At 31.9% G+C, this 237,927-nt stretch overlaps 22 protein-coding genes, 4 long non-coding RNA genes and 1 pseudogene across 44 annotated transcripts; 16 read left to right on the forward strand and 11 right to left on the reverse strand.

Moving 5' to 3' along the window:
• Positions 1 to 4,392: 4,392 nt before the first annotated feature.
• Positions 4,393 to 8,425, reverse strand: ARF16A (auxin response factor 16A). Of its 2 annotated transcripts, XR_011211435.1 has the most exons (5): positions 7,738 to 8,425; positions 6,400 to 7,607; positions 5,132 to 5,846; positions 4,948 to 5,052; positions 4,393 to 4,841 (listed from the first exon to the last, which is right to left on the reverse strand). XR_011211435.1 is itself a non-coding variant. In XM_004246609.5 (4 exons), exons 2-4 carry the CDS (start codon positions 7,507 to 7,509, stop codon positions 4,766 to 4,768), a joined length of 2,085 nt encoding a protein of 694 aa, XP_004246657.1. In that variant the 5' UTR covers positions 7,510 to 7,607; positions 7,738 to 8,425; the 3' UTR covers positions 4,393 to 4,765. The 2 variants fall into 2 exon arrangements, 1 of the variants encoding a protein (XP_004246657.1); XM_004246609.5 differs by having other exon boundaries at positions 4,948 to 5,846.
• Positions 8,426 to 19,961: 11,536 nt separating this feature from the next.
• On the forward strand, positions 19,962 to 23,103 carry LOC101244410 (BTB/POZ domain-containing protein At5g03250-like). The gene is made up of 4 exons (XM_019215620.3): positions 19,962 to 20,196; positions 20,705 to 20,774; positions 21,244 to 22,449; positions 22,573 to 23,103. The coding sequence occupies exons 1-4, from the start codon at positions 20,138 to 20,140 to the stop codon at positions 23,029 to 23,031; spliced, it is 1,794 nt and encodes a 597-aa protein (XP_019071165.3). The 5' UTR covers positions 19,962 to 20,137; the 3' UTR covers positions 23,032 to 23,103.
• A 5,652-nt stretch (positions 23,104 to 28,755) lies between these two features.
• Positions 28,756 to 33,200, reverse strand: LOC101246083 (cytokinin riboside 5'-monophosphate phosphoribohydrolase LOG3). The gene is made up of 7 exons (XM_004246608.5): positions 32,785 to 33,200; positions 32,104 to 32,201; positions 31,915 to 31,945; positions 31,066 to 31,165; positions 29,516 to 29,586; positions 29,265 to 29,408; positions 28,756 to 29,159 (listed from the first exon to the last, which is right to left on the reverse strand). Exons 1-7 carry the CDS (start codon positions 32,902 to 32,904, stop codon positions 29,067 to 29,069), a joined length of 657 nt encoding a protein of 218 aa, XP_004246656.1. The 5' UTR covers positions 32,905 to 33,200; the 3' UTR covers positions 28,756 to 29,066.
• Positions 33,201 to 45,761: 12,561 nt separating this feature from the next.
• LOC101244112 (protein CNGC15b-like) lies at positions 45,762 to 49,434 on the reverse strand. The gene is made up of 7 exons (XM_004246867.5): positions 49,071 to 49,434; positions 48,254 to 48,800; positions 47,900 to 48,112; positions 47,434 to 47,726; positions 47,249 to 47,360; positions 46,938 to 47,174; positions 45,762 to 46,833 (listed from the first exon to the last, which is right to left on the reverse strand). Exons 1-7 carry the CDS (start codon positions 49,097 to 49,099, stop codon positions 46,126 to 46,128), a joined length of 2,139 nt encoding a protein of 712 aa, XP_004246915.3. The 5' UTR covers positions 49,100 to 49,434; the 3' UTR covers positions 45,762 to 46,125.
• Positions 49,435 to 49,738: 304 nt separating this feature from the next.
• On the reverse strand, positions 49,739 to 53,026 carry LOC101245790 (29 kDa ribonucleoprotein A, chloroplastic). The gene is made up of 5 exons (XM_004246607.5): positions 52,458 to 53,026; positions 51,237 to 51,338; positions 50,574 to 50,888; positions 50,142 to 50,248; positions 49,739 to 49,980 (listed from the first exon to the last, which is right to left on the reverse strand). Exons 1-4 carry the CDS (start codon positions 52,845 to 52,847, stop codon positions 50,183 to 50,185), a joined length of 873 nt encoding a protein of 290 aa, XP_004246655.2. The 5' UTR covers positions 52,848 to 53,026; the 3' UTR covers positions 49,739 to 49,980; positions 50,142 to 50,182.
• A 1,011-nt stretch (positions 53,027 to 54,037) lies between these two features.
• Positions 54,038 to 60,451, reverse strand: LOC101245487 (synaptotagmin-3). Of its 5 annotated transcripts, none has more exons than XM_004246606.5 (12): positions 60,084 to 60,451; positions 59,051 to 59,152; positions 58,904 to 58,954; positions 58,672 to 58,795; positions 58,453 to 58,571; positions 58,059 to 58,160; positions 57,853 to 57,927; positions 56,941 to 57,017; positions 56,027 to 56,276; positions 54,972 to 55,340; positions 54,620 to 54,748; positions 54,038 to 54,516 (listed from the first exon to the last, which is right to left on the reverse strand). In XM_004246606.5, exons 1-12 carry the CDS (start codon positions 60,192 to 60,194, stop codon positions 54,388 to 54,390), a joined length of 1,638 nt encoding a protein of 545 aa, XP_004246654.2. In that variant the 5' UTR covers positions 60,195 to 60,451; the 3' UTR covers positions 54,038 to 54,387. The 5 variants fall into 5 exon arrangements, with proteins under 5 accessions (XP_004246654.2, XP_010325984.2, XP_025888617.1 ...); XM_010327682.4 differs by having other exon boundaries at positions 59,051 to 59,158; positions 60,084 to 60,438; XM_026032832.2 differs by having other exon boundaries at positions 57,853 to 57,923; positions 59,051 to 59,158; positions 60,084 to 60,412.
• A 13,365-nt stretch (positions 60,452 to 73,816) lies between these two features.
• On the forward strand, positions 73,817 to 82,081 carry EIN2 (ethylene-insensitive protein 2). 3 transcript variants are annotated; one of them, XM_010327408.4, is made up of 8 exons: positions 73,817 to 74,184; positions 75,063 to 75,767; positions 75,999 to 76,085; positions 76,177 to 76,287; positions 76,411 to 76,623; positions 77,986 to 78,171; positions 78,262 to 80,964; positions 81,425 to 82,081. In XM_010327408.4, the coding sequence occupies exons 2-8, from the start codon at positions 75,516 to 75,518 to the stop codon at positions 81,821 to 81,823; spliced, it is 3,951 nt and encodes a 1,316-aa protein (XP_010325710.2). In that variant the 5' UTR covers positions 73,817 to 74,184; positions 75,063 to 75,515; the 3' UTR covers positions 81,824 to 82,081.
• A 764-nt stretch (positions 82,082 to 82,845) lies between these two features.
• Positions 82,846 to 84,155, forward strand: LOC138338110 (uncharacterized). The gene is made up of 2 exons (XR_011211436.1): positions 82,846 to 83,193; positions 83,875 to 84,155. It is a non-coding gene; the product is annotated as an uncharacterized lncRNA (long non-coding RNA).
• A 222-nt stretch (positions 84,156 to 84,377) lies between these two features.
• LOC138338111 (uncharacterized) lies at positions 84,378 to 84,865 on the forward strand. The gene is made up of 2 exons (XR_011211437.1): positions 84,378 to 84,487; positions 84,596 to 84,865. It is a non-coding gene; the product is annotated as an uncharacterized lncRNA (long non-coding RNA).
• A 1,286-nt stretch (positions 84,866 to 86,151) lies between these two features.
• LOC104649084 (uncharacterized) lies at positions 86,152 to 88,047 on the forward strand. Its single transcript, XR_743079.4, has 2 exons — positions 86,152 to 86,364; positions 87,682 to 88,047. It is a non-coding gene; the product is annotated as an uncharacterized lncRNA (long non-coding RNA).
• Positions 87,971 to 90,564, reverse strand: LOC112942234 (phenylalanine ammonia-lyase-like; annotated as a pseudogene). Its single transcript, XR_011211438.1, has 2 exons — positions 90,065 to 90,564; positions 87,971 to 89,882 (listed from the first exon to the last, which is right to left on the reverse strand). The product of XR_011211438.1 is annotated as a phenylalanine ammonia-lyase-like (transcript).
• Positions 90,565 to 93,614: 3,050 nt separating this feature from the next.
• Positions 93,615 to 96,294, reverse strand: LOC101243631 (phenylalanine ammonia-lyase-like). Its single transcript, XM_004246601.4, has 2 exons — positions 95,583 to 96,294; positions 93,615 to 95,480 (listed from the first exon to the last, which is right to left on the reverse strand). Exons 1-2 carry the CDS (start codon positions 95,996 to 95,998, stop codon positions 93,731 to 93,733), a joined length of 2,166 nt encoding a protein of 721 aa, XP_004246649.2. The 5' UTR covers positions 95,999 to 96,294; the 3' UTR covers positions 93,615 to 93,730.
• Positions 96,295 to 103,148: 6,854 nt separating this feature from the next.
• PAL5 (phenylalanine ammonia-lyase 5) lies at positions 103,149 to 105,652 on the forward strand. The gene is given in 2 exon segments (NM_001320040.1): positions 103,149 to 103,675; positions 103,778 to 105,652. Coding segments are annotated over 2 exon segments (2,166 nt in total). The 5' UTR covers positions 103,149 to 103,259; the 3' UTR covers positions 105,528 to 105,652.
• A 3,803-nt stretch (positions 105,653 to 109,455) lies between these two features.
• PAL3 (phenylalanine ammonia-lyase 3) lies at positions 109,456 to 112,733 on the forward strand. The gene is given in 2 exon segments (NM_001320609.1): positions 109,456 to 110,010; positions 110,752 to 112,733. Coding segments are annotated over 2 exon segments (2,166 nt in total). The 5' UTR covers positions 109,456 to 109,594; the 3' UTR covers positions 112,502 to 112,733.
• A 1,178-nt stretch (positions 112,734 to 113,911) lies between these two features.
• On the forward strand, positions 113,912 to 118,218 carry LOC101244800 (adenosine kinase 2). The gene is made up of 12 exons (XM_004246605.5): positions 113,912 to 114,190; positions 115,296 to 115,349; positions 115,830 to 115,876; positions 115,969 to 116,000; positions 116,090 to 116,191; positions 116,373 to 116,440; positions 116,625 to 116,701; positions 116,786 to 116,883; positions 117,167 to 117,237; positions 117,320 to 117,386; positions 117,468 to 117,648; positions 117,881 to 118,218. Exons 1-12 carry the CDS (start codon positions 114,108 to 114,110, stop codon positions 118,021 to 118,023), a joined length of 1,023 nt encoding a protein of 340 aa, XP_004246653.1. The 5' UTR covers positions 113,912 to 114,107; the 3' UTR covers positions 118,024 to 118,218.
• A 1,045-nt stretch (positions 118,219 to 119,263) lies between these two features.
• LOC101268604 (uncharacterized) lies at positions 119,264 to 121,178 on the forward strand. Its single transcript, XM_004246600.5, has one exon. It carries the CDS (start codon positions 119,364 to 119,366, stop codon positions 120,738 to 120,740), a length of 1,377 nt encoding a protein of 458 aa, XP_004246648.2. The 5' UTR covers positions 119,264 to 119,363; the 3' UTR covers positions 120,741 to 121,178.
• Positions 121,179 to 126,804: 5,626 nt separating this feature from the next.
• On the reverse strand, positions 126,805 to 128,823 carry LOC101243817 (protein SMALL AUXIN UP-REGULATED RNA 12). Its single transcript, XM_004246866.5, has one exon. The coding sequence runs from the start codon at positions 127,879 to 127,881 to the stop codon at positions 127,507 to 127,509; it is 375 nt and encodes a 124-aa protein (XP_004246914.1). The 5' UTR covers positions 127,882 to 128,823; the 3' UTR covers positions 126,805 to 127,506.
• Positions 128,824 to 135,577: 6,754 nt separating this feature from the next.
• LOC101268308 (uncharacterized) lies at positions 135,578 to 146,307 on the reverse strand. 4 transcript variants are annotated; one of them, XM_010327680.4, is made up of 10 exons: positions 146,134 to 146,251; positions 142,127 to 142,259; positions 141,930 to 141,984; positions 140,607 to 140,705; positions 140,376 to 140,419; positions 138,725 to 138,812; positions 137,842 to 138,629; positions 136,987 to 137,235; positions 136,808 to 136,864; positions 135,578 to 136,029 (listed from the first exon to the last, which is right to left on the reverse strand). In XM_010327680.4, exons 4-10 carry the CDS (start codon positions 140,635 to 140,637, stop codon positions 135,859 to 135,861), a joined length of 1,428 nt encoding a protein of 475 aa, XP_010325982.1. In that variant the 5' UTR covers positions 140,638 to 140,705; positions 141,930 to 141,984; positions 142,127 to 142,259; positions 146,134 to 146,251; the 3' UTR covers positions 135,578 to 135,858. The 4 variants fall into 4 exon arrangements, with proteins under 4 accessions (XP_010325982.1, XP_069144848.1, XP_004246647.1 ...); XM_069288747.1 differs by having other exon boundaries at positions 142,078 to 142,259; XM_004246599.5 differs by lacking the exon at positions 142,127 to 142,259 and having other exon boundaries at positions 146,134 to 146,307.
• A 1,207-nt stretch (positions 146,308 to 147,514) lies between these two features.
• ABCG62 (ABC transporter G family member 62) lies at positions 147,515 to 159,766 on the reverse strand. The gene is made up of 14 exons (XM_004246598.5): positions 158,413 to 159,766; positions 158,256 to 158,332; positions 157,516 to 157,791; positions 156,744 to 156,807; positions 156,500 to 156,646; positions 156,025 to 156,059; positions 155,326 to 155,399; positions 153,334 to 154,238; positions 151,632 to 151,928; positions 150,481 to 150,918; positions 149,827 to 149,975; positions 149,096 to 149,385; positions 148,872 to 149,002; positions 147,515 to 147,853 (listed from the first exon to the last, which is right to left on the reverse strand). The coding sequence occupies exons 1-14, from the start codon at positions 158,646 to 158,648 to the stop codon at positions 147,697 to 147,699; spliced, it is 3,276 nt and encodes a 1,091-aa protein (XP_004246646.1). The 5' UTR covers positions 158,649 to 159,766; the 3' UTR covers positions 147,515 to 147,696.
• A 245-nt stretch (positions 159,767 to 160,011) lies between these two features.
• Positions 160,012 to 166,073, forward strand: LOC101267733 (receptor-like cytoplasmic kinase PCRK1-like). 4 transcript variants are annotated; one of them, XM_010327679.4, is made up of 8 exons: positions 160,012 to 160,152; positions 160,277 to 160,364; positions 160,687 to 160,732; positions 160,852 to 160,938; positions 161,836 to 162,246; positions 164,551 to 164,811; positions 164,975 to 165,097; positions 165,228 to 166,073. In XM_010327679.4, the coding sequence occupies exons 5-8, from the start codon at positions 161,866 to 161,868 to the stop codon at positions 165,729 to 165,731; spliced, it is 1,269 nt and encodes a 422-aa protein (XP_010325981.1). In that variant the 5' UTR covers positions 160,012 to 160,152; positions 160,277 to 160,364; positions 160,687 to 160,732; positions 160,852 to 160,938; positions 161,836 to 161,865; the 3' UTR covers positions 165,732 to 166,073. The 4 variants fall into 4 exon arrangements, with proteins under 4 accessions (XP_010325981.1, XP_010325980.1, XP_025888817.1 ...); XM_010327678.4 differs by having other exon boundaries at positions 160,852 to 160,918; XM_026033032.2 differs by having other exon boundaries at positions 160,277 to 160,344.
• Positions 166,074 to 172,041: 5,968 nt separating this feature from the next.
• LOC101267440 (OVARIAN TUMOR DOMAIN-containing deubiquitinating enzyme 12) lies at positions 172,042 to 178,324 on the forward strand. 3 transcript variants are annotated; one of them, XM_004246596.4, is made up of 11 exons: positions 172,042 to 172,336; positions 173,832 to 174,224; positions 174,297 to 174,466; positions 174,984 to 175,057; positions 175,676 to 175,730; positions 176,165 to 176,239; positions 176,361 to 176,434; positions 176,517 to 176,565; positions 177,027 to 177,111; positions 177,517 to 177,573; positions 177,981 to 178,324. In XM_004246596.4, the coding sequence occupies exons 2-11, from the start codon at positions 173,903 to 173,905 to the stop codon at positions 178,043 to 178,045; spliced, it is 1,026 nt and encodes a 341-aa protein (XP_004246644.1). In that variant the 5' UTR covers positions 172,042 to 172,336; positions 173,832 to 173,902; the 3' UTR covers positions 178,046 to 178,324. The 3 variants fall into 3 exon arrangements, with proteins under 3 accessions (XP_004246644.1, XP_069144849.1, XP_069144850.1); XM_069288748.1 differs by having other exon boundaries at positions 172,179 to 172,336; positions 173,538 to 174,224; XM_069288749.1 differs by having other exon boundaries at positions 172,179 to 172,336; positions 173,541 to 174,224.
• Positions 178,325 to 178,919: 595 nt separating this feature from the next.
• TCP19 (TCP transcription factor 19) lies at positions 178,920 to 179,944 on the reverse strand. Its single transcript, NM_001246892.3, has one exon. It carries the CDS (start codon positions 179,713 to 179,715, stop codon positions 179,110 to 179,112), a length of 606 nt encoding a protein of 201 aa, NP_001233821.2. The 5' UTR covers positions 179,716 to 179,944; the 3' UTR covers positions 178,920 to 179,109.
• A 1,846-nt stretch (positions 179,945 to 181,790) lies between these two features.
• On the forward strand, positions 181,791 to 188,538 carry LOC101267154 (RNA polymerase sigma factor sigF, chloroplastic). 3 transcript variants are annotated; one of them, XM_004246595.5, is made up of 9 exons: positions 181,791 to 182,112; positions 184,282 to 184,433; positions 184,594 to 184,721; positions 184,823 to 185,017; positions 185,382 to 185,655; positions 185,744 to 185,974; positions 186,677 to 186,817; positions 186,916 to 187,116; positions 187,798 to 188,538. In XM_004246595.5, exons 1-9 carry the CDS (start codon positions 182,031 to 182,033, stop codon positions 188,083 to 188,085), a joined length of 1,692 nt encoding a protein of 563 aa, XP_004246643.2. In that variant the 5' UTR covers positions 181,791 to 182,030; the 3' UTR covers positions 188,086 to 188,538. The 3 variants fall into 3 exon arrangements, with proteins under 3 accessions (XP_004246643.2, XP_069144872.1, XP_069144871.1); XM_069288771.1 differs by having other exon boundaries at positions 181,837 to 182,112; positions 184,594 to 184,731; XM_069288770.1 differs by having other exon boundaries at positions 181,855 to 182,752.
• A 1,283-nt stretch (positions 188,539 to 189,821) lies between these two features.
• On the forward strand, positions 189,822 to 192,349 carry LOC101266856 (UDP-glycosyltransferase 86A1-like). Its single transcript, XM_004246594.5, has 2 exons — positions 189,822 to 190,488; positions 191,378 to 192,349. The coding sequence occupies exons 1-2, from the start codon at positions 189,951 to 189,953 to the stop codon at positions 192,268 to 192,270; spliced, it is 1,431 nt and encodes a 476-aa protein (XP_004246642.2). The 5' UTR covers positions 189,822 to 189,950; the 3' UTR covers positions 192,271 to 192,349.
• Positions 192,350 to 194,308: 1,959 nt separating this feature from the next.
• LOC101266552 (UDP-glycosyltransferase 86A1-like) lies at positions 194,309 to 198,957 on the forward strand. The gene is made up of 2 exons (XM_004246593.5): positions 194,309 to 195,228; positions 197,598 to 198,957. The coding sequence occupies exons 1-2, from the start codon at positions 194,694 to 194,696 to the stop codon at positions 198,563 to 198,565; spliced, it is 1,503 nt and encodes a 500-aa protein (XP_004246641.1). The 5' UTR covers positions 194,309 to 194,693; the 3' UTR covers positions 198,566 to 198,957.
• A 1,339-nt stretch (positions 198,958 to 200,296) lies between these two features.
• Positions 200,297 to 205,139, forward strand: LOC101266255 (cell division cycle protein 48 homolog). Its single transcript, XM_004246592.5, has 9 exons — positions 200,297 to 200,430; positions 200,545 to 200,710; positions 201,565 to 201,793; positions 202,312 to 203,078; positions 203,160 to 203,381; positions 203,466 to 203,537; positions 203,634 to 203,915; positions 204,025 to 204,384; positions 204,627 to 205,139. Exons 1-9 carry the CDS (start codon positions 200,363 to 200,365, stop codon positions 204,924 to 204,926), a joined length of 2,466 nt encoding a protein of 821 aa, XP_004246640.2. The 5' UTR covers positions 200,297 to 200,362; the 3' UTR covers positions 204,927 to 205,139.
• An 18,496-nt stretch (positions 205,140 to 223,635) lies between these two features.
• On the forward strand, positions 223,636 to 229,057 carry LOC101265954 (uncharacterized). Its single transcript, XR_011211664.1, has 2 exons — positions 223,636 to 226,401; positions 228,644 to 229,057. It is a non-coding gene; the product is annotated as an uncharacterized lncRNA (long non-coding RNA).
• The last annotated feature ends 8,870 nt before the right edge of the window (positions 229,058 to 237,927 follow it).

The following is a 237,927-nucleotide window of genomic DNA, read 5'->3' on the forward strand; positions in this document are numbered from 1 at the left end:
AAGCCTTGGAAAGTGTTACATGTCCCCTATTTTTAATTTCTCTTCTTTGGGTGGGTTTGGTACTTAGGAATTATGAAAATATTTTTTAGAAAATAAGTGATTTTTATTTATCCGTTTGTATAGGATATGCAAGTAAAAAATATTATTTCAAAAATATATATAATATGGGGATGGTGGAGGTGGGGGTGGGGTGCAAGTGAGATAGAGGAGAACGTAACCTAACTTGTTTTTTCTACTTTTATCATGCAAGTTATTTTTCTTAAACGTTTTTCAAGGACTTAATTTTTGTACGAGAAAAAATATTTTTTAACCAGCGAAAAAAAAGGGGAAAACACACACCCTTATTTTGTGCTTTTTGTATATTTGAATTGAATTGCTATTTGTATCTTGGGATATATGGAGAAATACTTTTTATTTAGACATGAATTTTGATATATTAAAAAGTATCAATCATTAAAAACAAAATTTTCATATTCAATTCGACAGGTAAATTGTCAAAACGTTCCACATTCTTTATTTTGTATACACTTACTAAAACTCGATAGTATTGTTTAATTTTTACTATTCATAAAATTTAAATTTATAATTCGTCATGCTCAAAGAGAGATTCATATTTAGAGGTGAAGGTTCGGAGTTACAATTTTAGCGTGAAAAACATTTCCACGGTGTCTGCAGTGGCAGAGCCAGAATTTTTAATAAGGGAGTTTAAAATTCGTAGAAATAGGCACACGAAATAGCTGAAGGGGGTTCGACATCTACTACCGAACTATCAATCAATTTTGTTTGGAATTCACAAGTTTATATACATACATATTTATATAATCTCTAATACAAATACGTAATCTACAAAAAAGTTATTAAATACAATCGAACTCATAAATCGTTACAGACCCCACCTAGCTCCGCCTTTACTCATATTACGAACATATAAAAAGGATTAGGATTAAAGACAACGTTGATCAAACGTTGTTGTACATTCACGTGATCCAACTCAAAACTACTTATGATCTTGTCTATTCTTTCGTTTTTATTTTTTGTGTTGTGAAATCTGTCGGTGACTATTTTCACTCCAAGTAAAGTGTCTATGTCGGCTTTTTAATTCCGTTCGTCATAAATTATTTATCGTATTTTTTTATTCGTCTTAAAGAAAATATCACTTTCTTAATATATATATTTAATTCTATTGACGTAGTACAATTTTTAAGAGAGTTTTTATTAAGAGTATATTTTACTAAGTTCATCTTATTAATAATGTATTAAAACCTCTGAATTTCATTATTATTATTTTAATACAAATAGTTGTATGAGGTATATTTTTGATATAGAAGTTAATTAAAATGAAATGAAAGGAGTAACTATGAATAGTATTGATTATTATTATTATTATTATAATAATACAAATTATGTATCATTATCTCATAATTGAACTGTTTATAGTATTTCATAAGAAATTTTACTAAACGTAAGTCGTAAAATGAAACAAAAAGAAATGAAAGTATTTTTTGGGCCAGAATGTTATTTTATCTTTTTAAACACTTTTACCCTTTTAACTAAAAAATAGAAAAAATATCAGTTTATTTTTTTAAAAAAACATTATAGTTTTTTTAATTTTCTGGTTATTTAACACTTCCCAAAAAAAATTATATTACTTTAACATAACTATTAAAAAATCACGACATATGATTTGGGACGTGAATAACTCTTATACAGTTAAACTTAATTAATGTTATTAATGCTAAGTAGTATTATGGCTTAATTAGGATCTGATTAGGATTTAGGAGTGGAAATTAAGAAGCTTATTATAAAAGTCTTCTCTTTTCTATAATTATATTAATGATGTTTATTAAGCTCATAAAATGGATCTTTGTCAGTAAACATTTACACATACTGAGTCAATGTCTTGAAATTAATGGATCCCAGCTTGTGTATAATTATACTTGTATATACGTATGTTTTAAGTGACTGCACTTCTTTTGCACCAAAATATATATATAATTATACTCGTATATACGTATGTTTTAAGTGACTGCACTTCTTTTGCACCAATATATATATATAATTATACTCGTATATACGTATGACTAGCTAGTGTACAATTTATTTTGTCAAAAACGTACATATTTTAGTCACACACGTAACCCGTACATACAGACAAGGGAAAAAAAAAGATATTTAGGGAAAAAACTATTGCATTTTATCATATGAAACAAAATGCAAATATAATTATAGAATAAAACAACTATTTTAATCTTCTTAAAATAATATTTTAAAACTCAAAAAAAATTAATTAATTCATATTTTCAATCTTCATGAAAGCACACTAATCAATATAAATAATGATAGGATTATTCAAATTCCTCTCTTCTTTAAAATCGTCACTTTAAAAATAACTCAACGATCCTCAAATTCAATGTAAATACGAATACTATACAATGCATGTACATTTATCATGATGACCATCATGTATGTATGATATCTATCTATGTACATATCATATATATATAATATATATTAAAGCAAATATTTCTCCAATATATAAATCAAATAAACAAACACTTTAAATACTATATTATAAAATTTACATATGATATTCCGGAAGAATCGGAGTAGTTAAGCCTACAACATTTAAAAGGTAATAACTAAATAAATTTTTATGGGTACCCTTCCCTGGCGTAGGATATAGGGAATCTTTATTTATTTTGCTCTAACATATCAATAAATCGATAATTTTATAAATTTTATTTAGATATATAAACTCCGATTTATTTCGATTTACCATTTTTTTTGTTTCAAAGAAGAAACAGCGTGGTCTTCAAAACGGCGCAACCCATGCAAAAATCTACTCTTGCTTACGTTGGCCACACGTGAACCTTATTTACTCTTTGACCAATCAACCTCCTTTATTTGACTTACACGTGTCTTCACTCTTCACACGTGTGTCTCATTCGGGACGGAGCTAAAAGTTCGGAAACAGATTTCATCAAACTCAGTAATTTTTGTTTGGCGTGCTTCTATACGTATAAATATTAAGTTTCGAATTTAGTTATTAAAATATTGATTTATTTTTGTTATTACCTCTGGTAGAGATTCAAATGAGCTCAACAGTTTCATTCATATCCGAATTTTATGTGTGAGTAGCTAATAATTAAAGTATCGTTATTATTACTTGTTATGATATAATTAAAAATTCATAAATTTTGAATTCTGATTTAACCATTCGAAAACCGACTTAAACTTTTTTTTTTTTTTTAAAAAAAAGGGAAGAAATAAAAGTCATTTGTTGTTGGTGTTGCTGATGTTGTCTTTGCGTAACTCTATCTTTGACTTTGTGTTTGCTGTTTGTTGTTCTTATTGTTTGTTGCTGAAATTAAGGTCAATGTTTCATTAAATTTAATTAATATTTAATTGCCTCAATCCCAATACTAATCACGTAAACAAACATTTAATTAATATTTTTAAAAAAAAATTCCCAATTCTTGCGGCAACAAAATAGCAGTATTTAATGTAGGACTTTGTTTTAGGGTATCTTGTTTTCAAATGTTTTTGGTCTACCATGTGACTTCTGCTCTTTTAGGGACTGCAGATTATGTCGTGTACACATGGCATTTTATTATTTTTTCGTCGAACACGTTCAATTTCTATATTAGAACTCGACTAAATATGAATTATCATAAAAGATTCGAACTCGAGACTTTGAGGTAATGAGTAGAGGGAGGTTTGCTTGTTGATTTAGTACTAATAATTTTTGTCAATTATTTGATTAGACATATACTTAATCATTAACAAGATTAATAATAAGTCCAACTTTTAAAAAAAAAAAAAAACCAAAATCTTTTTAAAGATAACATAATCGTGTACGCAAAAAATATACATACTTTCTATTTTCTAAATATAATCCTTTGATCTAATAATGATGTTGACAAATATATTTTCCTATATTCCGACCAACACCTTTGTGAAGGTCTTACCATATGTTTTAATATTTTCATGTCGTAAATCGTCTATATCACACCTCTTTCGATGATACTTTTTATGATGTGATCGGTATAGTTAGGCAGTGAACAACTATCATACTCGTAGAATAAATATTAAATATGTTCCATCTATAGTCATTAAGGCCTCTCGAATGATCTACTAAATTCATCGAGTTGTTCAATTTTTGACCTTTTTTTTGGCAATCAAATATGTGTTCCTTTCCTCTCTTTTGACTTAGGAGGTTTTATGAGGTAGAGACGGATCAAGAATTTGAAGTTAGTGAAAACAATGAATGTTTGACTTCGTATAATGCGTGTATGTGAACAAAAAATTTCATTTATATATACATATAGTTCGACCTGAACAATAGATGTGCGTGCTAGAATACTAAATCATCAATAAAACATGAAAAAGAACTTTTAAACAAAGTTTTGAACTATATACTGATTAGATATATAGAAAACAAAAACTAGAACAAGTCTTTTAAGCCTTCTTAGAAGGCCTTTAACTAACAAATGGAGTACTAGAATTAGCAGACAAAGCCTACAAAAAACAAGTTCTATCTTGTTCTTTGTAGGTATTGTCTTGAAACAAAAACTCGAAAACGATCCCAAGGAAAGTGAAAACTACTAGTAAATATACCGTTGATGCAAAACGCAAACTTTTCCACTCGTGAACTAGGTAAACTGAGCATCGCCATCATCAGCATGTCCGAAAGAGTTGAAATGTTAAGAACAAAGCACTCGAACATCAGTTCGAAAAAAGGAAAGTGGAGATTTACTTGTTCTCTCTATTCCCTGATTCCTACATTGTCACTGCTGGAATCAGTTAGAATTGTTAACCTTCGCGCTGTTTTCATGAAGTCGCTGCAAAATAGAGGAAAGGAATACTTCCTTACAACGAAAGTAACGCGAAATGTTCATTATATGAATAAACAGATAATGGAGTATGGGAAATCTTTTGAGAACATACCTAAATGGTTCATCACCAAGTTGCTTGACCGAGCCAGTGGTATCCCGGTAAAGTACGTGATTAAGCATCTCCGAGTTGTCAATACCGAACATATTTGCCAATTTCCTGCATAACTCTTCGTAAGATCCTAGCAATGAAAGATCCAGAGTGCGACCTACATCTTCTGATTCCATAAAAACCTTACAGTGTCCAATCTCGGTATTAGGGTCAGATTGAAATGTGTCGCACGGTGAGCGTTCTGTTAATCCACGTTGATTGAGTGCAGAACCTGAACCATCGGACACGTTCCCGATTTTATCAGCATTTCCATCCGAGGAACTATTGCCTGTACGAACAGTAGAAACAGTATCTCCCGAGCAGCTAAGAGAGATCTGCTGCTCAGTCAGTATAGGTTGACCGAAAAGCACGAGTTGTGGTGCTTTCCCAATATCAGATTTCTTCGTAGAGTGAGCAGAATTTCCCATGGTTAGCAAGCAAGATATATTCTCATTGTTGCATGGCTTGCTGATCATTGGACTATTCAGGGGTCTACGGGGTGCTGCTGCAGCCTGATCAAGTGGTGGAAAACCAACCGGAAACAAGCTAGAATGCAACTTATTGAAATGGAGATCTGATAATGATAAACCATATTGAGCATGCCTGGCTCCCTGCATGCCAGCAGGGGTGTTGTCGGGAAGACAACCAAAGGGGCTATTAGGCCCTAGAAGGTGGTTGCCGGAGAAAGCCGGCATAGGAAGGTGGCCATCGAGAGGAAAATCTGGATGTTGAGGTAATCTTAGTTTCTTTCGTGGGGGCGAGAATGGAGAAAGATGAATGGTAGGCATGTTTGAGACTAATTCCACAAGCCATGGGCTGACACGTTTCACGTTTTGGAGCAGATCAGGTTCGTCCCACGTCACCTACAGCAATTCATCACAATTTAAGTGAGGATCATACTAAATTAAGCAAGAATCGATTGATTGTCGGATTCTGTCCCCTTCTTTTGTAAGTAAAGAGGCAACCAATCTAAAAACAGGACACAGTATATAATAATTCAACCCTCTCTGTGGGAAATGAAAGCTACAACTCCAAGTATTGTTCATTGAGTTCAAATACGGGTATCAAAACTCAACAACTTCACGAGAAAGTGAAAATCATCACACATCGCGTTACAGAACATATTTTCTCTAAAACAAATTTAAATGGTTTATCTTTTCTGTATACAGATTAAGTGTTCTTTTCCTTTTTGATATACCATTCTGAATCACTGCCTATAAGTATCTGTGTATAACATAACGAGTGCGACACTATGTTATTGATGAAATGATATTTGTTTATTTTAATTATCAAAACAAAGAACAGAATCTGTGGGGAACAATCAGCACAAAATGTGAGAAACATTATGTAACTGAGTATACGTGCTTACATTATGACAGATCACAATGGGGATGCACTAAGTAAAGATGGTATTACCTGAAGAAGCCTCCATGGTGAATCTGGCCATCGAATGGGATCGGAGACTTGAACTGAAGATATAGTTCCCATGAACCAACTTATCCGTGAAGAATCTTCAGTTTCAAAAGGCATCTTGAACCTCATCCCCGAGCACCAACGGATCTGCAATGCTGACTTTACAAGCGAGGACTTCACACAGAACTCCGGAGTGCTAGCACGAGGATAATAGATCACCTCAAATGGCTGTCCACTGGCTGCAAGATTTGCAGCTTCGATAACTGATTCTGCCTTCACTTTTCCCTTGTTCATCAAGTTCCCACCATTATTTCCGTTCCCATTTCTCATTAATTTATTCTCATCTTCCCTAAGAAAACTGGAAAACCCTCCGTATGGTACCATACAATTCCCTCCAGCCGGATTCCATCCAGAAGAAGTCTCAGGTCCACCTCCAATTCCCCTCTTTGCCCTCCGAATGCCTACACAAAGGTCCCCGTTTTCAGCCCTCAAGAACACAATGGAATCACCCGCAACGAGCTTTTTGTGGTTCACAAAAGTACTCCATCCAGTCGTCAACAGATGGCGCCTAGGCGTCCCTCTATAAATATGCCTGAATTTCCACGTCTCCCCGTGAACATCCTTAGCAAGGATGGTCTGAACAGGAGGATCCGCAGAGTAATCCAGACGAGGAAAGATCGTCTCTGCACAATACCTCGGGACAGAAAAACCTCCACCATTATTCGCATCTGATTGCGTTAACGTCTTAGCAAATGAACTAGGCTTATCTTGGTTATCCGAACCATTCATCCCAACAACCCCATCATCATCAAATTCAACCTCATTCCTACCAACAGGTATCAACCTAATTTTGGCAAAAACCTCATCAGTCTCAGGATCTGCCATATACTTAATCGCGGAGACTTTACAAGGAATATACGACGGAATCCTAATGGAACTCCTAAAATCAACATTTCCAGAGGCATGCTCTGAGTGTCCTTGAGGAAAGTAAAAAACTTTTGAACTAATTGAAGGCATTTGTACCATACTACCAGCACAAGCATGCCATAGTTGAGAATCTAAACACTTTTCTACTTCCTTCACTTTTTCCTTTGGATCCATAAAAGTAATCATCTTGATGTCAACAAAATCTTACTATTACCACAATCAATTCAAGAACCAACAATTCTTTCACCTCATAAATACTTATTTTCCCATTAGGAATGTAAATGCTGTCATCAAACAAAAAGGAACAAATATTCTATAAGAATATTAAATTGTACCAATTAGCAAAAAACAAAAAAACAAGAAACAAAGTAAATCACAATAAATTCAACTCAAAGAAGTTTCAAAAGTTCATACCTTTTTTTATCCAGAAACACCAATTATAAGTACATAATAACTCAAGAAAATTTGTTGAATTACCACCAAATTAGAACAATTTTACAAGATTCAACCCAAAACTCTTCATTTTCTTCAATTTGACCACTTCAAAACATAAAATTCCCTCCTAATCATCCATTTAAACACAAAATTACTAAGTTCTCCAGCAACCTTGACTCACTTTGAGCTCAAAATCAAGCCAAAAATCCAATCTTTTCTTCTCAAAAATCAAGAAACACTCAAAAAGTTGCTCAAAGAAACCAAAAGATTCCACCTTTACACTGTTTTTCCCACACCCAAAGCAAAATAACAGAACCCCACTTCAGAATTCAACCAGACAGAAACAAAAACAAGAAAAAAACCCAAGAAAAACCTAACAAATCATCAAAATTGATGGAAAGTGAAAAACTGGTTTAGAGTGGGCTTTCACTAACAATACTCTTTGTCATGTTTTTGTCTCAAAATACACAAATATATATTTCACACACAAAAGAGAAAGAGAGAGCTCTCTGTTTGTATCATACAAAATGGAAAAAGATGTATACATATATATGATGATGACTCTATGCATACTATGTCCACACATGTATGTGTGTCCCCATGTAAAACTTCTCTCTCTTCCTCTGTTTTTTTAACTTTCACTATTTACCTATTCGATATGTGAATCGGAGTCTAATTAAAATCAAAATCATTATTTATGAACAGAGTCTACAAGGGGTCACTTTTTTAATCATAAAACTTAAAATCGAAATTTTTTTCAACATCTTTGATTAAGAAACCTTATCAAGCAGTATCCTTTTTAATTGTTTTTTCTTGTAATGTTCGATATCTAAATTATGGTTTTAGTAGTTTAAATTTGAATCGAAGATAGGTTTTTGAATCAAGAATTATTTTCATATCGAGACTAGAAATGAAACGTTAAAAAGGAAAAAACAGTTTCATCCATTATATATTTGATGATTTTTATATTATATTTTTATTTTTTTAGGTTTCTTGATAATTGATAAGTATATTTTTATGGTTTTTGGTTGGTTGAATAAAATTTTATTTTTCTGACCATTTTCTTCGGATCTGAAGAAACTCTGCTGTATCTTCAGAAGCCAGCAAAACAACAAAGATCTTGAAGCCAGCTATTCATTTTTTTTTTCTTTTCTTCTTTTTTGTTATTTTCAATTATTATGGTATTAAATAAAATAATACTAGGAAAATAGTATTGTCATTTTCATTATTTATTAATGGATTAAAAAATTAATTGATTTATTCTCTTGGATTTACTTGATCAATTTGATAAGTTGAAGTTGGATTAATTTAATGTGATCATTGTGATAGTTGGAAATATGGCAAGTCAATAGTACTCTTAAAGCAAGGCAAATGCTATGATTTATTAATTAGGTTAAGAATATTAAAATATTGGTTTAGATTGACTAAACCATGTGGGACACTAAATTTAATTTTTTGACTCAAGTTAACTAACTATAAATTGACATAATTAACCTCCAAATTTGGTTTATTAAATTTGTTGTACCTACTAAATAGTAATATTGTTGTTAATTTATTTATTTATGTATGTGTATTAGTGTGACCTTAGGGAAAGTTTGGAACACTTTAACTCTTTTAATGTGTTTATTGACATGAATACGAGTTAGTTTGGTCGAGATATTTTGAATATCAAAAAAATAAATTTCGTATGCTAGTGAGTCCTTGGTTAACTAAATTGAGTTCTCTCAATCTGCACTTCGTGCACAAATTTTGTACAGATTATTTTGAATAGTTATATTTATTGAGATTTTTTTATAAGCTCTCTTAACGATTGTATTCTGATTTTGATACTTAGTAATCTTTATTAGATATTGTTAAAGTATTCAGTATAGTAATTTTTAAAAATATTTTGAATTAAGATGAACTAAACGTTGAATAATAAATTAATCCAAATCAACTTTTATATTTGGTTTGTTTGTTTGTTATCTTATAACTCGTTTAATTACTTAATAATTTATCAAAATACACATAATTTTATAAAGCTTCATTAGTCATTTGAGTAGTAATTAACCAATTATTCTTTTATATACTCTTTCACATGGTACAACCAATCTCTTCAATGAAGCATGCATGTTTTTTTTTTTTAATTCACGATTTAGAATTCGAAATCATATTATTATTATTTTAGGTTGACTTTAAAATTTGAATTATGATCCCAAATGGCATTTCTAAACACTAACTTTAAATCATATATATATATATATATATATATATATATATATATATATATATATATATATATATATATATATAACATAAGATAACTAACCTAAAGATCCAAAATTATTTAAACCTAAAAACAACTTTATATTAGAATATCAAAAAAGAAAAACATGTCATTATGTTTCAAAAGTACACAATTGGCATAAATGTCTTTTCATTTTTTCACCTTACTTAAATGATGGCTATTTTTTAAATACGTGTATTCATTTAACTTCTTTTAAGTTTTGTCACATAATTAGATAAAGATATTAAAGGGACCTTTAATTAAAACCTGTGACTCGACCATTTGTAGTTTTAAATATAATAAATTATGATGTAAAGTGATTTTTATGTAATTTCTAGATATTATTTAAATTTAAAAAAATTATAAGAAATGTTTATCCAAATTCACTTGAAGGTTTAAGGTAAATTCTTTTAAGAAAAGGAGTTAAAAACTACTGGATGCAATGTCCTTCTATTACTCTTTACAATAGTACTATTAAAAAAAATTATAAAACATAGGTACGTAACATTATATATTTTTATCACAAATATACGCTTTTCATATTCTTGACGTGTAGTTAACCTCATGTACATATAATTTGAAAACAAATATACAATGGATCAAGTTAGCTATACATATCGTATATCTTTACATGTAATTTTTACTTTTAAAACATATACATAATATATATATAGTTAAAATCAAATATTATATTTACGTAATTTCATTCGATACTAAATAGTGCTATTCCCCCGTTAAGAGAATATATGAAGTGCTGGGGTTATTTTAAGATTAGAAAATTCCAAAAAAAGTTACCTATAATAAATAAAGACAAAGTAATTATTTGCTCATTTTGAATTTTATACGTCTGTCAAAAAATAATAACTTATGTTAATTAATATATAATTTTATAAATAATTAATGTTTAGGATGAAATAATTTTTTTTTAATGATATATGAATAGTAGCAAATAAATGTAAGAATTTATTTTTGAAATAATGTAAAAATGAGAGGGAGGGGGGGGGGGAGTAATATACCCAAAATGAGGCACAATTATAGTGGTTCAATAAATAAATCAAGATGGTCCTAATGTAAGTACCTCATTTACTCCTTTTCAAAAAATTGAGGTGATAATAGAGAAACACAACACAAATGAGTATTAGAATGTATGTTTTTAATAAAAAAATTTGTAGTGGTATTTGATATTTATACTGAGATCGTATATAATTTAGATTCAAGCTGAAAAGTTTCATAATAGGAAGTGTAATGCTCTGTAATAAGGTCGATTCCAAATGTATAAGTTAAATCTGAGATATTTTGTTAAGAACAAATGAATATTTACTAGAAATTGCAAAAATATGACGTGCAAAAAAAGATTTAGATTAACTTTTTTAAGTTTAGCTAAACATACCGTCTTCCACCTAAATTATATGATATGTGTTCGCGATGAAATATACATCAGTGTTAGAGTCAAGGATGCACGAACCTTTTTCATCAGAAATTTATATAGTATATATACGAGGTCAACATAATTATATATATGTTGAATTTTCTTGTCTTTTTCATATGTTCACTTGTTTTTGTATTTTAAATCCCTTTATAAAACATTTGACTCCACCACGAAGTTACATTATGATATTATGATACAAAAAAATTATTGTCTCGACAAGGGTAATATAACTTTAATCCTATAAATATATACGGTTATAGTCATTTTGAATTTACCGACTCTAAATTTTGAACATGACTATAATGTTTTAGGACCAGAGTCACTGTAGTAATGGTCCATACTAAAGACTAAAGAGGCTAAGACAAAAAGACAACACAATAATGCAATATGGGTATACAGTGCAAAGATAACTCAAAAGACTTGTACTACAAATTAAAGATGTGGCTAAAGTTTAAATAGGCAAAAATTTGTGTACTTCTATGCCAAACATATATATTATAGAAGTCGTACTATTTTTGCCAACTTTGGCCAATATATGAGGAAATAAAAATAGAAGAAAATGAAAAAAAAATTAATTATATCATTTTAATAACTTATGATCATACAAATAAAAAAGATTAATTTACATAATATCTCAAAATTAGCTACAGAGTTAAAATTTAAAGACTAGCTATGAATGTTTGCAGTGTCTTTATTCGATTGATTCAGTATTCGATTGATTTATTAAATTAATTCAGTATATAATTGATTTATTAGATTTTTTTTCAAACCTACATATATACAAAATAATGTAACTCATATATTGTACCACCACAATTCTACATATATCCATCTCTTATTTGACATAATTTAGAAACTTCAATATTAATAATAAAGTTTTAATTGTAACCTATGTTTATTTGGTAGTTTTGACTTCTATTATCTTCAATCATTTTCCGTCCTTGCAACATGTTAATTGAAAATAATGAATTCAATTAATAATTTTATTATTATTATTATAAATTGATGGGGAAGTTTATTATATTTTTGGGACCATAGTTTTTAATCATATTTAGTAAAGCCGTCTTAGCTAAGAAAATTATTAAAAACTTAATTACTTGGTCGGCCGTTTAACAAAATAAGTGTTCTATCAAGGACCCAAAAATAAGACAAACAAATCATACCATTATTGGTGCTAATTATAATATGATGAAACAACAATTTACCTAATTTTATTTTTGGTCCCCAAACCCTAAACTAGAATACTTATGTTTTGAAATACATCTAATCGAAATAGATATATGTATTTCAGATACACCCTAATTAAATCATATAATTTATTTGTTTAATCGTGATTCACATTTATCTCCGATACACAGACTCGTTCACTCACCTCTCTCCTTTCTCATCCTCTATTCCTATGTATATCTATTTAAGAAGTTTCACAAATTTTATTAAAGTATCCAATATCAATTTCATGTATCTCTGTATTCAAAATCATTTTCATTCAATATATATATATATATATATAAAAGTCGGTAACACACATGTACACAAACATAGAAATATACAAATTATTATATTATATTATATTATATAGTATAAGAAACAAAGAAGAAGACTAATATTCTAAAGTCATAATTGAGACATGACCAGAAAGTAGTGCAAAAGAGCATCCCCACAGTTTGGTTGAAAGATATTATTAATGTGATGAAACTATTAATATTAGCTAAGAAGCACCAAGAATGAGACACTTTAACCATATCAATTTATAATATATTTATTGGCAATATATACTAACCCTACCACTAAGGATGGACTCGATAAAGGATTCAAAATATAAAAAAGTAAAACGTACGATAAATCAAGACAATTTGATATTTGTTATAAATATTATTAATTTTATATTTAAATATATAGTGTATTTTTCGAATCAAGGGTTTCAGATGAAATCAGAAATTCTAATAAAATGACTAAAAACAAGCTAGAACGTCACACTTGAGATTTGATTTTGTAACCTCACTATATCAAAAATGATCATTAGCGATAACTAATTAACGACAATAACTTAATTGCTACTAAATATGTATTTTAAGGAAAAATTAAAACGCTCTTTGTATATGTTCCTAAAGTCTTTAGCGACGTTGACATTTAACTAATGTCTGCGAAGACTTTAACATTCTTTTTTTTATCAATGTCTATATTTATTATCGCGCAAAAAGTTGTTTTTGTTATAGTGCCTTAAGCAAATTCAAAGTAACCTTTACCACTACACACCACAAACTTTTCCTTTATTTCGTATATTCGTCCGGAAAAGTCGAAAAAATATACTGTTTTCAATATGTGTTCGATAAAATTCAATAATTGTACAAATTATAAATTATGGGACCTAATCTCTCTGCCGATTCAAATCAAAAGGCAATAATTCAGAAATAGTAAACTTCAAAATACTGAATTCGCCTCTACCTAATAGATAAAAAAATAGTTTTGAAAAAAGGCAAATAGATGCATGGGACATGCTCTACCCCTAACCTCTTTACAACTCAAGTCCTACTTCCCATAGTATTGTGTTGTAGTAGTATTAATTTCATGAGTTAATGCAAGAAAAATAATAATATAAATGGTCCATTTCAAGATGTTGGTGGGTTTTGTCTTTCAAGTGCTTGATACACCCCACGACTAAGTTGTCTACACTCACCCTTTGCCATACAGACAGCTAACCAACTCCACATCACACATAATATATCTATATATATAAAAAAAGATAATTCAAAGTGTTGAGATTAGCCACCATCAAAGACACCACATGATGGTTTATTTGCCAACACATAATAAAAACACTATCGATAATAAGAAATTAGCGATGAATAAAATTTCGTAGTTAGAATAAATAAAAGTCTCCTACTAAACCTAGCTAGGGATAGATTAGTTGATTTTCATGTTTTCTTGTAGTGAAAGAGGACAAAATAAAAACTAAATTCAAGTTCTATTAGTTATATATATTTAGCAGAGATGAAATTAGGATTTGAAGGTTATAGGCTTTTAAATTGTTAATTCGTAGATATTCAATAAATTTCTTATCGAGTTCAACCACACCGGTAAGCTATATTCTAGCTTTGTTTATGATATTTAGTAGCAAAAGCTGAATTTTTACTAAAAAAGTTCATTATTTACTATATACAAAAAAATATTAAATTTTCGATAAAGATATTTGAGATAAACCTCACACATATTATATCATTGTGTTTCATTATTTTTATTAGTTGTGTGGAAATCAACAAAAGCCTCAATATAATCAAAGACGTTAAATTGTTACATAAACTCTTAATATTTGAAGAGGCAAGTTCAGAATTTGTGAATTTGAATAGTATATAATTTTGTTATATTTGTGTGTTTTAATAATTTTATGTATATATAGATATATATATATATATATATATATATAATTCGAATCGAAAGCAATCGATTTACATGAAAACCACTCAACCTGCTCTAATAAGCATACCATGCATATAGTAGGGTCTATACATGTACGTTCACTTTGATCAACTTGCATTTTGTAATTCTAATTAAAGTTTTGGATATTTAATTTGCATGTTGTGTTGTAGGGTCTAATACATATTAATTAAGCAACTATAAACGTACAATAACATCAAAGCATCACTAAATTTGTGTTAATTAGTTATAGTATATCATTTTCTTTTCTTTTTTTAGAATTAAGTTCAATCCATAAGAAAAATATATATATTTGTGTATATGGAGAACAAAAAACGTAAAACTTAGGGTTTTTGATCCTCCAAACATTATTGAATTATTTTCGAACGTGACTTCAATTTACTCCTTCTGATATCAAGAGGCAGATTCAGAATATTAAATAGATGAGTTTAAATTTAATCATTTAAAAGACACAGTCTTATTGTATGTATGTGTATTTAATTTTTTTTTCGTAGGTATTATATTCGAATCAAAAGAAATAGATTTAATTATATAAACCTAATGGACCCTGCCTTAATCTACCTCTAGCATTGCATGTTGTAATGTGGGGTCTATACATATTTGTCCCTTTAATCATAATTTATAAATTAAATTAGTTATTGCTTTATTTCAGCCTTAATATATATAAATCCAAACTTCATGATTGGAGAAAAAAACATATATACCTTTGTTACTGAGAATGTAATTAATTAAATTAAATAAAAGCAGTACAAAAGGAAAAAAGTTTAAACAACCACTTACTTGCATATTAATGCAAGGTTTAATTTGGATTTTATGTACAAAAGAAAATTTATGTATATTTTGTGGGGTGTCATAATGGCAAAGTTTTTCTATTAAACCTACTTAATTAATTTCTCAAAGACTTTAGTGCAAGTACTAGTTGGTTTTTGTTGGCTCACAACATTAATATGATAATGGGACCAGCAAATTAGTTTTCTTTGTTTCCTTTTTTCTTTATATAATGGACGTTAAGCAGACGTTTGAACGTAAAAATTGTAAAATTTGAACAAAAATAGTACTCATTTGTTTCTGAATCGAAAATTGAAGTTATGTCTTGTTATGAATATAAATAGTTGCTTTTAAAATTTGTGTGGTATTTAGAATGAAAATTATGAAAATTTTCAATTTTTTTTGAAAAGTAATATATTTTATATATTTGAATTATTAGTATATAAACTTAGTAAGTATTATGGAAGATTTTAAATTGATACATTATTGGAAGTAAAAAAAATGATTACCTCTATTTCTCTCATACCAATCCAAGCATAAACAAAGACTAAATTATCTTATTATTGTACCAAAAACCTAATCAAATAAAATGCTTAATAATTTTTTTGTTTCATTTGAAAAGTAAATTAAGCATGTGTCTTTTGAACTTATAATAAAATAAAATAAAATAAAAGGCAAAATTACATTACTATAAGGCATTACTTTTAGATGAAATTTCATGAGAGACATAATGAGACAAAAGAAATAAAAAAAAAATTAGTACTAGAAGAAGCAAAATCATTTCAAAGATGAATTTATTGACATATATTACTCACATCTTGTCCTTAAAAGTAACAAAAAAAGTCAAAAATGTTCTCTTCTTTAGCTTTCTCAAAGTCTAATACAATAATTGTCACAATGAAAAAATGACACCATGATTTCAATTATATTAAAGCTCAATTAAGTTAAATTTATATTAAAGATTTAATTTTAAGATAAGAACATTTTTTTAAATTAAAGAAGGTTTCATTTTAAGAGATCAAATTTGAAATATTACGATATAAAAATGAATTCAAAATTTTAATTTATGAATTTTTAATTTATTTCTACTACTTTTGTAAGGAGAATAAAAAATTCCAACTATGAAAAAGGCACATTGTACTCTGGTCAAATTATAAACAAAATTCCTCTAGAATAATACTATCAAATAAATCAATGCCACTTGGAAAAAAAACATGCAAAAGCTTTAATCAGCACTATATATATAAATTCTAAAGTAAATTTTACTATAGTATAATAGCTCACAAAGACATTTTGAATATTGATTTGGAATGAAATTTGAAGGGAAAAAAAGTATTAACGTTAAAAGGGAAATTTAAGAGTGAAACGTTACATTGTTTGGACGTAATTACACTTAAAAAATAATACTGAATTTTCATGAGTGAAATTCATTATTTCACTTGAAATACTTCTCAAACTGATTATTTAATTCTTTGATGGTTTCAAATTCTCTATTTTATATTGAAACTAAATAATGATCATTAATTGACAAATACATTTATCAAGTATAGGAGTGACAAATTTAATCTATCAAAATATAATTAAAATATACTTTGAGCGGATTAATAATTAGCTCATGAAAATATGATTTACTCAACCCAAACAAGTTTAAGCGGATCGATGCATTTTGATAACCTTAATTCAAATTATCTAAAATATTAACTTGACACAACCTCAATTAATCCATGAAAAATCTTCTCAAACTGAAAAAATATTTTGAATATTTTTACTTTGATAATGTTTATATATATATATATATATATAAAATAAAGAGAAAAAAAATATTAGGTATTTATACTCATATAACAACAAACAAAGAAATTAAATTTTAGGTATTTATAATCATATAACAACAAACAAAGAAATTAAATTTTGATGTTATGATTCACCTTTGAAATCATTTGACCTAAGTAACTTTTAAACAAGCTAGTAATTGATTCATGGAAAAAAAGGACAAATATATTTTTCGAACTATCGTAAATGATATGCATATATCATCCGTCATATTTTTGAGTATGGCGTCCTTGCCTTTCAAAAACTAGAGCACATATACCCTTTCTCCTAATGGTCATACACGGGTGTCATAATCTTATCCACTGGCCCCGACATTTATTAAATATTGGATCGATGGATAAGATTGTGTCGTCATGTGTTCCTATTTAGTCTCCGTTAGAATGAAGGATATATATGCTCTAGTTTTTGGATGACAGGAACACCAACGTCACAAAGATATGTTGAAAGGTATATACATACCGTTTACAATAATTCGAATAAATTTGTCATTTTTTCCTTGATTCATCCATTTACTAACTTATCCCACTTTTAGAATCCGTCTATTTGACACCTCTAATTGAGCGTGAAGGAAAGTGTCAATGTCATAAAGGTATTAGAGAGGGAGACATTGGCCCATATATTACTTATTAGTATTTGACAAAAGTAAGAAGCACTTGTTGTGAAATGTTGGGTAGTTGGTGAGTATGTTGATGTAAACCTCTTTGGCCACTTGTTTTTAGTTAGTCCAACGACTGCAACTCCTATCAGAATCTCTGTCGTCTTGGTACACCCCCCCCCCCCCACCATCCACAAATTAGAGACGCTAGAAATTTACCGCATTTGAAATATACTGGTATAATTATTTTATAATCAAGTCATATGAACTTATTATCTCTAATTTAAGAGTGAAAGGATCTCGTATTCATCCCTTTGTACTGTTGGATGGTAGATCAAGAATATCAATAAACTTGTATTGTATTCTTTTTAGGGTTTATTATAGGGTTCCTTTTATTTTATATATACTTACAAGTTATACCATAGTATAATTGTGTAAAAAATCATTTTTATATGTATAGGAGCAAACCTTTTCTTTTTAGAGTAAGACAAGAAGATCAATTTGTAATTAAAGTTTTAAATGTTGATGATGATAGTTAGATATTGATGTTTAAGAGAGACTTTGAGCTAGTAAGTCATGTTTGTCTAGTTCTAATTTGTTGAAAAAGAATTAGTACAAACAAAAAGAAAAAGAAAAGCTCTAAATAGTCATTTATATTTCGATATTGAACCAATAATATTCTTATTCTTTAATAAGAATAATAGTCTGATATACTTTTTAACTTTATTATTTAGAATTGATATATATTTTTTTTTAGAAAAGTGAGACTAATTTGAGTTTTTTCTCTATAAGCAAAATTACAAAAATAAAATAAAAAAACGAATCAAAATGGTGGAAAATGCAATATATATATACACACGTATAGAATACGTGGAATGGACCCATGTTATGCAAAATAAAAAATTATATAAAGAAAATGAGTAGAATGAAGACTTTGTTTATTAATTAGTAGTTGTGGCCTAAATTAAAATAATTAATGATGTTGTCATCAAGAATTTATGTTTGGTGTGTAAATGACATCATATACATGATTTATTCAACCACTGCATGATTTCCTTGTAATTTCAAATCACATCAAAACTAATTAAGTATTAGTTAAGATATTTTATTTTAAGTTACGAAAAAGATATATGTGGAGCATATTTATTGTGAGAAAATAAAATTATATTGAAAAAATGTATATGTAGTTGGACAATTGGTCCAATTTTGGTAATGGAATAGGTCCATCTTTTAGCTCAAATTGTGTGAGGCCCAAACTTTGGAAATCAAGGCCCAAAACTTTTTTTTTTTTTTTTAAAAAAAAGCAAATTACAAAAATCATATACTTTTAAGGCAAAATTACAATCTATCCCTTAAAAGTTTATAATTACAAAAATCTCTCAAAGCGGATACATTAATTTGATGCGCGAGATACACTAATCTGATGTGCGAGATACATTAATTTGATGTGCGAGATACACTAATCTGATGTGCGAGATACACTAATCTGATGTGTGACGTACATTATATACATAATTCACTAATTTGATGCGCGAGATACACTAATCTGATGCGCGAGGTACATTTTATACATGATACACTAATCTGATGCGCAAAATATATTAATGTGATATGCGAGCTACACTAATCTAATGCGCGAGATACAAATCATAATCCGACCTATTAAATTTTGGACGGATCGAACAGGTTCCCAAAATAGCTAATTTAGTAGACTAAATCCACACTAAGCGAGTATTATGGGGGAGTAGGAGGACAGTTGCAACCAAAAAAAAAAATAATTCCCTTTAGACTAGGTACTCACTTAAAATTATGATGAAATAAAAAAAATTAAAATATTAAAATATTAAAAATAAATAAAATAAAAAGGATAAAACTTCATAGTTACTTAAAACAACTACAGTAAATACTAAAAATTCTTTTTTCCTTATATATATATATAATTCTAGAGTATTTTTTGTGTTCTTTTTTAATACAAGGAAACCTAAGTAGTACTCTTTCTATATATGACTTATAATTAGTGTAATTATATTCTTAGCAGAAAAGGATTAAATTAATGGCTCTTTTGAAGCTTGGTTCTAAATCTGAAGCCTTTTGTTGTGAAGGCCAAGCTTGGTAATTCTTTTTTATTTGTATAATTTTGTTCTTGCGACGTTTTTCGACTTTATAGAGTTTGATTTCTCAGATGGTTGCTCAGTGGATGGTTGTTATTTTTCTGAATAACTACAATTTTGACTGATCATATGAGAAATCAATTCCCATTTTACGAGTAAATTTTAAGAGAAGTATTATCGCTGGTGTTGTAAATGAGCTTATATCTATAGGGTGTAATGATTCTTTCCGTCCCATTTTATGTGAAGAATTTAGAGTACTAGAGTTAAAAAATACTTTATTTTCATAATGTTGCATAACATGGGACATGGCATTGGGAATGAATTAATAATTTTTTGACCTCAAAACATCTATGTCATTTGTCATAAGATGTTTTCATATGACATTTAGGTCACGAATTTAATCGTGAAAACAGTTATTGATACTTGCATCGTGCATCGCGCTCCTCATTTTGGTTTTGTTTATGTTTTTACTTATCTTCAATAGTGATTTTATTTTGAACTTTGTTCAGGCGATGTAAGTCAGGACTTCCAAGTGACATTACAATTGAAATTGGAGAAATGTCATTTTATCTACATAAGGTATTTTATCTACCTTATTATAAATTTTTAAATCTAAGGTTCAATTCAATATTTATTTAAGTATTTTTTAATCATACATTCATATATACAAGTTTAGAATATTTCTATTTTTTTCTATGATTGTGGGGCTTTGTTGCTTAAGACTCTGCAAAAATGTTGTTGAACATTTGTCAAATCGTCCAAAAAAATGTATTACTTTTTGGAGGATCTGACATGATTGCACTGGCGTTTTGGAAGAGTCAGAGCAATATAGCTTCAAAGAACAAAATCTAGACCATCCTATTGTTGACTTTACTTCAAAGAAGTGCGCGGAAGGGGGTTTATTCCAACCCCTTTCTGCGGTAAATGACACTTGTTTATATATGTTGAAGTTCCTGGATGAAAATCCTGTCTCCCCCACTGCTCTCCGTTTTAGCATTTTAAAGAAGAGCAGATAGAAGATGTAAGATGATATATACTTGTGTTGCAGTTCCCTTTGCTATCAAGAAGTGGACTACTAGAAAAGCTGATGAATGAATCAAGAAAAGACGATGATATATCGTTATGTGTTATTCAGCTTAGTGAGATACCTGGTGGAGCTAAAGCATTTGAGTTAGTAGCAAAGTTCTGTTATGGTGTTAGATTTGAACTTACTCCTCTAAATGTAGTTGCACTTCGATGTGCATCTGAGTATTTGCAAATGACAGATGAATATGGTGAAGAAAACCTCGTATCACAAACCGAGTCATTCCTGAATGATGTTTTTAGTAATTGGACAGATACAATCAAAGCATTAGAAACTTGTGAAGAAGTGTTGTCATATGCTGAAGAGCTTCACATTGTGTCGCGATGCATAAATTCATTAGCGATGAAAGCTTGTAGTGATTCTAAGTTGGTTAATTGGCCTGTGATGGAGAATGGTAACGATAGTGGTGGTGTATGGAATGGTATAAGCACGGGGAGTAAGACACAACCGATGATGACTGATGATTGGTGGTACGAGGATGTGTCATTCCTCAGCTTACCTTTGTATAAACGTTTGATTCAGGCTGTTGAAGCTGGAGGAATGAGGGCTGGGAACATATCGGGTGCACTCGTGTTTTATGCAAAGAAATATGTTCCTTTAATGAATAGGCAATCGAGCTTTAAGGACGTTACTCATGCTAAATCAGGTTCTACTCCGTCTGAGGCTGATCAAAGGGCGCTTTTAGAAGAGATTGTTGAGTTGTTACCAAAACAGAAAGGTGTAACGGAGACTAGATTTCTCCTCAGGCTGTTACGTACTGCTATGATGTTGCAGGCTAGTCCATCTTGTCGAGTAAATTTGGAAGGAAGAGTCGGGTTGCAGTTAGATCAGGCTATACTTGATGATCTGTTGATACCAAATATCGGTTACACAGTTGAGACTTTATATGATATCGACTGTTTTCAGCGTATTCTAGATCATTTCTTGTTAATAGATCAGGCTTCAGCTGCAGTATCTCCATGTATAATGGAAGAGAATCAGTTGATTGAAGGTACTCAGTCTTTGGCTTCAATAACAAGAGTGGCTAATCTCGTGGACTCGTATCTTGCTGAAGTCGCGCCTGATGTTAATTTCAAGTTTCCAAAATTTCAGACTCTTGCTTCTGCTATCCCTGAATATGCCAGGCCTGTCTCCGATGGTATCTATCGTGCAATCGATATATATTTGAAGGTATGTATGTTCTGTTTTGATACTTCAGAATCCTAACATGATCTACTCCTTTCGTTTCAGTTTGTTTGTCTGACGTTCCTTTGTAGTCTGTTAACGACTTGAATATAAACGTTTGAAATGTAGGCACATCCTTGGCTTACAGACATTGAAAGAGAGCAAATCTGCAGGCTAATGAACTGCCAGAAGCTGTCGTTAGAGGCCAGCACCCACGCTGCTCAAAACGAGAGGCTTCCCCTAAGGGTGATTGTTCAAGTACTGTTTTTTGAACAGCTACGTCTACGTACATCAATCTCAGGATGGTTCTTTGTGTCGGAAAACCTTGAGAACTCCCAAAATGTTAGCGGAGCAATTGGACAACACGGGGACAATGGTACACGAGGCAGAGGAAGGAGCGTTGAGGACATGAGGGAACGTGTTTCCGAGCTTGAAAAAGAGTGTAACAACATGAAGGAAGAGTTCCAAAAGATGGTGAAAACAAAGAGGAGATGGAGTATATTTTTCAGGAGGAAATCTCAGTGTAATTCAAAATCAGGTAAGCCTAGTGAAGATGCAACATCTCAAAATGTTCCATCAAAAGTTTAAACACTAATAAAACTGTTTTTGGAGTTTCTCAATATCAATGATTTCAAACTTTTTTGTTTTCACATTTGCCAATATTTGGATTCTCAAATATTTAGCCAACTTTGATTGATTCCTTTCGTCGTTTATCTGAATACTCTTTTGGACGTTATAACGAAATACTGTCATAGAGAACATATAATATAACACAATATCAACGTTAGTTCCACAGAAAACCTAGTTGTTATAGAGAAAGGTTACTCAGAGTTTATGAATTTTATATACGAATTTTTTGAAGTAATGTAATCGACATGCTAGCTCTCCTCCTCCTTCATGTAAATAGAGTTGTTGGGGTTTCTAAATTAGGTACATTAGTTTGGTAATGGTTGAAGAAACAAACTCGGATTGAGTTTGACAACCTATAAAAGGGGTTAGGTTTTCGTGATAGAGGCACATTTCTTCAAGTTCAAGTTCTGTATTGCAGTTTGCTCGTTGTCTACTAAGTAAACCTCAAGCGGCCCCAGCCTCTCTATCATTGGATCGTAAGTTAAGTAAAGTCAAATCAATAAAATGAACGACCTAACATTTTCGACGTCTAAGATAAGAAATTGGCCCAATTGGGCTGAAATTTAGTGGACTTATTTTAGGCCTTGTTAAATTGGGCTGAAATGACACCAGGTAGCCACTGATTAATGCAAATTTAGGCCATCATTTAAAATTTTCCTATATTTCTTAAAAAATTGTACAAAGGGAAAAGAGTCTGATATATCCCCTCAACTTTGTCATTTAGAGTTGATATACCCCTTGTTATGAAAGTGGCTCATACATACCCCTGCTTGTAAAGAAATGGCTCACATATACCCTTTTCCTCTAACGGAAATGGAAAAAAAATAATTTTAATCTAAATTTTTATTATTTTTTTCTAATTAATATAATCCCATAGAGTAAATTTAATCCTCCTCAAACATTTTTTTTTTACTTTTTTTTGTTTGAATGTCTAATTTATATTTATTATTTTGATAATCAAATTTATTTATGTTTCACTAATATTTTTGTAAAACTTATTGTAGATGATCAAATTTTTTCTTCGAATACGAAATTAAATTACAATACACACAAAAAAAATTGTTTAATTTTTTTTCTCTTTAAACTAAGGAATGAAAGAAAAAAACAAAATAAGAATAAGAAACTCAATAATTATAATAAAAGAAGTCAAAAACTAATTTATGTATGAAAAAAATTAAAATATACCTTGAACTTTTATAGAAGACTCATACATACCCATAAATCATTTTTTTTACAACTAATTTTTTCACATCCGTTAAATGAAGGGTATATGTGAGCCATTTTGTAACGACAGGGGTACATGTGAGCTGCTTGTATAACAGTAAGGGCATATATGAGCCACTTTTATAACGATGAGTATATCAGCTCCAGATGACAAAGTTGAGGGGTATATCAGACCCTTTTCCCTTGTACAAATATAATATTTGAAAAATTACCTTTTGGACTATATTAGACTACAGATAAATCATTACGATCGCGTAATATTCTGTTTGTTCAAAAAATATCTTTAAACCACAATTTAAAGGTTCATATGTTGCAACAATAATAATTAATATAAATGATTATTCACTAAATATCTGAAATTTGATAAGGCACCATTCAAATTTTATAAGTTAAGCTTTGCCAAAGCTTAAATACAAACTTTAAATCTCAAATAAGAAGGAAAACTTAAATACAAAAGAATCTCAAATATGAAGTCAGATTTTAATAAATGTTAATTTAAGACCTTCAACAATTTAAATTTTATTAACTTCAAATTTGTATATCTGAAATGATTATAAGATGGGGCTAAACTTTAAATAATGTAAGATCATTCTAATCTTTAATAAAACACATTTTTTTTTTCTTCAAAAATGTCAAAAAGATTTCAACCTAAACATTATAGGCATTTTGATTATCAAAAAAATCACAAAAAAAAAAAAAGTTTCAGAAAGCTAAATGGGGAACAGAAGTTATATATGCCAGCTATTTAAAGTTTTATTTTTTCTGTTGAGGAATTATTATTAATTGTTATGGCAGGCAAAATTTATCCTTCTAGTATTTTCTTTATTCCCTTTTTATCATTAATTTAGCTACCATTTTTTTTCTTCGTAAAATAAAGTTCGATCTGAATTTAAGATTTAAATTTTAACGATTTAACTTTTGAAAGGTTATGAATACTCTCGCTTCTGAAATTATGAATTTAAAATTTAAATATTTCGAATCGAAAAATAATAGCCAAGTCAAATCAATTTGAACAGAGATGTGTTGCACCAAAAATAATTGTTCAGTTCACCAACTTATCCAAAGTATAATTTCAAATGATTGTGTCCCTCTGAAGAATTTTATGTTTGTCTATAAAAAGAAAATGGAAGTACAATTTTTCTACTATTTTACATGAATATAAGCTGTCTATTTTAGTTGTTATATATGTAATAATAATTATTATTGCTTCCCAAATTAAACTTTTTTTTGTAAAATTGGCACACTTAGCCTGTTATTTGTTATGTTTTATTTTTTAGAGTCGATTTGATTAATATTTGAAGTGAAATTAAATTAGATTAGCTCTGTATTATAAAATTAAAATATTTGATAATTAAATGGATATTATTATGAGTAAGATTTTTTTTTTCTTCTATCAGTATAATGAAAAAATACATATCAAAATGTTCATCAATATTTATATTGTTTGTGACTCTTGAAAAATAAATAACGACAAGTTATTTGACAAAGGAAAGCAAGAGAATAACATGCACTTTTGAGATAAATCAATGGACGTGTGTTACAGGCTCTCTGACCATCAAAGGACATAGTGAGGCGGATTCTCCGCTCTTATTAAAATTCATATAGTTTGACTATTGAAAAGTAAACATGATAATTAAATAATTTGAAACGGGGAGCAAAAGAATAACATCCACTTTTGAGACAAATCAGTGGTTCAAGTTAATAGGGACGTGTAACAGGCTCTCTGATCATCAAACGGTGTAGTTGGACGGATTCCTCCGTCCTTATCTTGAAATCGAACGTAGAAATAACACTCTAGATAGTTTTTGGCCATTCCTTTGTATAAAAACGCTACCCGTTGATGCATATAGTTTGTTTCTTGAAAAGTAAAACATGACAAGTAATTTGAAACAAGGAGTGAAAAAATAACATCCACTTCTGAAACAAATCAATGGTTAAATTAATAGGGACGTGTAACAAGTTTACTGGCCATCAAAGGGTGTAATGAAATAAATTTTTCCGTTTTTATCTGTAAACCTCGAACATAAAAATAACACTCTAAATATTTTGACCGTCCTTAATAAGAACAACACTACCTATTAATGTTGGAAATGGGTACTTTTTTCCCCTCCAACCTTTAACATCACGTCAAAAATCGACTTTTCATTTTTCAATTTTCACAAATTAAAAAGTAATTATTTTTTAATTTTACTCGTCTTGATTTTGAATCTTGGAAATAAGGAAACCCATAGTAAGTTTAGAAGTTGTGGACATATTCTTTGATTGACGTAACTTCTTCATTTATTTTAAAAATAATCATTTCTCTAAACCGTTATTCCGAAAGAGGAAGTTTTCACACAACACCATTACCCATTGATATTTGAAGTGGATACTTTTTTATTTTTTTCAACTTTTCCTTATGTTTCAACATCATTTCAAGAGTACATTCCCTTGTAAACTTTTCATAATTAAAGCCCAAACCAAAAATAACAAACATATAAATTGACTCTTCAACTCCTTTTTGGCACCTTATACATATTCCTCCAACTATAGCCAGTTAAGCATTACCAAGTGTGGTTCACAAATACATGATATGAAGTGAAATTTGGGACCAACATGAGGGCTATCATTTTGTCTAGAATAATCAACTAGTCCACATGCTCTTCTTTACTTCCTTATGCATCTAGTTAGACATAGTTTTCGTTCGAGGCGGATCTATCTAGAACACGTTCAGTAATTTTAATTATATTTTTTTTTTCTCAACGACTAAACGACAAGAATAGTTTTGATCCTCTATGTTTTATGAAAACTGAGCACTTTTGATTTTCGTCAAATATTTAATAAACTCTAGTTGATAGATTTTATAAGAACTACGAGAAAATAGATTTAACTAGAAATATCAAGAAAGTACCTTAAATTAAAAAAGATCGTATCATTAGTTATATACATTTGCCAAAATCACTAAAAATGAATAAATTGCAGATATACACACCTTTTGTTTCACTTATTTTTATGATCTCCTATTACTTTAAAAATCTCCAAAATCCCTTATTTAATCAATGTATCTGAGCTATATATTAATGTATTTGAGCCAGTATTTAATGTATCTGAGCTACATATTAAGTATCCAAGCTAGTGTTTTTAATGTATCCTAGCTACATATTAATGTATCCGAGCCAGTATTTAATGTATTTGAGCTACATATTATGTATCCAAGCAATATATTAATGTATGCAAGCTTCAGTTCTTGTATTCGTTTTTTTAAAATTTTTTAGGGATTATTGTAACTAGAAACTCATTAGGGATAGATTGTAATTTCATACTAAAACTATGTGATTTATGTAATTTTACTCAATAAAAAATGTGTGTATGTGATAAAATTATACTAATTTTGAATCCACATATTTTGAAGTCATGTTTTTCCCTTCTATACGACATGTGTCGATCTCCCATTCGCACGATTTTCTTTACATGCCACTTGTCAACCCCTCATTCGTTCGCGACGGGACCCGACCTCATCTTATTGTTCCCCGGAACAAGAAGCAAAGGGGCCCTTTCTGTTACCTGTCGTTTGTAGTGGTATAGTGGATCATAACTTTGTGTTAATAGTTGAAACCTTAACAGCAAACATCAATCTTGAATACTAGTTAGAAACATGTGCTTCTGTTAGAGGACATGGTCCCTCGACGAGTCGAATTCATAATTTAAATTTTACGCGATTCAAATTCGAGATTCTACTACAAGTCAATTTGAGTTTCAAAACTTGAACTATTAGGTGTGTGAGTTCTTCTACCAGAAATCTCACCATCGTTCAGGTAGGATAAGGGAATAATTGATATTTGAAAGGCGTTTTGATGAATAATAGTCGATAGTTCAGGTAGTACTTTAGTGTTTTTTTTTACTTTTGATTTACTATATTCGAAATTTGTTATTGGTAAATTTTTTGAGACATACATAATTGAGTCTAAGCTATTGATTTCAGATAAACTCGTAGAATGTGCTTTGTGTGTGGCCCTAATGGACCCTCATCACCAATTATACTTCATAAAACTTTTGTTAATTTTCCTTTTAAGACAGTTTAATATACTTCAATTTATTAGTTGGTCCTAGATATGTATCATTGTCAATGCAGTATAGATACTAGACAAAGAAAATAGAAAAGGACATGAAAAAATGGACTTATTTGATTAGTTAACAATCTTGTTGACCTTATAATGTGAATGTGTACAAAGGAATAAATTATATCAAACCATCCCTAGTCAAAAAGGGAAGTACAGAAATGACATTTTACCATTTGAGCAATCATGTTATGCCACCAATGAGTGCAATGACAAAAGTTGTTACCAACTTTTATTTCAAATTTAAAAGCATAGTTTGGTGCACGAAGTATCATGTATTCAACAGAATCTGATAAGAGATGTGATGTAGGAAACCTAGTCTATAGGCCACACGGAGACAATTTGAGAAAGAGTCGCACCGAAAGGAGGAAAATATAATATTTCATAAAGAACAAGAAATACAAGAGGAGAAAAAGTAAAGCTTGGTAAGTTAACATTAAAAGGGAAGTTCATATGCATCTTAGTACTTACATCTTATAGTAGTAAATAAGGAGATTTCCTTGTGAAGGGACTAGGGACATATGTTGTTTGTCATTTCTAGTTTGATTTACAAAAGAAAAAAGGTATCCCTCCACACAACAAAAATCAAGAATTTCATTCATGTTAGCTTCTTCCAGTTTGGTATTTTCAATTCCTAATGCACATTTCTATGCCTGCAAATCCCTTTTGTTTTCATCGCGCAATTTCTTGAACTTGAGGGTAGCCAAGCTGCTCTGTCTCCCAGTTCAACTTCGAAGCAACACTTTCATGGCAAGGAACATATTCCTGCAATTGCAAGAAGAAGAAAAAATAGTTAGATATAACAGTTCAGGAGATAGAAAAAACTGTCATCAAGAATGACCATTGTGGTTGTCTCTTGTAAGATGTTACCTCCAGTTTCTCAACCAGCTCGGTTGCTGTTGGTGCAGATACGATGATTTGACGAGCATTGGGACTGATGAAACCTTCCTCCACAGCTTTGTCAATAAATGACAATAGTGAATTGTAATATCCATCCACATTCAGCAATCCTACCTGCAAAATTGTACAATGCATATAGCTTTTAGTTCTGCATTTGTAACCTACAACGTAATCGAACAAAAAAGCTGTACGTATTATTATATATATATATATATATATACCGGCTTATCGTGGATGCCAAGTTGCGCCCAGGTAATTACTTCAAGTAGCTCCTCAAGTGTGCCATAACCACCTGGATGCAATGAAAAGTTTATTCACTGTTTGAATTCTGAAACAATCTAATTCCAAGTAAATGCCAAACTTTAATTTGATTGAATCAAATAGCAAAAGGAGGTGAAAGAAAACTAGTATCTTTTATATGTCACCCCTCCGTTTCAATTTGTTTGTTGGTTTTGACTAGGAACAGAGTTTAAGAATCTTGAGGTCTTAAACATACGTAAATAGTCAACTATCTCAAACTGACTCTGTTGCCTGAACAGTAGAGCAGAAAACCAGTTGTGCCCAGCCTACTATCAAGAATTTGGCATTTATTTTTGGCCTCATCTTTCAGCAAATAGGGTGGCTTGATCCTCTGCTAAGTTCTCAGGCTATAATGCCACTGAAAAAAATATTTTTAATTTGGTTTTGAAAGCTATGTGTACATTGCAGCCAGAACAAGTAAATGACTAGTTGAATATTTTGGACAATTAGAATTCCTTGAATAGAGTGAGCATGATTCCTTGTTAGGTACAACAGTTAGTTGGCATTTACAATTTTGTGAAAGTATGACAGTTTTCTCCTTTCTTCTCTCTCAGTGAGATGGAGGAAGATTCTTGCAGAAGGACAGTGAACATTTGAGGAAAAGAATAAATCACAGAACCAGTTTATTAAGTAATATTTTAAGCAGTGAAAAAACAGGTCTTAATTTTCAGTGCAAGATGTTGATTGGTCAACAAGTAGGGGGTTGAACTATAGTCTTCTCTAATCATGAGTCTTTGGGGATTGTGAAAAACTTCAAAGGACCAAAGAGCTTGTAATCCAACTGTTCCTTTTTATCTTTTCATATTGTAGCTTTCAGCATTTCTCATTCTTCTGTATTACACTTTATCCTTTGCCTTATTGAATATAACATTTCCTATATTGCTCGGACTCTTCAAAAATGTCAAGAGAGGTGTGTTTGATTCTCCAAAGTGCAGCAAATTTATGGAGACTCCAAGCAACATTGTCCCTCATTTGCAAAGCAGGAAACAGTTTCTTTAACCCATACGCTTAAAATCCTAGTTCCACTTCTAGAAAGAGCAAACCTATAACTTGTCTTGGGACTTCTATCCATAGAAATCTTGAAAACTCTCAAAAATGATGCTTTCTCCGTTTTAATTTGTTTGTTTAAAAAAGAATGTCTTTTTTTTCTTTTTAGTCTTTTAGACAAGACTATAATTCTAATTTTCCGCGTGACATGTTTAAGCCACAAGATTCAAAAGTTTTTTTTACTTTGTTAAACTCCTTATTAATGTTACTTCTCTTAAAAGTTATTGTGGGAATGTGAGGAACATTAAGCTTAAACATGACTACATTAACTCACAAATGAACAAAACAGACAAGATAAATGGTGAATCTATGCTCAAATTAGCAAACTAAAAGCATCTGAAGTCCTTTTTCTATAAGCATTTTGCCTGTGAATTTGAGTGCAAAGGGTGATATTTGGACTTGCAGTGACAGTATTTATACCAACCTGGTAAGGCAATAAAAGCATCAGAGTGCCTAGCCATTTCTGCTTTCCTTTGATGCATACCTGCAACTGCCTTCACTTCCCCTACTGTTTCACCAGTTAACTGTGCAAACAGGATAAAATATGAATTCATTTTTTTTTTAACTTCTTGAAATATGTGCTCCTCTTCTTGGGAGAAATGAAGAAAAAAAAGGAGTGGTGGGGGTAAAAGGGTCAGATAGGAAACAGGTTCTTGATGGAGTGTAGTGGCCTTATTAATGCAGTGAAGCAATGATGAGTATTTCAGAGAGAGTTAAATCCACCCTAAAATCCTCATTTTGAAATAGTAGAAAAGTCACCAAACATATACACACAAACAAAACTAAACACTAGTCTATATACATGTACATGTAACCTAAGTTGCTCCGACTCTCCAAAATTATTGCCGCACCCGTGTAGGATAACTCCAAAAATGCACTACTTTTGAAGAGCCCGAACAAATGTTCACTAACAGCCAAGAGAGAAAAATACAAGAACTAAACAGCAGCAACAGAGTGAATAAAGCATGCTACACATAAAAGGGAAAATCAAACAAAAAACCAGATGCCAAAGTACTACTATGAGGATATATGGATAAGGTCAATAAGGACCAAAGAAAGAAACAGTTCCTTCAGAACCCCAGAAAAACAATTAGAAGAAAATGAAAGCACAAACATCAATATTTATGACAAAACTAGTGTTAACAAGAAACTAACTCAAAGTCTCAACTCATAAACACATGAGAATATACTATTGAAGGTTCTTATTTTTTTTTAAGTAATATAATATAAATCAAGAAAGGCTTAAGACTTTTCAAGAAAACAACAGACATACCTCTCTAGGCATGAGTGTCTTGGGAATGACTCTGCAGCCAGACAATAACATGACAAAACATAAGAGTAGGAGTTAGTAATAATTAAGATGATTAACTGAATTCCTCATGTTAAAAAAGTACTAATATTTAATCATTAATTTAAGAGTAGAGTGATTAGAGCATAGAAAGGTATCTTCTTTTTTTCTCACCCAATAACATGCCTACCACCATCATGAACAGCTTGTGAAACCAATCCCATTAGGCCTATGCTACCTCCTCCATAGACCAAATCAATGTTCCTTGAGACCTTCAGTATGAAGAAACAAGAGACTTTTAGTACATTCAACATGCCCCAAAAACCAGATATACTTGTTAGTTAGCATATATCAAGATGATGATGAGGCATAAGTGCAAGAGTTTGTTCAATAAGGGAATACAAGAGGGGGTGGGGTGGTGGTAAAATAGATGCAGAACCCCTGTATATGAAAATAACAGGAAACATTGATTTCACAAACAGAGAACATGACTACAAACACACTAACTACAGAGATAACAGAGTTGCATGCAGGACTTCCTATTGGAACAAAAACTCAAAGAAACATCACATTTTGCATGAAAAAATTTGGACACAAATACCCTAAAATCCAACTACATTCTTTAAAACTTGCATTAAATTCATGTAAAGATCCCATTTTTACATACCAAGAATGTACAAACACTAACCCCCAAATAAGCAAAAACCAAAAAAAAAAGAACATTTTTCCCAAAAACCCAAATAAAAAGGGTCAGAACTCAGAAACAATAACATCCTAGTATTCCAAGAAACCAAAGCTAAAAATCAAGAAAACAAAATGGGAAGTTCCATTTTTTAGTTAAGAAAAAAGAAATACCAACTCTTTTCCTAGCTCAATAGCAGCATCTTGATAGCTACTCTTCTTCCCTTGACTACTCCCACAAAACACACAAATCCTCTTGAATTTTGACACCATCACATCACTCTCCATCTCCATTTTTTCTTACAAAGTTCTCAACTTTTTTCAATTCAAAAAGACCCCCCCTTTTTTTTTCCAAACCCCTTGAAAAACAAAACTCAAAGTTACAAACTTTTTAGCTCTATGCTTACAAATTACTCACTCTGAGAGAGCAATATATATATAGAGGGCCAAATATATACGTGTGACATAGAATAATAATAATAATGAATAATACCTATACACCCTTTAGCTTGACCACACTAAAACAAAAATATTAATAAAAAAAAATTGCTAAATTATTAATTTTAAAAAAGAAAAAATCTTCATTGCTCAAATACCATATGTAATTTTTTTCTATACATGTATTGGGAGTATGGCACGTGACTATCACTTAGCACGCTTGTGCTTTGTGCTCTCTAGGCACGTGTGGACCACCTTAATTCAGTTTTCTCGATTAATTTGAATTCACGTTTTCACGTGGAGTCTAGGGGTGAAGTTACAATATTACAAACGATTTTCGACGAATACAGTAATTTTTTGTTTATTTGTAATAATACTAGGACTAAAACTAGCTATGGAGTGGAGATGGGATATTGAATGTTTAGTTATGTAAGCTACGGGGAAGCTGGTTTGGAAGTGAGTTAGATAAATATTAAATTTTTTATAAGTAATATCATGTTTGGTAGCTGGTTAGAAAGTAAATTATTCGATTTGCTATCTAGAAACTTGAATAATTAATACGTGAATAACTGAACTCTCCATAATTAATACATATTTTATAAAAAGGATAAAATGGTAAATTTGATATATCAATTATTATTTTCTTAATTAACGTGTCATGTTAAAATTTGACAAATAAATCGAGAGAATAATAATTTCATTTGTAGAATTATTGGTAAGATAGCAATAGTTTGGTACTTGGTGTTTTCTTACTTCCTTTTAGTTAGGGCCATACCTTCTCTCCTCATCCATGATGTTCACTCCACATCAACTTTTTCCAAATCTTTACATCCATCTTTTTTTAAAAGTTTAGAATTTTATAGGTTTGTATAATAATTTAAGTTAGTATATAGTAATTATAATAATTGAAGTTCATACATAGTAATCATAAAAAAGAAATTTATAAATATAATTCTTTCCTATACATTTGTATAGAATCTGAACAAAAGTTTGTTGAATTCATTTGAACCTATTAATATATTGTTGATCCACTTTTTTGAGTATTTGAAGATTTTTCTAAAAATTATTTTATCTTCATATATTTGGTATTTGTATTAAAAGTTAAACTAAATTTGAATTCACTTATTACATAGCTCGTACTTAAGGAGCATGCTCCTAACAAGATTTCTACAGATTCGAACCCGAATTTTATATTAACTTGAATATGAAAACATTAATATGATCAACAGAATATTCTTTATCGAAAATTTATATTGTCTATATAAACATATAAAATTTTGAATCCTCTTAGTGAGCGAATAACTAATTAATGATACGTAATTTTACATTTTTTCTTATGAAGAATGGAATAATTCATCTTTCCACTCATTTTCCTATATTCTTGGAGATTCCATCCTCAAAAATAGAAACAAAAAGAACCTCAAATTGATGAAAATAAATTAAAAGAACTTCATCACTTATAAGAAAAATAAATAAATAAATAAACAACATGAACCCCCATAAGCATAATACAAATAGAATATTCTACCTTTTCTGAAATAAACAGTACTATATTAAAACTTTTCTTAATCTAGTTTTTATCTTTTATTTTTGCCTTTTTCTCCTGCAACTTTGAAAAAGATTAACACCTTTTCAACTGCAAAAAGGTTCTAAATGGACATTACAAAACAATTATTTTCTCTTTTAATTATTTTTTTTCTATCTTGGACTAAACAATTTTAAAAAAAAAAATTCAATTACTAGCATGCTTACTACCATTCACAAGTTACAATATATATATATATATAAAAATAAAAATACCACACATTGTATGGGCAAATATATGTGAAAAATTCAGATGGAGTAGTACTAATTAATACTCATTGAGCATTGTGCAAATTAAAGAAATTAATTATTATTATTTATTTATTTTATTATTTGTTGAATAAACAAATTAAAACAATTGGGCATTGGTGTATCAGGCTTGTACCCTAATCCACCCTACTTCATTAGACACACTGCTCTATTAATTGGAAACATTTCAATTTTTATTTCCCTCCTCCCATGTCACTTGGCTAACCATGTTGTCCCTATGGTGTTTCGATTTATTGACGTGTATCTAAATTATTTCATTAAAATTATACGAGTGGAATCAGATCAAAGTCGATTAAGGATTACAAATGATCTCAAGTTGTATCAATGTGCATATTCTAAACTATAAGAAATTGAACTCTACATGTTATCTTTGATCAACACTGCTAGGAGAATAACTTCTCTGTTATATGGATCTATATATATTATTGTGGCATGATTTTAACTTTTGTTAGGAATTTTTATTGATCAATCGAGCAAGTGAATTTTGAATATCAAATCGTATAATAAAAGAAAGTTAAAAAATTAGTTATTTCTGTTGGTGTCAGGATGGGGATGAATATGGAGTAACTTGGACCATGCCTATAATAACTCGTATTTAAATATGCTAGTCGTGAGGATGATATGTAAATAAGAATGAAGAAAATAACTATAGTCAAATAATTTATATTTAAAGTTAGGGGAAAAAATTGATATATTTTTAAATTATCGTGTAGATATTTTTCGTTATTCATAAACTAGAGCATATATATATATATATATATATATATATATATATATATATATATATATATATATATATATATCTTTATACTAATGGAAATACATGTGTCATAATCTTATCCATAATATTTATAATAAAAATAACTTTTAGCGGCATTAAATATTGACACTAATAAAGGTGTTAATGTCTTTACCGTCATTAGTTAAGTGTGATTATAATTAATATCGCTAAAGGCTTTAGGGACATATGTAAAGACTGACAATTGCTGCTAAAAATACATATTTAGTGACAATTATTAAGAATTAAATGTCGCTAATGGTCATTTTTGTTGTAGTGCGATCCGACATCAGATGAGTGGATAAGATTGTGTCATTTGTCCCTGTTTAGTCTTCTGTTAGAATGAAAGGCATCTACGTTCTAGTTTTTGAACGGCAGGGGTACCATTATCCCAAATATGACGGAGCATAACTGTATACCATTTACGATAGTTTGAGATATTTATCATTTTTCTCTTAAATTAAATTATTTTGGAAGGGAAAAATATCCTCAATCCCTAGGTTGGCCTATCTGTCTTATTTATTTATTTTCAATCTCTGTTTTGTGACTGATTACTTACAGTCCACTCTTTTGAAACTACAAAAAAAATAATTATAAAGTATAGAGATTATCAAAATATAATTGCTTATATGTTTAGTGGGATGTTGGATATACACACATAAAAAAATGAGTGCATGCTTGCACGCGAGGTATTATAATTAGCATGTTTTTGTGTGTATATTTTTTTTTTACACTCAAGTATTTCGTGTATTATGACATGTATTGTAATTGATGTACTCGACTCGACTAATTTAAAGTCACATACGAAATACTTAAGTATATTCTATCGAATATTCAGAACTTTTGATTTTAGTGATAGAAAAATATATATCACTTTATCGCGATATATGTATATTCATTTATTCAGTATAAACAACAAATCAATAAAAGTGAAATAAAATAAATTTAATATTTTGCTTTTAATTTTTATTACTTATTTCAAATTAAATTAAAAAAGCAAAAAAAATATTTATTTTAAATGAGAAAAAAAATATTGGGAGGGTGGGGGTGGGGTGGGGTGGGGGGGTGGGGTTATTGGAGAGGAAAGGATGGGAACATAAATAAGAAGACAAAAATGGTAATAAAACCACTGTCAATTGGTGGAGTAGAAAGTGACTTTTAATTGATTGTAGGTAATTTAAATTTTTATAAAAATAAAAATAAAAATTGGCACTGTCACAATTTGCAATTTTGTGGTGTACAATTTTTTAGATTAAAAATTCTCTTAAAATTATTTACATTATTAGCTCTCATTGAAAAGTCAGAAAGAAATTAAAGAGGAAAAATAAAAGTACAAAATAAAATAAAAGGTGAAATATTAAGATCAAACAAGTTGTATTTTATTTAGGTTTGAAATGTTCTGATAACTTTTTTAAGGATACGCCTTGAAGTATATTCGGTCTTCAATTAACTTTACTTAAGGTTAAATCTTATTATTATTATTTTTAAGTCCCATCAGAAACGATCATTCGATATCTTTTCAAGTAACAGTATATATCTTGATCGAACTTTGTGTTATTATTAGGTACTTAGGTATATATATCCTTTCACTATTCTTGAATACTTTTTTTCGAGACATCATTTAATAAAAACGCACTTTAGAATTGGACTTTTTCAAAGTTTCAATGTGCTCAAGATCAAGAATTAATTTTTCATTTTAAAATAAAATATACATTTAAGAAGAGCAGAATGAATTTCACGATCAAATTTTATTCAAATTATATTAAAAGATCTTTCGTCTTTGGCACATTTAGCTCGTTAACAATAAGTTTCCATTTTAAAAATTTATAAGGGATTAAAATCCATGTAAAAGAGGTAGGTGAAAATAAGAAGAAAAAAAAATACATTTTGTGAGAATTGGAATAAATGTGTGATAGAGGCCATTTTGGTGTAAAGTTAAATGAACACAGGCCTTAAAACTAATACCTATTGGACATTTTTTTGTTAATCAGCAAAAAAATTGATATGTGTGTAATACACTCGCTATGAGATGGCGATGGCATGACATAATGACAAATTGAATGATGACACGTGGTATTTGAATCCAAAAAGTTATTTAAAAAATAAAACTTTAAAAGACAACTATTTTAATCTATTTAACTAATTAAAAAATTAAAAAGAATTCTAAAAAAAAAATCCACCCATCCATGGCAATTCTTTCTTTTCCTCCATCGTCATTCCAACTTTAACATCCCTCAATGTTTTTACAACATTAACATTCTTTTCCGTTTAATGAGAAGAATGTCAAGATAATGAGAAGAGTACCAATTGATAGATCAATTGATGTAGGTTTTAGGGTTTTAATAGGACATCTTCACTTGAATACCAACAAGTCCAACGAACTTCTCTTAAAAATTAAACGCAAAAATCGACTTCTTAAATTACAGCATGTGAAAGAGTTGTTGAGTTCGAATATAAAGATTTTCTGATGGATGGTCGCCGGTAGCATAAAACTTCCGACTCTTTTTGAATAGGCAAAAAATAGTGGGTTGAAGCCTGAAGGAAGATGAGTGTGGGTTTTTTTTTCTTTTTTTAATGATTTACAAGATTTTAAATTAATTTTTTTTATATATTTAATCAATGCATGTCAAGTGTCAACAAAGTAGGTATAAATATTTTTAAAAAAAATTAAAAAAATGCATTCACGCGCTCAGCAGTAGTGAGATACACTTATTTTGCCACATCAGCGTTTTGTGTTTAATAGACACATTTCTTGATAATTTAGGTGTTCAATAGGTATAAGTCCTAGTTTAGGTGTTTAAGTGAATTATGTGGACAACTTTAAGGGGCCGCAGATGACTTAAGCCTAAATTTTTTGTTGCATTAAAGATAAAAAGGATTAAAACTTGTTATATCATTTTGTATAATTTTCAAATATTATATTTTTATAATTTCACTAATTAATTAAATTAACTTTCATAAAAATAAATAGGGATAACCGCATAAGTAGACCCTCAACCTATGTCCGAAATCTCAGAGACACACTTATACTATATTTAGGTCGTATTATCCCTTTGAACGTATTTTATTAATGATTTTCTACCCTTTTTCGACCTACGTGACACTATCTTGTGGGTCTAACGCTGGTTGATTTTTTCTTTCAAGCTAGTGCTACGTAGATCGAAAAAGGATAGAAAATTACTTATAAAGTAAGTTCAAAGAGATAATAGAACCTTAGTATAATATAAATATGTCTCTAAAATTTCAAACACAGATTGACGAAATACCTGTAAAATTTTTCAAATAAATATGACGAGCAAAAATAAACGGATTACGTAAAAGTCAAACTCTACTATCTATAAAAACTTGATAATGACCTTCAAATTTTCGTTGACCAAAATGCTTGACACTTTTTGGAATTTCCAAATTATCAACTCTTCTTGATAAGTATAACTAACAAAATTCTCGTGATTTGTTTTGCTTATTTTTCAAACCAAATTTATTACTTTTAGTCTTTGGATAAATTTTTATTGCAAAATTTTCAAAATAAAAATTGTATATTTTCAAATCAAAAGTCTATTTTGTTATCAAATAGAATATTTGACTTTTTGAAATTGCAAATCTTACTCGTAGCATTTTTATAGCATATCAAAAATAATACTAGGAATTAGCTAAATATTAAATTTGTCGTTGAATAATTTGGACCTACTAGGATTTTTGGATAATTCGTTGATAATATGATGCTAAATAATTAGCAATAATTTTTTATTTATTTAGGGTAAACATTTACCGTCGCTAATAAGTAATAATATTTATTCTTTTAAGTTTTAACTTTTGTTGCCGTCTAGTCATACTAGAATTAGTATTAAGATTTAGAATTAAATCTTATTGGTTGTAGGATTAAAAAACTATTACAATTCGTAATTAGATAAAATGTTCTTAACAATTCAGTATACTCATTCTTTTAAGAATTAGAATTAAATCTTTTTTATAATAGGATTAAGAAAACTATTACAATTTATCTTTAGATAAAATATTCTTAACAATATAATATACTCTAAAACAAAATCGAATAATCATAAATAAATTTATTGATATAATTCACCACTACACAAAGCATGGATAATTTACATAGTCAGACCATAATTTTTTTAAAAATAGTTGATCTGAGTGATTCCTAAAGAAAATCAAATAAGTCGTATTTATGTTAAATGGTTTCTTTAGGGACAGAAGGAAGTAATTATTAAATTATCAGAAAATTTGATCTATATAATATATTTTTATATTTTAAAATGAATTGATTTTTTTTAATTTTCTTGGTAAAATGTATTAAGTTAAAAGGTTAAAAATATTTTTAAAAAGTAAAATAACATAAATAAAATATTATTCTGACTAAATTTTCTTGCTAATTTTTTTTTTCTAAATTATTTTATTGTTAATATATAAAGCATTTAATGAAAGATTTTGAGTATAAAAAGGTCACGTTTTGTTTCCCCCTATATGTAGGTTCATCTTAGGTTGTTTCATTTTTCAACTATTAGCCCAGCTAAACCTCTTTTTTTTTTTCAATCGCATTTGATATCTCCATTGAAATTCAACTAAAATTTATTATCAGAACTCAAATCTAAGTTATCCCTAAGAAACTATCTTCCTTTAAATGCGCTATCGCTTGCCTAAAGTAAATTGAAAATATAATTTAACTCACTACAAAAAAGATACGATGAAATAGATAGAACTATTCTTTTTTCAAATACAGGTAAATTGAGCGTTTGGAATGAAAAGATCTAAATAGATCGAAATGTTATTTCTTTAATAAACCTTACACAATACAAATTTGAATTAAACATATACGTCTAAAGAAAATATCACACACGAGTAGAAAGTAAATTTTTTAAAAATAAGTAATATAATTTCTAATTATTTTTTTTATTTAATGATTGTAAAATAAAAATAATAATTGTAAAGCCTAACTTGAAGGGATTGAGCCCATCGATCGGTTGGGGATGGAACATGCCAATGCTTTATTGACCATATTTGTTAAGTTATTAAAACAACATTTATGAGTCTTTTGGAATATTCTACGTTGACAAGACTACCTCCATTAATCAACATGATGACACATTTTTTCATCACATAAGTATCACTTTTTTTTCACAAAATTCATAAACTCGATAGAGCGCGATATTTTAAGGTTGAACTTATGTGTGCGTGCATGCATGATATATGTCCGTTGCCACCCAATGTATCGAGGAGGATGTGAAATGGAATAATATCATACAAAAGATAAGATTTTCTATTGATTTTAACATTGTATACTATATATATATATCTGATTTACTTTGTATTTTTCGTTCGATGAAAATTTTCAAGATATGGCTAATAACTTTTATATGATTGGCTTATATATTTTCATATGCTTTTGCTTAATTATATTCAGCCTTATATTTGAAAAAAAGATATGGTCAAAGAAGAAGCCACCAAAATGTTTAAGTTTTTTCCTACATTTTTAAACTCCTTTTAACTTTTCCTCTTTTTGTTTTCCTTTGTCTCAAAGCAATAGTAGAAGGAAAAAAAGTGAATTACTTATATTTATGACTAGTCAATCAAATAATATTTATAGGTAGACTCATTAAAATAAAACAAATTACCTGTTACAAAATTCTTACGATAATACTATATATAGTTTAAATAGCATAACAATACGAGTTTAACGTAATCCCTTGAAATGTATCATTAATGTGTCTTGTAGGAGACAAGTAAAACACATTTCTCGTATAATATTATAATAATATATATTTAGCTAAGTCTAAAATAGACTAATAAAAGTGAACGAAGAGAGCGATAGGTTTTTGATATACTTGTGGTTCCATTATCTTGGAAATAGAAGCAAATTAATTTTGAAACTATTTTGCTCTAAGGTGAGTGTTTGACTAGACTACAAATTATCCAAAAATTGTGGAAAGAACATTTTCTTTTAACATGTGATATATGTAGACCAATTAAATAAAGTGCAAATTAAAGTGAGACAAATATATTTTTTTTGACCTAAGAAGGTTCCACTTTGGAAAAATTAAAAAAGCCTAAACTTTAGAGTGCTTTCATTGGGTAATGATTATTAAGTGAGACTTATATGAGTGCATGGCTAGCATGTTTGCTTTCAAAATAGGTTAACGTTCATTTTTTAAAAAAAAAAAATTATTCTCAAGTTTACATTATGTAAATCGTCAGTTCAGAATATATTTTTACACTATTATTAGGTTATTGAAAACATACTTACAGATAAACTTACTAGAAACGTAGGACTTTGTAATTCTAAAAATACAATAAGTTACTCCTAACAAATAAAATAATCTGATAACAGAAAAGATTGCTTACACTGATGATATATATAACTTATGCTCTTTATTTTATTGTTACTAGGCATTGGCTTTAAGTATATAGCTAGTAGTGTTTGAATCATGTTAAAGAAGTCTAAGTTGTGACTATAATGATTCCCCTTACAACTTTTAAACCTTGATTATCTTTGACTTAAAGATAAAAAGAGAACAAAAAATGGTTAATTTTAAGCAAGATGTAATAACTTAAGGTAGTAGATAACCAATCATGATCATGTTTGATAATAATTCTTGTTTTTTTTAATATTAATTTAATGGGAATAATTAAAGTTACTTTTCTTGTTTTGACTGATTTATTTATTCAAATTAGTAGGAAATTAAAGAGTGAGTTGCCATCATATTGATAGTGGAAGGTGTATTTACTATTATTTTATTATTAATTAATCTATAAGAAGGGTAGTACTAGTGCAATTGTTTGGTCAAGAAATTAAAAATGTATTCTGAATGCATGTAGACTTTATCCTTATTTTTGTGTAGTATATAGCCGTAGAGAGACAATTTCTGATAAAAAATTTTGTTCAAAAAAAGAGTTTTTTCGAAGTAAAAAAAATGACAATGAAATAACAAAATACAAAATAAATAAAGCAATCACAGATAACAATTAACATATTATATTATTGAAGAATAAGATACTAATTACTAAGCATCAACTTATAACTACTACTCTTTTGGGTCAAGATGGATTTGAATGTTAGTTTAATATTATTTTAAACATATTCATAGGTTTTTTTTGTTGTAATAATCAAGGATTAAATTGTATTGTGTTAATATAAAAAATCGTAAATATAACATGATGTTTCTGATAAATACAGTCCTTTTATTTTTCTTAATATATTTTTGGAATGTTTTCCTACATATATGCATGTTCTTTAAATATACGAAACGTTTTAAAGATAAAATTGTATAATTTAAATGAATAGTAGATTTTATATTATCATAAATCATCTTATCTAAGTTAAAATGAAAAGTGTCATTTCATACTACCAATCAATTATTTTTTTAAAAAACATTTCTCTTATACGTGAATCTGAATTAATAATCTTTTTTGTAAATTTTAGATATATACATATTAGCAAAAATATATTGATAAAACTAGTGTTTGGAATGACTGATTCATATGAGTTGAAAATTATTGAAAATTATATATATATATATATATATATATATATATATATATATATATATATATATATATATATATATAAAACTAGTGTTTGGAATGACTGATTCATATGAGTTGAAAATTATTGAAAATTATATATATATATATATATATATATATATATATATATATCATTCTTTTCAGATTAGACTTATGAAATCACGTTAAATATATTATTGCAAACATAAAAAAGTTGGTTAAATTTTTTAAAAGAAAAGGATTATATTAGTTAGTTATGAACCTAATATTTCTTTATGAAAAAAAAAAGAAGATGTTGGTCAGCCATGCAAAAGAGATCATAATAAGCACATTGCTTTAAAAACTTTATGCATGCTTTGATTGATCAAACCAACAATTTAAAAAAAAATTGATTTTTTAATTAAAAAAAAAATATAAAGTACAAATATGACACAAAATCCCATGAAAAAGAAAGTGAGTTTTTTTTTCATATAAAATTCCAAAAATAAAAAAAATATGATGAAAATTAAGTGGACAAGCTCATGAGGTTTGAGACATAAAAGGGGAACAACATTAGTGAAGTTGCAAACAATTATGGACCCCTTTATTAAGTTAGACCAACTTTTATTTGCCCTTTTTTTTCTTCTTCTTTTTCCTTTTAAATGTTATATTTTTTTGTATTTATTTTATTATTTTCTTGAAAATGTAGAATTAAAACAAATTTAAAAAATGTATAAAATGAGTTTCTATATGGCAAAGAGAGAACTCTTTCGGTGGTTAAAGAGGTCCCACTTTGACTATTTTCTCATTGGTTTTCTTTTTGAGTTATTTTGGATTTTAAAAAAAATAATGTGAAATCTTTTTGTTAAAATATTTAAGAAATTTATATATTATTATATAAATTATTATGAAGATGAAAGAAGTTTTATTAGTTAATTAACCGAATAATGGAAGAACAATAAAAAAAATTGATAAGAATTGAGCCTTTTCTTAGAAAACAAAAAGAAAATCATGTTAAGTATATCGAAAGGTTATAATTTTTATTCTAATTTGTTTTGATTCGATATTAGAAGTCTGATTTCAACTATTTTTATTCTTTAATATAACTATTTTTTGAAATTTACCTAAATATACGAGTAAGGAAATGTAAAAAAAAATAAAATTATTCTCTCCGTTTTAAAAAGAATGATTCTATTTTTTTAGTCTGTTTCAAAAAGAATGATCGATTTCCTTTTTTGGCAACACTTTATCTTTAACTTTCCACGTGACATGTTTAAGATCACAAGATTAAAGGACATTTTGGTACATTTGACATAACTTTAATTTTGACCCACAAGATTAAAATGTCTTATTTCTTTTCTTAAATTCCGTTCCAAGTCAAATTAAATCATCATTTTTGAAACGGAGGGAGTAATTGATTTCAATTTCAAAAGGAAAAAAAAAAGTAAATTAAAAAAATATTATTTTTTAATATTTTGAATTTTGAATTTTTTTTTCGATATTTAATATCTATATTAGAGTCTAATTGAAATTTGAAATAATACATTTCTTAACAAAAACAACTTAATATCCAGAAACTCGATCCCGAAAGAAAGCAAACATATTGGTTTCATGTTTCTTGATAAATAGCTTTCATAGGCATGCATGGAATGGCCGCCATTTTAGACCAAAAAAACATGCATGGTTTAAAAAAAACGCTTTGCGACTCTACACAGTCAAAACACACGTGAGATATTTGAATATTACGTAAGTAAAAAATGTATACGAAATCTAAAGAAAAAATGAGTCCAGAAGATAATCAAATCTTAATTTTATTAAGTTATATCTCTGTGAGTCATATATAGTCTAGAGAGGTAATTCTATCTTTTCTAGTCTAACTATATATATTCAATATGTTATCTCGTCATTTATTGGTAGATATCCAATCAATATTAATTCTCAAATTAAATTATTTATAATTCCTAATAAACTTATCCTTATAAGATGACAAAATACCAACAAAAATTATGGAGAATAATGATGATGAATGGATGATAAACTTTTTTTTTCTGTAATTATATCCGTAATTACAGTATAAAAATACTAATGATATTTATAAAGTAATTAATGAGAATAATTGATATTTTGATAAAGACATATTAGTGGTTTACTTTTGGTAGACTTTATTGGGTGTAATAAGGCATTATTAACTTTTTTTTTTTTGACATCCTAACGGTATTAACTGTCAAATTTCAACTTTTTTTTTTGTTTTCGTCTGGTGTTTAGTATTCACTTTTGATAAATAAATAATATCGATTTGTTTTGAGAAGTATCGCATTGAATATAAAATAATGTTTAAATATGATCAGTTAAATTATACTGATGATGTAGAATAATAATAATTAAAAAAAAAAAAAGTTGCTCCATGAGTGTGTATATTAGCTTACATCCATCATTAAACAATTACTCGGCTATCTATCGATCTACATATTTTCCTTTATAGGGTCGTATCCTCAGTAAACTGAATTCACGTAACTTCAAGTTTTATTTTTCTCATTCTCACTAGCCAAAACATATGAATTTCATGCTTAATTAAAAAGCCCAAATGTTTTATTGAACATAAACTGGGCCAGGCCACATTCTTGAGTTTGGGCCTTCAATTAGTAAATAGCCCAAAGGTCCAGACACCAGAAAAAATAGAATCTTAAAGTTACAAATATATATCGTTCGGCCAACTAGTTTACCAATAGGATCAAAATATACGTACAATTTTTAGGAAAATGTTCAACTAGTATGTAACTTTTATGATACAACAATACTGTATTTCATATTCACAGTCTAATATGGCTCAGCAAAACTCAGTAACTTTGGCTCGAATCCTACATTTGTATTGAAAAAATACATTCAATATGTATTAATAATGTGTTCAAAACTCATGAACTTAAAATCCTGGCTCGAGCATTTGCGTTCATTCATCTATCCGTAACGGAAAAATCAGGTTCCACAGGCTTTTGTAATGAACTAATGATTTCTAGTTCTCCTCTCATACTTGCACCTTTTCTGTTGCTTGCTGCCAATGTTGCAGCATACACAGCAAACTCTGAAGCCTTTTGTCCCAACGACACGCTTCTGATTCGTTCATCTCGTGGTGCAGTAGGCAGAGGAGGAGCCAGGGGACACTGTTTCGCCTTATTCAACGCAGCAGCCTCTTTCCTTCTCTTGTATCGAAACCAGGCTGCTTGTATAAAACACGCGGCCCAAGTCCTCCACTGGTTCGAGTAAAACCTGAATGTATGCCTCAACTGTTTGCTATGCAGTTTACGGAACTGTGATGCCACGAATGTCACATCTTCTGCAGCCAATGCAAACGTTTCTACTTCAGTGAGCACGGTTACTGTACGTGTAGAGGAGGGAAGGATGATGCTCGGACGAGGGTCTAGTGCCCATGTTAGTAATTCTTCACCACAGAAATCACATGGACCGAGCTGACACGAGTTAAAGAAACCTGTTCTTCCTCCATCAGTAGTGTAGGAATCCAAATGTCCTCTTATAATGAAGTGCATTTCGTTCACAGGATCAGCTTCGCGAACTAGGCAAGTTCCCGCGGTGTATAGAAGTGGTTTCAACCTTTCACATATTGCATCTAAGATACACTCATCCATTTGATCAAACAAAGGTACCTACACGACCAACTTAACTAAATATAGAACGAGATACCAAAAAGGTAAGTAAGACGTATAAATTGGGACAGAGGGAGTCTGACAGAAGTATATATGATACTCACTCGACGAACTAGATCAAGACAAAGATGACGTTTGATGTCCCTTCTGAGATCAACAGGAAGGCTTCTAACAATGGATTCTTCATCAACACCTCGTGTTGTAACCCAACGATACAAATCATATTTCCGGACCCTCTCCTTTAGATCGTGAGGGAGTTGACGATGATGCATCCATTCTTCTGTATCCGTCCTCCTAATCCTCCATTCTTCGAGTCTCATAGTAGTAGATTGAAGGAAGGTCTAGTATAAAAAATTAACATATTTTCAGTGCTAAGATATCGAAAACTATGTCCCTTTATCATCTAAAAACTTACCTGCATATTCCCAATAAGTAATGCGAATAGCAATAATCCAAGAATTGCAAGAACAACCGCGAAATTTATCTCATTAATGTCAGTAGTAGTCAGGAGATTCTGCCCAATAGAGCTGCAAATATTCGATTACAAAAAGTTGAAACATTAAATCGAAAAATAACAGATGTTTAGCTACATTTCGTTACCTTAGGTTCCTTAATCCCCACCAAAAACAATACGAATACTTGTTCAAGAACGATGACTGTGTAACGCGATAAGTCAGTGCATCTTTAAAGATTCCAAATTGGAAGAAGTTGCTGCTAGGACCACATAATGTAGATATATTGCTCCACGGGTACCACGCGATTCTACTGCTATTGTTCTTCCTCTGGCAGTCGAAATACCAATACTGGCAATATGGTTGCTGTTGATCACAAATCTTCTTCCAACACTGTTCTTGCCTCTCCACAGCTAAAAGGTACCAGCAAGATCCCATGACCTTAACAAAAATCGTAAACAAAATGATCGATAAGTCAACAACTTAAAGTCAGACCTCTCTATAACATTCGTTTTCTGTAATATAATATGTTCTCTATAACAACCAGACAACCAAGGTCGTTATATAGAGGTTTGACTGTAGATAGTACATGTAAGTAATCACGTATAACTTACATGACTTGCCAACATGAAGAGCACGAGGTTATAAACCGCGCCAGCCCAAGCAGCTTCCACCATTACACCAGTGGTCTTGATAATGTGAGATGAAAGTGGAAAAATCAGACATAGCCTCAAGAGGAACTGAGAAATGATAGTTAGTCGTAAGGCGTGTTTTGCACCGATCCTATTCGAACCTCTCAGAGATGGGATTGCAGCCCAAATCAAAACCTGAAAACAGAAATTTCGTTAAAGATGTTCAAGATTTGATATACATATCTATATAAAACACAGTATGATTTTCTGACGAAGATTGTTCAACTGACCATCCTACAGTCGACTTAGCTACACAAGTAGAGGGCTAAGTTGTACCTGAGGAAGAGGAAGAGTAGCCAAGATGTCGAGCAAAAAGTCCTTACGCAGATACCTTGAAGCAATCTTTGAAGAATCAATAACTAGCTCACCTCTTCCAAAAACACGAGAGGAAGGTGCAACGTAAGCTGTACGAAACTGAACTAAAATCTGAACCAGATAAAATGCATCTATGACTGATCGAACGATTGTAAGGACTATCTCCATAGGATAACTTGCATCCATACAGATTTCATCGTCAACACTAGGTAAATAGAAGAACAATGGATCAACAAACAGAGAAGTTAGAGAAGCAATAAGGAAACATTTGTTCCATATGTTTATAAGACGTCCTCGCGGATCTAATATCTTCCATTGCACCCCATCATAGTCCTCTGAAAATACTCTTGAAAGCTTTTTCTTTCGAAACACCTTCATTTTTGGCTCTATTTCTACCTTCTCGAGGTTTGAACTAGACGTTTGTTCGTGGTTCTTGATGGAGATAGCTTTGAGGAATTTCGACACATTGTATGATCCAGTTTTTGATATGTCAAAGTCATTTGGAAATCTGATTGAACAGAGATGATCATGACTTAGAGTTAGAGTCTACTGATTAAATACACGACTATATTGCTCGTACTTTTCAAAAATGTTGTCAGACCTGTATGTATGTACTTTTGGACGATCTGACACACACCTGACAGTACTTTTGAAGAGCTCGAGCAACATAGAAAAGAAACTAGTACAAAAATGTGTTGCATTTCGAAACAACTTTAACAAAATATCATAAGATTTTAGTACTTAAGCCACAAATTAAAGGATTCTCATACATATATACCTGATAGATTTTTGCTTAGTAGAAGACATGGTTCATGCTCAGGATAAAATCGTTCTGTTGTAGAAGAATAGAAATCTTAGATCAAAACACTATGTATGGACGGGTGTATTAGTTCGATCATATCAAATATATTCTTTGAAACATGTCATACATAAATTGCGAGTATGGTCTTAGCAATCATATATATATATATATTGTTTGAAAATGTTTATATGTCTGAACATTGTTATGGATTTTGAACTAGTGAACATTGTTAAGAATCATGTAACAGGACTAAATATTGAATATTTGAATGTATTTTGTTTTGATGTTAAATTTAACTAAAATTTGGAGAAAAGACAAAGTAATGGATCCACATTTTCAAAATATTATTTGAATTCCATTGAATAAATTGGATTTAGTAATTTGTGAATATTCAACTCCATAGAAAAAGACAGTAAAAATTTTCATAAACTTGTCTACAAAAAACAGAAAAAGAATCAACATTATCAAAGGATGAACATAACTCAGTATTGTTCTGTTCTTTATCTTCACTGGAATTTCAATACAAAATCAACTACTATAAGTTTTACTAAAAATCACTTCAATTGTAGAGGCATAGGCACAAACAAACACACAATTCTAGCTAATTCATATGTAGAACAGGGATTGGTTCGCGCTAAGATACATTTTCGAAGAGTATCAAACTTTTTCATTGTCTTGATTGTCAACAAGTGATGGATAGAATCATATTACAAGATCAGGGATATCTTCCTGAGGCAATTTCAGAACATACATTACGAAAACTAATTTACTTGAGAGCTCTAGTTAGTCCAGAAGTAGAGAGTAGTTTGTCCGCGCAAGTTTAAGATATAGCTGTTGCAAAGTTAATAACTCATTCATTTCTGCAATTATCGTCATCTCCTGGACCCTGCCATGTAAATTATTCACTTTTATAAGCAGAAGCATATGTTTTGGTTCGACTTTTGAAACTTCTAATCGAATGACAATTGAACATAGATATATTAATAAATATCAAGATGTGAAGTCTCAAGAAACAACCCAGGAAAAGAGAGAACACGAGTTGTTTACCTCAAGCCTTTTCTCGGTCAAAAAGATGTTGGCTACAATCTTCAGAATTGACGTCTGGGTGGACGAGCTTCAGCAGGACTTACACGGATAGCCCGGCCACCTAGATCCTACACAAAGTTCAACATGGAAAACAATCAAAAGTACGATCATAAAAGCTCATTTTACTAGAAGAAAATCATATAGAAGTTTATAGAAAAGAATGCAAAATAGATTCATGAATGATATTATACCAGATTAGATTGACGGTATATTACATATCTACTAGCGAAGACAAGTCAAAGGGAAAAATATTTAGAGGATTGAAACCCACAATGTTAAGCCGGTAAAAATCCAGCCTCTGGATGGAAAATGAGACCAACTTGTGAAGACAGACACATGCACATACAGAACATAAAGAAAGATACATAATGTAGCTGAGTAAGAATGACTTACAACACCATCCAGGCTTTCAATTGCATCGTTGACCTCCTGAGCGGAACTGTATGTTACAAATCCAAAGCCCCTTGATCTACCGCTATCTCTATCATAGACTACTTTGGCATCCACGACCTTTCCTTGCTCACTGAACAAGGTCTCAAGTTGTTGTTGGTCAACACTCCATGCAAGGTTTCCTACGTAGACTCTGTTGGAGCTGTCCATACTCCCTCCACCCCTGCCTCCCTGGTAAGAAGAATTGCCCCCGAAAGAATTCTCCCTTTTGGGTGGTGCTGGCCCAGAATTCACCCTCAGTGCCCTCCCGTCAATTTCCTGCCAAAAGAATCAAATATGCTTAGTGTTGAATTTCAGCAAAGAAATTTTGCATAAAGAAAGTATTACTAACAACAAGCATATTAGGTTCCACAATTTTTTATAGTTTTGGGGGGGCATTTCATCATCAGAATTAGTTTTGAAATCTGCATTATGGCACTTTGCAAAATATGTTAATATTAAAAGGGAGTACTGGTCTTCCGTTAGACCATTTCAAATCGTAAACTGAACAGAACAGTCAAATTCCAAAAATAAATTAAGATATCCAAGAAAACGGAAATTCAGGACTAAAGAGAATATTTGGACACACGCATCACCAAGAAAAGACAACAAAGCAAAAGAATTTACATAGCCATTAAATTGTTGACAGGCAGCTTCAACTGCCTCTTTGGAGGACATTGTCACAAAGCCAAAACCTCTGCTTCTTCCTGTAAGCTTGTCATAGATAACCTGCAAAAGTTAGCAGCTCCATTAAGTCCATTTAAACCTCTTATCCAATTCTTCACATCCTCACTCTCCCAATCAAGATTGAAATCAACGACCATTTATGCTTAAGTGCAGCGAAAAATAAAGAAGCCGGAACAATTTCCTTCTATAACACCTTAAGGCAAAAATAAAAGTTTCTTCAATATGACAAGGGAACCATACTCCTTTGCCATAGCTCGCAAACGACACATGAGAGGTAAACTGCACTGGGCAAATCCCGTGCGACGAGCTCACCCTAAAAGGCCAACCCCTACTGTCGCAAGCAAGGGGCTTCAAACTTGAGACCTCCATTAGGAAAGTCCAAAGCCAAACCATTTGAGCAACCCCAAAGGATCCGCAGGGCATAAATAAATTTATCCAGTAAAAACCTTGTTGAATAGTATAAAAAACCTCATCTTAAAGTTTAAGTTGGGAGGATAAGACACATTTACTTGTCACTCTTAGATATGCTATATATCCCCTCATGTATGAGATTGCTCTGATAATATGTTGAATTGTGGGAACATCTTATCGAAAATAGCCACTTTACTACTTTTAGGTTAGCACAAACCATAAAAAATCAAAATGCACATGGTTACTTATTTAAACAAAGCCAAACAAAACATCAAATCATCTAAACAAGAACCCTACTTAAAACAATTATTCATTTACTGCTCTATTAACATGTCGAATTTTGTGAACGTCTTATCAACTCAGAGATATCCACTTAAACTTTACTACTTTTATGATTTGCACAGACCTTAAAGATTCAAAACTTCACAAGGGTTCTCACTTAAACATAGCCAAACAAACCTCAAAACTATATAAACACCACAAATAAGATCAAAATCTTTCTCCCATAACAATGTATTACAAGCAGCAAAGCTCATCCAGTGCAGTTACCTTTGGATGCTAAGTGCAAACAAGGTAAACCCCACTCCTAGTGCAATAGGAGGCAAACAATGCAAGCCCAAAAGGCCAATTCTACTGCTTTTAAGTTTGAAAAGATTCAATCTTTTTTATATTACCTCAACCATAGCAAACAAAATCTCAAATTACCAAAACAACTAAACCCCAATAAAAAAGATTGAATCTTTTAATTACCTCAACCATTTCAACATCTCCAGCACGTTCAAAAAGCTCAGCAAGATACGCACTATCAACACTGAAAGGCAAATTACCAACAAAGATTTTAAGGTCAGGATTGGCATTACGTTCTTGATATGAAGCACCTTCATCACTCAAACCCCCTTCCTCCTCATCATCATCATCACCAGCCCCAACTTCCTCAATTTGGTCAAAATCAGAAAGGGTTACTTTACGAACAAAACGAGAAGACTCAAAGTATCTTGGGGTTGAAGAAGATGATAAAGAAAGGTTTAAAGAGGAAGAAGGAAGTGAAAAGAAGGAAATTGAAGTTGTTTGGGAAGTGGGTTTTGGGAGTGTTTGTGGTGTAAGTGAAAGGAAATGGAGGGAAGAAGATGAAGAAGCCATTGGAGAAGAAGGGGATGAAGATAAGGTTTTTATTGAAACTAAAGAATTGTGAAGATAAGAGTGTGTTGTCTGTAGATAGATATATAATGTGAGATGTTGGATATTTTATTGGGATATGGTGTTTGAAGAGATATTTTGAGACAACGTCAAATCATCGTTGGGCCACAAGATATTGCTACATAGATTGAAAAGACATAAAAAGTTATTAATTAAATAAATTTCGAGAAATATTGTATAAGTGTGTCTCTGAAATTTCGAACAGAAATTAAGGAATACACGTCGTGCATTATCCAAAAAAGAAAATATAAATGTGTATTGTGAGTATTGATCCCTAATAACTCAAAACATTTAACTAAGTGCATCGTTTAGCTTTTTTTTAGCATAAGTGTCACCAGGAAATATTATATCAATTCTGAAAAATATATATATTTACAAAAAAAAATTCATGAATTCACGTATTCTATATTTAGACTATAAACTCGATACTGTGCTAGATTTTTTGGAAAAAATCTATTTTAAAGTTTGAGGACCTTTAGTATTGTACTTTACTTGAACTAGGAGAATGATGTGTGTATTAAATGTTAATTTCTTTATGAAGTTATTGCGCAATATCAAATAGTGGTGATTTAGACATGTGAAGAAGTGACACACACATGCCTCAACGTGAAGGTATGAGATGATGATTATAAATAGTTTCACAAGAGGTACGGTGGACCGAACAAGTATTAGAGAGATGTGATTAGACAAGATTTAACGTAGTATCAACTTATCGAATATATCACCTTAGCTAGGAGGTTCCAATTGTAGATTATGCAACTTCTAGTGTTTCACAATAATGAAAGAGATAGCAAAGGCAGTTGCCACTTGCAAGGGCACAGCTGCAAACTGTCTCATTTGCTATATCAATTGGCCTTGAAGAAGCCAAACACACAACATTTTGGACCACATATTTTTACTTCATTCAAATAATGGATCTATGGTTTGTGCCTCTCCACATAGACACACACACAAACTTTCATACAAATTCATAATTCAAATCATCCACAAGTTTTTAAACTCTAGTTGCCATTTGCATAGAGATCATAGAGTCATAAATGTATCAATATGAATTTAATTAAATAAACCTTAATATACCATATTTTATACAGTGAATTCATATAATCGACCTCAACTAAGTTTAACTTGAGATGTAGTTCATTCATTATTGGATTGATATTGATATACCCAAACAAGTATATACATGACAAGAGAAGACAAAAGGTATATACCAATACTAGTACCAATAAACATGCTTATGTGTGCATGTTATGTTTGTATGCATTTCTTTTCATGGTTTATAAACAAACAAAAAGATCTGGGCATTGTGCTGTGATTTTGAAAAACACAACAACTACTAGGAGAACTTCTGATCAGACTGTCCAAACTACGCCTCAGTCCCAAACAAGCTGGGTGGGCTAGATGGATCCTCGATTCTTCTTTTAAGCTCAATGTGATTAATATCAAAAGGGATAATTCCGAAATACAGAGGAGGCTGCAGTTGTTAGATCACCTTCCATCTGATGTCAACATGTAAAATCCCATCTTTAGAATTGATGAGATGGTACTTCTCGTTGATACGTCCATTGTAGATCACATCTTTCAGTTGGATATCGACATAGCCAAGTACCTCCTAAAGACGATAAAGGAAATTATAATGCAATAAATATCATTCTTTGTATTCAAAGATTGCAGTAATGGAAGCTGAGGACATTTGTTGACGATGGTTCGTTTACCTTAGACCGAAAACCAAATCTCCTCTTCTTGCTCTTGACTTCAATATGGATTAGGTCCTTCAATGGAGCTTCTTCCAACATAAACTGGAATTCTTCGTCCCATTTTGGATTCCACGTTTTGTTCCTTGCCTAAATGTAGTCGGTAAATAAAGGTTAACGCAACAAAAGCAATAAGATGGTTAACCAAAGGTGAACGGAGCATGGGTTCAAGTGAATCTAGTTTTTTTTTTTAAAACGGAACGTATACACACACATATATATTAAATTTTGAATCTTAAAGGTTGAACTATTAAGTTCAAAACTATGAATACGACTATATGGTTAACTGTATATATGAGAGTGTAAGAATCACCTTAGTTTTCTTTTTTTCTCCTCGAAGCACTACGACTGCATAAGGATTGGTATGGTTCTTCCCTTCTACATCTTCAGCAGCAATAACGGTAACCAAAAGCAAACCTGCTCCACGTAAGGAAATGTCATCTGAAAGGCTTGAAATACTCTCCTTTCTTTCGTGAAAACTAAGAGGTCCACTAAACTTTACACTATCTTCTTGGAAAGGAATGAAGGACATTTCCAACATAAGTTGGCCTCGCGGCTTCTTATTCTGAGGGTCGTTTGGGTTTAAGCTGTTCACCAAATCAAGAGTTAGTTCTTTCTTCTCATATGGCTTGAGCAATTTCAGTGGAACTACTTGCATTCCCAACTTGTCATGCGCCCCAATCTGTGAAACAAAGTGAAAATCAGGATATATTAGTTCTTATTCTTGGTAAAAATAATCAAAATCAACAGGTAAAGTATTTCTAGCGATTCATGTTTTCAAGGAGATTGTTGCAATATCTTTTTTTAGAAAGGTGTAACACATAAACAAACACTCAAACAGTAAGCACTCCAATTTTGAGAGTGCACATTAGACACCTCAACTTGGTCTCAACTGCCAACTAAACACTCTAATTCATCGGCCATCGCCATTGTGTCTCGTAGACAACAGACGAGTAATTTTGAACATCAAACTGGAAATAAACAAAACCTTTGCATTTTACCACCTCAAAGGATTCAAACTGAAGCTCTTAATAGTTCATAGTACACAACTTTGATATTACATCTATTTAGATAACTTCTCTAGTTTTCAAAATCTTATGCTTCTCCACCAAGTTGATATTCAACCATCTTACTCTTAAACTCCAAGAAAGTAAAAGAGGGTCTTTAAAATTTGAGATGCATGGTGTACATAATACAATTCCTTTTTAACAGAAAATCAGAACCAGGATTCTAGCCATCAGAAAACTACAAAGAAGTGTATGTATGTATAGCTTTGGAGTACTATGATGGTCTTTGATTCTAAAGTAAAAAGTTTGAAACACCAATGTGGTGCCACGATACCATGATAAATCAAATTAAGATTCTGACCTTTTCCCAGTCATATAGATGCAGCTGCAGAACTTGAGCCTCGGGATCCTTTACCGTCAATTTAAAATCCTCATCCCACACGGGATCTAGACTGTTCATCTTTACAGTAGTCTTCTTTGCTGGAAGCATGTCCCCACCTAAGCTGAGTTTAACATATGGATCTGATTTACTCAGAAAGTCCATGTTCAGAAGTTTCTGGGCTCTCAGAACCTTCACATGTAGTATTCCAACAGGCTTCTTTACAGCTCCACTATAAAAAAAATACAAAAGCTAATGTTAGTAAATAAAAAAGAATTTGAGCATCCAACCCAATTCTGTAAGGTTAAACCACTTTGGATGCATTTAGGTATCCGATATGGGAGACATCATATTTCTAAGACTTTGATCTAACCAAACCGTAAGGCATAATCTATGTGGGTCGACAAGCAGAAGAGTGGAGCGGGACAAAGATTTCGTTCAACAGCCTAAAGAGTGTGTCTAGAACAGCGCTAGTGATTCAATGACCACGAGAGAAGCCTAGAGCTTTAGAATAGGTAGAGGCAATATAAAATTTGGCTTTAAGTAGAGTATCGAGAATTGATTTTAATAACTAGAGCAGACTAGAACCTTTTAAATCCCTTTGGATGCCCATCGTAGAATGTTACATATTTTAACAATAGAAATTTGAAACTTTTGCAGTACACAAAGAATGGTAAAATACATGAACTCGAAAGACTTGGACAAAGAACAAAGGAAATTTTAGAGGAATAGAATAAGGAAGATGACTCTATTTTGAGAAAACCAAAGTCTAAGAAATTGCATTAGACTACTACAACAACAATTCACAAGTATCACAACAACAGAAGTGCAAATGGATGTCAGAAGTTAGTCCATTGACAATATTTCAAGTAAATTATTGTTTGTTAACAACTTACATTGAACTGTCAAGAATTGGTATGTCAAGCGTTTGTGGCCAGAGGTAAAGTCTGGCGACTTGCTTGCTTATAGTTTCCTGCCATCCAATGAATTTATCAGATAAAATTAGCTGAGAAGGATAATTTAAAAGATTCCTGTCTGTTACAGTCAGTTTGAATCTAGAAACACATAAAATGCAAGGGAGAGCTGCAAACTTTATTCAGTCTATGTACTTTCGAGTGTAGGTAAACAACAATGGCCAACTTTAGATACAATTGTATCATGATATTTATATGTTTACAAACGAAAAATTGGTATAACAGACTTATTCGAGAGAAATACATCTTAATTCTTAAGCAGAAATCATGTTATGTTACTCCCTTTTATAAGCTTTCCTAATTCAGTAACTTTATCTACTATAATTCAGTCATATCAAAACCAATGTATAAGATTTCAGGGTACGCATTTTCTACAACAATTAATATGCAGCCACGTATTCACCCAAGCCTTTTCTATGATGTCCGGTATTAACTATTTCCTGTCTTATTATTGCATTACAGACTCAAATGCATTTTACATCTGTTAGTAACCAAACATCTTCCAGCTTGTTTATTTACTTTAAGAATTAAACTGTCGAAATAACATAATTAACTCAAATTGCAGATTGTTTTTGTATCAGTGCCAAGTTGAATTATTTGTTCTGTAAATTCCCTTGATGCATACTAATGATTGCGGGTCAAAGAAATAATCTTATGATTCTATCCTTGGAATCGCAGATCAAGTTGGTGAAAGTTCTCAGAAATGATTAAACTTGATACCAGTCCCTTTGCAACAAAAAAGGGAGTGAAGGAACTTTTGACTTAAATCCAATGCAAGCTTAGCCTATGGAGTTTGGTACTTAAGAGACACACTAGGTAAAAAAGTAAGCATACCTGAACAAAATGGTGTAAACCAGGGATTGCCATGAGATCTCCTCCAATTACTTTTAGCCCAAAGTCTACCTCTGGCTACATATATGATTGTTATTTTTAGTTAGAGAAGCTATAAAGAGTTATTACTATATTATTCGTTGCAATTTTCAACTCATCAGTACGGTTAGAATCTTTGAAAGCAACAGATATTTTGCAAGTTTACGTACCTTCTTCGTCAATGATACTACTATGTTTGAAAAGCATGGGAAGGTTGGGACAAAAGGTTTCAGTGTCGCCCTTGCTGTAGAAGCCACTTGGAAATCTATCAACTGAAGATAAATATAGCTAAGCTTGGTGAAAATTCTTTCTTATGTTTATTTTGTTGTTCTTACAATAATGTCTTGTTGAAGCAAATTCATTAATCTTTAAGATACACTAAAAACAATAACTTGTTACGATCTTTATACAGAATATATAACCTTGTATCTGAACTCTTCTAAAGTGATCAAAAGAAATAACATAAATCAGATAAGTTACAAAAAAGCAAATCCCAAAGCACTTTTGTTTGATTATTATGTCAATCTATCTTTGAAAGAAGAACATAAGGGAAACTAGTCTTACCTGTGCCGAGATGTTTAGAGATAATAACTTCAATGCCACAACTATATTTGGATTTCCAGCCCATCTGACCGCAAACTCAAATACTAACTCCTTTTCATTGGAATCATATACTTTCATACCTGCAATATCAATCGAGCTCAAATGAAACACGAACAACTTCCAATTTGTACTTGGTGGCTTGTCACAACATTTCATTTACTAGCTGAAAATGGTGCTCACCATGCAATCTAGGAGGAATTGTTCCAAGAGTAAGTTGCTCAAACTCGATAGATTTTATCTGATATTTGCCAATATACTCTGCAAAAATAGGTTCGGATGTGCTTTTAATAATTCCACAAATTGCCTGTAAAGGAAATAAAATCAGGCTACACTATTTAGGCATGCTGATATACTTCAAACCATTTCCATGAAATGATATGTCGCAAATACTAAGTGAAGAATTCGCAATTACCTTGTCAAGATAAGGCCACATATTAGCTATAAAATCATTGAACCAGTTAACCTACACACCAATACGAATAGAAGCATTGCCTAGTTAAGATTGACTTGGGATATTAGGATGAAAGAATTTAAATTCAACAAGGGGGCAAGCACTTACCCGCTCATAGTCTGGATTCATCACCCATAAGGGAAGTTCAGGTAGAAGATCAACTAACGTGTTTGGCTCAATTTCATCAAATGCTGTACTTTCTGGATAATCCTGCAGCTTCGCATTTGAGAAGTTCAGTTCACTTTCGAATAAGTTGGTTTGCATTTGTTAAACCTTATAAAGTAGCAGAAAATTGCTCAAGACGTATCGCTTTTAATTTTATATATTATATATCAACATGTCTATCTTCATCTTTACATAAAAATACTGGAAATAGGCGGATTTAGGTCGGGTTATGTAGGTTCAACTCGATTATCAAAAAAAAGTTCATTTTTTTCCTATTTCACGGTATACGAATTATAAAGGGGACCTAGCTTCACTTCTAGTTCAATTGAACCCATTACTTCAGCCTCTAACTACATGTGCATATGAATAAAAACTAAACGACAAACATATAATAATATCACACTCATTCCAAATCCACCAACTATAGACCCTGAATTCGCCAATGATTTTGCACCATCATTAGCAAAATCAGCTACTTCAGCATCGTGTCATCGAACACTCATCTAATATAACTGAACAAAGCTAACAATTTCTAGTGAAACACCATTCAAGACAACAACATATGCAGAAAAACAGAACCAATCTACAACAACAACAAACGCAGTTTAATCACATGAGGTAGAGACATTGTTTCCGATAGCTTGTCAGCTCAAATAAAGCATATCAACACCAAGTATTGAAATGAAACACAGTAGTTGAGAAGCTATGCTAAAAAATAACAGAGAAAAGAACAATAGCTACTATCCTATTATGATCAAACCAAAACAGTGAAAAAATAAAAACTCAAATCTTTTTCCAATTAAAAGCAGTGCATTTTACCTTAATAATCTCTACTAAAACACCATTTAAAGCAACAACAACTACAACACGCAGTGCTCAGCTCAAGTAAAGCATATCAACACCAAATATCAAACCCAATAATGATCAAAACCAAAATAAAAATTCAATCTTTAACATAAAAAGCAGTGCATTTTACCTTAACATCTGTGGGCTCAAAGTATATGAACAAAAAATACCCCACAATCAAACCAATCGAAATTCCAACTCCAAAACCAAGAATTCCTAATAAACTTCCAAGAATCCCCATTTTCTTTAATCATTCAAAAAAATCAACAAACCCCATTTTTATATCAATAAATAAAGAACATCCCCAAACCCAAATCCATGATTCCCTCAATATTCTACATGACACCCATGAAAATTATATCATATTATAAAACAAAGAAAACAATGTCAAAAAAAAAAAGGATTTTTTTTAGGCAAAGCTGGCGCCTAGTTATTGATGTTGAGAGATTTTGAACACCTATGGAACGTGTAGAAATTATCAACATAAACAAAATTCAAAGACGTGGCTTTTATTGAATATTATGTTTATTCTTTAATTTTATAAAAATATAATTTATCTTAAATATGGTTTTAAAAAGATTGAATTAAAACTTAAAATTTTCAAGAAGTTTAAGTGAGGATAAAATAGAAAAAAAAAATTGTCCTTTCTTAATTTGTCAAAACGTATAAGTAAAAAGGGATAACTAAAAGACGAAATATGAACAAGTAAATATGAATAGAGGAAATAGTAAATTCAAATAAATTTATGTTTAAACTTCTATATCCGCTCATTGCAAACAAAATCAATTCTATTAATTAAACTCAAATTCAATTTTTTTTTTTGTTAAAGTTGAAAATATTAGTACTATTCGTCGTATCAATATCAATAAATCATGGTAGTACTAATTTTTTGATTAGTTAAATAGTCAAATATAATTAAATGATGTAATTATAACAATTTCTGTTTTAAAATTTATACTAATTTGTATGTTTTTCAAAGAGATTAATTAATTCTAATGTTCTGAACCCCGACAATCTTCTAGAACAGAGGAATTAAGTAATATTTTTATCTGTCTATTTTTTGAAATTGAATGTTTCTTTCTTTGAATAAAATAATGTAGCTATTTTAGGGGTATATGATTAGATTGATCGAGATTTTTTAAATATCAAATTAAATTATTTGTGTTAAATTTATAAATCAAATTAATAACCAAAGCTGTGACAAAACTGTGGGTTCATGACCTGCTTTACGCCTATAGTTTAGAAGTCTCGGGCTAAAACAGAATGAATCCAATCTGGGATAAAACTCCTTACACATCTTGGATTTTTTGGATTTTTTAAAATTTTTGCTTTAAATATTTCATTAGTTCTATTAAAATATGAGATGGGTGATATAAAAAAAAAATCGCATAAAATAGATATTGTAAATTAATAACTCATAAAAAAATTAGTATAATCATGCTAAAATAATTTGAGTGTCTAACCAATGTAATATTAAAAAACAAATATTTAAACATTATTAGTTTTCTTAATGTTGACTTAATTAATCATTTTTATAGGCATTAGTATTGATTCGATGTGATTTGAACCTTTGAAAATTCTAATTCTCAAATTAAAAATAATAAAAGACTAAAAAAAATATGAAAAAATATACGAAATATTTAGAATTATATCAAAGTAAGTTACGTATAAAATAATTTTAAGAATTATATAATATCGCGTTGGTTTGATATCGATTTAACTATTTTTAGTTAAAATCAAACCAACCTAAATATAGTCATATTTTCTTTTCAATATCAAACCAAATCATTAATTAAATTTTTTTTTGTTCGATTTAATTTTATATACGTCTAATAATTATAATAAAATAATTCTATCATTTCAATCATAAATATAAATTCGAGTCTTAAATATAAAATTTTTACTGATAAACACAATTTATTCTTAAAGCAAAATCTTTTTTTACGTAAATCCGAATTAAGGGAGTCTTCAAAAATAATATTAAAGACCGTGGTAGTATTAAATTATTAATACTTAGTTATTACTTAATGGATAATCAAAGAAAATTAGGAGGATAGTTAAGTTGATTAAGTTTCCTCTAGGATATTTTATCTAGAAAGTTTACCTAATTTATAATTTCATCTATCAGAGTTGGTAATCTTATTAAGGCAAGTGGTTAGCCTATCTTATAAAATATTTGAGATATTCGAGTTAATTATATTTATATTGTACATCGAAAAAAATATATTTAATAAATTATATTTATTTGTATAAAATTATAACCTATACTTAAATTAAAAAATATCTTAAATTAATTTAGATCAAATAATTTATTTTATTATGGGAAACTTATATAAATATACTAAAATAAAAAAATATTTACCATTTATAGCAATAATTTTTTTTTTTCACTTGATCACTTTTAATTCATTTTTAATACAAGTTTAATACATATTACAAATAACAATTTATTATTCATATATAATACAAATTTTAATAATGGATAATACATTTATCGCACATTTTAATACACTTATAATACAATATATCAAATTTTTACCAAACAAACATAATATATTTCAAAAACAATTATAATTAATATATATTGCATACATAATTCACTTTTAATTCATATTGTAGATTTGACATAGCATTGTTATAAATGGTAATAAATAAAAAATATTGCTAAAATCAGTAATTATTTATTAAAATGTACTAATTTATGTAATTTTTTCTTTTATTATTCCATATTATAAGTTATATTCGAACCTAAAATCTCAAAGAGTTAAATCAATTAATCATATTTTTGGAATATTTCATAAGCTTGCTTATTATTCTTGTTATTACATAATTTTAATTTGAATATATTTTTCTCTTTGAAGAAATTGGCATGTCTTAAAACAAGACACGTCTTCTTTTTGTATAATAATTTAAGGAAATTGGATTTGAAAAAAAACAAGTAGAAAAAATGGGCCAACAGTAAAACAATGTCCTTTTCTCTTTTAATTAGAAATTTTAATTTTAAATTTTAGGTTGTTGAAAGTATTTTAATAGGGAGTGTTATCAGAATAAATTTTACATGATACAAATTTAAATTAATCGAGCTTTAATACAGATATTGGACATCGGATTAAAATCAATAAAATACAATTGTCTTTTCAAAGTACTAAAATTTTAGCAAATTTTGAGAAATTGTTAAAAATAACGTAATCGTTTTTTTATCTAAAATTAAAGTAACTTTTTTTTAATTTTTATTTTTTTTCACAAACATGACAAATTTTACAAGTTGCGAAAACTGTGAAAAAATTCTACATACTTTACAATCTTACCAAATGAAAAAAAACATAATTTATAATAAACGATGTTGAAGTATCGCAAGGCGTTGTATTGGTTAATCATATATCTCCATGTTCATTTTGTAAATAAACATAGGGACAACAAATTAAAATTCCAGATATAATAATTTTGTAATAATTAACCAGTTAACAACAGTAGTAACTAGTGATTCTTTGATATATTCTTTTCACATGAGTACGAACTATCTCTTTACACCGAGCACAAGTCTTTCTTGCAAAAATTTCAAAATGGTGGTCTTTTTCTTACAAAATTTCAAATCAAATTTTACTTTTTTAAAAAAATAAAATCATGATTTGAAATCCCAAATCACGTATCCAAACGTTGTTTTACAATCATAACTTCATATCGAATGTATACACTATTGATGTATACAAGATAGTTCAATCTTGGCCATAAATTAGTGGGCTTGTCATCAAAGTTCACTCTTGGGCCTCAATAATTTGCAGAGCTATCTGGGCTAACCAACGGCCCACTTCATCTTCCACCCTAAAAGAACGTATCTTCCGAAATTCCTCGTGGACCTTTTCATAGGCAAAGATGTTGGCATTACTCAACAATTTATCTTTCAATATCAACCTCATGCAACATGTTATTTTTGATAATCGGAGTTATGACTTCAACTCTTATATCACTTATTATGATCAAATGATTATTACTATGTCAAATGTTATAACTGATAGTAAAAGCACGGTTTTATTTATTTATCAAGCCACCTAATAAACACTATGTTCGACCATGAATCCACTGCCAGGACACTCTATCCCCTAGTGGACTTTATAGGCAAAATATTGGCGTTAATCAACATTGTCAAATATGGATAAGATTCTATTACTATTATTATTTCATTAACTTTGATTATCTTTAATTATTTGTGTCGTCGACTCTTTTCTCTTTTTTTTTCATAGTTTTTACTATTACATCTCTTCCAAACCACTTTATCTTAAAAAATAAAATTTTGAGCATAAAGTTTATCAGAAATATTCTCCACTCCACAAAGATAAAAAAAAATTATAGTGTACGTACATATAGTAACAATTCCATTATATTTTGGTAGTTTCTAGTCCCTCGGTCTCATTTTACTAGTCAAATATTTGACATATCTATTAAGAAAATAATAATTGGTATAGTGAATTTATCCTTTTACCCCTATTAATTGATAAAGTGTTAAACATATTTATCACTGTATTTATGAAAGACATTAACACTTTGTTTGGATCATTGTTACCCATTGTTTCATAATGTATTGTATTGTATTGCACTCTATTGTACTGTATTGTAGTATATACAATGTTTGACTAGACTGTAATTATTGTTGTTATTTAATAACTTGTTTGTTTTGATTGTATTGTACTGTATTGTAATTTATAAATTTACAAAAAATATCCTTAATTATCCTAGGGTAGGAGGTTTGACTAGATTTAAATAATTAAGGTAAAGGGAAAATTAGTATTTTGAAATATTATATAAAGATATAACTGAAAAAAGGAATTAAGCAACAATGGAAACACACCAAATTGGTTGTTCCATAAAATAAGAGTTTTCATTGTTAAGAAACAACGAAATTTAACAATATAGTACAATACATTTTAAATAACAATCAAAACAAACATTATAGGAATAGTAACGATACAATACAATACAATAGATAACAATGATCCAAACATAGTGTAACTCAATGTTAATAAATTAAGGATATAATAGGAAGAAAAACAAATCTTTTTCCATTGAAATCAAATTAAGAAATATTCGACAAGTAAATAAGAACGAAGAGAGTATTTGTATTTTATAATTTCTATGCAGTGAGTGTAATGTGAAAATATTATTAAAAAATTGATCAATTTGATAATAGGATTAGAACAAATGTCCCTTTCTATTGAAAACACCTAATTAATGTTAATATTATCACCTATAGGCTATATGTTACGTTGGATAAGCACAAAAATTAAATGAAGATACCTAAATAATTAAGTCAACATCTATTTGTTACATAATATTATATTAATCTTAAATGTCCTTATATAGTAAATTATTTGCAATTGAGGCATAATTCTAGTTTTTATTATAATCATCATAAGTTAATTAAAATCTTCTTTTAACAACGAATAGTTAAGATCTTATTAATTAAAATAATACAAATTATATTAACATGTGTAACCCACCCACCCCAACACCTTAAATATCCCAACCCAAAATACAATAAAATGTTGATTAAAATTCATAAAATAAGTATATAAATTAATTTATACACAAATAATACAATGGTTATATTGATTAAAATTTATAAATATATATATATATATATATATTTTTATTTTTTTTTCATGAACTTTATTAGATTAAAATGAAGTACAATAAAGAGGAATGGAAAATTCATTGTACATTTAACAATTACAAATAATGAGTGTCCCCTAAGTCACAACATTTCTACATTAATTATAAAATTAATCAAAACATGTATATATTAATATTATTAGCTTAATTAATAAATTAAACACAGGGACCAGATTTTGAATATATTTTAATATATATTTATAGGTTTACATGCAATGAACGATGAATCAACCAATCTTAAAATGAAACAAAACTATTCAATATTCACTAGAGAAAATTTGCTCGAAACCCCAAAAATCTCAATCCAGTATAATGTAATTTATTTATTTATTTTTTGTAAAAAAAATTAATTATAAAAACAAACAGAAAACTAGATTCTTGGGGCTATCATGTTTGGTCAGATTAATTAACGGTATTGTTAACTGCCCAAAGGGGTGGACGATTCGATTATTTTATATTTGTATCGAAAAGTCTCGTTTTAGAAAATATGTGTTGTTGATAATTAAGAGGATCCTATGCTCATCTAACTCGATTCAAGTGTAGTTTTGATCTCATTAAAACATTTGATCAACACTTCCCTTATTAACGATATTGATAATGGATAGATTAAGAGTACGTAGCTATATTGATTTTCATTGAGTATTTGGTATAAAATATTTTGACCTGATGCTTGAAAGTCGCGATTTAGCTGATAGATACTTTCTAGCTATTTAAAAACGATTATCCTGTTTTCATGTCCTATTTTCAAGATCTGATCTCTAATTTTAATCGACCACCACAACAATCAATACTATTATACTAGTTAGTTCTGTATATTTCATTGATATAGACTATTTTGAACTGATGCAACAAAATCGCGATTTAACTGATTAACACTTTCTAGCTATTAAAGATGATTGATCTTATTTTCAAGATTTAATCTTTAATTTTAATTTATCGACGACCATAACGGTCAATATTTTTATACTACTTAATTTTATGTATTTTCAAGGAAACATCTTTAAGTTATAGAATCAGATTTTTCTGAGTTTTGTATAGGATTTGTTCCCTAAAAGATTCAATGAACATAGAGTTATGATCTTATTCATTTGGCTGGTACACTTAACTAGTCCTTAATTTGGGTGTTATAATTTATATACTATTTTGTGGCTTAATAATGTTAATAATACATTATATTATATTCAATTGCTGTTTGGATGTAATGAAAAGCCAATTGTGGCATGTGCCTAATAGATTTAAAAAAAAAGTGGGGATAAATAATAAATTAATTAATTTTTTCCCCTCTTTTTTTATGAATTTATTATTTCATTTTAATTTAATTAGTTAACATTTCCCCATGCATTTGGAAATGTTCTTCCTACTCCACCCTTTGATAGGGTCAATGATTGTTAAAATATCAAATATTTGATTTTTTTTTCTTTTTAGTTTTATTCAAGTAAATAACAAAATAAACAAGTTGACTTTCTTCAAAAATATCTAATGTAAGTCAACTTTAATAGTCACCAAGACAATAAATAATTATCAAAAACAAATCAATTTTGTGAAAAGAGAGTTTAAAGTTTAATAATGTTATAACGTACGGAGAAGATATTGAGGATCACCCAAAGGATATATATGATGTAATGGTATGTACATTTCATATTTTGATGATAGATTATCGATTCGTATCCTAAGAATGAAATTCTTTTTAATAATTGGGAAGTATTTGTTAAACGAAGCTTTTTGATGTAAATTTTAATAAGTCGAATTTTAAAATAAGTATCAAACACTAACATAGATTTGTACACAATTTTTTTGTTTTTGCTCTCTTTTTTCACAAATTGGAGACTTTGTGGTAAAAGTATAATAAAGAACTTTAAAGATTTTAATACATCAAAATCTAAAGGGTTGTTTTCGTCCATATATCAGTTAATTAGGGAGGGATTATAATGTAAAATTTGTTTATGCAAGGAATAATGAGAAATGTAATTGTTTGTGATCAATAATGACTGAGATTATCAAAGGTAAATAGGGCAGTTTAGTACATTAATCCTTCGCTATGCGCGAGATTCAGAGAATGGTCGGATTACAAAAGTCTATTGTAAGCAACTTTATTATGTTATTTTTATGAATTGAACTCATGACCTCTCAATCACACGACAATAACATTACCAGTTACATCAAGGTTACGCTTCAGCGTAATATTCACATAATTAATACATGTATTATTATTATTTCACATCATGTCGCACATAAAATCATACGAGGCATATTTAACATAATACATGTATCATTTAAAGTCTTTCTCTCTCTCTATATATATATCATGATTATTTATCAAAATACACCTCAAATAGGACTACATCAAATATTTGAATATAATTATTAAAAGGAGTGTGATACAAATTTATCCATATAATTATCTACGCGATAATTGATTTATTAATTGTAAATCATATTTTGATTAGTAATTGATGATAATTTAAATTGAAAAGTTAGAAAAATAATAATAATTCAAAAGTGTTTTTAGTCATTATCTCTTTTTTCTTATACCACCGATCAAACACTACAAATTTTATATGTTGGTATTAAAATAAGGAAACTACGTGGTAAAGTGTAACGAATTATATTAATTTAATTCCTTATTGGACAAATACTATGATAATTAAAACTAAACTTTTATTTTTCACTATTATAATATTTTACTTTTTTGGTCGTGTAACTTGTTGGATCAAACTTTTTCATCTGTCATAACTTAAAAAAGGAAAAAGAAAAACAAAAGGATTATAAAAAAAAACCTTTTCAATACAATTTTATATATGAGTTTTTATTACTCACAAAAGTATTGAGTTGTAGAAAAAAAAATTTGATAAATATTCTTTAAAAAGTACATGTATTGTAGTGGCAGAGAATTTGTTTTGGTTGGGGGTTGAAACTTTTTTAAAAAAAATATACGAAAAAAGATCAATACCATTAATTTTAATTTTTTTATCATCAAACTCTTTACGCAATAAAAAAAAAAATCAGAAAAAATGCAGGAGAAAAGGAAGGAAGTGAAAATATTTGTCTTTTTGGAATATTTTTTCAAATTTATACATATGTTTTATCATTACCGAATTAAATTTTCTTATTCATGATATTGACAAACAATATCTATATTAGAATATGATTAAATTTAAAGTAGAAAATTTAATGTTACACATTAAAAGTAAATATGCTTTCGGAAAAAAAAACTTCGTATTCAAAAGGGCTCAAATTCAAAATCTCTAACTAAGAATTAAAGAGTACTTACATTCTTTGGAAAAAAAAATAATTTCATTCATCAAATACAAATATTTAATATCCAAAACGAAATAAGATTTTTCTCCATTTCTGTCACTAAAATTATATGTATGACAAAATTATATGTATTATTTACAACAAAAAGTTACCATGTAGATCAATTATACATTCCACTCCTTATCATACACATAGAATTCAATATTCAGCCAAAGGCCTAAAATGTAATGATTCGGTTGGTTATTTATGATTATTTTTATAAAATTACTATTTATTCTTCTCGATCTTGATTCTAGGTTATTTTTATTTGAGTTGTGGAAGTTGAGACGAACTTTGAGTAAAAAGTTGTAAATTTTTGCAAGTTTTGAATTTGAAAGATTAAAGTTATTTCATCAATTTCACAATGTGGAATTTGGCCTGCGAGAGTTATCGATTTCAGATTCCGAGTCTTTTTGAAGATTTGAGGTCCTAAGTTTGGAAATTAGTGAAATTTTAGCTTTTGATTGAATTTGGTCAACATTCGGGGTTCAAATGCTCGGATCAGAATTTCAAGAGTTCCACTGAATTCGGGGGATGATTTTAGGCCTGCGTGAGGTCTTGATTGATTTAACAAAGGCCTTGAGCTTGTTTTGACCTTTTAGACGTTATGTTCATTTTTTGTGACTTTCACATATGTCATTCGAGGAGACCTCAAATTCGTATTTCGATGGGTTCATTAAGTCAGGAATGCCAAGTAAAGTCAAAGTGCATGTTTGATTTGTGTGTACGAGATTCCAAACAAATCACAAGGTCTTTGATTTTTGTGTTGAGTGATGTTTTTGGTTCTGCAGTCCTTACGTTTGCGAAGGGCCTTTACTTTTGGATTTTCACTTTTAGCAAAGTCGGCTCGCAAAAGCAAGTACACGTAATAATCAAATTTTGAGGTTATCATAAAATGTATAAGTTTTCCGCTTCTGATCTTGCTCTTGTTTACTTTCCGCATTTCTTTCGTTTCATTGGTTTGGGGCTGACTTGTCTTGGGCGAAAAGACAAGTGATATCACACCCATTTTGGGTCATTATATGCCTCTTAACTATTTGATTTGGTACAAAACTACTCTTTGATCACCTTTATGCCGCGCGATACCCAGATGTTAACCTTTCGATTCAAAAATACCTTATTTCTAATGACAATATTCACTTATAATAACTAGGTCATTTAGATAATTTAATTAAGCAACTATGTATGTATACTATGATTTTTCTTTTGAGTATAACCAAAATTCAAAATAATAGAATAAAAATAACTTTTTTCTATGCCCCGCACACCATATAAAATAATACAAATTAAAAGAACGTGAATAAGCGAGTTTATTTCAAATTTGAATCTTTAATATCGTAATTAAGAATAAAACAAGACAATTGATTAATTGATAGAAAATTTGATATTATTAAAAAATAATAACCTTATTTTAGATTCACAACCAGAAAGGGAGAATGTAAATTTAGTTAAATCCTCAGTTATGAATTGGATTATGATAAATTTGGAATTGATTTAAAATAGGCTAATAGGAAGATATTATGAAAATAATATTTTTTTTAAAAATATTATTTTCATGATTATCGGATCAAAACATGAATCGTATGTAATTTTTATTATTTATTTTAGAAGATTTAAAATTTGAACCAATCAGATTAGGTAAAATAATAAATAAATATATAATATTTTTACTTTAAGGAGAGTTGTTAAAAATAAGGACAAATATGAGTCAAAGATCTATATAGAGGGTTTCTTTAAGTCAGGTTAATGTCGAGCGTATTTAAATATCGAAAAATTGATGAAAAATAGTTTTATACCAATTCAATAAATAAGAGTCTTTTTGACTTTTCTCCGTATAATAAATAAAAACTAATAATAATAGATATAAAAAATATTTTGTATTTATGAGACTATTCAAGAGTAATATTATTTATTCCAAATTTGAAAATAACTGAATTAAAATTAGATAACTGGCACGTGGAGAGAAACAAATAAAAAAAAATCATTCGTTATAAATATAAAGAAGGAATACGTAAAATCTAAATAAGAATGAGATAGATAATTATTAATGTAGATAAGTTATATCTAAAAAAATAAACAAGCATTTTTTTTTTCAGAAAACAAATTATAACATAGTCCTTTAGCTAAATTTGATGATTTTTTTTTTATATTATTCTATCCATTATTAGCAAACTTTGTTGGTCATCTTTCATTACTTCTAATATTCTATTATTTTAAATTTTAATATAAAAAATACCAACATAAAACTTACAAGACTATATAATATGGTTGCTAATCAATTCACAAATTCTCAAATAAAATAATATTAAATATCTACTTATAGTACTAATTATCCATAACTTTCACAAATAATAATTCTCATTGTATAGGAATTTTTTGTGTTAATGTGGTGGTTTAAGACCTTCAATATATCTAAATTGTATATGATGTCTTTTTATTGATTCAACGATGTTATTGATATAAATTATGTGATTTTTAGTTTAAATTTAAATTTTAAGTAAAAAATTTATTGTCTGACTTCAACTGAAAATTTTTATTATTCTACGAAAATATCTTGAATACAATTTTATAGAGAAATAATTTTATCGCAAATAAAACTTTCCCAAAATTGAATAAGAATTTTGACATTATTGCTAAATGCTCACTTGTTATTAACAAATTTTGTTTGAACTTGAATTGTATAGAAATATTAATAAAAAGATTAAATAGTTAAAGAGTAATAAAATAATTGGATAACTAGGAATATAATCTAACTTAGTTGTTATCTCACAATAAAATATTTTCCTTTTTTGATATTATTTTTCCATTATAAGTAAAACTTTGAGTTTGGGCACCTCATATTACTCCTAATAGAATATTCTGTCTTTTTTTTTTAATATATATATATATATATATATATATATATATTTTCTAAATTTTACTATTTGGCCCACAAGCTAGAAGACTTTATTCAATGGAAAAATTATGAAAATAGATAAAATCGTGAAATGATTTATTTAAATTGGACTTAATCCAAATTATATATCTTTATAAACTCGTGACCTAAACTATTTACTTGTTTATTTCTTTTTCTCGACTCATGATCCAAACTATTTAACTGCTTATTCTATTTTTATTTTTTATTTTATTTATTCCAGGCATGATGTCTACATCACTACTATGAATCAATCATATGTGGTACTTCATCGGTATAGTGATACCATGTCGATATTATATAATATTGAGCTTAATCCTTTGTGATACTTCGTCGTATATTGATACATGATGATATTATATACGATTGAACTCTTTTTTTATGAAATAAATAAGAAACAATTACGAAAAAATTATTAAAGTCACTATGTTATTTATTGAACTTTAAATTAGAAGAAAATATATTCCTTCTAATACTTTATCGGTTTATTGATACCATATCAGTATCAGATAGGACTGAGCTTAACTCTTTGTGATACTCTTACGGCATATTGATACCCTACTTGTGTGATATATGATTGAACTCTTCTTTTAAGAAAGAAATAAGAAGCAATTAAAAGATAGCTATTAAAGTCACAATTTTATTTATTAAACTTCAAATTAGTAGAGAATATATTATTTGTGATACTCCATCGATATATTGATATGATATCTGTAACATATATGATTGAATGTAATCCTCTATCGATATATTTATATTGATACCCCTATTGGTATTATAAGGTATTGGACTCTTTTTTTTAATAAATAAATAAGAAATAGTTAAAGAGAGATTTATTAAAGTCACAATCTTATATATTAAACTCTATGTCATTAGAAAAATATATTTTTATAATTTTTAAATTAAAAATATTAAAGAATTGAAACATACATTAATGATACCACGACATTATGTAGATGTACCGTAATGGTATCATGAATGATTCAGTAACCTCATCAAAGGACTAAAGCAAACCTCAATGAAAAACACTATTCAATTACTTATTAATACCACCTAAGTGTATCATACTTTGATGTTATCGGGGAGGAAGAAACAATTTTTTAATTAAAATACTATTCAGTTACTCTTTGATACTATCAGAGTGTATTTTATATAATATAATATGTTGTATTAATCAATACTAAACCTCACCAAAATAATAATCTCAAAGTACTAAACACTCTTTAAATTAATAAATATTAATTATCAATTAAATAATACATCTACAAAATAATATCCTATCTATATTAATTTAGTGAGGTTTTACCATAGTTGCTTGATTATAAAATAATATATACTTTAATATTTTACAATTAACATTAATAATTTGCTCTCCAAGAAAGTATTTTTCAAAACCTAAAAATAAATATCAATCAATATGGATGTTATAATAACTATTTACATTAATTATTATTTTTTAGTGAATACACAAAATCTTAAACTTAACAAATAAAAGTAAATGAAAAAGGTTAAAAACCAGAGATAGATAATAAAACAAAAAAACCCAACTAACTAATGCGCGAAATTCTAAACTTGACAGTTAAAACTGAACGAAAAAGATACAAACGAGAAATATAGCAATAAAACGAGAGATACCACAATAAAACAAAAAACCCAACTAACTAGCGCGCGAAATTCTGAACTTGGCAGGTAAAACTGAACGAAAAGGATACAAACGAGAAATATAGTAATAAAACGAGAGATACGACAATAAAACCAAAAACCCAACTAACTAGCGCGCGAAATTCTGAACTTGGCAGGTAAAACTGAACGAAAAAATACAAATGAAAAATATAGTAATAAAACAACTTTTACCGAATTTCTTCGACATAATTCTCTCAAAACACCTTAATATACTGTATTTTATTTACGTATGTATCTATGCTGAATATAATGGAGAAAAAAACCGATTAAAAAACTATCTTTTTAGTTCACTTTTCTCCTTCATAGCTTTTGGACTCACATTAGTGAAGTGAAACTCTCAACTTTTTCTCTCTCTCTCCAAGATAGCTTTAAGACCCTACCCACCCCCTTACATGACCCCCTTTTCCCCATAATATATATATAAATACAGTAATATATATGTATATATATATAGTTTCTCTCTCTACAGTAGTCACAGCTCACACACCATAACTCTCCATCTCTCTAGGATATGTATTATGTACAGGTTCCTCTCTTTATCTCTTAGTAGTATATATAGATATTAGAGCTTCCTTAAAAGCTTCTGATCTGAACTCTGAGCACTGAAATTTATAGAGAAGAAGACTGAAGAAAACCCATCCAGAAAAGGAAGGAAAACTATTTGAAGAAGGTATAAAAAAGAAATGGAAAACCCTAATGGTCTACACACCCACTTGGGTAAATTTTATCATTTTTTTTTAATTTTACTGTTATGGGTATGTTTAGATATAGGTATAAGGATTATATGTTTTGGAATCTTGAAATAAAAATTTGGTCTTTATAGGATATGTTTGTATCAGATCCGATGAAGTGGGTATTGAGTTTTTTGCTGATTGTTTTGATTTGTTGTATTGGGTTGTGTTAAAAAGGTTGGAGAAGTGTTATTTATGGGGTTTTGGTTTTTGGGTTGGAAAAAGATTTGATCTTCTTTTATATAAATTTGATGGGGTTTTGTAGTTTTGTGTAATAAAGATCTGGATGGTTGAGGAGGAGAAGGTGTTTCATTTGCAGTTCTCTTCTTTTCTTTTTGAAAAGTGGTATTGCTTTTGAAGTCAAGTTGATGTTTTTTTTTTGTTTCAAAATGCAGGAGATTTTTGTTAAAGCAATCATGTTTAGTTTTAGATGCCAGGCTGTAACATGGAGTTTACTGAGTGTTTTAATTATTTTTTTTGGGCAAGTTGACTAATTTTGAAATATATGAATAATGCTGGATTGGTTTGTGAATTGTGATCTCAGTGAAGGTTTGCCAAATTTTTGTGTTCCATGTTTCTCGCGCTACAGGACACTGTGATGTATGTTAGGTCGTGAAAGATCCAATTTTTTTCTGTTGGGTAGTTTATCAACTTCAGCATTTTTGTCTTTTAACTGGAATTAACATGTATATAGTTTTAGTTTGGATATAATGCTTTCTCCAGCTGTTTTAAGTGTTTGATAGTCATGGTTACCTAGTTTTTTCTGTAACTACAATTTGAATACTTGACTGAAGTTTTGGTATTTAACTCAATTCAGAAATCAGAATCGGCAATCGGATTATTGACGGATGCAAAGGTGTTAATGCGGTGTATTTGGTTGGAGTTGGTGGATTTAGCAACTCGAAAAGACTTCCATCTTTATAAGGCGCACTTCTCAAAGTTATTGTTCGAAGTTGGTTGATTTTAGCAGCTTGAAAAGACTCTTAATAAATTGCTTTTGTCAAGTTCTTCATGTCCATTGCTTTTGGGTGCAAACTTGCTCAAAATTCTCCAGAGATAACGAGGGGTTTTGGTATCCTGTTCTAACCGTGCTACATTGAGCTACAGTCTACAGTTGGAGCTGCAGCTGCTACATAGAAAAGCTGTGTGGTCGGAACTTGGAACTTCACTGGTTGGATTGTGAGCTTGTTCATGTCAAATGGGTTGCTAAGTGATGCTGTAGTGCTAGTTTACTGCGATCTCTGGGCTTGCTAACCATTTAAATCAAATAATGGAGTCTGAAACTCTGACTAGAGAATATAGGCAGCCCAGCATGCTTCAGCGAGTACTTTCTGCTTCTGTGCCAATGCTGTTGATTGCAGTTGGCTATGTTGATCCTGGGAAATGGGCTGCAATGGTTGATGGAGGAGCCCGATTTGGGTTTGATTTGGTCATGCTAGTACTCTTGTTCAATTTTGCTGCCATTCTGTGCCAGTATCTGTCTGCTTGTATAGCCTTGGTTACAGACCGAGATCTTGCGCAGGTAGTGTTCTTCCATTGGAATTTAACTTTTGATTGTGTGTCTAAGTAGTGATGAATCTTAGTAAATCGAAGTTGATTCTCCTGCTCTTGTATGTTTCATTTAGAATACCCATAGCAAGGACAGTTTTTTTTCCTTTTTTGCTAACCTGGTGTTTGGGCCAGCTTGTGCACATCTTGTTTTTTGTTTAACTGATGATGTATAATAACTTTGTTGTCCTTGATGGTGTCAAAGATTTGCAGTGAAGAATATGACAAAGTTACATGCATATTCCTAGGAATTCAAGCTGAGGTTTCGATGATTGCTTTGGACCTCACAATGGTAGTTTCACTATTTCATTTTGTGTGCACTCTGGCTTCCGAGATTATGACGTTTTATAGCTCATCAACTTACGACTACTTGATTCTGATAGGTTTTGGGCACTGCCCATGGGCTTAATGTTGTGTTTGGAGTTGACCTGTTTAGCTGTGTTTTCCTGACTGCAACCGGTGCCATTTTGTTTCCACTGCTTGCTTCTCTCTTTGTAAGTCTTGCTACTAACTATCCTTGTGGACTTTCTGTTATTGGCATCTTGAATTATCTCAGATTCTTTTCGTATGGTCCTAGTCTCTCATAAATAATAATGATTTCAAAATACTATGTCTAGGACAATGGCAGTGCAAAATTCTTATGTATTGGCTGGGCAAGCTCTGTACTGCTCTCTTATGTTTTTGGAGTGGTTATAACTCTACCTGAAACTCCATTCTCCATTGGTGGTGTGCTGAATAAGTTTAGTGGAGAGAGTGCATTTGCATTGATGAGTCTTCTTGGAGCAAGTATTATGCCTCACAATTTTTACCTCCATTCTTCTATTGTACAGGTATCCTCTCCCTCTCTCTCCCCTCTCTCTCTTTATGTGTGTGTGTGTGTTTGTGCATGGGCATGCATAAATATTGATCTGTGCATGCAGAACGGAGGCACGTCTGTAACTTATAAAACAGTCTGTCGCTGCACTGATTGTTAAGATAATTATTGGTATGCTAGATTGGTCCCTGATAACTCAAGGATAAATGTATGTTCAGTCTATTTTGTTGTTCCGACCAGTCATGTGTGAATAGTTGTACTGCTTTCTTAGATTCTGTAGCTCTTTAAGTCTAGACCATCCATAGTCATGTGAGGTCCTCTCTAGATTTATTGGTTGTGGCTGGCTCCCAAGTCTTAACTTGTACTATGTAATGGGGCTAGCTTATCTACTTATTTACTCTTTGCATCTTCTAGATGCCAGTAATAAAACAACTTCATCAAAAAAAAAGGTTGGCCTGATAAATCTTTCACACAACAAACTAGCAGACACTAGCCCCTTAATAAACAATATTGGCATGTATGACTTGTTATGCATGATGTTGATCGCATGAATTCTGTATTTGCTTCTGTCTTTTGGTTGTCAGTTATGATTCCTGACCTTACTGCTCATCCTTGGGACTTAGGTTGGCTTGACCATGATCAGGACAGTTACTTAGGTTGACTCTTAAAAGAGATAAAATCTGTTGAAGCAATCCGTGATTCTAAAGCCTCTATTGTTGTTAAGATTTTCATGCTAGGGATCATAATTTTTATGGTGGATGAGTTTATTTCTTCAGAAAAAAGGAAACCAAACTACATCAAAAATAGTGTTTTCTCTCTTTTTCCCCTTTTAAGGGGGTGGGGCGTGGGGGAAGTGAGAAGGTTAAGGGGGAAGTGAGAAGGTTAAAGAGCATGTTGAATATGACCTTGTGTTGCCTTTGCCTTTTCATCTGCACCGAGTCTATCTGTATTATATAATATATATGTGTATCCCAGAGCCGTAAGCCAATATTCACAGGGCAAGGGTACATAGGCATGATTCCAACAGTCTAGAAGTGTGAAATATGTTCAGACATGCTCAAATCATCAATGATGTGTCAACATCCTTTTTGAAAAAAATGATGCGTCTTTGTCATTATCAGTGGATGTGGTTTTTTTGTGCAGCCCAAGTATTTCCATGTTTCTGAAGCATTTTTTTTTGGATATTGAAATGACAGATTTTTAGAAATTTCCTTGTTTCATATTATTTGTATGGTTTCCATTAGTCTCAGCAATTATCACAGCCTAGAAATAACTTTTAATCCACAGCATTTTGATTTTTCGACTCGTTGCTACTTGTGTTGGTGTGATCAATACTAGACTATCTCGTCTTTACCTCTATATAAATTCTTTTCTGCAGCAAGGTAAGGAATCAACAGAGCTTTCCAGGGGAGCTCTGTGTCAGGACCATTTTTTTGCCATTGTTTTCATATTCAGTGGCATTTTCCTGGTCAACTATGCCGCGATGAATTCAGCAGCGAATGTGTCTTACAGTACTGGCCTTTTGTTGCTGACATTTCAGGACACATTGTCATTGCTCGATCAGGTTAGATTCAAACAGCAAAAGATGGATCCGTCTAAGCTTGGGCCTTTGTGAACCAGAGATATTAATACTTTTCGTTTATTATTGATACAGGTTTTCAGAAGCTCAGTTGCACCATTCACCATAATGCTGGTTACATTTATTTCCAATCAAGTTACACCACTAACTTGGGATCTTGGTAGACAAGCAGTTGTGCATGACTTATTTGGAATGGACATCCCAGGCTGGCTTCATCATGTGACGATCAGAGTTATTTCCATTGTCCCAGCTCTTTATTGTGTATGGAGTTCAGGAGCTGAAGGCCTATATCAGTTACTTATACTGACACAGGTTGTGGTGGCTCTTGTCCTTCCATCTTCTGTCATACCCCTGTTCAGAGTTGCTTCTTCCAGATCAATTATGGGTATCCACAAAATTTCTCAGTTAATGGAGTTCTTATCTCTTGGCACATTTATTGGCTTACTTGGCCTAAAGATTATATTTGTCATAGAGATGATATTTGGAAATAGTGATTGGGTTAATAATTTGAAGTGGAATATTGGGAGTAGTGTGTCTACTCCATATGTTTTTCTCCTCATCGCAGCCTCTTTATGTCTTTGTCTGATGCTGTGGTTAGCAGTTACTCCTCTGAAATCTGCAAGTTCCAGGTTCGATGCTCAGGCGTTTCTGCAAACGCATGTGCCTGAGCCATATTCAGAGTGTAATCAACTTGGTGCGATTAATGCTATGTTTGGTCTAGTAGAAGGATCCTCCCAAAAGCAAGAAGGTGCATTTCATGTGGAAAAATCCTTGGTAACCCATCCAGATTTATCAACTAAAGATCCTGATCAACTCTTGCCAGAATCTCTCTTGGATTTTGAAAAGGTCCATCAGTTGGCTACTATTGATGAGAGCAAATCTGAAACAACATTTTCAGCTCCTGCTGTCGTTCATCCTGAGGTACCTGTATCAGCAGGAGCAAGTCCCAGTGTGAAAAGTGTTTGTAATGAGGTTTCTGGTGTTGTATCAGTGGATACCAGTGTCTTCAATACTGAAACTGTGGATGTCGCAGAGAAGACTCTCAGAATTGAAGGGGACATGGCAAATGACAGGGATGATGGAGATTCGTGGGAAGAGCCTGAAGAGGCAATCAAAGGAGTATCTGAGAACGCTCAATCTTTTATTTCTGATGGTCCGGGGTCATACAAAAGTCTAAGTGGAAAACTAGAGGACACGGGGAGTGGTACAGGAAGTCTATCAAGATTAGCAGGTCTTGGTCGTGCAGCTAGGAGGCAGTTAACAGAAGCTCTAAATGAGTTTTGGGGGCAGCTTTTTGATTACCATGGCATGGCAACAGCAGAAGCGAAGTCCAAGAAACTGGATATAATACTTGGTCTGGATTCAAAGATGAATCCAAAACCTGCCCCTGCATCATTAAAAGTTGAAAGCAGTGCGTATATTCCATCGGGGAGTGCAAGGATACCAGAGCCTCTGATCAACTCGCATGTGTACTCTCCCAAGCAGCAATTTGCGTCTAACATTGTGGACTCTGCTTATAGAGTCCCAAAGGAGCCATCTTCGACATCTTCTATGTGGTCTAACCATATGAAATTAGTAGGTGCATATGTGCAAAGTTCCAACAGCAACATGCTTGACTCAGGGGAGAGGCGCTATTCTAGTATGCGGATTCCAGCGACTTCTGCTGGCTATGATCAGCAGCCTGCCACTGTGCATGGATATCAGATTACTGCTTACCTTAATCAACTTGCGAAAGAAAGAGGATCTGATTATTTAAATGGGCAACTGGAGTCACCATCTCCTCGTTCTGTATCATCACTGACGTCAAACTATGCAGAACCATTGGCTCGTGTTTCGGGGCAAAAACCTCAGAGTGGAGTCAGTAGTCGAGCACCACCTGGTTTTGGAAATGTCCCTGTAGGCCGAAATAATTCGATGCAGCCCACTAACACTACTTCTGTCGACCATAGCTCTACTGAAACTGCTGAAAGCGTGGCTGGTTCAGCCAACTCTAAGAAGTACTACAGCTTGCCTGATATCTCAGGGCGCTATGTTCCTCGCCAAGATTCTATAGTGTCAGATGCGAGAGCTCAATGGTACAATTCCATGGGATTCGGACAATCTGGTGGTCGATCTACATACGAACAAGCCTATATGAGTGGTTCACTAAGGGCAGGTGGTCCTCAGAGGTATGAACATTCTCCTAAAGTCTGCAGAGATGCATTCTCCTTGCAGTACAGCTCCAATTCAGGGAATGGATCCCTGTGGTCTAGACAGCCTTTTGAGCAATTTGGTGTAGCTGGTAAGCCAGATGTTGGTAGCGGCGATCATGGAACTGTGCTGAGTTCCTCTGCTCAAGAGAGTACATCTACGGTTGACTTGGAAGCTAAGCTGCTTCAGTCTTTCAGAAGTTGTATTGTGAAACTTTTGAAACTGGAAGGATCTGAGTGGTTATTTAGGCAAGATGATGGGGCTGATGAGGATCTTATAGGTCGGATTGCTGCAAGAGAGAAATTTCTCTATGAAGCTGAAACTAGGGAGATAAGTAGATTGACCAACATTGGTGAATCACACTTCTCTTCCAACAGGAAACCCGGTTCTGCCCCAAAACCTGAAGAGATGGATTACACCAAGTTCTTGGTGATGTCAGTTCCCCACTGCGGAGAAGGTTGTGTTTGGAAAGTAGATCTGATTATAAGCTTCGGTGTGTGGTGCATTCACAGAATTCTTGAGCTTTCACTTATGGAAAGTAGGCCAGAGTTGTGGGGCAAATATACCTATGTTCTCAACCGTCTTCAGGTAAAGCCTCATATCCTATCTATCTTTTTCTTCATTCACAGAATTCTTGAAGTTCTATGTTTCTTTCAATAATTTTTTTTTGAGCATTGGAGAAATGAAGCATGCTTTTTGGTGTTACCACACAATCCTTCATGAAAACCCTCTTTAAAGCTTATATCACATCATTTAAGGTTTAAATAAACCGCATTTGTGTTAGATTCATTGTTGGACCTTGTAGCGTGCCAAAAAAGATATTGTAGTGACTATCCTGGTCCTTCCATTTTAAGGTGGCTAAACAAGTGCTAAAAGCATCAAAGACGCCACAAAACCGTAAGCTAGGGGTCATTTGTTTGAAATTTTCCTTTCTCGGAACAGCGGGAAAGAGTAATAGTTGAGTTGGTCTTGATGCTCAAGAAATGGCAATGTGTCAACCGTAGTGTGAGATTTATTATTCATCTGATGAATCATTTACCAACTTCAGGGCATAGTAGATCTGGCATTTTCAAAGCCCCATTCTCCGACGAGCCATTGTTTTTGTCTTCAAATTCCGGCTGGCCGCCAGCAAAAGGCAAGCCCCCCTCCAATTTCTAATGGAAACTTGCCGCCACAAGCAAAACAGGGTCGAGGAAAATGCACGACTGCAGCAATGCTCTTAGAGATGATCAAAGACGTGGAGACAGCAATTTCCTGTCGAAAGGGACGAACGGGCACTGCAGCAGGGGATGTAGCCTTTCCTAAAGGAAAAGAGAACCTGGCATCCGTCCTCAAGCGCTATAAACGTCGATTATCCAATAAGCCGGTAGGAAACCAGGAGGTGGCTGGAGTCGCCGGACCGCGCAAAGTAACGCTGTCTGCCTCATCACCCCCTTTCGTCTTGTAACGCTCTTTTCTCAGTTCATAGCAAATGACTGGTGAGATCACCATTGTTAGACTTGTTCTTAGTTTCTGTGAATTATCCCCCCCTCCCCAACTATACCTCCCTTGCACCTCATGTGTATTTTGAATCTTTGCAGCTTATTCACCCCCATCCCTTGTACCTCAATCTGTATACATAGGATAAAATGTTGTAACGAGGTTACTGTAAAACTGCAATGGTGAAATGAAACGGGCTAAAAGGCGGGAAAAGATGTTATTACAAGATATGCAGTTTTCTTGCTTTTTGTTTCCATAGTGCCATCTTGAACCAATGGAAACAACCTCTACCTCTGAATTACTTTTAATATCAAAAGGTTGTTGTTATATTACTACTTTCCTTGATCCGAGGGTCTATCAGAAACCACCTCGTCCTCTAAGCTCTGAGGTAGGCATAAGAAACCACTTGGTCCTCTAGTTCCGAGGTAAGCGTAAGTTAAACGTTTCAAACTCATTATGTGGGACTACACGGGGTATGTGTTGTGTTGTAGTTTGCACTTTATCGCGCAAGAGGGGAAAGTGCTACGTAATAGGTGTTTTTCTTACTTAGGGTTTGAGCTCGTCACATTTTATTTAACTAAAGATTCTTAGTGATTCCATCGCAACTCATTATTGGTTGTTAGAGGAGAATAATACTTCTCTCGACATAATATGAGAAACTTTGTGTTCTCAAAATATGTAAATAACTTTTGTGTGATTAATTTTTTGTGACATAATATGAGAAACTTTGTGTTCTCAAAATATGTAAATAACTTTTTGTGATTAATTTTTTGTTTTTTTTTAGATTTGTGACCTAATTGCAATAAAAGGAGTATAAAGATCAAAAAGGATGAATGTGAATGGCTAGAAGAGGACAACCATATTCCAATAAAAAAACTCTTTATCCTTATCTTTAGTTGAAATTATTGTCATCGTTATAGGTTCAATAAAAATTTAATTATTAATTTTTTGTAAACATATATAAATAATCTATTTTGAAAAAATAGTACTACATTATTCCCTCTTATATTTCAAATTTCATAAATAACACAATAGACCGTGATTTAGTGGTTGATATTGAGTCAAATTTTTTTATTGAAATTTAATTAATCGAATCGATAAATTTTATTTCGAAAGAAAAAGTTAAATGAATTGTGGTCTATCATCACACACGTAGAATAAAGTTGGTGTCTTTTTCATTCTTCTTTCTATTGCATTATATCACTCTCCACTTATCTTTTCTTTCTTACGAAGTTTCTAAACATTTGCTTAACTTCTCTTTTCCCATTCTATTTATGTGAGTTTTAGCTTTGATTTATTGACAACAAAGATCAATTACAAGTTTTGGTAGATAAAGAGGTACGTATTTCTATCGAATTTTATGTACTTTAGCATGTATAATTCAACTAAAATAGAAGAATAAAAAGAAATAATTAACTACATTTTAATACAATGAAATTTAAATATCGATTATTGATCTGATTTGAGTATTAGATAAGCAATTAATCCATTTCTATTGTTTCCTCATGTATTAAGGTTCATGCACTTTTGTGTCACAATCTTTTTTTTTTTTTTACGTTCAATTCCCTTTTTTACTTAACGCTAAATAATTAAGATTGTTTGAATTCGTATGATTAGTAAATATTTGATAAAATATATTTAAAAATAAATTGTGATAGAACTTAATAATGTTTGGTGAGTGATTATTGTGTATGATTGTGCATATGTGGACCAAAGGTGATGTTTGAATAGTCATAATCAATAATAGAGGTGATTATTTTATATCGATCAATATTTATGGTAAAATAATAAAAATTAATAATAATTGATAGTCGACATGATTAACTATAGTGACAATCGATAGTGAAAATCATTAATGATGAAGGTGATTGATACTAGCAATGAGTTTGATACGATTTAACAGTTAGTTAAATTAACTCTCGTTAAATTGAAAAATCACTTAAATTAAAACATAATAAATAAATTAAGAAACTAATTAAATTGATTTATTGATAAAATTTATTTTTTGTGTCAATGCAGGAGGGCTAAAGAGAAATATATAGAAGATGTATGTAATAGTGATTTCATTGCCTTTGATTATATTGGTATTGATTGTAGCCATTGTTTGTTACATGTGTGGAAGATCAAGGGGTTGTTGCTGAATAAATTTCACTCCAAAATCTTCTATTAATCGATGAAGCTAGAAGTCTGAATACAAATTTAAATATATTTATTTAAATCATATAGTAAATTTATTATATTTGGGTTTTAATTATAGAACTCAAGTTAACACTATATTATATTTTCACTTTTTTCTTGAATTTGTATTTATGAAAGTACGATACGATCGAAATTAAATTAATCGAGTCAATAAATTTCATATCGAGAGCGCGATTGTCATGACATGACAAGGAAGGAACCTCGTCTAAACTCATACACGTAGAAAGTTGAAACCACTTCGTGTCACTTTATGGTATTTTGTTATTTTTATTTTTATTCTTTTAATTTGCTTATATCATATGAACTCTCCATTTTTTCCTTTTGTGTCTTACTAAAAAAAAAAAAAAATTCTCAAACTCTTATTTTTCCCTTTTTATTTATGTGATTTTTGAGAAGAAAAAGTTCAATCTAAGTAGTTTTGATACTAGACAAGGTATGTACATATTTTCTTAATTTTTATTATGGTATGTAAATTAATTTTGAGCTTACCTTACAATTGATTTAGAATTAATTAGAAAAAATTATTTTTGTGTTAATGCAGGGATATATCATATAATTAAAAAAAAAAAATGCATGTACTAGTGATATCATTGCCTTTGGCTATATTGGTATTGATTTTAATAGCCATTGCTTGTTACTTCTTTGGAAGATCAAGAGGTAGATGGTGATTATATTATTCAAAATAATTCCTAATAGAAAATAAAATAAAATGGAACCCTTTTAATTTTGTTCAATGAACTTATTTTTTTTTATGTATCTTGTTGTATCATGTATATTTAATAGAATGAAATATTACTTCTAAGTGTTGTTATATGAATATTGTAATGTTTTGTAGAATGCGTACGTACGTATATAAATTGTTGAATTGAAAATCGAAAATCGAGCATTACATTTTATCGCGCATATTATTATATTTATCGTGTTGAATTTGGGCTCTAATATCAAATTATTAGGTTGAATGCCTTTAAGAATTATTTTTAATATATAATATGAGATTATTTAGTTTCAAAGTTAATTTTTACATGATTTTAAATTTTCTTTCGAAATATCATTATGTGATTCTTATATCTTATGTATGTTTCGAATCTACTCAAAGTTATTAATATTAATATGAAATTTTATTCGCTCAGAGTTAGAAGGAACACTCCTGGAAAAAAGAATTTAAGTCTTAACGTATCCCTAGAAATTATTATAATCTCTTCGTTCGAAATTGTTTGTCATGTTACGCTTATCGGAAGTCAATTTGATTAATATTTAAAGCTAAATTAGATCATATTAATTTGATATTTTAAATCAAAAAAATTAAATATTTTAAAATTTTATGAAAAGTATTATAAATTATAATTTTTTTACATATTAACATGATGAAAGTCAAATTTTTTTAGTTTAACTCTAAAAAATGATAAATAATATCGAACGAAGGGAGTAAAAGATATCAGCATAGTAGATGATGTTGTAACTTTTTTTTAATAAAAAATTTTGAATTTAGATTTGGAGATTAGAATTTTTTAAATAAAAAATGCTTTTTCTTTCAATGAAAATTTTATATGATGTTGATTGATATCACGATTAATCAAATTTTAACACGAATAATCGAATACGAAGTAGGAAAGCAAAAAAAAAATTAGTGTGGTTATGGATTGGAAAAAACGCAACCTATTAAACCAAGTATTGATGCTTTAAATGAGTTGTCTATACTTAACTTTCTTTTTACTAAACAAAGAAGTATTTTATCTTACTTTTAAATGTCGTGATTTTTATTTTCAGAATTAAATTTTGATTAATTTTTTATGATAAATTTTCTTTAATTATATTGGTACGTAAAAAGTTACAAATATTTTTCGTATAATTTTTAAATACATATATCTTAAAAATAATCAGAATTAAATTTTGATTAATTTTTTATGATAAATTTTCTTTAATTATATTGGTACGTAAAAAGTTACAAATATTTTTCGTATAATTTTTAAATATATATATCTTAAAAATATTATATTAATTATTAAAAAAGACAATTAAAAGTGTACGAAATATAATTTATAAAAATCAACAAAAATAAAAAGCTGTCAATCACTTGTATTAAAAGCCTTTATATTCAGACACGTCATCATCTTTATCATTATTTTTTTTTAAAAAAACAACCTGGCACTGCAAAACACCTAAAAAGTAAAAAAAAGCACCAAAATCCTAAATCCAATGTTCTTTTTCAGAGTTTAAAGAGTGAAGAAATTAAAGTTCTGTTTTAGTTTCAGTTTCAGTACGAGGTGATCATCCATCAGTTTATGAATTTTTTGGTGTTGTCAGAACAAGGTATGTTTACTTTTCTAATTTATTTTTTGGTTATCGGTTATAAAATTATATCGAATATATTATTATTGTTTTGTTTGCTCATCTTGTATTTTTATTTACTCCATATTCCCTTGCCTTCCTGTGATGGGTGATGATCTCCCGTGTTTGATTAATTTAGATTCGAGTGATTTATACAAATAGGATAGATTTGAACTCGAACTTGAACTTGAGATTCACAATTCGATGATAGGTGATAAGTTTTTACGGATCACCAGATTTTTTTTTTTTTTTTTTTTACGATCCATAGGTGAAGATTAAGAAATATTTTGAAACAAATTGTTTACAAGTTTTGATGAATCAGTTGTGCGTAACCAACTTTTGCCAATGAAATTTCAATACAATATCAAGTGTTTGATTCATTGATTTTTCACGTTATATTGTGTTAGGTTTAAAATTTTATAAAAATATTCTTTTCGATTATATCCTTGAATTAATTTTAGGCTTGTTTAATCGAGAAATAGGATGTTCGTTTACTGATCCTTAAGACTCGAGGAGTAGTTCAATCATTTTATTGCTTAAGAGCCCATTTGGATTGATTTTAAACAGTAGTAACTTAAAATAAAAGTTGAACTGAAATAATTTTTAAGTCAAAAAAAAAAGAGTAGGATAGATCTACTTTTGATTTTTGACTTATTTTAAGTTTTTTTTATTTGTCACACATTTTCAAAAAGTCAAAAACTGACTGAAGATTAAATTTAATCGATTTTTCAGTTAATCCAAATGGGCTCTAAGTCTGGTATTAGTAATCCCTAGCTATAGTAGGTATTCAACAAGACCATATAAAGAAATTCCAAGTACATCATGTTGGAGTTTTAGATTTAACAATTTTGAAATTACTTCAAAGTTTTTCCTCGTCTTAACTATACTTTTTATTTTAAATTTTGCTTACATATTAAAAATCTACTAAATCAAAAATTTTTGAAAATCGATAAAATCCACTCTCTTCCTTTTGAGAAGAAATTTGTCGATTGGACTGAACCTCAGTTGTAATTGGGCTCTAATATACACCCCACTTAGTAAGGTTGAAAGTTTATTTCAATAATTACATAATTCGTGCGAGATTAATTTTGAATACATGTATTTGACACGTTGGATTTTCATGTATCTCAGATATATGTGCGTTAAATTTGCACTATTTTTGGTAGTTTAAGATCATCATTAACGCCTATTTATGATTTTTAAAATCCAAACAGATTTTTTATTTGTATCGTTAGTGCATATAACTTAGGCATTAAAAGTCGTTTATTTTAACGTGTGCACACATTATAATTTTGGCAGGAAGTTAATTTAAAGCCTTTAGGGTTGAAGAAAAACTTGAATCAATGGGTTTTGTGATTGTAATATCACTACCATTGATTCTCTTCATCCTCATTGCAGCCCTTGCTTGTTACCTCTTTGGTAAGTCTCGAGGCCGTCGAGAAGCCGCCATGGTTCCACCATATTATGGACCACCACCACCAGCACCTCCTCCCGGAGTCCTTTCTCCGCCACCCCAAAAATAACATTTGTAAATGTCATGTAGTTAAAATTTGAGCAATACCTTTGTTTGTTTATTTGGGCAAAATGATTGTTATAAAGGCCAAAAGTGAATATTAATGCTTCTTTTTATGTCATACAAAGAAATAAAAGCATATTCCTAACAAACAGCCCCAAATTAAAGGATACAAGTTCATAACATATCTAGAAATTCACCATAAGGTAAAATACTGAATTTGGAACATAGCACTTGAAAAATTAAACACCTAGCAGATTGGAATAGGAGCACCATTCCAGTTCTTGAGACATTCCAACAATGGATCAATGATCTCTCCATTGCATATTGCTGTGAACACCTTTTCAATATCCTCACCGGGCGATCGAACTTTTTCACCTGTCAACAGTTCTGTTCCAAGTTGTTGTCTCACCAACTTGTACAATGGATATGATCTGCATTCTGTGATTCTGTTAGGAATTGCAGGGTTGCCACTTTCAACAACAGCTCTTGCATTCTCAACTTCTTTAGGTAACACAGCCTTCAATTCGTCCTCGAAAGCTACAATCTTTTGGAAGATTGAGCTGTTCACATTCTTCTCATTCTTCATAGCATGATCAACAAGGACTTTGTCTCAGCTTCTGCATCAAAGGGTAAGTGGAGTTGCAAGGATCATCAACATAGGCAAACAGGTATTCCCTGTCCACAACTTGTGGCAATTCCTTTTCGCAGAATCTTGCTGGATGAAGTTCACCATTAGCACCTACTGTCAAAGTTCTTTTAGCTACTTGACTCACTGTATTCTTGACCGCATTGCTCAAGTTCTCCTCCAAATGCCTCAAGTCGATAGCTTGGCAAAGCGCCACGAGATAGGTTGATGACATTAGCTTCAAGATGTCAACAGCCTCAGCTGTTTTCCTTGCTGAGATTAAGCCCAACGAATTCACATCTTGGTTGTGTTGCTCGGCACTTTGGACGTGGTTAGTCACCGGATTTGCAAGGAATTGAAGTTCCGAGCAGTAAGAAGCCATCGCGATTTCAGCTCCCTTGAAACCATAATCCAAGCTTGGATTCCTTCCTGCTGAGAGATTAGATGGCAATCCATTGTTGTAATAGTCGTTGACAAGCTCCGATAATTGGGCAAACATCAATTTCCCTATTGATGCAAGGGCTAATCTTGTATTATCCATGGAGACACCAATAGGGGTTCCTTGGAAGTTTCCACCATGCAACGCCTTGTTTCTTGAAACATCGATCAATGGATTGTCGTTCACTGAGTTAATCTCTCTCTCAATCATCTTAGTTGCTACGCGGATGACTTCAATTTGAGGGCCAAGCCATTGTGGAGATGTTCGGAGAGCATAACGATCTTGCTTTGGTTTTTGAAGAGGATCCATTTCATGGAGCTTCTGAGCTGCCTTGACATAATCCATCCAAAATGTGTTCCATAATAGCAGCAGCCTCAATCTGGCCAGGGTGATGCTTCAACTTGTGTGTCAAATAGTCGGTGAATTCGGGTTTTCCATTCATCACTTCAGCGAAAATCGCTGATAAAACTTCAGACATAACAACAAGAATGTTGGACTCAAACAGTACCATTGATGCCATAACAGAACCAACTGCAGTACCATTCACAAGTGCAAGTCCTTCCTTAGGCTGCAACTCGAAAAATCCACCACTAACACCAGCCACGCGCAACGCTTCCTCAGCATTAAGCCTCTCACCATTGGGTCCAACAGCCCTGAAATTAGGCCTGCCAGTGAGCAAACCAACAACATATGACAACGGGACAAGATCACCCGAGGCAGTGATCGAACCACGAAGGGGCAAACACGGGGTAATGTTGCTGTTGATCAACTTAGTAATTGCTTCCATAATTTCAAATCTAATTCCTGAGTAGCCTTGAAGCAGAGTGTTGATCCTAACAAGCATAGCTGCCCTTGTTGCTGAATGTGGCAATGCGTGAGATGATTCTGTTCCATTCCCCAACACTCCAGCATTCAAGAACCTGAAAAAATCAATGTCATCAAGATTAGATTTCAAACTTAATTCTACCAATCAGGGGTTCATCCGAAACTCCTTCTGTAAAAATCACATTATAAATGTGTGAGTCGATAAGCTATATACACGAAAAAATATAAAAATTCTTTACGTTGTGAGTGTATATATAACAGGGAAAAAGTAGTTTACCTAATAAGGTCTTTTTGAAGAGCACTACCATTTGTTGTTCTTCTATGAGACGTGTCACCAAATCCAGTAGTCACACCATAACTATCTGTACCTTTCCCCATACTATCCATTACCCAATCACTACTAGCTTTCACACTAGCCCTTGAACTTTCAGAAAGTTCCACTTTGACCCCATTACTTTTGTTATCAACATTTGCAATGGATGCAACTTGTGCAATTGTCAAAGTTTCACCCCCAAGTTTTACAATTGGCTTTCTAAATTCATCCACCATCTTTTTCACTTCATCCAAATGACTCCCTCTTAAAAATTCAGCAGCCATTTCCCAATTCAATGGATCATTAACAATAATTGATTTCTTGCATAAATCCATGGCTACAACTTTTCCATTAGCATGTCCATTTGGTACAATTGATGCCATTAGATCAAGAAAATGGCTAGATTTGTAATGGAGAAATTTTAATTAGGAGAAAATGATGTTGTGAACTTATAATTTTTGTTGTTGTTTTGGTGGTGAGTATAAACAGAGAGTAACAAATGATGGTTAGGTAAAAAAAAAAAGATATGTGAGGGGTGAGTTGGTAAAAAAATAATGGTCATAGGAAGATTAATAGAATTAAGGATAATAGAATTTAATAATTGAATTTTGTCTAAAAGAGGCAAATTTTGTTTATATTGATCAATATTATTAACTATAATATGTTTTTATTAAATTCTGATTTTTCTTTGAATGAGGCAAATTTTATTGATATTGGTCAACGTTATTAAGTGTAATACATTTTTATTAAATTCTAGATTTTGTCTTAAAGAGCAAATTTTATTTATATTGGTTAATATTATTAAGTATAATATATTTTTACTAAATATTTTGTCTGAATGAGGCAAATTTCATTTATATTGGTCAATATTATTAAGTGTAATATATTTTTACTAAGTTTTAAATTTTGTCTGAATGAGGCAAATTTCATTTATATTGGTCAATATTATTAAATATAATATACTTTTATTAAATTCTGAATTTTATTTGAAAGAGGCAAATTTTATTTATGTTGGTCAATATTATTAAGTATAATATATTTTTATTAAATTCCAGATTTTATCTGAAGAGGCAAATTTTATTTATATTGGTCAATACTTAATATCTGAAGAGGCAAATTTTATTTATATTGGTCAATACTATTAAGTATAATGTATTTTTATTAAATTTTGAATTTTGTATGAATGAGGAAATTTTTATTTATATTGGTCAATATTATTAAGTACAATGTATTTTTATTAAATTCTGAATTGTTTTGAATGAGCCAAATTTTATTTATATTGGTCAATATTATTAAGTATAATGTATTTTTATTAAATTTTGAATTGTTTTTGAATGAGCCAAATTTTATTTATATTGGTTTAAGTATAATATATATTCTATTAAATTCTAGAATTTTTTTTTTTAAAAAGACAAATTTTATTTATATTTGTCAATATTATTAAGTATAACATATTTTTATTAAATTTTGAGTTTTGCCTGAAAGATACAAATTTATTTATGTTTGGTCAATATTATTAAGTATAATACATTTTTATTAAATTTTTGAATTTATCTGGAAGGAAACAAATTTTATTTATATTGGTCAATATTATTAAGTATAATATATTTCTATTAAATTCTGAATTTTGTTTGTGTCGAGCCCCAAAAAAGGGAAGAGTAACTGACACTTAAATAATCTATCTAATCGAGTTAGCCAGTGAAACATACTAGTTAACCAAACAGTAAGACAGAGATCAGCCAACACAACATCTGAAATGGGAAGCCTGGACCATGAAGGTATGACCTATATGACAATTACTCATACAAACAATGATAGACAAGTCAAAAAAACAAAGATGTACTAGCTAGCCGACAAGGCCGCAACTGAAGACAAATCTACTTACATATATATACGTACATACCAAGTCTATAGGCTAGAGATTGAAACATACAAGAAAATCCAGAATACTGTGTCCACAATACCCTCTAGGAATGACATAAGCAATGTCGGGACAAGAACTCGACTATGCTTAAATTGTACAACAAAAGTAAATATCCTCTAATAACTCAAAGATAAGATGGAGCTTACCAACTCACAGCTGAGCCCGAATTTTAGCGGTTGAGTCAATCAAAATACCTACCTGAATTTGCTCGCACGAAAAAAGCAACTTCCCCAGGCAATGGGACGTCAGTAAGAATAAAAATGTACTGATATGTAAAGCCGAAAGTGAAATCATCAATAACTACTATAAAAGGGTAAAAAGATATCATTTGAAACTGAAACTCAATTAATCTCCATGGCTAACATTTGGCCTCCTTCTATTTAAATATGCATGGTATGCTCATATAATCGTATGTCGTAAATACGTATATATAGATGCAAATGCATGACATACCCAACCAAATGCTAGCAATGGTTGTGCTTTCTAGTAGCTAACCGACATTATATTCATCAACTTGTGTCTATCGGTATCACATACGTATAAATATAGGTAATAAGCCTCATACCTCCCGATTATACCTTAGGAGTAGAATGCATAACATGTCATGTCATGGATTCATACGCATATATATTACCGTTGTCATGTTGGCAATCTTGGCCCGTTTGTGTTCTTGATATCATAACCCCGTGTAATCACTTTCATATGTGTAACCATCTCATCGAACCTCATATGCTCTTCCAAATAAGCTAGAAAACTTGACTCGAGTTTTAAAAAGATAGCTTAACCTTGAAAATGTTCATAACAAGTTTAAGGTGATTTACTTAGTTCGTATATATACTTAGTTCTTAAATAATTTAAAAAGAATCAAGTGTTCTACTAGTTTAATAATTTAAGTTATATTTGAGAGTTTTGAAGACCGTGAGTTACTTTAAAGAATTTTTAAAATAAATTTTAGTGGGGAAAAAGTGCTAACTACAAATAATAAGGGTCACCCGTAACATTTTTAAGTCACACCACCGAAGGAAGAATAAGAATTCATACATATGGACTTATAATACACGAAACCGATAAAATGACATATAGATTTCGAATACCCAATTTATTTGAACGAGTGAAATATTCAAATACTAGAATTATGTAAATAATTCAGCTATGATCCCAATGCCTTTCACATAAGGTCTTTCTAGCAAGAGAATAGCAAAATATCACATTTGACATTTAGAAATTTCCCAAATGTATTGTTAAAATAAGGCATGAAGCTTAGCCTTAACATACCTTTTCAATGAATGCTCGAATGCCCATAGTTCCCTCACAAAAGTTATTCCTTATGTCCTAAGCTTCGCAAACACAATATATACTTCTATAAACAATATTTAGAGTTCGGACTCCTGGATTAGATTCCAACAATTTCATTGGACTCAAGAGGCAATTTTAAGCCTAGGTGAGACCTATTGACCTTTGATAAGAGAGTGTGGAGGGCGAAGATTCAACTGAAACACTAGTATTCCGTAGCATTAATATCATTAATATTAAGAAATTGAACTATAATTAAGGCGATGTACTATTGTTTAAAGTTAGATTCACCAAAAATGAAGACACAAAGATATGTATTATAACCTGTAAAGTTGTAGAAATTGAATGAACATACAATTTAGAGATTATTATAATTGTAGTAATTCACTGAAAAAATAAGACTTGACAAACATCTAGCAGATTGGAAGAGGAGCACCATTCCAGCTCTTGAGACACTCCAACAATGGATCAATGATCTGTCCATTGCACATTGCTGTGAACACCTTGTCAATCTCCTCACCGGGTGATCGAACTTTTTCACCTGTCAAAAGTTCTGATCCAAGTTCTTGTCTCACCAACCTGTACAATGGATATGATCTGCATTCTGTGATCCTGTTAGGAATTGCAGGGTTTCCACTTTCAACAACAGCTCTTGCACTCTCAACTTCTTTAGGCAACACGACCTTTAATTCGTCCTCGAAAGCTACAATCTTTTGGAAGATTGAGCTGTTCACATTCTTCTCACTTTCACCATTCTTCATTGCATGATCAACAAGGACTTGTCTCAGCTTCTGCATCAAAGGGTAGGTGGAGCTGCAGGGATCATCAGCATAGGCAAACACGTATTCCCTGTCCACAACTCGAAGCAATTCCTTCTCGCAGAATCTTGCAGGATGAAGTTCACCATTAGCACCCATTGTCAAAGTTCTCTTAGCTACTTGGCTCACTGTGTTCTTGACAGCACTCCTCAAGTTTTCCTCCAAATGCCTTAAGTCGATAGCTTGGCAAAGCGCCACGAGATAGGTTGATGACATTAGCTTCAAGATGTCTACAGCCTCAGCGGTTTTCCTTGCTGAGATTAAGCCCAATGAATTCACATCTTGGTTGTGTTGCTCAGCACTTTGGACATGGTTAGTCACTGGATTTGCAAGGAATTGAAGTTCTGAGCAGTAAGAAGCCATTGCAATTTCAGCTCCCTTGAGTCCATAATCCAAGCTTGGATTCCTTCCTGCTGTGAGATTAGATGGCAACCCATTGTTGTAATAGTCGTTGACAAGTTCCGAAAATTGGGCTAACATCAATTTCCCAATAGATGCAAGGGCCAGTCTTGTATTATCCATGGAGACACCAATAGGGGTACCTTGGAAGTTTCCACCGTGTAAGGCCTTGTTTCTTGAAACATCGATCAATGGGTTGTCGTTCACTGAGTTAATCTCTCTCTCAATCATCTTAGTTGCTGCACGGATGACTTCAATTTGAGGTCCAAGCCACTGTGGAGATGTTCGAAGAGCATAACGATCTTGCTTTGGTTTTTGAAGAGGATCCATTTCATGGAGCTTCTGAGCTGCCTTGACATAAGAGCTTCCATCCAAAATGTGTTCCATAATAGCAGCAGCCTCAATCTGGCCAGGGTGATGCTTCAACTTGTGTGTCAAATAGTCAGTGAATTCAGGCTTTCCGTTCATCACTTCAGCGAAAATCGCTGACAAGACTTCAGACATGACAGCAAGAATGTTGGACTCAAACAGTACCATTGATGCCATACCAGAACCAACTGCAGTACCATTCACAAGTGCAAGTCCTTCCTTAGGCTGCAACTCGAAAAATCCACTAGTAACACCAGCCACGCGGAACGCTTCCTCAGCATTAAGTTTCTCACCATTAGGTCCAACAGCCTTGGAGTTGGGCCTGCCAGTGAGCAAACCAGCAATGTATGACAACGGGACAAGATCACCCGATGCAGTGATCGTCCCACGAAGGGGCAAACACGGGGTAATGTTGCTGTTGATCAACTTAGTAATTGCTTCCAAAATTTCAAATCTAATGCCAGAGTAGCCTTGAAGCAGAGTATTGATCCTAACAAGCATAGCTGCCCTTGTTGCTGAATGTGGCAAAGTATGAGATGATTCTGTTCCATTTCCAAAAACTCCAGCATTCAAGAACCTGAAGAAAATAAATCATAATATTCATCAACATCACATTTTTAACCAAAATTTATATCAAAGTCAAAATTAGTTATCAAATGTATCGAAAAAAGTCGTTTACCTAATAAGTTCCTTTTGAAGTGCACCACCATTTTTAGTTCTTCTATGAGATGTTGCACCAAATCCAGTAGTCACACCGTAACTATCTGTACCTTTCCCCATACTATCCATTACCCAATCACTACTAGCTTTCACACCAGCCCTTGCACTTTCAGAAAGTTCCACTTTGACCCCATTACTTTTGTTATCAACATTTGCAATGGATGCAACTTGTGCAACTGTTAAAGTTTCACCCCCAAGTTTCACAATTGGCTTTCTAAATTCATCCACCATCTTTTTCACTTCATCCAAATGACTCCCTCTTAATGATTCAGCAGCCATTTCCCAATTCAATGGATCATTAACATTAATTGATTTCTTACATAAATCCATGGCTTCTCCATTAACATGTCCATTTTGTACAATTGATGATGCCATTGGATTAACAAAAAATGGTTTGATTTGTAATGGAGAAATTTTAGTGAAAAAAAATGGCTAGAGATTAATTTTATATAACAAAAAAAATGTTGTGAACTTATAAAACTTTATGGTATTGTTGTGATCAAATGTAGTGAGTATATATAGAGACTAATATGTGAGAGGGGGTTGCTAGGAAAATACTAATATAAATCAAAGAAAAGTTTTAAAAAATTAACAACTTTAGTCCATTATTGTGTCCTTTGACTTCAAAGTCCATGTAAAGTTGAATAGAAAGAAGAAAACAAAGGTCAAGCAACCACACTACCTACTTTAGTCAACATTTTATCACCCTTTTTCCCTTCTCTTTCCAAGAAGTTCACTAGAAATGTGATGAAAAATTAATCTAAATAATTATGTCTATATTACATGCATTTACTAGTAGCTTTCTTGTGTAATCTGTCAATATTTGTACGTGTCATATAGTGTCTTACTATAGTATTTATCTCGTTTCAATTTTATCAAATAACCGCAAAGGAAAATAAGAATAAACTGTCAAATATATCCATTAATAATCGATAATCTCATATTTTTTATTGATCTTTTACAAAATGGTCATATAATTAAAAATAACAGTTGTAATCGATTGCAAAACTCCAATTATATAAAAAATTAAAGAAAAGTTTTCGGTATTTAACAACCTTAGTACAGTATTACATAGATCATACTACTAAAATACGAAGTTAAAGATCATACAATTATAATAAAATTTGTAATAGACTACGAACCTTCGATTGTAAGTTTTTTTTTTTAAAGTTTAAAACATTTAACAACCTTTATTGACCATGTAAAGTTGAATAGAATATATGACTCTTTTCTATTTGAGTCTAATGTGAAGAAATATGAATCATAATTATGTCCACATTACATGCACTTACAAATGAGTGGTAAGTGACAACAAAATGGTCCCTAGAAATTTTTTGATATCTTTTTACTTACTGAAATAGATCTAAACGGATTGCTTGGTACCTAGGGCTTCAAAAATGAATTAAAAAGCCATTTTCGGTGACGACATTGTTATCGCCGACGAAAAGATTGCAAACGTGTATACGGCCCCTGCATAAAACATATTAAAATTTATCTTTAACCCAAAAAAAATGAATTGTTTTCTTATTTAATTTGCTTCTCAATATTGTATAGGTCAAGTTGATAAAGTTTGATCAAAGTTGTTTGTTTGTTTATTTGTCTGAAATTAAATAACAAGCACATTTATCTCATTTTAACTTTATCTAATATACACAAAGGATCCTCATCCAATTATACAAAAATATCCATAAAGCATCTATACAATTAATTTATATACATTATATTTCCTAGTATATATATTGAAAATGGGAGATATTCTTTTATATATATCCACCTATACTTTCGATAGGTAAAAATAACTCTGTAAAGGTTTAATATATTTTATTTGTAAATCTCTTGTATTATTTCATCAATTTATAAAATAAAAAAAAATTGTAATAAACTATGAAACTTTCGACTATAAATTAACGAAAAAAATTTAAGCATTTAACAACCTTTTCATTATTGACCTTGAATTCAAAGTCCATGTAAAGTTGACCCTAAAGAAGAAAAAAAATAGTCAAGCAATTACACTATCTATTTGAGTCAACATTTTAACACCTTTTCCCCTTTCCATGAATTTCACTAGAAATGTGAAGGAAAATGAAGTTAAATTAATATTCAAATTATGTCTACATTTCATGCATTTACAAATGAGTGGTGACAAAAAAAAGGGTCCTACTTTGTAAAATTAAAAATAGAAAAAATTATTGATACCATTCACTTCACCAAACATACATACATATATATATATATATATATATATATATATATATATATATATATATATATATATATATATATATATATATATATATATATGAAAAAAAATTTGTCTTTATTCCAAACAAATAGATAACAACATTCAGGTAGACCTGAAATATTTATCTTAATTTTATCTGAATTACGTACTTTTAAGGTAATATAATTTCAAGTATATAATAATCAAACCTTATATTTGAATCCATGAAAATATTTTCTTGAAATATAAATATTTTTATTTTTCACTAAGAAAATCATTATCTTACCTAACATAACTCATTAATAAATCATAACCTAATCCAACATATACAATTATATTTCAAGCACATTTTACTTATATATTATTATACTACAAATTAATCCAAAATTTAATTTAAAAAGCCTCTAGAATAATATGATTAAGTGAGTTGAGGTGGTTAAGAATAATGTCACAACTCTTAACAACTTTTATCCAAACACTTTATATTTCTTTTAATTTAGTACTTATCATTGACGTAAAAAAAAAAATTCATCGATAATTTTATATTTAATGGTAACTTGCATTGCTTTTTCTCTACCTTTTTATAGTAATTTCTTCATTTTTTAGATACAAAAGGAAAATATAAAACTTTTTCGAAAATAAAATGATTGTACTACTTATTTAATGAGTAATTTTATGTCAAAATGAAATGCTAATGATTATACTAACTTATGCCCCCTCTATCAAGGAGATCTATATAAGGTTCGTATTTTTTTTAGAGTTTTAAATTCGAGCCTTTCATATAAATTTTTTTAAAATTAGAAATATTATATTTAGAATCAAAATTTTATAATATATGAATTCAGATTTAATTTTAATTCTAATATTAATATCGAACATCAAAAGATAAAAAATAATAATAATATGATCCTTTATAGCACGGTGGGCTTTTACATGTTATCAATTATATTTGTTCATTCATAAATCTATGATTTTAAAATAAATTAAATGGACTTTTTCAACAAAGTAGTTGTGTTTCATAGAAAAAATGCAACAACTATTTTTTAAAAAAATAAAATATAATAGTATAACAGGATTTTTGGGAAAAAAACAAAAATAAGTTGACTATGAAAAATATAAGATTTGACTGTCAGTTCCATGACCAGCCATTCAAAACCAAATATATAATGGGAATATTCATACCAAAAAATTATATTTTAAGAATAAAAAGTCTTTTACTAAAGACTTTTAATAGTAATATTTATAATCTGAATTTATATTGAAAAAATTAATATTTATTTATTAGACTAGAATACTTTTTATTTGTTAACAACAATCACCATTGAAGTGACTAAATCATACACATGTATTGGCCATGCATTATAAATATTGATTTGACTTAACAGGATAAAAGAAAAACTCTAGCCTAAATAGAATGTTTATTAATTAAATACTAAGATTTAAAGAAGTGTTTTTAAAAAAATATCTTAATAATAATTATTTATTCATTTGTTTTAGTTATATTTTAGTTCTAAGTTAGATCACCAACTAAAATGATGATATATATATATAAATACATTATATATATATATATATATATAAATACATTATATATATATATATATATATATATATATTTATATATATATATATATTTATATATATATATATATATATATATAGTTATATTTTAGTTCTAAGTTAGATCACCAACTAAAATGATGATATATATATATATATACATTATATATATATATATATATCTAATGTGCATCATTGAATGTATTTATGTGTAAATATTTTTTTTATTCAAAAGGAAACTATAATTTTAATTTCTTGAATTTTGAACTTGATCAAATTCATATTTGAACTTTTACTTTCATCTTCAGGCTAGAATAATGTAATTAAGCACAGTATAAGTGTATTAAGAAGAAGGAAACTCACGATTGGAACATGTCAAAGAAACAGGTCTAACGCAGCTGACTGATGTGTCTAAAGCAAGTGTTGATGAAAAAGGAATCTAAGGATTGAAATATGACAGTTCCAACAAAGCTGATGAATGATCAATATATCAATGCATCAATATTATCAATATATCAATTGATTTCTGTACGAGAAATTTCTACATGAATTTCTACAACAAGATGTAAAACTCTATCAAGAAAATTTCTATTTTTAAACCTCAAGCACAACATTTTATACAAAAACCTTAATTGCTCTACTTAAAATGAGCAAAAAACAAAATATATTAGGTAATTTCTTTCATCAATTTATCTAAATCTTAGTAAGCGCATACCATAGTCATTGCGACTTATACTAATAAAAGTGATAAAATAATAATCGAGATACACATAAATTAATTTAGGCCCACAATCATTATAACATTATTTCAACTACCCTGCCATGATAGTAGTATATATGTATTTATTGCTCTAAAATAATATTCTTGGTAGGCTTTATGGACTGGTCTAAGACACGTTTGTTCATCCAATTCATTAGAAAAATAGTGTCTTTCTTTTAGACACGTAATTACATAATATATGACTATAGACTATACATAGAGTATTAGAGTTAGGTAATTAAATTTATGTTTGAACAGATAAATTTATCTTCGAGTAGATTGTCTATATTATGTTTTTCAGTGCGATTTAATTTTCTCTTAATAATACTAACTAAAATGCTAAAATTATTTATTAAATAAATAACTTTAGCTAGTTAATTATTGTTACCAATCTGTGTTATGAAAATAGAAAATTACTGGTTGTAATAAATCAGTCAGAAACATGAAGTAACTGAGATTTTCAGAACCAGTAAATAAGATGAACAGAAATTTATTTGTAAAAAATAATTGAATCTGTAAAACTTACCAGAATCTGGAATACTCTTTTTGATAATTTAGGAAGAAAATCAAGTCTACTGAATTCACAGTGTCCCCTTAAGGAAATTATTCCCCTCTAGTATCCGAGGTTTGATTTGGAATATAAACTCCCAGGGTAAAATGATCTTAATCAGTAGAGTATAGATACCAAAAAACTCTACTGTCAGCGAATCAATCCACAGAAGAAAAGTACACGAAGAAATATGTGTTTTTAAGAAGAAGGAAGATCAGAAAATTCATAGGAAAATATTCTAAAGACTGAATGGTATTTATAGGCAAGAAGAATATGGATCCGAGTCGGGTCGGATTAACTAAAAAGTTGAAAACATTTCGGTTAACTTCTGTTATCAACTAATTAATTAAAAATAATTTTTAGCCATTAAATTAATTAAATAAATAATTAAAATAAATTTGTCCAAAAGATTATCTCTCGATCGATCATTTGCCGAAGCCGAAGCGAGCGACGATGACGACGGCGCGAGGAGGTCCCTCTTTCTAACCCTTTTAACAATTAATAGGAGTGTTTATTTATTTAAACTCTCCTATTTTCATTTCCATTACCGATAAGGGACTATTGCCTTTTTCATTAAAGCATTAGAGGACTTTTCAAGTTTCTAACCTTTCAAGTTCTAAACTTTTCAAATTCCTCTCATTCCCTCTATTTCCCATCAATTCTTGCTACATACCCAACAATTATAACATGTTTACAAGCACACCACATGTATCGATCATATAAAATGACTCGTGCTAAAATGAAACGGACCCTCTCACGTTTAATTAAAAGTTTCGATTTTAAGTATAATAAGACACAAGCATTTCTTTTTTCAGGTGACTAGGGATTATTGTTTATATTTTGAAAAATCGTGTAAAATATAGCTTTTACAAAATTATTTTTTTAGATACATATATTAGGTTCGAAACTTTTAGATATAATATTTACAATAATTGATATTTCAATGGTAAATATTGATCTTATACGATAAAAATCTAAATTAATTAAGTCAGTAACTATCGAATACTAAATAATTATATATATATATATATATTTTTTCTAATCTAATAATGTGGAGGTGAACACTCAAGTATTCATGCAATTTGAAACATATTTTAATTAGTTAATGGATATTACATTGGATAAACCTAACAAAGGTGTATCCACTTGCTTCACAAATAAATTTTCTTTATCTTATTATATTTCTTCAAGTGTCGCCTAGTCAAAACGATGAATTTTCTATCAACCATCATAAGCCTATTTTACAAAGTCAAATTTAAAAATATATTTTTTAAAAAAATAATTGAAAAAAAGAAGCAAAATTGACTGAATTTATACTACTAGTTGTTAAATTTGACTTGTATTTGATATTTGACGGATTAATATTGAGATACCTACCAATTATAAATAAAAAATATTTCTTTCATATAAGATAAATTCAGAGTTAAATAAAAACACATTAACTTATAATAAATTGGTTTATAGATTCATGTAATACTATAAACCTTATATATAATAATAGAAACACAACAAATTATTTCAATCTTATTTGTGTAGATTTGTTTAAACTATATATTTTTCGTATTTCGGAATTCAAATAACTCTATTTTAAACAGTAATTTTTTTATAAATCTTTTAAGCATTTTTTGAATTATTAATTATTATAATTTATAGTACTTTATTATTAATAGAAAATAATCAAAGATTTAACATCTAAATTTCTAATTAAATTTAAATTATTTGACTCTCGAAAAATAAAAAATATCACATCAAATATCGACGGAGTATTTTATTTATTCTAAGATACTAATATTGAAGTGGGATTCTACCTAAAATGAGATAAACAAATAGTAATAATAAATCCACGTTTAATATAAATGGGGGGGCTTGGATTTTTGTGGAGGCGTTCTTGTTTGATCCTTGTGCTCGGTCAAATAATGATTTTTTTTTTCGATTTGATTTATCGATCGATTCGATTTGATTTTTTTCATTGAAATTATATATAACTTAATTTTTAAATTTATTTTTATATTTGAGTAAGATATAAAAATACTTATAAACCAAATTAACTAAGTTAGAAGTTCTTATTCATAAAATGCTTTTATGAATTTAATTTTTACTACTTCATTTAATTAAAAAGATTTAGTCAAATTAAATTTGTTAGATAATCCTTTATTATTTATTACATCTATATTAAGATGTTAAAATTACAATTTAGCCCCTTAATTTCTCCCAAAATCCACCAACCCCCAATTTTTTTTTAATTTTTTTTTGCATGTTGCATGAATAACCCACGTCATCCTCAAATCTCAACCGTTAATCATAATTAAAATCAATGGCCATGATTAATCTTTCAACAACCACCATATCAGTACCCTCGCACATATTTTGTTTACCTACCATCTATTAGTTCCCCCTATATAAATACTCACTTCATATCCCATCTAACATAACAAAAATTTTTATAAGTTCACAACATTTTTTTTGTTATATAAAAATAATCTCTAGCCATTTTTTTTCCACTAAAATTTCTCCATTACAAATCAAACCATTTTTTGTTGGTCCAATGGCATCATCAATTGTACAAAATGGACATGTTAATGGAGAAGCTATGGATTTATGTAAGAAATCAATTAATGTTAATGATCCATTGAATTGGGAAATGGCTGCTGAATCATTAAGAGGGAGTCATTTGGATGAAGTGAAAAAAATGGTGGATGAATTTAGAAAGCCAATTGTGAAACTTGGGGGTGAAACTTTAACAGTTGCACAAGTTGCATCCATTGCAAATGTTGATAACAAAAGTAATGGGGTCAAAGTGGAACTTTCTGAAAGTGCAAGGGCTGGTGTGAAAGCTAGTAGTGATTGGGTAATGGATAGTATGGGAAAAGGTACAGATAGTTACGGTGTGACTACTGGATTTGGTGCAACATCTCATAGAAGAACTAAAAATGGTGGTGCACTTCAAAAGGAACTTATTAGGTAAACGACTTTTTTCGATACATTTGATAACTAATTTTGACTTTGATATAAATTTTGGTTAAAAATGTGATGTTGATGAATATTATGATTTATTTTCTTCAGGTTCTTGAATGCTGGAGTTTTTGGAAATGGAACAGAATCATCTCATACTTTGCCACATTCAGCAACAAGGGCAGCTATGCTTGTTAGGATCAACACTTTGCTTCAAGGCTACTCTGGAATTAGATTTGAAATCTTGGAAGCAATTACTAAGTTGATCAACAGCAACATTACCCCGTGTTTGCCCCTCCGTGGGACGATCACTGCCTCGGGTGATCTTGTCCCGTTGTCATACATTGCTGGTTTGCTCACTGGCAGGCCTAATTCCAAGGCTGTTGGACCTAATGGTGAGAGGCTTAATGCTGAGGAAGCGTTTCGTGTGGCTGGTGTTACTAGTGGATTTTTCGAGTTGCAGCCTAAGGAAGGACTTGCACTTGTGAATGGTACTGCAGTTGGTTCTGGTATGGCATCAATGGTACTGTTTGAGTCCAACATTCTTGCTGTCATGTCTGAAGTCTTGTCAGCGATTTTCGCTGAAGTGATGAACGGAAAGCCTGAATTCACAGACTATTTGACACACAAGTTGAAGCATCATCCTGGTCAGATTGAGGCTGCTGCTATTATGGAACACATTTTGGATGGCAGCTCTTATGTCAAAGAAGCTCAGAAGCTACATGAAATGGATCCTCTTCAAAAACCAAAGCAAGATCGTTATGCGCTCCGAACATCTCCACAATGGCTTGGACCTCAAATTGAAGTCATCCGTGCAGCAACTAAGATGATCGAGAGGGAAATCAACTCAGTGAACGACAATCCATTGATTGACGTTTCAAGAAACAAGGCCTTACATGGTGGCAACTTCCAAGGAACCCCTATCGGTGTGTCCATGGATAATACAAGATTGGCCCTTGCATCTATTGGGAAATTGATGTTTGCCCAATTCTCGGAGCTTGTCAACGACTATTACAACAATGGATTGCCATCTAATCTCACAGCAGGAAGGAATCCAAGCTTGGATTATGGTTTCAAGGGAGCTGAAATTGCGATGGCTTCTTACTGCTCGGAACTTCAATTCCTTGCAAATCCGGTGACTAACCACGTCCAAAGTGCCGAGCAACACAACCAAGATGTGAATTCGTTGGGCTTAATCTCAGCAAGGAAAACAGCTGAGGCTGTTGACATCTTGAAGCTAATGTCATCAACCTATCTCGTGGCGCTTTGCCAAGCTATCGACTTGAGGCATTTGGAGGAGAATTTGAAGAATGCTGTGAAAAACACTGTAAGCCAAGTAGCCAAAAAGACTCTGGCAATGGGTGCTAATGGCGAACTTCATCCAGCAAGATTCTGCGAAAAGGAATTGCTACAAGTGGTGGAAAGGGAATACTTGTTTACCTATGCTGATGACCCCTGCAGCTCCACCTACCCTTTGATGCAGAAGCTGAGACAAGTCCTTGTTGATCATGCAATGAAGAATGGTGAAAGTGAGAAGAATGTGAACAGCTCAATCTTCCAAAAGATTGTAGCTTTCGAGGACGAATTGAAGGCTGTGTTGCCTAAAGAAGTTGAGAGTGCAAGAGCTGTTGTTGAAAGTGGAAACCCTGCAATTCCTAACAGGATCACAGAATGTAGATCATATCCATTGTACAGGTTGGTTAGACAAGAAGTTGGAACAGAACTATTGACAGGTGAAAAAGTTCGATCGCCCGGTGAGGAGATTGATAAGGTATTCACAGCATTTTGCAATGGACAAATCATTGATCCATTGTTGGAGTGTCTCAAAAGCTGGAATGGTGCTCCTATTCCAATCTGCTAAATGTTTGTCAACTGTTACTTTCAAATTCTTTTTTTTTTACCTTACAGTAATTTACTATAATCATAATATCATTTTATTGTATTTTGGATATTGTCTATCAATATAAGATTAGATTGTTTAATCTTAAAAACAACATATTAGATGATTATCATTTAACATTAACAATAACGTACCCAATTTTATATTAAGATTTAACAATTTTTAATCACGCCCACTACGACAAAAACAACTTTTAGCGATATTAAATATTGACATTAATAAACAGTGCTAAAGTTTTTACCGGTATTAGTTAAGTGTCATTAGAACTAATATCGCTAAAGGCTTTAGCGGTAAAAATACATATTTAGCGGCAATTAAGAATTGACTTTCGCTAATGATCATTTTTACTATAGTGGCTTCGTCAAAGTGATTCATAGGTCATTTACGTAGTCATAAGTTTCTGCTATGGTAGTTTATAGTAAAACAACAATATCTTTTTTACTCCAAACTCAAAATAAGATAAACTCGGTGGCGTTGAAAAAAAATCCATAAAAATTTAACTTAATATCTCATAGACTACCTAATTCATTACGTAAGATATGATCATTTAAAGTTAACCTAACATCTTATATCAAAACTTAATCGATAAAAAATGATAGTTGGCAAAACAAAGAGTGTGGGGTCGGGATGACAATCAAGTGATATGGTTGGAGAAATGGTCACTTTCGTTAAAATTTATAATTTACTGTTCAATTTTTTTTAACGAAAGCTAAAGTACTAGTAGGTGATTTTTTTTAACGTACTAAAATATACATGCTTATATTAATGAAGATATCATATACGCATTTAAAATAATTGAAATATACGTAAATTAATTCGATCGTAAAATCATTAAGACATAATCTAGTCCACCCTGGCATGATAGAAGTATGTATGTATTACTCTTAAAAATAATTCTTGGTAGATTTTATGGACTTAAAGAGGACACGTTTGTCCACCCAATACACTTCAAAATAGTGTTTTTATTTTTAATTATGAAAGAATTTTAACTATTACTTAACTAACCATATAATTAATAGAAAAAATAAGTTAATATGCTATTGAAAGTTCAATTTTCTCTTAATAGATCAAAATAAACAGAGAATTTCATTTAATGGAAAGGTGCAATTTTTTAATGTATAATTTGAAATGGCTTAATATTACCTTGTTATATTTTGGATTCATTCCTACTTTTGCTTTCGTATTTGTTTTTGTCATTAACGAAGTTTCAAGGAATATTCACAATAATTTACATAATTTTAAAATTGTGATCTAACATTTCTCAAAAGAATTACCAATTTGCTCAAAAAAATATTCTAAGTTATGATTTGAAAGTGATATTCACTTTTGTTGCTTCCACTTCTTTGTTGATATTTCAAAAAGGCATATAATCAGGTAATAAGGGATGTCGTATTTTCATTAAATGATTCAAAAAATAAACATATTGTGCATGATGTTCGAATTTGAAATCTTTATGATGAATGTTGGACTTTGTAAATTATTAACTGAACCTATAATTTTGTGTCAAGTGATTCAAAATCTAAATATATACTTGAGAAAACCTTATATATACAATATAATTTTCTATCGAGGAGGTTTAGAGCTATCAAAACGGACTTAGCCCATGGGGCTGACCCAACCCAATCTGTTATTAGGGTAGGATTGAGACAGAATTTTTCAAGTCAATCTAGAGCCTATAAGTTCGGCCCATATAAGTCCTTGGTCCTTGAGGCTTGAATGAAGTCGAGCCGGGATCGGCCGATGGGCCAATTTTTTTTATTCAAGGGTACAATACTCTCACTAGTATATAATATAATTACTTAAATACACGTTATATTGTAATATTATGACTTGTCAGATTTTGATATGTCGAGATACATGTATCTCGAACTATGTGGACTCAAAATTAGGTTAATTTGTTTTAGATACACGTTATTCAAGTAGATCCGCATGTGTCTACCATACATGAATATCGCTCCCTCTCCTCTCCCCCCCCAACCCCCCCAATCTTACTTGTCACTCTCTTTTCTCGTTCACGTATATGGTATGCGAGATTCTTACTAATTACACTAAATTTTTTGCTAGTGTTACTGGAAAAAACACTATTTTTTTTGTCATAATTGATTAGAAAATCTTCTCATTTCTTGATGTTATAAAATTATAACTTTGAAATGAAAAAAAGGGCTAACTCACCCAGCTCTCAATCCTTCTAGGGTTGGGTTGAGTTGAGCATTTTCAGGCTCTTCCAAATGAAGAGCCGGCTTGCCCTAGCCCTTCAAGTTCCTTGGCCCGCGGCTAAGGCCGGGTGGGGCTGGGCGAACCCTTTTTGATAGCTCTAACAAGATTCAAGAATACTTTGACAATTTCTTCAGATCAATTTGAGGAACCCTAAGTAAAAAGTATTTCCTTCTTAAGTTAATTTTACATGACACAAATTTAAATTAATTAAACTTAATTAATAAAAAAATTTTAAAAAAACAATAGTTGACCAATCCAATAAAGTGGAAACTCACTTATAGGTGAACACTCAAGTATAAAAGCAATTTGAAGCATATGTTAAAATTAATTAATAAATATATATGGAACAAAACCTAACAAAATTACATCCACTTGCTTCGCAAAGAAACTTTCTTTAATTTTTATCACCTTATTATCTTCAAGTGTCTTTCCTATTCAAAGCCATCAATTTCTATCAACCTTCCTACCCAATTAAAAAAGTCAAATTTAAATATTTTTTATTTTAAAAAAAACAAACAAACAAAAAAAAAAAAAAAGAAGAAGAAATGGCAGTAGCATGGAAATCACTTAGTTTGAACTATATATTAGTTGTTAATTTTGACTCATATTGGATTTGACGGAGTAATATTGACTATGCATTAAAGTTATTTCTTTCGTAGCAACTAATATAAAATTGATGACATATTCATATAATAATATTAAATAATATAGAAAAGCTGCAAATTAATTAGATTTTATTTGTGTGAATTTGTTCAAATTATTAGGTTGAGATCCAAATATAATTAAAAGAGACGAATTATGTTAGATTGACAATTAAAGTACAACGGATTAACAATAATATTCATAGTTATTCTTATTTTTTTAATCGTAGTTGATTAATTCTTGATTGAAACTAATTTCTTAGTAAAAAAATATTAAACTTTAAATTTCTGTGATAAACATTTTCACTTATTGAAAATAGTAATACAAATATAAAAACACTCCTAATAAATAATAAACTATAGGATTTAAACCGATAAAATAAATATCTACTTCTATTTGTAAATGTTTTTGTACTAGTAATTACAAAGTATATCATACTTTTTCTATAAATTAGTTTAAAGCGTATGTATGTCTTAGTGTTTTTTATCACGATAAAAAAAAATTATGAGACACGAAAGTAAGACATACACATTGATAATCACTAAATCAATATTTAATAATTCTATAATAATTTAGCATGTCTATAAACTGATAGCCGATAAATCAAATCAAAATGACCGAATATTCAACCCTAATATTAGGAAATTTTTATCTATGTTAATAATCATTTTTTTTCTCTCACCAACATTAAGAAGAAAAGAGTGTAGAATTACAATTTAACCCTTTTATTTTCTCCCAACAACCCAAAAAAACTCCAAACATATCCTAAATCCACCAACCCCCAAAATTTAATTTTTTTTTCTCTCAATATATTTTTTAAAAAAATTATATCCATGTTGCATGAAATACCCACGTCATCCTCAAATCTCAACCGTTAATCACAATTAAAATCAATGGCTATAATTAATCTTCCAACAACCACCATTTTTAGTCATTTCCTACAACCCCCTCTCACATAATTTTCTTTACCTACCATCCTTTGTTCCTCTCTATATATACTCACCACATATATCATCTACCATAACCAAAAAAAAAATAATAATACACTAATCATAGTTCACAACATATTTTTTTTTATATATATAAATAAAATTCCCATTTTTTCTCTTCTCCAAATTCTCCTAAGTAAAATTTCTCCATTACAAATCAAACCATTTTTTGTTAATCCAATGGCATCATCAATTGTACAAAATGGACATGTTAATGGAGAAGCTATGGATTTATGTAAGAAATCAATTAATGTTAATGATCCATTGAATTGGGAAATGGCTGCTGAATCATTAAGAGGGAGTCATTTGGATGAAGTGAAAAAGATGGTGGATGAATTTAGAAAGCCAATTGTGAAACTTGGGGGTGAAACTTTAACAGTTGCACAAGTTGCATCCATTGCAAATGTTGATAACAAAAGTAATGGGGTCAAAGTGGAACTTTCTGAAAGTGCAAGGGCTGGTGTGAAAGCTAGTAGTGATTGGGTAATGGATAGTATGGGGAAAGGTACAGATAGTTACGGTGTGACTACTGGATTTGGTGCAACATCTCATAGAAGAACTAAAAATGGTGGTGCACTTCAAAAGGAACTTATCAGGTAAATATTTTTTTTATATATATATACACTCGATAACGTAAAGAATTTTTATATTTTTTTCGTATTTATAGTTTGTTATGTCAATTATGATATATATCTATAGTTTTTCTTCATGTGATCTAATAGTAGTGTTAAGTTTACTACAATTATTTGATTTGATAGCGTAAAAATTCTTTTTTAATAAATAGCAATTTATTTATTTAATTTCGAATTATCATAGTAAAATTTGATTATTGAAAGCTATGTATTTAATTATACAAGTTGAACCACCCTATTGATTTGTGCATGTGGGGTTTGGGAAAAGTTAGTGACTGGGTGGTAGGTGAGGGAGATTTTAGTCATTTTACTTCCTTCAATTTTTGTTTTTTTATCAACTTGGACGTTAGTAAGTAATTTTTTTCAAATTGGTTTTCTTCATTTATATGTGAATAAATAATTCTAGTAAGAAATCTTTATTTTGAATAAATAAAACTATAGTATCTTGTGTTTTCATCACAAAAATATATGAGACAGATTGTTCAACTTTTTAAGATGTAATGTTAGTTCCCATGTGCCATCTCTTGTCAGATATGTATTTTATAGTGTCACATATAAAAATATTATAAATCAGTATTTTTTTTTATAATCAAATTTGTGCTCATGATCTTTATTTGTACCTTGTAAGTCTACTTGATGACACATGTTAGTAGAATTTTAGTTAAAAATGTGATGTTGATGAATATTATGATTTATTTTCTTCAGGTTCTTGAATGCTGGAGTTTTTGGAAATGGAACAGAATCATCTCATACTTTGCCACATTCAGCAACAAGGGCAGCTATGCTTGTTAGGATCAATACTCTGCTTCAAGGCTACTCTGGCATTAGATTTGAAATTTTGGAAGCAATTACTAAGTTGATCAACAGCAACATTACCCCGTGTTTGCCCCTTCGTGGGACGATCACTGCATCGGGTGATCTTGTCCCGTTGTCATACATTGCTGGTTTGCTCACTGGCAGGCCCAACTCCAAGGCTGTTGGACCTAATGGTGAGAAACTTAATGCTGAGGAAGCGTTCCGCGTGGCTGGTGTTACTAGTGGATTTTTCGAGTTGCAGCCTAAGGAAGGACTTGCACTTGTGAATGGTACTGCAGTTGGTTCTGGTATGGCATCAATGGTACTGTTTGAGTCCAACATTCTTGCTGTCATGTCTGAAGTCTTGTCAGCGATTTTCGCTGAAGTGATGAACGGAAAGCCTGAATTCACTGACTATTTGACACACAAGTTGAAGCATCACCCTGGCCAGATTGAGGCTGCTGCTATTATGGAACACATTTTGGATGGCAGCTCTTATGTCAAGGCAGCTCAGAAGCTCCATGAAATGGATCCTCTTCAAAAACCAAAGCAAGATCGTTATGCTCTTCGAACATCTCCACAGTGGCTTGGACCTCAAATTGAAGTCATCCGTGCAGCAACTAAGATGATTGAGAGAGAGATTAACTCAGTGAACGACAACCCATTGATCGATGTTTCAAGAAACAAGGCCTTACACGGTGGAAACTTCCAAGGTACCCCTATTGGTGTCTCCATGGATAATACAAGATTGGCCCTTGCATCTATTGGGAAATTGATGTTTGCCCAATTTTCGGAACTTGTCAACGACTATTACAACAATGGGTTGCCATCTAATCTCACAGCAGGAAGGAATCCAAGCTTGGATTATGGACTCAAGGGAGCTGAAATTGCAATGGCTTCTTACTGCTCAGAACTTCAATTCCTTGCAAATCCAGTGACTAACCATGTCCAAAGTGCTGAGCAACACAACCAAGATGTGAATTCATTGGGCTTAATCTCAGCAAGGAAAACCGCTGAGGCTGTAGACATCTTGAAGCTAATGTCATCAACCTATCTCGTGGCGCTTTGCCAAGCTATCGACTTAAGGCATTTGGAGGAAAACTTGAGGAGTGCTGTCAAGAACACAGTGAGCCAAGTAGCTAAGAGAACTTTGACAATGGGTGCTAATGGTGAACTTCATCCTGCAAGATTCTGCGAGAAGGAATTGCTTCGAGTTGTGGACAGGGAATACGTGTTTGCCTATGCTGATGATCCCTGCAGCTCCACCTACCCTTTGATGCAGAAGCTGAGACAAGTCCTTGTTGATCATGCAATGAAGAATGGTGAAAGTGAGAAGAATGTGAACAGCTCAATCTTCCAAAAGATTGTAGCTTTCGAGGACGAATTAAAGGCCGTGTTGCCTAAAGAAGTTGAGAGTGCAAGAGCTGTTGTTGAAAGTGGAAACCCTGCAATTCCTAACAGGATCACAGAATGCAGATCATATCCATTGTACAGGTTGGTGAGACAAGAACTTGGATCAGAACTTTTGACAGGTGAAAAAGTTCGATCACCCGGTGAGGAGATTGACAAGGTGTTCACAGCAATGTGCAATGGACAGATCATTGATCCATTGTTGGAGTGTCTCAAGAGCTGGAATGGTGCTCCTCTTCCAATCTGCTAGATGCTTGCCAGAAAAAAAGACCAGTTGTGAATGCTTGTCTAGTGCTATTTTTCAGATTCTTTTTTTGCTTTATGGTGAATTACTATCATAATATGTTGTGAACTTACATCTTTTTTGGTTAACTTGAGAGAGTGTTAAACTCTCTTAAATATGAATATGTCTCTTTTCAGTAAAAAACTTAAATGAAAAGTGACAGTGTGCTTATGTCTATTCAATTCTTCTGTTCAATCAAGTTTCTCTTGTTTTATTTAAAGCACTAACAATTGCAGGCACTCAAAAGTAAATTTTCATCAATTTTCATAAACAACAAAAAAGGAAGTAACTGTGAGGATTTACCAAAACCATATAACGAGACCATAACTCATTCGATCAACCAACGTGAGACAATCTAACATCCCAGGCATACTGAGTGCCTAGGCATCGGGAGTATGGACAATGTAATACGGGGATCCAACATCAAGAAAAGTCTAGTCTAACTACGATACCATGAAAAAAAATAATTTTTGGTCTAACTCAACCTCAAAAGCTACTTCATGAAGAGAGACTTGTCCGAGTCTATATAAATAAACCACCGGTTCAAGGAGAAATCTAGATGATTGAAGTGGTTTGAAAAAGTTTTACTTTGGTTATACACATTACATGAACTGAAAATTAGTATGGTATGTATACATTTCTTGACACACTAGGTCAAACTCTTGTATCTGACTTTTTAAAATAATTATTAAATTATATAAATTCAAAAATAACACCATAGTTAAAGGCACATAACCAACCAATCCCCCCATCCACCCACACACAATAAAAAATAAAAAAAGAAAAAATCTACCATAGTTAAAGGCTCTTGAAAAAAATGTGGTAAAATAACTCATTCCTTCAACCTATATATAAATACAATGAAGAATCATTTGCACTTTTTGACTTGATTGATGATGAGGTGATAGATCCATATTCTCATTCAATATCCGATATCCGTATTAAAGCTTCACTATTTTAAATTCGCGTCGCATAGGGCTTTATTTGGGAAAAATGCTTCCTATCAAGGATTTTTCTATACTCAAAACTCGAATAAGGTAGAAACAACCCTATTTGCCACCCTCATCCATTAATGGTTTTGTTGATCATTTTATGCATTCAAGCTGTTCATTTATTAGCTCGATTCAATAAAAATAATATATATAAAGCTTAAATTGAATAATACGAAATCTTATCAAAATAATAATAATAATATTTTTTTATTAGATACTAAAAATTTATAAATAAATAAATAAATAAATTATGATTTATATTTTAACTCATTTCAATTTAAATATTCTTCACACTGATTAATAACAGTAGCTTTTACCGTCTAAATTCAAACTTTAACTCAACTCGACCATTTGATTCCGCTAATTTGCACCCACTAGTTTTCACATTCTTGAGATCTGAGAAAAGAAAAACAGAGCAACAAAGTTGTAGGCACACACTTCATCACTCACCAGCCGACACTATTTTTCTAGTACTATATATAATCATATCTTTATACACTCATAGCAAAAGTTGCACCTACTTACTTCAAGATCTGAAATTTCTCCCAGCAGCACAAGAAAAAAATATAATTTATTAAACAATGGAGTACGATGGGATTCTTTTGGGCATGGGAAATCCATTACTCGATATCTCAGCTGTTGTAGATCAAGATTTCTTGAACAAGTAATGTTTTGTTATGTTTCTTGGCACCCCATTTGTCTAAATTACATGTTTTAGCTAGTTTTTGTTTGTTTTTTAAGCTATGTATGATGCTGTACCCTGTACGTGTCGGATTCTTTAAAAATACATATATTTTCAGTCTACATTTGTAGACGTCTAAAGTCGCCATTTTTAGCTAGTTTTATATGTTTTAAGCAATGTTGCTAGTACTTTCTGTAAATGATGTAGCACCTGTGTCTGATCCTTGAAAAATGCAGTGCTTGTGAAGGATACATCACACACCCATCGATATTTTTGAAGATTTCGAGCAACGTAGATATAAAGTTTACCTTTCTAGATGTCTAAAGTCCCCAATTTTTAGCTAGTTTTGTTTGTTTTAAGCTATGGTGTTCGGACTCTCCATAAATGATACGCACCTGTATGGAATCCTTCAAGAATGCACTACTTCTGAAGGAGACATTTTTGAAGATTCCGAGCAAGATAATATCTAAATTCCCCATATTTAGCTAGTTTTGTTTGTTTTATGCCTATTGTAGTGTACTCTTTTGGTTTGATTTTATAGATCTTGTTAGTTCCTAAAGCATATTGTACATAATGGCTGTCTACATCTATGCTTGATGTGGCATGTGGATATTGATCTTTGATTTGTCTTTTAAGATGGCAATATAAATGACAAAACTAAAAGTACAAAGGAAAAGACTCAAGCTTTGTTCAATCCTTTTTCTTATTTTTAAACGTGATCTTTTTCTTTTCTTTTGTTATAGTCTTGAATTGGATCTTAGTGTAATATTTGTGTAACTATTGATAGTGTTTCAGAGCCTACACGGCTACTGCGGTGGCTATAGTATTGGGGGGGGGGGGGTGTTGTAGACAAAAAAGTTAGCATAAGGTGGCTCCACTGCTGATTTTAGCTCTATAAGGGCATTGGTTCTTTTGATTGGTAAAACTGCATTGACACGCTTTAGCATAAGCTAGCCCCGTCACTGTTTTTAATTCTTTACTTGCGTTGGTTCTTTTGGTTGGTAAAAAAGCATTGGTTTAATTTGCAGCTTTGGATATCTTTTTCCTTCCATTGTGTCATGTGAATGACTTGATTTTTTACTCATAGGTATGAAATCAAGCCGAACAATGCAATTCTTGCAGAGGACAAGCACTTGCCTATGTAAGTGGTTTCTTTTTAGGCTTTAGTTTTTTGTAATTGAAACTACTTCATTAGGTTAGCTTATACCGTGCTGAGTAAATCTGAAGAACTTGAATTTTTCCATAGACTTTGTAGGTAGCACAATTTCCTTTTTCTTGTAGATTAGTTTGGAGAAATAAGATTTATTTAGTTTAAGGACGTTTAGGGGTTTCTTTTTTCCTGTTTAAGTGTCCGTTTCATGGGAATACACTTTCTTGAAATTAATACTCAAATAGGTATTATTTAATAACATTTCCAACCAGCTTTGTGAAGGGTGAGCCTACAAAAAGTGGTAATGAGCCTATTATCATTGCTGATTTGAACTGTGGAAGAATAGTTGTATGCTTGGGGATTGGGGACACAAACTTAAGTAAGAGAGGCTACCAGCCCATGTTCTTCTGAAGCAAAGTGTTATTTTATGCCTTAAGTCAGAAAATTGTTGAAACAACTTTTTTATACCAGGTATGATGAAATGGCAGCCAAGCCCACTGTTGAATACATTGCTGGAGGTAATTTTCCCATCACCCAATACATTGTATTATATTAATTTATAATGAAGATACTAGGATCATTGACTCGTGGTCTTAATTCTGATATGCAGGTGCAACACAAAACTCAATCAGAGTGGCTCAGGTGTCTTGTCGTTCTGAAGTTTTTAGTGGTTCTAGGTAATCTGACATGAACATATAATTTAGAAGAATAATTTCTTTTTGCATTTGCAGTGGATGCTACCATTTCCAGGTGCAACAAGTTACATGGGCTCAGTTGGGAAGGACAAGTTTGGGGAGGAAATGAAGAAAAATGCACAGGATGCTGGCGTCAACGTAAGATTCTTTTTCCTTGATTTTCTCTTCTTAGTTTGACAATCTTTTTGTATTTCAGGGCATTGTGGATTCGTTAGCACGATTATTGCTCATGTTTGCCTTTGTCATCTATGCTTTGAACTTATAACATGAAAACGAAATATTTTGACCCCAACTTGTCTTTACGTATGGATTAATATAGGTTCATTACTATGAGGATGAGACTGCTCCAACAGGGACTTGTGCTGTTTGTGTGCTAGATGGCGAGAGGTTAGTTTAATGCAATTTTCCGTTATATGTGTAGTTGTGTACTATGGTTCTGGTGTAGAGTTTAGTCTTTCTTTCTTGTTATCCAAGGAGGGAAAGGAAGAGAAAAAGAAACACTCTAAATGATTAAAGAAGAATTTCCACATGCTTTTCTTGTCAAGGTAATGATCTGCTATTGATTATGCAGGTCATTGGTTGCTAACTTATCAGCTGCAAACTGCTACAAGGTTGACCATTTGAAACGACCAGAGAACTGGGCCTTGGGTAGGAACAGCAATTCCTGTTTCTATGTTGATAAGACGTAAGATATTAAGTCTATTTTAAACTAACACATCTATTTGTGGACAGTTGAGAAGGCCAAATTTTACTATATTGCTGGATTCTTTCTCACCGTTTCTCCAGAATCTATTCAGCTTGTTGCTGAGCACGCAGCAGCCAATAACAAGGTATGCAGTTAACATTGTTTATGTGCGATTGGTCTTTTTGGTAGTTTGTGCACGAACCAATCACATTTTGTCTTGGCTTATTCACTTATGTTGTTTTTGTTTCAAACTGCTTTATAATGCTCTACTTAAGCCGAGGGTCTATCAGAAACAACCTCTCTACCTCCCAAGGTAGGGGTAAGGTCTGCGTATGCACTACCCTCACCAGACCCCACCAGTGAGAGTACACTGGGTATGTTATTGTGCATAAACCAACCATATAATATTCTATTCCACCCTGCTGCAGATCTTCTCAATGAACCTTTCAGCACCATTCATCTGCGAGTTCTTCAGGGATCCTCAAGAGAAAGCTTTGCCGTAAGGCCAATTTCCTAACTTGTCAAGGTAAATGAAGGTAGATGATACTGATCTCGGGATTGACATTTTTCTGTTTTTTCAGGTATATGGACTTTGTATTTGGAAATGAGACAGAAGCAAGAACCTTCTCAAAAGTACACGGCTGGGAGGTAATGGATGCTTTTCTTTATGTTTCCTCACATTGATGTTGACTTTATGATACATGGCTAACATGCTTCTTTGATTACTAGACGGATAATGTTGAAGAAATAGCTTTGAAAATCTCGCAATGGCCAAAGGCATCTGGACACAAGAGGATTACTGTTATTACACAGGGTGCTGATCCTGTTGTTGTCGCTGAGGATGGGAAGGTGAAGCTGTTCCCTGTTATACCGTTGCCAAAAGAGAAACTTGTTGACACCAATGGTGCTGGTACGTAGTCTATTCTTGTTATACCTGTTTCCACTTATACAGAGTTAAAACACCCTCTCGATAACTGACAAAATATAAGGATCTTACATAGTTAAGAGAACATATTCTACGTTTAGTGATGAAGAAATGAGGTGTTATCTCCTCACATACTCTTTCTTCATGAGCTAGATTTTGGGGTTGAGTCAGACTCAAGGTCTATTTTCGTTTGACGTTTTCATTCTTACATTGATAGGGGATGCATTTGTTGGAGGATTCTTGTCACAGTTGGTTCAAGAAAAACCTATCGCTGAGTGTGTTAGAGCAGGTTGTTATGCATCAAACGTTATCATCCAGAGGTCGGGTTGTACATACCCTGAGAAGCCAGATTTCGCTTAAGTTCATTCTTAGTTCTTCGTTTTCCTGTGTTATGCCTTCATTGAGAGAAACATATATCATCGAGTTCTACTGTTTTCAACTCGATCGATTCATTCTAATTTTCAGGCTATTGTTCACAAATATATGATTTGTTGTAAGGAATTTTGATTGCCTTTTGAGAATAACTCTATTAGGAAGATTGAGTTGTTTTTCTTTTTTGGATGATTTCTTTATTTGTTACTTATATGATCATAGATTTTAGAGTATAGTTAGATATGGAGGAGTAAAGCTAACATTTACTACTTATGGTTGAAAAAGGTTCAAATTTTCCCACCAAAACTATATAAAAAAAAAAGTTCAATCCTCGTATACGATATAATTTTCTTACGAAAGATATGCACAAAATTAAGGAATCAAACTCTAATGTTAGTGATTTTTAGTTCAAATTTAATGTCATTTTACCAGAAGTTCAATAAAAAATTACGTTATTAAAATGTAAAACTCTAAGATTTTCTTATTTAAGTGTATATGACACAAAAACTTTTAAATTTTCTTCACATGACTTCTATAATTATGGTCCCACTAGGTTTTAACACTTAATGTTATCTTGTTGGGAACTCAATTTTGTTTTATATTTGACTTAAAATACATTGACATATACGATCATTTGAACTTCTCCACAAAATTTTATTTAGATATTTAAATTATAGTTTAGTTTAATTATACACTTATATATATAATGATAAAATATTTTTATAATCAAAGAAATCACAAAATCTTAGATTTATTTCAATTAAGACTGAATATATAATCAAAGAAGATATAAATTGATTTGTTGTTGTTAATTAACTTCATTACCTAATATAAATGCTAGATAAAGTGTATTATTTGTTTCTCTCTATAATTTGACTCAAAGTGTTTACTAAAAATGTCATATCATATTTAATGGGCATTCAATTACAATAATCTTAGATAAAATTTATTAAGAACATAGATTTTTAAAAATTTAATATCAATTTAGTTATATAAAATAATTCTTATTTTAATAACACACAATGTCTGATACAAATATATAATTTTATGAATTATTGAGATCAAAATTATTCCATATTTTAACAACAAATTTATTTACCTAATGATTTCATTGGTTAATCGAAACATCTCATAATTTTAATATCTAAATAAAATTTACCGACAAATTTAAAAATTCGTCCTAATTTGTTTAGATGATGAGCTGCTTTTCCTTATACTCTTTTAATTAGTTTAATTTCATTTCGACACCCAAATGTTATCAAATTTATCAATATCACCCCAATCAAACGACAATTAACCTTCGCCGGAATCTCTCAAAATCAACCACCATGGACCACCGTCAACCACCACAACCTCCGCCGCCGGTAATAATCAACCACCAAACAACCACCCAAATCCTCAAACAAACCACGACGACCTTCATCTCCAATCTCCTTCTATTCCTCTTTCTTTCTTCCCTCATTCTAACTTTCCGTTCCAATGTCGAAAATGGTACCAGCTATCTCACTTCCTTCATCGATCGTGACCCTTCTCTCAAATCCATTCTGTCTCGTATTGACCTCTCCGGTCAACAGCTGCAGCATCCTCAGCTCCGACGTGACCATCATCGCCGACGTCGACCTTTTCTTCACCTATCACGTGTAGGTACTCTTGATGATGATTTCTTTTCAGGGGATTCGGACCTAGATAAATCCCTATTTCATCCTTCTTCTAAACCTCAGCCGAATTCTACTTACGTAATTCTTTCCAATTTTGACCCGAATTTAGGGTTCTCAGAACAAATTATTGATGATGGGATTTTGTTTCCTCAAGCAATTCGTAATGGGTTTATCTCTTTCAAGCCTCCTTCAGAGACACAGAATTTGTCTCAGGTTGATAATCCTGAAAATGAGTATGACAATGAAAATGGTGTTGTTGATTTGCAGTTTTTGATAAAAGGTCTTGAATTGGGTCGTGGTGATGTTACAGCATTGTTGTTTCTTGTTAGTTTGTTGTCAGCTGCTTATGCTTATGTGGTGTTGGCTTTTTTGGTTACTTACACTTGGATTCATGGGATAATTTTCTTGCAAGTGTTGGATAATGTGTTAGGGAATTACAGGTCAATTTTCAGGACTGCTTGGGAAGGTTCTAATTTGGGGTTAAGAAGGCTTTCTGGGTTTGTTTTGATGAGGTGGGCAGTAAAGGATGCATTAGCTCAATTGTTGGGTATTTGGGTTTTTGGAGAAATTGAGGATCAATATTCATTTTTTAAGGTTTTTGTGAGGATGAAATTGATGCCCTTTTCGGATGTGGCGCCATGGGTTACAGGGCATGAGAAGGAAAGCTTGTGCTTTATCATCTCATGGTTCTTGGTGGAGTTGGTAGTGGGGTTTATTTTTGCTGTTGATTCTTGGGTTTCTATTGTGGACTCGAGGAAAAGTGGTAGGGAGGTTGTCAAAGAAGGATGTCATTTGTTGGGTATTATGGTGTGTCCTGCTATAGGAATCAAATGTTGGGAAGTTTTTGTTTGTGGGTGGTGTACGAGATGGATATTAGGTCGAATATTTGGAGAAGTGTTTGCACTGGCATTTCAGTGTGTTATGGAAGTTTATTTTATGGTTGCTTGGTTAACATTTTACTTGGCTGCAAGGTATAATGATGCATCCTCAGTTGGGAGGACATTTGGACGAAGAGAATTGGAAGGCTTTCTCGAGGGCGTTAGATGATACTAGGTGTGAATTCGCTAAAGATTCATTCCCCTGCCTTGGCATTACGTTGAAAGAAGCTTAAACTGGATGAACTATCGCGCTGGTGGGGTAATCTTTTTGTGCTTTTGATGTTCAATGCTTCAAAATTGTGAGTTAGCACGACACTGTTTAAGAAGTCACCAGCTATGCTTTGTATGAAATATATGACTTGTATATTTCATGGGAATTCTTGTTGGCTATTTCATATCCATTTCGGAGTATACGCTTTACCATACAAGTCTTTCATGGTGATGAAACCTGAAAACTAGTTGTAATTGTTGTATTTTTCCTTTTACCATTAAGGGTAAGAGATTAAGTGAGCCTTCCTCTTTTTCCTTTTGATCACGTTTCTGTTGTAGATTCTGATGTTTCTAAGTAAGTTGATTGTATAATGATAAATGGTTATCTTGAACTAAACCTTCCACTCCCCTACACAAAAAAGATCAAACTGAACTTCAAATTAGTGGGTTTGAACGTTCTTTTGATTAATCTTTGAACGTGGGACATTTGTTGCTTAAAATATTTACGGATTTGAAGTGATTCTTTACCTTGTAATTTTTAGAATCTAATAATTGAAGAATTAGTGCTCAGATGATTGAGTAAATGCTAAAGAAAATCTCATGTTTGCTTGAGAAAGACTGATATTGTTCCTTTTTTATTTTCTGGCTAGCTGGTTCCACTTTTTTATTTCTTTCTCAGCCCCTTGCTTGCTTAGTTACAGAAAACAACAAGGCTCGGCCTCTTTAAAGGACCAATAAAGTGTCAACAAACTGAAACTGTGTTTTAACACTTTTATCTCTTAAAGAACTAGGAAGTTCTGGTAATTCACGTATCAAAGTTTGTAGTCTTTAGAGTCGGGTAAAGAGTCCGATTTCTGGTAGGATGTATTTCGTGGGGACTCATCCCTGACAGACTAGTTTCCTCACTTGTTCCATATTACGATGATCGATAAATAAGGAGGTCACAGTAGCTGAGTTTCTTAAAAGGAAAACTCCTGCATTTAGTTGAATGTAAGTGGGTCAGCCATTTGGAAGATTTCCTGTATTGTAACACGGTACCTTTAAATGGACATACCCTTAAATGTTATTGGAATTTCAAGTATTCCTTGCTTTCTTTTCCTATTGTTCCATTGCCGCGTTTTTGTGACTATTTGAGATAAACCGAGGAATAGAATGATATTTAAGAGCTGTTACCGTTGTCAAAAAAAAAAAGACATTTAAGAGATAAAGAAGTTGATTTTGAGAAAGTATGTAGCTGTTTGAGAGATATCTAGTTTGCACCCAAGGGTGTGATATAGTGGTCAATAAAGTGGAAGAGAACCACAAGTCTCAAATAACAGGTTCAAGGTGCACTCCAGCTCATCGCCACCACCATTTTTTTGAGAATGGTACTTTTCATTTAAACACAAAAAGGTGCTGATGGGTGTAAAAACAAGATACAATGTCCAAACCAGTAGCATAAGCACACCCCCCTCCCCCCACCCCCCCACCCCAAAAAAAAAAAAACTTATAGGGATGGTACGACATCAAGTATGGATTCATTATCATTTACAGAACATCCTTCACTCCAAGAAAAGGAAAAGACAATATACAATTAAATTTGATTCTCTGTGTAGTGTGCTTTGCATCCTCAAAATACCTACAATTCTTTTCTTCCCAAACCGTCCATCAAATGCATGCAGAGATGACTTTCCACCAGTTCTTTTGCGTTACACCTTCAATTGGGCCATTCCAGCATCTCAGGAGATCCATTGTCTTCAGTAACCACCACAAAAAGCTAGTTTTTGAGTATTTCATTAAAAATTCTAGTTCTATTGTATTATCAAATGAAGGGATGGAAATGTAAGGACTGGTCTTCAGTATATCATCACAAATTATGTGACAGATTGAAAAAAAAACATTTACATGTGGTAAGGAACAAAATGCCAGAAAGTGTATGAATGACAGGGTTTAGACTGTTGTGCCATGTATATATGAATACAAGATAAGTGGGCACATGCAAAAATTAATATTTGGACGCCACTCTATGAGATCATCAAATTACTGAACAAGTTCTGTTTTTGATAAATATATGACACTTTTTTAAGTTTTCCTCATCTAAGTTCCAAGGCTAATTTCTATTAGTAACTTCAGTACTTTTTATAAGGATTAGTAACCTCAGTACTTCAACAGCATGTAGTTTCTATTTCGAGTTCATTTCATTAACAAGTTCCTACATGCAGAATGCTCTTGCTTCAAATGGATATTTGGTTATTGAAAGGCTGAGATCTGAATTTGTTGCACTCATCTATTTTGAAAGGTAAATGTAGGGATCAAACTGATGTTACCTAGATGATAAATTTCTTATCCATTGGTAACCTCTTCTATCCCTTTAATGAAGTCGGTTAACTTGCAGCCATGTAAGCTGATTTAGTCTTCTAGAGCTTCTGGGTTGAGTTTCTTTTCTTGTTTTCTAATTGGTCGTGTTGACAGTGTCTTTCTCCTTTTCAGGGGCCAAACGTTATCTATAAAGTCCTCAGAATAAAGAAATTAGACAGTTCTCTTTGCTAAATATTCTTTTGTGCTGCTGCGTCTCCAGACAGTAAAGGAATAGCTAAGCATTCAGTGAACTGAATTTTTCTTGGAAACTGTTGATGAACAGCTTCAATTGTTGGGCTAATGCTCGATTTCTGAATGTTGATTTGGACTACTTTTTCGTATTACTCTTAATCAGTTGTATATTTGATTTATAAGATAGAAGTTGGTGTGTGTGTGTTGGGGGGGGGGGGGGGAGGGTTCATATATTGTGCATTTCTCTTCTGTAACCTAGAATGAGTTTGTGATTTACAGATTTGCTCGAGCTTGTTAGGTGGAATGGAATGTTTGATTTGCTTGTTTTCATTTGTATCACATCCGATGCAAGGAGTTAAATGTTTCTTTTATCCTGATACCTTTTGTTTGTTGATATTGGTGAATGGAGTTTATCTGTTTGTGGGAAGACTAATTTTTAGGATTGTATTTCCCCCTATTTGCTGATTTTAAAATGTAGTCAACTTAAATAAAATTTGCACTCTGTAGGAAGTTATAGTTCTGGGGGTGCTTGAATACTGTTATGTAGAATTTAAGTGAAGTGTTTCTCTCTTTAGTTCCCTTTCCTTGCTTTTGAACTCGATTATTCTGTGGTCTCGGTGGTCGGAGAGTTAGTTTACTTGTCTACATCTAGCAATTCACTACACAAATATGCTCATTGTTCTTGCTCAGTTAGGTCAGTGAAACAGAGTTTTATCTTCCTTTTCACATCCGTTCCTTTGATAGTTGTATCATCAGATTGGTTGCAATAGAAAGAATTGATCTTAGAAATGATGAGATTTTACAAGACCTTTAAGGTATGACTTAGCCAGCTTAGTGACATATTTGGCGAGGAAGCACCTAAAATCAGCAGCAAGTTAAGAATGAAAATTAATATTAGAAGAAAAAAGGAAGAAGCTAAGGTCACCAATCTGATCAACTTCACTCCATGAAACTTCTGGCAGTCTTGAAGATGGTGCGCTTCGTGAAATACCATGGTGTTGGTCTATGGTGCTCGGATTCTTAAAAAATTGTGCTGCACCTGCGGGTTCTTCAAAAATACACTAGTTTTGGAGAACCCAACACAAACCAGTTGAGCTGAGTTTTTTCCCCTTTATTCATATGATTGTAGATAGTTTGGGCAGTATCTTCCATTCATACATGCGTATAACAAAAGTCTGATCAACCATTCACTTTATCAGTAATTTCAACTATAAGATCAAGCGACATGTAACTTAGAGCATGCCTCTTTCATTTCTTAATAGCTTCTTGTATATTTCTTTCTTCAGAATTATGAATCAGTGTAAACGCGTAGGATGCAGGCACCACAGTTCATTTAACTATTTAAGCTCCTTCTCCTGAAGATATTTGTTAGAGCTATGTGACCATCTCATCTAAAAGCTTAAACTATTAGATAGAGCACAATTCTATTTAGTTAATTATGTTTTCAGCATTTAAATGTGGAAAGGTCCTGCAAAAGCTGGTCTTCCGCAATTTGCCTTGAGTATTTGCAACTGCTGTAACTTGTTTCACCCTTTTGGTATTTTTCATGCTTTCACCCATAGGCTTGTATCTTTTTCATTTGTTTCTCTGGAATCTAGTTATTCATTTATAGGGATTTGGGAAATGGATGATTTTGTTTGATGGTTCTTTATTTTTTGCTCAGTATTGATTAATTGAATTTCGCTCATCATGTTACATTTGGACTTGATTATATTTGAACTCCTTTAGGTAAAAAAAATGTCATCTTGCATTTCATTTTCTTGCTAATCTCATCCACCTTCTGTTGCATTATGCAAGTTGTCTGATTCTTTAAAGCTTCACTAGTATGTAGGCTGTGTAGCACCCTAACCTAGCAGTTTAGCACCCCTTCAGTCCCAATACAAGTTAGAGCCTCTTAAAAGACATGACTTTACACAAATAGCCGGTCGGATTCACTGTTTACATTTCCTAGACAGTATAAATAGATTATACACAATTATTCACATTATATATGTATGTGTGTGTGTGTATATATATATATATATATTGTTATTATTTTATTATACATATATTTGTGTATCTGCTGGCTATTTTTAGTTCAAGTGGTTGGCTCTGCGGTTATTTAGGTTATAACAACATACCCATGTAATACCACAAGGTCTGGGTAGGGTGGTGTGTATGTAGTAGACCTTACCCCCTGCCTTATGAAGACAGGAAGGTTGTTTCCGAAAGACACTTGGTTATTTAGGTTAATTCTTCAATTTATCGAGTAGAGTAGTTATAGATTATAATTATTTGTAATTTAAAGTAGTTGAATTTGTTGAAAAGATGTCACATCAAATCAGAATTTGGAAATAATAATAGTTTGAACTGTTGGAGAAAAAAAAAATATTTCCATAAATATGTCAAACTTTTCATGAAGCACCTAATGGGGAAGTAGGTATAACTAGATGGTGTGGAGAATATAATAATGAATGTAAAGCCATTCTTAATTCTGGAATAGTTTCTGATTTGGTCCATGGAACTCTTCTAGTCTATATTTTTCCTGGAAAAGTAATACAAGGGGAATTGGATGAGTGATAAAGAAACATTTCTGCCAGTTCACTTTTGAAGTTTGTGAAAACTTTTTCCCATACAAGTTCTTTCTATATCTTTTGGTTCCATTTACACAACTTTACCCTCTTTACTTTAATGTGTCATGATAAATAGCCACTTACTCACTTGCCCTAATATATTTTAGTGTATAGATTGCAAGTTGATAGCTAAGAGTAAAGCTAAAATCTTAAGTTAGATGTAGATCTGTCATTAGAAAAGGAACGTTCAACTTTCAACTCTGCTTACTACCACAACAGAGGATTGATTAGTTCTCTTTTCAAAATCTTCATTTTCATTTGCTTTGGGTGCTTACTTTTGCACTTAAGATGAATAAATAAAGCTGTCCTGTCCCTAAAAGTGTTAACACAGTTCAGCATGTCTCAATATGCATTAGTGTTGACGTAAGTTTTAATTTGTAAACCAACAAAACTTTTCACGTGTTTGTTGTCCTAATAACAAAGCTTTGGTTGTTATGCATTGCAGAATAACTTGACAATGTTGGGAATTCTTCTTCAGTATTTGCAGAATCACTTGGATCATGCCTCAGATTGTGAAAGAATTATTGTAGAGTTTGCAGCACAGAGTATGCATAAAGTTTTGAAGCAAATTTGGATCACAGACCTTTGTGCATATCCGAACTATTTGGCTAGAAAGAAATAACTCTCGTTCTGATGGGCTAAAAGACCATATTTCCAGAGTTAAAAGCAATTGTTTACATAATTTGTTTTTTGGTGTAAAAGTAGTTTCATTGATAATATAGATCAATATATGGAGTTGCTAAGGAGATGTTGTAATTGACTGTATAGATATTCCCAGCAATGTTTTGTAACTTTTTGTTTTGGTACTTGGTCAATAAACCTTTACCTTGTCAAAAAAAGATTATGTCTGCATGTATGATGCTGTGTTTCAAAATTAATAGATGTGTCCAATTTCTAGTGATTTAAGCTTTTAGATTTGCAAGTTTACATGATTCAACATCTACTCTTTTGTTTGGTTAACAGAATGTAAGAAGAAAAAGGGGTCTTGGATCTGGCACAAAATTGAGACTGTTTAACCTCCTCTATCTAGGAGGTACTCCTTGCTACATTATTGTCCTGCTGATTAATATCTCTGTGTGGAGCCGTTGGGCTGTATGTCAGATGCTTTATTCAACTTTTGGCTGCATTACTAGTTCTTTTCTGTTGCCCGGATGGATGCTTCCTCTCTTGCCATAAACGTTTATGCATGTTTTCTCTACCTGGAACTCTGATAAAGTAATACATCTTGAGCTGCTTTACAAATCTGTTGTTCCGAGTGTGTGACAGTTTGACGTACATTTTGGTCTAGTAACTTCAGTGCAGTTTATTTCAGTGCCAGAGTGTTGGTTGTCAGTGCTCGACTGATTTGAGATGTTAAAGGCTTTGTGCCTTCAATTTTAGCTTCTTGCTCTGCAGATTGTTATTGAATACTTGTAGTTGTTGGAATCTATTTAAATGATAAAATAAAATGAATTGTGGTTTCTTGCATAAAGAAGTAATGCTCAACTTCATAGGTAATGGTAATGAATTTATATTCAATAGTATACAACAGGTTATGAATATATAGATGTCAACATTCTAAACATGCTTTGTGATTTTGGACCTTCAGAAGCAGATTGAGATACGTCGATTTTCTGGTAATGTAGCACATCTAATGACACTATTGAAGATGTTCTCATCACAGGGAATCCATAATTTCGAATCAGCAGTGAATTCATAAACTTCTTGAGCTTGATCCAGCAATGCCTTGAAGAGCGGATGCTTTAGCAAGGTAATTTTGATTACAAATCTCTTTTGGTACTTCCCTACATAAACTACCACATGGCCTTTCGGAACATCCCTTGGGATAGACTTCTCTTCTTTTTCAAAAGGCCACATAGTCCATTTGTCGCAGCACGCTGATGAAGGTATAACCTTGCCACCCATCTTTTGCCATTTATTTTGGCATGCCTTGAGAAACTTACTGTCCATCATTTTCATATGCAGGAATTGGACCACTATGATAAAAACTCAAGTGAGAAGAGAAAGAACAGTGGTGTTGTCTGTGAGACTGAGACAGGTATATATATATATATATATATATAATAGTTTGGGAAGTTTTAACATTAAATGCTGGCAACTGGCTAACTATAAGTGTGACTAACGCGTGTGCATAGCTGTTTCTTTCTTTAATGATAATGCATCCTGATACGATCATGTACGAACATACATTGCATGATTTAAAGTCAATATACATGTACAGATTGTGCCACAAAAATCTGTGTTATCACTCTCTCTTCCTTTGTTATGTCCCAGGGTGGGGATTGATGCCAGATAAATAATCTGTTCAAGTCTTGAATATTTAGACCCCACAATGGTGAATTGAGTAGATAAGATAGGAAAGATGAATTGGGATAAGCTTCTTGAACACAGTGCTATGCCCATTTCCCACTTGTCCATCTTATATTAGATAACTAATTAAGTAATGGATATTTGAATCATGTTTCTGTTAAACTTTGAATGATCAAGAAACCAGAAATAGTCAGGGATGCAGCTACGTGTATATCGAAGGATAGTTAGTTGAACACTCATACTATGCATATAGGCCAAATGTTACGTATGGAAGTATTCTTGAACACCCTCATCGAAATTTTTAACTTCGCTACTGTATTAAAGTGGCTTATGACACTGATGAACTTCATCTGTGGTGTATATATCATTCAATTAGCTATATTTTGTTCATTAATTTGTGTTATAGAAAAGAATAAACCAAAGTTTCATTTATTTATGAAGATGACACTTTTTTCTTTTTGTTTATTCTCAAATTATTATCTTGAAAAGAGAGCACTGCCGTACAGAGGTTAATCTTTATGTAGCCACATAACTTTCTCTGACATTAAATATTCCAAATTTTAATACATTGCATGTATAGACTATAGTATTCTTTGAGCAACTTTTGTATTTGATGATGCATGATGGAACAAACTTTAAAGTGTTGAAATATAAAAATACTGCACATTTGCAGGTTGCAGTATATTTGCAGTGATTTCGAGGCATTAGTGCAGTTTCACAATGGATGTATCTACTTATTCTAACTTCCTTTATTCTATATTCTTTTGTTTGCCATAATCTTTTAATTCTGACGACGATATAAAGAATTTTTACGTTAGCAAGTATAACGACTACTTAGTCGTGTGAGTTGTTATTAACAGATCCTCGACTTAAAGAGATCCTTTCTCGCGTAGTTACGTTTTTCGAGTTTTTTTTTTTCCTGAAACTTGACAAATTTGAGGGTTGAGAGTCAACGAAAACCCATCTCCAATGATTTTTGGTGTTTGTTCATAAATTTGATGTGATATAGTTGCAGTAGCCAGAGTGTATTCATCCTCTAAAGACAAGTACATTGTGCATCTGGAAGTGTTAATTTTATGGACACGTGGACGTTGACAAGAAGAACACGTAGTCACTGACCACACAAATTAAGAAGAAATATTCAGTTGCAAAATTAATCAATCATTTGTAAAATGATTTATCTAACTATCCAATCATGAAATGGACCTCTTATAAATGTGTAAGATACTAAGGCAGAACTAAGAAACTAATGTTAAAAATATCCAAACTCGTATTCCCGAAAATTCATGGACTATAAAAGATTAGGAAAATTTTAAAATTCTTATTTTGTGAAATCTAAATACTAAAAAATCGGCATGAATCTTATAAAGGTTTATGATTATCATTCACTAGGTCATTTCAATAAATCTCAAAATTCATAGATTAATGCATGCGGAAAAATAGGAAAATCCTAAATTATTATTTTGTGAACCCTAAACACTAAAAAATGGTCTGGTTTTAGTAGAGGCTATGGATATCTTTCACTAGGTCATTACGAATGATCTCAAAAATTTGAGGTAAAAAAATGCGATTAATATTCATATTTTAAATTTTCATGGAAACACGAAAAACTGAAATTTTTGATTTCTGCATTAAGACTGGCAACGGCACCGGTAAGTCCCGGTTACTGGTCCGGTCCGATTCCGGGACAGATAACGGGATGGAAACCGAGATTTACCGGTCCCTCCCAATTCCGGAATACGACAAATTTACTTGTACCGGTTCGGTCCGGTCTCGGTTTCAGAACGGTACCGCTTCGCACAACACCAATTCCGTCCCGGTTTCGAAACTTACCGGTCCGACTCACCTGCCATACTTAATTTCGTGATCCCTCAACACTAAATAAAGTGTGGTGGATCCTTTAATATCTGGGAGTATTGTTCACTAGGTAATTACGAATAGCCTCAAACAATTTGTAAGTCAAGAAAATATGGTCATGCATATTCGAAATTATCATCGACTAGTACACACAAAAATTTGCGAAAATTCTAAATTCTTATTTTGTTATCCCTAAACGCTAAAAAAAATCGTATGGATCATGTAGAGGTGACGAGTCACGTTCACTAGGTCATTAAAGATGGTCACACAAAATTTTGATGTAAAAACAAACTCGATCAGTCACATTCTCAAACATTCATGTACTAATACGCATGAAAGACATATATAATCTTGAATTCTTATTTCGTGACTCCTAAATATCAAAAAAAAATAAAATTGTGTAAATCCTGTAGAGGCTATAAATATCGTTTACTAAGTCATTACGAATGAGATGAAATAAAACATTAAAAAATCTTGAATGCGAATTTTGCAGAGTCTATTAAATATTGTTAACTAGATTATTATGCATTGTCTCAAAAATTCTGATCAATTGTATTCTAAAAAATTTATGAACTAATACATAAAAAATTGAGAAAAAAATCATAAATTTTTATTTCATAGTGCTATTGTGTGAATCTTCTGGATGCTATCGATACATGCAATGGACCATTACCAATAATTCCAATATATTTGGGTCAAAATCAAGTTAGTTATATTTTTTAAAAATTCATCAACTAATATACATTAAAAAATAAAAAAAAAATGAATTTTCTATTTCGTAATCCATGTTTAAAAAAAAAAAAGTACCATGAATCTAATAGAGTCTAGAGATAATGTATATGTTCACTAATCATTATTGATCTCAAACAATTTGGGATTAAAAGAATCTAATTAGTAATATTAAATTATTTTTAAGTATAAGAAAAGTAACATTTTCTATAAGATAAATTGAAAAGAAAAATATTTTTTATATATTGAAACAAAGAAAGTAATATCATAACTCGTTAAGTCGACGAAGATCGATTATAATTGAAGTGTCAACAAGTCAAGAAATGCAATGTAATTTCTTTATCATTTACCTAATTTTAATAAATAAAATTATCTTATATAAATATTGCTAAGAAATTAACATAAAATTGAGATCCATATAAAACTAAAACTAACTTAAACAAGAAGAAAAATAATAAAGGACAAGGAGAAGAGAGATCTTTACTCATAAAACATTATTAAAAGGGAAAAGAATATTTGGTCACATATTATTAAAAATATATAATCATATAATATAATATAATATAATATAATATAATATAATATAATATAATATATAGATTATAATAGCATTATATGTGCCTTGCTACCTACAAGCATAGATATTTTGGAACATACCACAACAATATGGTGTCTTAATCAAGGAAACCTTTGGTGGTTATATATTGAGGAAGTTTCCAAGCAAAATTAAAAGTCAAAATCTAGGTTTAATTAATTATATTATTTTTTAGAGAAAAAATTCTTATTAAATATTTATTAATATTCCTTGAATATTTTTTTTAATTAAGCAAAAGACACCTATATATAAAAAAGGATTGAATATACACCTTGAGAATCTAGTATAACCACCACACCCACTACTCACAATTATAATATTAATTTTTTAAGAAAATTATTTATTTATACTAGACCAATATTTTCATTATCAAGAAAAATAAATTTTGCAATATTTCGTACCAATTAGGTTGAATTTTGAATTCGCCCCGAGAGTTTTTTTAGCACTAAGTGATATTGGATTGTCTCTGCAGAAAGTATTCATATTTCCTGAAGAAAACATGTTCTTTGATCTCTAAGATATTACGTAAAACTCTGTATAAATCTTCAATCACCAATCCTTGCATGAATATGAGTTGTGCTCGAGAGGCTATGAATCGATTGGACCTGTCAATCGAATGAATCATAACACTCATAATGATCTCGGACAAACTCTCATAAAAAGAGATTTCTATTGTATGACACGAATCAACACTAATCAAGTCAGTAAATTTCGAATATCAATATTATCGAAAAAAGGACATGGTGGGGAAGGGGGTGGGTTGAGCATTGATGAAAGAGTAATGAAGAGCACATGAAGAATTGGACCTACCACCCAAAGCCCACGGGGTAGAGGGAGCAAACAAGCATGTTGGGCAACACTTCATCGTTATAAGAGATTTTTACAAAAAAAATTATATTCGTTCATCAAAATAATAATTGATATATATATGAGTTATATAATTATTTTTAGTTGATCGGCTAAATATTATCTATTATAAAATGCAAAACAAAGCCCACCGGCCAACTCAGACAGAGATTTACATTTAATTTCAAAAAATGATTTGATTGGACTCGTGCTCTTCTATTCCACGAGTAATATTTACATATATTTCTAAAAAAATATAAAAGATTAAAATTATTGAATTTAATTAAACTCGTAACTTATAATGCTATGGTTTTAATTAATGTCTTTATAAGCCGTGATGAATTTCACACATAAAATGTTTCATGTTAATTTAAAATATAATTTGAGACGATCGATGAAAAGTGATTATTCATCGTAAATATTTTCTAACGAGTTTTTTTAATCATAGATTGATTGATTGATTTCTACTAGTGTATGTTTTTTGCAAAATTGATTGCTTTAGTCTATAGATCACCTCTCCACCTATTTGTACGATCGATAATTTGACAAATCAAAAAATAATAGTTATTAATTTTATTATAAAAATAAAATAAAATATAAGGTGCCCATTCTTTTTTTTTCATTTTTTCCCAAGAGCCCTCAATGTGATCCAAGAGACAATCCATGTTCTTAAGAAAATGAATAGAGATTCAAAGGATTTTGTTGCATTTTTATTCAATCATTTTCCTCACCAAACACTTCATTTTATCGTAACAATCCATTCGTGTGCATACTCCAATAATAAATAATGAAAATCATTTCATATTTTCGGTATAACGAGATTTTTGTCCTAATCATCACACTCGAGTTTCTGCTTTCAACAAAACTATTTTTAACTTCTCTTCCCTATCAAGAAAGTTATCCATTTTATTTATCGTGTTTTTCTTTTACACGTCCCTTAGGAAAATTAAAGAATATTAAACTGAAGAGAAAAATAAAATCTGACGTCCAATTTTTATGCCGAGCTTATTTTTCTTTTGAATGTAGCAAAAGGAACATCCATTGAATTTATTGACAATTCAAACAATATGGTATGAACAATCTCTTCCAATAAAAGATTTCTTGAGGATTCATTTTAATTTGTTGGCGTTACAAAAATGTCTGTTTTAATGCCGGACTCTATAGTTACTCCTAAGTTCTGTAGCTGGTGGGATATGTTTCCACCAAGTTTGCTTACGTTCAATAATTGGTTCAATCTAATTTGTTAACGTTTGATTGTGTTAATGAGGACCGATTTATAGTATAAGTTATGAGTTCAATCAAATTTTAAATATATATAAGAAAAAAGATAAATATATCCTCGAACTATCGTAAATGGTATGCAGATATCCTTCCTCATACTTTAGGGACGTTGGTGCCTCTGTTGTCCAAAAAACTAAAGCATATATACCTTTTACACCGACAAACATACACGTGTCATAATTTTATACCGACCTGACATCGGATCGATGAATAAGATTGTATCACGTGTCCCTATTTAGTCTTCCGCTACACTCTAGTTTTTGAACGACAGTGGCACCAATATGTTCCAAAAGTATGACCGAGAGTATCTGCGTATCATTTACTATAGCTCGAAATATATTTATCCTTTTTTCATATATTAATATTTATCTGTGTCTCTGTGAGCATTTAAGTGCCAAAAACTGTAGATAATGTAATCCACCACATTTTTTCATCTACAAAAAAAATATATTTTTTTTTCTATAAATTTGGGTTAGGCCAAAATAAAGCAATTTATCATTTTTCCATAGGCAGTGGCGCATAAATTTACTCTGCTGACATGATACTTAAATAGTAAATACTCTTTTTGCGTAAACTCGTTCACATTATCGATCTCATTTCTCAAATTCAGATAAAGGATACGATAGGTAACATTGGCAAAAACGATAATCAACTCATAATAAAAATTGAAATTTAAATAAAAAAACGATAAAAATTTATATAATCGAACCCGACTTATTTACAATTATTATTGCTAAGTTAATCATAATAATAGTGAAAGGCAACTAATAATGGAAATTAATGATGTTCCTGTTGACTTCACTAAAGTCCACCAATTCCACTTCCTTATGTGGGTTTTCCCTATTTAGGCTGCTTCATTTTGTAGAAAAAATATATTTTAAAAATATATACACCGTCAATATAAAAAAAATATTACATTTACGAACTCACTCGAAGAATATTTACAAATAAACTTGCTTAATGTGTAAAAATAAAATAAATCATCTGTTACAATATATAAACGTAAAATATAACCTGATAATTTACACTAATACGAGTATATATATATGTTAAAACCCACTTATAATCTTCTTTTATGGTGGAGACCCCATAAAAACCAACACATATCATTTATATAACCTAACTAATTAACAAAAAAAATCTTTATATAACCCTAAATATAGCAACATAAATTTCTAGAGTTAACTTCTATAATACAAACTCTCAAGCAATATTTTCTTTCTTATCCTTTCTTTCTTTTTGGGAGTTGTGCCATATATATGAAGTTATTGTGTTTCAATATGAGGAAATTATTAGTGTTTATGTTGATTATAATCATGTTTTGTTCTTGTTTGGGAGATGCATATCCTAGAAAAGCCTTAATTGGAGGAGAGGGACTTGAAGAACATGTAATGGACTATGGAGTTGGATTTGGTGCAAGGAAAAAGTATATATACCCCGATCGCGATGTAGATAATCATCATAACATACCAAGAGAATATTTCGGTCAGAGAGGAGATAACTCTTCTGGTGATAGTGGTGGTGCTGGTGATAATAGTGATAACGGAAGAGGTTGAGCTTTGCATGTCTTGCAACTATGAATAATGATGTTATACGTATTAGAAACTATGTATGTGTGTTTGTCTACCTTCCGTTCTATGTAATATTAAACGCGAAGGGAGCGCTTTATCTCTAATGCACCTACTCGATGTAAATTTGTGAATCTTAATAGTAAGTGTTTTACTCCTTACTTGTCCTCGTAAAAAATAGAAATAAAATTTGCGTATACTTTATTCTTTTCCACCCTGGTTGTGAATCTTTTCCTTAATCAATTAACCAAAGGTCTAAATAGGGTTAACAAATTGCCCATCTCGGGGCGCGAAAAACGAGTCTACATCTCGATATGTTAGAGTCCTTTCAATCCAACTTCCCATTTCCAAAAAATTGGTACTTTTATGTGGAATACTGAGCAAAGAATGTTACCACAAATCAATTTCCCTTATGTTGCAAATCTCTCCACAAAATTTTTGAAGCAGTAAAGGAGGAATCAGCGCGACGTCACAAACTACTTCATATACACAAAATGCTGAAACATAAGCACTTGTATCAATTGGAAATACAAAAAAAAAAGTTTACAGATGTGACGATTGCATTTCTAGAGGTAACGAAAAATTATACAGAACCTTCTTTTCACTTGAAATGAAGCTGCTCTATACACGAACTATGCAGCGAGTTGGTATAAGAGAGCTAAAAGCCAATATTTGAACGTAAAAATCGGGTTATTACCAGATGTTACTCCTGTAACTATGCATAGGAGAGGAATATCACAGGTGGGGTCGTCACGGGGTGTTAGAACTGTTAGAATGCTCAGGAGAAGATGAGGCACATGGAGAACGGGAACTCTTGCACCTCCGGTTTCTTGGATATGGATGCATGTTCGCCAGTTCACTGACTCGATGCAGGACAGACTTTGGCAAAGGTCGCCAAGACAGGTTATGTTTACCCTTTTCCTGCATCAATGATAATCGGGTCAAATATCATATGAGAAAAGTAAGCTCTCTGGAATAAGGGAGAAGTTTGAACAATGTCAAGCACTCCATGTTGCTATATTATCCATCAAACGAAGTGGCTAGACTAAACAACATATACCAAAACCAGCATATATTATAGATTCTTGTGTGTTAAGCTTCCTACTAACTTTGACGAGATCGACTCATGCTACTTGAAACCGAAAATGCAACGAAACATGAATAAATAAGTTGAGCAGAAATTATACTCAAATTACACTCCACTATACAACAATCTGATTTCACCAACATAATTTAGTATTACTATTGACTCTAGTGCGCACAAACACAAACAAAAAAATTTCAAAACAAATAAAAATATGATGGCTATACAACAACATACCCTATGTAATCCCACAAGTGGAGGGTCCGGGGAGGGTAATCTGTAATTGAAGTAAGCTGTAGTAGTAAAACTGAAAAATAAGATACTATGTGCATACCAGATAAGAATACTAAAAGATGAGAAAAAGAGACCAGTTCCCTGCTTCTCCCCCAGAAAAGTGCTACAACACGTTGCTACCTATTACTCTTCTACCCTAATCTCATCAGCCTCCAAAACTTCTTATCTAGGGTCATGTCCGCAGAATGTATGATGGCTATACATACAAAGTAATTCTATAACAGAACAGCAAGAAACTATTGCATCAAGTTTAAAAGGCTCATAATTGATGATTCACAGCAAACATCAAGCATTATTAATCAAATTCAAATAAATACTCACCGTTGATTTGCTTTGTTTCTGTAGATAAGTTGCTTTAAGAAGATTCCTCCATTTATCCTGCAAGACGTATGAGCAACAGAGTGCCGACTTTAGGTAAGTAGCATGCAAACACTAGATGATGCATGGTGTTTCTTGACTCGTCTGGTTGAAGAATGCCTGATAGTGGCCATTGTGCTTACCTTGAGATCCACAGGTGTTCTATGAACAGATGATGAGAAATAGAGCTTCTTTATGTGACTCCATCTTCCAACTCCATATTGGGCAACTCCATCAATCAACTTTCTAACCTCTGAAACAGTCCAGAGCCTGTGATGTTTCCTCCGCACACCATCTTGTACCAACTTCTTTGGTGTAACATCATCATCTTTATGATTCACAACTGTAGTAGCCTCCTTATGAGGAGGCTCCTCCTTGTGAGGTTTGAAAACCTTCAAGGAGATCAACTTTTATGTTAAGGAAAATACTAACTGAAGATTAAAACGTTACTAAAAAGTTGCAAAAAGATCGGGGGTAGGTATGTAGAGTATCGTGATATGCTCAATAACAAATTGGCATGGAAGATCACCCTTGTTTCAAAAAGTACCTGAACTTACCACCTTGGGACTTCCACGTTGGAGGTCTCAAGTTCGAAACCCCTTGCCAGCGAAAGCAAGGGGTTTGCCTTCTGGTTCGAGCTCGTCGCACTAGGCTTGCCTAGTGCGGGTTATCTCTCCTATGAGGTTTGCGAGCTATTGCATAGGAGCAGGGTTTTACCTGTGTGCACCCATAAAGGGTAGCGGCTGCGGGTTTCCCTTGTCGTCCAAAAAAAAAGTTCAAGCAAGCATAGTATTACAGAGACTCTCATTCATTTTGAGTTTTGAACAAGTTGTCAACAAAGATTGGTTGGTTAAATGTTATTTGTGAACCGACTTGCACAACCGAGATTATAAAACTAGCCTACTAAGAACACCTTCAATGTGCTCATACATGGATGCAGTGCAAGGATCACATAAATGAAATTATAAATTTTGTTTCAAATTTATTTTGGAGTGTACCTGTATCGCATCAGATGCATCCCAATCATCACATTCTTCGTTCACGAGAGAGGCAAAAGGCACTTGAATAGCTTCGTAAGAAGACTCTTCAGAAAACAATACCATTTCCATAGACTCTGCACGAGGTTTCTTCTGACATCTGACTTTGAGAAGCTTATTCTTTGATTCTGCACCACTAGTAGAAACCTCTGCTCTTTTCTTGCGACGCTTAGCATTAAGGTTTGACGATTCATCAATATACCTTCGTGTAGGCTTACGCAGACGCTTTTGAGTGACAGGAGTGTCGATGTTTATTGCTTCAGAAGTGACTGGAGGGCTTATTTCAGAGGATTCATGCATATCAAAGCTTTCACAGTTTACATCTTGCCCCTCATTTTGTGTAGCAGTAGACATAAAAGAAATTCCGTTAGATGTTAGCGCAGAATGGTCAATCATGCTGTCATTCATCTTCTCAGAAGCTGCAGCTTCAGCAAAGAAGCCTGCCACATCATCCACATTGCTGATATCTCCTGGATTGAAAGCAGTAGGGAATTTCACAGCATTGTACTCAACTAGCATCTGACTTTCACACTTGTCACGAGAAAGGTCATGCAACTCTGAATTGGTAAGGCCAAACATAGCATTCTGACTTTGAGATTCTTGCACAACTAATCCCGCAGAGTATGGCATTCCACAGGTGTCAGTTCCATCACAACTAGATAATGGAATCTGACTTTCTAATATAGGGTCCAGCAATCCTCTACTTGAACCATAATCCAGATTTGTGATGCTTTCAGCAAATTCAATATCTGTTTCCCAGAAGACCAGAAAGAATTGTAGCTGTACTTGATATACAATATTTTTTTGTAAAAATAAAAGCAGCATAACTTACGAGAACTGTTACCTAACAGATAATCTTCACATGGAGTGGAAAGATCATTTTGTGCTTGAATTTTTCCAGCCTCAAATTGACTTCGCTTTAGATCAAGGACCTGGCACAGTTACCAGGTAATTCAGCAAAGACAAAAATCTCAAGATAGTAATGATTGAAGGGGAAAAAAACTCGAAACAGACAACATGCGAAGGAAAGGAACTCCCACAACCAAGAGAGTCAGAGAGCAATAGGAAACAACTTGCGGATTCCAACGACAAAAGAAAAAGAAATCTACTCAAGACCTGCGAAACAACTTCGTTATACATCATAATGTCAAAGCAATTTCAACTTTGAAGAAAAAAATCCTTGATGTCTAACTGAAGCATGCTGGTGGAGCTGTGTTTAATCTCCTAGGGGAAAAAAAAGAGCCATACCATCTCAAATTGATAGTCAAGACTACTGACACTCCCTAATACTCTAACATTTCAATCAATATATTCCTTTAGCTGAACGAGGATATTCATTCATTAGACTATACTTGTTTATATTATCAAGTTATCATACTTCTTTCAATTAGACAAAGATGTGTTTCTTTTTGTAAGCTACAATGGAAGATGAAGTTCAGCTGGTGCTGTGGGAAGCAAATGAGGAGACATAAGGCGCGAAGGTTGCCCCACTCGCGCGTATATGGGTTGTGTCATGTGTGGAGCGAGAGGGAAAAATAGAAGCGCTTTTAAAGGGTAGAGTACTTTTATACACTTAGGGTAGTCTGGTTGGGAACAAGTTAATCCAAAATCAATTGTCCTAGGTATAGCTATCCTAAGATAACTTATCCCTTATCCCACCATGTATATTGGACAACTTATCCCATCACTATGGTATAAACGTGGGACAAGTTACCCAAATAAGACAACCAAACAAGACACCAAAATTTTATACCAATTCTATTTATTTTTATCCCTCAGACCAAACGACCCATAAGGAATAGCCTCGTGTCCCTTCTCGCTGGTGCAACCATGAGGTCCTGTCAGCAAAGATGATGAATCTGTGTCATTTGTAGGGAACCGTCTGTTATTACAGGTTCTTTACTTATGGTATATTACTTCTATAGGGTATTTCCCAACTATCACTAAAATTTATTACTTCATCCAAAAGAGGTAATATCCCGTACAGTTTCATGCCTTCAGGAAGACCATCAACTCTCCTTCCAGGACTTATATCTAGACTAAAAAGAGGGAAGGTAAATGCTAAACAAGATACGAGACAAACTTCTTCATATGCATAAAAGGAAAGAAGGCGACACAAACTTCTTGATATGCACAAAAGGAAAGAAAGGTGACAAAACTTCTCCATATGCATAAAAGGAAAGAAAGGCGACAAAAACTTCTCATATGCATAAAGGAAAGAAAGGTGAGACAAACTTGATAAGGTATTTACAGAGGTACAAAAAGATACAGGCTCTTCCAAAAGGAAAATAGGGGACAACAGCTTTTTATTTTGATATGCAATTGCGACCGAAATTCTAAATTCCTGATTGGGCCAAACAAAACTAGGAAAAGCAAAAAACATGTGGCATAAAAGTGTTAACAGATGAGGCAAATCTCTTAAAGCCCAAGAAATTAGTAACTCGATTTTCCATAATATTACAAAAGCGATTTAACCGAAAGAGAAGCTCACATACATCTTGGTTAATTTCATTTTCTCTTTTAGATGCAATACTGGAACCTGAGAACCACAAAAAGGAACTATAAGAAGTGATCATAGCATAATTATAGATAAACTATAACAGTCAAAAGACCAAGGGTTATATTTTCTTTTTTGAAACAGAAGACCAAGGGTTATATTATATATTATACTATACGCCAAAGCGACCATCTTTCCAAGGATTACAGAAAAACATGAGATGACATACCTATATTGTACAAAGCACCTTTCCTTTCCATGCCCTTTAATACCCTCTTCTCATCAAAACACAAGACACCAGAGATAGAAGCATGATCATCACGGGTTTCTAAAAGCAACATATACCAAAAATCATATCATCTTCTAAAAAATGAATAACAGGTTCATCTTGTATGAGCGAAGAATCAGTAATTACAATACCACAAAAACGTAAGAAAACAAATCATCATAACATGGTGAGTGATTTTTTTTATGAGATATGCTGGTCTGAGGTCTCAGCACATAATATTCACTCTGCACAAGGATTGGATTCTTTTTCCTTTTTATGGCGGATAAGAATTGGAATCATGCTGCAGGAATTAATTCCAATTGTGCTTTCTGTTGTATAAGTCACAATACATGTACATCTAGAAGAATGAAGTTCACCTCTAGCGACTTGCAGAAAAGGAAAAATATGTAAGATAACACTACATAAAATCAAACTTCTTTTTTTTTTTGGTTTTCCATCCGGTGTTCGGTACCCACATTGGATCCCGACTAAATCCACATTCGCACCGGGAAGTCCCACATTGGGGGGTAGAGCACCCCCTAACAAAGGCGACTCCGTACCCAAGGGGACTCGAACCCGAGATCACTGGTAGGAGTACTTACAAATCCAACAAAACCCTTGTTGGTACATAAAATGGAACTTACGGGCACAGTAAAGTAAACCAAAAGAACCCGATAGCTGATACTATCATCAGACATACAAAAAGCTAAACAGAACATATTTGACTAGGTATTCTATTTAGCCTCTTTTTAAGTATTTTATTTTATGGGGTCATCTACACACCATTACAACTGAGCAATTCCTCTCTGCATATAAGTTAAGCTTGGAATCACAAACTGTGGCACCTGAACTGCCTATAGAACACCAATGCAGGTTCGGGTGTCAAAACTTACCGCCTTGGTCAATCTAAGTAACTGTCAAAATAGACATAACTCCAGCTGCCATTAAATCCCAAAACAGAACAATCAATGTACCAAAATTTCATATTCATCTGGATTTAACAAGAAAGAACAAGGTAATGACTTCCTTAGATCATAATAAACTAGTAACACAACATAATTAGAAAAGCCTATAAAGTGCATCCGCGTCAATCATAAATGGGAAAATGAACCTGAATCACATAAGCAAGACAAAGGAAAAACAAAGCAACTTAACAAGGAATATACTAGTTCATGTGAAGTAACAAGTAGTTTGAAACTCTCAAACAATGAGACAATTAACATTTGCACCAGCACAAAGCATCCACAGTGCAAATTAGTATATCGTTGATGCACTAGTTAGTACCTGATTCATCAAACCAGACCCCTAGAGAAGCAAAACCACTTCTATATGCTGAATTCTGCAAACAGAGATGGAAATATTTTAGGACACTTTCGCAGACTAAGGTAAATACATGCATAGATGTAGCAGATTAAGTAAAAAGAAAAAGAACCTCGGACTAACTCGCCCCAAAAACCACTTAAGTAGACACCAACTCATACCTCAACCCAAAAAGCTAGTTCATGAGGGAGGGCTGTTTAAGACCATACAAGGAGACAATAAACCATCCCCTCAACCAATGCAGAACATTCTAACAGACTTGTGTCCAACATTAGATAGATGTCTAATATGTGCCTGTAAAAGCATTTAGGTGTAAGATAAAATTTATTTCCATCTCCTCTCCTGTTCCATTATTTCTCAGAACATACACAGTATTCGACGGTGAAAGGATTTGTGTCAGCGACACTGTGTAGGCAGGTCGTACATTAAGGGCAGTATTTAGGAAAGTGGGCTTACTGTGAAATATTTTTTAAAACCAATGTTTCAAAAACTGTCCTAAAAAAATAAATTTGAACACAAGAAAGATACACACTCAAGAAACTTGTAAGCTTTAACGAGAACAATAGTTCCAAAATCTTTGAGCTAGCGTTGAACATCCTAGAGACAGGTGCAACAAATTTAAGAAATTAGCTTTAAAAATAAATAGACTTTGCAGTTTGCACCAAATAACCATCGAATTCGTAAAAGAGTTCAAAATTGCAGATCATTGACAGAATTCATCTAGAATCGCCATGATTCACTAATAACCCTGCCAATAGCGACGTCATTTTCAAAATGAGAATGACAGGAATGTTACATGTAATTAGCAGTCTATTTGTTTTTTTTGGATAAATCGGTAAAGTAAATTATACATCCCTTTTACCATTTTAAGCATTTCACTCTTTTCAAACTTATGGGAAAACATTATCTTTATCAAGATTGTTTTTACCCCTCGCGAATTGCAAAGACATTCTGCTCCACAGACCAAAACAATCACTAATTGGGTACAATCATAGTCAACATTTTCAAGTGTATGTGTTTCCATTTCTCAGCCCAACAGAAGGAGCTACCAAAAACAAGCTTCCAGCCTTGCTTTTGTTTGCCTTGGGTGCAGGGGTGGATATAGTAAGGTCGAAGGGGTGTCACGTGACACTGCTTCATTGGAATTATTATATATATATGTATATATATATAACACAAAGGATATATTGAGTAAAGTAGCAAGTAGCTCTGTTGGTTTGGTGTTTCATTTCCACAAATGAGGTTGTGTGGTCGAATCTGCATAGCCTCAATTAACATTTTATACACAGCCTCATTATAGTAAAGCTGTGCTTTTGTTGTGGTCCTTTTTATGTTTTTTTCCCTTTATCGTTCTTTCTCACCAATAAAATCAATAAGGAACAATTTATGAAATTCAATGAATAATAAATTATTTACTGATCATTTGCTGCCCTGTATAAAAAGATATTTAGTACTATTATTTCTAATGATGTGATTTTAAGTACATTTCGGAAAAGGAAAACTCATCGAGAAAAATTTATAGTATTTTTTTTTGTTATTTTAGAAAAGAAACAATAGTATACGTGAATTGTGTTTTATTTGTGTTCTATTCCTTTTTAATAGGTTGTTAAACTAGTTGCCCCCAAGGCCTAGCTCGAGTGGCAAGAGGTGGAGGATTTATGGCTTAGGTCGCACGTTCAAGCCCCACACCATACCATGCAAAGTGAAACCTGGTATTTAAGTGGAGAAGGGTAGAGGGGCAGGCCCATTATCCACCGAGTTTAAAAGGCTGTGATTGATCGAAAGGGCGGGTGACAGACGGATTTCTCAGTTATCAAAAAAAAATAATAGGGTGTTACATTAGTTTATTTACTGTTTCTCATGTTAAAAAGTGACACTTCTGACGAAAAATCTGTGTACGTCACTGCTTGGGTGATAGGGAAGTTATAGGGGATGTAGGAAAAATAGGGAAACACGAGTTGAGCAATGCATCTTCAGAGAAAGGAAAATGCTCTGGAAGGGAGCTTTCAACCTTAATCTTTTTCATTCGTGAAAAAAGGAAACTTAAAAGGTCAGTCTTGGAAAGGAAAATAGGGGAACACAAGTTGAACAGTGTCACCAGAAAAGGAAACGTTTTGACCCCTTAAATTTCCTGTACTTTGGATGGAGCCTAAGACTTCCATATAAATACAAAAAGATCTTCATAATTCCAAGGAAGGAATGCACTTCAAGAAGGAATTTCTCAGTGCTATTTTTTTATCTACAATGTATTCTTCTTAGTTGATCTCTATCCTATTTTATCGAGTGTCATTGTCCATTAATCACTTAGTTATTCATGGGATAAAGAATTAAATAACTCAATAGACTTAAATAACTCTAAAATGTATCAGTAAATAACATTCAATTATTGATACCCAATATTCAAATGCTTTTTCAAGCACATACAACTGAAAAACTCTACTAAGCAATAAAAAGATGGTTTCCTCCTTCATCTCTATCAATTTACTCTAAATTTAGAAAAAAGGGCTAGCAAAAAAACGAAATTGAGCAGAAATGTCTACATACATGAACCCTTTTGAGTCCAGTAACTCGCAAAATGAAAAAAAGGCTACATTTTCTGCCAACACACAAAAATTCCCTCAATCCGTTCAAACCATACATTAACGTCTTCCAACATTCGCACAGATTACATAATGTAGTGTACATAGGCACAATCATAGTACAAGAAAGAACATAAAAATTGACAAAGAAACCAATCATACTAACCTGATTCATCAGTAAAGAGAAACAATTATAGTGAGAATGTAGAGTGGAAGTGTGTGTCATTCAATACATAAAAAGATGGTTCATCTCTTCACTGCTGTTACTCTAAAGTTTGGAAAAGGGCTATAAAAGACCCAATATTGAGCAGCAATTATAACATGCACGAGTCCAGTAACTTGCCATACAAAATCTGCTTTTTCCGTCGAACACACACAAATTCCACAAGCCCTTCTTGTAACCATACATCAGTGTCTTGCAAAAAATTCCACATAGGCACAATCACAGTACAAGAAAGAAGATAAAAATTGACAATGATTATCAAAAACACTAGCCTGATTCATCATTCAACTGTAATGAGAATGTAGAGTGTGAAACTCTCTCTCTCTCTCATTCAATTATTAAAAAGATGGTTTCTTTCTTAATACTTCACCTCTATCACTCAAAAGAGGTACCAAAATATCATAAACTGAGAGGAAATTCAACATGCAAGTACCCTTTAAGTCCAGCAACTTGCAACACAAAAATAAAGACTACATCTTTACTACCAAACCACAATTCCCACAACCCCTTTTAACCATACACAAATTCCATCAAACAACATAAAAATTGACAAAGAAAACCAAAAACAATAACCTGCCTCATCAATCAATTAACACAAAAATGATTACTTTCTGAGCTCTTCACCTCTATTACTCAAAAGGGGAACCACAAGATCATAAATTGAGCATAAATTTAACATGCAAGTACCCTTTAAAGTACAACTACTTGCAACACAAAAATAAAGACTACATTTTCACTACCAAATTCCACAATTTCCACAACCCCTTTTAACCTTACATCAATGCCACACACAAACTCCATCGAAGAACACAAAAATTGACAAAGAAAACCAAAAACAATAACCTGACTCATCATTCAATTAACATAAAAAATGGTTACTTTCTGAGCTCTTCACCTCTATTACTCAAAAGGGGTACCAAAAAATCAAAACTTGAGCAGAAATTTAACATGCAAGTGGCCTTTTTAAGTCCAGCAACTTGCCACACAAACATAAAGACTTCATTTTAACTACCAAATTCCAATATTTCCACAACCGCTTTTCACCATTAATCAATGCCACATACAAATTCCATCAAACAACACAAAAATTGACAAAGTAAACCAAAAGCACTAACCTGATTCATCATTCAATTAACATAAAAATGGTTACTTTCTGAGCTCTTCACCTCTAAAATCAAAACTTGAGCAGAAATTTAACATGCAAGTAGCCTTTTTAAGTCCAGCAACTTGCCACACAAACATAAAGACTTCATTTTCACTACCAAATATCACTATTTCCACAACCCCTTTTCACCATTCATCAATGCCACACACAAATTCCATCAAAGAACACAAAAAATTGACAAAGTAAACCAAAAGCACTAACCTGATTCATGATTCAATTGTAGTGATACTTTAACTCAACTATGTGTCTATGTGTGTATTAACAAATAGAAAATGAACAGAAAAAAAAAGGGGAAAGTAAAGGGGTCGCAGGTACAATACAACCATTTATGGGACGGATTCCAAATGAGTTATATGTTGTTGTCAGTTTCGTTTTTAGTGTTTTGATGAAATCTTGAATTTCAAGTCCGCTACGGTGGAGTTGCACACTCTTGAATTGCTACGTCTCTTTTGCTTTTGACACGTGGCACTTCCCCTTTTTTTTGCAATTATAGAGGGGATATTAAAGTATGACATTTTTTTGGAAAAAAAATATTTCAATAATTTATAATATCTAATTTGAATTGATAATTTGATATTATATATGATTTTTTGATATTATTTTTTTTAGCATGTTTTAAAATGAATCATTGTTTATATTTGGTAATTTTTAATTCTAAATATGTCATGTGATGTATTTAAGATTGTAATGTAACATTTAAAGAATATTTTATCATATTAAACATATATTGGATATTGAAATATAAAAAAAAATTGTTTTTTTAAGTTACATATATAAATAAATTAAAACACCTAAAATAATTTTTTTTAAAATGTATATTTATGCATGTAAAATTGAAATTTGCGTTCACCCAAAAGATGTAGAAAACACAAATCTATTCTTTGGACACAAAAAGCTTCAATATTCAGCCTTTAAAATTGGACCATAAGTCCCTTTCACCTTATTCGAGTCTCGTGTTTTTGATTAGCAAATCAGAAATAATAAAAATTAAAAAAAATATATTTGAATTTGTAAAATATATTGTGCGTTATTAAGAAATTTAATCTCTTCGAGTATTTGAGGTTGCAGATTAATTTATCTTAAGATAAAATAGATTAATCATTAAAGAAGTAGTGACTGATCACTCGAATTTTTATAATTTGAACGAACTCAAAAATACAATTACGAGATCTCATACACACGATCAATTTTGTTTGTAAGAAATGTATACAGCAGAAGAAGGAAAGAATTTTATGCAGAAAAATGAGACAGAACTTCTTTATTTATAGCCAACAAAGGATAGTATGAATGGTGTTTATTGTGTCTTATCAAAAATGTCACAATCTTTAAGAAAATACACAACTTTTCGAAGCACAACATTTCGTAAAGATTCACAACCCTTCGTAAAAGTCGAAATCTTGAGTCACAACTACTTATTTTCATAAAGGCTGATCTAGATTCACAACTTTTTAAAGGCTGATCTAGATTTTTTGATAAAAATTAAACTCTAATCTCACATAATTTTCATTTCACTTCGTTAAACATATTTATAAAATCTCCTTTCTAGGATCCCTAACGAAAGCTTAGTCCATCGGACTTTCACTTTATTTATCGAAAAAATCATCCCTTTCTCCTATTCCATCAATGAACAAGCTACTTTAGCAGTGTCAAAAAACCTTGTTGTAATATACATTATATGCCAAAAGCCCCTAAACCTATGCCTTTTTTTTTTTTTTAATCTTGTTGTAAACAACAAATATATGTTAAGAAGAAAAAAAAAATTGTTTATTTCTTTTTAATACAGACTAAACAAACATAAGCTATTAAACGACTAACTACACCAGTGAGAATCAGTAAAATTAGAGAAGTATTCCAGCTATGCACATCAAAGCCTAGCTCCAATAATTTGCCACATCTTGCTATCAACCATACTCCTGAATATCTGAAGAGAAACAAAAAAGATAAATTAGCGACTTCCGATAAAGGGACAACAATATTTTTGAAGAGTCCGAGCAATATAGCCAACATAGCCGAACCTATGAGAAAATTCTGATTAGATGTGATCAACAAGCAAAAAGACAAATATATGAGAGACCATGTTAATCTAATGTGATCAATAACCAAACCTATATGTTGCTTTTGACTCTTTAAAAATGTCTAACGGGTGCGTGTCGGATCCTCCAAAAGTAGTGCGCTTTTGGAAGATTCGACCTGAGTATGACAATATTTTTGGAGAGTTCGAGCAACGTAGCCAAATAGATGGAAAATGCCAACTTAATGTGATCAACAACAATCGGAAATCTTTGTTGCCTGGACTCTTCAAAATTGTCTAAGGGGTGTATGTCAGATCCTCCTAAAGTAGTGTTTTTGAGGATAAGACACGGGGTATGATGATATTTTTGGAGGGTCCGAGAAACATAACCAAACATATGACAAAATGCTAGCATCATTGTGATCAACAAAAACAGGAAATATATGTTGATCGGACTCTTCAAATGTTAGTCGGGCACGTCCCAGATCCTCCAAGAGTAAAGCATTTTTGAAGGGCACGACACCGGTATAATAAGATTTTATGAGAGTTCAAGCAACATAGCCAAAAATTGGTCATTCTATTTGTTTGATAATGTCAGAGTGAAGGTTTTCTTGAAAGTTAAAAACAAAAAGGCCAAAACAGATTGCTTATTTATGCCTTCTATGGACAGGGAATAAATGATGTAAAGGCAATAGTATAAATTTCTACAGCATTGTGAATGGTGAAAACTGAAAAGCATGTTAAAATTTCTGAGAGCTGGTGCTATCAGAGCATCAATTTATAGTTTCCTAAGTATCGATGCAACAAAGCCTACTGACAAGAATACAACCTCAACTCTTAAGAGTGTCAATGAGGGAGCAACAAATATATACTTCCGCATTATGATCTAGCAGTTCACAGAAACCAGAGGAGAATATGAACTACCAACCTCTGGGCACTTGCAACGACAAATGCTTCCAAAGCCCACCTTGGGTAACAAAACTTAGCTAATTTTCCGGCAGTACTGTCTGGTTCCTGGTTTGCAATGAGAGTCAAAACAACAGGAACAAGAACACACCACTGTTCGAATGGGGCAAGAAGAAGCTTGTCAGCATAAAGAGTCAGGAAAAAGAAATACATCATAATAATGGAGAACGTGACTGTGGTACATACCAATTGTGCCTGTCCAGGTGCAAAGCAGATGGCAAACACATAAGCTATTCCAGTCACACAGTATACGAGGCAGAGGAAAACGAGGTAGTTGGTGCCAAAGGATGATCTTGGACTATTTAAGAAATAGAACATAGACAGGTAAACCAAAGGCTTTATAACAGTATTGAAATGGTCTATTGTATCCTTAGAAAGGAAATAAGCTAGACTGCTCATGCCACTTTCTCTCTCTCTCCAGTATTCTAACTTGTCTAATGAAAAGGATCTCAATGCTGCAATCTTACAGAGGAGTGCTGCAATTCAAGAAGCATCATGAAATTAGGAGTGACATTAAGCAGGTAAAATTGCGAGTATATTGAACAGAATAGCACAACACATTTGAGCACCGTGAAGTCTCAGGTTAAAATCCCAGCATAGTAAAAAAATTAGGTGATTTCTTCCCATATGTGACCTGGTACCTGTTGCTGGGTGGGAGGTGACAGATATCTAATGGAATTAGCCGAGGTGCGTACAAGCTGACCCAGACACCACGGATATCAAAATAAAAAGGTGTATTACAAATAATAGATGTATATATGTGGTGAATATACAAGTGTTCTTTTGATTTGAGACAATCAATTAACTTTGAATCATATTGCCTAGAAAGTAAAGCAAGTCAAATCCACCCATATCTAAGAAAAATATATTCAGCTAGAAGATGTCTTGGTTTCAGATTCAGCAAGTAGTCCACTTACACACAGCAATGATACTATACGTATAGCCGGAGTATCCAAAGGTGTCACCCTTCTGGCTGGATAGGATTCCTAAGCATGCTCCAGCAACCAAGAGGATTAAATAATCTGCTGCTTGTATTTGAGCTTCTCGCAATCGCTGTTTGCCAACCCTGAAGAATGTACATTATAGTATAATAACTTACGTCAGAAAACTGTGACAAGCTTCATCATTGCATTATACCAATGTCTCTTTCTCCCTTGATTATTTGTATAATTTTTTTTTAGTTCTATCAAGTTTCAGACAAACCAATTAACTGCTCCCATTTGACCAAAGATTTTGAAGTTGAAACATATATCGAATTAACTTGAAGTTGTGTTTGGACATGCATTTTACTAAGAAAACATATGAAGTTTTGATCAATTTTCAAAATCTGATCGAATTTTATGGGCCAAACAGATATTTGAAGATAAATCTTCAATATCTGATCCAACATCTTTGAATAGCTTAATCTCTGTGTTACTTCTCTCGCCAGTTGTTGGACCAGAGAGAGTGGCAGAATTTTAGCTGCATAGATTTTCATGTCATGACTCTTGTTAGTAGTCACTGACAATTTTAGAATGAAGAGTGCAGTAGGGGAAATATAACATGAATCTGGATAGCATAAGATACAATACCTTCCAAGATAATATCTATACTGCCGGTTTACGCCTGGAGTGTTTCTATTAGACAAGTCATGGGATTTTAACAAGCCATGAGACAGAGAATCTCGCTTCTCATGCCATGCTTCAACAGAAAAAGATTGGTCAGGAGCTGATGCAACACCCTTGGAGGACATTGCAATCTGATCGCACAATTGCATCATATCTGGGGGTACAGGGTAACCATTATGAAGCATCCATCGGACAGGAAGTTGTTCCACGGTCACACCTCCACCTGGTTTGACCATACCCTCAAGGACGTCAATGAAATGGTCAGGAGGATTTACACGATCTGGTACTGCGATTCCCAGATTTGCAAAGTATTCTTCTGCTTTCTTCACAGGGCCGTGATATGCAACAAGACCACCTTTGGCTAGAAGTACCAAGTCATCGAACATCTTGTACAAGGTATAGCTGAAGGAAAGAAAGATAAGTCATTCTACCATCTTACAATACAATATAGCCAAATATCAGCACGAAATTCTGCCTTATATTGCAACATAGTCTCAGTGTCACATGATTTCAAAAGGCATACCTACTGAGCCAGCTCAATTTTTTTTCTGTGAACTGGAACCACAAACTGATAGAGCAAGAAAGGGAAAACACAAAAGCAAAAGCATCTCTAACTATCTAAATTTCTCAACTTATAATATCCTGTTTTAATAGAACTACTTATTTAGGTAGAGGGAAATTACATTTCTGTGGTGATTATTTTGTTTTCTTTACAGTTGAAGTGTGTGACCATCTTATCTAAAAGCCTAATTTGTTAAAGAGAGCACACCTTTTGATTAATTATATCTCCAACACGATCCTCACGTGCAGACTTGAATCCTTTTCATGAGCCAAGCACGTCGAAATTCTAACTCGAACCAAGTCGAAGTGTGTAACCAACTAACCTAAAAGCTTAAGTTGCTAGAGAGATCACACTTTTAGTTAAATTATTTATCTCCAACATATATGTCTCTGTATAGTTGTAAACAGGCTTCAAATACCCCTTAATCCACTATTTGTAACATAAGCAAGGTATATAAAAGTCAAACTTTTTTTTGATAAATAAAACTACTAAATTGGATATCTAGTTTCTGCAGAATTCTAGAAGTTGACAGGGGAGAAAAAACTCCACATACCTTGGCTGGTGAAGAACCATGCAAATGTTTACACCTTCAAGAGCTTCACGTCTAAGAGCTTTAAGAAGTAAGTTTGAGGATGAGCTGTCTAAACCAGATGTAGGTTCATCCAAGATTAGCAGTGAAGGTTCCATGACCATTTCCATCCCCACGTTCACTCGTTTCCTCTGGCCACCAGAAATTCCACGCTTCTCTACAGTCCCAACCAGTGAATCTCTAACTGCCTGAAGACCCAATGATTCAATAACTCTCTCGACTACAAGAACCTTATCAGCCTTTGGCAAGTCTGCAGCTAGTCTTTACGATGTTGAAGGTTCAGCAGAAGACATAAAATGGCAATAAGAAAATGAGAATGAACATTTAGATGTCAAGTTAATCAAACTTGATATGAATGTAAACTTGGAACAACATCTTATGCATGAGCAAAACCTATAATGCATGAAGGCCAAAATTTTCAACTAAGACAATGTTGAACGATATAATTAATAGAGCCTTCGTGACATATCCACAATAGGAACAGCTTATGATTTGAACCTTCTATACACGTCAAACTAGGAATAGATAAGTTTATTATACATTAGGGCCCAAATTTTCAACTACAAACTCAGGGCGTGTAACTTGTGGATATTCCAAATAGAGTATGTATAACCTAAGATTAGCACACCCTACATAACAGTTTATAAAACAAGATTTAAAAGAGAAGAAACCAGTTGTTGCTGCAAAACACAAGGCAAACAACAATCATATACCCAGTGTAGTCCCACAAAGTGGGGTTTGGGGAGGGTAAGCCAGTGTTATCAAGAGCTAAAAGTGCAAAAAAGCTCTAACGTCTGTGGGGGCTTTTAGCGCAAAGCATAAAACATGGGCTTTAATGAAAACAGGCGCAACGGGAGAAAAAAATGCAAATATATATGCTTAGTTGAACACTTATAATTTATAAGCATTATAAAGATATGGCACTTGGCACTAGGTAGAGCCGTAGAGTGTACGCAGACCATACTCCTACCTCAGCGGTAGAGAGGTTGGTTCCAATAGACCCTCTGCTCAAGGAAAACAGTCCCGAAAAGAAGTAACAGAAGTACAAGAAATAACAGACAACAGCAAATATAGCAGAAAGTAACAAAGCAGAAACTACAACAAATTAATACGATAATCGAGGTACAAAAAACAACGGATAGTAAAAAATTGAAGGACAAGAAACTACAGATATTAAGTGCCATATAAACACTTGCTAAGTGTAGAATGCTTGATGAGATGCACTAATGCAGATGACATTGACCCTTAGAGGACACAATCACCATGAGTGAAAAACTAAAAGAGTTGTCAAAGTTTATGCACTTCTGGAGAACATATACACATTTACAAATAGCTTAAGAGTTAAGTGCAACTAAATCCTAATTAAGATAAATTGTAAGAAAAATAAATGAAACATCACAAGTTTTCACTAATTGATAAGATCTTCTACCATTTTTTATAAAAAAAATTATCCTTACAGAACTCTGGAAAACGTGAAAATTGTTTCAATTATCTTTTAAACTTACTTGGTAACTAGAAGTTCAAAGAAATACGGAAGGCGATATAACAATTCAAAATAATGTCATTTCAACAAACAAAAGAACTTTAGAAAGAAGAAAAATTGGATGTTATTTTCCCAGTAGTGTCAGTTTCTTGAAAATAATGCAGTGTGTATTCTAACTGATACCTGCATCTTGCATTAAATCGAAGGTTCTCTTCTACAGTGAGGTTTCCGTGGACTATATCATCTTGGGCAACAAAACCTGTAATTCTCTTGTATGAGTGGATAGATTCTGCCCTTCCATTTATGAGAACCATCCCAGATAATGTGCATTGTGTTAGCTTGCCAGCCACCGCAGAAAGAAAAGTAGTCTTCCCTGCTCCAGATGGACCCATGACGGCAGAAATCCGACCAGGCATAAGTTTTCCAGTAACAGACCTCATCAAATGTTTGTGCTTCTTTTTTAGAGTAATGGTCAGGTCTTTGAAAGAAATCTCAATGGGAGGCCTAGTCTTAAGCTCAGTATTATCATCAGTTGCCATTGAGATAACTCCCGAGAATGTCATATTCTTAGTCTTTTGCTCCATAGCTTTCTCTTTCTCAAGCTGACCATATGCATATTTAAAAATTTGGCTCCTAGTGTGCAGTTTTTTAGCATTGATCGCTTGCTTCTTTATATTCTTATCTCCAATCTGCATATGGAACCCCTCCATATTGTCTGTTTCATTTTCAATTGAATGCATCATTTTCGTGAGATCACTAGGTTCTTTTTTCTTTCCTTTTCCAGATGAGCTGCTAGGACCTTTAGGTGGTATGGATGCTTCATCGTTAGTTTTAGGTAGGTTGAAAGCTCCTCTTGCTCCTTGCTTCACGCTCATTTTCTTTGAGAATGAGCGAGATACCTGTTGTTGCAATCCAAAAGCACGTTTTTTAGCAACATCTTTTACTAATCCCCACCTTTCTCTTGCTTGTGCAGTTTCTCGCGCATGTCTTGCTGCAGCCTCCCTGGACTTGGCGACTCTTTGATACTTAGTATTTATGACTTGATCAGAGCAATTATAAAAGATGATCAGTATAAAACTCAAAGCACCCTACATGTAAAAGTGAAAAGAGGTCAGATATTATGCAACAACTTCAGTTTTAAAAAATCAATGGTTAAATTCAGAATAAAAGAATTGGTCTCTGATTCTACAATGAAAAAGATAGACAAGGAAAATTTTGAAAAAATTCAGCACCTTATAATCTCCTATGGAATCCTAACACAATGAATATGAGACAGGTTTTCTAACATAGTGTTATTCGACATAGTAACATCTTCCTTTTTCTTACAAGATTGACAAGGGAAAATGACTAAAGTGTAGTGTCACTGAAAACTCCAATTTTAAGTTTAACACATAAGCATGCTAACGAATATAGGAAATATTGTTTTGTATACCAATGAGAACGACTGATTAAGAAGTATATTATGGAACATGTAGATACATGTATGGTATGACTCAGAGGTACAGATGTGGGAGTTTGAAAATCTAATAATCTTGAAAAGAGAAGTTCAAACTGCAAATGACAAACTTGGTATCATAGCTCTAGGTTTAAGGTATCCTAGGGAGTCTATGGAACCGGTGTCTTGTAGAGTCTAACTTATGCGTGTGTTGTCAACCACTCGTATATCTTAGTGACTACGGACATTTCAGAAAGTTTTACCTCCCTTCTCATTCTAGATGTGCAAGTAGAAAATAACCTTATGAATTTCCCTTTGTCTCTAACAATACATAGTTTAAGTTTATGTTGATGCACTTCGGTCATTAATGGAGTCACTTTATTTCTCATAATTATTATTGTTAATTAATTGAACTGTGAAGTATGGGCTCGAAGTGGATAGTAACTAAACTAAATTGGTCCGCTCGCTGCAAGTTGGCAAGCATCGGATGCAGTGCCATGTCTCCTCCCCTTTTGGGACATGACACTAAGCCCCCTCAAACATAGACTTTAAACTGTGACAGATCTTGGTAAATACTCATTCACTGAAAACCAGAACCAATTTTAAGATAGAGAGATACACAGTTTGAACAGAAGCCCCAAGATTACTTTGCCAGATAAATTAAAGCCGAGGAGTGCAAAATAGTGTATTTTCATGAAGAAATAAATGCAATAGACTAAACTAAGTAAGAGGAAACTTACAATAAGTATAAAACCAATTACATGCAGCTTTTGTTTGTCTGATTGTTTGTGGCAATTACTCAACTTGATGCATTCTGCAATGGTCAAAATGCCAAAAATGAACATCTTTGTTTGTTGCCACAGTGAACATAAAGCAAAAATAACTTAACAGATCCCCAAGTAATTCATGAAAAGACTATCTGGATATTCAAACACTTTTTAAAATTAGAAATTTGGATACTGTTTGCCTAAGAAATAATTTATCTGTTAGCCTATACAATTAAGTTGAGACAACAACTCATACCCTCAACTAATATGGAACTCGATAAGTATCTCAAAAGTACTGGGAGGTGGAAACTAAAGGCCAAGACCGGCTCAATACAATAATGTGGAGTAGATGATTTGTATGCACCAACTTAAGAGGGAGTGTTAGAATAGGAATAATTATATGTAATCCTACTTAGAATAGGAACGGGAACAAGAATCCTAGTTGAGAAAGGAGTCTACTGTAGTGTCTATAAATAGAATCTCAATGTAATAACGTAGATACACAACTCAATAATATTTCTTCTCCAATATTTCTCACAGCTTTTACTTCTCATCCAGAGCATTAGATATAGTCAAGTCCGTGATGAAAAAGATTAATATATAGTGGTTGTAACTTCCACCTCCACTTTACCGAGCTAAGCTATTAAAGCTTCTAGAATCGAGAGGATTTACCTCTCGGTGCCGTAGAGCCCTTCCTACAGTAATTCCTGGAAGTACACAAATAGAGATATAGTCAATTATGATTGTAATAGAGTTATTACTAGTGCGATAATAATGAATGCATCAGAAACTTTAGTTCAAGCGAAGGAGTCAGATTGTGCAAAATTTGTAAGTACTCCTTCCATCCAATTTTACTTGTCCACTATACTAAGATAGATGTCCACTTTTACTTATCCATTTTGGAAAATCAAGAGATATTTATCACTTAGTTCCTAATTTACCCTTATTATTAACTCTAGTCATTTCCCAAAGCATTGAATTTATTATATCCAAAGGGTGATATAGTAAAATTGTCATTCTACTTATTGCTCCTTAAAAGGGGGTGTCAAGTTAATACTGGACAAGTAAAAATGGACGGAGGGTGTACTTGGTTACTGCCTCAGAAGACAAACATGAATGCTGTGAGTTCTGGGATCAAATTCAATACCCTTCCGAGCAAATAACCTTTTTGGTGGTAGTTGGACAGTAAGATCCTGGTGAGCAGAATAACTCCCCACCGTCTGTTTCACTACCCCAACGATCAGCTGCTCCACAAGTGTGATTTACCTTGCCTGGAGGTAACTGGTATGAATATCTGGAAATTTTCTTTACCAAACGCGTATTAGTTGATCATATGACTATAGAAGGCATGCTGAAATAGGATAAGCAAAAGTGGAACTAGAAAAACTTACGGTTCACATAAACCATTTGTTTTGTTGAGTGTAGCACGAGGACAGAAAGCACCTAATGGGCAAGCTGCATAACATATAATAGGGATCCTTCAGATCAAATACCAAAACCTCATGGCTTAAAAAGTTTATTCATCAATTTCAAAGGTAAGCAGGAGTTAAATATGGAAAGTAAGTTACTCACAAAGCCTTCTGAAAGTGATAACTAAAATTCTATTTGGCAAGACATACATTCAATTCGGTATCATTCATATAATCATCATTGTTAATGTAGAGGTTGCTAGTTTCTAGATTGAGGTTTCAGAACAAGACAAAACTCATCATGAAAACTCTAAACAGGCCTTCATTTCCCGTGCAAGAAGCAACGTATATTCATAATAACTAAGCAAAATAGTGACTTTAATCTTAGATGAATAAAATTGAGTGTTAAAACAATATATGCAAAAAGAGGAATTAAATCCTTTGCAACAGCTAGGCTGCCAAAGGGTTGTTTTTACTTATAACTTATACCCTTAAATATATTATGTACAAAATCATCAAAACTACACTGGTAATGTAAGAGAATCTTTACATAATCAAATCACTTATATGATAAACTGGTAAATCTCTATGATATTAATCAGTAAGCTGATCAAAATTGTAAGTGACCAGCTATAACTGGTTAAACTACACTAATGCAAGAATCTTTATATTATCAGAGCAGTATAACTTCAAGTTGAAGAATTAACAACTCAGACAATTGATAATCGAGAAGAGAGTCTATAGATATGCTTACGCATCATGCAAGTCAAGCCTCTAGGGCAGAAAAAACCCTCACAACAAGGTTGATTGTCACGAGTACGATCAGGCATATCTTTTGCATTCTTAAGGTCAACTTTCTCATTTTTACCAACACTGCAAGACCAGCCTGGTTCACATCCAGGCACCCATGATGTCAAGTTACAATTCCTATTGGGTTTTAAGATATTAGCTTTTTGACTTGATTTTGTCTCCAAAAAACTTGAAAAGTAGAATTTCATCTCTGCAGCGTTACATAGCCTCTGTGTCACGTCTGTGTTAAGAAGATCGGCATATTGTTAGAGATAAAGGGTGTTTCAAACTATAGCAGAGTTCAAACAAGCAAAACTTCGATGCAAAAATAGGAAACAAAATGACAAGAATTTTCTACTTGATTTTTCTAGCTCATTTCTTTTAGGTTTAAGTTATATACATTGACAGTGTAAATCATGTCAGGCTGCCCAAACTTGAATTAATTTGAGAAGATAAAGTGGTGACCAGAGTTTCACCAGCAAGTTCATTAGGATCAACGCATGCAAAAAGCATCTTGCGATTAAAAGCATAAGCAAATTACATACAACAACAGCATACCTCATGTAGTGCCACCCAATGAAGTTCGGGGAAGGTAGAGTGTTCGCAAACCTTACCCCTACCTCAGAGGTAGAGAGATTGTTTTCAACAGACCCTCGTGTATGCAACCACATTATTGATAATAACAACAAATAAAAAAATCAATACCTTTGGTCTCTTTAAAGCAATTATTTAAGAATTCCAAGTTTTTGGCAAAATTAAATGCCTCAAACAACTCAGCATCCCTAAAACATGAAAAGATTAAGTTTTTAATTAGAATATAGATAATTAGGAGATGTTAAACTATAATGCAATTAAAACTTACACATCATCAATGCAAAATCCCAAAACCTGGGTGATATCCTTATGGAATACTTTTGTAAGATTTGCAAGTTGGCCATAAATGAAAGATGCAAGAACAGGCACAGCAGTAGGATTAGCATTAGCATTAGCAGGAGGAGTTTGTTTACTAGGAGGTGCACACCAAACACATGGAGAAAAACCCAAAACAAGAATCATAAACAAATAATAAATGGGTAACCATATCCTAACTTTACCCATTTCATCTAATATTCCAAATAAATTAATTCCTAAAGAAGATTAATGCCACCACTAAATAAAACATAAAACTGAATAAACTAAAAAATAGAAACAACCCCAAGAAGCCAAAAAGTGGAAATTTTTCAAGGGATGAAGGATATTTTACAAGAAAACTGAAACAACACAAAGAACCAAAAAGATGATTTTTTTTCTTCAATAAAATGGAAATAGAAACAACCCAAGAACCAAAAAGATGAAATTTTTCAATAGAATAGGAAATATAAACAAAAAAAACAAAAACACAAAAAGATGAAATTTTTCAAGGGATAAAGGAAATTTTTCATGAAAATAGAAACAACCCAAGAACCAAAAAGATGAAATTTTTACAAGGGATGAAGGACTTTTTTTTTTATTTTTCTGGGGTTCAAATGGCCATGGAGACAAGAAGAAGCTCCAGAACCAAAAAAAACAAGAAAGGGTTTTTTTGGTCAAAATTTTTGGGTGAAGAATCATGAGTGAGATGTGTAGATTCTGGGAGGAGCTCCACTGTTTTTGGAAGAGAAATGGCATTGAGAGATTAATGGCTAAATTGGAGGTTAGGAATTAATGCTTGCATGCAAATGTTTTTGTTTACATACTTTTGTCTAATGATGTTTTTTTATTCCCAACACGTATGTCCATGATAGGCAAAAAAAAAAAAAAACCACCTTTGATTCAATTCATGAAAACTATATATTAAAATTTCAAAATCCATTGAAAAAAATTGACCAACTTTTTGATAATCTCAATTATTTTTAGTTTTTGGGGCAAGAAATAAATAAATCATCATGTTCAATTATTTTTTTTATTGTACTAATTTTTACACAACAAGTTGATCAAACTTGGTAAATTTTGTTAAAAGAAAAATTGGGATTGAATAGATGGATTTTTTTTCACTTGTGATGTAGAAAGTGGAAGTAAATAAACAAACTTATGATATGACAAAAGAAGAATCTATGAGGAGATTTTATCGATTAAAATATTTTCATAGTTTTTTTTTTCCTTATAAACCATTTCAACTTTATTTTTTCCCCTAATTATACTCATTTATATTACTCAATGACCAATTCTTTATCCAAAAAAGACAAAAAATGTGATCTTCCAGCCTATACATATTCCTTTGTCCCTTTGAGAGGGACCCTTTAAGTTTCACATTATGACTGTGTAATTCCATCTCAGTATTTGACATAAAACTTTTTCTGTCAAATATTCTTGAAAAAGTAAAAAAAAATACAGTGTGAATGTAGTACAGTGTTGAAGAAACTTTCCTTTGTTTTGGTGGGGTATTAGTATTTGTTTGTTTGAATAGCAGACTTCAAATGCTGCTGCTGCTGCCGTGTGAAGACTTTTCTCAAGTCATCTAAAGTCTTTGCCATCTTTGACAAGATAAAACCTTTTATTGGAGCTGAAAGTTTTATCAAGTTCCAAATAGTACTGCAATTTTTGATAAAAATTATGGTGTGGGTTCAGATTTAGTAGCTTAAAGGTGAAGTCTTTTTTAGATTTTGAGTTATTTTTGTGTTTATTGGGAGTTAAAAGTGAAAAGTTGAATGTGGGGTTTTATGGGTCATTGAGTTTTTGAAGGTTGTTTCACACCTTTGTATTTACAGGAACTGTAAAATTTGAGCTTTTGACTATTCAAGAACTGGAAAAGATTGAATCTTGCACTTTGTAGATGGTGGGTTTTCTACATTTCTGGTAATCTTTTACCTTGTTTCTGTTTTACTTTATTTATATGGTAACATATACATATGGAAATTTAATGTTGTGGAGAATCTTAGTAGCTGCCTGAACTTTCATGTTATTGATGAGGATGCGATTTCGCCACCTTGTAATCTTCTCCTGTCTTTAAAAAAGAAAAGAGAAGGAAGTTTAAGGTTGTATATTAGCTCTTGTGTTGATAATTAAGTATAGTTTTCAAGCTATTGGGTCAACTTTTGTTGTCCAAATGAAGTACAATGGGTATTGAGAATTCATATAACCAAGCTAATTAGTTTAATATATTTCCATTTATGAACAGATTGAGATAAAGTTTATGCTGTGGGTTCAGATTTAGCAGCCTAAAGGTGAGTCTTTTTTTAGGTTTTAAGTACTTAACTCTTTTATGTTTCAAAGTAAAATTTTGGATGAGGGATTTTTATGGATCATTGAGTTTTTAAAGTTTTTCTCTTCTCTGTATCCACAGGAATTGTAAAATTGGGCTTTTGGCTATCCAAGAACTGAAAAAGATTGAATCTCGTGTCCCGTAGATGGTGGGTTTTCTACATTTCTGGTAATTTTACCTTTTCGGATGTTTCTGTTTTGTTTGGTTTTGATGGCAACAATACATATGGAAATTTAAGGTTGTATTTAGCTTTTATAGTGATGATCTAGTATTGTTTACAAGCTGATGGGTCAACTTTCGTTGTCCATATGTAACATAATGGATCTTGAGAATTCCTATAACCAAGATAATTAGTTTGGGATTGAGTAACGTTTCTGTTTCAAGGGTTTTCTAGCAGTTAGTAGGAAGCCGGGTGTTGTCGCTCTTTATGGGGGAGAGGTAGGGGATAGCCCCCTCGTTTCTTCTTTTCACTATTGATATTTGATAGTATTATTTAGTAATTGCGTAGTTTCATATTTTTCTATGTGTGGTACTATTTGTTGCTTCATTTGTTTTGTGTCTTGCTATTTGGTTTGCTATATTTTTCTTGCACTCCTGCTTGATAACATTCCTTTTGAGCCAAGGGTCTATCGGAAACAACTGCTCTACCCCACAGGTAGGGGCAATCTGCATGCGTCCTATCCTCACCAAGACTCCACTTGTGGGATTACACCGAGTATGTTGTTGTTGTATTTCCTTTGAAAGCCATGGAGCAATTGCCATTAGGTTTGGTAGGAAAGATTTGGTTTATAACTAATGGCTTCTCGTTTTGCATTTCCATGGATTGGTTGGTTAGTCTTCTACCTATTCATCATTTTCATTTGTATATTTCTTCCCCATGCTCTTATTTTTACTTTAACAAGGCATGTGAACTTTCCTGCTCCTTAAAGTCTTGGATAAATTTTGCAGGCATCAGTGTGATTAGATATTCAAATACGATATACTTCAGTACATTCCTAGTATTACCGATTTACCTTTATGTGAAATTACTTGAATATTAATTGACCATTCTGGTTGAACCTGCAGGGAGGGTATTTTAGTAGCATACTTAAGGACATGAAGTGTTTTCCGTTCTACAATGCTGAGAAGAAGGAAGAACCTAAAACCACGAAGTCAAATCCAGTTCTGTCCTCCTCTTTTGGTCTTTTTGATAGTGAATTTCGGCATTCTCATCGTGAGTCCAGCTCTCAGAATGTATCAGATACCAGCTCAGAGTCTAGAGGAAGGAGCCAAATTCCAAGCCTATCAGATAGACCTTCTGATCTCAGGGCATTTACATTCTCAGAACTGAAAGCAGCAACAAAGAATTTCAACCGTACTACTAAGATTGGGGAAGGTGGATTTGGATGTGTATATAAGGCCACAGTAAAGACTGGTGAGGACTCATCGAAAAAGATTGACGTGGCTATAAAACAACTTGGTAGGAGAGGATTACAGGTAGCTAATTTCTTTTTAAGCTCGAATAATTATGTATTACAAATATTAGGATCCTGCACTTTGACATCACTATTTATTAGGTGTTGGCACTTTGCAGTTGATACACACTTCAATCATCTCTTATCTTTTTAGCTGCATGGAACTAAATCTTAATGTTACTTCAACTGCTGTCATTTCTCTTACCATTTAAGTTTCACTTGTGGAGCTGTATTAGAAACTTTTGGGAATCTTTTGGGAGTACAGAAAACCAGGAAGAATGAAGCAAACTGTTCCATAGTATGAACTATGAAATTGCTAGGGAAATATTTTAACTTTATAACGGATGGCATTTACCTTATCAAAAAAATATTTCAACTTAAACTTTTTGTACATTGATAGACACATTCAACAACATATATACTAACTAATTTGAATTGGCTTGGCGTTATTCAAAATGTGTGATCTGACTGTGCACATGGAAGTTCATGGATTTGAATGATCTCTTATGTTAAAATACTTCCTTTTTGTTACCTTTCCTCTGTTCTTTTGTGGTGTAGTGATGTACTCATGGCTTTCCCCCATCTAACCGATTAAAAGGATGACCATAGATTGAAAAATCTTATAGATGGCAAAGTCTACTCCTTTGAACTTAGAAAAGTGATGAACCCCAGAACTTATTTCCATTTTAGAAAGAAGTGCTGAACCCCGGAAGTATAGTTGGTATAGTTCTTCCAATATGTAATGGCTCCATTCAATGCAGTTCTTTCAGAAGCACTAACCGCTTACTCTGGCCTAGTGAGAAAATCTTCTAATGGTTGAGGACCACCTGATAAATAGTTGTTTAGCTTGCCACATTGAAACATTCTTCTCAGTGATTGGTGCTGGTATTTGTTTTAGATTGTTTACTAGTCCGAAGAGAACATTTTCCACAGTGGGGGTTTGTCCAATATGACCTTTTAGATCTAAAAATGAGAATTGGAGTACGAAAATGATTAAATTTACCCAACTTCATAGATGGATAAGCATGATGAAGTTCAATCATAATTATCTCCAATAGCTTTTTGATTGAGATGCCTAATGTCTACGCACTTTCTTATGCTTGGGTTCATCTTATATGCGGCTGAAGCGCCATGATGCTGAACTTCCATTTTTCTTATTCCAGTATCAACATGTTATTCTTCATTGGAGTTTTATTGAAACCCCATACTTATCTGTTACATAACTTCAGAAGAGCGAATGGTGCAGAGAATTCATAAATCTGAACAGACTAGTTTGGGATTGAGTTGTAGTGAGTGTTATTATTTATTGAAGATGACCCCTGTTTTAATCATGGATTGAAGTTCTAATTTATCTTCAAGTATAATAATACTTCCTCTATTCCCTGTTGTTGACCTAGTTACTATTTGGTGAGTCAATAAAATGCTTTCATGATTGCTATTTTATTACTCCCTCCGTTTCAATTTGTTTGTTTGGTTTTGACTTGACTCCGAGTTCAAGAAAGTAAGGAAGACTTTTGAATCTTGTAGTCTTAAATAGGTCATATGGAAGGTTATAAATTATAGAGTTACCAAAAAATGAAAGAGACTTTGAAATGGAGTAAATAGGGAAGTAAGACAAACAAACTGAAACAGAGGGAGAAATTTTTCTTCTTCTTATTTTTTAGCTTAAATATTAGATGAAGTAGATGCTTTTCATCTTGTTTCTAAGTATATCATTTTTATTGAGGAAGAAGCTGCTATTCAGCATCCAAAACTACACCAAAAATGTAATATTGTCAACTCTGATAAACTTAATAGGTCATACGATTGTGGAAAGAGGTCGTAAATATTGAATCTTCTGCTCTGTATATAATTGATTAATTGTACATTGTCAACTCATGAATAAGGTACCTGGAAAGCTGCTTTCACGTCAGCTTTTGACGTTCTACGATGTCCTTACTTTGGTCACTAGGACCAAGCGTTGATGGTAATGGTGAAGCTTCTGCATAATAATTGGTACTGGGACTGCCACTCATATAGCAATTTTTGACATTCTACTATTTCTTTACTTTAATCACTAGGAGAACACCTTGATGGTTATAGTGAACCTTCTGCAGAATTATTAACTTATTTCACATGTTTATTGCGAGATTTGCGACTTACCCACCAGTTTTCAGGTTTTTACTTACTGTTTAGTTAATTGTTTGTCGTAACTTTGGTGAAAACGATTAAGAACCAGTCTGTTTACAATAGTTCTGTGGAATGAACCATGATTATAAATAAAACACGATAATCATGTCCTTGTTCCAACTTGTAGTAATGTACTCTTCTTGATTCTATTCAATAGGGACACAAAGAGTGGGTGACAGAAGTCAATGTTCTCGGTGTTGCTGAACATAAAAACCTCGTCAAATTAGTTGGCTACTGTGCAGAAGATGACGAGAGAGGAATTCAGCGGCTTTTGGTGTATGAATACATGCCTAACAGAAGTGTCGAAAACCATTTGTCAGCTAGGTCAGAAACCCCTCTCTCCTGGGCAATGAGGTTAAAGATAGCCCAAGATGCTGCTCGTGGCTTAGCATACCTACATGAAGAAATGGATGTTCAGGTGCTTTTTCCACTTAGCTATTTGCACCTATACAAAGGTGTAAACTGTGTAACTAGCAAGGACTTCATCGCCTTAATGCCTTTTGTGTTGTTAGCTCAAACTGTTAATGTTTTGAGTCAGCTATCGTCCAGAATCCTGATGTCTCTCTTCTTTTATATTGTAGATTATCTTCAGAGATTTCAAATCTTCAAACATTCTCTTGGACGAACAGTGGAATGCAAAGTTGTCAGACTTTGGATTGGCTAGGTTGGGACCTCCCGAGGGTCTAACCCATGTCTCAACTGCGGTATACTCCCTTAACTTGTTTGCATGCATCTTAATACATGTGTCCTGAAGACCTTGTCCTTTGGTCTTTTTCACCTTTTCTTGTTCGTTCATCGTTTCTTCCTATGATGCACATTTCATGGTTCTATCAGGTTGTTGGAACCATGGGATATGCTGCTCCTGAATACGTTCAAACTGGCCGTCTTACTTCCAAGAGTGATGTATGGAGCTATGGTGTCTTTCTCTACGAGCTGATTACTGGTCGACGCCCTCTGGATCGAAACAGGCCTAGGAGTGAGCAGAAGCTCTTAGAGTGGGTAAAGCCATACATATCAGATTCTAAGAAGTTTCAGCAGATAATAGACCCAAGGCTTGATGGTAAGATCTCAAGGTCAGCTCAGAAGCTCTCTATAGTCGCCAACCGCTGCTTAGTCAGACATGCAAAGACACGTCCAAAAATGAGCGAAGTCCTGGAAATGGTGAACAAAGTTGTCGAGACATCAACAGGAATAGGAAACCCTGGACCACCTGTGAGAATCGCGGAACCAACTTCACCAGAATCTACAAGGAAAGGTAAGAGGAAGGTAGACACCAAACTCGGAGATGGTAGCCGGTTAGTACGTATATGGTCAACAAAGCTTACAAACACTTGTTAATACAATAGTTTCCAATATGCACAAAGAGAAAACAGAGTTGAAAAGGTAATGAAGAAGCACAGATTATATAACTAGTTCCCAATATGAATGAGGTCTTCTCCATTATTGTCTTATATTTATATATAATATAGATGTTTAAATTTATAGAGAAAATCGTAATCATTCAAATGTACATTCAAATTTAGACGTGTTTAACAAATGAGGCATAAGTGTTGCTATTTGTATGAAGTTAAGCATTATTGTCTCTTTGTTTGTTTTCTCTTTTCATTGTTTCAAAATTTTGAAGCTTAAAGTTAAATTGGACCTTATGTGTTCCTATATATATTATGGTATTTAATCAAATTATTATTGTGTGTTTTGTTACACCCTCTCTCTCTGTAATACTACTGATATTGATATTTTCAATTTTGTAAATATACTATATAATTTAAGTAATAAGAATAGTATAAAATGGAGATGGACTAATATATGCTTATATGAATGATTATAGATTTTGAAGTTTGCGATTTAAAATTTTGAGTTTTTAAATTTGAACTTGAAATTGGTCCTCAATTTTTTTTAAAACAGATTTTAAAATTTAATTCAAAATCTATGGTCAAATATATATTTTAAGATAAATTTTCAAAAGTTATGACCAAACGCTAGTTAAGTTCCAATCACACAAGAAGTATTTCAACTAATCCAATGTCATATTAAAGATACCGTGCAAATTTCATGCCCTCTCTATTCTGTTAGTTGATTAATTACATATATCGTGTTATCAAATTGGCTGAGTTGGCAAAGCCGACTAATTCTAACCTCTGAAGCTCAATAACTCACGATCAATCTCGATCCTTCACGTGACAATTATTATAACTAAATTTTGAATCAACCCGAACTTGTGACCTTGAGGTTCAAAGAGATTTTAATAGTAACTTTTATGATTTTGCTTTCACTTAAAATAATATTGATTGTTTTTTTTAAAAAAAAAGAACAGATTTATATTAAAAAGAAATGAAAACTCTACTTTATCATAAATATTTTAGAATTTTATATCAAATAACTTAAATTTTCATAATAATAAATAAAGTTTTTTTAATAACATCCAAAGTAATATATTGCAAATAAATTATTAATATGTTGTAACTAGAAAGAGGTAATATATTGGATCCTAAACTTGACTTCAAATTTTAACTTTACCTTCAACTTTCATAATGCACAAACAGACACATTTACTATCCAACTTTTAAATAAATAAATACATGAGTCCTACATGGCACAATACACGTAGGACACCACGTAGGATAAAAAATGACATGTAAGACGATACGTAGGACATGTGTGTCTATTTGTTCAACTTTATATAAGTTTAAGTTTCTACTTGTGCATATTCAAAAGTGAAGGACATAAATATCATTTAAAGCCAAGTTAAATAGCATATTTATGTATTATGTCTAACTAGAATTAATCCTTACTTTTAGATTATTATAACTACTTTTATTTATAATTATATATAATTTTAAGTGGGCAGGAGCTGTCATATTTATATTGCTCAAAAGAATAGGAGAAATACACTCAAGATTATATTACTAGCTCTCTTCCATTATTGTCTTATATCATCTGTAGAATTGATAGCTAGTGGAGACTATGAACTATATGAGAGTTGCTGTAGAATTTTTTAGTGATCTATAACGATAAATAAAAAAAATTTAGTATTTGATATAAAAAATCTGAAGCTTTCATAATAATGCTCATCTTGTTATATATTTTATAATTTCCATGATACACAAGAAAATGAAAAAGATAAAAAGGTCTATGTTTTTCTATTGAATCTTATAATATCGACAATAGAATTTTTTTTTCTTTTGTGATGTTAAATGATCAGTTTTCTTTTAAAAGATGTCTTGTAATGTCACTGATGTTAGCTAATAATGAAAGAGAATGATGCATACAATTATATTAGTTTGCTAAAAAATGGCAATTTGGGTGGACAATGTATGAGTGTGAGTTCTTCACTGAGTTTATTATTTTTTTACTAGGTGGGTGGTGAAAAAATAATTTTTTATTGTATCATCTATATTGATGATACTCATTTTGTCAGAAGTCATTTTCGTTTTTGAAATTATCATTTAAATTATACTATATAAAAATTATAAATTTACTATTTGACTCTCAAAATTAATTATTTTTGTGTGAGCTTTAGCTATATATCATAAAATTCATTACTTAGAATTTCAATTATAAATGTGTGAAACAGACTCATTTTGCACAAGTCCATGCAATCATATTGAACTTTAGACAATCGTTGAAGTCTATTAACTTGTACCAAATTCTAAAAAATAGAACGCATATTTATTATATATGAAAATTTTACAAAGTATATAATATAATATAAAATAACATGATCACGATCGAATATATACATATTGATGAATGAACTCCTTTTAACTATGAATAGTCGTATATTATATATGAAAAATGAGACTTACATAAGCATATTACATAAAGAAACTTTAATATTATCAATTCATCCAAGAAAATATTTACATCCAATTTTTTTATAGAAATACTATTTAGTTATTTTATTTTTAAATTATAAATATATTAAACTCTAAATTGATAATTTATATATAAAAAAAATAGCTCGACACCAAACGTGGTGGCCGACATAGACTTTAACGAAGCACACGGATAAGAATCGTATATTTTTTTCCTAGTAAATAAAGTGGCTTCATATCAAAGAAAAGTTTATGCTAATTTAATTTGTCCTATTATATAAGTAGAGAGGATTTATAATTTAATATTTATGAGTTTTATAGTAATTTTAAATAAATATATTAATATTGAGTTTTCTTAATAAATATGTACGAACTCATATGAAATACATATCCACCTTTTTTAATAATTAAATAGTGATAAATATTTATTCATATTTGATATTTATATTGGGTTAGATATACTAGTAAATATTTAAAAGTAATTAATTATATTTTATTAATAAATGAACTTGTATCTTTTTAAATTACATAGCTATGATAATTGTATATGGTTTAATATTCGCTTAGTAAATATTTTTTATTTTTTGGAAATCCTTCTTAAGATCATTACAGATTGAATTAAATTAGAGGTGTGATCGATTGATTAATATTTCTTCAACCCTTCTTTCTATGTCATTTTAAATATACACTCTTTTATTGTCTAATTAAATTAGATATTTAAAGCATGAATAATTATTTTTAAAAACAATTATTTTAAATGTTAATAATACATTAAGAGTTGTGGCCTTTTGGCTATATTGAAAGTGGTGTAACTTTGTAGTTATGACCTTTGTGTTTTTTTTCTTTCAAATAATGTTATATATAATAAGCTTTAATCTCAATGATGAAAATGAAGTAAATTATTTTTTATTTAACTTCAGTAGAGTCACGTACAATATCGTGATGACAACATTATTAAAATAAATAAGCCAACAATAACCATGCATATTTTCCATCAAATTAAAATGAAAAAAAAAATGTTTTCTACAATGTCAATTTGAACTGCGAATAACATTTTAAATTTAGAAAAATTAGTTGGTGTTATACGAAGCGTTACATGTTTTCGAACATACGAAGAGACTAACTCTGATATATATTTTGTTATCAAATATCAATTGATTTCAAAGATAGTGATTTATAAATTATACAAAGTCGATTTTGTCATTATTTCAAAACTTTATCATTAAATTGATAGTCGTATATCACTCAGGACAACCAAAATCAAATAGTAAAAGCTTAAAAAATTGTATAAAAATCCTCCATTTATCAAACTGTTGAATTTATATGTCATCCCATATGAAGGCGTTAGCATCTTAGCGAAACTTTTAATTACAATTAACGAATAATATTTATTGGTTGAAATCGAACCTTATCTCAAGAGTGGTTGCTTTAGTTTATACCAACAGTACAAGGGCATTATATGCTCCTCCTTAATATATATATACATATACACAAATTTATTTAGTTTTAAATTAACGAATGCACATATACTCTCCATCTATATACGTAAGTCCGCCTCTAATCCAACATTATTCATGCATCTACCTTCACAGTGGGGCAAGAGCTTACTAATTTACTTTTATATATATATATATATAATTTAATATAAAAAATAAATAAAGGACAAATGTAGTAATGTGGACAACTCCTTTATGTATAAGCAAAACATCGCAAGTAATATTCTAATTTAGTCCATCATGATTCATGGGTTACGTACATCAATACCTATTTTAGTATTGTTATTAATAAATTATTTATTTTTGGGAGTTGTCGAAAAAATAAAAATTTAAAAAATGTTGAAATTATTGAATGAAATGTTACTATATTTATTTTTGAATTTTTGGCGTTATATATATTCTTTTTTAATTTTTTTAATATTTTTTATTAATCAATTATTCATTTTTGAGATTATCGAAAAAATAAAAATTTTAAAAAATATATTAAAATGTTAGATTTAAGGTTACTATATTTATTTGTCAATTTTGGAGTTAATTTTATATTTTTTTTTTCATATTTTCCCTATATTTTATTAATCAAATACTCAATTTTGGGATTTACCGGGAAAAAAAAATTAAACAAAGTTGTTAAATGGGTCGGATAGTGTATTTAAAAGGAGTTGATTTATGGATTAGATGAGGTGTTTATGAGTCCGAATATCTTTCCATATTCATATAAATGTCATGTGGTAAGGTCAAAATGACATAACAATTCAATGTGACATTCAAAGAAATAAAAAATGAGTTGGATATGTCAAACATGACAACTAACGCTCGATTGATAAGTTGGTTGAATATTATCATTAAAAAATAATAATAATAATAATAATAATAATAATAATAATATATATATATATATATATTAAATTAAATGGAAACGTGTGAATTGAAAATTAGTAGACAAGAATTGAATGATAAAAAAAATACAACGAATTTGGACAAAGCCAAAGGAAAATTGAATAAGGTTGGTATTCCACGTTAATATATTATTACTCCAATTTTTTTCGATCAGCAAACTCATGATTGCTAATTTTTTTTTTTCATATAGTGCGAATTACATTAAAAAATAAATAAATTATACATGATAATTTTTGAATATCAAATTCGATCAAAAAAATATATATACGATTTAATATAAAAAGTTTTATTTAAAAAATTACTTTGCTCAATCAACTCGATCACCTTTCTATATTCATATTAATTATATATATAATCTTAGCCTTAAATTTTCACCAAAATATGTTAGAAATTGATTCACATTAATTATATATAATCTCAGCCTTAAATTTTCACCAAAATATGTTAGAAATTGATTTCTCATTGAGGGTACATGACTAAAAATAATTAAATAAAGAGATCCCAACATTTATTTCCATCTTTTCTTTTTTCCATATTCCATTAAATTTCATCCATGAATTTGTTTGCATATATACCTACTATAAAAATTAAACATTAATGATCTATTAAATATATATAAATTATATGACAATGTAAATTCTTTTTAGACTATTAGTGTAGTTTAACATAAGTTAATTAACATTACATCACTTACCATTCTTTTTTTTTTTAAAAAAAAAAAAGTTACCTATCCTTTTATGTATTAAAATATCAATAATCCTCAAATTTTTAATCAAATTTTATTTAGATGTTTAAATTATGACTTATTTTAATTAAACATTTCAATATATGATAAAATATTTTTATTACATATTTTATTCAAACTGTGGATATTAATTTTTATACATAATCTCAATTGAAACATGTATAATGTTTACGACTTATAATTTGATACAATCATATTAGTTACATGATAGATTTTTACTACTCGACCAATATATACTCATGCTATATACACATTCATTAAGAAGGTAATTAAATTATTTTTTTATTTATACCCTTCCACCTTTTTACTCTTTTAATAACTCGAATTCACTATTTAAATCATGAGGTGAAAGATGTTTACCCCGCAACCTGTATTATCAGTAAATCAATTGCTTTTTACTCTTTTTGACAACTCGAATCAAAGTCTTAAACTAATTTTCTTTCTCTTTAAAGGTTTCGTCTTTTCTATTTTTTTGACGATTTACATTCATAATCTTAATGTATGAAATTCGTACGCATAATTTTAAACGAGAAAGTAAAAAAAAAAATGCTTATTACTTCTCACCTGAACAACCTCTTTTATTGGTAAACTAATTTCTATTACCCCTAAACACTACTTTTCTCATATTTTTTCACATATTATATAAATGATCGGATCGTATAAAAATAAAAAATAAAAAAAAGGATTGTTAGAAAGGGCGGTATAAAGCAACGGTATCTTTCATTTTACTCAAAAGGAAAACCCAATCCTTAAAAAAAATATAAAAAATAAATAAATACTTTCATACACAAATTCCTCTATAAATTAAAATCTCTTTTTTACGTTTCAAACCAAAAAAAAACTTTGTAAATTCGCTTTTTTTTTTCTTACTCTATATATAAATTTCATTTTTCTCTCCATAAAAAATAATTATCATCTTTATCACTGCTTATACAACACAAATTTATAATTTTTTTTTTGTATAGCATATGAAGTGGAATCGAATTAAAGGTTAGTTTTTTGATGATTATTTTTCTGATTGATTTGTGATTAGTTCCTATTTTCATGATTTTTAGTTATTATTTTTTCAAGTTTGTTGATTTTTTTGCTGAATTGTTTTATGTTAAAGTTTCGAATTACTTCGTCAATAGGGAAAACGTGTAAATGGAGTAATTGGTGGTATTTTTTTAATTTTTTTTTGTATTTTGTATGGTTTTAGTGTAATTTGTTTTATTTTTATGGATTTTGGCGGGGAGAAGGGTTGAGGAGGAGGATTTATTTATTTGTTTGTAATTAAAAAGTTAGAAATTAGGTTTAAAATATTTGTATTGTATTAGTTGGTGAAAAATGAAGAATTAGACTGAAAGTTGAATTTTTGAAAGTCAAATGTAGAAATTAGAACTAGGGATGGCTATAAGATGGAAGAAATTTAGAACAAAAATGTTTAATGGGTGTTTTAGGGGTAAACGAAATTGAAATTTTTTTATGCGGGTTGTGGGAAAGGAATGAATTTATTTAAGTTGAGCAAAGGGTTTATCGGAAATAGTCTCTCTATCTTTGAGGTATGGATAATATCTGTGTACATCGTACTCTTCTCAAACCTCGCTTTGTGGGACTACGCTGAGTATGTTGTTGTTATTTAAGTGAAATGGATATACTTGGTAAAACATAAAATGTATTTGATGAGAATATTTTTCATAAAGAATTGTTTTTTTAACCCGGTAAATTTGTTGGATATAATAGTAGGTGATATTTGGTAATTGTACAAAGTGGTGGATTGGGTATGAAGATGATATTTTGGTGATATTGCTGAGTAATAAAGGTTGAAATATTAATAAAACAAGTAAATATGGAGTATGAATTAGAATATTTGCGAAGAAAAATGACTTCGGTAATAGAAGTCATTTTCCCTTTTTGGTAAAAGATTATCACTTTGTGAAAGGATCTTCTATAATTCAAGGTGGGGAAAATGCTGGAAAATGATATCATCTTGAGAAATTGTTTTTTGCAATACTGAGCAATAACTTTTAGGTAATTAGGCTGGTGAGCCAATGACTCTAAAGGTTGAGTTGATCCTTTCGTTTCTCTTTTCATGCTTTAGTTCTTTATCTAGGTAAGTTGTCGTTGGTATCGCCCAAAAATGTTTTACGAAAGTAAAATGCTTCCAAGATCAACTTTTTAGTGGGCTATAACAGTTGGTGTTGTATAACAGCAGTGCAGGTAGGTTGCAGTGGTGCTTTGTGATAATAACAAGTAATAAGAGGAATGTTTGATATATTGGTAGGGACTGCGGTATGGAGAAGGATAGAATTTTTTTTGGCAATCGAGCTGGCGGCTATGTTGTTTAAATATAGTCTATTGAACAATTATTCTAGTACCATCACCAGTATTTGTGTATAAAGAAGTACAATTGCGTGATCTTCCATTCCAACTGTTAAAAAACAAAAATCAGAGTTATCTTAGCCTTCTTAGCTGAGCCCTGCATTAACGTGCTCACTCTATTCAGGTACAAGTGATTGATCCAATTTAGGGGTGAGAAGACGTTTTTGACTTTGGCAACTTTTTCTGAAAGGTGTAATGTCGTGTGAGCCAGAATATGATGCTGCTCGTGGGGTTCTTAGTTTTCTCGATGTGGACCAACTTTTTAGTTCCAACTATTACGGTGACAGTACACAGCATGACATTGAAATCTGTCATGAACAATATTCCACAGAAAACCCTTATCACCCATCATATTGCAATGTTGACAATGATGAGGTTATTGCTCATGCTCTACAAGAAGAATGGTCAGAGTTGTGCATTACAGAAGATGCTCAATCTTCACATGCAGATGATCAGTACTTGCAAGCCTCCACTGGTGTACAGCATTGGCATGGTTCTCCAAGGGAGTACTATGCTGGTATATTTCTTGTTTCCAATTTTGGGATGTCTCTCGAGTTCAAACATTCGCTAATATGCATATGATTCACAGGGCATGATGCTGGTGTGGAAGCTAATGATGTAGGGCCTTCAAGTTCTTGCTCTAGTCCTGGAGACAGATCATACGATGGAGAAGAGTATGCTTACACATTGGAAATACAAGATGAATTTGAGATTGATGGAGAAGTAGGGAAGAGAATAAACCAGCTGAGTGCTATTCCTGTAAGTGCTGTCTGTTAGTAAATTGTAGGAGCTTTGATGAGCTTGAAATTCCCCTCTTCTTTGGGACTTTCATTGTAACTTTCTGAGTGGCTGCTTTGTGCGAGTAACTAGACAACTAATTCACTGTGTATGAGGACTTGTATGGTGCTCTGTACCTGTGACCATTTACTTGGCACTGGTTACATATATGTTTAGCTTTGTTGAATAATATCATCAGATCATTACCTTCTTAAATCAGCAGCCAACCAGCTACCCAAATATTTCTATTCATCTGGATACCGACTGTATTATATTAAAGGATATGATAAACCATATTTGTTTTTCAAGAACAAATACTTGATAAAAGATAGAGACTGTTAGATGAAATTGTCTTTACAGTCATATACATACTTGGTATGTTGTGAATGTACTGAAATAGGAAGCCTTTTGCTTTGACCATGTAGACTTTTTTGTGTGGATATACCTTCTTGAATGTTTCTTTAGTTTCTTATAATAATTTGTATTATTAACCGTGCAGCATGTTCCTAGAATAAACGGAGACATACCTTCAGTTGATGAAGCAACATCTGACCACCAAAGGCTGCTAGATAGGTATCTCTTGATCCGTCCGACTTAGGTTTTCAAGTGAACATTTTTTTTTGGTTTATGAAGAACTTAATGACATCTTTCCTAAAGGCAGTGCTTTGCGTAATTCTCTCCAATGTCCTGAGAACTTTTCGAGCTAATGAAATAAAGCTTCACTGCGAGAAATGTAAACCTGTCTTGTGATAGCTGTCTCACGTCTCCAGAAGCTTTTCTGGGTCTTCTTTTCTTAGGTTTTTCCTTTGTTTATAACTGGCCTTTCTAATTCCTGGTTGTTCCTAGAGCCTGCTATTCGAAAAGTAACACCTAACTCCCGAAGCATTTTATGAAAAAGCGAATCAAATAGGAGAGATGGGACTTGAGACAAGCACAGGAAACAATTGGTGTGCATTGAGCAAGCTAGCTTTCTGTTGCTTTGAATACTTATGAAGCATATTCAAGTAGATATTGTGATTTCTTTGTCCATAAAGTCACAGGACACCATGAATGTGTTCTTTTCTTTTTGGTTTTACTCCACATAAGTATAATCTGAAGTTGATATTTTTTCTAATTCAATGGATTGTTAATATTATTGCTTTTAAGTTATTTTCTGCTAAGCATCCTATGCTCTGGTTTTTCTAACTTCAGATTGCAATTATTTGACTTGGTGGAGCACAAAGTGCAAGGGGATGGAAATTGTCAGGTTACCCTCTTACCTGGTTCATTTGTGTTGTAGTAATGATACTAAACTGTCTAGATGGGGCTTTCATGTGTTGATTTTAAGTTGAAGCTAAATATTTATACTTCCGTTTCTCAAATGACTTGTAACATAGTTATCAATCATACACAAAAGAAGGCACCAGAATTGTTTTAAGTTTGTATTGAGAACTCAAAATGAGATATTGTTGGGCTGCTTACCCTGCCAAATTATTATAATTAGCTGTGAAATCTCATTAGTTAGACAAGTGGACAAATTAAATTTTCTTAACCTTATAATGCTTTTATGGGGTTTGGAAAGATGGCCCAGCTTTCCTTCTGTGGGATTAGTCTTCTTCAGGGAATCTAAGCTTGTTGAAATAAGGTGACATCCTACATGTTTCTTTTGCATATCTACTGACCTGTTCACTTTTGTTTCAGTTCCGTGCTTTATCAGATCAATTCTATCGTGGTCCTGAGCACCACAAATTTGTCAGACAGCAAGTAGTCAATGAGGTGCTTGTTTAAGTGAATATGATTATCTTCTTTCTGATACTCTGGTTTTATACTTGAATTATTTCAAAAATTCGAATGCATTTTACTAAGTAGGTTTTGTAAAATCATTTGGTTTGATCAGCTTAAAGAACATCCGGAGATATATGAGGGGTATGTCCCAATGGCATATGATGAATACTTGAAGAGGATGTCCAAGTAATTAACATACCTTTGTTTCTCTATGTTGAAACTTCTTTTCTCCTTTAATCTAAATCTGCTTTTATTTTGGTCTAACCAGGAATGGGGAATGGGGAGATCATGTTACGTTGCAGGCTGCCGCTGACTCGGTATTGATTATTGCTCTTACTTTGCTTCCTTTGTTTTATTTCTCTCCATTTGATTGTGGTCTTTTGGTTGGTCACTTTACTGTGGAAATAAGAACTTTAAGCTATTGCTAGACAGACCATAATTTGAATGTCCTGGTCCTGGTATAGAGGCATTGGATATTCAAGTAGCTTGTTAATTGCACATTGATGGGCGTTGAGGAAGTAAACATGCTTCTATATAATCTTTACTCGTGGTCACGTAGTTGTTCATGACCGGATATTAACCATTTATTTTTTAATGTGGAAGAAAATGCACGTCAGCGTCCCTCTCCATCTTGTATTTCCTTCTTTCACTCTATCATGTGTGGTCTTGATGCATTCTTTCAAGATTTTGCTTGTGGTGATCTAAGATCAGAATCCATTGGTTTATAAATGAACTTATTTCTGTTGCACATTTGACTGTCTTTTTGCCTTGTGGGCAGTATGGCGTGAAAATTCTTGTTATAACTTCATTCAAAGACACATGTTACATTGAGATCCTTCCGAAGAATCAAAAGTCAAATAGAGGTAACTAGTTCTCAAATTTTCAATTGCTTTTACCTTTCTGTAATATATCCTCTATTTAAAGAATGTGATTGAACAATTTTTACTTTTTTTTAAAAAAAAAAGAGAATTTGGAATTGGGAGTTTATATTTAGTGACAATAGAAAGCTTGAAACTGTAATAAACAGGGCAAACTTTATATCGGTTAATGCATCCTTGTCATCTATTCTACGCCATTGTATAATCAATACCTCTACTGTAAATCTGGAGATTGCTTGGAAAAGGAATTGAAGTTTGAATAAAAATGTTTGTTGACGGGTATTTTGTGGCGGGGCTGCAAACTAGATGAAAGAGCGGTGTTTGAAGTCTTGATATCTTGATTCCGTCAAAGAAACTTAATTGTTTCTCTTTGTTCTTTTCTTCGTGCAGTCATATACTTGAGTTTCTGGGCGGAGGTGCACTACAACTCAATCTACCCTCAAGGAGGTTATTACTTTTGTACATTTTTGCCCTCTTTCCATATGATTTGTCTTAGCATTGTTAAGTCGTCTATAGGAAGGAAGAAAACGAAGATCTTGAAAAGCCGGAGGGGGTACATGCACATTTTCCCTGAATTAACATATACTCCCTTCCTTCCTGTTTACGTGATACTATTTCCTTATTAGTCTATTCCAAAAGATCGACACAGTTCTATATCTAGAAACAATTAAACTGTGTACTTCAATTTCACACCTAATCAGAAATGATGTTATCGTATGTTTCAAAAGTCTTCATTTTTTCTTGAATTCCGCGTTGATTCAAAACTATGTCACGTAAATCGGGACTTTGGGATGAAGGGAGAATTTTTGTCACTTGCTTTCTTCATTTACATTATCCTAAATGCTGCATTCCAGACTTCCTGCCATGTGATGATTTCAAGAAGAAGAAGAAGAAGTGGAGTTTTTGGAACAAGCATTAAGAGTTCTTGACCTGTTTTATTCAAGCTGAACTTTACCTACCTGCAATGGCATCATCTCGGTTACGGTACAGAGGTTCCGGGTCACGTACTTACTTTACATTACAACAACAGCTATGCCTCAATCCCGAACAAGTTGGGGGTCAAGTAGCTTTGCATTATTTTTTCTATATGATAAATAGTACTTAACTTTATATTCTTATAATTGTTCACATAATTATTATTAACATATAGTACTAGTTTGTTCTAAGTTGGCATAATAAGATCATATTGTTATATTCATATTTTGTTTCTCTTCAAACATTGTCCTCCACATGATATACAAATTAAAGATTTCCCAACTCTCACCTTGTTAAATTAAAGAGTTATTAAATATAAGAAACATCCAATTTTTTTAAATATATAATTATGGTAAATATCTTATATGTTTTCCAATTGAATAAATCGCACCGAAAGAGAAAACGGTAAATATCTTATATGTTTTTCAATTGAATAAATCGCACTGAAAGAGAAACTACGCGTTTTTGATGTACATGGCTTTGACTTGAGTCGTTGCCCTGCTACTAATAAACTGTTCGTCCTATTAAATCTAAGTAACGAATGAAGATTAAATAAAATCGAATTATGAATTCACAAATAAAGTTTGATATATCATAAGCTTTTTAATTTCAAAATACAAATTTCTTTTCTTATTTTAATATTTCATCCATTCAAAACTTGACATAAACTATTAAAATGAACAAAAGATTGAAACAATATTACAACATTTTGAGTAAATGTAACAACTTCCTCATCCATGAACAATACTTTTCTTTTACAAATACAAAAAGAGAGTTACTACTAATAAAATATATATAAAAAATTTAACATTTAACCCCTAAATTAACTTATTTTTACTAAATTCACCCCAAACCCAAAAAGCTGAACCCTCTTTTGATCCTTTTTCCAATCTTTTAGATATTAGCAAAAAAGGACCTACAAAAGTCTAGTAACTGACACATTTAGTCCAAAAAAGCTGCCATTAGTCTATATCACAAAAAGATAAGGATTAAAACTTATCCATATCTCTACTGTTTCTCATCTTCTTCGGCGACTTTCTCTTCGCCGTCATCGGCGGTCACCGGCTGTAAAAGCAACGCCGTGAACGGCATATGCCGATACGCATTGCCGGAAAATTCTAACGACGGTTGGCACAAATCAAGCCGGCAATTTGGCTGCGATTGTGGAGTCATAGAGAAAAATCCACCACCTACCGGAAATCCAGAAACAGGCGTAGCTCGTGTTAACGGAGCTAAAACCGACGGTTGTGACTGAGACAACGGTATGTTCTCCGACGTCGTAGTGACTTGAGTCGCCGGAACCGTACCTGTTCCTGTAGCAGCGATGATTGCTGGTTCAGCGTTACGGAGAAGCCACTCTATCGTTTCTCCGTCAGTCCTATGACCTAGTTCCTTCGTTAATTGAAAAACACGCGCCGCGCATAACGCCGGCATCCTTACGCGCCGTCCTCTACCATTGACTTTTGTATGCCTGTCTTTGCTAGATGAAACGGATAACGCATTCTTCTTCTTCGTCGGAACGACCGCGAGCGCAGTTTTGCCATTTGTTTCTGAGTTAACGCTACCGTTCCCGACGCCGGAGATTGCACCGGAAACAACTATTTCTGAACCCATTTTTAGGGTTTTTTTTTTTTTTGAATGGAGGGAAAAGTAGTACTTTGTGCTTTAGGGATGAATTTTGATTTTTAATAGACCCCACAAAAATGGAAAAGAGTTTTTATAGGAAAAAAAAATTGATGTGAGAGTTTCTGTATCTTCTTGGGAAGTGTGTTTGGACTGAAAGGGCCCATTAAGCTTCATGGGCCCAATACTATGTTGTGGATCCCACTTCAGACAATTATTCTTTTTTTTTTTAAATAAAAATAACACTTTAGTTGTTTAAAAAATAGAAAACAAATTTGTTGAAATAAATAGGGAAAATGCACTGCCTCTCAAACTATGCTCGAAATTCCAGAGACACACTTATACTATACTAAAGTCCTATTACCCTCTGAACTTATTTTATAAATAATTTTCTACTCTTTTTCGACTTACGTGACACTAATTTGAAAAAAAAGTCAATCAGTGTTGGACCCACAAGATAGTGCCACGTAGGCTGAAAAGAAGTAGAAAAATTGTTAATAAAATAAATTCAGGGGATAATAAGACATTAGTATAGTATAAGTGTGTCTTTGAGATTTCGTGCATAGGTTGAATGGTTACCTGTGCATTATCCCAAACAAAAACATAGTATTTTTTTTTTTTGGTTTTGCATTTGTATGAATTTAAGGGGATGAGAGAAAATAATGCATATATGGAGATTTTGTATTTGTGAGTGTATGAAAAGATATTTAAGGTTATAGTTATGAAATTAAAGCACAAGCTATTATAATAAAGAGAAATGGTGATTTTGTTTTTTATTTGTTTCGAAAGTTTTTGAATTGTTTTTTATAATAGGATAACGAGTGATTACTCGTGATAGTTATTGTTGTATCATATTCTAAATTTAATAATCTTTATAAATCTCATGTTACAATTGTCTTGGACCAATTTTGAAACTATTTTTAATAGTTTGTATATGCATAAATCATATTGTATTCTTTGAGATACGTCGATTGTGTTATATTATTTCATCATAAATAAATGATCTTATTATAAGGGAAAATGCGGATGAAAAAACACTTTAAGATTTATCTACGGTAAATTTATTAGATTTTAAAATTATGAATATATTTAGAACGAAAACATATCCCTTACAATTAAAATTCGGTTTATATGAGTATATTAGTTATTACAAAAAGACACCAATCAAACAATGTAGTATCTTTATTACGGTTTACTTATCATATTTTTGAATAAGAAATAAACGTGCTAAAACATGTATTGTTATAAAAAATAAAAAGGATTTTGATTTTTTTCTTTAATTTTATTTTACTTTAATAATCGTGAAGAACAATTGATACGAGGTTACAGAAAATATGGATTATTAAATAAAGTTAACTAGATAGTTAAAGGCATTGTCTCTTGACTTTCACTTATTGTTACTAGTTATTAGTCATAACATTACTTTTGTAATTTCTTATGTTTTGATTTTGATTATTATTTATCGTTTTTTTGGTACGTTGATTATTATCTTGTCATGATTACTATATAGATTTATTTGTCAAGTTATCTATAGTATTTTATCAGTACTTTTTTATTTTTACTAATCTTTTTTCTAGACTACTTTACACTATTTTTTCTTGTGGAACTGAGGATCTATTGAAACAATTTCTCTATCTCCAAGCTAAAGACAAAATCTGCATACATTTTATTCTTTCCAAATATTATTTTATAAAATTACGTCAAATATATTATTATTGTACATATTTTTATAGGTAATGCATAGAGCAAAATATTAGCAATATTATAGGGTGAAAGTGTATTAACAATGTTACTTTCCCAAAATATGAATAAAATAAACAATGTCCAAATCTACCTAAACTCAATTATAAATTTTACATCATCACAATTCAAATATTCAACTATTATAAAAGGGAATCAAATTTTCTTGTGGTATATAAATTGTTAGATATTTATAATTACACACTAAAAGCTTATAATTATATCAAAAGGAATATAATGTACCAAAATATTTTAATTACTATGATTTATGACAAGGGCATGTTTTAGAAAAAAAGTAAAAGATGGAGGGGTATTATAGTAAAGACAAAATAAAAAATCTCATCCTGTTGGGTTTTATCAAATTCTTGAGGCAAAGAACAAGTTCAAACATTTGCAAAAGCCATCACTTCCATTCATCTTCAATCTTCAAATGAAGCTTTTTTAATTCAAGAAAATACTCATGCTAGCACTAAAACCCCTCTTAATTCTGAAAAAAGATATCTTTTTTACACCCCACATACCAGAAAAATAGTGAAGAGTTTCACAAGATAGCTTAGCTTAAAGCTATGGAGGCTGCTGGAAGAAACCTTCTTTCTTCACCACCAACTTTTTCTCAGAAAACCCAACTCAGGAATTGTTCTTCTTCAGGTGAATTGTTGAATTTTGCCCAAATGGGATATAATAGAACAGTGAGGATTCATGTAGCTGAATTTTAACTAGTTTGGATGAGGGTAATTGTTGTTTTATCAATGCATTTCTGTATTTATGGTTCTTCTAGTGTAGTAGCATCCCATTTTATTGATATTTGTGGCTTTGGTTTTGTAAAGTTAATGCCCTTAGTGAGCACCCAAGGTGTGGCCTGAAGTGAGTTGAGAATGATGATGTCTTAGGTTCAACTTCCAATAAAGACAAAAAAAACACTAGATGATTACTTACCATATGCCGTAGCTGGTGGGAGGTGGCAGGTAAAAAAGTTGATGGCTTTAGTGAAATGAGGCGCCACAGTTGCTGAATTAGCTATTTAATGTGCTTTCTAGTTATGAGGATTCATGTAACCCAATTCAACTAGTTTTGATTGAAGAGTAGTTGTTGTTGTACATGCGTGGAATCCCAATGTTTTTGCTTTGTTTGGTTATTCTAGCATTCCCATTTATCAATTTGTGGCTTTAGTTTTATAAAGTTAATACCTTAGTGTTGAATTTTTGGAATGGACCTTGTCCAAATGGAGCAGAAATGAAGAATGGATAAAGAGGATTCATGTAGCCGAACCCAGCTAATAAATTGAAGGGTAATTGTTGTTGTAAATGTGTTCAAATTCTCATTGTTTTTCCTTCTTGTTCTTCTAACATTCCCATTTATCAATATTTGTAGTTTTAGTTTTTTAAAGTTAATGCCTTTAGTGAAATGTGTTGAATTATTGGAATGAACTTGTCCAAATGGAGAAGAAATGAAGAATGGATAATGACAATTCATTTAGCCAAATCCAACTAGATTAAATTGAAGCATGATTATTGTTGTAAATGCGTTGAAGTCCCGTTGGTTTTGCCTTCTTGATTTTTCTAGCATTCCCAATCATCGATATTTGCAACTTTAGTTTTATTATGTTAATGTGTTTTATATTTTGAAATGAAACTTGTTCAAATGGAGAAGGAAAGCAGAACAGGTAGTGAGGATTCATATAGCTGAATTCTGTTAGTTTAGATTGAAGCATAATTGTTGTTGTAAATGTTGAATTCCCACTGTTTTTGGCTTGGTTTTTCTAGCAGTCCAGTTATACATGTTTGAAACTTTAGTTTTATAAAGTTAATGCCTTAAGTGAAATGTGGCATTTACTTGATTTAATGTGCTTCTTGATCACTTCATTGTTATGATATTGATGCTAGATTGTTGCTTACTCAGTTGATAGAAAAGACCATTAATTCTATATTAAGTTATCAGTGTTGGTGGAAGACTGTTGTCTCATTTTATGGTCTTGGGCAATCCTTGACTCATGAGCTAGCTTTTTGAGTTGAGTTATATACATGCATTTTTGAATTATCTTTAAGGTTTTTCTTACCGGGATTCGATTATGCTGTTCTGTTAACAAAATGTTTCCATCTCCCACTATATTTCTATTCTCTCCTTATCATTATTTTATCAGAATGATAGAGAAGTGTCATTATTTGGTCAAAAGTCACACATTCTTTTGTGTTATGCTATGATGGTCAGACTATCCTAGTCTTTTACACAATATGATGACCGTCACCAACCACAGATTGAAGGTTCAATATTGAAATGGTCGATAATAGACATAAGCATTTAAGTATATTTAACTAAAATTGTTCTTCTTTAGGATTGATAATTGTAGATGCCATAAGAATTATTTTCTTAATCAGATGTCTTTAGTTTCATCTTTCATGTAACCACTTCTTACTACAGAAGAAACAATGAGTTTCTAGTTTTAATAGCTTATGGGATTGTCCATTACTAAAGATGTGTATAAAATAGTAGGCTAGAATCCTGAATCCGATGTGAAATATTAACCTGTCTGCTAAGAGGGCTAACTATCTGAGATACCAGAAATATCCCAAAGTTGGCTAGGATGAATGATTGTTAGAAGGATAATCCCAAGAAACTCGGTGCAGTTTAGTACTACGTATCGCCATTTCAAAAAATAATACCACAGTATTGCTTCCTTAGAGGTGTTTTTTAATACTTATAAAGTAGGAACCATTGACATATTTTCTTCATTTTTTATGGCTGTAGCTTTCAATCGTTAATGCAAATAATCCTGTTCTTTAAGGATATATGTTTAATTTTACATTATGAAACTTGCAGTTCTGATGCTTCATGAGCATGCTGCTCCTGTGCTTTCTTCAGTGCCCCATACTTATTTGGGTCGATATGTTCCTGCATCAGCTATCGGTCCGGAGCAGCATTTTGAGAATCGGCTGCAGTTGCACCTAGTAAAGGAAGAGAAAACATCCCTGGTGAGACTCTTGGTGTTTTTTTGACTTAGAATTTAGAAACATTCGATGTTGTTTCATTGTATTATGGTTCTTAGGTAGGTGGTAGCGACATTATGTGCATACAACATTCTGTCTTCTTCTGATCACTAATTTAAAGTGGCTCTGATTTTTCTTGCTGAAGGCAACAATAGATAGGAGGCTTGTGGAAGCTGCATCCTCAGAATTGGAAGAGAATGATGCTGTTGATTCAGAGCAAAATATAAATGCTTTGCAAGTGCAGCTACTTCATTGGCCTGGTCCATCATATTCGTAAGATGAAGTGATTACATCTGTTGATTTTAGTATTTGTGTAAATAGCATTCTTTCTAGTGCAGTCATTTCATTAGCTCACTTTGTGGTTTTGCTGTTAGGTTTCCCCCGTATTATCTGAAGGGAAAAGGACCATTATCTCCAAATAAGGAACCTCTTCACAGTAAGGGAGATAAATTAATGAACTTTGAACCACACAGTGTGGTTGCTCTTGCCAGAAAAGCTTTGTTGGCATCAAAAGAGGCAGCTTTATTAGCTGAAGACTCCAAATTACTTGATGATTCTCATTTTCCAAAGTATGTTCCTTTGTCCGTCTTGATAATATCCTTGTTTATTTTCACACCTGCTAGTAGTATTAGTATTATTTTCGGTATTTTTATTATTTTACTATTTCCGTATTTCTCATTCTTAAGTTTTCTATTGCTACTTGCTGTCTCTTATGCCTCTATTTTCTTACTATCGTGTTTTTGATACTGCTCATGTCTTCATAAATGTTGTGTTTTTGCATTCTTTGAGCTGAGGGTCTCTCTACGTGACAAGGTAGGGGTAAGGTCCATACACTCTACCCTCCCCGGATCCTGCTTGTGTTTTTGCTTATGTTTTCATTTTGACAGTTATCTTCAATCTTCATAACTTATCTCCTCTCTGATTGATTTTCAGTTTCCTATCCACGAATTTGGTTGATGATAAACTGAAAGAGCAACGTACAGTAAGATCAACACGTTTTATAGAGAGGCAGTCTAGAAAAAGGGGAGCTCCAAAGCCAATACAAGAAGTTCAGGAGACAAATAATCGTTCAGGCAGGCCAGATGTGCGGAGAAAAGTGAACGAGTCTATTGATCTAAATGATCCTCTTCGAATGTTCCTATGGGGTCCCGAAACTAAACAACTCTTAACCGCCAAAGAGGAGTCTGAATTGATTGTCAAGATACAGGTATTTTGCTCTTCTTGTCTCTGTTCCTGTAGAAATTGTTTTTTCACAAAGAAAAAAGGAGTTAAATCAATGTCCGGTCATGTTTCAGATCTCCATGAAATTACAAGAAGTAAAGCATCAGCTTCAGATTCAGTTTGCTCGTGAACCAACATCGCTTGAGTGGGCTGAAGCTGCAGGGATTACTTCTCGAGAATTGAAATCACAACTTCTTTCCGGCAAGAGCAGCCGTGAGAAATTAATCAATGCCAATTTGCGAATGGTGGTTCATATTGCTAAGCAATATCAAGGACGTGGTCTCAACCTTCAGGATCTATTGCAGGTGAATGGATATTTATGTACATAAGATACTCATCGTTTGTCCACTATTCTAAGTCTTAAGATATGTTTGTATAGCTATGTTATGTCAAGGGTGTTCTCTAGCCTTCAGGATTTTGCATGTTTATGAACATAAGATTTACATTCTTTGTCCCCATTTTGAGTTAGAATCCGGCGTTAGATAAAATGAGAGAAGGTTTGTTGAGATGGTATGGTCATGTCCTGCGTCGATCACTGGATGCACTAATCCGTAGATGTGAAACCATTGCGATGAAGGCGTTAAAAGAGGGAGGTAGACCTAAAATCAATTGGAGGAAGTTCTCTCAAAGGATCTACAATTTCTTCGGATTCATGCTCTGACTTAGCAAAAGATGGGGCAAAATTGAAGGAAAATTATGCAGGAGATACCTATTCGTTGAGAAAAAATGTTTTAATCGGTTTTTATTCATTATCCTACGTTTTTCTAGGAGTTGTTTAGCCTTTCAGAGGTTTATCCGCATATATTGTTGTGTTAGAATCCCGAAGTGTTTGTTTACACATTTGATTCTACAATCAAAGTGTCAGATATTTTTTCGCAAGTGTTGTGTGTGTAGGGTGGGGGTGGGGTGGGGTGGGGGCTGTGCAGCTTGCTTAATCACTTCTAACATTAAGAAGATGCAGTTCTATTATATTGAGGTTTACCAGCTGATGGATTGGGTGGTTGCAGGAGGGAAGCATGGGACTTATGAAAAGTGTCGAGAAGTTCAAACCTCAAGCTGGTTGTCGATTTCCTACCTATGCATACTGGTGGATAAGGCAATCAGTTAGGAAGGCCATATTTCAACACTCTAGGACAATCCGTTTGCCCGTAAGGACCTCTTTTTTCCCCATCAAAATGGCCTCTTATTGAAGCAAATTCTATATCTGGATATCTAAGTAGCTGATCTGCACAAACTGGAATTGCAGGAAAATGTGTACGCGCTTCTGTCTAAAGTAAAAGACGCCAAAAGAGAATGCATTCGACAAGGCAATCGTCATCCAACCAAAGAAGACATCGCATCATGTGCTAGAATGAGTGTGGAAAGGTTGCAGAATCTGCTTTCAAATGTTAGAACACCACTTTCAATGCAACAGTCAGTGTGGTCAGATCAAGATACTACTTTCCAGGTGATGATTCGTTGCACCACTTCATGCTTTTTGAGGAACTTACTAAGTAAATCACAATCAGGATGATTTCTTTTCGTTTGTCCAAGCCTTTTTTTGACTTGCATGTAATACTGGTAGTCCAAGGGGATATAAAATCTGGTAGAAAATAGGTTTATTGCCAGAGGACTTAATAATTAGCAAGTGTTTTCCGTGTTTATGACTTTTCTTTGCTTTCTGCAACCCTTTCTTAGAAACTCTTCCCTAGAACTACTCCGCGCTTTTGACTATGTGCTATTGAATGTTATCTTGCTTTCCTGCGAGGTAGGATAGGTGGGGGTATTCGGGTACCTACTCTCTTACCAGTAGTATTAGCACTATTCTCGTTGTTTATTGTTTTTCTATTGTTGTTATCATCTGTGATTTCTATGCTTCGGTTATTGCACTAGTTCATGTTGTTATTGTTCTTTCTCTGTAGCGCTATATTTTTAGTTGCTATTACTGCATTTCATTTCTGCATTCTCCTTAGAAATTACTTTGAGATGCTTTAGCCTTTACTTGAGTAGAGGGTCTATTGGAAATAACTTCTCTATCTCTAGTACACTTTAACTTTTCCCAAACCCCACTCGGATACTCCGCTTGTCAGATTACTTCGATCATGTTTTGGCGATTGCTAAAGAGAGGATATCATTTTTCTCAATCCAGGAAATTACTGCTGACAATGCAATTGAAGCACCAGAACTGAGTGTATCAAAACAACTTATGAGGCGTCACATACGCGGCCTCCTAAATGTCCTGAGTCCAAAGGAAAGGAAAATAATCCGACTTAGATTTGGCATTGGAGATGGCAAACCAAAGTCTCTATCCGAAATAGGCGCTGTTTTTGGACTGTCAAAGGAACGAGTACGACAACTAGAGACCCGAGCTCTATACAAGCTAAAGCAGAATCTTAACAAGCATGGCCTCGATGCATATTCCGATTTGCTCTTTTAAATCACAGTCTCTTCAATTTACATAAAACGACTCGAGTTGTTACTGTGGCTGATGTAGCAGATGTTACTTTGAAATCAACAGTAGATACAAGTTGCTCACATCCTTGTAAGTATGGAGCAAACATTCAAATTCCAGCGGAGACAAAAACACCAGGTGATTCTTCCCATCTATCTTAGCCTTGATCGACAAAGTTGCATGTCATATACCTATTGCTGATGAGAGGTGATAGGTATCCCGTAGAGTCAGTCGAGGTGCGTGAAAGCTGACCTGGATGCCCGGAAAAAAATATGGGGTAAATGTTTAGCTGTTTTTAGTTTTGCTTTACAAAATACTTGTGATGTGAACGTGTTATTCCTGTTCTTACCTTTTTTATCTTGTAAAGTATCAAGTTGTAAAATTTTTTTTTTTTTCATCCAGACATTTATTTAAATGGAAGTTTTTTTTTCTCGAAAAGTTGAGTGCGCAAAACACATGAAATAAAGCTAACTAATTCATATCTAATTCTGTAATTATTATTCTTATCTTACGTATCGAACGATTCCTGTAATTAGTACTTACAGCAATCATTAATCATGAAAAAAAGACACATCATTTTTCAAATAAACAAAAATAAAACTTCTAAAAAAGAGAAGAACCTCAAAAGAGTCAAACAACTAACCCAATAATGTTCATTTTTCAATAAATTAATTAATGGAATCAGACAGCTGGTCACACTTTTGTTTACTAACCACAATAATAGATATTACCAATCTTATGAAAAATGGTTTTATACACTTTTTAAGTGTAAAATTATTCGCGCTTTGTGTGAAAATTTGATATATAAAATTTATAAAATAATCTTTGAAATTTATCTGTTATTAAAGTCTATAAAATACTATATTATTTTACATACAAAATTACATACTAACGAAAATTAATAATAAAGGAAAATGTCAATTATATCAGTTATCCTTCCATCAATCAGTTTTAATTTGATTTTACAATTTTTCCTATATTACTATTTGATATTTTTGAAAAATTAGATAAACATCAATATGAGATATTAAATTTTTTTAATAAATAAATAAACTTATTTGTACTAATAAACACTTATAACAATAACTTTATAGAAGCACAAACTACAAAATTTAAAATATATACTCAAAAACAACAATTAATATCATAAGTATAAAATAATAACTATATATAAAAAATATACCAGGATCTATAACAATAAAATGAAACAGAAAGAAAAAAATTGAGTTCATTGGATGCACAATATCCCTTTTTAAAAAAATTATTCTCCACTAGTACCCAATGTTTAAAGAAATAGATCCTCTCGGAATAGAACGATTCTATTTACAAGTGTATTGATACAAAATCAATAGTGTCAGTGAGCCATTCAACAGAAGCAAAATACACAAATATTTAATTGTACAAAAGAAGAAAAAATTCAGAATTTTCATTATTTTAAAATGAGAGAAAATCCCTTTATTTATAGAAGGATAAGGTGAACAAAATATTTATTGTGCCTTATTAGAAATGTCACAACTCTTTGAAAAAATTACAATCTTCTCTGAAGGCAGGGGCGGAGCCACCTTGATATAAGAGGGTTCATCCAAACCCTATTTAACGGAAAATTATACTATTTATACATAGTTAAAATAATATTTTGTATGTATATATATAGTAAACGTGTAACCCCCTTCTGCTATTTCGTGTGTCTATTACTACGAATTTCAAAACCCCTATTGAAAATTCTGAGTCCACCACTGTCCGAAGGTATAGGCAAATAATTGACCCACCCACCCCCCTACTCTTGAAGGTAAGGAAACATGTAGTTCTAGAATCAAAGTTCAAACAATTAATCAATCAAAAAAAAAAGAATGGCAAAAAAGCTTCATCCTCATGCCTTGGTAATTCCATGTCCATATCAAGGTCATATAAACCCAACAATTCATCTAGCCTTAAAACTTGCTTCAAAAGGATTCATTATAACTTTTATCAACACACAATTTATTCATTCCCAAATAACAAAAGCCCATTCACCTTCCTCTTCAGAGCCGTCGGGGCTCGAAAATATCTTCTCAAAACCCTGTGAATCTGGGCTTGATATACGTTATTTAACTATTTCCGATGGATTTCCGTTGGAATTCGATCGGAATATGAATTCGTTGCCATTTTTGGAAGGTTTAATAAATGGGTTTTCGAATTATGTTGATAAACTAGTTGGGGATTTAGCGAAAGAGGATTGTGTTGATCCAATTAATTGTTTGATTGCTGATACTTTCTTCGTTTGGCCATCGATTATCGCAAAAAAATATGAGATTGTTCATGTTTCATTCTTCACTGAGCCAGCTTTGGTTTTTGCTCTCTATTATCACTTGGATTTGCTTGAAGAAAATGGTCACTCTGGCTCTCATGGTGAGTTTTTCTTTTTTGCTCTTTTGACTCGAAAGATTTATCAGAAACAATCTCACATACTATTAGATATAAGAATATTGCTTATTTTTAGCTTAGCATCATAAAATTCAAAATATTTATTTATATATCAAAAAGAAAAAAAAGTCAAAAATATAGCTTGAATTATCATAAATGATATATAGATATCTATATCATATTTTTGAAATACTGTGTCTATGCAATCTAAAAACTAGAACATACATATCTATACTGGATCTGGGGATTGAAACTGATACTCCTTCATTCAAGTGGAAAGGCATAGTTTTTGTCAAGGATGAGCAACTTTAAATATATATCTTTTAGATGTAAAATTTGATATATATATATATACAGAACGTAATTTTTCTGACGAAGGGTGTCCACCTTGCATCACTGTATATTCTTTATATTAACAGACATACACGAGTTATAATTTATCCATCAAGTTGATATTTATAAAATATCGGATCAACAGATAAGATTGTGCTAGGTGTCTCTATGATGTCCCTATATATTTAGTGTTTCGCTAGAGTGACATATATACTTTAGTTTTTGAACGGCAGCGCCATTAATGTCTCAAAAATATGACAGAGATATCTGCGTATCATTTATTAAAAAAAAGGATTTTTTTTTTTTTTTGTATCTTCGTCTTCTTACATAATCTGTTATACTGATTAGAAAAGAATGGTAGTCTCTTCTATTTATTTGTGACATATGATCTCCATATTTATAATTAGCAACTTCCATGAATTAGTAAAATTAAATACTTTTGTATGTACAGTGTCACTGAGTGATGCCATCTCACTAATCTTGTTGTTAGAATATAGAAATATATTAAACTGATAATTTTCTTAAAATCATTTTTTAACAGAAAATAGGAAAGATATTGTTGATTATATTCCTGGAGTTAAATCAATCAAATCAAGTGACTTGCCATCCTTGTACCAAAATTCGGTGGTGCACCAATTAATCTACAAGGCATTTCAAGATGTTCGAAAAGCCGATATAATAATAGCCAACACTGTTCAGGAGCTCGAACCTGAAACCATCACATCGATTCAAGAAAAGCACAAGTTCTACGCCATTGGTCCAATTGTGTCCGCGAATTTCACTGAACTAACTATTTCGAGTAGCCTATGGTCCGAGCACGATTGCACCCAATGGCTCGATGCCAAGCCTCGTGGTTCGGTCTTATACGTCTCGTTTGGGAGTGTGGCTCTTGTTAACAAAGAGGATATTCTTGAATTAGCTCATGCACTTATGCTTAGTGAAGTGAATTTCATTTGGGTACTTAGGTTTAATGTTTTAGGTCAAGACGAAAATGATATTTTGCCCGTTGGATATAAAGAAAAAGTGAAGGATCGAGGGTTGATTGTGCCATGGTGCAACCAACCGAGGGTGATTTCACATTCAGCAGTTGGAGGTTTCTTGAGTCACTGTGGATGGAATTCTATAGTGGAGAGCATTTGGTGTGGGGTGCCGTTGATTTGTTCTCCGCTTGTCACCGATCAACTCGCTAATCGGAAATTAGTGGTTTATGATTGGAAAGTTGGAATTAATCTTCGTGATGAGGAATCAATCACGAGAGAAGAAGTACGCAATAAGATTAAATATTTGATGAACGAAGAGACTTCGAATAATTTAAGGAAGAATGTTGCACAAGTGAAAGAGACATTTCATAATACATTAGCTACGAATGGATCATCAAATGTTTATTTTAATAAGTTTGTTGAAGAGTTGAAGATAAAGATTAGTTTAGCTTGAGATGATCTAATCTTAAACCACTGTATTTACGTGAATTCAATAAATTTTATTTAAGTGGTGTAATTGGATTTATAGTCAACTACTATGAATTAGTATATTAGTAGATTCTTTTCTTAATCAATTTTGAAATAGTTTTTCAAACTTCTTTTAAAACATAGAATTTTCTGAACGTAAATAATGATATCTATAGAGATAAATCTTCTATTAAATGAGAATATAATCATGTTATATATATATATATATTTCAAAATCAATTATTATAAGTTCAATCGAATCAACAAAACCATTCTAAATCTGCTTCAATAATCATGGAATATGCCCAATGGAGATGATCATATATAAAAGAATATTCTGCCACAGAGGCAGCTGGTCCATGTTGTCTTTGGAACTTAAAAGTAAACAATTCGTTCGGTCTCAATTTATATGATTTTTTTTAAAATTTTTTTAAAATAATGTATAATGTTGTGTTTGTACATTGTATAGTTAGCTTTAATTTTTTTTAATCATAAATGAAATATTATATAACCAGACAAATATCAAAAAACTATTTAAAGATGAGCATTGTTTTACACTCTTTTTCGAGATAAAACTTCTTATACACCTTAACTCAACAAATTTTATGAGTAGTCGAACAAATGAGAGGTTGTTGATGAAGGTTTTGAATAAGATCCCTTTGACCTCGTTCGCTTAGTAGTTTGTTTGTACTATCATTCACCTATATATCTGATCTGCTTTTTGACTGACTTATTTTGTCCTAATCTAGCTGTCGTTACATCTTTCTAACTTCATCTAAATTGTCTTTCAACACCTCATAATAATCATCTCTATGACAAACATAATAACGAGTAAATTTAAACCACAAACTAAATACCGTATCAAATCAAACGATATCAATACATAAAGAATATTAAATATGATCTATAAACAAGAGACGTGGTTGGTCTTATAATATGCAAGTTGGAAACATATCATAAAAAAAAAAAATTAACCCATACTCCTACTATCATTGTCACACAGTCCAAGTCTCAACATTACTGATACTCTGATGAAGCCCATAGGGAAAGGTTAAACAAAAAAAAAAAAGATTTTTTTAGGAAAAGAAAATAAGAAAAAAAAAATTTCATCCTTTAACTTGTTACTATTTTTTATTACTTATTAATATTTTCCTCGTAAATATTCATAAGCTCGTCAATGATCAGAAGCGCTTAAAAATATTATTTTGATCAAGTAAAAATGTATGAATAAACCCCTAAAAAATAAAAGAATCGAGATGATATATCGAAATAAAATATAAAAATCTCTAGATCATTTTGTCTAATTATTTTTTTAAAGTTTCCTATTTATTTTAATTTTAATATCATAATGTAGAACATATGTCATATGGTCCACTTCCTCTAAGCCACCAATTTCATCCTTTTTTAGGTCAAACTTCAAAAAAAAAATGATTTGATTACTTTTCATTAATGCTTTACATATGCATATTCTAAAGTATTGCTTTATTATGTATTTTATTATTATAATATTATGTTATTTTAATGATAAAATGCAACAACTTTATTATTAACACACACTGAATCTAAAGTGCAACAACCTGTAATTTGCTTGTAGAATTTCAAATAAATTTAAATTCTATCATGGGAAACCTATTTGTATATGTGTTTCCCTTAAATGGTCTATATATGAATTATTTGTGTTGTGTTATATATATATATATATATATATATATATATATATATATATATATATATATATATATATAATATATTCTCTCAGTTTCACTAATTTATGTGATATTCAAAACTTTCTCTTCTCAAAACTACTTGATTATCATATCAATCTTCAGTTCTTTACTTCTACATCGGCCACTTGAGCTACATTACTGGACTTGAACACTATATACTCTACTCTATTTTATTTCCATTCAACCTGATCCTTTAAACACCATGATCCATATATTTTCTTTATATTAAATAATTTTTTATTTTAAATTCAAAAATCTCATTTTAAACAAAAATAATAATTACAATATAAAAAAAAAAAAGATATCATCACATTTAAAATATGAGGGAAAATCATCAATAATTCTTGATGAAAAGTTAAAAAAGATGACATTTGAATAGTCAATATCTATTGACTTAAAAACTATATTATATATGGTCTATTTATCCCTTCCCTATATTAAAATAAATTATTCTAAGTTTAATTACTCAAATTATAATTTTACAAATATTAATTCCCTTTCCTTGTAATTTCCCATTTTCCCATCCTTTAATTCATTTCCCCTCCTTTTCCCTTCATTTATGGAACACAAATAAATACCCACAAATTCATCTTCTCCAAATACCTTTTTCATTGAAAAAATTAAAAAAAATCCCCCAAAAAAAAAAATTAAAAAAAATTCATCATCTTAATCATCATCAACAATGGCGAATCATCACCAAAAACCTCATGCTATTATGATTCCATATCCATATCAAGGTCACATTACTCCTTTTGTGTATTTAGCTATAAAATTAGCTTCACATGGCTTCACAATCACTTTTGTAAACACTCATTATATACATTCTAAGATTTCCAATTCACAATCTAGAGAAAATTCTCAAATAAAAAACAAAGATGATTTGTTTGCTAGAGCTCGTGAATCTGGGCTTGATATTCGTTATGCAACGGTGAATGATGGGTTTCCTTTAGGGTTTGATAGGTCATTGAATCATGACCAATTTGTTGAGGGTTTGTTGCACGTTTTTTCAGCGCATTTTGATGAATTGGTTGGGGATTTGGTGAAATCCGATCCGCCGGTGACGTGTTTGATCGCTGATACGTTTTATGTATGGCCGGCGATGATCGCCGAGAAGTATAATTTGGTTTATGTTTCGTTTTGGACGGAACCTGCTCTGGTTTTTAATCTGTATTATCATATGGAATTGCTCAAAAAAAATGGACATTTTGCTTCTCAAGGTTCGTGTTCCCCTTCTCAGTTATCTTCGTTTTATCTTTAGGTCACGAATTCGAGCTAAAAAAGAATTACATTTATTAATATTTGCTTTATTATGTTAAGTTGTCTATGTCACATCACTTCGTTTCAGCTTTTACCTTACCTGTGTGAACGTGAGATGCTTTTATGATTATAGAAGTTGATTTTGTCTCAATTTTTGTGACACGACTACTTTCGTCTCGATAATGAAATGATAATTTACTTGGATATAGTATAGCTCTTGGCGATCCATACTACTTTTTAGGAAAAAGTGCCACTTGATATGGAATCGATTATAATATAAATGTATGTATTTAAAAATATATATGTAACTGACTCCCCGTAGAATAAATATCAATCAGAAAGTGAAGTCTCAAAGACAACTAATAGTCTTTGTTTAAAAAATATAATGTATTATCATATTTTCGGTTAGCTTACATCTCGACTAATTCTATAGGATATATATTGCTTCTTTAGCAACAAATATTTTAAACTCTGTTCATAAGCTTGACATATAGGAAAAATGTATAATATTTTTACCCTCATTGAAATTTGAATCTAGAACCTTATGATTCTCGACTCACTTTATTGATCAACAAAGACACAACCAACACTTGTAAATTGGATTGTGACCATGTACCAACATAATTGGTGTAAAATGTTGGTTAGGCCAGTGGGTCTCTCCTTCCTTCTTTTTGTTTTTGTCCTGTTTTAGGTTGTGGGATCCAATGAAAGTTGGTGGTAATAATGGTGGTTAGTTGAGATACCACTTCACTACTAATAACTACTATTTGATTTTCAGAACAAACAACTAATTTTCTAAAAATAGTTTATATCTTAATTAAAACAAAACATGTTTTTGTTTTTTTAATTTTGAAAACATTTATGGTTGATGGTTAAGAGATGCCTACAAAAAAAAAGTTTTTGTATGTAACAAGAGTTTTCACATTATCAGAGAGGGATTAGTCAAATTGGTCTAGTGGTGTCTTTAATTTGATCTTTTGTCTGTTATTGCATGTGGACATTATAATAAAATAGGTGTTCACACTTGGAGATATATCTTAAGAATTAAAAATTAGGATGTTTTTACACTGCACAACAGCTCTACAAAATAATCATAATTACAATCTTTTTATAAGTTTTAACCAGTATACAGTATGTAACTAATGTATAATATGTGTTTTATATTGATTAAGGTCGAAGGTTAGTAGATAGTTGTATGTTGTGTAACTTCTTCTTTCATATAAGTAATAGTAGTATTTACTATCGTAGGCTCTTGTGTGGTGGAATTACACAGAATATGTAATTGTTATATTTCATGTTTTTCTTATCTTTTTGCTATGGCTTCTGCAATTCCGATTTCTTTTTCCTGAGTCGAGGGTCTATCGAAAAAGAAAAAACTTAGCCTGTGCATATTTGGTGGACTAAAGATATTCATTTTACTATTTGAATAGCTGCCTTCTTTGACCTCCTAACAAGGCCTTGACCCCCACTTGGTTGTCACATCTGTATCATATTAGAAAAAAAGGTTTATTAATAAGTTTGTACATGTAATATTTTAAAAACTGGACTACAGGGTTGGAGCATAAATTTTTAATTGAAATTTTTATAAAGGTAGCTATGCTAATCAGTGTTATATTGAGAATCTAGCATTGATTCCTTTACTAACTAATTATTGGTCCTGAGTGGGATTGGTGAGTCTACTTGAAATTATTTTATGTTAGTGATGTGACTTTTCAGCTTCTGAGTAGGCCTCTTTGTCTCAATATGTGCTACAAGTACCTCAACAGACAACAACCCATTATATGTAAAAAATTGTTGTGGGGTCTAAAACTATGGTAATGACTAATGAATCCTATCATACTCATTGCGCTGTGCTTGTATGAACTAGTCTTCCAAATGCCAATGTTAAGATGAGACTTGCCCTTCTTTAGTGGTTCTCGTGCCATCACAATGGCATGACGTTGAAAGAGCAATTGGAACATGTTCCTGGTCAGCTCGTTAGTTTTGCATCTTGATGCTGGTAGGCTCCTTCCTCTTAAACATATAGTAAGATTATTGTGAGTCTAACTAGTCCTATCACATTCCTAGTGTCGTACTTGGATGCACTAGTCTTTCACATGTCTGTGATGAGATGAAAGTTGTCCCTGTTTGATAGTTCTCGTGTCACCACAATGGCATCACATTTAACGAATGACAAGAACCTGCCACTCATCCGGTTGTTGGTAGGCACATTGTGGCATCAAAAGCAAGTCTTTTTCTTGTGCTGCTGTCTGTGAAATCTGTTCTTTCTTTCTAAACATTACGTCTTAATCAGTAGATAATTTGATTAAATTATATTCTTATTTTTCAGATAACCGAAAGGACACTATAGACTACATACCAGGAGTTAAAGCTATTGAACCAAGAGACTTGATGTCTTATCTCCAAGCAACTGAGATTTGGACTGTGGTTCATAGGGTAATCTACAAGGCCTTTACAGATATTAAAAAGGCTGATATCATCATTTGTAACACAGTCCAAGAACTTGAATTTGATACTCTCTCAGCCCTAAACAAAAACCAGCCCACATATGCTATTGGTCCCATTTTCCCATCTGGTAATTTCACTAAGGCCCCATTCAGTATTAGCCTATGGTCTGAGTCTGATTGCTCTCAATGGCTCAACAACAAGCCCAATTCCTCAGTCTTGTATGTCTCATTTGGGAGCTATGCTCACACTAGTAAAGAAGACTTATTGGAGATAGCCCATGGGCTTCAACTTAGTGGGGTGAACTTCATTTGGGTCCTAAGGCCTGATATCGTTAGCTCGGATGAGACAGATTTCCTGCCTGTGGGGTTCGAGGAAAGTATAAAAGATCGAGGGTTGATCGTGCCATGGTGTAGACAGATTGAAGTGATATCACACCCTGCGACTGGTGGATTCCTGACTCACTGTGGATGGAACTCGACGTTGGAAAGCATATGGTGTGGTATACCATTGATTTGTTTTCCCTTGCTGACTGATCAATTCACTAACCGAAAACTAGTTGTAAATGATTGGAAGATCGGAATTAACCTTTGTGACAAAGAACGCGTTACACACGAGGAAGTATCCGAAAAGGTTAGCCATTTTATGTGTGGGAGTAGTGCTCAAGAGTTGAGGAAAGCAGTGAAGGAAGTGAGGAAGACATTAGAGAATGCATTAGGACAAGATGGATCATCTGAGAGGAATTTTCATCAATTTATGGAAAACATTAAAGTCAATGCAAGGAAACGGGCCAGGCTTTCGAATGGGCATGTTAGTCCATTACACCAAAATGGTAATGGGCTGGTCCATTGAAACCTTTGAAATCTAGTGATAATTGTAAGCATATAGGCTAAAGTTGTAGAAATAGCACTACTAGCCACTTCTCAACCTTGTTTTTAGAAAGTTAAGTCATTGTTACAGAGTTTCAAATTCGACAAGCGAAACTTCAAGATATTATCCTGACGTTTTCCTTGTACATTTTGGAACTCTAGGCTATTGGCTATTTCTTAGTTACAAAGATTGAAAAGTTGGCTATTTTTGAATTTTAGTTTGGCCTATGTTAGGTATAGTTGGTATGGTTCTTCTCTCTTTTGGCAATGTTGTGTTTTTATCTTTGAATTTAATTTTTGCTTTAGATAAATCAAGCCCTTGAATGTAAAAATTGTTTGTTCAAAATAAATACTGTAGTTTAGTTTATTTTGAAATTTTGAGATGAAAATGTTATGAAAGTATTATTATTCAGGTGTGCGTAAGGCCATAAGCTGATTTTGAACACCATCATCACTACTCCTCAATCTCAAACAAGTCAGAATTAATAACGTGTTCTCGCTTCTTCATTTAAGTTCAGTTTATATCACAAATATTAAAAATAAAAAATTAAAAAATTCTGATGGTTAGTAAAGAGTTGCAGGTAGTTGTGGATTTCATAATTTGATGATTCCAAGAAAGATATAATACTATTTTGAAATATCTACCAATGCAATACAAGCAAAGGTGCCTTAAATTCTTAACTTAGGTTCCAAAACAATAAATAATTGACAAATAATTTTAAAATATAAAGTTAGAAAAAGATTATTTTCATTCGATATTTACTCGAACTCTCTATTAACTCGATAATTTATTGAAATTTTTTTTTACTATATAAAAATAGAAATACAATGTGCGTACAATTTATCCTCGCAAATTTTATTTCCATATTATATTCTATGGTATTTATTAGTCAACCTCTATAAAGGAAAACACACATTTATCACTTTATTATGGTTAAATTTCTCACTTGAATTTCTACTTTGCTATGATTAATTTAAAATTAATAACTGGAAATTTAGGTCTAGAATTGGTTGGAATGTTCTAGAATTTCTAATTTTTAAAGAGGTTTTGAATTAGCTAAATTAATTCAGATAGTATAGATTAATGGAGGAGAGTCACTTTTTCTTTAAAAATCAAAACTAAGAATTGTTTATCTCATTAAAAGCCAAAAATAAATCAATTTGGTGTCTAATTAGGAGATTATTAAGTAAGTTTTTAGAAAACTGAGTTTTGATATAATTAGCTTTGACCTTTTTATTAGTTAATTATTTTTAAACATAAAAAGTTTTTACACAAATAATTTCTAAATTTTACAAAAATAATTACCATCGCTAGTTACATATCGAACTAACTCAACTTACTATCGTTATATAATTTAAATATTTTTTATAGTAAATTATATACCTTGATTGATTGTAGTTAACTTATTTAAGTATATATACTAACATTCATTAAACATCTATTTGCTTCCCTCCCAATCGCACAACGATAGATCTCAAATATTTTATCGTTGAAATTAAATTACTAACAACTTCTTTATAACGAACAAATAAGGAAATGCCACGATAGCAAAATGTTGACATGGAAACGTATTAAAAGAATTCCAAATATAACTAAAACAAGGAAACATAATTCTTTAAAAAAATTAATATCAACATCAATTATAGTTTTTTGGTGTATAAAAGGGGGAAAAATAATTTTAAAAAAAAGGAAAATAAATGTTTTTTCTTTAAAAAAAAGTATTTTTTTTTTCCTAACAAGAAACGAACTACTAATAAGCTTTTATAAATAGCCCTCTACATGGCCAAAACCAAAAATAACTCTGCAAAAAAAAAAATCATGAGTAACAAAGCTGAATCATCTGATTCGTAAGTACCCATTGTGATTCTTTTGTGGAAAAAATTGTTGGTGTAGTTGGATTTTGATTCTTGATTATAAAAAAAAGTTTGAATTTTTATGGTTTTGTTTTGTGATGTTTGTAGGAAGGGGACTAAGAAGGATTTTAGTACAGCAATTTTGGAGAGGAAGAAATCACCTAATCGTCTTGTCATTGATGAAGCAATCAATGATGATAATTCTGTTGTTTCACTTCATCCTGATACTATGCAAAAGCTCCAGTTTTTTCGTGGTGACACAATTTTGATAAAGGTTGGATTTTTACTCATGTTTTCTTGAAATTTCATGTGTTCAGTTTGGAGTTTTGGTAGATTATTATGGTGGGGTGGTGGTTAAAATTCACCTATGGGGCAAGGGTTGTAATGGGGTTGCGAACACTGATCAGTGTTTAGCAGAGGGGTTTATGGTATTTGAAGTTATGGGTAAGTTTGGTGCCCCGTGTGCTTTACTTGAGCAAGGGATCTTCTGAAAACAACCTCTCTATCTAGTGGTGAGGCAGAGGTAAGGTCTGTGTACACCTATTGGATTACACTAAGTTTGATGCCCTTGCTTCTTGTTTGCTGGAAATCAGTTGTGCAGGTGAAATAAGCATAAGGACAATGAGTTTTGTGATATATAAGCTAAAAAGGCCGGGGCTTGGCCATTCGTCCTAAAGTTCTTAGCTTTGTATTGTTCTGTGTCAATTTGTCTAGCTCGAATATGTTGAAGTGGTAGTATTGTTCTGTGTCAATTTGTCTAGCTCGAATATGTTGTAGTGCCTTATGAAACCATGAAGAATGGTGATTAGTGTTTGGTTCCGTTTGATGGTCTATTTTAGTAGTAACTTTTTCATGTATTCTGTTTTTAGTTTGAAAATAATGAGTAGATGTAGTTTATCAAAAAAATAAAAATAATGAGTAGGGTGTAGATAGTTCTAATGATTGTACCTTGTTTGGGAAATGCTGGTGCAAGCTTTGAGGAATTGGTATTAGCTGTAGCTTCTTCACATTATGGTGATGTAAGAATTGTGATGAAATACTGGCGTATACACACACACAAACACACATATATGTGTATAATATTATATATAAGATTTTGAGTTCTGAACTATGTATTTTGTCGTATAGGGAAAGAAAAGAAAAGATACTATCTGCATTGCCATTGTTGATGACAAGTGTGATGAGTCAAAGATTAGGATGAACAAGGTTGTCAGAAATAACCTTAGGGTTCGTCTTGGTGATGTTGTCTCTGTTCATCAATGCCCTGATGTCAAATATGGTAAACGTGTGCACATTCTTCCAATTGATGACAGCATTGAGGGGGTTACAGGAAATCTGTTTGATGCTTACTTGAAACGTAAGTGTTCTACTATCAATTTGATTATTGCTTGTTAGAATTTTTGGATACGTGATGTTATTTATTTTTCTTCTGTTAAGTGTTTTCAATTTACTTAGCTGATGGTATTCTTCTGATAAGCATTATATCTGCGAATGCTTTGTGCCAATATCCTGCTTTTGGAACTTTATGTTGTTTGTTAAGTTTCATTGTCTAACTTAAACTCTGGTGTGACTTGTGTTGTTGCAAGTTTGCATCAAGTGGATTCACAAGGTTTCCTCTTGCCCTATGGGGTTTATCGTTATAATATTTTCTGAATGAGTCTATCAAATTCTTGGTCATTGTTTACGTTTAAAAAAAATATTCCTAGTCATCGTTAAAGTTATTGGTTTAAAATCTTCAAACAGCTATGTCTTTTGTAGTGAAGTGAGAGCTTTGGATAACCATTGTCATTCTTATTGACAAAGAGATGACGTATTCGAACCTAATTATTCTGCAATTACTGATCCTTCTTGTCTCCCTGTGTTATTTCTCTGCAGCCTATTTCGTTGAAGCATATCGACCAGTGAGGAAGGGTGATCTATTTCTTGTAAGAGGAGGAATGAGAAGTGTAGAATTCAAGGTTATTGAAACTGATCCAGCTGAATATTGTGTTGTCGCCCCAGATACTGAGATATTCTGTGAGGGTGAACCTGTAAACAGAGAAGATGAGAATCGGTTAGATGAGGTTGGTTATGATGACATTGGTGGCGTGCGTAAACAAATGGCTCAGATCCGCGAGCTTGTTGAGCTTCCGTTGAGGCATCCACAACTGTTCAAATCTATTGGTGTGAAACCTCCCAAAGGAATTCTCTTGTATGGACCTCCTGGATCAGGGAAGACATTGATAGCGCGAGCAGTTGCTAATGAGACTGGTGCGTTCTTCTTTTGTATTAATGGACCAGAGATCATGTCCAAATTGGCAGGAGAAAGTGAAAGCAATCTCAGGAAAGCATTTGAGGAAGCTGAGAAGAATGCACCTTCAATTATTTTTATTGATGAAATTGATTCAATAGCTCCTAAACGTGAGAAGACTCATGGAGAGGTCGAGAGGAGGATTGTTTCTCAGCTCTTGACTCTCATGGATGGTCTCAGATCACGTGCCCACGTAATTGTCATGGGTGCCACTAATCGCCCTAATAGTATTGACCCCGCCCTAAGAAGGTTTGGCAGATTCGATAGGGAGATAGATATTGGTGTCCCGGATGAAGTCGGGCGTCTTGAGGTGCTTCGTATCCATACAAAGAACATGAAGCTCGCTGAAGATGTAATTCCATATCCTCAAACTTTTTAGTATTCTGACTTCTAAACGATTACAGTTTGGTAATATGTTGATCTTTGTTTGCAGGTTGATTTGGAAAGGATTTGCAAAGAAACACATGGTTATGTTGGTGCGGATTTGGCAGCTTTGTGTACTGAGGCTGCACTTCAGTGCATCAGAGAGAAGATGGATGTGATTGATTTGGAAGATGAATCTATCGACGCAGAGATATTAAATTCAATGGCTGTGACCAACGAGCACTTCTCAACTGCTCTTGGGACAAGCAATCCATCTGCCCTGCGTGAAACTGTAAGTCTACATTTCTTTTCGTTCAAGGCTTCTCCTACTACATATCCTCCACTCGTTTCCTAATTATGACGTATGGCGGAACAGGTTGTTGAAGTTCCTAATATCTCCTGGGAGGACATTGGAGGCCTTGAGAATGTCAAGCGTGAGCTTCAAGAGGTACATATATACTAAACATAAAATGATGAATATTATGATCTGCTAACCTGTTAACCTTGTTGATTTACCTGACCTAATCTTTTATTTGTTTTGTAGACTGTTCAATATCCTGTGGAACATCCCGAGAAGTTCGAGAAGTTTGGTATGTCTCCTTCTAAGGGTGTTCTCTTCTATGGGCCACCTGGATGCGGGAAAACTTTGTTGGCGAAGGCTATTGCAAACGAATGCCAGGCCAATTTTATTAGTATCAAGGGTCCAGAATTGCTTACCATGTGGTTTGGAGAGAGCGAAGCCAATGTTAGAGAAATATTCGATAAGGCTCGAGGGTCTGCTCCTTGTGTCCTGTTTTTTGATGAATTGGACTCGATTGCTACTCAGGTGCTGCTCCTCATTCTCATGTTCCCGTTGAACTGTTTACTACAAGGTTTTACCGGGTTTTTTTTTCAGATTATTTGCTTCTATCGCTAAATATGACACTCTTTTGCAGAGAGGCAGTAGCAGAGGAGATGCCGGGGGAGCTGCTGATAGAGTTTTGAATCAACTCCTCACTGAAATGGATGGTATGAATGCCAAGAAAACGGTTTTCATCATCGGTGCCACCAACAGGCCTGACATTATTGATCCTGCACTTCTACGTCCCGGTCGTCTTGACCAATTGATTTACATTCCTCTTCCTGACGAGGATTCCCGCTATCAAATTTTCAAGGCATGCCTGCGGAAATCACCCCTTTCTAAGGATATCGATCTCAGAGCTCTTGCAAAATATACGCAAGGGTTCAGCGGAGCTGACATTACAGAGATCTGTCAACGTGCATGCAAATACGCTATCCGAGAGAACATTGAGAAAGTAAGTTTTCTATCTCCAATTCTCCATGTCTTGTCAGTTGATAATATTTGAGGCAATAGATATTAGTTTCTACACTGATAGACTAGGGATGTAGTCAAGACTTGAAGTTTATGAATTCGGGATTTAATTTATACATACTAAATGAATTTTATCAGACAAGATACAAATTACTAAGTTCTGTCGAACCTGCTTCCTATACTCTAGCTCCGCCCCTTCCTAAAGTAGAAAACTAATGTTTGCAGGATATTGAGAGGGAGAGAAGGAGAAGGGATAATCCGGAAGCTATGGAGGAAGACGTTAACGATGAAGTATCTGAGATCAAGCCTGCTCACTTTGAGGAATCAATGAAGTACGCTCGAAGGAGTGTGAGTGATGGTGATATCCGCAAGTATCAAGCGTTTGCTCAGACGTTGCAGCAGTCCCGAGGGTTTGGTTCTGAGTTCCGGTTTGCAGGTCCCACCATCGGTCCCACCACCGGAACTACTGATCCCTTTGCAACTTCTGCTGGTGGTGCAGCAGATGAAGATGAGCTGTATAACTAGACTGTCTTCAGCTTATTTTTCATATCTTATGCTTTACCACTTACAACTTTGCTAATATAAGTAATTATTTTTATGAAACTTTGAAAGTTAGTAACTATTTCCATTCATTGTCTTGAGTTTGTAATTTTATTGATTTTTCTAAGCTTTACATAAATAATACTCTGTAGCTATTATTTTGTCTACTTAAAAAGTTTTAGATTTTATTTGGCTAAATGTTCAAAGGTACAGAAATTATATTTTTGCATGTAATTATTTTTGTTTAACTCGTTTTCCAACAAAGATGATTACTTATCCAATAAGAATTGAATTTGAGATGTCAGATTAAATACGAAGAAATATCTATTATCGTCATCATAAATTTTGTGAAATGTTACATAGGACCCTTGAGGTGAAATATTATATATTATTTATAATATTTTATTTTATGATGATCTAAATTATTATTTTTACGGTTTACATATACATGCGATACACAATAAATACTTACTGACACAATGCTCTTACAAAAATTATATATACAAATACATTTTATATATCTGTTGGACGTAAAAACTCGATAAGAGTATATTTCCACTTAATTATTTATAGGTAAATTGATGTCCAAAAGGGGTACCATATAGGTGTACTAAGGTGATTATAGGCCACTCTTTTAGAAGCAAAATTCTTACTTTCTTTCTTTTTATTGAGGGAACAATGACATGATGGATCTTAACAACAAATGCTAAATATCATTGTCAAACTCAAATTATTATTTCACTATTTTTATAATTTACTACTACTTATATTCAATAGTTATATATAAATAGATCTTCGATCAAATTTATTTTTATCAATCTTCTAGATCTTGTTTAATTTCTTGTTCTGTAAATCGGTGATTGAGTTAATCAAATTTCGAACGCTTTAAGAGCCCAATCAGGGGGGAATGCATGGGATTATCTTGGTTGATCGATCATTTTGTTTTTAATTACAAGGATTTACATGAATTTAATAGCTTAATATAGCATAATAATTTATGATAAACCTAATATTTACAGCATTTCTATGTATTTGAATAAACTCTTTTATTGTTGTACTATATATATAATATGATATGATCAAAGCAATATATTAATGTGGTATCTTTGAATTATTACAAGACCTAATTATTAAATATGTTTTGACCCTAAGAAAGAACATGGATGTCTCATTTAAATGTGTAATAAAAAAATTAAAAAAAATAACAAAAATTAGCTATAAAATTTATCGTTAATTAGATTCACTGACCCAATTTCCCAATTTAATTCGATAGGATCCCTTCATTTACATTTACTTCCATCAAAAATGTTTTTTTTAATCTTTTTGACCTCTGAATTTTAAATTATCGTACTTTCACACAATTCACAAGTCGCCAAGTAGCCCGTAGCTACTAGGATTTTCAAATAATTCATTGATAATTTTCCGTGAAATAGGCTCAACGATAGGTTTTTGTAGTTTAGAAACAAAAATTATCCGTCTTGGCCTCCAGATTTTAGAGTAATATCCTACTTTCGCGCGATTCATTTCCTACCAAATAACCCATAACTATAAGGATTTTCAACCAATTCATATGAAATAAGATCATCGATAGATCTTTATTATTTAAAGACAGAAGTTATCCATCGCTAATTTTTGTTATTATATTGAGTGGAAAAAAAAAAACACAACAAGAACATAGAGCAAGCAAGTCCACATGAATATGCTAGAGATTATTATACATGTCCTAGTCCAATGAAACTCTTAGCCCTTTTTCTATTCATATATTGACCTATTTTTTCTGACTACCTCTCATGGGATTTTCTCCTACTTTTATAATATATATATATAATGGTGTCAAATCTAATCAAAAAACTTTTATCATTTTTTTCTTGTGGAAAAAAGAGAAATTAATGTTGTACTATATTATGTAGCTATAGCTAGCACCAACCATGTTACACTTGGTCTTGACATGATGTGATGCAGTATTGGAAGTATAGTATATTACATACACCAAAGTGTCCCTTCATAGTTTATATTTAATCTCTCTATATATATATTATAATTTTTTTTTTATAAAGTATGCTCGAAGAATAACCACATTTCAACGTACGTAAATATGTTTGTGTTGAGGTTATAGATTCAAGTCTTGGAATCGTAAATCATTTGGGTTTTGGGGAGTGTGTGGGGGGGGGGGGGGGGAGTGATCGAATGATGGTTCCGTTTTCTTTTCTTTTTGTCTTGAATGACTATTTTAAAGTCGATTGTAATAGAGCTATAAATACTTATTTCTATTAAAATGAAAAGCAGCTAGCAAAACTTGAAATAAACTCGAACACTTTTTGGCTTGAACTATGCATTCTTGTGCAAAAATATAATAAAATCACATTTTAAGGCAATGCGAGACATTACATTGCCCATTTATATAAAAATAAAAACTTGCAACAATGCTATAAATATGGTTGTCTTATTGTCAAACAGTTTGTCCGCTCTTAGAAATTAAAGTAAATACATGCCTTTACAATACTATATCAAGTGTAATACCATAAGTAGGTTCAGAGGAGGTAGCATATACGCAAATTTTCTCCTACTCTTTGAAGATGTACAGATCGAGAGATTGTTAATGGTAGACCCTCGACTTAAGTAAAACATCAAAAATAAATATGTACAACAAATATAACGATGAATACGTCATGTTGGAAAACAATGAAGAAGAGAACAGTAGGAATAACAAATAACACGATATTGTGATTGCGATCTTATATGACACAATCAGATGATATGTTTCCTTCGATATATATATATAAATCAGAATATATGTAATTAGTTGTAAAGATACGTTTCCTTAGTTATAGAGCTGGTACAACTTGTATATAATATTGAGATGTATTATCAAGGCGAATCTTACTTTACAATAACTAAAACAAAGGAAACAACACATAATAATACTAAAATTGAGAAAGTATAGTAAGAGAGTAATAAAAATATTGAAAAGGAAACTAAAACTACTACTTTCTACCCTAATTCTCGACCTACATATCTCTCAATCTACAGACATATCCTCGATAAGCTACATATAAGCTATAACATATCTAATCATCTCTTATCAAATGTTTTTTCTATCCTAATTCTCGACCTACATATCTCTCAATTTACAGACATATCCTCGTTAGCTACATATAAGCTATGACATGTCTAATCACCTCTTATCAAATACTTTTTCTATCCTAATTCTCGACCTACATATCTCTCAATTTACAGACATATCCTCGATAAGCTACATATAAGCTATAACATGTCTAATCACCTCTTATCAATGCTTCTTCTGCGATCTAATTAGGAAATGCATGCCTTTAAGTGGTAATTTTACAACACATGTTGATCACAATTAGTTATATAGTTATATATTGGCTTGCAAGCACATGAATATAAGAGCCTCTATAAAGGTATTACAGTTACAAAAACATCAAATCAAAATGAAGGGAGACACAGCTTGGGCCTTGACATATACATCCATCATGTCTAAAGGGTGCATCTTCTACCCTACCACACTATCCCTTCTGTCACTTTGCCTCTCATCATGTACCTAAATTCAAGTTAAACTATACTATATAATAATAATAATAATAATAATTTTTTAATACTATCAGAGTATATATATCCTTTACTAATAATAACTGTAACATATTCAATAGAGCGCGATAGATACACATACCCCTTAATTTATTTTATGATGATAGAGAGATTGTTTCAAGTGCATATATACTCAAATGCGATGTACAAAATCTTTTTGGTACAATGTCTACATACGTTAGATTATAATAGAGCATATCCTTTGTATCGGATCAATTCAACCTCAGATCGTTGATGAGGAATATTACGAAAGTAAGCTGTCAATGTATACACTCAAATGCAACATATATATCTATTGTATGTTGATTATTATAGTGTCTCGATCAGTATCGATTTAGATTAAAATTCTTATATTGAAGCAATTTAACATCGAATTATTAACGAGAAATATTACAAAAATATCCTCAAAGAACTAAACAAACTCTATAACGTTAGAAAAAAGTATGACATATGTATAACTAACACAAAAAATTGTGTCATGTTTGCTCATAAATTAATAGCATAATATGTCTCAAACGTGAAATATACTTTTTTTTTAAATGTACAATCAATTAATTATTCTGAAAATAATATAAAATAAAATGAAAAAATAGGAATAAAAATGGAATGGATCACCATGCATGTTAATTTTTTTTTTATTTTCTGACTGATAATAAAGAGGCCTTCGTGCGTAGAGTCAGAAAAAAGTGCAATAATTTCTACAACCAAAGATCAAGAAAATCCACATTTACATGGGACATCCACCTGACAAATCTTATGGTAAAAAAATAAAATAAATAGTATGTGGCAAAATTGAAAAAAAAAATATTCATTGATATAATTGAAGAGTTTAAATTTTACATACGTACAGTGTGAAAAATATTTATAGAATTAAGTTTATTTAAATATATTCTTTAACTTAGTCTCATTGATCGATAGTTATGTTTTTTATTTTTAGACGTGCACCGAAATAAATTTGTTACTCATTTTGATTTTGTCATGCCCTAACACGATTCTTTTTAAATTAACTATAGTCTACGAGTATTTCTTCTTCTTTTTTTAAAAATTTTAAAAAAAAATTATCGTCGCTATTATATATATTACGTTCTTAAGTAAGTATTTATAAAACATATTTGGACATCTCATATTCGAAAACCTTACAGTATAACTTATCGGTCCATCGGAGCCCAAATAACACTAGGCAATTCTGACGCTACAAATTCAGCTTATAAGACATTGATAGGAAAACTCACTCATCACTTTTACGAGATCACATTTACTGTATTTACTTAGTCATTTTTACGACAAACTCAACTAAAAACAGATATAAATAAGTGAATTCAATTACTAACCTTTTTTTTTTATACGATATCACTTGTTGTACCAATTCGATTAACTCGAAGTAATTTGATAGTATAATATTTGAAGTGAGCAAGTTAAAAAGGTACAAAGTACGTCTTTTCTTACTTTGTGTGCATACGTGCATTTCCACGTAGAAAGTCATTAACATAAAAAAGTATAGCAAATCGAAAAAAAAAGTAAATTTCAAACTTGTCAGAGATTTTCACGTGCAAAAGTATTTATTAATTTTACCATATGATATAAATTATACATTTTTACCAATTTTTATTTGGACTTTGACCTTCCAACTACTACTATCAGTACTAGTCGTGCAATTGTTTTTTTTTCTTTTTATTTTTATATTTTGAATTTTGATTAATTTAAATTTATGTTATAAATTATTATTAAGATAGTGGATAAGTTTTTAAAAATATTATTTAACCTAAACAAGCCATAATTTACATTTTAAAATTTATGTTAAATTACATTTAATTATTTTGTAAATATCATACAATAGATTACTTTTTATTGTTAATAATAGGGACGTAGAGCTAGAAATCTATTATAAAAAAAAAAAAGTCTATATGTATTTTTATTCGTTTATTAGATAATAAGTAAACTACATAAAATATGATATATTTCTTTTTTAATTGTATGCATCGATTTTAAATTAAAAAATATTTGTGTTTTACAGCTTATTGAGACGTATGTATAACTTAAAAACACATACAAAAGAAAAATTCAACATTTGAGTCGAATATATAATTGAAGCATTTTATTAAAAATTGAGATATTTAATTAAAACAAAACTTAATTAAAATATTTAAATAAAAAAATATTCTAATTACAAAAATATATTTAATTAAATATCTATTTATAGAAAATAGAAGTGGTTATTTTTATTTTTATTGATTTTTAACTAATATAAATAAGTTTTTACTTCAAAATCAACTAGTCTATATCTCTCCTCCACTTTTATTGTTACGATATAATATTATTTATTTATTCTACTTTATATACTTTATTTTTTCTTTTTAATCAATTTTTATATAACAATAATTTGATTATAAAATATTTATTTTACTTTTAATGAAATAATTTATCATCATATAAATATTTATCAATTTTTTTTTTCTTGTTACAAGTTAGAAAGTATTTTTTTAAAAAATTCTATGTCAAGATAAACTAACTCATATAACTTAGGACAGAGAGTTCTTTTTCCGAGTAAGATTTCTTCATTGTTTTATGTTTTTTTAGGACCGTGATACTTTTTTTGGTCAAGAATCTTTCAAAACACTATTTTATCTTCAACAAAGTATGATATAATGTCGATGTACATATCATCTTCTTTATTCGATCGCTAAAGTTACACTAAATATATTATTACCGGTATTATCTAACCTCCATAGGCACATTCCTCTAAGGATTCTTGTTGTCGGTTTAATTACTCCATATCTCTAGCTTTTCACATCTTCTATTCTCATATTCACACTATATACCAAAAAAAGAAATTTAAAATAAATGTTTTCATGTAGCACTTTCATGATTTAGCATATTTTTACTATTTTAATGTTTTTTTTATTTGGAATAAATTAAAAATAAAAGTATAACATACATCGAGGAAGTGGTTTGTATACATTGGAATAATGGTTTGTTCAAAAAAACAATAAAATAAGTAAGTGAAATCTCATAGTGGAGAACAATTAGTACTAGGATTCACCTTAAACGATATTTAATATTATTATTATTATTAAAAGCACTAATTAACTATGCAACTCTCCACTATATTACTTTTAAATGTATTTTTTTATTATTACAATTTTAATTATATAATAAACAATTTCATATTCTTTATTTGTTCAATATATATATATATATATAGCGAGGGTACTCCCTCTATGACATTTATGTATAGCAGTATATATATAATTGATAATGAATTTTATCAAATGTAAAAAAAAAAAAAGATTTTTATTATGTCAAAAATAATCTTAAAAAATCAAATTTATAATCTAAAATATTATATAATATTTATATAGTTCTAAAACATGTGATAAGTAGTATAAAATAAAAAAGTTCAAAATTTTCAAATATAATTGTTTTATTTGTTACAAATATTGTTATATAAAATGAAACAATAGAATATTGATTTAGAGTGTAAGAATGATTTTTTTTTTGTTTATTATTTAGTAATTATTTATGATATAGCGAGTATGACTAATAAAATGAAGGAAAATTAAATTCTTTTTAGATATTACTTAATTGGTATGTTGATAAGAGATATATTCAATTAACTTAATTGAAGTACATATAAATTGATTCGATAAATATTGAAATAATTTTCTTTTTATGGTAGGGATGAGAAGTTGTCTTTCAATGAGATGGGAATTAAAATAAGCCATAAAAATATAAAAGTAACCAAAATAAGCCACTATTTTAATAAGTAACTAAAATAAGTTTAGTGGAAAAAAAATTCCACAATATCTAATAATTTAAATAATTTTCCATTAATTTCATAACGTTTATTTTTAATATATAACGGAACCTTTTTTTCTACTTTATAAAACATAACTTTTAACTTTCCAATTGATTTAACACCAAATAATGCCAATTATTTCCACATCATGCTCGTGTGAGTTTGTAACTTCGAGACTGTAAAAAGAGAATATTGTAAACATAAAATAAACTTTTATATTCCCTAAAAAAGGAATATTTTTTGTTTGCCAAAATAAGTATCGTTTTAATAAAATAATTTTTTTTTTCCGAACAAGTATTATTTTACCAAGTTATATGTTAGTATATCAATATAATTGTTGTTTTTACAAATTCAAGATAAGAAATTGTAATAATTTATTTTTTTAATACTGTTTAATTTTCAAGAAATGTCGATCTAGTATAAATAGGATAACTTAGTAAACTATATTTTTTTTATGAGCATGAAATGAGTTAAAACGACACTTTTTCTTAAACGAAAAGAGTAGGATAAAAGTTGCACATATTATTTCATGGAGAATTTGAAAAACTAATAAATAAACCTCTATATTTAATTATTAAAAGATTTTGGCCCTCATAGATAATAATTATAATAGTAATTGAAAGGACTTGAAGCATTATTGATTTGCTTTTATTTGTTACAAAAAAAAATTGTGGGACAGACAATCTAAAGCAAATAGTTTAAATGATTCTTGGGCCTGTCTAGTTTTATGTTAACAAAAAAATGATTCAAGATTGATTACAATGTCTGAATTACAAAAACATTTTTAGTTTGTGTTTGGGAAACAAATAATTACAAAGTTACAAAAAAAAATCATCATAATAATTGTTTTACACAAGTTAATTAATCCAATGGTTAGTTAATTTAAGTACCTTATACCCTTCATAGTTTCTATTGCAAAAAACCAAAAAAAAAAACAATTTTACATATATATTAAGAAACAAAAAGAGAGAAGAAGAAGAGGGGTTTATCAAATGTTCAAGGAAATGTGAAACAAAGAACGACGACAGTTCAGTACACGAAACATTCTGCATTCTTGTATTCAGAGAAAAGTCGTATCAATCTATATATACACTAATACAATCATTAGTTATTGATTCCACGACTCAAAATTTTAACATATAGATAATGATGAATCAAATATTGAAGAGTACTAAAGTAAAAACCAAGAAAGCTTCAATATCAATATAATCAAAAGCAAATTAGAAATACAATTTTTTTTTTATATAAAAAGAAAAAAAAAGAATGAGCTATAACTTCCAACTTTTTTTTGAGAAAAATAAATAATATATATATATATATATCAACATACTCTTAAATAATGATATCTCTTAAGTACACCTTCTCTTCAAATCTTCAAAACATTATTTCATTCTTTCCTCTCATGCCAACACACAAGCATAGCAATACATCTCCTTACAATATAAAACTTAGCCCTTTGCTTCTTTGCTATATGACTACATTTTTTTCCAAATGATTTTGTTGAGTTTTGTGATGATGAATTATTAATGTTAGAGTTGTGCTCTTCATCACTTTCTCTAATTGGTTCCATATGAATAATATGAAACAAAAACAAAAAAAAACTATTTATATATAGTAGTGGTACTAATACTTCTGCAAACTGCAAATTTGCAGCTTGTGGCAGTGGATATATATAATAAATATAAATATAATATATAATATATTATATTATATGGTTGATGCTTAAGGTTACTTTATTTTATACTACTGTTGATTTGAGTTACCCTTTTGTTTTAGTCTTTTTACTATTTTCATATAGTACTATAGTATATTTGGATTGATATACAATGTGTATAAATTTACATACATAAAAATGGTTATTTTTTATTTCACTATTATATATTCTCTTGGTCCCGTTTGATATGCAAACTGTGTTTGACTGTTTAAGAAAAAAATGATTTTGAAACTTTTGCCAGGGTTATATTGTTTGTAGAATTAATAACATTTTTAGATTCTTTGGATTTGGTAAATTATGATTTGTTCATTATAGTTATATTTGTCTAATTAAGCATATTTTTATCTCTTTACTTGTGCGAATTCATAAATTACTTTTGTGTTATGTTAAAGCTTGTATTGTTTCTTTAAATATGAAATAAATTTACCTTTAAAATAGTCAAAATATAATATATTTCATACTTAAATGAACCAAAAGCACACATTTTAATTTATTGAAGGTTAATTAATTATGTTTTTTTTTGGGTCAAATATTACCCGATCTAAAATGAGAATTTATCGATAATTGATACTATTAAATTGGGTTTTCTTTTACGTGTATATAATCAAGTTTAAAGGACTATCGACTAAATGAAACCCCTATCTTTTAGTAGTACGAGGGACTAAAAGTGTTACTATCCTTTATTTCGAAACATAAAAACTTGTTCTGTTTTTTAAAACTATAAAAATATATCATATAAAATATAATAAATAAAAGTAATATTATTTTTAAATTTTGGTGGTATCTTTTCTTGGTCAAGTTTCTTGAAGTCTAAATTAATTTATACCTTTTCACACATGATGAGTTAATATGGAAGGGTTAATTTTTGATTAATATAGCAAGGCCCAAAAGAATGGTAGGTAAATAGGACTATAATATTAAGTCAGGCTTAATTGGTACCATTGATTTTATAAACAGACAACATCTGTAAATAGTACTACAAGTACCCCATTTTGACTGATTTAATATTTTGACCGTTTCAATTTATTCGTCTTACTTATTTTTAAAATTATTTCAAAAAATTTATGACTTGATGAATAGATGTTATTCGTTTTAACATAGTATCATTCACAACGTAATCACAGGGGCACTGAGAGTTTTGTCTTGTGGGGGGAGCGGGGGGATCAGTGATATGTTATGATCACTTGTATGAACCTCTTTATATGTCGAGTGAATTGAGTGAGGTTATCTCTTTCTATACTTTGTACACTCATATTTATATAGTGAATTGTTTATCTTCTTTGCGGAATATAGAACGATTAATTAAACCATGTTAAATCTTCGTGTTTTATGGTATATTTCTCGTTTGTCTTCTTATTCGTGGTCTTTCGAGGTTTTCCTTTATTAGCTTCTGTGGGACAACTAATTATTTTGGTTCTAACTTTCTACATTATAATATTTTACGTATTTTTAGTTTTAAGCTCACAAGATTCAGAAGTTTTTTTTTTCAAACTTCGTTTTGGATTATTATGAGCTTATATAATTAGTTAATTGGTTAGTCGTCTGAACTTTTACCTTATTGGTAAGAATTCGATTCTCCACTTTATAATATTTTAATTGTATCAAATTAAAATCAAACAAATAAATTAAATAGCGTATTAATTATGGTTTTGGCCTTATTATTGCTGTGAAAAAATTGATGCCAAAGCTGCAACTTGCAAAGCCTTTTGTTCACTACTTTATTTTGTCATGGTCTTTTAATTTTTAACTACTATGAATGTGTGTTGCAAAATTCTCCAACGTTATTGCCTTTGTAAAATTATGTTTAAATTATATTTGATAAAGATAATTATTTATCGTTGGTAGAGCGCATTTTCTCTTTAATAAATATTTTGTAACATAAATATTGTATATTAGTTGGGTCAGTGTGTAGATTTTTATATCAATAATAATAACAACAACATACTCAACATAATTCGTCTAATAAAATCTGAATGAAACGATAAAATATACGCAAATCATGTCATTATCTTTGCGAGATAGGAAAGCAAGCAGAACGTATTAAAAATATCTTTGGTATGGATGAATTTCATCCCTCCTTAAGCATAATTCGAATTCTGAAAATAAAGAAATTTATATATATTAGGAAACATTTCATTCTTAATGAACTCTTCTCGGTATATATTTATATTAATCGAGCCGATAATTTTAAATATAGTATGATTTTAAAAAAATAAAAAATAATTAAAAGTTGTATTTTAATTAAATAATAATTATAGATTCAGTCAAACTCACTTCCTTTTGACCAAACTCATCCATATTTTAAATTAAAAGAACCTAATAATTAATTTTTTTAAAAAAATATATTACCTTTTACATTTTCTTTGCTTTTAATTAGCAAAATATCACATGAAAAAGATTAGTTTACGGGTTGTGATATGACTCACTATATGATGATTAACTTATTAAATTAAGCAAATCTTGAATAAATTGAAATTAAATCAATTTACTAATTCAATTTTCAATTCATATATTATCTCAAAATAATTATGTAAGAAAATATAAATAAAAAGAAAAAAAAAATGTTGAAATAGGGGAATTAGAGGCATGTTCACGTGTACAATCTGTAAGACCATATTTAATATCTATCCTTTTTTGTTGACCAAATTAAATACTTTTCAAACTTCATAGTACACGTTCTATATTATTAAAGGAAAAAAAACTCTTAATTAAATATATGTTAATTTATTTTTACTTGTCAATAATAATTTTATGGTATATTTCTTAAGAAATAATACATAAATATATTTCTTTGTTTTCAATTTATGTACATTTTTTATTTTTCGAGAATCAAATATTTTAGTTTGACTAATTTTATACATGAAATTTTTATATTTTTTTAAAAAATAAAATTTATATATTTATAAACAAAGTAAAAAATACAAAATAATTCACAATTCAGAAATTTTAGAAGATCTATAAAAAAACTTATAAATAAAATAAATTTATTTAAATATTAAAAAAATTAAAAGAAATAAAAATGGTCTACATATGAAAAGAAATAAAAAAAACAAACATATATAGGAAAACATTAAAATTGTCAATTAAAAAAATAAAATAAATTTATGGGATAAATTTGTAATTTATCATTTTAATGCATGTATAACTAATACTTACATAACTTATTTCATCTTCTATCCTGCATAACTTTATACATAGATTCCCTCATAAGTTATGTTGGTATTAATTATGTAGAAATACAAAAAAAATGCAATCAAACACAGTTTATATTAATACATCAATAGCTTTTATATAACATTTAAATTCTTACCAATCAAACATAATATAAAGTTATATTAACTTTTATAACTAACGCAAAATTTCTGCGAAACATAATAAAACTAATGTAACTTTTAATATATATATATATATAAAAGATATTTCTTATACAATAACCAAACCGCTCCTTAGTAAAACTTATATAAAATGTTTGTCAATATTACTCATATATATTATTACCTATTCATGATCTAAATAGTAAGTTCATCTGACCAACATATATTAGGTTGAAAAGTCGGACCAAAAAGGCTTTTAAGGCTCAAGCCCAATTTCGGCCCATATATCGATTCCTCTTTGAGTAAATTACATTAATAATAAACATAAAAATCATATTAACGTTTTATAGCTACAACCCTACTGTTTGCACTTCATAGTAAACATTAAAATTTTCATTTCGTTAAAAGAATAATCTTTAGAACGTAGTGTAGAAGAGAGGAAAAGGATGATTAATCAGTTTGGAAAATTAAGAACATAATGCATGTGTTACAATGAAAAAGTCAAGTGATTTATGAGTTTCTCCTTTGCAAAAATGAATTTTCGGTCATCCACGACTTGAGTAATTACTTATTGTCTCGAATACTCACGAGGAAGTCTAGGTGATGCAAATTCTATATCCGTCATATTATGATGGCAAAAACTTGTTATCTTTTATATCCATAATGATGTATTTATACGTTATAAGTATGTTAATGAGAAAAATAATCTATTAAATTATATGGTGGACTATATCACACGAAAATCAATAAAATGGGGGGTTACCTACTTCGAGGCTCATTTGATCTTGTAAATTGGTCGTTTCAGCCGTTAGGGCCAACTGGCTCCAGAGCTAAGGTCATAACGGACGTTCATGAAAATTTTTGACAAAAATGACATTGAAATTTCGGATCATCATAAAAGATGGTAGCACATGAAACTTAGCAAAATGGGGGTTTACCTGCTTCGGGGCTCGTTTGACCTTGTAAATGGGTCGTTTTGGCCGTTAGTGCGAACTAGCTCTATAGCTAAGGTCTTAAAGGAGGTCCATGAAAAATTCAGCAAAAATAATGTCGGAATACCGTATCACCAAACAAGATGGTGGACTATATCACACGAAAATCGATAAAATAGGGGAAGGGGGGGTTAATGTGTTCCTGGGCTCGTTTGACCTTGAAAACTGACTCCATAAATAAGGTCTTAATGGACGTTCATGAAAAAAAATCAGGAAAAATGACGTAGAAATTCTAGATCACCATAATAGAAGGTGGACAATAGCACACAAAAATTAAAAAATGGAAATTTACCCACTCCGGGGCTCATTTGACCTTGTAAATGGGTCGTTATGCCCATTAAGGTCAACTGACTCCATAGCTGAAGTTATAACGGACAGTCCAGAATGATTTTGGCAAAGATATCGTCGAAATTCCGAATCACCATAAAAGTTGATAGATTATAACACATGAAAATTGACTAAATTAGGGGTTTACCTACTCTCTGACTCATTTGACCTTGTTAATGGACCGTTTTGGCCAATAGGGCCAACTAGCTCCATAGCTAAGGTCTTAACAATGTCAATGAAAAATTTTGGCAAAAATGACATTGAAATTTTGAATCACCAAAAATCAATGGACTATAGCACACGAAAATTGGCAAAATGGGGGGTTTACATGCTACGGGTCTCGTTTTACCTTTAAAATGGATTGTTTTGGTTGTGGTGACCAACTGGCTCGATAACTAAGTTCTTAACGGACATCCATGTAAATTTTTGGCATATATGACGTCGAAATTATTGATCATTAAATATCTCATGGACTATAGTACACGATAATGGCAAAATGGAGATTACCTACTCTAAGGCTCGTTTGACCTTTATAATTGATTGTTTTGGCCGTAGTGACCAACTTGATCAATAACTAAGGTCTTAACGAACATCCACGTAATTTTTTTGCAACAATGACGTTAGAGTTTCGGATCACCAAAAATCTCATGGACTATAGCACACGAAAATCAGAAAATCGGGGATCTACCTGCTTAGTGGCTCGTTTTACCTTGAAAATGGATCGTTTTGGCCGTGATGACTAATTGGCTCCATATCTAAGGTCTTAACAAATGTCCATGTAAAATTTTTGAAAAAATTAACGTCAAAATTCTAGATCACCATAAAAGGAGGTGGACTATAACACACGATAATTGGTAAATTGAAGGGGTTAACGTACTCCGAGGCTCATTTGACCTTGAAAATAGATCGTTTTGACTATCAGGGCCGACTGACTCCATAGATAAGGTCTTAACGGAAGTCCATGAAAAAATTTGAAAAAGATGACGTAAAAATTCTGGATCACCATAATAGATTGTGGATTGTAGCACACAAAAATCAGCAAATAGAAAGGGAGTTTACCTGCTCCGAGGCTCATTGACCTTGTAAATGGGTCGTTGTGGCCCTTCGGACCAACTGACTCCATATCTAAGGTCTTAATGGACATGCATAAAATATTTCGATAAAAATAACGTTAAATTTTTTGGTCACCATAAAATATGATAGAGTATAACACACAAAAATTGGTAAAATGTGGATTTACCTACTCTCGGGCTCATTTGACCTTGTAATTGGATCGTTTTGGCCAATAGGGCCAACAGATTCCAAAGCTAAAGTCTTAACAACGTTAATGAAAATTTTATGCAAAAATTTTGTTAGAATTCTGGATCCATAGCTAAGGTCTTAACATGCATCCATGTAAATTTTTAGAAAAAATGATGTTAAAATTCCAAATCACCAAAATTTCATGAATTATAGCACATGAAAATTGGCAAATTAGGGGTTTACCTTCTCTGGGTCATTTGACCTTCAAAATGGACCGATTTGATCGTGGTGAACAACTGTCTCCAAAGCTAAGGTATTAACGATTCAGGATTACCAAAAATTCGTGGAATATAGCACATGAAAATCAGAAAAATGGGGGTTTACCTGATTTAGGATCGTTTGACCTTGAAAATGAATCGTTTTGGCCGTGGTGACAAATTGACTCCATTGCTAAGGTCTTAACGAACGTTCATGTAAATTTTTGGCAAGAAATAACGTTAGAATTTTGAATCACCAAAATTTTTTTGGACGATAGCACACAAATATTGACAAAATGAGGGTTTATGTGCTCCGCGACTCGTTTGACCTTGAAAACGGGCCGTTTTAGCCGTCAGGTTCAACTGACTCCTTAGATAAGGGCTTAACGGATGTCTATGAAAATTTTTGACAAAAATGACGTCAAAATTCTGGACCACCTTAAAAGATGGTGGACTATAGCACACGAAAATCTGCAAAATGGGGGGTTTACCAACTCTAGGACTCGTTTGACCTTGTAAATGAGTCGTTTTGGTCGTTAGGGCCAACTGACTCCCTATCTAAGATCTTAACGTATGTCCATGAAAAAATTTCGATAAAAATGATGTTGAAATTCCGAATCACCATAAAAGATGGTGGATAACACAAGAAATATTGGGGGTTTACCTTCTATATGTTTGTTTGACCTTTATAATGAGTAGTTTTGGTCGTTGTGACCAAGTAGCTCCATAGCTAAGGTTTTAACGATGTCCATGTATAATTTTTGCAAAAATGACATTGAAATTCTAGATCACCAAAAATTCATGGACTATAACACACGAAAATTGACAAATGAGGTGTTTACCTTCTCTAGGGCTCGTTTGACCTTGAAAAATGGATCATTTTAGTCGTCAGGGCCAATTGTCTCCATAGTTAAGGTCTTAACGGATGTCCATAAAAGAAATTTAGCAAAAATGACGTCAGAATTTTGGATTGCCAAAAAAATAGTGGACTATAGCAAAAGAAAGTTGAAAAAATGGGAGGTTTATCTACTCTTGGGCTCGTTTGACCTTCAAAATGGTCCGTTTTGGCCGTGGTGACCAACTGACTCCATAGTTATGGTCTTAACAGATGTCCATGTTAAATTTTGGCAAAAATGACGTTGAAATTTCGGATTAACAAAAATTCATGGACTATAGCACACAAAAATCGACAAAATTGTGGGTTTACCTTCTCTAGGCTCGTTTGACCTTCAAAATGGGCCGTTTTGAGTGTGGTGACCAAGTGTCTCCATATCTAAGGTATTAACGACGTCCACATAAAATTTTGGAAAAACGACGTCTAAATGGCGGATCACCAAAAATTCATGTACTATAGCACACAAAAATCTGCAAATAGGGGCTTACCTGCTCTAGGCTAGTTTGACCTTGAAAATGGGTCGTTTTGGTTGTGGTGACCAACTGACTCCATAGATAAGGTCTTAACAAAAGTCCATGTAAATTTTTGGCAAAATGACATCAAAATTTCGTATCACCAAAAATCTATAGACTATAGCACACGAAAATTAACAAAATGCAGGATTTACTTGATTTGCACTCGTTTGACCTTGAAAATGGTCCGTTTTAGCTGTGTGACCAACCGATTTCATAGTAAGGTCTTAACGGACATCCATGTAAATTTTTGGCAAAAATGTCATCGAAATTCCGGATCACTAAAAATCCATAGAGTATAACACACGAAAATAGTCATCAAAATGGAGAGATTACCTACTTTGGGGCTCGTTTGACCTTGAAAATGGATTGTGTTGGCCATGGTGATCATCTGGCTTCATATCTAAGGTCTTAAGGAACGTCCCTGTAAATTTTGGCAGAAATGACATCGAAATTCTGGATCACCATAAAAGATGGTGGACTATAGCATACGAAAATCGACAAAATGAAAAATTTACGTGCTCCAATGCTCGTTTGGAAATGAATCGTTTTAGCCGTCAGGGCCAACTAGTTCCATAGATAAAGTCTTAATGGACGTCCATGAAAAATTTTGACAAAAATGACGATAAAATTCTAGTCAATCAAAATTAAATATTAATCTTGTCGGTCAATATTTTGGTTGCTATTCTAAAATAGTTACTTTGAATTATGATCTCTCAATGAATTAATATTTATCTGTCAATGTTTTGATATATAAGATCTCAATCTAGATTTTGTTCTTTTGAAATATATAATTAAATAAATAAAGATATATTATCTAAGATAGAGATTTTCCAATTTCAAACATCTATTTAAACGTAAAAGAATACATCATAAAAAGATTTTGTTTAATATACAATTTGGTAAATAAAAGTATTTTCTGTAGCACTTCTCTATTAACTATCACAAGTAAAAAAAATTCATACTTTATATTACAGATATCTGTAAATAATAAAATTTGACTCGATCAAAATGAATCAAACATACCATCTTTAATTAAGAAAAGTGAAGTATGATTGCAATTTTTTAAAATTATATAAATGAAGATGCTTCACGCATTGTATTTGAATAAAATAATTTGTTATTCATCATCCTCTTACCAAAATCAGATAACAAATTTTAATTTTTAAAGAGCAAAAATATCCGTTAGAACACATCGTTTTCGAAACCTTATGGTCAATGAGACCAAAAAAAATAAAATAAAGTTTTATTATTTAAATATTTTAAAAAAAAATATTGTTTTCTTCTCAATATTTGTCACTTCTTCCTTATCCAGAACGTAACCAATAATTCAAATTTTGTTGGCCAACTACTAAACAATAAATTAAGCCAATAGTTTTTTTTTTCATCAAAACTGATACGTAATGATATTTGTCTTGAGACTTGATTAAATTTAAATTTATTTTCAAAATAATATTATAATATTTTTTCATTTTTTTAGAGGTCCGAACCTGAAAATCTCTAATTAAAAATGAAAGAAATTTTAACTATACCACTAAAATTGATGTTGGTAAGTTAAATGGATAATCATGTCTTTTTAACTTTGGTTCATTGGTTTTAGCTCAACGTAAGATACAATTATAATGTCGGAATTAATAAATATGAATAAAATGACGGCATATTATGCTTTTTTATTATTATTATAATTCTTGAATTATTATTATTATAAATATATTTTTATTCGTATGACGTTGAACTACAAACAAAAATTCATTATTGGTTGATTAAAAAATAAAGTTGCATATAAAACTTTTTTTATGTTAATTTAAGGAGAAAATATACCTTTTAATTAAATGCTAGTTAAAATTCATAAAATTTGATTCTCGAAAAACAAATAATGACAACTACTATATAATATGAAAGCAACATGTTGATTAATTAAATTAAAACTTGCTTAGTCCACCAACCAAACAAGCACTAATCTTGTTTATTTCTTAATAAATATCAATCAATCTCTAATCTTGTTTATATATATCTTTTCCATACATGTAAGTCTTGTTCATTTATCCAAACCAAAAAAAAAAATTATCCAAAAAAATAAAAAAAAATTCTCTCAATATTTTCCAAGATGATAACCATAGCAACAGAACAAAAATTCATAGTAAAAGTTGAATCTCCAACATCTGAATTTCTTGTTGAAATAAAAGGAAGTGACAAAGTTGAAGAGTTAATCAAAATTGTGAAAAAAGCATGGGGAAGTGATTACATGTTATTAAGGCATAATTCTGTTGAAATGAAAGTTGATGAGAGTTTATCAAAATATGATGTTAAAGATGGTTCAATTATCAGAGTCAATGTCTTTGCTGAAGCTCCTTGATAAAAAAAAAATAATTATATTTTGTAAGTGATACGTATTTATTATCTGTTTTAATTTGTGAGATGTGAATAATAGATGTTGTTACGTGTGAGTACAATCAGTTGAATTTGTTGTTTTTAGCTTGATATGTAGATACAACGTTATTCCTTTAAAAAAAAAACTTTTTATCTGTTGAATTTATTTTGAATTTACTAGTTATATATTTCTAAGAAACAATTTTGTTGAAATAATAGTGGATAAGATTTTATCTACAATATTAAAGATAATATTTGTTATTGAAGTCAAAGTCTTTGTTAAAGTTTCTTGAAAAATTATTATTTGTAAGTTTGTAATATATGGGGTATAATTAGTTTTAATTTTAGGGCTTAATTTGCGGTGATGATTAAAAATTTTCGATTTAATTAGAGATTTATTTGAGGAGTGTTAGTAGTGATGGATTTATTATGGGTGTATTAGATTTGATACTTATGGAGTATTGGTAATAGTGAATTTAGGTCGCATTCGATTCGATTAAATTTATTATTTTTGGCTCAAATCATAAGTTTATATGTAAAAATTAGAATTATGATTATGGTTTATGTGTTTTTATTTTAGTTTAAATTTAATTTTAACAGTTTATATGTTATAAGAGTCACTTTCAAGAGTAAGAGTACACAAATTTCATGACAAATTCATTATTTGTTAGTGAAACTAATATTAACTGAAAGTTTTTTTAAAGTTATTAAAATATTCATGATAGTAAATGAAAAAAGTTCAATCAAAATTTATAAGTTTCTTATCTGCTTTCTAATTGATCTTTAAAAATTAAAATTTTGAGTTATTGTCTATTAAATTAATACAACTTAACAAGAAAAAGAAAATTATTAAAAATTTATATGAAGCCAGGTTCATGCGAGGTGAATTTATACATGTTAAGCGAGTTAAAAATAAAATAAAAATTCTAATATGAGTGAATTAGTTTACGAATTAAACTCAATTTGCCCAACATCACCCAATTACCATCTCTAAGTAAAGCGGATTGATCTAATCTGATTTATTTTGGTTCAAACGAATTTTAAATAAATTTAAATCTTAATTTATTTAGATTCAACCCGTTCAATTATCACCTCAAAAATCTCGTGAAAAGAATATCTCTTTTTGATAATAAATATTCTAAAGCAAAAGATAAAAACAAAATTAAACTAAAAATGACGTGGCAGATAACATTTGATTGGTTGAAATAGATCATTTGAAGTTTGAACACTTTGAATACTTGTTATTATCATACTTTATTATTATTATTATAACTTAAATTTTACGTCAAACTATCACGTATAAAAAATAAAATAATAAAAATAAATAATATTTTTTTAAAAAAATTCAAATGTTTTTAAAGAAAAATAATTTTATTGAAATTGTGATAGTCCTCATAAGGTAGGGTAGGCCCTTACCTCTACAAAATTAGTATTCCCTCTATTTTAATTTTTTAATATATATGAAATTTTTTTTTTGTTTTCATTTCCAAAAACAAATTTAATTTATACTTCTTAATAGAGATTCTATTCTTAGCGTACTGTAATTGTCCTAAAAATCTTTATGAAATATTTTAAATTCTTAGAACTCGTTTAATAAGTTGGATAAAATAAAATATTTTAGAATTACTTGTATTATTTTTTATATAATTTGTAATATCAATCAAACGTAATATAAAATTTTATTATTTTTATTTATTCATTATTTCAAAAATGGATTGTTACTTTTAAATTAGAGAAAAAAAAACAATTTTGAAAAAAAAAATAGAAAATAAATATTTAATGTTAGAGGGTAAAACGTGGAAAGAAAATAATTGATATATCAAAAATAATAATTAAAAATAAAATTCATTTTTTAGAAACAAATAAAAGTGAACGCTGAACAGAATAAATATATTTTTCCCACATTAAAAATAAAATATAACGACAATCCTAAAATAACTTTTTCTCTCCTAATAAAATTTCGCGTCCAATCAAATACGCGTAAATTGATAGGGGTTGGGGGTGAGAGGGGACCAATTAATAAAGTAACCTAACTTATAAGACCAAAAAAAAGAGGGTTAAGTTTAGGTAGTAACAAAATTTTATTTTATTTTTTTAAAAAAATGTTTTCTTCTTCTTCATCATCATCAAATCCATCTCTCCGGGTGAAAATTCCGGTGACCGGAGAAGGAAAATTGAGAATAAATGTGAAATCTCCGACGTCGGAGATGTATACGGAGGTTAAAGAATCAGATAAAGTGAAAGATTTGGAGAAATTGATTAAAAAAGCATGGGGAGATAATGATAATTATGTATCACTTTATTATAATTCAATTAAAATGAATAGTGATTATTTATTATCTTTTTATAATTTGAGAGATGGCTCTATTATTACCGTATCTCTTCTCGCTGAACCACCTCATCATCATCATCATCGTCTTCATCATCAATCGGTACGTTTATTTCTGACTTTCTTCTCACTCGAGTTCATTTTTAGGATAATTGCATTTTTAGTCGTTCAATTATGAAATTATTATATTTTGATCCTTATAGTCATCTTGTTAAAGTCATTGTTAGGATGATTTATCTTATATGTGGTATTTTATCATGATCGTTTTCATTTACGTTATTGCCTTTTATCTTGAGTTGAGAATCTGTTCAAAACAGCCTCTCTGTCACTAATTAGTGATATAAACTCTAGAACTTCTATCCTTTTCATATTTTATTTCGAAATATTATACCAAATTTATTGATATTGTTATTGTTATATTGAATTGTATTGTCTTAATTAAATAGTGAAATAGTAGATAATTATGTTAAATTTTGTGAATATTTATGAGGAAAGTGATGAAAAACATATTTTAAGTAATTAAAGTTGAATATATTTATTTAGATATGATAATATTCAAAACTAAAATTTATTAGTAAATGAGGGACCAAAAATGTTATTAACCATTTTCTTTTTAAAAAATTGCATCTTTTGTCTCTTAATTATTCATGATTTTTTATTGTAGTTTTTGTGATATTTGAGAAAATATATTTGGTGTGCTATTAATTGAAACACGTGTTTTTAGTTATTTTATATAGAAAAATATGTTATATTTGCATTATTTAATTATTTTACTATAAAACATGGAGTAATAATATATATGAAAAAATAAATAGTAGAATAGTTGATAATTGTGATAAATTGGGTAGATATTGCATCAATTAAGAAATCAAAAGCAATACATTTGAAATAATAGAATGTTAAATATTCTTAATCATACATCACAATTACTGAAAATATAATATATCAATAATTGAGATACTAAAAATAATATTACCTTTTTTTTTTATTTTGTAAAATCTTGAATTCCTTTTACTTTAAGTTAATTGTCATTTTACCAAATTTGTTGAAAATTTAATTTTCAATTTCAGAAATTAATTGATACAATTCAAAAGATAAATTGACAGTTGAATAGATTGCAGCATGTGACCTACTTATCTTATCTTATCCAATTAATTAATTACTTGCTTTTTATTTCTTTTACTTATTTTGTCTTCACATATTAATTTCCAATATATTTTTTAAAATTATTAAAAGTGCAAATTATATTGATTTTGACATTGAGCCTTATGTATATGAGATTTATAGTTGATTGAAATAATAAGAATTTTTTTTCCATACCCAAGGAACAAAATCTCTAAGTAGATGATAAATAATTTAATGAATATCGATTCTTTTTAATTACAATTCATGATTTATGTTATTTGTCTTTTCAAAATTAACATAAAAATGTATAATTACGTAAAATATAATATATTTTGTAAAAATTTAACACTAATACAACGATATTTTTTAAAGAGTCAAAATAATATTTAACTTCTAGCTGATTGCAATTTTTAATTTAGAAATTTGGAAATAATATTTAATTTAGGAGTTGCTTAGTTTTCGAATTTCTCATCTTTGGAATTTGGAAATTTGACCAAATGTACTTTGACTAAATCAACTATTAGCCCTTTTTAGATGTATTTTTATTAAAAAAATATACCACTTTCCATTTTCGCGTATTTAGATATTTTAAAACTATAGATAAAGTATCGATATTCTAAAACTATAGGTAAAGTATTTTATTTGTTCAATAATATTTGTTTATTATTGATTTTGTGTATTTTTTAAAAAATTATAAATAAAATATAATATCTTGAATAATGTAAATAAATGATTATAATTAATGATGAGGAAAAATAAGAAACTCAATGTAAAATTATTTATTAATTTCATAAAATATTTCAAAATAATATAGTGAATAACTATTGTTGAACAAAAAAAGTAAATAAATACAAACAATTAAATCTCTTGAAATTATCACATAAAAAGATGTAAATAAAGGATAAAAATGAATAAAAATTCCAACAACTCTCTTGGGGAATATTACTTTAGCTCATTAAGAAAAGTTGCAATAACTAATTACTAAATTATTTCTATTTATTTTATATCGTAAATTAAGCAATATTAATAAAAATATTCTCTTAATATGAGGGTTTGGTTGTAAACAATTTTTCTGTCACGAATTTTTAAAGCGATATATATTACAACGAATAAATAACTGTCGTTAAAATAATATTTATTTTGAAATAAAGAAAGTACCACATGTTTATTTTATATTTTTTTAAAAATATTTATTTAATGTTTGTGTCTTGGAAATGCAGAAATTTTCATGTGAAACCAAGAAAAATGTCAAATTTCAAGAGGAGACAAACAGCACCTCCAATGGTGAAATTAATGGTTGTCAAAGCTTTTTATTTCATATGGCAAAGATGTCATCTCAATTTTGCTCTTCCATATTTTCAAGACATTAAATTATGTATCTGAGAGAAAGTGGAAGGAGTTCGAAAGACGAATCGTCGTTACAGATATCAATAAAATCGAGTTAATATGTCATTACTATCAATATTTATTAACTAAACATTCTAAGATTTTACGTTAGTTTTTTCTACTTTATTTGTACTCCTATAAGATCTACTTATTTTGACATTAGTCTTCATTCTCTCTTAGGGTTTTAAATATTTTGAAAGTTAAATCGGGCGAAAAACATATAAAATATTTTGTCTTTTTGAGTTTCATATTCGAAATTCGAATTATTAGTTGTATAAGTTTTTCATCTGAATTATTCTTAAATGTTTATCAAAATGTTTAGTAATTGTAATATATTTATTTAATTATTTCAATCGAATATCTTAACCTAAGCTCTAGTATATCTAAGTATATACTACCAAACAAAATTTATTATATTAGTTTTAATAAATGAATAATCTCATTCGTAATCAACAATCAAATCAAACGAACTCTTAGAGTGAAATCTTAAATTTAAAATTATAGAATTTTCAATATGAAGCTTTTTTTTTTATTTGGAATTTTACTATAATTGATAAGGTGTCATTCTAAAATAAAAACAATAGTACAATTTTCATTTTCTATTTATATAAACAATATGATTAAAAAAAGATAAGAAATCCCAAAAACAATTGTGACATTCAAGGCTTTATTACAAAAGTAGCCAATATAATGTAGATTAAGTTTTAAAAAATAACCATTTTTGTTTTGGCCATTACATCCTCAACAAACAAATCAAAGTTTTTCTCTGAACTTCCATTGGCTAATATTGCAATTTCCATAGTTTTCTTCACTTCCTTTATAACCTTCCTCAAATCTTTTGAGTTTTCTTCACTCATAAGAAAATTAATCTTTTTTGCTATTTCCTCCTTTGTAATAATTGATTTATTATTAATATCATAATTATCACAAAGATTAATCCCAACTTTCCAATCATCAACCACCAACTTTCTATTAGTTTGTTGATCAACACTTATAAGATGACATACCATTGGTACACTTGCCCATAAGCTCTCTTACACCATTTTTTGGGTGATCCGGATTCCGACGTCAAAAATGCCAAATTTTTTCGTGGACGTCCGTCAAGACCTTGTCTATGCATACGGTTGTCCATCACGGCTTGTCCGACCCATTTGGAGGGTCAAACGAGCCCCGAAGCGAGCATACGCCTCATTTCGACGATTTTCGAGTGCTATAGCACACCATTTTTTGGGTGATCCGGACGACGTCGAAAATAATAAATTTTTTCGTGGACATCCGTCAAGACCTTGTCTACGCATACGGTTGGCCATCACGGCTTGTCCGACCCATTTGGAGGGTCAAACGATCCCCGAAGCGAGCATACGCCTCATTTCGACGATTTTCGTGTGCTATAGCACACCATTTTTTGGGTGATCCGGATTCCGACGTCAAAAATTCCAAATTTTTTCATGGACGTCCGTCAAGACCTTGTCTATGCATAAGGTTGGCCATCACGGCTTGTCCGGCCAATTTGGAGGGTCAAACGAGCCCCGAAGCGAGCATACGCCTCGTTTTGATGATTTTTGTTTGCTATAGCACACCATTTTTTGGGTGATCTAGATTCCGACGTCAAAAATGCCAAATTTTTTTGTGGACGTCCGTCAATACCCTTTCTATGCATACGGTTGGCCATCACGGCTTGTTCGACCCATTTGGAGGGTTAAACGAGCCCCAAAGCGAGCATACACCTCATTTCGACGATTTTCGTGTGCTATAGCACACCATTTTTTGGGTGATCTGGATTACGACGTAAAAAATGCCAAATTTATTCATGGACGTCCGTCATGACCTTGTCTATGCATACAGTTGGACATCACGGCTTGTTCGTCCCATTTGGAGGGTCAAACGAGCCCCGAAGCGAGCATACGCCTCATTTCAACGATTTTCGAGTGCTATAGCACACCATTTTTTGGGTGATCCGGATTCCGACGTTAAAAATGCCAAATTTTATTGTGGACGTCCGTCAAGACCTTGTCTATACATACAATTGGCCATCACGGCTTTTTCGACCCATTTGGAGGGTCAAACAAGCCCCGAAGCGAGCATACGCCTCATTTTGACGATTTTCGTGTGCTATAGCACACCATTTTTTGGGTGATCCGAATTCCTATGTCAAAAATGCCAAATTTTTTCATGGACGTCCGTCATGACCTTGTCTATGCATACGGTTGGACATCACGGCTTGTTCGTCCCATTTGGAGGGTCAAACGAGCCCCGAAGCGAGCATACGCCTCATTTCGACGATTTTAGAGTGCTATAGCACACCATTTTTTGGATGATCTGCATTCCGACGTCAAAAATGCCAAACTTTTTCTGGACGTCCGTCAAGACCTTGTCTATGCATATGGTTGGCCATCACGGCTTGTCTGACCCATTTGGAGGGTCAAACGAGCCCCAAAGCGAACATACGCCTCATTTCGACAATTTTCGTGTGCTATAGCACACCATTTTTGGGTGATCCGGATTCCGACGTCAAAAATGCCAAATTTTTTCTTAGACGTCCGTCAAGACCTTGTCTATGCATACGGTTTGCCATCACGGCTTGTCTGACCCATTTGGACGGTGAAACGAGCCCCGAAGCGAGCATACGCCTCATTTCGATAATTTTTCGTGTGCTATAGCACACCATTTTTTGAGTGATTCGGATTCCGACGTCAAAAATGCCAAATTTTTTCGTGGACGTCCGTCAAGACCTTGTCTATGCATACGGTTGGCCATCACGGCTTGTCCGACCCATTTGGAGGGTCAAACAAGCCCCGAAGCGAGCATACACCTCATTTCGACGATTTTCGTGTGCTATAGCACACCATTTTTTGGGTGATCCAGATTCCAACGTCAAAAATGCCAAATTTTTTCGTGGACGTCCGTCAAGACCTTGTCTATGCATAGGTTGGCCATCACGGCTTGCCCGATCCATTTGGAGGGTCAAACGAGCCTCGAAGCTAGCATACACCTCATTTCGACGATTTTCGTGTGCTATACTACACCTTTTTTTGGGTGATCCGGATTCCGACGTCTAAATTGCAAAAAATTTTCGTGGACGTCCGTCAAGACCTTGTCTATGCATACGGTTCGCCATCACGGCTTGTCCCACCCATTTGGAGGTTCAAACGAGCCCCGAAGCGAGCATACGCCTCATTTCAACAATTTTCGTGTGCTGTAGCACACCATTTTTTGGGTGATCTGGATTCCGACGTCAAAAATGCAAAATTTTTTCGTGGACGTCCGTCAAGACCTTGTCTATGCATACGGTTGGCCATCATGGCTTGTTCGACCCATTTAGAGGGTCAAAGGAGCCCCGAAGCGAGCATACACCTCATTTCGACGATTTTCGTGTGCTATAAGCACACCATTTTTCGGATGATCCAGATTCCGATGTCAAAAATGCAAAAAATTTTCGTGGACGTCCGTCAATACCTTATCTATGCATACGGTTGGCCATCACGGCTCGTCCGACCCATTTGGAGGGTCAAACGAGCCCCAAAGCGAGCATACGCCTCATTTCGACGATTTTCGTGTGCTATAGCACACCATTTTTTAGGTGATCCGGATTCCGACGTCAAAAATGCCAAATTTTTTAGTGGACGTCCGTCAAGACCTTGTCTATAAATACGCTTGTCCATCACGGCTTAGCCGACCCATTTGGAGGGTCAAACGAGCCCCGAAACGAGCTTACGCCTCATTTTGACGATTTTCGTGTGCTATGGCACACCATTTTTTGGGTGATCCGGATTCCGACGTCAAAAATGTCAAATTTTTTCGTGGACGTCCGTCAAGACCTTGCCTATGCATAAGGTTGGCCATCACGGCTTGTTCGTCCCATTTGGAGGGTCAAACGAGCCCCGAAGCGAGCATACGCCTCATTTCAACGATTTTCGTGTGCTATAGCACACCATTTTTTAAGTGCTCTGGATTCCGACGTAAAAAATGCCAAATTTCTCGTGGATGTCCGTCAAGACCTTGTCTATGCATACGGTTGGCCATCACGGCTTGTCCAACCCATTTCGAGGGTCAAACAAGCCCCGAAGCGAGCATACGCCTCATTTCGACGATTTTCGTGTGCTATAGCACACCATTTTTTGGGTGATCCAGATTCCGACGTCAAAAATGCCAAATTTTTTCGTGGACGTCCGTCAAGACCTTGTCTATGCATACGGTTGGCCATCACGGCTTGTCCGACCAATTTGGAGGGTCAAACGAGCCCCGAAGCGAGCATACGCCTCATTTTGACGATTTTCGTGTGCTATAGCACATCATTTTTTGGGTGATCCAGATTCCGACGTCAAAAATGCTAAATTTTTTCGTGAACGTCCGTCAAGACCTTATCTATGCATACGGTTGGCCATCACGGCTCGTCCGACCCATTTGGAGGGTCAAACGAGCCCCGAAGCGAGCATACGCCTCATTTCGACGATTTTCGTGTTCTATAGCACACCATTTTTTGGGTGATCCAGATTCCGACGTAAAAAATGCCAAATTTTATTCTGGACGTCCGTCAAGACCTTGTCTATACATACAGTTGGCCATCACGGCTTTTTCGACCCATTTGGAGGGTAGAACAAGCCCCGAAGCGAGCATACGCCTCATTTTGACAATTTTCATGTGCTATAGCACACCCATTTTTGGGTGATCCGGATTCCGACGTCAAAAATGCCAAATTTTTTCGTGTACGTCCGTCAAGACCTTGTCTATGCATACGGTTGGCCATCACGGCTTGTCCGACCCATTTGGAGGGTCAAACGAGCCCCGAAGCGAGCATACGCCTCATTTCGATGATTTTCGTGTGCTATAGCACACTATTTTTTGGGTGATCCGGACTCAGACGTCAAAAATGCAAAAAATTTTCGTGGACGTCCGTCAAGACCTTGTCTATGCATACGGTTGGCCGTCACGGCTTGTCCGACCCATTTGGAGGGTCAAACGAGCCCCGAAGCGAGCATACGCCTCATTTCGACGATTTTCGTGTGCTATAGCACACCATTTTTTGGGTGATCCAGATTTCGACGTCAAAAATGCCAAATTTTTTCGTGGACGTCCGTCAAGACCTTGTCTATGCATACGGTTGGCCATCACGGCTTGTTCGACCCATTTGGAGGGTCAAACAAGCCCCGAAGCAATCATACGCCTCATTTCAACGATTTTCGTGTGCTATAGCACACCATTTTTTGGGTGATCCGGATTCCGACGTCAAAAATGCCAAATTTTTTCGTCGACTTCCTTTAAAACCTTGTCTATGCATACGGTTGGCCATCACGACTTGTCCGACCCATTTGGAGGGTCAAACAAGCCCCGAAGCAATCATACGCCTCATTTCAACGATTTTCGTGTGCTATAGCACACCATTTTTTGGGTGATTCGGATTCCGACGTCAAAAATGCCAAATTTTTTCATGGACGTCCGTCAAGACCTTGTCTATGCACACGGTTGTCCATCACGGCTTGTCCGACCCATATTGAGGGTCAAACGAGCACCGAAGCGAGCATACGACTCATTTCGACGATTTTCGTGTGCTATAGCACACCATTTTTTGGGTGATCCGCATTCCGACGTCAAAAATGCAAATTTTTTTCGTGGATGTCCGTTAAGACCTTGTCTATTCATACGGTTGGCCATCACGGCTTGTCTGACCCATTTAGAGGGTCAAACGAGCCCTGAAGCGAGCATACGCGTTATTTCGACGATTTTCGTGTGCTATAGTACACCATTTTTTGGTTGATCCGGATTCCGACGTCAAAAATGCCAAATTTTTTCGTCGACGTCCTTTAAAACCTTGTCTATGCATACGGTTGGCCATCACGACTTGTCTGACCTATTTGGAGGGTCAAACGAGCCCCGAAGCGAGCAGACGCCTCATTTCTACGATTTTCGTATGCTATAGCACACCATTTTTTGGGTGATCGAGATTCCGACGTCAAAAATGCCAAATTTTTTCATGCACGTCCGTTAAGACCTTGTCTATGCACACGGTTGTCCATCACGGCTTGTCCGACCCATATTGAGGGTCAAACGAGCCCCGAAGCGAGCATACGCCTCATTTCGACGATTTTCGTGTGCTATAGCACACCATTTTTTGGATGATCCGCATTCCGACTTCAAAAATGCCATATTTTTTCGTGGATGTCCGTCAAGACCTTGTCTATGCATACGGTTGGCCATCACGGCTTGTCCGACCCATTTAGAGGGTCAAACGAGTCCCGAAGCGAGCATACGCCTCATTTCGACGATTTTCGTGTGCTATAGCACACCATTTTTTGGATGATTTGGATTCCGAAGTCAAAAATGCCAAATTTTTATGTGGACGTCCGTCAAGACCTTGTCTATGCATATGGTTGGCCATCACAGCTTGTCCGACCCATTTGGAGGGTCAAAGAGCCCCGAAGCGAGCATACGCCTCATTTCGACGATTTTCGTGTGCTATAGCACAACATTTTTTGGGTGATCCGGATTCTGAAGTCAAAAATGCAAAATTTTTTCGTGGACGTCCGTCAGGACCTTGTCTATGCATACGGTTGGCCATCACGGCTTGTCCGACCCATTTGGAGGGTCAAACAAGCCCCGAAGCAATCATACGCCTCATTTCAATGATTTTCGTGTGCTATAGAACACCATTTTTTGGGTGATCCGGATTCCGACGTCAAAAATGCCAAATTTTTTCATGGACGTCCGTCAAGACCTTGTCTATGCACACGGTTGTCCATCACGGCTTGTCCGACCCATATTGAGGGTCAAACGAGCACCGAAGCGAGCATACGACTCATTTCGACGAGTTTCGTGTGCTATAGCACACCATTTTTTGGGTGATCCGCATTCCGACGTCAAAAATGCAAATTTTTTTCGTGGATGTCCGTTAAGACCTTGTCTATTCATACGGTTGGCCATCACGGCTTGTCTGACCCATTTAGAGGGTCAAACGAGCCCTGAAGCGAGCATACGCGTTATTTCGACGATTTTCGTGTGCTATAGTACACCATTTTTTGGTTGATCCGGATTCCGACGTCAAAAATGCCAAATTTTTTCGTCGACGTCCTTTAAAACCTTGTCTATGCATACGGTTGGCCATCACGACTTGTCCGACCCATTTGGAGGGTCAAACGAGTCCCGAAGCGAGCAGACGCCTCATTTCTACGATTTTCGTATGCTATAGCACACCATTTTTTGGGTGATCCAGATTCCGACGTCAAAAATGCCAAATTTTTTCGTGGACGTCCGTCAAGACCTTGTCTATGCATACGGTTGGCCATCACGGCTTCTCCGACCCATTTGGAGGGTCAAACAAGCCCTGAAGCAAGCATACGCCTCATTTCGACGATTTTCGTGTGCTATAGCACACCATTTTTTGGGTGATCCGGATTCCGACGTCAAAAATGCCAAAGTTTTTCGTGGATGTCTGTCAAGACCTTGTCTATGCATACGGTTGGCCGTCACGGCTTGTCCGACCCATTTGGAGGGTCAAATAAGCCCCGAAGCAATCATACGCGTCATTTCAACGATTTTCGTGTGCTATAGCACACCATTTTTTGGATGATTTGGATTCCGATGTCAAAAATGCCAAATTTTTATGTGGACGTCCGTCAAGACCTTGTCTATGCATATGGTTGACCATCACGGCTTGTCCGACCCATTTGGAGGGTCAAACGAGCCCCGAAGCGAGCATACGCCTCATTTCGACGATTTTCGTGTGCTATAGCACACCATTTTTTGGGTGATCCGGATTCCAATGTCAAAAATGCCAAATTTTTTCGTGGACTTCCGTTAATACCTTGTCTATTCATACAGTTGGCCATCACGGCTTGTCCAACCCATTTGGAGGGTCAAACGAGCCCCGAAGCGAGCATACGCCTCATTTCGACGATTTTCATGTGCTATAACACACCATATTTTGGATGATCCGGATTCGTGGACGTCCGTCAAGACCTTGTCTATGCATACGGTTGGCCGTCACGGCTTGTGCGACCCATTTGGAGGGTCAAACGAGCCCCGAAGCAAGCATACGCCTCATTTTGACGATTTTCGTGTGCTATAGCACACCATTTTTTGGGTGATCCGAATTCCGACGTCAAAAATGCCAAATTTTTTCGTGGACATCCGTCAAGACCTTGTCTATGCATACGGTTGGCCATCACGGCTTGTCCGACCCATTTGGAGGGTCAAACAAGCCCCGAAGCAAGCATACGCCTCATTTCGACGATTTTTCTGTGCTATAGCACACCATTTTTTGGGTGATCCGGATTCCGACGTCAAAAATGCCAAATTTTTTTGTGGACGTCTGACAAGACCTTGTCTATGCATAGGGTTGGCCATCACGGCTTGTCCGACCCATTTGGAGGGTCAAACGAGCCCAGAAGCGAGCATACGCCTTATTTCGACGATTTTCGTGTGCTATAGTACACCATTTTTTGGATGATTTGGATTCCGACGTCAAAAATGCCAAATTTTTATGTGGACGTCCGTCAAGACCTTGTCTATGCATACGGTTGGCCATCACGGCTTGTCCGACCCATTTGGAGGGTCAAACGAGCCCCGAAGCGAGCATACGCCTCATTTCGACGATTTTCGTGTGCTATAGCACACCATTTTTTGGGTGATCCGGATTCCGACGTCAAAAATGCCAAAAATTTTCGTGGACGTCCTTCAAGACCTTGTCTATGCATACGGTTGGCCATCACGGCTTGTCCGGCCCATTTGGAGTGTCAAACGAGCCCCGAAGCAAGCATACGCCTCATTTCGACGATTTTCGTGTGCTATAGCACACCATTTATTGGGTGATCCGGATTCCGACATCACAAAATGCCAAATTTTTTCGTGGACGTCCGTCAAGAACTTTTCTATGCATACGGTTGGCCATCACGGCTTGTCCAACCCATTTGGAGGGTCAAACGAGCCCTGAAGCGAGCATACGCCTCATTTCGACGATTTTGGTGTGCTATAGCACGCCATTTTTTGGGTGATCCGGATTCCGACGTCAAAAATGCCAAATTTTTTCCTGGACGTCCTTCAAGACCTTGTCTATGCATACGGTTGGCCATCACGGCTTGTCCGACCCATTTGGAGGGTCAAACGAGCCCCGAAGCGAGCATAC

The sequence above is a fragment of the Solanum lycopersicum genome, chromosome 9 (assembly GCF_036512215.1).
Source record: "Solanum lycopersicum chromosome 9, SLM_r2.1".
NCBI lineage: Eukaryota > Viridiplantae > Streptophyta > Magnoliopsida > Solanales > Solanaceae > Solanum > Solanum lycopersicum.

Excerpts from the sequence above, each read along its gene's own strand:
- LOC101246083 (XM_004246608.5), bottom strand. The coding sequence starts at position 32,904 with ATGGAGATGGAGAGTGATGTGATGGTGTCAAAATTCAAGAGGATTTGT. Across the intron at positions 31,946-32,103 it reads GGTGGTAGGCATGTTATTGG|AGTCATTCCCAAGACACTCA; the intron begins GTGAGAAAAAAA and ends GTCTGGCTGCAG. Across the intron at positions 29,409-29,515 it reads TTGGCATCCACGATAAGCCG|GTAGGATTGCTGAATGTGGA; the intron begins GTATATATATAT and ends ACAATTTTGCAG.
- LOC101245790 (XM_004246607.5), bottom strand. The coding sequence starts at position 52,847 with ATGGCTTCTTCATCTTCTTCCCTCCATTTCCTTTCACTTACACCACAA. Across the intron at positions 50,889-51,236 it reads GTCAACAATTTAATGGCTAT|GAAATTGACGGGAGGGCACT; the intron begins GTAAATTCTTTT and ends TTCTTTTGGCAG. Across the intron at positions 50,249-50,573 it reads TTGAAAGCCTGGATGGTGTT|GATCTAGGTGGCCGGGCTAT; the intron begins GTAAGTCATTCT and ends AACTTTGTGTAG.
- LOC101266552 (XM_004246593.5), top strand. The coding sequence starts at position 194,694 with ATGGCGAATCATCACCAAAAACCTCATGCTATTATGATTCCATATCCA. Across the intron at positions 195,229-197,597 it reads TGGACATTTTGCTTCTCAAG|ATAACCGAAAGGACACTATA; the intron begins GTTCGTGTTCCC and ends CTTATTTTTCAG.
- LOC101268308 (XM_019215699.3), bottom strand. Across the intron at positions 140,706-141,929 it reads GGTCTGGTTTGATGAATCAG|AAACCCGTGATGATCATGCT; the intron begins GTACTAACTAGT and ends TGTTGCTTTTAG. Across the intron at positions 137,236-137,841 it reads ATGCATCTGATGCGATACAG|GTTTTCAAACCTCACAAGGA; the intron begins GTACACTCCAAA and ends ATCTCCTTGAAG.
- ARF16A (XM_004246609.5), bottom strand. The coding sequence starts at position 7,509 with ATGATTACTTTTATGGATCCAAAGGAAAAAGTGAAGGAAGTAGAAAAG. Across the intron at positions 5,847-6,399 it reads CACCATGGAGGCTTCTTCAG|GTGACGTGGGACGAACCTGA; the intron begins GTAATACCATCT and ends GAATTGCTGTAG. Across the intron at positions 4,842-4,947 it reads CTTGGTGATGAACCATTTAG|CGACTTCATGAAAACAGCGC; the intron begins GTATGTTCTCAA and ends TCTATTTTGCAG.
- LOC101243631 (XM_004246601.4), bottom strand. The coding sequence starts at position 95,998 with ATGGCATCATCAATTGTACAAAATGGACATGTTAATGGAGAAGCCATG. Across the intron at positions 95,481-95,582 it reads CTTCAAAAGGAACTTATTAG|GTTCTTGAATGCTGGAGTTT; the intron begins GTAAACGACTTT and ends TATTTTCTTCAG.
- LOC101245487 (XM_010327682.4), bottom strand. The coding sequence starts at position 60,194 with ATGGGGATTCTTGGAAGTTTATTAGGAATTCTTGGTTTTGGAGTTGGA. Across the intron at positions 56,277-56,940 it reads CCAATTCTTGACAGTTCAAT|TGGAGCTGTAAAGAAGCCTG; the intron begins GTAAGTTGTTAA and ends TTTTTTTTATAG. Across the intron at positions 55,341-56,026 it reads ATCTATATGACTGGGAAAAG|ATTGGGGCGCATGACAAGTT; the intron begins GTCAGAATCTTA and ends TTTGTTTCACAG.
- EIN2 (XM_010327408.4), top strand. The coding sequence starts at position 75,516 with ATGGAGTCTGAAACTCTGACTAGAGAATATAGGCAGCCCAGCATGCTT. Across the intron at positions 76,086-76,176 it reads TTGCTTTGGACCTCACAATG|GTTTTGGGCACTGCCCATGG; the intron begins GTAGTTTCACTA and ends TGATTCTGATAG. Across the intron at positions 76,624-77,985 it reads TCCATTCTTCTATTGTACAG|CAAGGTAAGGAATCAACAGA; the intron begins GTATCCTCTCCC and ends TCTTTTCTGCAG.
- TCP19 (NM_001246892.3), bottom strand. The coding sequence starts at position 179,715 with ATGGGTTCAGAAATAGTTGTTTCCGGTGCAATCTCCGGCGTCGGGAAC.
- LOC101267440 (XM_004246596.4), top strand. The coding sequence starts at position 173,903 with ATGTCGTGTGAGCCAGAATATGATGCTGCTCGTGGGGTTCTTAGTTTT. Across the intron at positions 176,240-176,360 it reads GACAGCAAGTAGTCAATGAG|CTTAAAGAACATCCGGAGAT; the intron begins GTGCTTGTTTAA and ends TGGTTTGATCAG. Across the intron at positions 177,574-177,980 it reads CTCAATCTACCCTCAAGGAG|ACTTCCTGCCATGTGATGAT; the intron begins GTTATTACTTTT and ends GCTGCATTCCAG.
- LOC101266856 (XM_004246594.5), top strand. The coding sequence starts at position 189,951 with ATGGCAAAAAAGCTTCATCCTCATGCCTTGGTAATTCCATGTCCATAT. Across the intron at positions 190,489-191,377 it reads TGGTCACTCTGGCTCTCATG|AAAATAGGAAAGATATTGTT; the intron begins GTGAGTTTTTCT and ends ATTTTTTAACAG.
- LOC101267733 (XM_010327678.4), top strand. Across the intron at positions 162,247-164,550 it reads TTGGTAGGAGAGGATTACAG|GGACACAAAGAGTGGGTGAC; the intron begins GTAGCTAATTTC and ends TCTATTCAATAG. Across the intron at positions 165,098-165,227 it reads TAACCCATGTCTCAACTGCG|GTTGTTGGAACCATGGGATA; the intron begins GTATACTCCCTT and ends TGGTTCTATCAG.
- LOC101266255 (XM_004246592.5), top strand. The coding sequence starts at position 200,363 with ATGGCCAAAACCAAAAATAACTCTGCAAAAAAAAAAATCATGAGTAAC. Across the intron at positions 200,431-200,544 it reads AAAGCTGAATCATCTGATTC|GAAGGGGACTAAGAAGGATT; the intron begins GTAAGTACCCAT and ends TGATGTTTGTAG. Across the intron at positions 201,794-202,311 it reads GTTTGATGCTTACTTGAAAC|CCTATTTCGTTGAAGCATAT; the intron begins GTAAGTGTTCTA and ends ATTTCTCTGCAG.
- ABCG62 (XM_004246598.5), bottom strand. The coding sequence starts at position 158,648 with ATGGGTAAAGTTAGGATATGGTTACCCATTTATTATTTGTTTATGATT. Across the intron at positions 157,792-158,255 it reads TTGCTTTAAAGAGACCAAAG|ACGTGACACAGAGGCTATGT; the intron begins GTATTGATTTTT and ends TTCTTAACACAG. Across the intron at positions 156,060-156,499 it reads AAGGTTATTTGCTCGGAAGG|GAATTACTGTAGGAAGGGCT; the intron begins GTATTGAATTTG and ends GTGTACTTCCAG.
- LOC101244800 (XM_004246605.5), top strand. The coding sequence starts at position 114,108 with ATGGAGTACGATGGGATTCTTTTGGGCATGGGAAATCCATTACTCGAT. Across the intron at positions 117,238-117,319 it reads CCTCAAGAGAAAGCTTTGCC|GTATATGGACTTTGTATTTG; the intron begins GTAAGGCCAATT and ends CTGTTTTTTCAG. Across the intron at positions 117,387-117,467 it reads CAAAAGTACACGGCTGGGAG|ACGGATAATGTTGAAGAAAT; the intron begins GTAATGGATGCT and ends TTTGATTACTAG.
- LOC101268604 (XM_004246600.5), top strand. The coding sequence starts at position 119,364 with ATGGACCACCGTCAACCACCACAACCTCCGCCGCCGGTAATAATCAAC.
- LOC101267154 (XM_004246595.5), top strand. The coding sequence starts at position 182,031 with ATGGAGGCTGCTGGAAGAAACCTTCTTTCTTCACCACCAACTTTTTCT. Across the intron at positions 184,434-184,593 it reads AGGAAGAGAAAACATCCCTG|GCAACAATAGATAGGAGGCT; the intron begins GTGAGACTCTTG and ends TTCTTGCTGAAG. Across the intron at positions 185,656-185,743 it reads AATTGATTGTCAAGATACAG|ATCTCCATGAAATTACAAGA; the intron begins GTATTTTGCTCT and ends GTCATGTTTCAG.
- LOC101244410 (XM_019215620.3), top strand. The coding sequence starts at position 20,138 with ATGGCTCTTTTGAAGCTTGGTTCTAAATCTGAAGCCTTTTGTTGTGAA. Across the intron at positions 20,775-21,243 it reads TGTCATTTTATCTACATAAG|TTCCCTTTGCTATCAAGAAG; the intron begins GTATTTTATCTA and ends CTTGTGTTGCAG. Across the intron at positions 22,450-22,572 it reads CAATCGATATATATTTGAAG|GCACATCCTTGGCTTACAGA; the intron begins GTATGTATGTTC and ends TTTGAAATGTAG.
- LOC101244112 (XM_004246867.5), bottom strand. The coding sequence starts at position 49,099 with ATGTCTTCTACTAAGCAAAAATCTATCAG. Across the intron at positions 48,113-48,253 it reads CTACTCTTCCTCTTCCTCAG|GTTTTGATTTGGGCTGCAAT; the intron begins GTACAACTTAGC and ends TTCTGTTTTCAG. Across the intron at positions 46,834-46,937 it reads GTCTTGATCTAGTTCGTCGA|GTACCTTTGTTTGATCAAAT; the intron begins GTGAGTATCATA and ends TTGGTCGTGTAG.
- LOC101243817 (XM_004246866.5), bottom strand. The coding sequence starts at position 127,881 with ATGAAAATGATGGACAGTAAGTTTCTCAAGGCATGCCAAAATAAATGG.